At 45.3% G+C, this 286,321-nt stretch overlaps 6 protein-coding genes and 3 non-coding genes across 10 annotated transcripts; 5 read left to right on the top strand and 4 right to left on the bottom strand.

Moving 5' to 3' along the window:
* The first annotated feature begins 32,794 nt into the window (after positions 1–32,794).
* TRNAT-GGU (transfer RNA threonine (anticodon GGU)) lies at positions 32,795–32,868 on the top strand. The gene has a single exon. It is a non-coding gene; the product is annotated as a tRNA-Thr (tRNA).
* A 14,585-nt stretch (positions 32,869–47,453) lies between these two features.
* RAI14 (retinoic acid induced 14) lies at positions 47,454–167,289 on the top strand. Of its 2 annotated transcripts, XM_060236088.1 has the most exons (17): positions 47,454–47,567; positions 107,025–107,155; positions 130,044–130,132; positions 130,989–131,053; positions 133,210–133,267; positions 134,808–134,878; positions 136,550–136,656; positions 144,988–145,166; positions 146,454–146,482; positions 149,624–149,713; positions 150,257–150,343; positions 150,868–150,928; positions 153,618–153,736; positions 159,833–161,362; positions 162,694–162,843; positions 164,523–164,588; positions 164,844–167,289. In XM_060236088.1, exons 1-17 carry the CDS (start codon positions 47,532–47,534, stop codon positions 164,943–164,945), a joined length of 2,970 nt encoding a protein of 989 aa, XP_060092071.1. In that variant the 5' UTR covers positions 47,454–47,531; the 3' UTR covers positions 164,946–167,289. The 2 variants fall into 2 exon arrangements, with proteins under 2 accessions (XP_060092071.1, XP_060092072.1); XM_060236089.1 differs by lacking the exon at positions 149,624–149,713 and having other exon boundaries at positions 47,493–47,567.
* A 7,045-nt stretch (positions 167,290–174,334) lies between these two features.
* Positions 174,335–201,919, top strand: TTC23L (tetratricopeptide repeat domain 23 like). The gene is made up of 10 exons (XM_060236594.1): positions 174,335–174,401; positions 179,413–179,586; positions 185,986–186,145; positions 187,191–187,316; positions 189,711–189,888; positions 190,895–191,003; positions 193,749–193,876; positions 195,343–195,492; positions 198,905–198,987; positions 201,801–201,919. The coding sequence occupies exons 1-10, from the start codon at positions 174,335–174,337 to the stop codon at positions 201,847–201,849; spliced, it is 1,224 nt and encodes a 407-aa protein (XP_060092577.1). The 3' UTR covers positions 201,850–201,919.
* A 930-nt stretch (positions 201,920–202,849) lies between these two features.
* Positions 202,850–209,092, bottom strand: RAD1 (RAD1 checkpoint DNA exonuclease). Its single transcript, XM_060236087.1, has 6 exons — positions 208,869–209,092; positions 207,649–207,877; positions 206,884–206,992; positions 206,114–206,372; positions 204,644–204,742; positions 202,850–203,092 (listed from the first exon to the last, which is right to left on the bottom strand). Exons 1-6 carry the CDS (start codon positions 208,952–208,954, stop codon positions 202,882–202,884), a joined length of 993 nt encoding a protein of 330 aa, XP_060092070.1. The 5' UTR covers positions 208,955–209,092; the 3' UTR covers positions 202,850–202,881.
* On the top strand, positions 208,738–219,141 carry BRIX1 (biogenesis of ribosomes BRX1). The gene is made up of 10 exons (XM_060236086.1): positions 208,738–209,449; positions 211,196–211,307; positions 211,878–211,921; positions 212,763–212,833; positions 213,635–213,684; positions 213,806–213,879; positions 213,993–214,043; positions 215,584–215,685; positions 217,063–217,191; positions 218,619–219,141. Exons 1-10 carry the CDS (start codon positions 209,300–209,302, stop codon positions 218,883–218,885), a joined length of 1,050 nt encoding a protein of 349 aa, XP_060092069.1. The 5' UTR covers positions 208,738–209,299; the 3' UTR covers positions 218,886–219,141.
* Positions 219,142–223,236: 4,095 nt separating this feature from the next.
* Positions 223,237–249,680, top strand: DNAJC21 (DnaJ heat shock protein family (Hsp40) member C21). The gene is made up of 12 exons (XM_060236083.1): positions 223,237–223,582; positions 227,221–227,314; positions 229,510–229,633; positions 230,031–230,153; positions 234,371–234,675; positions 235,790–235,944; positions 237,241–237,328; positions 237,770–237,925; positions 244,885–244,924; positions 246,783–246,961; positions 247,465–247,543; positions 249,164–249,680. The coding sequence occupies exons 1-12, from the start codon at positions 223,486–223,488 to the stop codon at positions 249,326–249,328; spliced, it is 1,605 nt and encodes a 534-aa protein (XP_060092066.1). The 5' UTR covers positions 223,237–223,485; the 3' UTR covers positions 249,329–249,680.
* Positions 245,973–246,038, bottom strand: TRNAA-UGC (transfer RNA alanine (anticodon UGC)). Its single transcript has one exon. It is a non-coding gene; the product is annotated as a tRNA-Ala (tRNA).
* TRNAA-AGC (transfer RNA alanine (anticodon AGC)) lies at positions 248,870–248,941 on the bottom strand. Its single transcript has one exon. It is a non-coding gene; the product is annotated as a tRNA-Ala (tRNA).
* An 851-nt stretch (positions 249,681–250,531) lies between the features above and the next one.
* Positions 250,532–277,142, bottom strand: AGXT2 (alanine--glyoxylate aminotransferase 2). The gene is made up of 13 exons (XM_060236085.1): positions 277,027–277,142; positions 275,295–275,479; positions 273,867–273,990; positions 273,577–273,671; positions 270,700–270,793; positions 268,802–268,895; positions 266,708–266,808; positions 258,877–258,969; positions 256,222–256,354; positions 254,964–255,052; positions 253,903–254,052; positions 252,633–252,731; positions 250,532–251,357 (listed from the first exon to the last, which is right to left on the bottom strand). The coding sequence occupies exons 1-13, from the start codon at positions 277,060–277,062 to the stop codon at positions 251,244–251,246; spliced, it is 1,407 nt and encodes a 468-aa protein (XP_060092068.1). The 5' UTR covers positions 277,063–277,142; the 3' UTR covers positions 250,532–251,243.
* Positions 277,143–286,321: the final 9,179 nt, after the last annotated feature.

The following is a 286,321-nucleotide window of genomic DNA, read 5'->3' as shown; positions in this document are numbered from 1 at the left end:
CGTCCCCCAGGTGTTATTTGAAATCACACAGAGGTGAAGTCTTGGACTGCCTCCCACTTTCTAGCCCTTTGATATTTTCCTTTAATGTCCCAGGACATGTGATATACATAATCCTCTCAGCAAGTGAGAAGAAGAAGGTTCTGAGTTCCATTTACACAAAGGCCCTCCTCTTTATACCCCTCTGGTCCGTAACGAAAAGAAGCTGGCTGGCCTTCTACAGAAAGGAAAGTAACTCCGCTCTCTACAAAATATTGATAAGCGTCTTACCTAGAGGGCAACCCCCTTCCTTCTTTGAAATGGAAGTTTTGAGCCTGGGGACGTTGAAACAATTTGAATATCTAGACATCTTTGAACATTGCCTCGAGAAATACTTTCCTCCCTTTTTGGGGAGGATGGAAGCTAATACATTGTTTATTTCAGGGTTGGACTAGATGAGCCTGGGGGTCCCTTACAACTCTATGATTCTATGATTTACCATCAGGTTGCAGCCCAATTATGGTGACCCCAACGGGTTTTCAAGGCAAGAGAAGGCCAGAGGTGGTTTGCCGTTGTTTGCCTCAGCATAGCAACCCTGGACTTCCTCAGTGGATTCCCTCCAAACACTAAACGGGGCTGACCCTGCTTCGCTTCTGAGATCTGATAAGATCAGGGTAGCCTGGCCTATCCAAGTCAGGGCAGATTATTTATATATACACACACCAATTAATCCTCTGGGGATGGTTGTACGGAAAGTAATGCATGAAACACTTCTCCCAGTGAGACCCAGAGCTTTTTATTTGAGCAGGAACGCACAGGAATGCAGTTCCAGCTGGCTTGGTGTCAGGGGATATGGCCTAATATGCAAATGAGTTCCTGCTGGGCTTTAGCTACAAAAAAAAAAATCCTGGTGAGACCCAAAGAAATTTTACCATGGGTGTTTAACAGAGCATGCTTAAGCATGTCTACCAAGAAGCAAGTGTTATTTTATTCAAAGGGGCTTGCTTCCAGGGAAGACTGCAGCCTTTGCAAGAGCCCACATGATATAGTGGTTGAGAGCAATGGAATTTCGAGAGCAGAGATCGATTCGCTGCTCCACGTGTGGGGTAGTCACAGTTCTGTGAGCTCTCCCTGCCCCCCCAAAAAACAAGCCCAGTTTGCCACCTACTGGTGCATAACACTATTAGCGCTAAAGGCTGCCAGGCAATCTTAGGCTCTCCTGGCTATAGTACATACAATGCCACATGATAATTATTTTGCAGCCTTAGCAAGCTAAAATTTCACTACCCATTCACTGGCCCAAACTCAGCAATCTTTTGCATGAGAGAGAATCCAAAATGTGCACATGGCCTCAGTCCATCTCTCACCATATGTTACTCGTCAAAGGTCCAAGATGACAACAGTCAGGGCTTTTTTTGTAGCAGGAACTCCTTTGCATATTAGGCCACACCCTCCTGATGTAGCCAGTCCTCCTTGAGCTTACAGTAGGCCCTGTGCTAAGAGCTCTGTAAGCTCCTGGAGGATTGGCTACATCCGGGGTGTGTGGCCTAATATGTGAAGGAGTTCATGCTACAAAGAAGAGCCCTGAGGACAGTGACTAATGGCCCTCGAAGGGATGCAAATTCTTGTTAGAAAGGACCCTGCTACCAGTGAATTCAGGGGATCTTGGATGAGCAGGAGCTCACTGGGCTGAGCATTGCAGTGGCTAGGCACGGGAAGCCTGCTTTTGTTGCAGAACTTCTGTCCATGTGGGCTTTCCACGAAGGACCTCCCACAGGGTCTGTTAGCACCGTGTCTTTATGCTGCATGAAGAGATGGAAAAGGAGTAGCTGTCATTGGCCTGCACTTAGGAAGTGCCCTAGCTGCTGCAGCTTCTTTCTTGGGTAGCTCCTTTAGCCAGCAATCACTTTTATAAGGTCACATGATATTACGCAACCAATCAGGCTCTGCACTGAAAACACTGCAATGCTGGCCAACAGTCTGACAAGTTCACTGCAAGCAGAACCAGGGCTGCCAACAGGCCGGAGTGGGAAGACATGTCCTGTAGGGTTGCCAGGTCTGGCTTAGGAAATATCTGGGGACTTTGGGAGTGGAGCTGGGAACAAGGTTGGGACCAGAGGCGTCACTAGGGTGGGTTGCATCCTGGGGTGTAACTGATTCAAGTCACCCCCCCCATTGCGCATCACCCCTTTTGGAGGGCTGCATCACCCCCTCCGCACACAACCCTGCCCACTTCACATGGCCCCTCCCTCATCCGTAATCCAAGATACCAATTTTGCAGCATTTAAGTTTCCCCCACTCACCCACACGCTTTTAGCTGAGCCAGCGGTAGCGCGGCCCCGGTTTCAGAATCCCGGCCAGCCCACACACAGCAGCAGCGTTCTAGTCCCAGGGCCAGCCCCTTCCTGTTGGGGGGGACCATGGGTCAGTGCCTGGGGCCAATAAGAATGCTCTGGGGGAGGGCCGATGGCCCCCTTGGCCCCGCCCTAGTGACGCCGCTGGTTGGGACAAGCACGATTGTTGTGTCCTAGGCTCAAATGGGAGAACTGTTACTTTTGGAGGGAACTGTTACTTTTGGAGGGAAGCTGAACAAGCCAAAGCTTGTACTCCACACCAGGGTTCCAGAGAAGGCCTAAAAGCTGAACAAGCCAAAGCTTGTACTCCACACCAGGGTTCCAGAGAAGGCCTAAGCGTGCCCAATCAGGGGAAGGATTGAAACATAAGTAGCCAATTAACATCTAGGCTCATACTGTACCCTGATAGGCCCTTAGGCCCCTGTAAATAGCCAATCCATGTACATAGTTAAGGACCAATCAGAAGGGGGCAAGAATTGTATAAAGGAGCGGGAGGTTTGAATAGAGCTCAGTCTGTGTTCCTGAAGTAAAGCTTGCTGAAATCACTCTCCGACTCTGGTCTCTTACTGTGTCGACCCCAGTACTTTACAACGATTGAACTCCGAAGGGAGTTCTGGCCACATTTAGAGGGACTGCGCTCCTTTTGTCTTCCCTTCATTGGAAATAATGCAGGATAGGGGCACCTTCTTTTGGGACTCATAGAACTGGACCCCCTGGTCCAATCTTTTTAAAACTTTGGGGGAGGGTGTTTTGAAGAGAGGCACTAGATGCCATGCTGGAAAACTGGTGTCTGCCTCAAAAAAACCCCAAAACCCTCAGAGCCCCAGATACCCACAGATCAATTCTCCATTATACCCTATGGCAGGGGTGTCTAACATGCAGCCCCGGGCCTGAATCAGGCCCCCGGAGGACTCCTATCAGGTTCCCAGCAACTGGCTCTTATCTACTTCCTTCTCCCTCTCTCTTGCTTCCTTCTGCATTTCAGCTTGCTTTACAAGGCTTGCTCAATAGCACAGGAGCTACAGAGCAAAACCTCTATTTTCTCCATTGGCTGAGGCTCCTCCCCCTCCTCGTCCCCTGATGAAGGAAAGAAAGAGTAGGAGTTTTCTTTGCCCAGTTCCCTGGATTCCATGGGAGAAATACAAAGAAAGCACCTTTAAGACCAAGTGCTAATGTTTAAGCATGTTTTAAGTTTTTTAAAAAAACTTTACTCATGTTTGTCTGTGTCCTTTAAAAGTTTATCTCTGCTACCTAATCTTAAATAGGTACACACATGGCCCGGCCCAACATAGCCCGGCCCAGCCCGAGAAGGTCTTAGATCCGTCCCTCATAACAAATAAGTTAAAAGTAGGAGTCAAGTTGCACCTTTGAGACCAATAAAGTTTTTTTCCGAATGTAAGCTTTCGTGTGCTCCAAGCACACTTCATCAGACAAGGAATCAGGTGCAGTGAGCAGAGCCACACATAGCTGGTAGGCAGTGGCCCAGAATGCAAAATGGTACAAACTTAAGATACAATGACAGAATGGTAAAATTAACAAATTGAGCAAACCTTTGATCAGGGCTGCATGTTCGACACCCCTGTCCCCATAGGGTACAATGGAATGCAAAGCAGACATTTGACCCCCTTCCCCTGCTTTCTGATATCCCTGAAATGGGGGGAGGGTCTCCAAACCAAGGGATCCCCTGCTCCCAACTGGGGATTGGCAACCTCCTGTCTCTGTCCCTTTAACAGAACCTGAATGCAAATGCAGCTTGTCATGGCACATTAAGTAAATAACATTGCTTGCTAAATAACATCTTATTATGCCTCTGTTAAAGAGGCTGGGCATTCCCCTCCTCCCAGGCCTCTTGGCAACCTAATAAAAGAACCTAGGATTTTGTCCTAGGATACTGCTGGTTAGCCCCCATTAGATAGGCTAGCAGTTAAATTAAAATTCTTCAGGTGAATGTTGGAGGGGATTTAGGGTTAATACATTTCTGGGAGAGACCATGCTATCCTCTTCCATTTCCCTGTGGACCTATAAGCTTTGAAACTAGTTTAAGAATGAAACATGCTTTGGAATTTGCATTAAGATGAGAGCATCTATGAAAAAAGGGGTATTAGATTACCAAGCCCATCCCACCCTTCCACCCTTTATGAGGGCAAGATGTAGTCCCCAGAGAGAAAATATATCCGATAATAAAGCCATCCTGGATGTCAGCCAAAGGCCAATTTCCCCCCTTTCCTGGTTGAGCCATAAAAAGGGAGATTGTCAATCACAGCAACATAAATATCTCCACTCCTGATTCCGTGATGGAATGCGAGGGAGGGAAAACCGGAGGATATGACTGTTGTGTGCATCCATCTCCTCAGCAATTGGATCCACTTGAGAGTGGGTTCTCATGGTGAAGTGGAAATTAAAAATCAAGTCGTAAAAAAACCCCACCCTTCTAAATTTTAAAAAAAGAACAGAACCAAGTATGTAGAGGTTTGTTTCCTCACCTTTAGTCTTCCTGTGACTTTCCCTATAAAGAAAGGTTAAAAGGCTTGGGGCTCTTTAACTTGGAGAAACATTGGCTGAGGGATGACATGATAGAGGTTTACAAGATTATGCATGGGATAGAGAAGGTAGAGAAAGAAGTACTTTTCTCCCTTTCTCACAATATGAGAACTCATGGACATTCAATGAAATTGCTGAGCAGTTGGGTTAGAACTGATAAAAGGAAGTACTTCTTCACCCAAAGGGTGATTAACATATGGAATCCACTGCCACAGGAGCTGGCAGCAGCTACAAGCATAGACAGCTTCATAAGGGGATTGGATAAACATATGGAGCAGAGGTCCATCAGTGGCTATTAGCCACAGTGTATTGTTGGAACTCTCTGTCTGGGGCAGTGATGCTCTGTATTCTTGGTGCTTGTGGGGGGTCATAGTGGTAGGGCTTCTAGTGTCCTGGCTCCACTGGTGGACCTCCTTATGGCACCTTGGTTTTTAGCCACTGTATGACACAGTGTTGGACTGAATGGGCCATTGGCCTGATCCAACATGGCTTCTCATGTTCTTATGAACCTTTTCTCCAAATGGTTTGGAGAAATACACAAATGCAGTTTTCAGAATGAGTGCTTGTATCTTCTTTGGCAAGCTGGTCATGGAGAAGCCATAAAGATTTCCATACACCCCAATACTAGTTTGTGGTTTCATGGAAAAGAGCCTGCCTGTACAGTCCTAAGCCTCAGCAGTAAGTCCTAGGAAGTTGAACAGGATTTATTACCTGTTCCCTGAGTTAAATGGCCCAGGCTAGCCCGCTCTCATCAGATCTCAGATGTTATTCAGGATCAGTCCCTGTTACTACTTGGATAGTAGGGTCGCCCCAGTTGGGGGCAGGGGATCCCCAGGTATGGAGGCCCTCCCCCTGCTTCAGGATTATCAGAAAGCAGGGGTCAGGAAGGAAATGTCTGCTGGGCACTCCATTATACCCTATGGAGATTTGATTCCCATAGAGTATAATGGAGAATTGATCCGTGGTTATCTAGGGCTCGGGGGGGGCTGTTATTTGAGGCAGAAGCACCAAATTTTCATCATAGCATCTGGCGCCTCTCCTCAAAACACCCTCCAAGTTTCAAAAAGCCTGCATCAGGGGGTCCAATTCTGTGAGCCCCCAAAAGAAGGTGCCCCTATCCTCCATTATTTCCAATGAAGGGAAGACATTTAAAAGGAGCGCAGTCCCTCTAAATGTGGTCAGAACTCCCTTCGGAGTTCAATTGTGCTTGTCCCAACCTTGTTCCTGGCTCCACCCCCAAAGTCCCCAGATATTTCCTGAGCCAGACCTGGCAACCCTGCAGGACGTATCTTCCCACTCCGGCCTGTTGGCAGCCCTGGTTCTGCTTCAGCCCCATAGCCAGGATTTGAAAAATTGGGGGGCCCTGATTTTTTTCAGGGGGGACATAGTGGCCCCAACCTCCATGGCCTTCTCTCCTACCACCGCTGAGGAGGAAAGCTGCCATTCCCAAGCCATTTGGTAACTTACGCTATGGGAATCAGGCATTTAAAAGGTGTGCGACCTTTTTAAATGTGATGGCGAGAACTCCCTTTGGAGTTCAATTATGCTTGTCCCAACCTTGCTTCTGGCTCCACCCCAGTGTCTCCTGGCTCTACCCACAAAGTCTCCTGGTTCTACCCCCAAAGTTCCCAGATGTTTCTTGAATTGGACTTGGTGACCCTAAGAAAGAATGCCAGGTTGTTACCTGACCTGGAGTGATGTTAGGTAACTCTATGGTAGTCCTTAGGGACTTGCCAAGCATCACCTGACACACAGACTTCATAGCCAGGTTTTTGCCCACCTGTAACATCAAACAATGTGTGCTCCAACCTCTACACTAGACATTTCTCCTCAAAAATGGAAGGCTGGACCCAACTGATGGGAGCCCTCCCACCGCCGGTGGGTAAGCGGCCCCCCTATCTGAGTGCCAGAAGGACATGCATCAGTGGGAAGAGGCCACCATACCCTTTGCAAGAGAGTGGAAAGGAAAGAGAAAGAAAACTTAAACCAGCTCAATGGGGACAGGTTGCCAAATAGTCCATTGGCACAAGTTATCCATTGCTGAGCTGCAAGAAAATGCCTTGTATAACCAGTATTAGAAGACATCCATCCTTGTTTAATTATATTAAACTGGCCTTTTTTGCTGTTAAGGCACAGCTCTTCTTTTCCATAGTGTTTCTGAAATAAATAAGGAGCAGCCAACTGAAAGAAAGAACAGGTAGCGATGGATGGCCGAGGCTAGATAAATCTTGGTAACTAAGCAGGGTCAGCCCTGACTAGTACTTGGATGAGAGGCCTCCAAGGAAGTCCAGGGTTGCTATGCAGAGGCAGGCAATGGCAACCACCTTTGAAGGTCTCTTGCCCTGAAAACCCAATAGGGTTACTGTAAGTCAGCTGTGTAGGGTTGCCAAGTCCAATATCTGGGGACGTTGAGGGTGGAGCCAGGAGATTTCAGTGGTGGGGCCAGGAGCAAGGGCTTGACAAGCATGATTGAACTCCGAAGGGAGTTCTGGCCATCACGTGTAAAGGGACTGCACATCTTTTAAATGCCTTCCCTCCATTTGGAAATGATGAAGGATGGGGGGCATCTTCTTTTGGGGCTCATAAAATTGGACCCCCCACTGGTCCAATCTTTTTGAAACTTGGAGGGTGTTTTGAGGAGAGGCACCAGATGCTATGCTGAAAATTTGGTGCCTCCATCTCAAAAAACAGGTCCCCGTCACAAACTCTAGATATCCACAGATCAATTATTCATTATACCCTATGGGAATCAGTCTCCATAGGGTATAATGGAGTGCCCAGAAGACATTTCCCTCCCTGCTTTCTGATGACCCTGAAACAGGGGAAGGCCTCCAAACCAGGGGATCCTCTCCCCCCCAACTGGGGATTGGCAACCTTACAGCTGCAACTTGACACAATTCTCAGCACCAGAAAGCCTATACATTTCAGAACTAAATCTGTTAAATTGTTAAAACATATACTTTACATGTAGCAGAAAGTGTTTTTTTTTTTTTTAAATGTTTACCAAAGATTGGCTAAGTATTTGAGGGCTACATACCTGTTTTCCAACCTCATCTTCCACACAGGGTTACCAACAGGCTTGGGAAGGGGGAATGTCCTGTCCCTTTAACAGAGGGTTAACTAGATGTTATTTACCTCAGAGACAGTAAAAATTTCAGGTTCCCATATCCACACATTAAGCCTTCATTACTGAGAACCGGTTTGGTGTAGTGCAGGGGTGGCCAATGGTAGCTCTCAGACGTTTTTTTTGCCTACCGCTCCCATCAGCCCCAGCCAGCATGGCCAATGACTGGGGCTGATGGGAGTTGTAGGCAAAAAACATCTGGAGAGCTACCGTGGGCCACCCCTGGTGTAGTGGTTAAGAGTGGCAGACTCTTATCTGGAGAAATGGGCTTCATTCCCCATTCCTCCACATGCAGCTGCTGGGTGACTTCGGACCAGTCACAGTTCTTTTGGAGCTATTCTCTTAAGAGCAGTTCTTGAAAGAGCTCTCTCAGCCCTACCTACCTCATGAGATGTCTGTGGTGGGGAGAGGAAGGGGATTGTAAATTCAAACTTCTCCTTCTTTTCCTTCTATTAAAGGGAAAGGAGTATTCCCAGGCCATTTGGTAACTTATCCTTCATTCAAGGAACTCAGGGTGATAGCAGATGGGCATTTTGGGGCAGATGGGGGGCATCAAAAAGAGGTGTCCTGAATCCTCCACACGCTCCCCCACAAGCCATCCCCATCCTGTCCATGGACGACATGGGCATGTTCAGACGGCTGTCACGCACCATTCCCGTCACTCAGCTTGGGTTTTCCCCCATACCTTTTCAGTAGTCATGCACATGCACGTGCATATGTACTAGTGCACACTCTGAACAGTTTTTGTTTTAAAAAGAGCCAGATGCAACTTGGGCCGGCTTGGCGGTTTCACTTGTGCCCCTCCACTTCCAGATGCCAAGGAGGCGACTGGCGTGCGGCTTAGATATTTGCTACTACTTCAGAAGTGGTAGCTTTTTGAGTTGCACTGCGGAGGCTGGAGGACGGGGTGAGGACCGGCGGCAGATGTTTGTGTGTGGAAGGATTTTTTGGGTCAATTTCAGAGCCATCTCTGAGTTGGCCCTAAGTACTGGTCTGTAATCAACCATAGTCTCCCTTGGTGAACATATGAAGCTGCCTTATACTGAATCAGACCTTTGGTCCATCAAAGTCAGTATTGTCTTCTCAGACTGGCAGCGGCTCTCCAGGGTCTCAAGCTAAGCTATTTGCCTGGACCCTTTTTTGGAGATGCCAGGGATTGAACCTGGGACCTTCTGCTTACCAAGCAGATGCTCTACCACTGAGCCACTGTCCCTCCCTTCCTCTGCTTCATCTTCACAACAATCCTGTGAAGGCAATAAAAGGATGAATGTCCCAAGGGCACCAAAGGAACATCATGGCAGAGTGGGACTTGGAACCTGGACCTCCCCAATCCTCGACTTTTGCTCTAACAGACAAACCAGCCAGATGGGAGGTTCAGAAGCTGCCTCATGACTTGGGCCAACTCCGGCATCAGGTTGTTAAAGAGCGTGTCTGTGGCCAGTCTCTCCGGAGCCCACTGATCTCTTCTGAGAGATCCCTGAAGAATTTAAAGCTCCATGAAGTAATTTTCACACAGATGCTGCTCCCTCCCCAGAAGGTAATAATTTGCTGGCAGTTTCTATGGGAGCGACAGTTGCTATGGCGAAGAGAAAGGATTCCCTGTTAACTGGCAGAGATTCATGCCTGCTCTTTCCTGGGAAATTAACATTTATCTGTAGCAGCTTACACAAAAGGAACCCTAGCATGAAATGAGATTGGCTTTGCGAGGTGGACAGGTTTGCGGTGTGTGAAAAGAGATGGACCTTAATAAATATGGGATGGGGGGGGGGGGAGTGCATGATCCTTCCTGGCTCTGCCTCCCCCCCAGGTAGCCACCTTCACCAATTCAATAGATATTCTACCAGGTTTCTCCAAGGGCAAATGAATTCATAGTCTCAGTATTCCTACTGTCAAGATAAAACTAGCAGGTAATGAATCACAGGTGTTCAAAGGAATTTTTTAACTTAATAGCCATTCTTTCTCTCCAGTGGGGACCCCAAGGTGGCTGACATCATTCAACTCTCCTCCATATTCTCCTCACAACAAACCTGTGAGGTAGGTTAGGCTGAGAGAGTGTGACTGGCCCAAGGTCACCCAGCGAGATTCCATGGCAAAATTTGAACCTCAGTCTCTCAGATATTAGTCCAACTTTCTTAACCACTACACCACACTGGCTTGAGTTCAATCAGCACATATTTTCTTTTAGAAGAAGATATTGGATTTCACCCTCCACTCTGAATTTCAGAGTCTCAGAACGGTCACAATCTCCTTTATCTTCCTCCCCCACAACAGACACCCTGTGAGGTGGGTGGGGCTGGGAGGGCTCTCGCAGCAGCTGCCTTTTCAAGGACAACCTCTGCCAGAGCTATGGCTGACCCATTCCAGCAGGTGCAAGTGGAGGAGTGGGGAATCACCCGGTTCTCCCAGATAAAGAGTCCTCACACTTAACCACTACACCAAACTGGCTCTCTAGATATCAGAAACATGCAGGATGCAAAAGAAGTCTGAGCATCTACTTACTTCAATGGCAATCCCATGGGAATCCAGGAGACATTTGAGGTCATCTATTTAGGACGGCAATTGAAAGGGAGAAATATAAGAAATCTCAGACCACAAGCTGCAAAATGTAACCCAGTGGGGCACAGTGATCAGCATGTAAGATTTAAACTTACATGAGCCTGCCCTGGCGGGGAGGGCGGGATACAAATAAAAAGTATTATTATAAACTGTGGGGAAGGGGATCTGTGTTCAAAGCCTTGCTGGGCATGTTTAGGCCATTAGTCTTTCTGATGCCATGCTGGAGAATCACCAGGGTTACTTAGTAGTATGATTTGGGGCATGATTGAGATTTTAAAAACGGCCTCCATCTGGTGCTGCTGCTGCTCCACTTTAGGCTGACCTGATCTTGTCAGATCTCAGAAGCTAAGAAGCATCAGCCCTGGTCCGTATTTGGATGGGAGACCACCCAGGAAGTCCGAGGTTGCTATGCAGAGCCAGGCAATGGCAAACCACCTGTTTGTCACTTGCTTTGAAAACCCTATGAGGCTGCCACCTGTCACTTGATGGCAATAATGATTTCTGCAGTTGTTCCCTGTGTCGGTGTTGCTGGTTCCTCTTTTGGGACAGAAGGCAAGAACCAGGTAAGAACTCCAACAGAAAACTTGTTTGTTTTGGAAGGCAGATCCCGCCCCCCGCCCCCCGCCCCCCTTTTCTCTGCTTCATGTAATAGACCCAAACTGTCAGGCATCAACCAGCCTCTTGAAGTCTCTCTTTCTTGCCGGACTGGTTCAGATGTTATTCTGAGAAATGGCTCCTCTTGCTGAATCTCAGCTATTGTTTGTCTTCAAGGAACACCACAAAGGAGGTTTATTTACAGGCTTGATTATATTTTTTTTCCCCAATCCACCGTTGCAGCACTGGGTACTTATAGTTAATGATTTTGCTGGCATTGTTTTGTTAACATCATTACTCACAACACAAGCATGAGCACTTCCCTCAAGGGCTCTGTAGCAAAGGAGTTGCATAGGCTTCCCACCCCCCAGTTTCATACAGAAGATCTCATTTCTTCATCCGGGTTAAGCCAAAGTGGGTTTATGTTGTATTTCCAGAGTTCTGCAGCCAAAGAGCTGCGAAAATGTGAAATTAGCAATGCAATCCTAAACAGAGTTACACCATTCTCAACCTATGGATTTAGAGCAGTGTAACCCTGCCTAGGACGGCACTGTTTGTCCTCTACCGCCCCGCCCCCGAGTTTCTTTGCCCAAAGAACTGTGAAAATGTGAAACTTACATTGCAATCCTAAACAAAGTTACACTATTCTAAGCATATGGGTTTAGAAGGGTGTAAAGCTGCAGTACTGCAGTCCAAGTTCTCTGCTCATGACCTGGGTTCAGGTAGCCAATTCAAGGTTGACTCAGCCTATTCTAAGCAGATGGGTTTAGAAGGGTGTAAGCTAAGAGCCCAATGGCGCAGAGTGGTAAAGCTGCAGTACTGCAGTCCAAGTTCTCTGCTCATGACCTGAGTTTGATCCTAGTGGAAACTGGGTTCAGGTAGCCAATTCAAGGTTGACTCAGCCTTCTTTCCTTCTGAGGTCGGTAAGATGAGTACTCAGCTTGCTGGAGGGAAAGTGCAGATGACCGGAGAAAGCAATGGCAAACCACCCTGTTAAAAGTCTGCCATGAAAACATGGAGTGATCTTGGGTCACTCAGAGCTGGAAACGACTGGTGCTTGCACAGGGGACTACGTTTACAGTTACCTTTTAAATTCTGCTTAGGACTGTACTGCCCGGACCCTTCTTCCCCCCTTGAGTTGCTTTGGCCCTCCTGGCTTGCTGGCCAGAATGCTAAAGTAACAGAAGAAGCCATCATGGGCACTAACAGTGCACAGCATCTAACCCAAGCACCCCCAACCTTTTTGAGTCTGTGGGTGCCTTTGGAATCCTGACACAGTGTGGTGAGCACAGCCACAAAATGGCTGCCATGGGTGATGGAACTGGCAAGACAATGGCTGCTGCAGCTTACCTTCAGTCACACAGAAAAGATCAGTGTGCTGTGGTGGCAGCTGCCACTGAAGCAATATTTTTAAAAATCTGCTCAGCCAATCAGAAGCCTTGCTGGGTGAAAGCCCCACCTGGCCCCACCCACTTTTTAAAAACACTTGGTGGATAGGTGGCAGAAAAGGTGTCAGGGGGCACCATCTTGGTGACCCCCTGATGATCCCTATCAATGTTGTGTCTCGTTGGCACCCTCTTTGCCCTGCCCATTTCCTTCATGCTGATAATGCACAATCCCTCCTTCTCTAGGGCAGTAGAAGAGGAGGAGATTGGATTTATACCCCACCCTTCCCTACCTGAAGGCATCTCAGAGAGGCTTACAATCTCCTTTCCTTTCCCCTCCCCACAACAGACACCCTGTGAGGTAGGTGGGGCTGAGAGCATTCTGACAGAAACAGCTGAGAACTTGTGACTCACACAAGGTCATGTGGAAGAGTGGAGAATCAAACTCAGTTCTCCCAGGTAAGAATCCACGCACTTAACCACTACACCAAACTGGCTGTCCCCAATGTGATGCGTATGAGCACCATGGAACTCACCAATGTGTTTCCAGGTCCTGTTTGTTTTTTCCCCAGAGGAGAAAGCCAAATCTGGCTTTCCTGCATCTCACTAGAGAAGGTAGTGCTTCTGAAGAACCCACTGTTGTATCAATATGGAGCACCTTATTTGGAAACATCTGCTTCTATCACAGGAAGGGAGCGTGCCTGGTTTGGAACCTCCCAACGTTTTGGTCTTAGCCCCACTTTCCATGTCAGCCATGTTGTGATCCACCACCCATTCTCAAAATTCCCAAAGTGCTTCCACCCATTCTCAAAATTCCCAAGGTTGAGAACTCACTGCTTTACACCCTGTCTGAGATTCTGAGCCCCCCTGTCCCTTCCTGCTTTCTCACTGGCTCTTCCTTTCCCCTACTTCTCCATCAGGCATGGATTCAGGCTTACTTTGTCCTTCTGTGCCTACTTTGACACTGTGCAGCAGCTCCTCGTGATCTTAAGCATGACTGTCTTCAGACTTTCCTTTCCAATTAGCCGCTTCTTTTTCATCGCCTTCCCCCTTGCCCACCAGCCTCCTTCTGCACTTACACCTCCTTCCAAATTCTTTTTTCCTCAGTCTTTTTCTTTCCATTTTCTAATGTGTGCTCTGTCTTCCCTCTAGGCTCTGGAGGAATGCTACGTATCGCACCGAAGCCTTTGGTTGCTTGGAAGAATTCCACTGAGCTCCTCCAGCTCCACGCATTTCACAAGGCATTGCCTATGTGCTGTCTTCTTTGCTAGAAGTGTTGGGCAAAATAAATAAGAGCTGAGAGTCTCAAGATGTCAAATGCTGTACCCAGTTCCAATTGGTGGTGTGCTTTTTCTGTCCTTGTGTGAAACTGCTGCCCACGCAGAAGCCTGCTTATAGCAGTGCCAAAAAAGGTACAGAGAGGAAGGATGCTTTTCAAATAAATGTTTCAGCTCCTGCTAACAGGAGGCAATGAGATAATATGACTGCATCCTATTGGCAGGGAGAGCTTTAGTGCTTAACCAAACATTACAAGTGTGTTTCTGGAGGGTAGCTATGTTAGTTTGCAGTACAACAGCTAGATCTGAATCCATAGCACCTTGGAGACCAACATGATTTGAGGGGGGGGGGGGGGGGGTATAAGTTTTTGAAAGCCAGCGCTCCCCGTATCAAGTTACAGGTGTGGTTATCCCTAGTACGTGGCTCAGAACATGACATAAAAGCCACGGTTTGCTTGAACCATGGTTAGTTTGTGAAACCAGGCTTTGACTCACAGACCATCGTTTATATCTTGGGCTTGTCTCAACAAATGCTGGTTTCATCACATTTACTCTTTGCCCCTTCCTCCTTCACAGAGACCCAGATGGTATTCTAGTCTCCATTTAGAAAAGGGCAGAGCCGGAGAACGGCAAGGATTAGGCCAGAATGTCTTTTAAGAAAGTAAGAAGAGCCCTACTGGATCAGACCAGTGATCTGTCTCATCCAGCATCCCGTCTCACACAGTGGCCAACCAGGCCAACCCTCTGTTGTCCAGAAGGACAACAACAGGTGGAGGAGTGGGGAATCAAACCCGGTTCTCCCAGTTAAGAATCAGTGCACTTAACCACTACACCAAATGGGCTCTCATAGGGTCACCATGAATTGGAAGTGACTTGATGGTGCTTAATACACACACAACAGAGCAGGAGGTCTGTATCCCCACCAAAGTCTTTTCCAGTTCTTTTGAAATACTAAACACACGCTGTACTTCATAAGCCTTTCCAGAACAGGGAGCCACTTGGAGGCTCTTCTACAGCCAGTAAATGAGCGAGCTGTGGCTGGTAGCAGGTCATTCAGTGGCATTTTTGTCCCCCTTCCCCAGGTTTGCTTCTTTCTGTCTCATGGGCAGGCTGGTTCTGCCCTATGAACCATGGAACTACAATATGGCTCTGTGTGAGATGCTGATCTCTCAATACCGATGTAATAAAGTCATAACAGGTATTACTGGAGAAAAACGATCCTGTAAAGCGTGAAAATGAATGATGAAGAAATGTTTTAAAAGATAAAAAGTTAAAACGAAGACGGCAGTAATCCATTTGGCTGATTGCATGCCTGTGGTCTCGGGAGGAAAAAAAAAAAGATTGTACACAGTACCGAGATTGCGTATGTAGATCAGCGCATTTCCCCTGACACCAGAACGTGGTTGTAATTGTGGCTACTCTCACCGTCACATGGGCGTCTGCAGGAAATTCTCACTTCCTCTGATTAGTCTGCTTTATGCGTTTCACAGCAGATATATGATCTGAAAGGGCAGATTGAAGAGATACCAGGGAAAGGCCAGTGGCAAAAAATTTAGAAGCGGGGGTGAGGTAGGGGGAATCCAGGGATTCTGGAACAAAATGCCAAAAACGTAAGACTCTTCAAGGTAGCTGTGGTTGAACCTGGAATAGATATGCAGTGTGTCTACCAGGCAATGAGAGTCTATCTACACCTGCTTTTTACTATGTAAATCTTGATGTTTCCAAGTTCTCTAGCATACAAGTGTAGAATGCCAAATCTGCAGCGGGCCCTTTTAGTCCACAGAGTTGATGGAGGGATTACCTCTGGCCCTTATTTGTTAGTTTCCCATCCACTGTGGCAAGGGGGTGCCTGTGCGTATGCCATTGATTTTCAGAAACCCTGAAATTGTCTGGATATCTTGACAGGTTCCTAAACAACACAGATTTATTAGGATCTATACCACATATATAAGAGCCCCGTGGTGCAGAGTGGTAAGCTACAGTATTGCAGTCGGAGCTCTGCTCATGGCTGGAGTTCAATCCCGGCAGAAGCTGGGTTCAGATAGTCGGCTCAAGGTTGACTCAGACTGATTTCGCACTAGGGCTTGTCCTGGGTGGAGAGCCCTTTTGCCCCCGGCACTTCTGTCCATTTTTGTACAAGCTACCCGGGAGCTGCGAGTTGGTGCAACGCTTTTCCACAGCAAACAAACTGCTTGTAAGAGTATCTCATTTGCTGCAGAAAAGTGGCACATCAGCTCACAGCTTCGGGACAACTTGTGTGAAAATGGAGAGAGGCGCTGGGAGCAAAAGGGCTCTCCACCTGGAACAAGCCTAGTGTGAAATCAGTCTCAGCCTTCCATCCTTCTGAGTTCGGTAAAATGAGTACCCAGCTTGCTGCGGGTAAAGGCAATGGCAAACCACCCTGCAAAAAAAGTCTGCCATGAAAATGTCATGATGTCATGATCACCCCAGAGTCGGAAACTACTGGTATTTGCAGTGGGGACTACCTTTACCTTTATACCACATACACAGAGCTCAATGCCTTAGGCAGGAAGCCTCTGTGATGCATGGACTTGGCCCTTATGGAATCGGGACTAAATTCCGTCACTAGTTCTGCAAGTACAATTGTTATTTAAATGTAAAGCCATAGGGTTGCCCACAGGCTGGGAAAGATATGATCTACCCCTTTAAAAGAGACGGGGGAGAGGCTGTGGCTCACTGGCGCAGCATCTGCTCGGCATGCAGAAGGTCCCAGGTTCAATCCTTTGCACCTCCAGTTAGAATCATAGAGTTGGAAGGGGCCATACAGGCCCATCTAGTCCAACCCCCTGCTCAATGCAGGATCAGCCTAGAGTACCCCTGACCAGTGTTTGTCCAGCCGCTGCTTAAAGACTGCCAATGAGGGGGAGCTCACCACCTCCTTCGGTAGCTGATTCCACTGTCGAACAATTCTTACTGTAAAGTGTTTCCTAATATCCAGCAGGTACCTTCCTGCTCTTAATTTAAATCCATAACTGTGAGTCTGATCCTCTGCTGTCATCAGAACAGCTCCTCTAAATGACATCCCTTCAAATACTTTAAGAGAGCAATCATGTCTCCCCTCAACCTCCTCTTTTCCAGTGAAAAGGATAAGGTAGGAGGTGATGTGAAAGAGCCTGAGACCCTGGAGAGCCGTTGCCGGTCTGAGTGGACAGCACCGACTCTGATGAACAGTTTATTATCTGATTCAGTATAAGGCAGCTTCAGCTGTCCATGGGAGGCTTGAAATGGGCAAGGGAAGCTTTCCGTGGCATGGAAGTAAACACCTTATCTGGTAAATAACATCCCATTATGCCGTTATTGAAGAGACAGTCCTTTTTCTGCCTCCAACTCATTGGCAACCTTGGGCATCATATGTCAAACCATACTCTGTTTCTTCAACAGTCCCATGACAGGAAAACACAGGCCCAGAGCAGAGCTTCTGCTGTAGATCACAAGAAGCACAGAGTACACTTACCCTAAGGGACGCCAAGGTGTATCAAAGGTCAAAATAACACACAAAGGATCAACCCTCCAAGTCTGGCTATCATCAGGGCCTGGATGAGAAACTTTTGGGCAACTTATATATATGCTGCCTTGGATTCCAAGGAAGGAAAGTCAAATATAAATGTAATAAATACATAAACAAACAAGCCAGGCAAATGGTCAGCACCGCTGAGCAAGCTGGAAAGTGGTTTCCCGGGATAACAGCCCAGCTTGGCTTCCTTTGTTCAGTGGGAGCTCACTTCTGCAAAGGTGTGCATGGAACTGGATCCCTATGCATATTTACTCACATGCAAGTCTTTGAATTCAAGGATACTTAGGCCTGGTCTGTACGTAATTTAATAAACAGATAAATACAACAGAGTGATGTGGCAGACAGGAAGGGTTATGCTGCTACAGTTGGGTCTTCACATTTTTAATGCTCCCCCCTCATGTAAAAACGCTCTGCAAATTTCTTTTAAAACGGACATCAGTAAATGCCTTCTCCTAGCTAGCTGATGGGGTAGGGGCTTCAAGAACTGCACAACAATATGTGTGAAAGAGCCACATGTAGCTCCTGAGTTTGGCCACCCCTGTCCTGGACACTGAGAACTCTATGACCATAGGCTGCTCCCCAGGTAGTCCAGTGCCTCAGGGGTCATTTGGTAGGGGAAAAGGTGCAGGAGCTCAGTAGTATATCTTATTTATGGACGGTGGCTCAGTGGCAAAGCATCTGCTTGGGAAGCAGAAGGTCCCAGGTTCAATCCCTGGCATTTCCACTAAAAAAGGGTCCAGGCAAATAGGCGTGATAAACCTCAGCTTCAGACCCTGGAGAGCCGCTGCCAGTCTGAGTAGACAATACTGACTTTGATGGACTGAGGGTCTGATTCAGTATAAGGCAGCTTCATATGTTCATATTTGCATATGCCCCGGGACCTGTGTGCAGCGCAGGGAGAACTCCCACTGCATGCAGACTCTGGCTGGAGGTTCAGGAGCTGCACTCCTGTGAGCTCCTGCTGAATTCAAGCCCTGCAGCGCCTTATGCATCTTTTCTCACAAGTAGGCGACTTGACGACACTTCACACACACACACACACACACGTCCCGCTAATAGACACACCCAAATAAACGACCCCAGGAAAGCGACCTTAACCTCTTCTCGAGTAAAGATCTGGAGTCCACGGCCGAACATTTCCCCAAGGAGCCACGCCACACCACCTCCTCGCCGCCCAGCGGCACTTCCCGACGGCGAGCCGCCGCTGGGGGCGCCAGAGAACAACCACGAGAGCCCAGAGAGCCGAGCGCGGCGATTGGGCCAGAAGAGTGTAGGCTGGGTGGGCAGGATGAAGAAGCGGCGGCGACCCCCCCCCCTCCCCAGCCCCGGCTGGGCGCACCACGTGACAGACCCACAGAATGTCCAGCTCTTGCCCCGCAGCCGCCGGCGCCGCGCGGCTTCCCTCGGTGCGTTCACGTGGGGCCGCCCCTGCGATGATGTCATCCCCGCTCCCCCTCCCTGCAAGGAGCGCCCAGGAGCCGCTTTCGTGAATGGGCTCGCGCCGCGGAGGAGGCGATTGCGAAATTGCAACTTTTTTTTTCTTTTTGCGTCCTGCGCCGGTTCCGCTCTCCGCCCTCGCCGCGCGCCTCTGCACAGTCCCAGTCCCAGCCGGCAGCAGCAGCGGCAAGCTCGATGGGGTAAGTCCTGCAAGAACTTTGCCTCGTCTCTCCCTCCCTCGCCTCGTCCCGCTTTCTCTGTGGCCCCCTCCCCGTCCTCTCCTTCAGTGCGCTGGAACCCATCTTCTGCTGGGTGCCCCGCTCCAGCCGAGCCCGGTCTCAACACACTGGAGAAGGGAAGCGGGGAGGAGGACTGGAGGGCGATGAATGGCAGCATTGTCTCGCCAGCCCCTTCGGAGCAAGATTGCTCCCGGGCTGTAGGCGCGCGTGCGTGTGCAGATGGGATAGGAGAGGAAGCCAAGGGGAAGAAAGCGGCCAAAGGCGCCCGTTGGAACATATGAAGTTGCCTTATACGCAGGGCTTTTTTTTGTAGAAAAAGCCCTGCAGGAACTATTTGCAGCCCAGCAAGAACTCATTTGCACATTAGGCCACACACCCCTGACATCACTGTTGTTTCACACAATAGAACTCATTTGCATGTTAGGCCTCACCTCCTGATGCCAAGCCAGCCGGAACTGTGTTCCTGTGCGTTCCTGCTCAAAGAAAGCCCTTCTACTGAATCAGACCCTCGGTCCATCAAAGCCAGTATTGTCTACTCAGACTGGCAGCCGCTCTCCAGGGTCTCAAGCTGAGGTTTTTCTTGCCTACTTGCCTGGACCCTTTTTAGTTGGAGATGAACCTGGGAGCTTCTGCTTAACCAAGGAGATGCTCTACCCCTGAGCCACCGTCCCTCCCCTACCAGATGTGTGAATTGCACAGACCTACCCCTGTCGCCTTGGAGGGGATGGGGCTGCTGGTGTGGGAAAAGGGAGGGAAGGAAAATGGGGCCTTTCAGCCTCTCCTTGGCCTGGGGGTTGGAAGAAACTGCGAAGGACGCAGTGGCCAAAGAAGGGGATGGCTGGAAGAGGCTTGAAGGGCGCTTGGCCCCATTGTTCCTCCTGAAGCTCTGGATCAGCCTGTTGGGTTTCTGTGGCCCAGGGCCAGCCCTAGACTGTTTGGCACCCTAGGTAAGGCTAACTTCTGACACCCCCTTGCACTGATAATGTCACTGAGTCACGAGGGGGGGTGCCCAATATGGTACACCCCAGAAGGCTGGTGCCCTAGGCAGTCACCTAGTCTGCCTAGTGGTGTTTGCCTAGCCCTGTTGTGGCCCACCTGGGAGGAGGCCCCTCCTGTTTGCCAAAAGGAGAAAAAAAAGGAAAGTTCCTTCGGGAAAGGGATGGTGAGCCTTTGGCTTCCTGGGATAAGGGAGTGGCTGACTCATTCAGTCTCTCCCCTCCTCGCCCCAAACACTTCTCTTCCCTCCCTCCCTCCCTGCCAGGTTATGCTGTGTTTTCTGGTCAGTCTTCAGGGGAGACTTTTCCTTTTAGAAGAGCCATACTTTATAGAGAGCCCTTTGCTGTGGCCTAGACCCGGCGGGGTTTTGGAAAGTTGACAGCTACAGTTCACTCGTGAGAGTCAGAATCCCTTGGCAGACTTTGAGGGCGACGGAAATTGCATTCTTTGGGCATGCCTCCTTTGCCAAGGTAACTCCAAAATGGAGGGGGGATTTGAGGGTTTACAAAGATGCCACAAAGGGCTCTGCTTTGCGTTAAGGGGGGGGGGGGTCTGTTTGTCCGCCTGTCCCCGGCACTTTAGTCTTCTAAGCTGCCCATGCCTGAATGCCCAGCGTTATTGGTGAACATGTTTGACGACTGTAATTGCCTATAAACTACTCGACTAGCTCATAATATTTTACGCTCTTGGCAGTATAAACACCTCTCTCCAGCTTTGCTTACTCTAGTGAAGAATATACCTCTGCGGCATATTCAGGACTTGAACAAAATAGACGGTTCTTCAAAAAGCGGGAAGAACAAAGGGAAACACTTAGACACAAACTGTCGTGGGCAGAGTTATAGGAGCGGGAAGGCAATTTTTGATTACTTTTGTACTTGATTTGATTTATCTGAGGAGAGTTGTGACTTTTGTACCAGATTTGATTTATCTGTCAGCATACTTCTGGACTTAGTGGACTAAATGTATGAAATAATTACAATTAACTGCAACCAGTAATGTAGCAGTTAAGAATGTTGGACTAGTATCTGGGAGACTTGGGTTCAAATCCCTTCTTGTACCATGAAGCTCGCCGGGTGACCTTGGGCCACTCACAGTCTCATCCTAACCTATCTCATAGAGTTGTTATGAGGATAAAATGTAGGAAAGGAGAATGATGTAAGCTGCCTTGGGTCCCCATTGAGGAGAAAGGAGGGGTAGAAATTAATTAAATAAGTTGGTTTGTGTTGCAGTTGTTGTTTTTGTCTTGCTGTTAGCTGTCTTGAATCTCTGGACAATGCAAGGTATAAATATTCTTAATTAAATAAGTTGTGCTGTCTTTTGTCCTAGGTCTGAAGGTATATGGTAGCTCTGCTGAAGTGTAACAGGGCTATTATCAGGAGCTAGATTGGGAACTTTTTAGGAACCTCTGTTTATATCACTAGGAGTTCCTTGGAAGGAAAGTGGTATATAAATGTTGTAATCAGCGATTAGTGGTTTGATTTCTCACATTACACAACAGCACGCACAGATTTCCTATCAGGTTGGCAGGGCATCAATTGGAATGGCCCAGACTAGCTGGATCTTGTCAGATTTCAGAAGCTAAGCCGGGTCCACCCTGGTTAGTACTTGTTTGGCAGTCCAGCATGGAAGCTCAGGGTTGCTACACAGAGGAAAGCAATGGCAAAACATCTCTGCTCATCTCTTGCCTTGCAGACCCGACAGGTTTAAGAACATAAGAGAAGCCATATTATGTTGGATCAGGCCAGTGGTCCATCCAGTCCAGTGCTCTGTGTCACACAGTGGTCAAAACCCAAGAGCCATCATGAGGTCCACCAGTGGGGCCAGAACTCCAGAATCCCTCCCACTGTTGCTCCCCCAAGCACCAAGAATACAGAGCACCACTGCCCCAGACATAACGTTCCATGTATACCTTGTGGCTCATAGACCTTTGCTCCATATGTTTATCAGATCCCCTCTCGAAGCTGTGTCTGCTTGTATCTGCCACAACTTCCTGCAGCAGTGAATTTCATGTGTTAATTACTTTTGGGGTGAAGAAGTACTTCCTTTGTTATTAGTTTGTTGCAACTTGATTGTGCTTTTCATATCCTCCCCCCTCCACTTTCTGATCTGTACGATACACATAACTGCTTCTCAGATTCACAGTGGACCAATGTTCCCTCTAAGCTGCAGAGTCTTGTGAGCAAAAATTCTACTTTGTCAGCTATTGGCATTAAAGTTGTGAGTTACTGGCATTAAAGTTGTGAGCTACTGGCATTAAAGTTGTGAGCTACTGCATAAATTAGTGTGTTCTGGGGTCATCCTTCCTGAGCTAAGACAAAAATGTGTGAGCTGGAGGCTAAAAATCTGTGAGCTAGCTCATGCTAACTCAGCTTTGAGGGAACACTGCACTGGACATTTTTAGTTTGCATCTAAAAATAAAATATATAAGCTAGTTTTATGCAGAATCTAAAGGTTGTCATGTTATCTACAATAAATTCCCATCTTCATATAGTTTGTTGACTATATTAGATCATGGATCATAATTGATTGGATTATTGTAAGTCAGCTGTGCTGTCAGATACATTTCCTTTACAGGTATCGCAGTGCTTTGTCAAGACGTGTGCTCAAAGGTGAAAGCAAAACTGAACATTTTAAGCTGCGCCTTGCCAAAGGCTGAGCACATCTCACAGAGGTCTGGGAGGAGCAGAGCAGAGCAGCTCTGATAGCTGAGACAGCTGGAGAAATTGCTGAGAATTTCTGAGTTTTGAAGGACTACATTCTAAGGTTTGTGGGGCTGCCTAAAATTCTAAGGTGTGATAGCTGGGGAACTGCTCTTTGTTTGGTTGACTGCTCTTTGTTTGGTTGACTGCCTTAAGGGTGAAAGAGATTGAGAGTGATTGCTGCTGATTGAGAGTGATTGCTGAGGAGTGCCCTGCTCCACCTCTTTGCATTTTAAGCTGCGCCTTGCCAAAGGCGCGAGCCTTTGGCGCGAGCCGAAGGGCGAGAGCTAAAGGGCTCTTGGCCTGTGGCTCTTCGCCTAGGGGCTCTCTAAGGAGCAGGAACCCAGATCCCTGGCTTCCTTGTTCTCCAAATAAGGTAAGTTCCCAATAAGGTAAGTTTAGGTAAGTTGACCCGCCAGAAGGGGAGCCACTTAAACAGCATTTAAAGAGGACTGTATATTTTAATATATATATATATACAATGAAGATAGAATGCCAGCAGGGGGTTGGGGGCTTTCCAGTGTTTTGCACTGAGTGTCACATGTATGACTATCTGCCCAAAGGACAGAAGTCTTGGGTGTGTGCTCGATGCAAGGAGCTCCTGGTCCTCAGGGAACGAGTTCGTACCCTTGAGGCCGAGGTGACTGCCCTGGAGAAGCAGAGACGGTCAGTTAGGCACTTGGGGAAGACTCTCGGGGGCGTATTAGATGAGCCCCGCTCTGAACGTAGCAGCCCCGTTGCTGCCAGAGAGCGTGAGGGTCGAGAGGGAACAGGGCACCGTGCTGAGGATAAGGGGAATGCGCCCTCAGAAGGGACCTCTTCTTCGGTCGGTGAGCGGGAATCCTTTCGCGCCAAGGAACCATCCCTGAGCAGGGGGAGAGGGGGGGTATTGGTAGTTGGTGATTCGATCATTAGGCAAGTAGACAGCCGGGTGGCGAAACCACGTACTGACCGTATGGTGACTTGCCTGCCTGGTGCGAAGGTAGCGGACATTACGCGTGTAGTAGATAGACTGATAGACAGTGCTGGGGAGGAGCCTGTGGTCGTGGTGCATGTTGGCACCAACGATGTGGGGAAATGCAGTCGTGAGGTCCTGGAGGAAAAATTTAGGCTGCTAGGCGGGAGACTTAAGGCCAGGACCTCCAAGGTAGCCTTCTCGGAAGTGCTACCTGTTCCACGTGCAGGGCAGGAGAGACAGGCACAAATTAGAAGTCTCAATGTGTGGATGAGACGATGGTGTAAGGAGGAAGGGTTTAAGTTTGTTAGGCACTGGGATGCTTTCTGGAACAAGCGGGAGCTGTACAAAAGAGACGGTCTCCACTTGTCCCCGGATGGAACCAGGCTGCTGGCGCTTAAAATCAAAAAGGTGGCAGAGCAGTTTTTAAACTAAATCTTGGGGGAAAGCCGACAGGAGATGAAATGTCTCTGGTTCGGGAGGACTCGTCTCAAAGAGATGAAGGGTTAGCTGCTATTTTTCTACCGGGTAACGGACCGGAGTTGTCCACTGTGAAGGTGACAAACAATATGGACTGTCTGCCAGTGTCTCGAGGCGGCAGGAGGAAGGTGGCGGGCCTAGCTCGCCTGGGAAATTATAGATGTTTGTATGCAAATGCTAGAAGTGTTCAAAGTAAAATTGGTGAATTGGAATGTTTAGTGCTGGGAGAAAACATAGACATTGTGGGAATTTCAGAAACTTGGTGGAATGAGGAGAATCAGTGGGACACGGTGATTCCTGGATATAAGCTATATCGGAAGGATAGGGAGGGAAGGGTTGGAGGTGGGGTGGCTCTGTATGTCAGAGAGGATATACGGTCCAGTAAGGCTGAGATCAGAGAATTAGATTCCCTTTTAGAAATGCTTTGGGTTGAAATAGAGGGCCCAAAAGGAAATTTAACTATGGGAGTTTGTTATCGCCCACCAAATCAAAAGAGAGAGGACGATTATAATATGATGGAAGGCTTAAAGATAGCGGCTAAACGTAAAAACTGTGTTGTAATAGGTGATTTTAACTACCCGCAGATTGATTGGGTCAATATGTGTTCTGGTCGAGAGAAAGAGATTGAGTTTCTTGATGCTCTCAATGACTGTGCTATGGAGCAGATGGTCTCAGAACCTACCAGGGGTGGGGCGATCCTGGATTTGGTCCTAAGTAATGCCCAAGACTTGGTGAGAGATGTAAAAGTGATTGCGCCGCTTGGGAGCAGTGACCATAATGTTATTGATTTCACCGTTTGTATAAATACGGAGTTGTCCAAAAAGACCACCACAACCACGTTTAACTTTAAAAGGGGTAAATACACTGAGATGAGGAGGCATGTGAGGAAGAAACTGAAAGGAAAGGTACATACGGTCAAAACCCTTGAGAAAGCTTGGACGCTATTTAAAACTATAATCCTAGAAGCTCAGATAAAATACATACCACAAGTTAGGAAAGGCACAAACAGGCATAAGAAAAGGCCTGCGTGGTTAACAAATAAAGTAATGGAAGCTGTAAAAGGTAAGAAGGACTCCTTTAAGCGGTGGAAAACCAGTCCAAGTGAGATTAGTAAAAGGGAACACAGGCTGTGGCAAATCAAATGCAAGACTGTGATCAGGCAGGCAAAAAGGGACTATGAGGAGCATATTGCAAAAAACATAAAGACCAACAATAAAACTTTCTTCAAATATATTAGAAGTAGGAAACCAGCCAGGGAGGCAGTGGGGCCCTTGGATGACCATGGGGTAAAAGGATTACTGAAGGAGGATAGGGAAATGGCTGAAAAGCTAAATGAATTTTTTGCCTCCGTCTTCACTGTAGAAGACGAGAACTTTTTGCCCGCCCCAGAACCACTAATTTTGGAAGGGGTGTTGAAAGACCTGAGTCAGATTGAGGTGACAAATGAGGAGGTCCTACAACTGATAGACAAATTAAAAACTAATAAGTCACCGGGTCCGGATGGCATACATCCGAGAGTTCTGAAGGAACTCAAAGTTGAACTTGTGGATCTTCTAACAAAAATCTGTAATCTTTCATTGAAATCTGCCTCCATTCCTGAGGACTGGAAGGTAGCAAATGTCACCCCCATCTTTAAAAAAGGTTCCAGAGGAGATCCGGGAAACTACAGGCCAGTCAGTCTGACTTCAATACCGGGAAAGTTGGTAGAAACCATTATCAAGGACAGAATGAGTAGGCACATTGATGAACACGGGTTATTGAGGAAGACTCAGCATGGGTTCTGCAAGGGAAGATCTTGCCTCACTAACCTGTTGCATTTCTTTGAGGGGGTGAACAAACATGTGGACAAAGGAGACCCGATAGATGTTGTTTACCTTGACTTCCAGAAAGCTTTTGATAAAGTTCCTCATCAAAGGCTCCTTAGAAAGCTTGAGAATCATGGAGTAAAAGGACAGGTCCTCTTGTGGATCAAAAACTGGCTGAGTAATAGGAAGCAGAGAGTGAGTATAAATGGGCAGTCTTCGCAGTGGAGGACGGTAAGCAGTGGGGTGCCGCAGGGCTCGGTACTGGGTCCCATGCTTTTTAACTTGTTCATAAATGATTTAGAGTTCGGAGTGAGCAGTGAAGTGGCCAAGTTTGCGGATGACACTAAATTGTTCAGGGTGGTGAGAACCAGAGAGGATTGTGAGGAACTCCAAAGGGATCTGTTGAGGCTGGGTGAGTGGGCGTCAACGTGGCAGATGCGGTTCAATGTGGCCAAGTGCAAAGTAATGCACATTGGGGCTAAGAATCCCAGCTACAAATACAAGTTGATGGGGTGTGAACTGGCAGAGACTGATCAAGAGAGAGATCTTGGGGTCATGATAGATAACTCACTGAAAGTGTCAAGACAGTGTGCGTTTGCAATAAAAAAGGCCAATGCCATGCTGGGAATTATTAGGAAGGGAATTGAAAACAAATCAGCCAGTATCATAATGCCCCTGTATAAATCGATGGTGCGGTCTCATTTGGAGTACTGTGTGCAGTTCTGGTCGCCGCACCTCAAAAAGGATATTATAGCTTTAGAGAAGGTGCAGAGAAGGGCAACTAGAATGATTAAAGGGCTGGAGCACTTTCCCTATGAAGAAAGGTTGAAACGCTTGGGACTCTTTAGCTTGGAGAAACGTCGACTGCGGGGTGACATGATAGAGGTTTACAAGATAATGCATGGAATGGAGAAAGTAGAGAAAGAAGTACTTTTCTCCCTTTCTCACAATACAAGAACTCGTGGGCATTCGATGAAATTGCTGAGCAGACAGGTTAAGACGGATAAAAGGAAGTACTTCTTCACCCAAAGGGTGATTAACATGTGGAATTCACTGCCACAGGAGGTGGTGGCGGCCACAAGTATAGCCACCTTCAAGAGGGGTTTAGATAAAAATATGGAGCACAGGTCCATCAGTGGCTATTAGCCACAGTGTATGGAGCACAGGTCCATCAGTGGCTATTAGCCACAGTGTATGGAGCACAGGTCCATCAGTGGCTATTAGCCACAGTGTATGTGTGTATATAACATTTTTTGCCACTGTGTGACACAGAGTGTTGGACTTGATGGGCCGTTGGCCTGATCCAACATGGCTTCTCTTATGTTCTTATGTTCTTATGAACTCTGAGGTCCCTCCTCCCATAACTGTTCAATGTCGGTAAAAGCAGAGATAAGGTTCAAGACAGAAAACAATATACTTGACTTCAGGATCCAAAGGAGCAAAGACTCTTGATTAGATGGCTTTCAACCATCCTATCTCTTTGTGTTTTGATACTGAGCCCAATTTTCCATTTCATAGTTGGCAAGTGTACCAGACACAGAGACAAGAGAGAGTGCAGAATATTGTTAATAGAACAATGGATTAATGAATTTCTAGAGGCAGTTGTGTTGGTCTGGGAACACATACATAGGCCATATTAGCTGGGATGCATCTGATTTGTGTTTTAAAAGTTAGCTTGTTTCCCTCCCTGTTTTTCTTTTCCAGTTGCTGAGGTGAATTGCTTCTTAAACTATTGGGATTGTTTAATATGATAATGCTTATTTGAGTGGGGGCATTGAAAAGAAGGTAAAACTTTTGATAACAGTCAACAAGAACCATGCAGTATTCTGAAGAAATGCAAAAATTTGCTGACTGTGTGGATGCCTTTTGAGATTTATGGTACTTATCAGGTCAATTTAGAACTATCTAAGGCAGGAGTGTCAAACTCATTTGTTATGAGGGCCGGATCTGACATAAATGAGACCTTGTTGAGCTGGGCCATGTGTGTCATAAAATGTAATGGCAGGTTAGCAGAGATATAAACTTTATAAAGGACACAGACAAAAGCAATTGAAGATTTTAAAAAAATTAAAATAAAACATGCTTAAAGTATTCACATTCTTGTGGTATTGTGGTCCTTTGGCGCAGAGTGGTAAAGCTGCAGTACTGCAGTAGGAGCCCTCTGCTCACGACCTGAGTTTGATACCAGCGGAGGATGGTTCAGGTAGCCGGCTCCAGGTCGACTCAGCCTTCCATCCTTCCGAGGTTGGTAAAATGAGTACCCAGCTTGCTGGGGGGAAAGTGTAGAGGACTGGGGAAGGCAATGGCAAACCACTCCATAAAAAGTCTGCCATGAAAACATTGTGAACGCAACGTCACCCCAGAGTTGAAAACAACTGGTGCTTTACCTTTAATATTGTGGTCAGTATCAAAGCAAGCTCCCCCCCCCCCAATTCCTCCACAAGAGAGGAACCTCAGCCAATGGAGAAAATAGAGGCTTTGCTCTGTAGCTCCTATGCGATTGAGCAAGCCTTTCAAAGCAAGCTGTGCCAGAGAAGGAAGCAAGAGAAAGGGAGAAGGAAGCAGACATTCTTGCAGGCCTGATAGGAGCCCTCTGGGGGCCTGATCCAGTCCATAGGCTGCATATTTGACACCCTTACTCTAAGGGGGATGTTGAGATTTCAATCTGTGCTGCCCTGCAAGAGTTGCTTCTGTCGTTGTGAAAGAGATTTCACTCACTTTAGAAAGAACCTCAGGAATGTTGCCTGCTAAGGAATATAAATATAGCTGGAATTATTTTAGTTGCTTTTTCAGCTCTTTTGATGCATATTTGTTCAAGCATAGGAGCAACTGGATAGTCAAAGCGAGCCCTCTGGTTCACTTAGGATGTTAAATTGGACCTGAGGGGGCAGAGTATGACGTTTGAATAATACAGTTTTGCTTTTTGGCACCCTGAGTGTACCTAAGTCTGGCTCCTTTGAATAACCCCAAAAGGATCTTTGCCAGCCTGTCGAGTGTGGGCAATAGTGTGATTGTTTGCTTTGTCCTTAAATCAGAACTTGCTTATTTTAGGCAATAGTGATACTAAAAATGTCTGGGTAGAACAGTGCCAGTTCATTTTTTCCTCAGACTTTGAGTTATTTTTCTTTCTCACACAGAAACATCTACTTCTTGAGTTCTGATACTGCATTATTTGTCTTTTAAGTGATGATGTGCCCAGATTATGTTCTCAGGTATTTTTTAAGCATCTGTACTTAGATTAATATCTCAAAACTAAATCCTCTGGTGCAAGGGAGACCTGGGTGTTCCAAATGCCAAGTCTATAGCAGGAAAACAAAGGGTCTTGTGATACCTAGAAGATTCAGAAGAAGGTTTTTATACTCCACTTTTCTCTTCCTTATGAAGTCTTCAAGTGGCTTAATCACATGCCTTTCTTCTCCCCACAATAGGGAGGGAGGTGGGACTGAGAGTTCTGAGAGAATTGTGACTGGCCCAAGGTCACCCAGTAGGCTTTATGTGAAAAAAAAAAGAGAAATAAGAGTTGGTTTTCATATCCTGCTTTTCTCTACTCTAAGGAGTCTCAAAGCAATTTACAATAATCACCTTTCACTGGAAAGCCAGCCCTTGAAAGGGCAGCTTCTGTGAGAGCTCTCTCAGCCCAACCTACCTCACAGGGTGTCTGTTGTGGGGAGGAAAGTAAAAAAGACTGTAAACTAAGATTCAGAGTGAGGGGCAGGATATAAATCCAATTCCCTGTTCTTCCTTTTCCTGCAAAGGGCAGGATGTGAGGTAGAGTGAGGCTGAGAGAGTTCTGAGAGAACTGTGGCTGGCCCAACGGGCTTCATGTGGAGGCATGGGGAATCAAATCTGGTTCTCAAGACTAGAGCCTGCTGCTCTTAACCATTACACCATGCTGGCTCTTTTATTCAGTTTTATTATGGCTAAAGCTTTCATGGAGTAGACTCCATTTCCATTTCATGGAAACATTTGCTATATGGAAGTCCATGAACTTACAAACGCTGACTATGAGCATTTTCTTCTGTGGGCTTCTGATAGGCTTGGAACTGTCGGGAATGGTAATTTTAGGTTTACTGTACTGGTCAGTTTAGGATTAGCTAGTTCCTGTTTACAGAGAATTGATACTTAGTTATTAAGGATCTTTCCCTTTAAAGGTCCTTGGGGGTGATCTGACAGTTTTTGACCCACACCTATGGACTTGTTTCCTTTACAATGCAGGAATACTAACTCCTAGCCAAACTGGAGAGACAGTTTGTCCTAATTGATAGGTTTGTCCACAAGCGCACTCACACACATCCCACCTCTAAGTGAACTAGGGAACTGGAGAGTCAGCTGGGCTGAGGGCAAACTAAGAGCTCTAGTAGGTGGCAGGCTGTTCAAGGACAGCTTCCTAACGTTGGGAGGAGAGTGGAGAGGAAAGGACTTTTAAAAAGACATTTGGGGAGTTCTGCCCAAGCCCTGTTGGTCACCCACAGAGGAGCAAAAGTGTAAAGTTTTGCCCAAGTTCAATCACGAGGCTCCTTAAGTTGGTTCAAAAGAAGTGTTTAATGATGAGACTTGAAGCAAACATTAATGGCATGCATTCACAAGACCAGGTCTTGCCAGACTGAAAAGAATCAAAAGTTATCAAGGCAATTATAGGTTACAAAATAATGGCTCCCCTCTTTCCCGCACCTGCCAAAAGTCTCTTGAATTAATATGAAATACATTCTCAAGCCTCAGCATTACCTCATGTCAAGGTCACATTCCAAGCACTCTTCCCCTTTAATTTGGTCTATATCAGCGTTGCCTAGGGAGACCAGATCAGAGCTGTCTCCCTGTGGTCCTTTTCTACCTGCAGGCCTAAAACATCCCACTGCACATAAAATACCAAATGCCCAAAGAAAGGCAACAGGTGTTAGTACTCACAACTAAAATTATAGTATATGGCTAGTAAATTAGGCAGAGACATAGTGAAATAATAGTAATCCATTAATGAGCAAGAATAACAATACCAGCAATACCAATAGCAGTGAGACATCGAAGCCATAACTGTCAGGGGCTTCCTTCTTTCCCCCATCTCTGTGTTGTGCAGAGAGGAGCTGGGCTGCCTCTCCTTCCTTCTCCCCTCTCCCAGTGTTTGAGAGAAAAGCTGGCGTCCACTGGCACTTTAGACCCATGAAGTGTTCTTCAAGGTATGAGCTTTCCTGTGCCTTGCAGTATGTTCTTTTGGGGAGATTTCCCCGGGAGGCCTGGGCGGCAAAGAAGGCTGTGTGTGTTTTTTTTCAGCCGCGAGGGGCAGGGAGTGGGCATTCCAGTAGCTATTTTTTTTACCAAACGACCCCTGGGCAGAGTTGTTGCTGGCTGAGGTCATCTGATGGTGATCTTTCTTTCTTTCTTTCTTTCTTTCTTTCTTTCTTTCTTTCTTTCTTTCTTTCTTTCTTTCTTTCTTTCTTTCTTTCTTTCTTTCTTTCTTTCTTTCTTTCTTTCTTTCTTTCTTTCTTTCTTTCTTTCTTTCTTTCTTTCTTTCCCTGCAAGTGATGCTCTGTCTGTATTCTTGGTGCTGGGAGGGGGGGAAGCAACAGTGGGAGGGCTTCTAGTGCCCTGGACATTCTGGAAGTGATATCACAGGAAAAGGTGGAGTTTTGGTTCAATGTGCCCCAGAAGTGACATCATTTGGCTCTTGACACCACAGGAAATGACATAATTCCTGTCTCCCGGCTCCACCCCCAAAGTCTCCTGGCTCCACCTCCAAATTTTAGTGGGTCATGAAGAAGTGTAAAAATAACCGGGCCATGGGAAAGAAAAGTTTGGGAAACCCTGCTATAGAACATGAACATTGGATAATATTTCTCTACACCTAGTTTGAGCAAGGTGTGAAGGAAGAGATTGAGCTTCTAGGCAGATATCAGAAGGAAAAATGCAGCACTGGATATTATTGGATGAGTTGTGTCATTTTGATTGAGAAGAAGAAGAAATTGGATTTATATCCCGCCCTCCACTCTGAAGAGTCTCAGAGCGGCTCACAATCTCCTTTACCTTCCTCCCCCACAACAGACACCCTGAGAGGTGGGTGGGGCTGAGAGAGCTCTCACAGCAGCTACCCTTTCAAGGACAACTCTGCCAGAGCTATGGCTGACCCAAGGCCATGCTAGCAGGTGCAAGTGGAGGAGTGAGGAATCAAACCCGGTTCTCCCAGATAAGAGTCCGCACACTTAACCACTACACCAGACTGGCTCTCCTATGAGCCTGTGGGTACTTTTGGAATTTTCAGAACTCTGTCGGCACCACCACCAAATAGCTGCCAAGGTGGCTGGGTCCAATCATGTACTCCCTCTAAGCTCTGGAGTCTTGTGAGCAAAAATTATTTTGTGAACTACTGCATAAATGAACTTGCTCTGGGGCCATTTTTTCTGAGCTAAGATAAAACTGTGTGAGCCAGAGGCTAAAAAACTGTGAGCTAGCTCACACTAGCTCAACTTAGAGGGAACATTGGTCCAATCACATATTGGAAGTTCCAAGCCAGTTATCTCCCTGTGATTAAATATAGCTGGTTCTTTATAAGAGCTCCATGGAGACAGATAGGTGGTTGCTCCTGGAATCTACTGCTTCAAAGAAATCAAGAAAAATCCAGGATTAGCACTTCGCTTTGGGGAAAAATGTTTTGGGAAAGAAGGAAGTGGACATCAGGAAACACATTAGCAGGCACCATGTTGGGGTTCAGTGTTTTCAATTCCTTTTTAAAACCTTGTGTTCTTGTATGCATAATATCAGTAGGGTGGGTAGAAACTTTACACAGTTAAGTTCAATTTCTCTCACTATAATTCTTTCTAACATTCTATCCCCTCTTTCTCCTTTTATTTGGGGAGGGATGTGGCTCAATGGTAGAGCATCTGCTTGGTAAGCAGAAGGTCCCAGGTTCAATCCCTGGCATCTCCAAAAAAGGGTCCAGGCAAATAGGTGTGAAGAACCTCAGCTTGAGACCCTGGAGAGCCGCTGCCAGTCTGAGTAGACAATACTGACTTTGATGGACCAAGGGTCTGATTCAGTATAAGGCAGCTTCATATGTTCATTTAAGTATTCCCTTTCGTTTGGCTTGGGGTAGAGCAAGGCAATATTCCTAAGAGTCAAAAATTCTGGCCCAATTATCAGTTAATTTATCCTTACACAAACATATATATGTCTTTTTTTGAGCAGGAGCATAGAGGAACGCAGTTCTGGCTGACTTGGCATCAGGCTGTGTGGCCTAATACGCAAATGAGATCTTGCTGAGCTTTTTCTACAAAGAAAGCCCTGTTTGTATATATGTTTGTGTGTGTGTGTGTGTGTACACATGTGTGTGTATAGTGAGAGAAATTGAACTTACTACAAAGTTTCTACCCAACCTACTGATGTTGTGCATAGAAGAACACAAAGTTTTAAAAAGGAATTGAAAACACTTAACCCCATGTGTGTATATATGTGTGTGTGTGTATGTGTATATATTTATTTGTTTATTTATTGGTGAACTGGAATTTATCTTAAACGCTAAATAATATGAGCCTGCTCCGGCGGGGAGGGCGGGATACAAATAAAATTATCTATCTATCTATCTATCTATCTATCTATCTATCTATCTATCTATCTATCTATCTATCTATCTATCTATCTATCTATCTATCTTCTACAAGGTTGTATATACTACAATGCTTTATGCACAGTAGAAGTTTGTTATGTGTGGAATTAATTCTACTTGATACCACTTCATTCAACAAGGTTCTGTACAACTTGGAATTTTCAGTAAACTTACATGTTTCAAGAAAGAAAAAAGAAAGAAAAGAAACTTAGAATAGATAAAAGTCTTGTTCTGGAGTATGAGAGTGGCCACAAAATAATTGCAGTTGGTTACAGGGAAATCTTGACTGTAAGAGCAAATGAGCAGCGGCTGACCCGTATTGGCGAGGCCTTCAGGTACTCCGGTGGAGCAGCAAGACTTTCATAGTGTGCCTTGGTGCTGCTCTTGTTTGACTGGAGGGTGACAGCCTGATGCATCTGACAAGGGTAGATATTGGGGTTGGCAGCTGTACAGTGACTAGCGGGGAGAGAGCGTGCCGGTGGCTAATTGATGGAGCAGCCTCGGCTGTCAGCAGAACTTACCCTCGAAGATAAAGAAACTGGGTTAGTGGCTTAGTGGCTCAGAAGGAATGCGCTATCGTTTAATGAACTAAAAAGAGAAGTGCTGCTGGAGGGAGGGAGAAGGAGATCCTTCGAGGAATTCCTGCTGTGACCTTTGCAGAGGGATAGCCTGGACGGTTTCTGCTTGTATATGCTGGGTGGAGTGATTTCTTGGGGGAGGCGTCTGTAACTACAGTACATAGAAGGGAAGGTGGTGGTGCGTTTATTAGCACTGGAAACAGATGCACTCTGAGTGCCTTCTATAACAGAGCGGTTTTAATGCTTCTACTTAGGGCTTTTTTTGATAGCAGGAACTCCTTTGCATATTAGGCCACACACTCCTGATGTAGCCAGTCCTCCTGGAGCTTACAGTAGGCCCCGTACTATGAGCTCTGTAAGGTCTCGGAGGATTGGCTACATCAGGGGTGTATGGCCTAATATGCAAATGAGGTCCTGCTACAAAAAAGCCCTGCTTCTGATAGTCTTGGGTATTTTTCCACAGGGGGATAGTCTTCTGTAGTTTCCCCATTGCTGCTGTGGTTGCTAATATGGCACGATAGTGACAGGGCTTCCACACAAGTTTCCTTGGGAGGGTTTTTTTTTAAAAAAATTCATAATTTTGATAGTGTTCTATTGATATACCATTGTGTTAAAATATGCATCAGGTTTCTGAGTTCCTACGTTGAAGGTACTTTCACACACACTTTCAATGCACTTTGGCGATTGTATAGAAGTGGATTTTGCCCTTTCGCACAGTAAAAGCCCATTGCAAAGTGCATTGTAAGTGGATTGAAAGTGCATTATTCAATATTTGTGAGGGTGCCATCCTCAATATTTGTGAGGATAAAAAAAGGGTCTGTAGGCTGTTTTGTTGCAGGTATATGTGGGGGGAAAGCATATCTCTGGAACAAAATGGGCTAGAGACTTTGCCCCCCAAAATGAAATCTGGGAACTCAGAAAACATGATGCAAGTTTTAGTACAACAGCATATCTACGTAACACTACTAAATTGCCAATTAGAAAAAAAAGCCAAAACTCTCTGCAGCAGGGAGAGGAAATGGCTCTGTGTGAGTGGGACCAGGGAAATCTGAACTTTTCTACCCACTGTGCTTTGCTGCCATCTTTGCCAAAAATTTAGACCAAAGCAGGTTAGAGAAGATTGAACAAAGCGGGGGAAGCTCTCTAGAGGTACACAAATGTACCATGTTGCTGTGGAGAATCAGGAAAAACTTGTGAGTACCAGTGCCTAAGAGGCAACATCAAGGGACGGTTTCGACCTCTGTGCCCTGTTGTTGGCCCTCCAGAGTATCTGGCTGGCCACTGTGTGAGACAGGATGCTGGACTAGATGGACCACTGATCTGATCTGGCAGGGCTTTTATTAAGTTCTCAATAACTGAGGAAACAGTGGTGAAGCAGTTTCCAATTAAGATCTTAACTTGTGCTACCAGGTAGCACTCAACTCCAGCTTCCTCTTCAGCAAAATGTGAACAGCAACTGAAGAAATGCCCTACTACATGATATCAATTCCATGCGGCTAGCTGTGTTTTTCTGTAGCAGCAGGAGTCCAGTGGCACCTTAAAGACTGATGAAATGTATTCCAGCAACTCACTTCTTCAGATATGCTGGGAATGTAAATCCTCATGCTCATTTATGTATATAACAGAAAGGTGGAATGAGTGAGAGTGATGATACAAGGAATCTAGTAAAAAACCAGATTCAATCCAAAGGGAAATCCATTCACTTAAAGTAGGTGTAAGACACCCCCACTGTTGTGAGCAGGCAAAATATAAAACCTAGTGAAGGGTGAAATGAAATAAACAGATGAAGTAGGAAGTCACTGATGTCACAAGTTCATTACTTGTGACCTAAATTAACTTCCTTCTATATTTATCTAATTTCATCCTTCACTAGGTTTTACATTTTACCTATCTAACAGCAGTCCGGGGGTATTTTATATTTACCCTGGTGGAAGTGATTACTCTGTTTACACATCTCTTCCTCAGCTTCTGTTGTGTATATTCATTGGCCTGGTGGATATATACCTCATGCATCTGATGAAGTGAATTCTGACTCACGGAAGTTTTATGCTGGAGTAAATTGTGTTAGTAGCACCATTGGACTCCTGTTGTATTTTACTGAGGTAATATATGCAAATTTCTTTGAATACTAAAAAAAGATGTTGTACTAAAATGCCAAGTCATTATGAAGCAGATTCTCTACCACTGAGCCACAGCTTCTTAACGAGCATCTTTTCATGATGTAAGGCTGCCCTTTAGAAGAGACTTTTATACTCCTCGAACTGAACCTTGGTATGCACTAACAGTGTATTTTAAAAAGAAGCCACTTCCCAAACTAATTTAAAAATGATGCAAAGGACCAAATATTTGATCTGATCTGAAGAGGAGCTGAGAGCATTAGTGAACTTTCATACATATTTTATTATTTTTTCCCTTTACCTCTGAAGCAGGAAATTGCATGTACTTTATTAAATTGTCCGACTGACATAATAATCTCTTAATATTGATTTTTTTTAGTATCTCTAAGTCTGCAGAAATACCTACGGATGAATTGCTATAACTATACCTGTGTTTTAACAGTTTAGGATTATTTCTTCAGCAAATTGATATTTGCCCTGGTTTTGCTGAATTTAATATGCTGATCTCTTCTCTGTTAATGCCTACAGAATCGCACTTTTAAAGAACATCTCTCTCTAATACTTACAGAGAGATTCATCCTTCATTGTTCTTACAGGGACTTCTCCCCATTTTTGGTGGCCAGGGCCGGTGCTGGGGCAGACCGCTAAAGGCAGACCTCAGTTCAGCACCCCTCTGGCAATATGATGTCACAAAAAGTGATGTCATCGGGCAGCCCCTGTCCCCCTTAGTCCTCCTGATGCGGGGGGGGGGGGGAGCCTGGGGACGTGAGCCCCGGTCCCCATTCAGCCTTCCTGCAACGCAGGGAGGCTGATGGAAGGCGGAGTAGCCAACGATTGCCTCCCAGGCGCCTTGCAAGGCACTGGAGATGTGAGCCCTGGTCCCCGCTCAGCCCTCCTGCAATGCAAGGAGGCTGATCCGGGATGGGGGAACCGACCATCGCCTCCTGGGCACCTTGCAAAGCGCTCGGGATGCAACTTGGCAGCCTCCGCATAGTGCTCCCCCCTGCCTGCCTTTGCAAAGGTGGGGGGGAGGCGGGATCGGAGGGGCAGCCGCCGATCCTGCTAGGAGGGAGGGAGGCGCCCCTGTGGGAGCCGGCGCCCTAGGCTGTCACCAGGTTTGCCGGCTCCCACGCACCGGCCCTGTTGGTGGCTATAGGAAGGATCGTGGGAATGATAATGAACTCATTCTAATCTTAATGTTCTTGCTGTGTCAGCAGTGTGAAAGTTCATTTTATTTAGTTCCATTTATATGGAAGTAATGGAAAATGTATGTATGCAGGGCTTTTTTTGTAGCAGGAACTCCTTTGCATATTAGGCCACTCCCCCCCCGATGCAGCCAATCCTCCTGGAGCTTACCTTGTGCTAAGAGCCGTGTAAGCTCTTGGAGGATTGGCTGCATCAGGGGTGTGTGGCCTAATATGCAAGGAGTTTCTGCTACAAAAAAAGCCCTCTATATATGTAGCTGAACTGGGAAATCCAGTATTGCTCAGTTAACTAGCAAGATCTGTAGGCAGGGATGTGTTTTGATTGGAGGGCATTGTATCACAAAGGCTCTAGGAAGAGGGCAAAGTGCATGTATTCAGCAAGGCGTCCTGTGATGCTGGTCAGTGAAGACTTTGGCCACTCAGAGTTAGGGCTCCTCTGTACAATGGCAGGTAGCTTTGCCATCCTTGCAGTTTCCAAGTGCAAGAGCTTACACTTTCCCATAGAAATAAATGGAAGTCATCAGGGGTGGAATTCTAGCAGGAGCTCCTTTGCATATTAGGCCACACACCCCTGATGTAGCCAATCCTCCAAGAGCTTACAAAGCTCTTTTTTGTAAGCTCCTGGAGGATTGGCTACATCAGGGGTGTGTGACCTAATATGCAAAGGAGCTCCTGCTAGAATTCCACCACTGGAAGTCATTAATGTATAGTGGGGGGGGGGGGGGAATGCAGGGGTCTGTTCATAGATGCTGCTGGGTTCATAAGTGTTCTTTCCCGTTGCAGGTGACTGCATTAGTAACTGAGCCTCGTTCTATCTGCATAGCTCTGCTTTTAGTTTTGTTTCTTGGTTACACAAGGATGTTGGCATATAGCTTATATACCGGCAGTATATTAACATTGGCAAGTGAAGGAGGGCATTTGCTATGGTTTCATTTTGTGAACATAAGAGATAGCCAGTGGCCTATCCAGCCCAACACTCTGTGTCACACTGGCATAGTGCTTTTGAAGAAAAGAGCTGTAGGTACTGCTGCCATTGAAGGGAAAGGGAGACTTCAGAAACTTGACAGGGACTGCAGTTTGGTGGAAACAGCTACAGTGCTTTGGAGATAGTTTCGGGTGTGTAGCCATGCTCGTCTGCAGTAGAATAGAGCATCATTTGAGTCCAGTAGCACCTTAAGGACCAAGAAATGTCCAGGGAATGTGTCAAAGCTCCCTTCATCAGATATCTTACATCAGACATCTTACTCTTATATTGCTTTAATCTTACTCTTACAGTGCTTTATCTGCTTTTTTTGAAGGGCCACCTGCATCCAGCTGGAACTGCTGATTTATATTTTGTCTATCAGAAGTCAGAAGGAGATGCTGCAGATGTACCAAAAATAAAATTTCTTCTGTTGTCAGTGCTTGGGAGCTCTGCTATGGTGTCTTCAACGGAATTCGCCTTTAAAGGTGGTGTTGAATGACTTTTTGCATGAAGGAATCTTAACATAACCATAGAGGTTTCCTTATGAATGCAGAAGCCATTGTTTGCTTCTGTCTTTCCTTTTGTTAGTTTGTGTAGGGAGACTGGCTTAACCAGGCTTAAGTTGTCTGCTTCAGGTCTGCAGGGCAAATTTTGTGTCAGCTGTGTGAATGATGTTTTGAGCTCCCAACTTCACTCCTCTCCCCCTTGACAGAAGAAGCTGTAACAGGGGTTGGCTTTCCTTGGGTGGAGAAACTGTTGAAGGGTTTCAGCAGCTTTAGTATTGACGCTTTCACATCTTGTGAGCTGTGTTTTGCTGCGATGCTCAATAGCATTGGGAGTCATCCCCCAACTTAATATGACTCTTCTGCTGACCACTTAAGCTGGAGAAAGACTTCAAACTTGACAGAGCAGAGTGACGGAAGAAGAAGATAGGATTTATATCCCGCCCTCCACTCCGAATCTCAGAGTGGCTCGCAATCTCCTTTCCCTTCCTCCCCCACAACAGACACCCTGTGGGGTGGGTGGGGCTGAGAGCTCTCCAGAAGCTGCCCTTTCAAGGACAACTCCTGTAACGTACTCGAAGCGGAGACGAGAGTAGGGCAACATGGTTTATTAGGAGCACGTTGCAAGAGAGGGAACACGCGGGCCGGGTCCCGCTTATGTACAATCCCGGGTACAGCCTACTGGGTTGGTTGGGCCAATCCAGCCCCGTTGAACTTCCCGCCACAGCTGGAGATAGGCGGGGACAGTTGCCCCCCCCGTCGGGTCGCATGACATTTCTTGATACACTACAACTCCTACCAGAGCTATGGCTGATCCAAGGCCATTCCAGCAGCTACAAGTGGAGGAGTGAGGAATCAAACTCGGTTCTCCCAGATAAGAGTCCGCGCACTTAACCCCTACACCAGACTGGCTCTCCCAACAGGGTCTCAGTTAATTACGCTCAGCATTCCACAATTTAAGAAGGATACATCTGCCCATCTATCTCCAAGTCTGATATATTTATCTCCTTGTCCCCCCCTCCCCCCGGGAATGGTGACTGTATAAACTAAGGTTGCTATTCCAGTTTGGTCCCTGCATCTATTAAACACCTTTTATTATGCCGCATATTAATTTGCTGCTCACCCTCTATCTATATGTATGGATTGGTGACTTCCATTTCAAGGTACCTGAGGAAGTATACATGCATACGAAAGCTTATCCCTTGAATCAAACTTCGTTGGTCTTAAAGGTTGTTGGTTTTATTGGATTTGAATGTTGGTTTTTTGCTTCAGGCCAACACGGCTACCCATCTGTTTTCGTAGTCCCAACCAATACTCCCGCTAAACTGTGGAGTCTTGTGAGCAAAAATTATTCTTCGTGAGCTACTGGCCTTAAAGTTGTGAACTACTGCATAAATTAATTTTGCTCTGGAGCCATTTTTTTTCCTGAGCGAACACAAAAATGTGTGAGCCAGAGGGTAAAAAACTGTGAGCTAGGTCACACTCACTCAGCTTAGAGAGAACACTGGTCTCAACCCAGACTGGGAAAAAGGTGGACTCTGTCCACTGGCTCTGAGCTGTGGTCAGACAGAATATGTATTGTGCCTGTGGTTTCTCTCTACAAGTTTTTGGTAGCTGTCAGACGCCAGAGTGTTCCTTTTACTTTTGCTGAAATTCTAGGCAGAGTAGCTTCTTGTCACAATTGCCTAGTGTCACTTTTGAGGGTGGCTCTGGTGAGTCATCATCTTGTCAAGTTTCTCGACAGATGAGTCATGAAAAAACTGATTCTCCACAGTGTGAGGAAAGTCAGGTAGGCCTGTATGTGTGTTTTTCTGTGCATTAAGCTTTATTGGGTCACACTGGGTCACTGTCTTCTGAACAAATGTTCTTATTGCTAGTGGAGGTGTATCATGGGCTGGGTCCCAAGTGATGACTTGTGGGAGGCCACTGTAAATAGAGTGCAGCTGACAGAAATTTCTGTCTCCTCTTGTTTGTGTTTGTTTTTTTCCCCTGTGGAGCCAATTCATATTTAATTGCCAGTAATAAAGTGATGAGAATCAGGGAAGTCAGATGTGTTCAAGCTTGAACTATCCCAGGAATACTCGGAATATAATAATATTTCTAGACTTAGGTAACTTTGTCGTTCTGGTAAGTAAATTAATATCCTAAGCCCACGGACAAAGAACTCCCATTTTCCTTCCTTGCCTTCCCTTTTCAACCTTTCACCAAATTATTTATGGATTTAGTTGCTCCAATGCAGGTAATGTTGTTTGCCCTTTCTCTCTTTAATCCTCTGAACAGCAACCCTGTGAGGAAGGTTAGGCTGAGAGATGATAGAATGGTGGGCCCAGGGGCATCCAGCTGAGCATCTGTGGCAGAGAGAAAATTTGAACCTGTGTGTCATGGGTGCTGGGGATCCTGCAGAGGAAGTTGAGCCTGCAGGAGAAACTGTGCCCCTGCCACCTGCACCAGTGCCCCTGCCTCCTGCTGGAGAAGATCCCAGCCCCCCTGCCTCGCCCTCTCGGGTGGCGCGTGTGCGTGACCGCCTCCGTCAGGACCTCAGGGATCGGAGGAGGGCGGCACGCTCACAAGCAAGATGCTCCCTGAGCCCTGAGTTTTGAGAGGATTCTGGCCCTTCCAAGAGCAAGGATGCTTGAGTTGCAACAGGATCCTGGCTGCCTCTCTGAGCCAGCAATTAGCCCAAATGGGCAACAGCCAGCAGAGGGCTATATAGCTGTAGGCTTTGGGAGGAGGCTTTGTGGAAGCAACTAGTCATCTCCCTGAAGTTCTAGCATCCACTCCGGCTTGACTTTGGTTTCTGGACTTCCTGACTTTGGCTTGTGACTTCTGGACTCCCTGACCTCGGCTTCTGGACCTTGGATCTGTGATACTTGTACAGTGATTCGGATTTGGTGCTTCGGACCCTCCTGCTTACCGGCTACAGACCTCGGACTGCCCCTGGACTTTGCCTGACCCGGCCCCAGCTGTGACACTGTGTCTCCCAGCTCTTGACCTGAATGGTCAAGGCTAGCCTGATCTCATCAGATCTCAGAAGCTAAAGCTGGGTCGGACCTGGTTAGTGTTTGAATGGGAGACTGCCAGGGAAGCCCAGGGGTTGAACGTATGAAGCTGCATTCTACTGAATCAGATCCTCGGTCCATCAAAGACAGTATTATCTACTCAGACTGGCAGCGGCTCTCCAGGGTCTCGAGCTGAGGTTTTTCATGCCTATTTGTCTGGACCCTTTTTAGTTGGAGATGCCAGGGATTGAACCTGGGACCGTCTGCTTACCAAGCAGATGCTCTACCACTGAGCCACCGTCCCTCCTCTAAAATGCTACACAGAGGTAGACAATGGCAAAAACATTGAACCTGGGACCATCTGCTTACTAAGCAGATGCTCTACCACTGAGCCACCTTCCCTCCCCTGGGTTGCTACACAGAGGCAGGCAACGGCAAAACCATCTCTGTTCATCTCTTGCCATGAAAACATTTCAGGGTTGCTACAAGTCAGCTGCAACTTAACAGCACTTTCCGCCACTCTCAGATCTTAGTGTGACACTTTAATGTAATGACTACACCGTGCTGGCTTTGTGTAACTGTAGGTTGCTCTTTCATAAATAAAAGTGTTTTTCTGGATAAGCAGTGCTTGGTTAGTAGCACTTCTGTTACACCTTTTTTTTGTTAGGGTGTTGCTTTTTAATGGAAGAACCAGTGCCCCCTCCACAGTTCAATAGGGCAGACACTGCAGTTGGTTTCGTAATTCTTTCAGTGCAAGTGTCAAGAGTGTTTAAGACCTGAACCCTGTAAGTCCTCAGGGCAGTTGCACAAAAATAGCCAAACTGTTATTATAAAAGGATTTATAAAGGTTATTATGCATTCAGTCGATTAGGAGAGTTTACTAAACAATCAATACGTTGCTCTAAAATCATGCAGCGAGAAAACAAGAAAGGCTAGCTCAGCTGTCTAACAATTCCTAACATGCATTAGACAGCACAGATCTTAAATTTCAAAATCACAGGCCAAAGTTCAGAGATTCTGTATATTGCTAGCAATTGCAAAAGCAGGTCATAATTTAATTTAGACCTTCAGTCCATTAGGATCTCAGCTAGTTTTGTCTTTCCTCTGGGCCTTAGCTAAATTGTAGCTTTTGGCCTGGGAACGTCAGGTGAGGGTGACATCTAATCAGAACACACTCTTTGAAGAAGCTTCTAGAATATTATCTCATCTCTCCTCCCTCCCCCCCATCCTACAGGTGGCTGGTCCTCCTGAGAAGCTAATCACACCAACTCCCACCTCTGGCCTTGAAGATGATAAAAACTGTACAGGCCCAGAAGCCAATTAGTAGCAGCTGCAGGATGAACTGAGGCCATTAACATCCACATTAACCCTTGAGAGGAGGCCAGTGGTGCTTTGCCTCACAGTGGGGCTTTACAGAGACTTTGGAAATCTGTGGTTGGCTCCCACCACTTGTAATCTTGCCTCAAAAAGCAGCCAGTGAGGGCCCTTGGGTGAACTGGGGTAATGGCACTGGGGAAAGAGCATGATGGGTAGCTGTGTTAGTCTTGTCTGTAGCAGTACAAGAGATCAAGAGTCTAGTAGCACCTTAAAGACGAACAAAATTTGTGGCTGGGTAGGAGCTTTCGTGAGTCGCTGCTCACTTCTTCAGGTACAGCTGGAATGTGAGTCCATCTGTCCTCTATATTGGAAGGTGGAGTGATTTCAGATGCTGAATGTTTGCCTGTTAATATCATTTCACCAAGTTCCATTACAGTTCCAGGCTTCCAAGGAATATGTAAAGACTTGTACAACACTCAAAGGTGAGAGCTACATACAGCAGAAAGTATGTACCAGTGAGTCATGAATATTATAGAGGCTGTAAGGCTCACGAGATAAGAAATATTTAAATATTTTTGAAGCTGACATAAGATTTAGAGAGCCTCAGAGTAAAATCTTAAGTTATTCATATGTGCATCCCTTGATAAAGAGACTAATCGAAACGGGAAATATAACGATCGAAATTCTGTTGAGATTTTATACACAGTTGGAGAATATATTTATATCACCTTCGAGTGTTGTACAAGTCTTTACATATATTCCTTGGAAGCCTGGAATTGTAATGGAACTTGGTGGTTTGGTTTATGTTATTCTGGATATTGTATTTATTGGCAACAGTGTGTGTGTGTTACAGCATTTTGAATTTTTCTCATAAGTAAGACTAGTGTTTTGTATATTATTTATGTGCTGGATATATTAGTACATTGTTTTCATTATACAAGGGAGATATCTGGTGTCTTCTGGTTGTTTAGTTTTTCTCCCTGTTCCTGTTTTTTTCATTGTGGCTAATATCATTTGGCATCTGAAATCACTACACTTTCCTGTATATAGGACAGACAGACTCACGTTCTACCTGTGTCTGAAGAAGGGAGCAGTGACTCGCAAAAACCTCTACTTTACCACAAATTTTGTTAGTCTTTAAGATGCTACTGGACTCTCACTCTTTTCTACTGGCACTGGGGAAGGGTGTGTTTGACCTATACTGAGCCTGCCCCCTTCCAGTAAAAGCAACCTTGGGTGCCCCATTCGAACATGGGAATGGTATACGTAGAAGAAATATCCCTTCTCCTTATCCAGCCTTACAGCCATGATCAGCTTCCCTCGGAGGGTTGTCCTGAGGATAAAATGAAAGAGCGATATAACCTACTTTGGGTCCCTGTTGGGTGCAAGGAAGACTACAAGTGATTTAATAAATAACGAATATGCACATAAGGTTTGGAGGTTTAGCTCTCCTCAGTGCCCCACATTTTTAAGCATACACCAGTGAAGGCAGCACAAACATGTATCATAGAGTTGCAGAGAGAAGAAGAAGATGATGATGATATTTGATTTATATCCTGCCCTATAGTCTGAATCTCATCGTCTCAGAGCAGTCACAATCTCCTCTACCTTCCCCCCCTCCACAACAGACACCCTGTGAGATGGGTGGGACTGAGAGAGCTCTCCCAGAAGTTGCCCTTTCAAGGACAGCTCCTATGAAAGCTGTGGCTGACCCAAGGCCATTCCAGCAGGTGCAAGTGGAGGAGTGGGGAATGAAACCCTGTTCTTCCAAATAAGAGACCACGCACTTAGCCACTACACCAAACTGACAAAGATAGGCTTCATTACCACTGTGTATACCTGGTTTGCTGCCATCTAATTTGTGTAATGGCTGTTGCATTTGCTTCACATCTACAACATGTTGAAGCACGATTTACTGTTTCATGCATGTATAGGGATTACAAATTTGCCTTTATGGGTTCTCATACGCATTGCGCAGGTAGCCGTGGGTGTTGCAGATTTGGCAGCTTGTGATGTATATAGGATATTCGTTTGATCCGCATGATCTGGCCTTGAATATGAAGTATGTCCCTTTGTCAGAGAGAGTCTTCGTAACTCATTTCCCTGAGGACAGCAGTACAGTCCTCTAGGTGTCTTGGTTACTCATATACCATAGGTTAGATAGCCATCTGACAGCAATGCTGATTCTGTGAACTGAGGCACATCATGGGAAGGAGGGCAGGGAGGATTGCATCAGTGCTTAGTTCTCGCGGCCCTTTCTTACACACCCAGGGAAATGTTGACTGCCATTTTGGGGCTAGGAAGCCATTTTTCTCCAGGCTGGTTTGGCTAGGGATCCTGGAGGTATTTTTGCCTTCTTCTGGGCATGGAGCAGGGGGTCACTGGGGGTGTATTTGGGGGAGGTATTTGTGAATATTCCTTATTGTTCAGGGGGTTGGACTAGATGACCCTGGAGGTCCCTTCCAACTCTATGATTATTTATGTGGGACTGTATGGGACCCTAAAGAGCAAAATACTGTTTCCCTTTTCCCATCTGATGGTTTGGAGGGGAGCTGGTCATCTGAGTGGCTGCAGGTAATGGTTCAATGACAGAACATCTGCTTGGCATGCAGCAGAGCCCAGATTCAGTCTCTAGCATCTGCAGTTTAAAGGACCAGGTAATAGATGATGTAAGCAGGGCTTTTTTTGTAGCAGGAACTCCTTTGCATATTAGGCCGCACACACCCCTGATGTAGCCAATCCTCCAAGAGCTTACAGGACTGTTATTATAGGCCCTACTGTAAGCTTCAGGAGGATTGGCTACATCAGGGGTGTGTGGCTTAATATGCAAAGGAGTTCCTGCTATAAAGAAAAGCCCTGAAAAGACCTCTGTGAGCCTGGAGAACGGCTGCCAGTCTGAGTAGACAATACTGGCCTTGATGGACCAAGGGTCTGATTCAATATAAGGCAGCTTCATGTGTTTTCATGTGTGATCGCATAGCAGGTGATATGAAAGATCTAGACCTGAGACCCTGGAGAGCCTTTGCTAGTATTAGTGGACAGTAGTGACTTTAATGGACCAACAGTGATTCAGTATAATTCATATGAATTCATGCTCTCTTTCCTCAGTGTAGACCCTGCTTATTCTCACAGTTGCTGCCATGTCATGCAGTGATGAAGGCACTGACACTGAGTGGAAATCTACTCCCCGAACCCCATAAGACGTCCCAACCCTCTTTTCAAGAGGACAGGCAGAAACATAACCTCTGTGGGTGAAGCTGTCGGGTTTTTGTGGAATTTGGTTTGGGACAGGCACAAAATTTTTATACTTATTTAAAATATTTATTTGCCTACCTTTTCTCCTGAGCATCTTGAGATCCAAGGTGAGTTTCTGGGAGCGTACAAAGTACCCCTGAAAGGACATCTGTTTCAGACAATCCACGTTCTTCTGGCCTGGAGTTATGTTTTCTAGAGGGCATGCTGGAGATTCCCCTCCCAAGATTCCTTTCAACAGTGATACAGTAATAGTGTGTCATCAGATGGGAAGGCCTGTCTGTTCTCCATTGATGAGGATTCTACGGGAGAGGGGAGTCACCTGTGTATCCGACAATGCTGTTGCCACTGGGGTTAAGTAATGGGGGGAGGGTTGCGATGGAGGAAACCACTCTATCGACCAGCGACTGACTGGATTCTGCTGAGGGAAGTCCCTTCAGGCAGCCCATCCTCTCTGATATGGCGGGAAAAATTAATGAGTGTCCTGTTGGTTGCATAATAAATGCTTTAACCCAGGTAAGGACAAATGAATTGCCAAGGCAGGGTTTCACAACTCTTATACAGAGTATAATTATGTATACTTTCTTTGTTGGAAAGAGATGTCAAGAGCATTCTCAGTGAAACTCAATTCAGTTACTTTTCTCTCCTCTTCTGTCCCTCTATGCGTTTCCCCCGCCCCCGCAGCCCCCATCTACAAATGCGTTAATGGGTTTATGCAAGCACTAGACTCAGCCAGTGCTGCTTTAAAAATGCACACTTGGAGGAGGGTAAATCTGCTTTCTGTGCAGCTGTACAGAAACACGATCAAATGGGCTTAGTCAGTATAAAGTTTCAGGAAGTTGGTGCTGCCGAACAGGTGAGTTTTCATAATGTTTACGGAGGAGGTGATTCTTTCTCTAATGTGGCCATGTGTTCTGGCATTTAAAATCTTTTGAAGCATGGAGTGCCATTGGAAACTTACGGCTTTTCTCCCTCATCTTTACCCCCCCCCCTCCTCTTTTTTGCCTAGGTGTTGAAGACGTGTCAAGTTTGGAAATCTGAATGGAATAAACATGAAGAGCCTGAAAGCAAAGTTCAGGAAGAGTGATGTAAGTGCCAAGCAGCTCGTGCAGTTGACTCGTATTCGTTATTGACTATGGAAACATTCTTTTGTTCCTACCTTGATAAAGCTGTGAGTTAATGAACAACAAGGGTGGAAGTGGCTTTGCTTGTGGCATGCTGCAGGGGCGAATGGCAGGTCTCTAAGCTGTTTGTGCTCTGGAGCTGAATTCAGAGTTACCTTGTTGATTGCATCCCCACCCTAAGGACCACCGTTGCTCCAATAGTATTTTGCTACCTGGGCAATTGGGATACTCAGGACTTTTTTTGTAGGAAAAGCCCAGCGGAAACTTATTTGCATATTAGGCCACATCCCCTGACATCACTGTTATTTCACACTGGTGTTTTTTGTAGGAAAAGCCCAGCAGGAACTCATTTGCATATTAGGCCACACCATCTGATGCCAAGCTAGCCGGAACTGCGTTCCTACTCAAAAAAAGCCCTGGGGATACTTACCCAATTACTACATTCATGAAGGGAGCTCTGTGTGAGTGACTTAAAAGGTTTCCTTGAAAAGCAGGATCTAACAACTATCCAGAAATGTAAAAATTTCCAGAAATCTATTATAATCAGGGATGGAATTCTAGCAGGAGCTCCTTTGCATATTAGGCAACATCCCCCTGATGTAGCCAATCCTTCTGGAGCTTACAAGGCTGTGTGGCCTAATATGCAAAGGAGCTCCTGCTAGAATTCCACCTCTGATTATAATATGAATGTAGTTCAAGAGTCACTGGAAAATACAATAATGCTAGGAAAAGGTGAAGGCAATAGGAAAAGACCAGACATGAGACAGATGGACTCAGTGAAAGAAGCTATGACCCTCAGTTTGCAAGACATGAGTGAGGTTGATAACAGTGGGACATTTTGGAGGACATTATTTCATACAGTTCCCATTAGTTAGAAACAGCTTGATGACACTTAACACAAGAGGAGATGGTTCTTTCAGTGGTATCCTCTACTTTTCATATATCAGAAAGCACACCCAAGAATCAGCCTTTCCCAGCTTAGGAAACAGACTATCAGTTGTGTTCTCATTTGGAAATATCAACTTACTGTTATCTTTTGAAGCTTTAGCCGAGGGGTGGCCAAACTTGCTTTACGTAAGAGCCACATAGAATAAATGTCAGATGTATGAGAGCCGCAAGACATGAACATCAGATGTTTGAGAGCTAGAGGACAAGGAAGGAAGGAAAATAGATGGAGGGAGGGACAGGTGGAAAGAAAGCAACTTTAACTTTAAATGCATTCTCCTAGCCACTATCTGGTTCGGCTTGGAGAAGTGATTTAAAGAGAGAAATGCCTTCTCCAAGCTGGCCAACAGGGCAGTGGGGGCTTCCAGAGCAACACAATGTGTGTGAAAGAACCAATGTGGCTCCTGAGCTGCAGTTCGACCACCCTTGCTTTAGCCTCTTGTCTGTATCAAACACTCGGTGTAAATGACTGGGCCGTTGTACTAAAAATGTTAAGCAAAGGCCTGGGCCGGGCGATCAGCAAGCAGCGGCTTGCAGGCTTTCATGAGTCAGTACGAGTAGGGCTGAGGTCATCTGTTGAATAACACTTGGAAATTATACCTGGGAACTCTGCATCCAAGTCAAGTTTGGTCATAGGACTCATTTGGCTGGCTGACCTGGTGTGTTTCAACAGAGTGTTAGTTCTCCAGTATGCAAGGGATGATGTTTGCTGCTGAGATTGTTGCAGAAGTTGTGAAGGAATCTATGTTCTTGTGTCATATGTATACCAGTATGTATACGGTCTTCAGCTTTGTTTTCGTTGAGGTGGACTGCTGCTTGGCGATGTTACATAACCTTCCCTGCAGCTGTGAAGCCAAATTCTACTTTAAGTGCTTGCTTGCATGTACACTCTCCCAAAGAAAAGTGACTTCACTACCCAAAGGAATCTCAGAGCAGCTTACAATTGCCTTTCCCTCCCCCTCCCCACAGCAGACACCTTGTGAGGTCGGTGGGGCTGAGCGAGCTCTCCCAGAACTCCTCTTGACCAGAATAGATTTGAGAGAACTTGTGGCAGGCTGACCCAAGGTCACATCAGCAGGTGCATGTGGAGGAGTGGGGAATCAAACCTGGTTCTCCCAGATAAGAGTCCATGCACTTAACCACTACACCAAACTGGCTCTCTTTGTAGATGCTTTGGTTGCCTCTTTCTGATTTCTTTAATGGGCTGCCAGTCACTGTATTAACGCTACCAATTTTACATTTGAAAAGAGGTAGGGGGAAAGCACTCAGTGTTGTTCCCAGAAACCTTCCGCAGATTGCCCTCTACAGCTGACAGCATTCTTGGTGGTTGAGGGTAGAAGGTCACGAGCAGGGCTTTTTTTGTAGCCAGAACTCTTTTGCATATTAGGCCACCCCCCCCCCATGTAGCCAATCCTCCTGGAGCTTACAGTAGGTCCTGTACTAAGAGCCCTGTAAGCTCTTGGAGGACTGGCTACATCAGGGGTGCGTGGCCTAATATGCAAATGAGTTCCTGCTACAAAAAAGCCCTGGTTGCGAGCTATTGGCAGGTTGGTCCCTTGGCTTACAGACTGGGACACGGTGCCCTTCATGCTCACTCTGGTCACAGCTAACACCAAAGGAGGTGTTCTTTTCATTCGCAGTGCCTCATTGTAGTACCAGAGCGTGGTTGGTGGGGTGTAGCTGCCTGGCTGAGGGTATGCAAGTGTGATTGTGGTTCATACACGAATGAGAGCCCAAGTAGGTGCTGCAAACGGCATGAGTTTGCCATGGGAGACTTGCAGCTGTGCTGCAGCTCATAGTTCCTGGTGGCAACTCTTGAGTAAACACCCATCAGGTTGGGACTGCTGTGCAGGAGAAGGAGGGATTTCTGCCTTTTCCTTGTGCCGTTTTCACCAGCTGAAACACCCTGGGGATTGCAGAAGAGGGAGTGTAATTTGCTCTGTTGGGAGCCAGCGCGTGTACTGTGAAAGCAAGTCTAAACACTCCTCTCTTTATACTTGGGGCAGTTCTCATGTTACTGCTTTTTGCAATGCGCTTCAGAGCTTGGCTAATGATGTGTAATTAGCTACATTTAATATTTTTTTTTAAAAAGAAGTGTTAAAATTACTCTAGGAATGACGCCTTGTAGTGATTGTGTTTTAGCTTCCATCAAGCTGTCTTCCAACGGTGGCAGCCCTGTTGCTTCAGAGCAGTTATTGAATGATTCCCATGATGAGTCAGGACTCAGGAGCTGTGATGCATTTTATAAGGCTTTCATCATAAACTGGCTAATTCAGACCCTCCTAAGCAGGGCTCTTTTTTTGTAGCAGGAACTCCTTTGCATATTAGGCCACACCTGCTGATGTAGCCAACTCTCCTGGAGCTTACAGTAGGCCCGGTACTAAGAGCCCTGTAAGCTTTTGGAGGATTGGCTACATCAGGGGTGTGTAGCCTAATATGCAAAGGAGTTCCTGCTACAAAAAAAAGCTCTGCTCCTAAGCAAATTCTAGAAAGCTGCAGCAGCCTCATGAGTTGCATCTCTGATGTTACAAGGGTTCACGTTATCTCCCAGGGCTGTAGTTCAGTAGCATTGCATCTGCCTTGAATGCAGAAGGTCCTGGGTTCAATCTCTGGTTAAAAAAGGATCACATAGGAAGTGTTGTGAACGACCTCAGAGTTGAGCGGCGTTCCATCTTAGCTGACTTAGTGTAAACTAGCTCACAGTTTTTTAGCCTCTGGTTTTACATATTTTTGTCTTATCTCAGGAAGGATAACCCCAGAGCTAATTAATTTATGCTGTAGCCAAATTGCTTGCTCACAATTTCAATGCCAGTAGCTCACACAGTAGAATTTTTGCTTACAAGACTCCACAGCTTAGAGGGAGCATTGGTGTTGAGGCCCTGAAGTGCTGCTACTGGTCAGAGTAGACAATAATATCCTTCATAGACCAAGGGTCTGACTCAATAGAAGACTGAATCCTTTTTCTTCAATCTTCTTTGGACTCAGGTGACTGAGCACAAGGACTGAGTAATCCCCGCTTCCTTCATAGCTGACGAGGCTTTGGAAAAGGAAAATGTCTCAAAACCTCAAGCTGAAATGAGACCAAGTAAGACTCTGCATCAAACCATGGCAAAGGAAGCTTAGCTGTGATTTGGCACAGTGTCTGAAATGACAAGCCCTAATTATTGTTTATCTCCAAAGTTTGTCGCACCCTGGAGATACAAGCAAATTCCCTGACTTCCCATGTCTAAGTGTTGACAGCACTGAGAATGAGAACTGACAGGCAGCTCTAAAAATCTTCCTGTTGTGTAACTGGAGGCTGAAACCGTGGCAAGTTAACGGTTAGCAGAAACAATAGTTTGGTATGTTATCCACTCAGAGTTGAAGACAACGTACTTGCCTCGGTGTTTCTTACCCTTTTTGTATGTTTACTGTTTCGCCTTTGAAACTCCTGTAACAACAGTGAGTGCTAGAATTTCTTCTGTGAATGGGTGTCCACCTGGCAAAATGTAAGTAGGAACCCACAGCCTAGTAAAAGTGCCTCAAGAGTTCTTGTGGCCAGTCTTTACTTGAATTATTGTTACCAGGCAATGAATGAGGAACATGTAGGCTTTCTCTAAAACTAGAATGGAGCCAGGATGGTGCCTGTCTAGTCAGTCCAGAGGGGCAATGCTCTTTGCTAATTTCATCCTTGCCTCAGATTGCTGTTGTGGGCATGACAGAGCAGCACTCCCCCAAATTGAATGCCCAGGGGTGGGTGAGCATGGCACCTGCCAACCCATTTCCTGCTCCCCTCATGTATTTTTAGAAAGTGGGTGTGGCCAGGTGAGCTCCTCCCCAGTAGGCCTTCTGATTGCCCATCAGAGATCTGATTGGCTGTGCAGACAGCCACCACTACAGTATTGGTTTTATTCTGTCTCTTCTTCCCTTGAGTATTTTCAGGGCTTTTTTTGTTGCAGGAACTCTTTTGCATATTAGGCCCCACCCCCCTGATGTAGCTAATCCTCCCAAGAGCTTACAGCAGTTCCTGTACTAAGAGCCCGTTAAACTCTTGGAGGATTGGCTACATCAGGGGTGTGTGACCTAATATGCAAAGGAGTTCCTGCTACAAAAAAAAGCCCTGAGTATTTTTAATATTTACTCCTCTTGTTCCCTGCTCTTGGGCTTCTTGTGTGACTCTGCTTCCCACAATGGCCATTTTGCGGCTGAATTCCAAAGGTGCTCACAGGCTCGAGATAAGTTGGGGACCCCTGTGATAATGTCAGGATGGCCATGTTGAGCTTGGGATGGGGGGAAGCAGCGGTGGAATTCTAGCAGGAGCTCCTTTGCATATTAGATCACACACCCCTGATGTAGCCAATCCTCTAGGAGCTTACAAGGCTCTTTTTTGTAAGCTCTTGGAGGATTGGTTACATCAGGGGTGTGTGGCCTAATATGCAAAGGAGCTCCAGCTAGAATTCCATGCCTGGGGGGGGGGGGAAGGTATGTGACTAGTCTAGGGTTATCATCGATGATGGGGGAGGATTATCAATGAGTTTTTAAAAGGTTCAGTATTTATGTATCACTTCCAGTAAAGCACTGAAGGTAATTTTTTAAAAATGTAACACTGTCTGACAAATGGGAACTCCATTTCTTGGATGTAAATTTTATACATCTGGGATTACTTGGTGTATAGAAAGGTGAGGGGAAATGGACTTTGCTGTATAAGTTAGAAATGTTCCCCCTCCCTCTAGGCATAGCTTGTAAGCAGGAATGTGAAGGACAGCTTGGTCTGATCTTATCAGCACCTCTTATAAAAGACTTCCTTTTAATCCAGCCAGAATAAATTCCTTTGTTTTTGTTTACAGAAAATTGGACTTGATTTATGAAAATAGTTCCTGGCTCTAAGGATTGTTAGCCCAGTAGAAAGACCAAGAATAAGGTTGTAGCCCAGAGCCATCACTTCATAGACTGGAGCGGCCCATCGCAAGGCAAAGCTGTGGGCCAGAAGAACTGAGCGTTTGCTTTGAGTTGAGACAAGGGTATTTAAATCTTGCTCAAAGAGTCTGGTTGACATGTGTCTCGGACTCTCTTCAGGTTGTCCAGGATGAAAATAGACCCATTCTAGAACAGCTGTTCCTAGCCTTTTTGGTATGATGACTCACAAGTTCAGATTTACTTCCTATTTCTGACCAGTGTTCCTTCTAAGCTGAGCAAGTGTGAGCTAGCTCACAGATTTTTGGCCTCCAGCTCACACATTTTTGTCTTAGTTCAGGAAAAATAGTGCCAGAGCAAACTTATTTATGCAGTAGCTCACAACTTTAATGCCAATAACTCACAAAGTAGAATTTTTGCTCACAAGACTCCATGGCTTAGAGGGAACATTGATGGTGACCAGTTGAGGTCTAGCCCGAGAGTTCCGAAAACTCTGACATTGGTACCCATCTAGCTCAACATTCTATTTTCTGTAGTGGCTACCTGGGTGTTTTTGAGAAACCAACAAACATCACATGAAGATTGCAGCTGCCCCAACAATGAACCTCAAGCAAATGGCTTTCCAGCCTTTATATAGACGTTACATTCCAGCTTTGACCACCCTCTCCTTCTTCATTACTTCCTCTAGTCCCTCTAACAAAGTCACTGTTGTAATCACTGTCAAGTCAAGTTTAATACGATCAGAGACCACAGCTGTAATCATCTGGACACGTTTTATTTGATAAACATGTGTATGCAGTGAAGAAAAAATATCAAGTAATATATGACTAGAAGGCAGGGCTTTTTTTGAGCAGAATGCCCAGGAACACAGTTACGATTGGCTTGGCATCAGAGGGTGTGGCCTAATATGCAAATGAGTTCCTGCTGGGCTTTTTCTACCTTCAAAAAGCCTTGCTTGAAAGGCACTGCTTCTAGGGTCATATCTTGGTTTCCAAAATGCAAAACAGAGCAATGGAAAGGGCAAGGGTGCCCATGAAGGAGGACTGTCCCATGACCCACTTTCCGAGACTTTGTGACCCACTTTTGATTCCTGACCCAGAGGCTGGGAAACACTGTTCTAAAATAATTCAACTAAGTCCAGATTTTTTTTTTCTTCCACTGTAGAATATAGTTCTGTTTTTTTGTAAGCATCTCCCTGCTGTGTTGGGTTGTAGCAGGAGCTGTGTTTAAAGCTAGCATGTATTTTTCTGCAGCCCCTTGAAAAGGGAGATGGTGATTATTTCTTCTCACACATGTGTGTCTTTCCCATCTCTAAATGCTGGGGGGTAAACATCAGCAGATGGCCATCTCAGTCAGTCTTGTCCTACTTGGAAGGTTCCCAGGGGCATCTGCTTGGCAATTGTTAGAAGCAGAAAGCTGGATTTAGAAGGACTTTTAGAATTTTAGGATTTAGAAGCCCGCAGAGGCAGTTAGATACCACAATCCACACAGAATCAGGCACCGTTAAGCCCACTGAAGTACACCTAGCTAGATTGGGAAGATTTACGTCCCTAGGCTGCTTTTATCCTCAGTGTCTCTCACTCATCCGCATTTTATCACCATTTTTCCTTTTCTTTCTCCTCAGTGTCATTTAGGTTGTAAATTCTTCTCTTGGTTGTATTGGTTGTAAATTCTTGATGTGGGAACCCTGCCTCTTACTTTACTCATTAAATCGCCTCATTTCATACATCAGAGGCTTTATAAACAATTTCCTTTCTAGTGGGCATTTTGTGATAGACTGAAAGTCCTGTGGATGTGTATTTATATCTCATAATTGTCAGATGATGATGGGAGTTTTTCTGTATTATCCAATAGAAAGCCACTCTTGCCAGTGTATCTAAGAAAGCTGGGATTTCCAATGATGATGATGATGATATTGGATTTATATCCCTCCCTCCACTCCGAAGAGTCTCAGAGCGGCTCACAATCTCCTTTACCTTCCTCCCCCACAACAGACACCCTGTGAGGTGGGTGGGGCTGGAGAGGGCTCTCACAGCAGCTGCCCTTTCAAGGACATCCTCTGCCAGAGCTATGGCTGACCCAAGGCCATTCCAGCAGGTGCAAGTGGAGGAGTGGGGAATCAAACCCGGTTCTCCCAGATAAGAGTCCGCACACTTAAGCGCTACACCAAACTGGCAAAATAAGAAGGCCCTAAATCCCTGATATGAGCCCCGTGGTGCAGAGTGGTAAGCTGCAGTACTGCAGTCCAAAGCTCTGCTCACAACCTGAGTTTGATCCCGGCGGAAGCTGGATTCAGGTAGCCGGCTCAGGGTTGATTCAGCCTTCCATCCTTCTGCAGTCGGTAAAATGAGTACCCAGCTTGCTGGGGGGAAAGTGTAGATAACTGGGGAAGGCAATGGCAAACCACCTCATAAAAAGTCTGCCATGAAAACATTGTGATGCGATGTCACCCCAGAGTCGGAAACGACTGGTGCTTGCACAGGGGACTACCTTTACCTTTTAAAAAAATCCCTGATAATCCTGGAAGCACACATTTCTTGTTGCTCTGTGGTATTCTCTGTTTTGTAGATCTCTTGAGCAGAAAGGTCTGGTTTTCATTGAGGCACGTTTAGTCTTTCCTACATTTTGAGGCAATTTGGTATGTTAACAATGTACCGAATCTACTACAGCCCGCAGCCTTTGATTTGATGAAAAGAACGGGGTTGCTGTCGAGGTTTGGAGCTCTTAAAGTAAAACGAGTAGGCACTGGTTTCTGTGGGTCTTTTTTGTTTTGTTTTTTTGAAAAAGCAATTTAATATTTAGCATTATTGCAACACAGTGTGAGGTTTTGTGAAGGAAAGAAATTATAAACTGTTGCTTAAAACATTATGACTGAATGCATATAAATGGCTGGTTTCTTCCCCCTCCCCCCCCGCCCAAGGCGCTAATTTGGAAACATCTAATGAGGTGTTAGGAATTTCAGAGTTCAAACCTGGAACCCAGTGGGTCAAGGTTAAAGCACAGCCTAGCGAGTTACTGTAATTAGTATGGGGGCTTGGACCTTCTATTGAAGCACAAAAAGGAACAAGGGATTGAAAGGCAGCTTTCTCAGATGGCAAGCCAGGAATGCCCTTGCTTGGTCACATAACGGATAACTTTAGCCCTGGGACTTTGGGTTAAAGAACATGCTCTCTGGTTTTGAGTTTGCATATGGTGGTGATGTGATTTGGCACTCCCCGTGTCCCCTGAGTCCCACATCAGTTGGGGTCAGGATCTTTTTGAATTGGCCTTCGGGATATCTTCCTCTTACCTGTTTATCTGCAATGATCAATGCAGAATTCCTATAGAAGTTGTGGCAGATCTTTCTGCCTATCCTGGAGCGCAGTAGAGGAAGGAAGACAGAAGTGATGAAGGCTCTTCTTATACCATTAAGCATGCATGTGTGGGGTAAAACAGTAGTGAGTGGTCACATTTTGCAGAGAACTCAAATTGCTAAGGACTGGTGGAGTGCATGGTCCTTTGCAGAGCTTTTTTTTTTTTTTAGAAAAATCCCAGCAGGAACTATTTGTAGTCCAACAGGAACTCATCTGCATATTAGGCCACACCCCCTGACAACGCCATTGTTACACACAGGGCCTCTTTGTTAGAAAAAGCCCAGCAGGAACTCATTTGCATATTAGGTCACACCCCCTGATGTCACCATTGTTTCACACAGGGCATTTTGTAGAAGCAGCCCAGCAGGAATTCATTTGCACATTAGACCACAACCCCTGACACCAAGCCAGCCGGAACTGCATTCTTGTGTGTTCCTGCTCAAAAAAAGCCCTGGTTACACACAGGGCTTTTTGTAGAAAAAGCCCAGCATGAACTCATTTGCATGTTAGGCCACACCCCCTGATGCCAAGCCAGCAGGGACTGTGTTCCTGCTAAAAAAAAAAAGCCATGGTCCTTTGCTGGTTGGGTGGCAGCAATAAGGCTTCGGGAGTCCATATTTGTCTGCCAAGACTCCCATCTTGGCTTCTGTAGACCTGCATTGCAGTCTATGCAACACATCCTTTGGATGATCCTGTCTGTTCCAGGTAAGTATAGCCCATCTAACTTAACGTTGCCTATCCAGTGAAATGTGCTTGCTCATGGAAGCTCACAACTTGAATAAAACTTTGTTGGTCTTAGTGCCACTAGATGCTAACTTTACCCATACCCTGTGACATGGATGGAAAACTAGCTGGTAAAACAGGCTCTGGATAACCTTTCCTTAGTATGAATGGAGATGGCGGCAATCACCAGTTTGTGCCTGCCATATACAGTTATCTAACAAGATGACTGTGTTATGACAGAAGGATGCCTTTCAAGCTGAGTTCTGGGGAACCCTAGGCATTTATTGGGAGTTCTTCAGTCATGCTACAGCTGTGCCAAAAATGGTCATCAAGAGACATTTTGTCTTCTGCTAAAGATCTTACCCTTCATCGGATGGAATTCTAGCAGAAGCTACTTTGCATATTAGGCCACACACCCCTGATGTAGCCAATCCTCCAAGAGCTTACAAAAAGATCCTTGTAAGCTCTTGGAGGATTGGCCGCATCAGGGGTGTGCAAAGAAGTTCCTGCTAGAATTCCACCCCTGCCCTTCATTTTTAGCTGCAGAGAGGTAGCTTGGTATAAAAAACTTCTCAATTCTCATGGCACAGTGGTGAAACCCAACGAGCTCCGCCAGAGTCCTCCATAAACTGTGTGTGTCCTAGAACACGTTCCAAAACTTTCTTCAACATGAGTGGGTTTCTTGGCAGATGCATCACTGTGTGAAGAGGCCGTGGAAAGTGAATGTGGAAGGTTTGGGGTGAAGAAGGTGGAAGGTTTGGAGACCGCTGGTGTTGAACTTTGAAAGACCTCCATGTCAAACTCACTGGTTGTCTGAGACTTCTGTAGAATGGAACTGGAGTTAATTGCAAAGATAGGTGTTCTTTCTTTGGCATATGTGTTTGAGCTCTTCAGCCAGTGTTGCATGGATTTAATATACACTAGCGTATTTTATATTAAAATATTAATATACACTAGTGTAACTGGGATGCTAGAGTGTAAACATGTAGAAAGAGGCTGAGTTGGTTTTCAGTGGCCGATACAACTGCCCAGATGAAGGTAAGTATGTGTGTTTCTGGATGGGAGGGAGATGTCTTGAAAGCTCTGTGTGTTCTGCTGAGCTTTGTGATGGGAAAAAAACAGGGTACAAATGCAGTAAACAAGTGACTCCCACGGAATTCTGTAGGGATGAAATACATGGGCTGTGATCACTGGCATGTTGATAATGATCCTTTGCTAAAGAAACCGGGGTCACTTGGAGAAAAGGACAAGTTTAGCCTGCCATTCCAACCAGTGTTCCCTCTAAGCTGTGGAGTCTTGTGAGCAAAAATTATACCTCATGAGCTACTGGCATTAAAGGTGTGAGCTACTGCATAAATTACTTTGCTTTGGGGCCATCCTTCCTAAGCTAAGACAAAAATGTGCGAGCTGGAGGTCAAAAAACTGTGAGCTAGCTCATGCTGTCTCAGGATAGAGGGAACACTGATTCCAATAATATTCCTGAATGGATTGGTGTATTTTCTCCCATGGAATTGAATAGGGAGTGTTGGCAACTCCTTACTGGAAAGCATAAAAGTTCTTGAGGGCCATGGGGCACCACATTCTCCTCGAATGCTGCTTAGTCTTTGTTGAGATGGCAAAATTGTTGAAATGGCAAAATACACCATTGCCTGCACAGGGGTGCATTTCAGCCTGCAGGGAATTCTGCAGTGGGCCAAGTTTCTATCCCAATCTCCTCAGCTGTCACTATGATTGGCGTTTTGCATGCAGCAATTTAACATTCACTCAGTTGTGGCAAGCTCTAGAATGAAGAGTTCAAAAGGGCATCTACTGCCATCTCTCTCTGCTCTTCCCTGCCCTCCTCCCTAGTGTACCACTTCAGGCTACTGTCATTTTGCCAGCCAGTTGATGTTCCTGTTCTACTTCTAGTTGGTAGTGCAAACAGCTTAGCTTTTCGGTCAGCGTTTCTACTGGGTTTGTCTCTTAGCTTTCCCTGTTAGCATGCTGCAGCGGCAGCACTGGATTTTGGAACAGGATTTGACACAGAAATTTCTCCATTACCTTCACTCTGAACTTGGCATGTTCGCATTAGTTGCAGTTAATGCATATAGTACTTTGCAGCAAAATTAAAAACAAGAACACTGGTATATCAAATTAGATGCCCAGCTACTGAGAAATAGTTACGTGCAGACTAGATTATAGGAGCAGTGCTTGTGCAGGTTTTTTTTGTTTTAAGTTTAATTTTATCTCAAGTGGTTCTTATTTTGTCATAGTGTATAATTAACACGCTATGTTTGTCAAGAGGTCATTATGTCTTTGTTTCTGGTGCTGTTTAGCTTGGCTCACTGTTGCAGTTGTAGCTTTTCTGGCAATTTATAGTTGCTCAGCATTGACAAACATGTGGTTCTGTTTTTGTTCTTAATGAGAGCACATTCAGAAAGCAGCCAGCCGATGGTTTAGTGCAGCGTTAGTATCTAATGTCTGTTGTTGCCATGGTTTTCATTGCAGGATTTGTAAATAGATGTAGCCTGTGAAGTGTAAGGGGTTATTTTTGTTGTTGTTGTTACAATAGTGCTATTATGGCCAACTTACTTAACTTTTTTTCTTTGGTATCAAGGCTGACAGTTAAGGCAGGCAGGCAACTACACTCCCACGCATCTTATTAGGCCACGTATGATTATTTCTCTGGAGCACCTATTCTCCTTCCAGCTTGCATTGAATGTAGTGCTGTAAATTAAATGGTTTTATGTGTTAGGTTTAGGAGCCCTGTGGCAGAGTGGTAAAGCTGCAGTCCAAACTCTCTGCTCACAACCCGAATTCGATCCTGGCGGAAGCTGGGTTCAGGTAGCTGGCTCCAGGTTGACTCAACCGTCCATCCTTCCGAGGTCGGTAAAATGAGTACCCAGCTTGCTGGGGGTAAAGTATAGATGACTGGGGAAGGCAATGGCAAACCACCCTGTTTTTTTTTTTTTAAAAGATCACAAGGTCAAAGCCCTGTGCGTCATTAAGACAGTTGTATACAAGTAACCAGACTGCAGTTTATTTTAAAAAGCTTTCTAAAATTTATTGTAGGTTCAGTCAATTAAATAAATTATTGTAGGTTCAGCCAATTTAGGAAGTTTATTAAATAGCCAATAAAAAGGTAGTCCCCTGTGCAAGCACCAGTTGTTTCTGACTCTGGGGTGATGTCGCATCATTACGTTTTCATGGCAGACTTTTTACGGGGTGGTTTGCCATTGCCTTCCTCAGTCATGTATACTTCCCCCCCCCCCCCCCCCCCAGCAAGCTGGGTACTCATTTTACTGACCTCAAAAGGATGGAAGGCTGAGTCAACTTTAAGCCGGCTACCTGAACTCAGCTTCTGCTGGGATCGAACTCAGGTTGTGAGCAGAGTTGACTGCAGTACTGCAGCTTTACCACTCTGTATCATGGGGCTCTCTAAATAACCAATATGTTTCTCTAGAACAAGACTAGCTCAACTATCTAATACTTTCAGAGCAGGCGTTAAGTGGCACAAACCTTAAGTTCCAAATCCATGGCCAAAGCTCAGAAATTATCCATTCTGTTTCCAACTGCAATTCATAAGAGATATAGAATCATCCTGAAAACTGGTGTATATAAAATGCTTTTACTATTATTTATCCACAGGTTAACCCAATATTTTCCTTTCTTGAACACTATACCATTAGTGAAGTTTTGTATATAATTAATTGCATTAGTACGTAACACTTTCAAAAATGTCCCCTTCCATTTACTTGCAACTCAAAGATTTACCGGCTCCCAATTGCAATTCAAGCAGAACACAGTTTAGGCCTTCATTCCATCAGGGTTTCAGCTAGCCTGTCCTTTGGGCCTTAGCTGAAGTATAGTTTTTGACCCAGCAACATCAGGTAAGGGTGACATCCAATCAGGAGAAGCTCTATGAAGAATCACCTTCAGCTTTCCTTCCCCCCATGGTATGGGCAGCAGGTTCTCATGAGAAGCTAATCATACCACCTCCCACCTCGGCCTTGAAGATGATAAAAACTGTACAGGCCGAGAGACCGATTAGTAACACCTGCGGGATAAACTAGGCCTGTTTTTATTCACATTAACTCTTGAGAGGAGTGATTTTCTGCTTTAACTTAAATACTTCTGAGAATGGTCCTTGGTGGATCTGCCTTCCTCAGCAGTATTACTGTTTGAAATGGTGCCCTGTGTAGTATCAGGCAGGAGCATGGGCTGTTGAATATTACCTCTGTATCTGGACATACAATACCCATAGCTGGCTTGATGAAGTATATCTGTGCTCTTCTGCTCATATTTTTTTGTTAGAAGATGAACACAGTTCATAATGGTCCTCTTCTTGGGTGAATCTGGGCCTCTCCTTCCAGACAGAGCAAGGCCATCTTCCTGGTTCACTGGGGAACTGATGGCAAAGAAACAGAATAACTGCTAGAGCGCTGCTGGACAAGAAGAGGAAGAAGAAATTGGATTTATAACCTGCCCTTCACTCAGAATCTTAGAGCAGTTTATAGTCTCCTTTCCCTTCCTCTTCCCACAACAGATACCCTGTGATGTAGGTGGGGTTGAGAGAGAACTGCTCTTGAGAGAATAACTCTTTCAAGAACTGTGACTAATCCAAGGTCACTCCAGCAGTTCCATGTGGGGGAGTGGGGAATCAAACCCAGTTCTTCCAGATTAGAGTCCACACACTTAACCACTACAACAAAGTGGCTCTACACCAAGTTAGAGAGAGACTGATTGAACATGGCACAGAGTCCACCTTAGAGCCTATTTCATGCCAGTGATGGTGGCAAAGGCAAATGTTTTCCCACTACTGCTGCGTTGCACATAATCGTCCAGCTGAGCTGAGGAAGAAAGGCCTCTAATAAATGTGTGTGTGTGTGTGTGTATATAAATACAGGTACATCACAGTTGAAATGTCTTGCAATTAAGCTAATAGTTCACCCTTTCTGGTTACTTTGAGTAATTTATGGGTATTCTCAAGGCGCTTTCACATGGTGACTGTTTGCAACTGGATTTTGCTATTCTTACACAGTAAAAATCCAGTTGCAAAGCACCATTGTTTAGAGTGTATGAATGCACACTCAGTGGCTGCTTCCAGAGAGAAAGTATTTCAAGGGATTTACGGTATGTCCCAAAGCCCAGTTTTCTATTCCTTATCCTGTGCTGTGCTTTATGACTAATTGTTGTTTACATCTGTGCAGCATGTTCCACAGTATTGACATTAGGGGGTCAGAACTAGTGAATTGTTCTTTTCTTTCTTCTTTTTGCAACAAACATTTGGCCTATATAAATTGCAAATCTTTTCTCAGCCATAAATGAAGTTAGTCCATCTAGATGTGGTCTGCTCTGACAGTGACTTTCCAAGCACATTTCCTAATGCATGCTCTGTGAGATCTTTTAATGGAAGGTGTTGGCAGCTGAGCTGGGGAATCCCCTGCACGCAAAGTGTGAGCTCTGCCACTTTTTCAGCTCCACTGGCTGTCCTGACTTCTGTTTTATTTCTGTCCTGCATTCCCACCTCCCTTCACCTGGCAGCCACTACTTCCTTTTGCCCTGATTACTCACTTGAGTGATCCCACCCGATCAGGGATCACACAGAGAAACAAGATGCTGTTGTTGGATGTCAGTCAATAAAATTCCAGTTATCTGATTTGACTATGCAGTGATGTCAGTTAGGACAAATGAGGACATGCTGAGAGTGAAGGCAATTAAAGCAAATAAGCGAACATATCTTTCTTTTTGGAGGGCTTGTCAAAAAGTGGAGATGGTGTTCAGCACTGCCAAGAACGTTTCTGGAAAATGGTATGCAATTTTGGCTAGTGTTCATGCTCTTCCCACTATTCCTGGTGTGCACCATAGTCCCTCTTGGAAGGAGCTGTGCCTTCTCTCTGGGTTGTTCAGCATACAGTTTGTTAGCCTTATAGGCAAAGAAATGGATAAACTGCAGGTTGGCAGATGAGTATTAACAAGAGGTTGTACTACTAGTATTAGGAGGGGTATTTGGCCTCTCTCGAGAGGCATGCAATGCTCCAGTGGGATATTTGGCTTTTCCTTCAGCAAATTTCCCTTACACAATTCTCACAAAATCTAAACTCAGTTTGGAAAGCAGATTGCAGTTTGAGAAATGCGATTAGGGGGAAAGTAGTCTAATACCCTTTTCTGCTTAGAGAATTAGTTTCAGGGTTCTTTGCCTTCTGGACTCTGCATTGCTCTCTTCTCCACTGGCAGGGTTTGAAAAATGTATTTTTTCAAATGAATTAATGTGCAAGTGTATTTAGAAATATTTGGAGAACGGAACCCACTGTGCAAAATGCCATTTTTCTGGAAGTTCCTTCCCCTTAAAATTGGAAGGCTTATTTATTTATAGTATTAGTATGCTGCTTTTCTCCTTCAAGGGATTCGGAGTGCTTCATTTAAAAGAATCTGTCATTTTAAACAAACGTATCCCAGGCTGGTCTTGATTGATGGGTTTCCCTAACACTAATGCCAAGCTGTGAGCCAAGAACCCCTGGGCTCAGGAGAGGAAGACAAGCAGGGGTGGAATTCTAGCAGCAGCTCCTTTGCATATTAGGCCACACTCCCCTGATGTAGCCAGTCCTCCAAGAGCTTACAAAAAAGAGCCTTGTAAGCTCTTGGAGGATTGGCTACATCAGGGGGTGTGGCCTAATATGCAAATAGGCTCCTGCTAGAATCCCACCCCCGAAGACAAGACTTAACCCGGAGGAAATGTGCCTGCAGCTCCCTCTGTTTCTGTCCAGGCGTTAAGTGCCTGCAACTTAGCTTAGATGAAACTCGACTGCAGCCAGTTTACTGCCAGGGCTAAAAACGTCTAATCAGAACCTTAAAATGAATCTTCTTGTTGCATTTTGCATCTGTAGGCCCTATGTGGGAAGTCTAGGATCTGTGTAATCCCTGAATGGTTAAGGATTCTTCAGCTATTGACTAGAGAATGTAAGAGTTAACAGGCTGTTGAAATTTGATGCATTCCTCTGTTTCCAGAAAGGGGGTGGGGGAATAGAATTGTTAGGCAGTTATGTCTTTTTCCTCTTCATACCGGGGAATTTCCATGCATGGAAATTTAGAATAGTTTTGTATTGTGTGTCTCTGTGTGTTTCACCTTCACAGTGATCCATGCTACTTGACGCTGTAATTCATAGTTATCCTTGAAATGTTGAATTGCTTCTCTTCCTCTCTGACAAGGTTTCCAAGTGATTCTTTAGAAATGAAACTTCAGGAAGAGCTGCCTTAAAATAGAACTGCTGAATATCCATATCTCTAAAGAGTTACTTAATGATACATTCAATTTTTTATTAATGAGCTTCCCGATCTAACTCTTGCTTGGTTGTTTTGTTCCAGACACGTGCTGAAATTGAATTTTAACTGTTCTCTGGTTTTATTTAAGATCTTCCACAGTGGTCTTTTCGAGGCGCAAAAAGACAATAAAATAAAGTATTGCACAGCTACTTTCTGTGGACTTGCGTGGCTACCCACGATCTTTGTCTATGATCACTAGGACAAGCTGGAACGGGTCCAGAGGAGGGCGACAATGATGGTGAGGGGTGAGGAAAGGTTGAAGGAGCTGGGGATGTTTAGCCTGGAGAGGAGGTGACTGAGAGGTGATATGATCACCATCTTCAATTACTTGAAGGACTGTCCTATAGAGGATGGTGTGGAATTGTTTTCTGTGGCCCCAGAAGGTAGGACCAGAACCAATGGGTTGAAATTAAATCAACAGAGTTTCCGGTTCAACATTAGGAAGGACTTCCTGACCGTTAGAGCGATTCTCAGTGGAACAGGCTTCCTCGGGAGGTGGTGGGCTCTCCTTCCTTGGAGGTTTTTAAACAGAGGCTAGATGGCCATCTGACAGCGATGAAGATCCTGTGAATTTGGGGTAGGTATTTGTGGGTTTCCTGCATTGTGTTGGACTAGATGACCCTGGAGGTCCTTTCCAGCTCTATGATTCTATGCTGTACTTCATATGCTGGTAGGTAGTCATGTAGGAGAAGAAGAATATGCCATTGAGTTGCAACCAGTTCATGGTGACAATTGGGCATTCCAGGCAAGAAAAGGAGCAGAAATGGTTTGCCAGTGCCTGCCTCTTTGTAGCAGCCCTGGACTTCCTTGGTGGTCTCCCTTCCAAGTACTGCCCGTGGCCGGCTCTTCTTAGCTTCTGAGATCCGATGAGCTCGGGCTAAGATGGGTTATTCAGTTTGCTGAGATGATTGTGTAACAGCATCAATATCTACATACAATCATACGTTGCATTGGGGAGTATTAGTTAGACAAACAGAGTTTGCCAAGATTGTATATTCCTGTACGGTATGTTTGGTGGAGTAAGAGCACCACACACGATGAAAATCAAGCATGCATACCTGCAGTTCCTGGATGGTCCCACGTTAATTGCTTCACACTTTGTGCCCAATCTCGCTTTGGTTGATACTTACAGTCTGATGGAAACTGCTGCTTCAGACCAACGTAGCTACCCATCTGTTTGCATAGTTCAGTTTGCAATGTTCTGAGTTTTGCCGAGTTGGAAAGGTTTGAGTTAACTGAGACTAGTAAAGGTAAAGGATGAATAGGACTTCAAGACTTCTTTGGCCTTTCTTCAGTTTGCAGATCTTTCTTTATCTCTTTCCTGTAATGCAGGTTCTGCTTAGGCATTTCTGAGTTCTGTTATCATGGGAGTGTAAGCTGAAACTTTGTAGTTGAAAATTCCAGCATGTTTCCATGTCAGCTCCAAATGACATTATTTTGTTCTATTCTGTTCACATATGCTGTGCATGTTGGCTTTAAAAAATAAATAAATCTTGGGCTTCTTTTTAATGCTGTGGCCTTCAAAACCGTTAATGCCACAGATGGTTCTATTCAAGAACATAAGAGAAGCCATGTTGGATCAGGCCAATGGCCTATCCAGTCCAACACTCTGTGTCACACAGTGGCCAAAAAAAATCCAGGTGTCGTTGGGTTAAGAGAGAAATTCTCAATGTGAGAGAGATCCTGAAGCAGTCAGGCTGTCCCTCACTGCCTTGCCAAGCTTCTAAGTTTCCAGCAACTCCTGGCTGGTTGCTTAAAAAAAATTAAATATTGTACTACCTGGTCTGATTCAGCAAACCTGTTCTTAACTTCTTGTTATGTTGCTCTTTCCTTAAATAATCGTTCCTGCTATTTCCCAGTTTTTCTGAGAGTCTTGCCAGTTTATCAGAGGGCACCTTTAGTAATGACATTGGCAAAGCATGTTTAAACAAGTGACCTAATAGCCTACAGATGGGAAGAACTGGCTAATGCCATCTGTCAGCCTGCAAGATTTTGAGCATGTTACATGCATTAGTGTGGTGCAGTGGAGGTAAAATATCAAGACGGCTTGGTGGTACTGATGTTGTTAGACTCTTTCGATACAGTCGACCATTGGTTGCTGACTTGCCGTCTCGCTGACACGAGGATTCAGGGGCTGGCCTTACAATGGCTTTCCTCTTTCCTTGAAGGTCGGGGACAAAGGGTGGCGATTGGGGGTGAACTGTCCCAGAGACACACGCATGATTGCGGGGTGCCTCAGGGGGCGGTGCTCTCCCTGATCTTGTTCAACATCTATATGTGCCCCCTTGCCCAGATTGCTCGAAGGTATGGGTTGGGTTGCCATCATTATGCTGATGACAACCAGCTCTATCTACTTATGGACGGACAGCCTGCCTGTGTCCCAAAAAACTTGGACCTGGTGTTGCAAGTCGTGGCTAAATGGCTCAGACTGAGTGGATTGAAGCTAAACCCAGCCAAGACAGAGGTCCTTTGCCTGGGTCGTCGTGGCCCGGGAAGGGAAATCCCCTTACCAGCCTTTGACGGTGCGCCACTGACAACGGCGCACAAGGTCAGGAGCTTGGGGGTACTATTGGAGCCTTCCTTGACAATGGAGGCTCAAATAGCAGCCACTGCCAAGTCCGCAGTTGGCCCCTTTCCTGGAGCATGACGATCTGGCAACGGTGATCCACGCAACGGTTGCCTCAAGGTTGGACTACTGTAATGCCCTCTACATGGGGTGCCCCTGTGCCGAACCCGGAAGTTGCAGCTAGTGCAGAATGCTGCTGCCCGGCTGCTATTAGAGCTTCCTAGATGGTAGCACATCCAGCCGGGGCTCCGGGGACTGCACTGACTGCCAGTAGTATACCGAGTTCGGTACAAGGTGCTGGTTATTACCTTTAAAGCCCTATATGGCCTAGGACCTGCCTACCTTAGGGACCGACTCTCCCCACATGTTCCCCAGAGAGTGCTGAGATCAAGTTCTCAAAACCTGCTTGCAATCCCTGGGCCAAAGGAGGCCTGATTTAAGTCGACCAGAGAAAGGGCCTTTTCAATCACAGCCCCTTGCTGGTGGAACCAGCTACCGGAAGAGGTGAGGGCCCTGAGGGACCTTTGGCAGATCCGCAGGGCCTGTAAGACAGTCCTCTTCCGGTTGGCATACAACTGATCGGTACTTGAAAATTTTGAATAGAAGGCTGTAGTATGGTACTTTGGTAAATGGCTTTGTTTTACTGTTTTTACTGGTTTATTGTTTAAATGTTGTAAATTGATGTATTTTAAAACTTAATCCTATGTTAGAACTTTTGTGTTGTGAGCCACCCCGAGCCGCTTTGGTGGGAAGGGTGGGAAATAAACTAAACTAAACGAAATGAAATGAAATATTTTTCAAATGTTTCATGAGCAGAAGTGGGACAGTTTTGGAAAACCGGCTTAGTAACGTGTAAGGGATTTCAGATGTGGATAACCCTAAACAGCTGAAATTTATCCTTCATTCTCAAGGGGGGGTGTGTGTTTTGAATAATCTGTAGCGATCAAGCAAAACCGAAAAGGAATGTGGACTGGTGGTATGCTATGATTGCGGTGACCCCATCTTTGAAATGAATTGGGTCTTTTGTCATAAAGATGTGTGTCTGTAGAAGCATGCAGCCTTACTGCAGACAGGAAATGGCCTAGTCTATGACCTTGTCTCTCAGGGAAAATCAAAGCTCCCATTAATTTTTTTTGTTTTTGTTTTTTAAGGAATCTGTTTTTGGTTCACAGAGAGAGAGAGAGAGAAGGCAATTTTGAAATGCATGGCCTCACTCTTTGTAGGCTTATATGCTTGCAACATGAACTGTGAACTAGTTGTCTTTAAAGGGGGGTGGGTAACCATTCAGATTTTAGTGGGTGGGCGTCTGAGCGAGACTGTAGAAAGGACCAGCAAGAAGCTGCAGGATCAAATTCCTGCTGCTTCATTATATTTAAGCTTAAAGCCAAAACTAGATGAGGTTTGTGCTAGGCATTATCAGGACAGGAACTGAAGACAAAACAGCCAGTATTGTAATGCCCTTGTATAAAACATGGCTTGGAATACTGTGGGCCTTTCCAGTCTCTGTATCTCAAAAGATACTACAGAGCTGAAAAAGCTACAGAGGGCAACTAAGATTATAAGGGTGTTGGAGCACCTTTCCTATGGAGAAGGCCTGGAGAGTCTGAGACTTCTCAGTCCAGAAGAAAAACAGCGAAGGGGAGACATGATAGAGGTTTGTAAAATTATGCACCAGATGGGAACGCTTTTTCTCCCTTTTTCATTATGCTAGAACTTGGAGCACCCAATCAAATTACAGTGAAAAAGGTACAGTTGTCTGAAGAAGTGTGCATGCACACACAAAGCTTACATTCTGAATAAAACTTTGTTGGTCTTAAAGGTGTGACTTGACTCCTACTTTGTTTTACTGCTTCAGACCAACACGGCTGCCCGCTTGGATCCATCTACGAGGTTCAGTACAGACTTAATCATTGAGTAATTAAACAGGAGAATTCACTGTCAGTGGAGGTAGCGATGGGCAAGAGCTTTGAAGGTAGATTAGACAGCTTCATGGAGGGGAAATCCATCAGTGGCTATTAGCCATAGGGACAGGAAGGAGCCTCCTTGTACAGAGACAGCGTATACCAGTGCTGGGAGGCAACATCAGGAGAGGGGTTTGGCCTCTGAGCCCTGTTTGTCCTTCCAGGGCAACTGGTTGGCCGTTATGTGAAGAAGTATGCTGGACTAGCTGGACCAGTAGACTGATCCAGCATGTTCTTCTAATGTTCTTACTCCCTGTTTTACTTCCCTAATCTCACCACTCCCATTTCGCTGTTTGCTGTTCTGTGGGAAATGTAAGATTGCCTTATGCTTACTTAAATGCTTCCTCCCCCACAAAGGACAAATAGTAGCTTGGTGTGTGTGTGTGAGAGAGAGATTTCAGGTAATAGCATGGGAGAAAGGGGGTTTAAATTCCTCTATTTCTGTGCCTAGAAATATCCATTCAGTTGTGGCTGCTATTTAACCCATAAAAACTGCTCAAGGGATCCATTTTTATTAATCAAATTGCTTGAGAGGGCTGTTCATAGTTCTCCTAATGTGTTGCCTAGTGCTCTTTGAGCTCAACAATATCTGGTACAGCTGTATTTGTATATACACCACAACAACAGCATTATCAAGATGCATTTGTATATGCACCACAACAACCTATAGCATTTGTTTAGTTTTACAGGACATGCAAAATTGAATTATTTAACCTTTGGAGGGTAACCACGTATCTGGGCTGTTTAACAGTGATGTGGAGATAACCAAGTGTGTTAATATTTTAATGTTAATAGTTTATATTTGTTTTATGTTGGGTTTTTCCTTATTGGTTTTAATGTTGACGTCACCATGAGACCCTTTGCGTGAGTGGTGGCTTAAAAAAAACCCTAATAAATAAATAAGATGCATTTATAGAATCATCGAGTTGGAAGGGACCTCCAGGGTCATCTAGTCCAACCCTCTGCACAATGCAGGAAACTCACAAATACCTCCCCCTAAATTCATTGCTGTCAGATGGCCATCTAGCCTTTGTTTAAAAACCTCCAAGGAAGGAAAGCTCACCACCTCCTGAGGAAGCCTGTTCAACTGAGGAACCTCTCTAACGGTCAGAAAGTTCTTCCTAATGTTGAACTGGAAACTCTTTTGATTTAATTTCAACCCATTGGTTCTGGTCCTACCTTCTGGGGCCACAGAAAACAATTCCACACCATCCTCTATAGGACAGACCTTCACGTACTTGAAGATGGTGATCATATCACCTCTCAGCTATTTCTTCTCCAGGCTAAACATGCTCCTCCAACCTTTCTTCATAGGACTTGGTCTCCAGACCTCTCACCATCTTTGTCGTCCTCCTCTGGACCCGTTCCAGCTTGTCTATATCCTTCTTAAGTTGCGGTGCTGAAAACTGAACTTACGTTTGTATATACACCACAGCAATCTATAGCAGCATTATAAATACAAAACAATCACTTCATTTTCATTTTTGAAGAGTTGTGGCCTGTGTCCTACCACCCTGTTCTGCAGAATTCAGAAGCTTCCTCCAGTGTAAGTGGCTCTTTGCTGGAGTTGAAGGAAGGCGCCTTTGCTTTAGAATAGGATAAGTGCCCGTGCTTTGGGTACATTTTTTTTCTTGCTGCCAAATCACAGCCGACTTACGGCAGCCCCATAGGATTTTTAAGGGGAGAGATGTTCAGAGTGGTTTTGCCATTGTCTGCTTCTGTGTAGCAACTCTGGAATTCATTGATGGTCTCCTGTTCAAGTACTAACCAGGGCTGACCTTGCTTGGCTTCAGAGATCTGATGAGCCTGGGTCAACCTGGGGCAGGACTTTTGGTACATAGACCCATTTAATTTTTTTGCATATGTATTCATTGTGTGTCGAGCCAGCAATAATCCTACCAATATGCATCAGCAATAATCTTGTATGATGCTCATATCAGGGCTTTTTTTGTAGCAGGAGCTCTTTTGCATATTAGGCCACACACCCCTGATGTAGCTAATACTCCAAGAGATTACAGGGCTCTTATTACAGGGCCTACTGTAAACTCCAGGAGGATTGGCTACATCAGGGGTGTGTGGCCTAATATGCAAAGGAACTCCTGCTACAAAAAAGGCCCTGCAATACTGCTTTTTGCTGTCCCTCCATGCCCCTCTTCCTCAGCTAAATAAAAAATGCAGTGTAAACTAGCTGGCACATAAAGGAAGCATAGTGTAGTGGTTAATTATTGAACTAGCATCTGGGAAATCCAGGCTCAAATCCCCACTCATGCTATGGAAGCTTGCTAGGTGACTGTTCGGCCTAACCTACCTCACAGGGTTGTTGTGATGATATAATGGAGGAGAAGATGATGTAAGCTGCTTTGGGTCCCCATTAGAGTGAAAGGTGGGATATTAATAAAGTATCTCCTTCTGAAACCCTAGTCAGGATAAACAGGCAGAAACAGCATGCTTCCCACTGCAGTCTCTGGTCCCGTCTTTTTCTACTCTCATCATTCCTCGTCTTTGTATAAAGTGTCCTTTTTTAATGCCTGGGTTTTTTTAATGCTGTGTTTAATATACTTTACTGGAGGAACAGATGCAAAAATTCCCTTGGCAGTACAGAGTTTTGCTAACTGCAATTAAAGGAAGTGCTTTGATTTCTAAGTAATTTTGTAGGGAGGTCAATGCTGTGAAGTAGGAAGTACTATTTGTGTTTGCCCCTACCCTCACTTATGAGAAGAGCACAGCATATTTAATCAGGATTTAGGGTTAATCCGAAACTTTATTAAAAAGAGCATCGTAGTTCCCCAAAGCGAAGTTTTTAAAAGGCAGAGGGTGATTCCGTGCTTTTAACGTTCACTTTGTATCTCATTTTCTGGCTTTTTTCTTTTCTTAGTGGGTTCTCTGAATAATTTGCCTGTGTACACAGATTCTTTCAACACAAAGGGATATACTAAACCCTGAGAATTTGAAAAGCTGCTTATGAACTTCCATTCCAAATCTGAGAGGCTACAAATTACAAGAGTTGTTTAGCTGGATTTGATTTAGTGGGCATATTTTATAGTTGAAATATTTTGGTGTTGAAGTGTTGGGATTCATTAATATTTGCTCTGTGGTTAGAGATCATGAGCTTTCAAATAATACAAGGAGAAGCATTTCCCTCCAGGGATGAGATATTTTCAAGTAGAGATGTAAAAATTCCAGTGATTTTGAAGCCTGTTTTTCCGGGGGGAGGGGGGACGTTATTTTGCTTCGTTCACAATATTAAAATGCAGTATTTATGACTTATTTAACAGATAAAACTGTATTAATTGGTGTTTGTGGAATTTTAAATATGTAAATGCATAAGTTTTCTACAAGCAAAATTGCAATAACAACAATAGTAATAATAATTGACAGGCAGAGATGCTGACTCAGCACCGTTATCCTTGTTTTTGCCATCTGAGAGGTAAGGGGAAAGTTGAAATTAGATAACCAAGTTTGTAATAAAGGAAGTATACTATTTGAACAGAAACAGTCTTTCACAGTGCTGTCCTGAACAGAATTGCAGTGTTCTAAGCCCACTGATTTCAGTAGATAGCAGGGTGTAACTATTTAAGATCCTCGTGGTGCAGAGTGGTAAAGCTGCAGTACTGCAGTTAGAGCCCTCTGTCCATGACCTGAATTCGATCCCAGCAGAAGCTGGGTAGCCGGCTCCAGGTTGACCCAGCCTTTCATCCTTCCAAGGTCGGTAAAATGAGTACCCAGCTTGCTGGGGGGAAAGTGTAGATGACTGGGGAAGGCAATGGCAAACCACCCCGTAAAAAGTCTGCCATGAAAACATTGTGAAAGCAGTGTTTACCTCAGAGTCAAAAACGACTGGTGCTTGCACGGGGGACTTACCTGTACCTTTTTTTAACGGTTTAAGGATGGCACAAAAAGTCACAACTAGTTTGGTTTCCAGCATATTTAGATAGCAAGTTCCGCTTCATAGCATTGAAAACATTGAACTCTGTAATAATCTGTTATCAAACACACATTATAATTGTTGCCCAAATTGTTAACATTTACAGTAAACAGATCCTTAAAACCATGTTGTTTGTTGTATAGCTGGGAAGTATCTAATACAGGGATCCTCAGTCTTTTTGAGCCTGCAGGCTTCTTTGGAATTCTGACATAGTGTGAGAGGTACAGCCACAAAATGGCAGCCATAGGAGGCAGATCCAGCCACATAATAGCTGCTACATGGCTTTCCTCCATTCACACCATCAAGATGCTTGTGGCAACTGCTGCCAAGATGGGATTTTAAACTTCTCTAAGTAGCCGTCATAAGAGCCTTCAAATTGGCTTGGGAAGAGTTACCTCTTTCCTCCCATCCTGTTTTCCTGGCATGATAAGGGAAAATGCATGTATCTATATGCTATCCTTACTGAGGTAAATAGCAGCTTTTTTTTTAAGGTAGAAAACAGCCATTCTATGCACAGAACACAGTTTCCCCATGTTTCTCTTACTTTGTTCACATTTGGTAGACCAGTTCTTTATCCCACACCCCCAACACACCTGAAGCTGCCATTTATAGAAATTTAAGGAAATGAGAGTCTCTAAGGCCCTGCTTGGTTTGGATTTTACCAGCACCACTGGAGAGGGAAAAGGCACTTAGTTTTTTTCTTGGCTCTTACAGTGGTTGGCCTGGGAACAGGCTGAAGATAGTGTGGAATTGTTTTCTGTTGCCCCAGAAGGTGGGACCAGAACCAGTGGGTTGAAATTGAATCAAAAGAATTTTCAGCTCAACATTAGGCAGAGCTTCCTGACAGAGCGGTTTCTCAGTGGAACAGGCTTCCTCAGGAGGTGGTGGTGGGCTCTTCTCCTTTGGAGGTTTTTAAACAGAGGCTAGATGGCCATCTGACAGCAATGCTGATTCAGTGAACTTAGGGGGAGGTATTTGTAAATTTCCTGCATTGTGCAGGGGGTGTGACCCTGGAGGGTCCCTTCCAACTCTGTGATTCTGTGAGAAGTGTCAGCCACAGAGGTAGCCCTGGCACCTAATCTCCAAGTTGTGTCAGTTTTCCTATGTTCCTCTTTAAGAACATAAGAACATAAGAGAAGCCATGTTGGATCAGGCCAATGGCCCATCCAGTCCAACACTCTGTATCACACATTGGCCAAAAATTTATATATATATATATACACATACATACATACTATGGCTAATAGCCACTGATGGACCTCTGCTCCATATTTTTATCTAACCCCCTCTTGAAGCTGGCTATGCTTGTAGCCGCCACCACCTCCTGTGGCAGTGAATTCCACATGTTAATCACCCTTTGGGTGAAGAAGTACCTCCTTTTATCCGTTCTAACCCGACTGCTCAGCAATTTCATCGAATGCCCACGAGTTCTTGTATTGTGAGAAAGGGAGAAAAGTACTTCTTTCTCTACCTTCCCCATCCCATGCATAATCTTGTAAACCTCGATCATGTCACCCCACAGTCGACGTTTCTCCAAGCTAAAGAGCCCCAAGCGTTTTAACCTTTCTTCATAGGGAAAGTGTTCCAAACCTGTAATCATTCTAGTTGCCCTTTTCTGCACTTTTTCCAGTGCTATAATATCTTTTTTGAGGTGCGGTGACCAGAATTGCACACAGTATTCCAAATGAGACCGCACCATCGATTTATACAGGGGCATTATGATACTGGCTGATTTGTTTTCAATTCCCTTCCTAATAATTCCCAGCATGGCATTGGCCTTTTTTATTGCAATCGCACACTGTCTTGACATTTTCAGTGAGTTATCTACCACGACCCCAAGATCTCTCTCTTGGTCAGTCTCTGCCAGTTCACACCCCTTTGTTCACACTTTTTGTTTCTGTAGCCCCTTCCGACTCACAAAATATTATTCCCAAGGTCACAGAATCTGATGGGAGGAATAGCTGGAGGGCTGTTGTGAAGAAGGGCAAGGGAATGAAAGTGTTCTTCATTTCCCTTCCACAAAAGAGCCAATTTTGTCTTGTTCCCTCCCTACTGGGTCTGTTCTCCACATGGATCCTGCAACCCTAGGAACGGCTCTCCCACAAGTTGGAAGGCGCTGCTAGAATGTTGAGGGATGCAGGGAAACTGCGCCCTTTTTTGATGGCTGGATAAGGGATTACACTTGTACATCTTAAAAATGACAGAAAACACACTTTCCAAACATTACAAGTACCGTATTTCTGAGAAGGAACTCTGAAGTGCTCTCTCTGGTGCAGGAAAAATTGTAGGAACTGAATTGGTTAATACTTTTGTTGTGGGAATAACCTGGAAGCAATTTGCACTTAGTAAATGAAGGAAGAAAGAAAACACACACATAACATGGTTTTCAGAGTTCACTGGCCATGTCAAGGTAATATTGCTGTGGAGCAACAGTGATTACAAAGTAAGATACATTTGTACAGCCATAACTGGTAAAAGAGAGCAGGGGTCTTGGAGTCCTGCAGCCCAACGCCTGGAACAATAATTAACACTGACTGGTCGACCGCAGGGCATGCAATATCCTTGGGAGTTGGCAATTAGAGTGGAGTGTCTGATTCATGACATCACTCTGAAAAATAGTTTATTATGGCTGACTTGGAAACTGGGAGGGGAGAGAGAAATTAGTTAAACTTTGAGGTAGATCTTGAGGAGGAACTTAATGGAATTGGCATGGTGTGAGTGATCTAAGGACACTCCAATAATTGCTACATTTACTCTCAGATTTGTGGAATTTGGCCAAGATTCAAAGAATTGTGGAACATATTCCATGTGTCTCTAAGGAGTTGAGATGAGTTTTTCCGCCAATCTGCTCTTTTCTCCCTATGTTGCTTAGCAAACTGTTGTTAAAATTGTGTGTGTGCATTGTGGGGGGAGGGGGGAGCTCTCTACAAGGGGAGGGGAATTTCACTGGCTGAGCACAGACCTTCAGACTAGATTTCAGTTATTATCTAGTGGTGCTTTAAGGTTGTCTCTGACACATTTGATGCTCGCTGTTCTCCAGAAGGCACTGGGTTTGTATCTTTTCACCATCTATATGGATTTTGTAAATTTTGTTCAGAAAGATGGGTTCTGAAGTTCTGCCAGGATTGCAGTTCATCTCCAGACTACAGAAATCAGTTCCCCTGGAGGAAATGGTGGCTTCATATGATGGGCTCGTTATGCCACCACACCCTCTGAACTCCCTCCCCTGCACAAACTCCGTCCTCCCTCAGTTTTCCAGGAATTTCCAGGCTGGAAACCCTAACTCTAGCAGAATTGTAAAGACAGAGACAGGCAAATTTGCCGTGTGAACTTGAAGAGCAGGGACAGCAACCACTGTTTTCAGTGGCAAAAAAGCAGGGCCATTTCTTCAAAGGCTTTGAGCAGGCATGATAATGTAGAGTAGCCAGAAATATTTAAGGCAGCAAGCATCTATTGGGTTGACGCCTGTCTCTCCAAGCTCTCTGGTTTGATATGAATGTTCTCTTCTGTAGCTAAAGGGAACTTGGCGAAACCTAGGGGGCCTGGGCTCCATAGTGGAACATGCCATTAAAATACATATTGTGGTTAACTCTGCTCCTGGACTTCTATTAGGCAGGATTTTTGTTTGTGACAGGAAGTGAAGCCAGCAACATGGATTTCATTACATATTTGAGTATGGTTTTAATAAGAAAACCCTAACTATTTACGTGAACCCTACACCTAATGAATTCTGTTTTAGTCTAATGAATCCTTGTGTGACATTCGGCACAAACATTTGGCTGTAGAAACAGATTCTTTTCATTAAGGGCATTAATACCTTGGCTGAAAGCCCAGAAAAACCGTGCCAACTGGGTGCAGTTGTCACCCATGGAAAGCAAAGATCCACAAGTGAAAGTTGTTCCACAGCTAACAAACAAACCATGGCCACTGTATCCTGACCCTTACCTTTACAAGTTGTTTATGCATGTAGAATTAAGTACATGTGTGATCTCTTAGGAGGAGCCAAAAACTAGTGCATGTGAACCAGTGATTTCTGGCTTGCTGATTCTCAGCTAGGGAAGAAGATTTATGAACACTGATTGGTATTTACATTTGTGGTCCCCAAGAGCAGTTTAAATCGCATCGAACAAATGTTTTGGAGTCCAGCAATGCTCCCTAGTGTGCGTGTAAATTTTTGCATCTTTGCTTCTAGAAATATAATGGCTCTGAGGGATGATGAATAAATTTGAGTTTTTCTGTTTTTTCTTGGTGGATAGCAAAGCCAAGTCTGTCTTCTCTCCTACAATGTGTTCTTAGCTATGATGTACAAATGCAAAGTGTGTTTTAAATCATGATCTTGTTCATTTTTCCTTTGGTCCCAGTTCTAAAGACACTGGGAGCCATGGGGTGTGCTCTTCAGAAATTATCATTTTAATTCTGTATTAGAAAGTCAGAAAGGCAGATGGATTCTGACTGCTTTCCTGACTGGGTGTCATGGGCTGCGTGCGGTCGGGTGCAAAATCCTGGTCCGGTCTGGGGTCGAGCCAGGGTGTTCTGACTGAAGCCAAGTCAGGTAGTCAAGTTGAGGGGTGGAGAGCAAGATCGTCTGGAGCCGAGAGTTTGGAAGCCAAGGAAACTGATCAGGAGCATGAGATCTGGGGTGGATGCGAGGTCATCATGGATGTGACTTGTTACTTCCATGAGGAGCCCAACCCCAAGCAGGGGGCTAAACGGGCCCTTGGTGATGTTCCAGTTAGTTTGCAGTGAAGCTCCTGTCAGAACTCAAGACTCAGTGACCGCAGGCGTGCGGGGAATACGGTCGCTAGTGCTAACCCCTGCTTTAAACTCTTGGGGGTGCAATAGGCACATCATCACCAGTTAAGCAAATGTTTTGTGCCAGCACAATACCCCCTTATTCTTTTGCAACTCCTCATCGTATGAGTCTTATTTGCAACTTATTTGTACGTCAGTGGAGATTCCTCTGTGTCATCTGTGACTTGGTCTTTTTAAAGTGGGTTGTATGTTAAGTTTTTGTGGCTTTCTTCCAGTTAAACTCATTGAGGGTTGGGCTGAAAATTGAGGTAAATGGCATATATTCTGTGTGAGCAATTAGTTTCTCTATACAATTGCTCCATTTTGAAGCATTTGTTTTCAAAACAGAGAATGTATGTTGGAATCATTTCCATGATAGTTGGATCCTATGTCTCTTGACCAATGTTCCCTCTAAGCTGCAGTCTTGTGAGGAAAAATTCTGCTTTGTGAGCTACTGGCATTAAAGTTGTGAACTAAAAAAAAAAGGTAAAGGTATACTGCATAAATTATTGTGCTCTGGAGCCATTTTTCCTAAGCTAAGACAAAAATGCATGAGCTGGAGGCTAAAAATCTGTGAGTTAGCTCATGCTAATTCAGCTTAGATGGAACACTGCCCTTGACCCTTAGTTTTCACTTTTCAGCTTACATTATTGTGCTTTTCAGCTTACATTATTGATACGAAGGCTCTGTTTTGGAATGACTGTTTCAAGCAAGGCTTTTTTTGAGCAGGAACACAGTTTCAGCTGGCTTAGTGCTGGGGGGGGTGTGGCCTAATATGCAAATGATTTCTGCTGGGCTTTTTCTACAAAAAAAGCCCTGGGTGAAAAAATGGTGATGTCAGGGGGTGCAGCCTAATATGAAAATAAGTTCCTGCTGGGCTTTTTTCCATAAGCCCTGGTTTTAAGGTTCAGTTGTGGTCAATAGCTAGTAGCCGCTTCGACAGCCGAGTCATCAACCTGTCCATGATCTAGAAGGGCACAGAAGAATGGGATCCTCTGTCCTGGCTGTCCGTCTGTTAACTTGGCAAAAGATGGGTTTTCTGAAATAAAAAAGAACAGTTTCCAAAACCGAACAAGGAGAATGAGGATCAATGAAAGAACATGTTCTGTAACTCCATATTGAGTTAAATGCAACATTTGTAAACCTGTTCCATGCATGTTGATTTGGTTGTTGACCTTGTTTATGTTCTCCATGCTGGTGACTTTCAAGGCAGCCATGTTTTAATCTTAGAAAAATCAAACAATATACAAACTAAAGACAAGGTAGCTGAGTGCAGATAAGGAAATGGCAGTTTAAAAACCCCCCAAAGAAATGTGGTCTTCCCAAGTCCTGTATATTTGTTTCATGCTTTTAACCCTTCGGATGATGAGGAATTATTGCGGGATCTTTGGGAGTAGGAGTTGTGGATACAATTGATTGAGCTCTTACAACCTCATGGTATGATTCTTGTAATTTTAATGCAAGAAAATGACCACCGAATGGCATCTCTTGCCTGCTCTGTTTATACACTTAAAAGAAAATTTGCTGTGATGTAGAAGGGGGGAGATTGTTTCTAAACATAAGTAGAAATTTTTACTGTAAGGTAGAAGAAGGAGCATCTCTGAGTCTGTACTGATTTACAAGGAGAGATTCTTAGGACCATTCTGGAGGCCTCTTACTAGTGTAGCATACTTCCACAGTTGAGTTCTGTATCCTTAGCGATAGCTGATGGTGGCTTCCAGGTGAAATAGTAATGATTTAGTAATGTTGCAATGCTTTCTGTAATGTTGCTTTGTGTAACTTCAAGACTCAGGATGTATGTTGAAGTTTGATAATGCTGCTCAGCAAGATTGGCCATAATCCATGTTCCGCTGATTCTTCCTGTTTTGACACTGATTTTTTTTTCCCGGGGGTGGGGGGGGGAGGGAATCACCTTCAAAGGCACACTTTTAAAAAAAAAAGTCTTTGGATCATAAAAAGAAAACTGTAGAATTTCTAAATGAGCTTTTTGGTCCCCTGCAAATTCCAGTAACTGAAGCTTAGCTTGTGTGCTATTTGCAAACCCTTGTGAGACCATTGATTCTAGTTCCAGGTTCTGTTTCTGAGAATTGCTTTTAGCACAAGCAAGTCTGAAAATGACATGAGCCCTAGAATACAGGCACACTGGTATAGTACATTTCACTACCTGAACTTTATACTGCAAATCAATTGATTTCTATGTATGTGTTCTCAGTTGTCCATATCAAAGGATGCCTGATAGTCACTTAACAGTCAAAATTTATGTCCTACTTTATAAAACTTTTTTGGACGTTGGCAGGCAGGCAGGCAGGCAGACAGGCAAGCAAGTCTGTTGGTATCCCTAATGTCTTTTATCAGCCCACCAATAGATGCATCTACATACCTGTTTGCCAAGGGTAAAAAACTTTCATCCAAAACAACCAGGCAGATTTTAACCCCCACCCCTTAAGCCACAAATGATTTAATATAGAGGTCACTTCGGTTGTTGGTTAGTTATACCTTCTTCAGGTACAGCATCTTAGAGAGTACCATTTTACATGGGAAATGGGTAAGGGGGGTTGTCTGAATATGCTGTAATTATAAATTACTTTTGCTATACTGTAACTATAGATTTCTGTCACTATAAACTACTAAAAGCCCCAGTTTATCCTACAAATCATGGGAGTTGTAGTTTGAGGATGCTGGGAATTCTGTGTTGGAGACCCTTAATTCCTTAAACTGTACTGCTTATTGGGTTCCTTGGAACTGAAGAATAACTGTTCAGGCCAGCTAGGTCTGATCTGTCCTCTGTGAGAGTTGCTAACCTATTTTTTTGCCACTTAAGTGGCTAAGCACATACTCTGTAGCTAGAGGCTGCGTATTATTTTGAAGGCTGGCTCAGTCATCCTGTTGTAACTGAGAGACTGAAACTCCAGAGTTGGCTGCATCTGTGTCACAGTGTTTTAAATCAAGGATCCCTAATGTGGTTTCTGTGGGTGACACAGTGCCTGTCATCATCTTTTGTGGCATCCATCAAATGATTAAGTGTCATTTGGTGTTTTTGCCCAGCAAGGCTTCTGATTGGCTACAGGAGATTTGATTGGCTTTGCAGATTTTTAAAAACATTGCTTTGGCAGCACAATTACTGTGTGACTGAAGTTAAGCTGCGATAGCCATTTGGTGGCTGGCTCCACCTCCTGCAGTAGCCATTTTGTAGCTGCGCTCATTGCGCTGTGTCAGAATTCCAAAAGTGGCTGCAGGCTCAAAAATGTTGGTGTTCCCTGCTTTAGATTTCCTGCAGTGACCACTCTGCCATCCTCAGAACATCCTAAAGGGAGTAAAAAGTATCTTGAAACAGTGGGAGCAAGCCTTAAGATTCTCCAGGAGACTAACAGGATTAATGCCAAAAGTTCCCCAGAACTAGGGTTGCCCGGTCTGTGCTGGAAAATACCTGGAGATTTTGGGGGTGGATCTGGGAGAGGGCAGGGTGTGAGGAGGGGAGGGGCCTCAACATGGTACAATGCCATAGAGTCCACCCTTCAAAGCAGCCATTTTCTCCAGGGGAGCTGATCTCTGCCAGCTGGAGATCAGTTGTAAAAGCGGGAGATTTCCAGGCCCCGCCTGGAGGCTGGCAACCCTTTGGGCCAGAACTCTTCCTCAGAGGGGGAGAAAGCTTTCATTCTTGTAGATGGATTCAGATGGGCAGCTGTGTTGGTCTGAAGCAACAGAACAAAGTTTGAGTCCAGTAGTACCTTTAAGACCAACAAAGTTAAATTCTGGGTACGAGCTTTCATGTACATGCACACTTTTTTAAAATGCACATGCACGAAAGCTTATGCCCAGAATTAAATTCTGAAAAATTCTGAAGTCTGTGCTATGCAGAAATTGGTTCTTGCCTTGAAAATCCAATGGGGTCACCATACGTCAGCTGCAGCTTAATAGAAATCCCTGTGATCTATCAATGGATATAAGATTTTAAAACCAGGAATGTATAATCAAGATCTTTTAGAAAATGAGGTATAATTAACCTGTATAAAGTGGACTAGTACAAATGGCCTGGTAGCCACTACTTGGAAAAAGAGAGTCTTAGAGAAGGCATTGGTTTGCAAAGGTCTGTGGGATCATTTGGGGGTAAGGAAGTTGGATATAAAGAATTTGGAACCTGTTTTAGTCTAGATAAACAAAACCTCAAAATTGGAGGTATGTGTTGTTGGGGTGTGGGAGGTATTAGCTATTACTTTGTACATACAGAGTGAATGCATAAAAGTAGAGAACTGAAATCTCTGAATGCTTGACGTTATTGACCTGTGTTCTATATGTGCTAAATTAAGGACATTAAAAAATCTTTCTAGAGCTGGTTTCTTTTTCACTGTAGTTTGATCATTCAACTTTGCAAGACAATGATGCATGCTTTGGTTTTCATTATTCAAGTGACTTTTGTAGAGGCAGAACTGAGTGAATGCTAGCATAATAGTATTCTCTTTGTTTTTCTAAGTCTCTTTTCACTTTTTTCCCATTCTTACCCCATTTTATTGCAGTTCTTCCTCACATAACTGGTGACAGAAGATGTTGCTAGCTCAAGGTAGTCTGCTCCCTGACTTTGGAGATCTTCCTCCTCTCTTCAGCAGTCTTGCTTGCTTATCCAGAGAGCCAGTTTGGTGTAGTGGTTAAGTGCGTGGAATCTGGGAGAACTGGGTTTGATTTCCCACTCCTCCACATGCACCTGCTGATGTGTCACAAATTCTTGCAGAGCTGTTCCTCTCAAGAGTAGTTTCTGTCAGAGCTCTCTCAGCCCCACCTACCACACAGGGCGTCTGTTGTGGGAAAGGGAAAGGAGATTGTAAGCCATTCTGAAACTCCTTTGGGTAGCGAAGGGCGGGGTATAAACCCATCTCTTCTTCTTCTATCCCTTTTTCTCCTCTGCCTCTCCTCCTATAGCTACACATCTCTAAACTCAGGAAGTACTTTCTATCCACACATACTGAAGAGGGGGAAAAGTCATTTTAATGTATGGCTGTATACATTTGTTGGATTGGACAGCCTGATCTATCAAGCTTTCCCTGTGCTTCAAGACAGCTTCAAGAGTGGAATGGATAAGCATATGGAGCAGAGGTCCATCAGTGGCTATTAGCTACAGCTTATTATTGGAACTCTCTGTCTGGGGCAGTGATGCTCTGTATTCTTGTGCTTGGGGTGGGGGGCACAGTGGAAGGGCTTCTACCCCACTGGTGGACCTCTTGATGGTACTTGGTTTTTTTGGTCACTGTGTAGCACAGAGTGTTGGACTGGATGGACCGTTGGCTTGATCCAACATGGCTTCTCTTATGCTCCTTCTTTCTGCATCTTGGCCTGGACAGCAAAATCTTCTGGATCTGCCCTCCTGCTGACCTCTGTGTTCTTTGCAGTGCTTCAAGCATGCGGTGAGCTGATGTGTCCCTGCAAGACAGACTATAGAGCCTGCCTATGTGGAAACCTGGTTTCAATTCCCATTCAGCTGTGAAACACACTGGGTGGTCATGGGAAATTTTCAGTCTCTGTCTAACCTATCTGAAAGGGTGGCTTCAATTATAAACAAGACACTCCTGGTGCACACCCTGCACTTGTTGTTGGAAGAGTGATATGCACAAATGACACAAGTAGGCCTTAAGAAAGGGACTTGTCTTCGTTAGGGATATCTCCCTTGCCCAAAACTGGTATTTGCCTTCAGCAATGGATCACTTAGTGGAGAGACAGGACAAACCTCTTCAGTAACTCCCAGTGTACCAGCATGGGCCTTGTGTATCCTCTGGCAATACTGCAGTGTACCTAATGATGTTGGCACACCCTTCAAAAGTTTTCTCTGCCAGCAGTGCTTCTTTCTATGGGCCAAGAAGCTCTCTCTGCTTGTGCAACACAATAGATGCAAACTAAATATTACGGATGTGCATTTGGCTAAATCTGAGCAGAAAAAAAATCTGAAACATACCTTATTGGTATTTTCCAGATATTCTTTCAGCTGGATATTGATTTGGCCATTTTTTTTCGCTATCGAAAATGGCTGAGCCCCCAAAATAATGGAGGATGGGAGCATCTTCTTTGGGGAGTCCATAGAATTGGACTCCCTGGTCCAGTCTTTCTGAAATGGGGGGGGGGGAGCTTGAGGAGAGGCACCAATACCTATGCTACAAATTTGGAGTCTCTACCTCAAAAAATAGCTCCTCCAAGCCCCAGTTACCCCCAGATCGATTCTCCATTATACTCTGGGGAACATTGAGTATGAGTATACTCATAGGGTATAATGGACCTCAAAATTTTTTGGGAATCCTGAATATTCACCAAATCTGAATACCATACTGGTATTGGGATTTGGGAATATTGAAAAATTGTGGGAGTTTTTTGGGTTCGATATATCAAAAAATATGTTTTGTTTTTGAACACCCCTATTAAACACGAACAATGGGAACACAGAGAAGCTAGTTGTGATTTTCTTGGGTATTCTAATCTCCAGTTTTGGACTTGCTATTACTAAATGGTTCAAGGGAAGGTTGGAGCTGCATTATTGGAACTAGTTAGCAAGTTGAGCATCATAGGCCCCCCAGACCTGGTGTTATAACACTCTCCTCTTCCTTTCTTTGCCATATTTTTGTCTATGTCACTTCCTTTTCCTTTTCCTTTGGTTCTTATTTTTGGATGCCGTATTAGGTTGGAATGAAAGTCAAATGAAAGACTGCTCGGATAAGAAGGATGGGAAAGTATCTCACATCATGGTTCTCTGTTATCAATCCCCATTTCATGGCTTTTTGTGCCCCCAGTTGAGTGAGGAAGCTGTGTAGATATGATAGAGCCCTTTAATAATAAAAAAATTATTTATTTAAGAGTAATTCAGGACAATAACACCAGCTAGTGGAGACTCATCTCTTTCCTTTCACTGCCATGGCGTAGCATGGCACTTCTGTGTTATGTAGCAGAAGTGCCATGGCAGTGAAATGAAACGGAAGAAGATATTGGTGGTGGATCAGTGCCTGATTCCCCTGGTTCACTATAATTTGTGGCATTTGAGCAGTGAATATCCAGCTCATGGGATCCAGCTATACCGGAGCATACCTTACTATGAAGTTGGACCGGGGATCCCCACCTGTGGACACCATGATGCCTGCCCACACCTTTCCTGGTGCCTCTCAGGTGGTGTTAGAAAGTGGGTAGGGCCAGGTGGGACTTATGCCTAGCAGGGCTTCTAATTGGCCATGCAGATTAAAAGGCATCCTGTTAAACAGAGCTTCTGTGTGAAAAACTACTGTGCAAGTTTGCATAACCCGTTCCTTGAATTTTTGTGACTGCCTTTGCCTCCCTCAGCAGCTACATCTACCACTCTTTATTTCAGAGTTCCAAAGGTGCCTGCAGGCTCAAAAAAGTTGAGGAAATTAGACCACTGGGCCATTGAACTCAATATAATTGACTCCAGTTGATAGTTGTAGTGATTTCTACTGCTTACAACCTGAAATCTTTTTATTGCAGGTAATGACCGGGGGGGGGGAGGGGTTGAAAACTAGTAGAGTAAAACAGATACACTTAACATTGAGCCACTATCCTTTTCTCTCAGTTTCAGAGCTTACTTTGAATGGTATGCGATAAGGGGGGGGGTTCAATTTGAAATGTTTCTTAGGTGTGTTCGTGAGAGGTTCTAGTTGTAATAGCTGTTTGATCCTGCACAATAAGAAATCGGGATGACATGATGCTGTCTGATGAAATTAGGATTACAATGCTGAAACCAAGTTTCTGAGTTCTCGTTCGCAATGTGTGTGTTTTGTGCATTTGCCTTGAACATTTATTCCTGTGGAAGAGGTAGGTTCCTTTGTGCAACTGAGGAGTCTTGCTTCCAGCAACTTGAACACAATCCATGTGTGATCTCTCTTGCTCTGTGATACTTTGGAGGTAGTTGCATTGCTGATTGAGGGGTAGAGTGTTCCAGCAAGAAGTTAACAGAATTGGCAGTTATGATAGAGCCCTTTAAGAGTAATTCTTATAATGAAGGGGGCAACAATTCTGTTTTTTTAAATTTTTTTTTAAAGTAAAGCCATTTTTGTATTGTCTAAGAAGAGGCTTCAAAATGTTTGTTTTGGATTTAGGAGGCTTTTAAGCTGCAGGGTGCCTATTTGTGAAATACCTTCTTAAAAATAACAGGCCAGCTGTCTTCCAGGAATACTTGTCCATGTCACATATATCTGACGCCTTCCTTGTCTCTTTGGGCCACACTATAGTGCATATTTTATGATTACAACATAGCATTTTAATGGACTTTCGCCATATGGTTGAGTCATCTGCTCCTTCTCTAGTTTGGGGAGGATTACACATGGATCTCCCAAAGATTATTCAATTTAAAAGACCAAAAAAGCTGCTAACCCCAAGAGCTCAACCATTTATATCAGTGCAAGAACATGAACTGTCATCTGTTTTTAAGTTAATGAATATTTGCTAAAATGCTTTTTTTTGAGGCAAAGAGTGGAATCTTAAATCAGTGTAGATTTCTTGACACTTCAGACATTGGGGGGGGGAGTTGTTTAAATCTGCAAATTCCTAGTTTTAGGGGCAATGGCTTCCAAAGGCCATATCCATTTTGATTTATGACTTTTTCTGAGAAACATCCCGCCTCTCCTTCTCCCCCTCCCCTCATTTTCAGAGGGAAGTATGGGAATAAATACATTCTGAGTGGGAAGCACTAAATTAGTCACTACCTCCCATCTGTTCCCAATGTGTTATCGTTCCTTATCGTTTGCCAGTTTGCTTGATGCAGAGGCCTGAAAAAAGAAAAGAATTTGGCCTGAAAGATGTAGTGGTGTATGGGCAACATCATATAGATGCTCTCACTGCCGGGCAGCTAGGCTTGTCGCTGATGGCATTTACATGCTGTAAGTGATTGTTTTCAAGGAGAAGTGCCATGCATTACCTCACCAGAAGAGTCACCAGAACACCCACCTGTGTATCCTCAAATAATATTTTGTTACCCTTGCCTTGGTCATTCGCTCCCCCCCTCCAGGTCCTCAAGATTGAGGTCCCCAATGTGGTGCATGGTGCCCACAGACACATTTCCTGATTTCTGCCAAGTGTTTTCTAGAAAGTAGGCAGGTCAGGTTGATGTTTTGCCCAGCAAGGATTCTGAGTGGCCACAGAGATCTGATTGGCTACAGAGTCTTTTTTAAAAAAAATGTTTTGGCAATGGGTGGCCACCACAGCACAAGGATCTTCACTGTGTGAAGGAAAGCTGTGGCAGCCATTTGGTGGCTGCCTTTGCCTCCTGTGGCAGCCATTTGGTGGTTGCTGTGTCAGAATTCCAAAGGTGCCAGAGGCTCAAAATGGTTGGGGACCCCAGTCTAAACAGTAGAATTCTTGGGGCAGGAACCTCTTTGCCTTTTCAAAGGATCTCCAATATTTTTGACCCTATGAATACATTTGGAGTTTTGTGAGGGGGTGGTGAGTGCCATTCCAAAATGGATGCCACAGGACCCTCCCTCTTCACACCTCCTGGGAAGAAGGAAGACCTGAAGGGGAAATGGCACTGCACACTAAGGAAAATCCAAGTGCTTACCAGTCCTCCTTATCCTCCAGTAGAAGACCTTTTCATTTACCTAAATGAGGGCAGCCAATAACAAAGCCTGCCTTACCACTTTTTAAAAAAAGACTCTGTAGCCTACTTTCTGAAAAGTGTGACAAGCACCAAGCAAAGTACTAGTGGGCACCAAATTGGGGGACCCTGGCGTATTCCATGCCAAGGGCCCTTGGAGCCTGTAGTTTGTGGAAGGCCTCTAGTTCCATGGTCGAACTACCTGAGGGATAGCTTTTTCTGTGGTAGCTCCTAATTGGAGGAATGCCTTCCCTCCTGGTATTTCCTTGCCGTGTAATCTTGTTAAGTTTTCAGGATGTATGTTAAATTGTAGTTGTTCATCTAGGCATTAGCACAATGGAGTGTGATGAATGTTTCAGTTGAACCCACTGCTAGAAATTATGTCTGAATTATTAAATCATTAGTTTTATGTCAGTTTCAGTAATTTGCAATTAACTAATCTTTAAATATCAGTTACAATCAAATGTGCTGAGTTTTGATCTGAATAAAGGTAGCATCATTGGATTTTTAACTAGTCAGTAGGAGAAATTGTTTTAGAGTGGTCCAATGGCCAACCCAAGATATTCAGTCCTTAATCCTTCAATTTGGTCTCAGAAATGAGAGTTACGGTAATGAGCCAGATAATTGGAGGGCTGCTGCCTTTGGGAGTAGGCTGTGATGGTCTAGAGGCTTCAGCATTCTGACTTGGTATAAACAGCTTCCTCTGCTTATGTTGTTCTAAAGCATCACGATCACAGATGGTGCTATATAAACATCGAAATGTATTTTATCATCTGTTTTGGGGTTGGGGCTAACTAATGGAGAAAAGGCCTTAGGTGTAAGGGGATTTATTTACAAATTGGTTATCAGATTTCCTGATACATTTTGAACATCTGCGATGCTATTCCTCAGGGGCATCTACTAACCATCTGTGTGGCTGCAACCCAGCACATTGGTGTGTCTCAGTCCGTAATATCAGTCAAACTTGGACAGAACTGCCTCTCCCTCATTCGCTCATTCTCCTTCCCTCCCTCTAATCTTCTGTATTTTGTAGAAGCTTTTCTGAAGACAGAAAGGTATCAGTGTAGTGATACCGACCAAGTAAATGTTGTGGACCAGTGTTCCCCCTAAGCTGAGTTAGCGTGAGCTAGCTCACAGATTTTCATCTTAGCTCAGGAAGGATGACCCCAGAGCACAATAATTTATGCAGTAGTTCACAACTTTAATGCCAGTAGCTCACAAAGCAGAATTTTTGCTTACAAGACTGCCGCTTAGAGGGAACATTGATGGCGACTGTACCTGATGATTTCCAAAACTTGATTGAAAATTTGGTGATCCATTTGTAAACAAATTTTGCTGTATCCTTTTCCTCCGTTCCTTTGTGGTGTGGTACCTTCTGCTTGTGATCAGTGACTTGCCCGAAGAAGAGTGTAGCAAATTGTCATCTCAGAGGGTGGGGAGAGAATCTTGCTTGTTGAAGATGTTGAATGTGAGAACACACCTTCTGAACATGGAAAGGTTGTATGTATAGGATTTTCACAAGTGGGCCTGTTCAACCCCAGATTAAATTGTTCTTGTACATCACTATATCCTACCCATCTCCTTTGCGGTTTAAGGGTTAGTTAATTTTTTTTTGGGGGGGGGGGGGATAAGAGGGGAAGAACGGACAGGAGAAAACTTAACAGGAATCACTCTGTAAGGCCAGCATTATTATACCTGCCTTGCAGATTGGAAGAGAGAGAGGCTTGCTCCAAGCAACCCGAGAAGTTCATGGAAAGATGAGATTTGAATTTATGACTTCCTGATTTTTTAAGCAATAATCTCTTGGCTACCATGTCACACCGGCTCTTCATTTTTATTGAAAGAAGAGATTAAATAAACCAATGCTTAAAGATTTTTGTTTGTTTGCAGTTTGTTTCTGAGCACTGAAGTATTGCTTTTGATGTATGAGGTCTTAAATGGAGAATATTATATATTTTTGAATGTCCCGGGAGCTGCCATGGAGGAGACACCGTTGATCTGCTTCACAGTGATAAGGAACTTAAGTACCTCCTTGTGAGGCAACTGTTTTGGTTTTGTGCTCTTTGTGTCTGTCTTCCTCCCCTTTGCCCTCTCCTAACACTTTTTTGTTTGCCTAAAAAAGCCAATGAATGTGGGCACTTTGTTATGTTTGGCAGAATCTGTAGGCAGAAGCTGTTGCCTGACGCCAGTCTATAGGGTTCATCTTCATTCTATTAAATTCATGCACCGACACACCTTTTAATCAGCTCTTGAACCAGTTGTCTCTTGTCTGCATCTCAGAGGCACGTATTATCTGGGCTCTTTTGTTATTTACAAATAAACGTCTCATGTTAACTTGTATTCCCATTTAAAGTTGTGCTAGAAGCCTGCACAGTAACTAATTGGTGAATAGGTGCAGCTACAATAGTTCTTACTCATTTCTGGGAATGGCTTTTTCTTGCTGTTGCATGACGAGGTGGAATAAAGACATCCAGATTCCGGAGAATTGCTCATACTTGGCTTAGCTGCACACAGACACCCATTGTTTTCAGTTTTTTAAAAAAGGTTTATTATAATGTTAAGAACCTGATTTTTGCAATTACAGAAATTCTCTCCAGACTTATTTGCCACTTTAAAGATGCATGTTACTGGAGGCAAAACAATCAGCAGGAAAGAATATCTCTGGGGTGTCCTGCCTAGGAATGGAGTATAATGTGAATGGTGCTAGATTATGGGTGACACTGCCATGATGGTCACTTAGGGGAATCTGCATGTTCAGAAGCAGTTCACCCTCTGAATACCAGTGCCAAGAGGCAATATCAGGGGAAGACTTCAGTCTCTATGCCCTGTTGTTGGACCTCTGGAGGAACTGGTTGGCCATTGTACGCTGGACTAGATGTACCATTGATCCTATGCAGCAGGCTGTTTTTACGTTCTTACTGGTAGTAATATTTAAGGGGTGAAAGCACTTTTAAAAATATGTCCCACACACCCTGTTGCAGTTATATCTCATAAGCTTTGCAAATGCCTAAACGAACCTAACATAAACTTGGAGAAATATTTGGAGCCAGTCCAATATTTTGAATTGAGCAAGGTCTTGAAAGGCCAGTGACCCAGTTTTTGTCTCCTGACTCATTCCGCAAGTTGTAAGTGAAGGTCCCTTTAACCACTGTCCTTTAGGGAGCACAACAGTTGTTCCCGTCTGCATTCCTTCCCCTTCTCTTAGCTGCTGATTCCTGCACTTGGGAGCCAAGATGTAAGAACATAGGAGCATAAGAAGAGACCTTCTGGATCAGACCAGTGGTCCATCAAGTGAAGCATTTTGTCTCAGGTGGCTGCCAACCAGTTCCTCTGGAGGCCAGCAACAGGACACAGAGGCCAAGACCTTCCCCTGAGAGCCAGCTTGGTGTAGAGGTTAAGAGTGGCAGAACTGAGCTTGATTCCGCACTCCTCCACATGAAGCCAGTTGGGTGATTTTGGGTCAGTCACAGTTCTCTCAGAACTCTCTCAGCCCCACCTACTTCACAGGGTGTCTGTTGTGGGAAGAGGAAGGAAAACCACTCTGAGATTACTTCGGGTAGTGAAGGGTGGGGTATAAAACCCTCTTCTTCTTCTGATGTTGTATCTTGGAATTGGGATCTGGAGGTTGACTGCTTTTTAAAGTGGAGGTTCCTTTTAGTCAGGGTTTAAAAAAAAAAAAGCAGGACTGCACAGAAACGCAGTGCCGACTGGCTAGGCATCAGGGGGTGTGGCCTAATATGCAAAGGAGTTCCTGCTGGGAATTTTCTACCAAAAAAGCCCAGTGGGAAACAATAGTGATGTCAGGTGGTGTGGACTAATCTATAGTAATAATACTCTTGTGGACATTCCATGCACTCCAGAAACCATTTGCCCATCACAGCTCAGTCAGAGTCTCTGGCCTCCCATTGGCTGACTCTCCTGCTCCCGCCTACTCAGGCTCTGGAATGCTGAACAAACTGCCAGAAGCAGTCCTGCCTCAGAGACAGTCGCCTCTCTTAGCCCTTCTCTGTCAACTGGCTTTCTCCAGGTGAGGGCTGGAGATCTCTTAGAATGATAACTGCTCTCCAGATACATGGCAGAGATCAGCTCTCCTTGAAGTGGGGAGGGGAGTGAATGCCTTCACTTGGGTAGGTGGGAAGACAGCCAAGGGGTGGGGGGCACTCGCCCAGAGGCCTTTAGTGGTACCTTTCCAGGTTGGTGGGAAATTCCTTAGGGATCACTACAGGCACCACAGGCCTCTGAGGGAAAGGCCTTTCCTCCTGGGGAACCACTGTTGCCAATCTCCAGGTGAGGGCTGGAGATTCCGTGGTGGAATTTGAGGAGGACATACAAATTAGGGCTTCAGAGTGGAATGTGCCAGACCCAGGTTCTTCCTGTGGAAGCTGACTGGGTGGTTTTGGACCAGGCATAGACTTCCAGCTTAACCTGCCTCTCAGGGTTGTTGTTCAGATCACATGAGGGGAGAGGAGAAGGATGCAAACTGCTTTGGCCCCTCCGCTGTAGAAGCTGCAGGGAGGGGGAAGGCAATGGAAAGCTGAAGTCAGAGGGGCCGATAAAGGATAGGAAATAGGGTTGCCAACTCCAGGTTAGGAGTGGGGCCTAGAGAGGGTGGGGTTTGAGAAGGGATAGGACCTCTGACAAGTACAATGCCATTTCCTTCTGGGGAGGTACTGGAGATCACTCAGATTTACAACTATTCTCTAGATGGCAGATATTAGCTCCCCTTGAGGGGGAAGGGGTGAATGTCTTCACTTGGGTGAGTGGGAAGACAGCAAGAGTGGCAGGCACTTGCCCAGAGCCTCCTTCTAGAGCTCGTTGTATTTTTCTTCACAACGGGCCTTATTCCTAGTATGTAAATAAGTTCCTGCTGGGCTTTTCCTACAAACCCCCCTTTTAGTCACCATGGCTACTAGCCACTGATAGACCTATCCTCCATGACTCTATTTAATCCCTTTTAAAGACGTCTATGCCAGTGGCTGTCACAGCATCCTCTGGCAGCAAATCTCACATTTTAACCCTCTCTCTGAAGAGCAGTATGTGTTGGGTCTGGCTTAGGATGGCTGGACTGGTCAGGCAGCCATCCTTACCTTCAGTTAGCAGAATTCTCCTTCTGAGCTTCAGCACAGAAGTGTGGCCTAGTCTAATGGTTACGTTATCTCACAAATTGCACAGAGAGCCTTTGCTTTAAGTTAAGAGACCAATACTGGTGGATTTATTTAAAGAAACATACCATATAAGTGCAGTGGAGAGAAAGAGTGACTATCTATTCTAGCTAACTATGGATGGCATTGGATTGATAGTAGGCCATCTGCTGAGTTCAGATCAGGAGGAGAGACACCATGCTGTTCCTCCAGGTGCATTCAGGGAAGAAGAAGAGGAAGAGAGCAAGGACGGAGGGAAGTTCCCTGAGATTATATTCTACTGGTTAAAGAAGGTGAGAGCCAACAGGAAGGAGACTGATATTGTCCTAGCTTTCTAGCTTGCTCTATGGTGTCTGTAGTATTGAAGGAGGATGGTGGAAGATAGGAGGGCCTGGTGTGACTTTGCCCATGGGGTCGCAAAGAGTCGGACTCGACTGTGCGACTGAACAACAACGAAGTCTTAAAGGACTGATCAAGAAACATCACCAGTCTGTTCTTCTAACTATATGGACAAGGCCATTTGGACTGAGCATCGAGTATATGAAGGAAGGCATCTTTCATTGCCTCTGTTGCTGTCAAATTGGAAAGCAGGTAGTTGATCATCATCACTCAGAAGGAATACTAAGCTGCCTGTGATTGGGAATGTGTTAGGACCAGATGGGAAAGTTCCAGTTGCCTCCCTCTTGGTTGTCTTTTGTGAAGATGACAATATTCGATTTATATCCCACCCTATACTCTGAATCGCAGAGAGCGGTCACAATCTCCTTTACCTCCCCCCCCACAACAGACACCCTGAGAGGTAGGTGGGGGTGAGAGAGCTCTTACAGCAGCTGCCCTTTCAAGAACAACTTCTACAAAAGCTATGGTTGACCCAAGGCCATTCCAGCAGGTGCAAGTGGAGGAGTGGAAAATCAAAAACTGTTCTCCCAGATAAGAGTCTGCACACTTAACCACTACACCAAACTGGCTCTCTTATGCAGACATGATGCAAGGCTTCTCTCTGTCTCCTGAGCAGTGGTGCAAAATATATTACATTGTATATTGAGTACTGTTCACATATCATGCACACTATGAAGGATACTTGTACAGTTCAGATCACAGTTGGATTTCACAGTTTTTCCCTCACACAGTGGAATGCGTGGCTCCTAGCTAATAACAAGTTAGCATGGACTCTTATGTGTAAGTAGTAAGAGGGAAATGGTGTGAGGGTTTTCCTTCAGACATATGTAGCATTTCACACAATGGTATTAAAAACAAAACAAGGATGCAAAATGTTGAGTCAGTCCTGCACCCTGAAGTTTTATGGCAGCTTAGATATTGCAGCAGTGCATCCATAACGGAAAAACAGCAAAAAGAAGATTTTATCCAGGCAAATTCTTGGTCTAATTTGAATGTGATCTTTGGCTTCTTTTCTGAAGACTAGCTGTGCGGTCTGTAAACCACTTAAGCCAAGTATTCCCTTTCTGGAGCCTGGAAAGCGCTGTGGAAGCCAGCGTGCTAAAGAGCAAATATTTGTGGTTTTGAAGATCTTGTCCCATGGAGTTGGATCATTTAAACCTCAGCACTGAGCAAATGCTTTAGTTCAACAAGGGTCTGAGACTGTTTGTTTTGAATGCTTCTTTTGAAAGAGAGTGCCTTTTCCAAGTCCCCTTCAGGGAGAGACTTGGGTCACCGAGCCAAAACCCCTCACTCTTTGAGAAGCTGGATGGATGGATTTTTGTCTCCTGCATGGGGCATAACTGATCTGCCATTTGGGGACAGAGGTAAAAGTGAATGCCAGCCTAAACAACTGGGGAATGTCTTTTTCAGAAATTAAACACAGTGTCTATCAGTCTGACGGTATTTCCTGCACGGCCACACAAGTTGTACGCATGCCAGCTTTAAGCAGCTTGTACTGTATTAATCAGATTGTGGTATCTTCTGTGTTTTCCATATTAAAAAGCTTGGGGTAGAGAGCGAAGCGCCCTATTTTGGGGAGGGGGAGCTTTCACAGCAGCGAGAGATTTGTCAACAAATATAATGATAGGTCTCAGGGAATCTTTTAAGTACATATGTAAATGTTAAGATAAAGTGTTTCCTTTCATGCAAACATGCTTCAGGTTGGGTTTTCTTTCTTTTTTGGGGGGCTTAATTATCTTCTGTCTTACTGAGATAGATGAGTTGCAAGTGGTAATGGTAATTACTCCCCTCCTCTCTGGAGAGCTACCAAAGATAAATTGCTGGTCATTTTAATGCTGACTTGCAGAATTACTGAACAGTGGAAGACCTCCTGGGGTGTAACCACCACATCAGCTGAGCTCTGCCAAAGTTTTGGATTTAAGTTTCCGGCCTTAGACTGGGAGAACAAGGCCGCTTCACATTGGCTTTGTTCTTTTGGCTGTCGTTAATCAAGGAAGGGTTGTGGTTTTATTTTGTTTTTTTAAAAGTATAGATCACAAATTCCTGGGGAGACATCTTCTCTTTCTGAATATGGCAGTGAATGGTTCCATCCCTCATAAATGCTCTGAATTAAAAAAAGAAAAGCAAGCAGGAAAAAACCGTCCAATTCAGTAGTTACATGTATGTAATTTTTAATGGGGTAATGGTAAAGAGCCAGTTTGGTGTAGCGGTAAAGAGCAGCAGACTCCAATCTGGAGAACTGGATTCGATTCCTCACTTCTCTGCTTGAAGCTAGCTGGATGACCTTAGGATCCCTGACTAAACTTGCCTGGAGAAAAATTGCTGACTGACCCCAAAGTAGCAATCACCATTTCCCAGGACGTGTAAGAAAAGGGCCACGAGAACTGAGCACGGATGCAACTCTTTCTGCCCTTCTTCTCATGATCTGCCTAAGTTCACAGAATCAGCATTGCTGTCAGATGGCCATCTAGCCTCTTGTTTAAAACCTCCAAAGAAGGAGAGCCCACCACCTCCCAAAGAAGCGTGTTCCACTGAGGAACTACTGTAACTGTCAGGAAAGCCTTCCTAATGTTTAGCTGAAAACTCTTTTGATTTAATTTCAACCTGTTGTTCCGGTCCAAGCCTCCACGGCAAAAGTAAACAACTCCACACTGTCCTTTGTATGACGGCCCTTCAAGTGCTCGAAGATGGCGATCATATCACCTCTCAGTCATATCCTCTCCAGGCTATACATATCTAGCTCCTTCAGCCTTTCATCATAGGACTTGGTCTCCAGACCCCTCACCATCTTCATTGCCTTCCACTAACCCCTGAAAAGAAACCTTCTTCAAGGCTCTAGTGCAGGGGTCCCCAACCCCCGGGCCTTGAACTGGTACCAGTCCGTGGCCTGTTAGCAACCAGGCCTTGAGTTGTATAATTATTTCATTATATATTACCATGTAACAACAACAGCAACAACGCATTGGATTTATATCCTGCCCTCCACTTCGAATTTCAGAGTCTCAGAGTGACTTACAATCTCCTTTTCCTTCCTCTCCCACAACAGACACCCTGTCAGGTAGGTGGGACTGAGAGAGCTCTCCCAGGAGCTGCCCTTTCAAGGACAACTCTGCAAGAGCTATGGCTGACCCAAGGCCATTTCAGCAGCTGCAAGTGGAGGAGTGGGGAATCAAACCCGGTTCTCCCAGATAAGAGTCTACACACTTAACCACCACACCAAACTAATAGAAATAAAGTGCACCATGGTATCAACCTGAAACCATCACTTCCCCCCCCTCCACTCCCGTCTGTGAAAAATTGTCTTTCACAAAACCGGTCCCTGGTGTCAAAAAGATTGGGGACCACTGCTCTAGTGAAATATTTGTTTGTGGAACGCTCTCTATATAGCTCTGCTATCATTACCTGCAAACAAAGATTCCATATTTGTGACTATTTAATAACTGTTCTTTCCTGCTCTCCTACTAAAGACTCCACAGATAGCCTAGCAAGCCACTGCAGTGTAATGGTTCGTATTCACCTAGGCCCCGTGAATTCCTAGCACTACTTAGTCATGAAGGTCTCTTGGTGATGATGACGACCCTTGGTCCCATCGTTGTCTCCCACCCTAACTTACATATCACAAATAGGTGCTGTGCTCGTGAAGATTCTGTTTCCACAAAACAAGTGTTTGGTTTTGTTTCTGCTATGTGCTTAATGTAAGAGCCACATAGAATAGACATCAGATGTTTGAGAGCCACAAGACATAAACATCAGATGTTTGAGAGCCAGAAGGAAGGAAGGGGTAGAAAGAAAGCAACTTTAATTGTATTCTCCAAGTCACAGGCTGGCTTGGTGAAGTGATTTGAAAAGACAAATGCCTTCTCCAAGCTGGCCGATAGAGTGGTGGGGTCTTCGAGAGCCACATAACGTGAAAGAACCGCATGTGGTTCCTGAGCCATAGTTTGACCACCCCTGGTTTAAAAGTTGGCCCGAGTTTCCCAGACTATCCCAGTCTCATCAGATTTGGGAAGCTAAGCAAGATCGACCCTGGCTAGTATTTGGATGGGAGACCTCCAAGGAATACAGGGCTGCTATGCAGAGGTAGGCAATGAACACATGAAGCTGCCTTATACTGAATCAAACCCTTGATCCCTCAAAGTCAGTATTGTCTACTCAAACTGGCAGCGGCTCTCCAGGGTCTCAAGCTGTGGTTTTTCACACCTATTTGCCTGGACCCTTTTTAGTTGGAGATGCCAGGGATAGAACCTGGGACCTTCTGCTTACCAAGCAGATGCTCTATCACTTAGCCACTGTCCCTCCCCAATGGAAAACCACCTCTGATTGTCTCTTGTTTCGAGAACAACAGGGAAATTGCAAGTCAGCCTTGACTTGGCAGCAAAACCAGCAACAACGAATTAGTTTTGAATAAGAATCCTATCTTTATTGTATGCAGGAGCATTTATATTCTGTTGGTGTTCCCTCATGGAACTCCAGCCCTGTGGGCCTTTTGGCCACTAAATAGCCAAGGTGTTGCATGATAACCACCAACTCTGTCATTTTGTTCTCTTTTAAAAGGTTAAATACTTGAGGTAATAACTGAGATTTTAAGATGGGGAAGTAGGATTTCAAGAGCAGTCGCTAAGTGCTGAGAGATGAGTAATGATCTAGGTTTTTGCAACACTAGATATAATTGGCTTTTCTACAACTGGAATAGATTAGTTTCCCCCTCCCTCCTGTCTCCCCACACTCCGTTTTGTTGACAGCAGTTAATTATTTATAGAAGGTCCTGACCCTTTCCCATGCAGCAAAGTTAATGTCTGTGGCACCTTTTAAACACACAGTTTAAGTTTTTAAAACGTGTTTAGCTCAAAAAAGATAGTACTGGGCGTGCTTGTTGCTTCTCAGCAGAAGTGTTTGTTTTGGGACACGACTGTTTTCTGACATTTATCTTCAGAGGATGTTTCGCTTTGTAAACACATTCCTTCTGATCTCTCCTTTTTTATGACAAGAGTACAGCATTTACAGTGTGTGTGACTCAGGGGTGGGCCGACATGAGTCTTGTCCACTGTTTAAAAACCAAAATCCCCACAATCCATCAATACATGGTTGAATTCACAGTGCATGAATACCTGCTCAGGTACCATTTGGTTAAGGTGAAACTCACCTGTGATCCCTAACTACATGTGCTTGCTTGCAAGCATTACAAATGTCTTGCTGGATAAGGCAAATCCCCCTGGGCTAGCACTTTTAATAATAATTTCTGCAAACCAGATGTTTTTTGGGGGAGTTCCAGTGGTCTGCCAGTAGACCTGTGAGCTACTGTGGTATGACTGGAGTGGTCACCCCTCTTAAAGATAGGCACTATAACTACATTAGTCCATGCTGGAGGCATATGCCCAGTGCTATTAACAATAGTGGAAAAGGTGGCCAATGGTGGAGCCCACCATTCAGAGTCTGCTTTCAGGATTTCAGAGGGTATTACATCAGGGCCGGGTGCTTTACCTAGTTTTAATCGCCCAGTAAGTGTTGGTACTTCTTCGAGAGTATGTGTGCTTGCTTGCAAGCATTACAGATGTCTTGCTGGATCAGTACAAATCCACCTGGTCTAGCACATTTAATAATAATTTCTGCAAACCAGTGGGTTTTTTTTTTTGGGGGGGGGGTTTCCAGTGGTCTGCAAGTGGACCTGTAAGCCACTGTGGTATGTCTTGAGTGTTTGAAACTAGGCAGATTTGGGTCTTTCACACTGCTGTGAAGAAGCTAGATGGGTGTGGATCAGAGTTAGAGCATCTGCTTGACCTGGACAAAGTGCCAGATTCAGTCCCTGGCATCTCCAGTTAAAAGGACCATATAGGAGATGATGTGAAAGACCTCTGCCTGAGACCCTGGAGAGCAGCTGCCAGTCTGAGTAGACAATACTGATTTTAATGGAGCAACTCAGTATAAGGCAGCTTCGTGTGTTGTCAGGATACTAGATGGGTGGCTTTGAGCTACTTGCTCTTTTTTTTTCTCAGCCTAATCCACTAAATAGGGTTGCTGTGAAGATAAGATGGAGCCAAGATGAACCACCTGTGCTATCCTGAGCTCCTTGGATAATGAGTAAGGTAAAAGTGTGCCTGCTAGCTGGTTGGAGAAACTCTTTGTTTGTTTAAGACTTCACCAGTGCGGTCATGCATGTTTTAATGTGGGAAATACACACACCTGTTGTTCTCCAGCAGGAAAGCTGCTGGGTTTTGTGACATTTGTAAACAGTTCATTGTTCAAGCTGCTTAGTAGCTTGGATCTCAATATATGTACAACTTTATTCCAACAAACTGCTGGGACCAATAAGTGGGGGTTGAAAGCTGGCTCCCAGATCTTTTCTGAGCCAAGCAAAAATCTAGTTCATGAAGCTACTGCCAGGGCCTTTGAATTTCCCTGGCCTAGTTGACTTTACTGGTGAATATGTGAAGCTCCTTTAGTTTGAGTCACACTGTTGGCCTGTCATTGTCTTCTCTGATTGGCAGCAGTTCTCTGGGGTCTAAAGAAGAAATCACTGCCTCTACTGCCTGAACTTTTTAACTGGAAATGCTGGGAATTGAAACTGGGGAGCTTCTGCATGCAAAATAGCTGCTCTGCCACTGCACAGAAGAATACTATGGGAAAGTCATTTTTTGAGCTGTCATTTGTATGTTCTGATAATTGAATTCAACAGATAGTTTTTTGTAAGAGGGAAAAAGAATTGACAATTGTCTGATTAAAATTAGTTCTTTGAAAAAAAAGTTGTTTATTCAAATCAATCCTTCCTGTTCTGTTTAAAGTAAAACAGTAATGATGGCAAAATCCCACCGATTAACATTTATATAACATCTGAGATTTGCAGATAGAGCTGCATGAATAATTGGTCATAGTGTTAATTACACGACAAGGTTGACGGTCAGTAATAAAATGGTGGGCCTGAATTCTCCAACAAATGCCTAAGTTCACCAATTCTAAACATGGGGAAAGACTTCTAAGTTAAATCACATTGGACCAGGCCAAAATTTACCACTTCATTCCTAGTGAAATTATTGGGGTAGATCCAGTGCACTTGCATTAGAGCAATCACACAAGCATAAATGCAAGGGAGGAAAAAGTGTGTGGTAGCCACTTTGGCCAAGAGATGACTCCAAGGGTCTGGAATACCTTCGCCTTGGAGATCAGTCTTACTCCTTCTCTCCCAGGCTTTAGTCATCTACTTAAAAATGGACCAGTTTAAAAAAACTTTGGATTCCAATTATTAGTTAGTTATCTGTGCTGATGCACTCCTCTTTCTTCAGCCCCATAGTTTTTAGTAAATTTGCTGATTTTTTGTGATCACTACTGTTGGCTTTTATTTTTATTCTTTAAAACTAGCTTGGACTTTAGTTCTGTCTAAGCTATCTTTACCACCCTAGTAGTGAAAGATAAAAATTTGACACAAATTCGGACATTCTAAAGCAGAGGTTTAAAAATTTAGCAGGCATATTGCATTCAGTTATACACCTTTTAAGTCAAGTTTTCAGTAGAACATCTGTGCACAGTAGGCACATTATTTAAACATTCAGTTTTAATATTGAAGTAGGTACCACTGAAGATGCTGGGTTTTATGTTTTGGGGGGAAATGCAGTACACATTTTAAAATGGAATAAAAATTGCAGGGATTTCTAGATTATGTTCTGCGTTTTGTTGCTGCATCATTTTTGCTCCCCAAGTTCATTAATACCTAAGAGAGCAAAGGCTGTTGGCCATTTGCTTTGAACTGATAGAACAGCTGGTGATGCTAAGTTTTAAAATATGCTTTCCTGTAATGGGGGCTTGGAAGAGCCCTGTGGTGCAGAGTGGTAAAGCTGCAATACTGCAGTCTGAGCTCTCTGCTCACGACTTGAGTTTGATCTTGGCAGAAGCTGGGTTCAGGTAGGCGGCTCAAGGTTGACTCAGCCTTCCATCCTTCTGAGGTAGATAAAATGAGTACCCAGCTTGCTGGGGGGAAAGTGTAGATGACTGGGGAAAGCAATGGCAAACCACCCCATAAAAAGTCTGCCATGAAAACATTGTGAAAGCAGTGTTTACCCCAGAGTTGGAAATGACTGGTGCTTGCACAGACTACCTTTACCTTAATGGGGGCTTGGAGTTGTTCACTGCTTGAAACTACTTGGTACAGCCTCTGGTGTGATTGATGTACAGAATTCATAGTTGTCTGCTTCTTAGGCTTGTGTTTTCAAACAAGGGAGCACTATGCCTAGGATGCTGGTCAGTTGACTAGTCCAAATGATCACCTTCTGTTTTGACAACCGAGGATCTCACTCTTGTTCTCCCTTGCCTGCAGCTTCCCACAGCAGCTTTCTGTGTGTTCCAAAAACCCTTTGTAGGGAATCAATCCCTTGTGGACAGGATCCATGTAGTGCAGGGGGCTGCAAAGAGAAGAGTGAATTGGGTGAGCATAGCAAGCCTCAGGGCAGAAGAAGAGGTTGCTCACAGGAGTGGCAGAGAGAAAACCCTCTTGCGTGACCAGTCCTCCGTTATGCATCCGTAAGATTCAACCCATATATTTTTTAAAAAAGAATGTTTTATTTTTAGTGAATTTTTCAAAATATAATGGAGATCCAACCCATATTTGTGAAGGAGCCCTGTGGCGCAAAGTGGTAAAGCTGCAGTACTGCAGTCCAAGCTCTGCTCACGACCTGAGTTTGATCCTGGTGGCAACTGGGTTCAAGGTGGACTCAGCCTTCCATCCTTCAGAGGTCAGTAACATGAGTACCCAGCTTGCTGCGGAGGGAAGTGTGGATGACTGGGGAAGGCAATGGCAAACCACCCTGTAAAAAAAGTTTGCTGTGAAAACGTTGTGATGTGACATCACCCCAGAATTGGAAATGACTGGTGCTTGCGCAGGAGACTAGACTACCTTTACCTTTTTAAGCCCTGTTCTGCAAGCAGAAGTCTATGACAGATCTTAGTAGAATCCATTTCATGCCATTCTAAGGATACAAGGAGCTTATCAGCCTTTGACTTATTAGACAAATTGGTGTTTTACTGTTCAGGCATCTTCCCCTTGGTAGCATTTGAAGCATAGCTATTCTACTGGATGGTGGTTGGTGGCAGGGCTGGGCAAAGGGAAACCAACTCCTCAGATCATGACAAAGTTTAAAATCCCCATTCCTTTGCTCCCAAAAGCAAATGAATTCAAGGGGAGAAAAGAGTGAAATGCCAAGAATTTTTCAGTAGGATGCTTGGTATGTTCAAAGTCTTAGGGGTTGATCTTATAAATAACATCCAGCTAATGACGTGTGCAGGAATATACTGCTCCCAAGAGGAGAATGAAGTATATGGGAGCTTATGCAAAACCACATATCAGTTTTCATAAGGAGGTTGCACTCTGAAACCATGAATCCTGCTCACATTGATCTGTGGTGTTGCCCAGTTTCCGTCCTGGGTCTTTTTGTTCCTCATGTGACTTGGCTGTTAGCCTGAGGGACGTTCCTTTGGTTACAGGTAATTAACTTCTCTCAGCTCATGCATATGGTCATTTTCACACAGTAGAATCCAGTTGGAAAGTGCATTCGAAGTGGACTGAAAGTGCATTATTTAGTGTGTGTGATCGCAGCTTATGATTTGGGACTTCATGCAGTACTGCAGATTGGTGTCTTGATCGAACCATGTATAGAGTCACAGATGCATGCAAGGCAATCTGGAGGTATCTAGAAAGAAAAAGGGGGTAAGAAGTGAAGGCACTCAGAACCAAACAGTTTTTCATTGGGTCCTGTTTTAAAAATACATAAAAGTGAATGAAAGTTCTGACAGTTTTTGTAAATTGTTTATTGGGGGTGGGTTTGTGAAGGCTGGAAGGTTGGTCACCAAGCGCTTGGGGTGGGGAGATGATAATCCTCAGTGCTCACATCCAGTGGCCCATTTACAAAAACTTTTTGGAGAGTCCGTCTGCTGTAGCGATTATACGGTAGAGCCGTCTGAGCAAGTGACCATCAATGCAGGCCTTGGCAGCAATTGCCACAAGTAACTTTTGCACTGGATTAAGAATTACTTTCTTTTCTCCCTTCTGAATCTATTATCGTTTTGTTGGGTGCGCCCAGTTCTAGCCCTTTGCAAGAGGGAGAGAAAGTTCTTTGTCCATTTCCCCCAGGCTGTGCATAGTTTTATAAACCCCTATCTTTGAGAATCCTGAATAGCTCAGACTAGCCTGTGCTAGTCAGAGCTTGGAGAGCTAAGCAGGGTCAGTCCTGGTTTAGTTCTTGGATGGGAGACCACCCTGGAGGCTCAGGGTTGCTATGCAGAGGAAGGCAATGGCAAACCACCTCTGTTCTCCTCTTACCTTGAAAGCTACATGAGGGGTCCCCCCATGAGTTGCTTGCAACTGGATGGCATTTAATTCTTGCATTATGTTGTCCTTCCATTGTCACCATTTCCTCAAAACTGAAAAGCCTTCTAGACTTTCTAGTCTCTCCTTGCAGAGAAAATGTTTTTAAGCCTTGATCATTTTGGTTACCTTTTATCCTGCGCCTTTTCCAGCTCTGTTGTATCCTTTTGGAAATGGGCTGACCGGAATTGTCCACAGTATTCCCAGGACATCTGCACAGTTTATCTGTACAAGGATATGACAATGCTGACTATTTTAGTTTCAGTCCTTTCCCCTTTTACATCACTGCCACACTCAGAGTTAACATTTTCATTGACGTTTTCACTATGTCCTCAAGATTGCTGGCATCTCTGGTTGGTCTGGGGTGTTAGGAAGGTTCTTTGTCCAAGACTTCAGAGATGGCTTCCAGCTGGAATGGTTAATATTGGATTAAATGAGCCAGAAGTCAGTATAAGGCTGTTTCATACTTGTTTGGACAAATCTAGATGATGCCCCTCCCAAACCCAGCTTGGCAGCTAATATTTTCTGAACAAGGATTGAAAAGTCAGCTGCATTGGTTCTTGGGCTTGCTAATTTCCTCCTATTCAATGTGAGCCCCAGCAGAGGACTGTCTGCTATGGAGGGCTAGTGATTAGGGGAAGAAGTCAGGCTGTGCTTGAACCACTGGGTTAGGGTACCTTGCTGTGTGGTTATTTTCCATCCAAACGTCAGGATTTAATTCTTAATCTAAGATGTTAGCTTGGCTATTCATTGATGCACAAGGTAACTCCCTATTGGGCTAAACTATGTCTACACTTTGCTCATTTGTTGCAAATGTTAGTATAGATATTTGTGATTTGTGAGCATGAAAGGCATTGGCTGTACCTGTTGTTTACAGCAAACCAAACTGGAATGAAGAATTTGCTACAGCTTTCTCCTTTCAGTGCAGTGACGTTTGAACTGTGTTCATCCCTTTATTTTCTCATGCAGCTCCATCTTATCTGTGTGCTTGTGTACATGCAGTTTGGTGTTGCACTGGTGTTGTGTGATAACCCCAATGATTACATCGGTGCTGGTAGCCACATTGCTCTGTTGATGTAGCAAAACAAACCCCCTTAACAGCTTACAAATATTTTGTGGCATGAAGTGATTTCCTAAGTAGAAAGTTGCATGTCCATGTGTGTATAGAGGAGGGAAAAGCAACTTACTAAGGGGGTCCAAAGACCAAATGATGTAACTGTGGTAATGGTGGTCAGCTTCATGGTAAAGCATTTATTTTGCACACAACTCAAAATTCAGTTCCTGATATCTCCATTGAAAAGAACAATGTAGTAGGTGGTGTGTTAGCCCCCTTATGGAGAAGAAGAATTGGATTTATACCCCACCTTTCACTTGGAGTCTCAGAGCAGTTTACAATCTCCTTTCCCTTCCCCTCTCCACAGCAGACACCCTGGGAGGTAGGTGGGGCTGAGAGAGCTCTGCCAGAAAATGCTCTTAAGTGGAACAGCTCTGCGAGAACTTGTCACTGATTCAAGGTCACGTAGCAGGTGCATGTGGAGGAGTGGGGAATCAAACCCGGTTCTCCCAGATAAGAGTCCATGCACTTGACTACTGCACCAAAATGGCTCTTCAAACTGGAGATCGTAGAGAGGGGAATAGACTGTACCGACCTTGATAGACCAATGGCCTATAACTATGCAGAGTGCAAACGAATACAAGACATAATTAGGGTGGGTATGGCCCGGTTGCAACTAGTAGTCCTTGGTGCTAAATTAGCATAGCCAGATAGAATACCTGCAGTGGGATAACTTCCAGAGGGATTGCCATATTAGTATTTTATTTTATTTTTAGCAGTAACTGGCTTGTGGCACCTTAGTAATAGTGGAAAGTGCCGTCAAGTCTCAGCCTTGCAGGATTTTCAAGGCAAGAGATATTCAGAGGTGGTTTGCCATTGCCTGCCTCTGCGTAACAACCTTGGTATTCTCCGGTGGTCTTCCATCCAAATACTAACCAGGACTGACCCGACTTAGTTTATGAGATCTTTGTTCTTTCTTTCTTTTTTTAAACAATAAATAACTTTTTGGAAGTTATTGGTCCCCCCCTCCTAGCTTTCATTCAAGACTGAATTATTCAGTAGAGCTTTCTGCACAGGAGATGTTCCCAATGCTTCGTTCATTGGTGAAAGCTGCAGCTGAGGTTCACAGTCCTCTGTGGCATTTGCATTTGGCTGGAGCCTCAGATATGACTAAGCCATCATAAAGACTGCTAAGAACCCTCCCCTGGGAGGGCACTCCATTCAACAAAGTGGGACTTCTGAGGGAGACCGGCTGAGAATTGCACCCAGAGGCACAAGTTTTTAATGGATGTTTAAGATGTTTTTAATTATTTTTAAGATTTTACTGTAAAAATTTACTTTTATGTGTTCTGTGTGTTTTAACTGTTGTTAGCTGCCCTGAGCCCAATAGGGGAGGGCGGGATATAAATATAATAAAATAAATAATAAAATAAATAAACTTTTATTAAAATTTCATATATAATTCAGATTATAAACATATAAAAGTATCATCATACAATATCAAGAACAAGAGAAGTAATAATATTTATTCAGAGTTAAACAAATTTCAAATGTGATCTTAAAGAGATATTAACCTACAATTGAAAGAAATTATTTCAGTGAGGGAAATCCCATTGTAAAGAGGTTATTTCTATATCCAAGCAAAGTAAATTATTACTTTAAAAACTGTGTGAATAAATTTAATAAAACTCCCAAAATAGTTTTAAAAGTTAATAATAATAATAATAATACAACTAATAAATCTTGCCCTTGGAGGCGAGAAATAAGGAATTTATGAGATCTGATGTAATTGGGCTTGCCTGAGCTTTCCAGATAATTGTGGGATACTTTAACACTATTTATTCTAGCACATGTAGAATCTGTTAAGCCTTGGTTCATACATTGTCTATTGACCCCTTATTGGGCTCCTGTCAAATTTTTTCTAAAGTCAAGAATGGCATGATGCCAAAGAACCTTTTATCACGTTGTTTCCTTTGTTAGCAGCAAGAGCAGCTACCTTTAAAAGCTGCCACTTGCTTAATTACCACTAAATAATAGTTCATGACCATCGTTAATGTCAATTTAATTCTTTCACAGCAGGAGTAAATTGATTTGTATTTGTAATTAGCACATTCACCAAAGACTTCAAATATACGTGGTTGCCTTAATAAAATTTATACTTTGAAAAAAATACTTGCGATAAGAGTTGATGGGGGCCAGTTGGTCAAAACTTTTTTTCCCTGGTTGGTCAAATATTCAATACTTACACGCTTTCTGTAAAGCAGTGGTTCCAGGTGTTATGTCCTCTAATGCACAAGGCAATAGTCAATGAAATGTAGCAAAAAAATAAAATCCATTGTAAATTATTCATCAACATCCTGGTAGTCTTCAGGAGTGGAAAGGGAATAGTGCAGCAGAGGAAGCCACTGGTGCTCTCTTTGATATTCTGTTTGTTTTTCTTCTGCAGGCCAATGAATGGAATAAGAATGATGACCGCCTCTTGCAAGCAGTGGAAAATGGCGATGCGGAGAAAGTGGCATCGTTGCTGGGTAAAAAGGGAGCCAGCGCCACCAAACTCGACAGTGAGGGCAAGACGGCGTAAGTTTCTGATCTGAAAGAGCTAATGAAGTCTCGTAATTTGCTTTTGGGACTGCTGCCAGAAGTGACTACAACATTGATTGGCTTCTTCGCACATGCTTGTATTTCTGCCATCCACTTTCATCACTGTGAGACTGTGTGACTTGTTCTTTGTCAAAAGCCACTTTACAATAAGCTCAGGGTTTAGTGCTTTAAATTGTTGGGTAACTCAAACTCAGGTTACAGGTAGGGCACGCTGTGCCTCAATCCATTTGCAAGCATACTTTTTACATTATTTGAAAGTGTGCCTTGGATCCATCTCCTGTCTTGCATCAGGTAGAGATGCATTCAGGTTTTCCATACAAGTCAAGAACTTCCTTCAAACAGCCATGTAGAGCCTGCTTCAAGATGTGTTTTGAAAAGGCTTGTTTTTCTTCTGTGGCAAGTGAACACCAAGGGCTTGCTGCTTCAGGGTACCCTTGTGGCTTGGAGAAGGTGTTTAGAGGGACCATATTTCTTTTAAATGCCTCTCCCCTCCATTGGAAACAGTGGAGGATGGGGGCACCTTCTTCTGGGTCTCGTAGAATTGGACCTCCTGGTTCAATCTTTTTGAAACTTGGGATTTTTTAAAGGAGATGCATCAGCAATTATGCTGCAGATTTTGTGCCTCTATCTCAAAAACAGCCCATTCCCTTGAACCCCAGATACCCCTGGCTCAATTTATAGCCTATGGGGATCATATATGAACATATGAAGCCGCCCTGAGCCTGCCTTGGTGGGGGAGGGCGGGATACAAAAATAAATTTATTATTATTATTATAAGCTGCCTTATACTGAATCAGACCCTTGGTCCATCAAAGTCAGTATTGTCTACTCAGACTGGCAGCGGCTCTCCAGGGTCTCAAGCTGAGGTTTTTCACGCCTATTTGCCGGGACCTTTTTTTTAGTGGAGATGCCAGTGATTGAACCTGGGACCTTCTGCTTACCGAGCAGATGCTCTACCACTGAGCCACCATCCCTCCCCTAATTGACTATAATGGCCCTCATTATAGTTCACCTGGAAGTTATTCAAAGGGAAATCGGTCCTTTTAAATGCCAACTATCTGGCAGCAGAGTGATAAAGCTGCAGTACTGCAGTCTGATCTCTCTGCTCATGACCTGAGTTCAATCCTGGTGGAAGCTGGGTTCAAGTAGCCGGCTCAAGTAGCCGACTCAGCCTTCCATCCTTCCAAGGTCAGTAAAATGAGTACCCAGCTTGCTGCGGGTGAAGTGTAGATGACTGGGGAAGGCAGTGGCAAACCACCCTGTAAAAAGTTTGCCAAGAAAGTGTTGTGATCCGACATCACCCCAGAGGCAGAAATGACTAGTGCTTGCACAGGGGACTACAAAGGCAGAAATGACTAGTGCTTGCACAGGGGACTACCTTTACCTTTATCTGGCAGCCATTTTTGGATAGCCATATCAGCAGCCCACTTGGTAACCATCTGAGAAAATACCCAATAAAAACCAATAAGGTATTTATCAAGTCTTTTTTTCAGCTTGGTTTATACCAAGTGCACATTCTCAGCCATAATCTTTAGGCTGTTCTTTATAGCTTCATGCTTTCTGCTGTCTCATTCTGTTTTGTTGTCCCTATTCTTTCAGTTCAGAGGAGGATTTTTTTTTTTAAAAAAATGCTAGTGTTGACTCACAGTGACCCAAAATGTCATGCCAGATATTCAGATTGCTACTTGAGCTTCCCACACCTTGACAGAGCATTAAATAACTTTTATTTCAAGGGGAGAACTGGAGTGGGCATCTAGGATTACAGAAACATATTTAACATTTTAAGTTCCCATGTCTGCAATTGCTTTTTAGTGATGAAGAAAAACTCACAGAAAAGAATCATAAGCATAGGCTGGGATTTCTGAGTTTAGAAAAGAGATGACTTAGAGCGGACACAATAAAGAGAGCTGTCCAAGAGATGTTTTTCTCCCTCTCCCAAAATTCTAGAACTCGAGGGCCTCCGGTGAAGCTAATGGGCAGTAGATTCAAGACTGACAAAACAAAATAACACACCAAATGATTAAAATGTGGAATTTGCTGCCAGAAGATGTAGTGATTGCCACAACAATAAACAGTTTTAAAAGAGGATTAGATTGATTCATGGAGAATAGGTCGGTGGCTACTGGCCACAGGGGAACCTCCATATTCAGTCAGTCTCTGAATCCAGAACCAGAAAGCAACATCAGGGGAAGGTCTTGGCCTCTATGGGCTGTTGTTGGCTGTCCAGAGGAACTGGTTAGCCATTGTGTGAAACAGGATGCTGGGCTAGATAGACATTGGACTGATCCAACAGGGATCATACACACACCCTCAATTTTGAGGTTGCTAAAGGAACATATACCAAGCTGGTACCACTTGTGCCAAAATGATGTCAGATTCAGTAATGGTCTATATTTGCAACTTCAGAATGTGGCTGTAAGGTACCATTTTTAGTGATCCCCTGATATCCTTTTAAAGAGGCCTTCCTTGCAGGCAAAAAGCATCAGGGGAAAAGGTGACTTTGCCATGTCCCTGTTCTGGCTATCTGCTTGTGATAAGCTTTTTTCTGCATAGCAGAACATTTAGTGGTACTCCGTATTCTGGAGTAGCTATGATTGTTGTTCTACTTCACCAGCTACGTCCTCTGTATGTGACTTTAGCCTTAGTCACTGATATCGCTGGCTTTCTTCTTTTGGGAAAATTGTGACTTCCTTGAAAGAAGGTCCTTATGAATAGCCCTATTAACTGGGGTACTGGGCTTAGTTTCTCTCGGGCTCACAGTCCCTATATCTAGGGTATTAGGATGCCCCAGTGTGAGCCCAAGAGTGAATCATCCTGAGCCGCCCTGAGCCTGCTTCGGTGGGGAGGGTGGGATATAAGTACAAAGAATAAATAAATAAATCCTGCACAGCGGCATTAGTTATCTCACTGTTTATCTGCAGACTTCCTTAGAGCCTGTGCAGTCTTATTTTATGATGCAGCAACGGAGGAGTGATTTATTGATCCCATAACTGACTCCCTTCCTGGTTGCTCCTGTTTACAGAAATAGACTGGAGGTGACACACTAACCAAAAGAGAGCCACAGATTACATTATGTAACTTTATTGACTTGCAGGGTCAAATATTCTGGGTATGAAAATACAAGATAGCCGCTTTTCCTAAGAGCTTTTCCTGATGGTAAAAGAAATGGGTTGTATGATTTGCAGTGCAGCCATTCTAAGCTAGCCTTTTGCTCTCCCCAGTAAATACACTGTACTGGGAAGTAGCATCCTACTTGCTTCCTGTAGAATGTATTCAGCCAGGCAGGAGTCATGCCCAATGTGTGTAATATTTATCAGGCTGAGATGAAGATATTGAAGATATTGGCTATCACATACAAAGCCCTTCATGGTCTTGGACACTCATTTCTGTGAGACTGTCTCTCTGCCTAGGCACTGCCACAATGGTTTCGTCCATCAGAGCCAGTTTGGTGTAGTGGTTAAGTGTGCAGACTCTTATCTGGGAGAACTGGGTTTGATTCCCCACTCCTCCACTTACAGCTGCTGGAATGGCCTTGGGTCAGCCATAGCTCTCGCAGAGCTTGTCGTTGAAAGGGCAGCTGCTGTTAGAGCTCCCTCAGCCCCACCTACCTCACAGGGTGTCTGTTTGGGGGGAGAGAAGGCAAAGAAGATTGTAAGCCACTCTGAGATTCAAAGTGAAGGGCGGAGTATAAATCCAGTATCATCTTCATCTTTGGCAAGTGACCACCTGCAAACGCACAAAATCAGCAACCTCCCATGTGCATGCCTTCTCTGTTGTGGCCCTTACCTTGTGGAATGGGCTGCCTGAGGAGGTCAGGAAGGATCCCACTCTTCTGGCTTTCTGCCGACTATGCAAAACTGAATCATTCCAGAGGGCTTTTCTACACAGGCAATAGAGTTGCACTGTACTAAATGATTCACAAAATTCCTTGGATAAATTGTGAGGGACTATGGCCCCCACTGTGTCCAGCTTGCTAAAACTAGGATCCTGTTATGTAATTTTTGCATCATTCACTATGCTTCAGTTCTGATCTTTAGTTTTCTGGTTGGTGCCACAATCCTAATCCTATTGTATTGTTTATTGCATGTCCTATCTTGTAGATTTATATCAACTCACTCTGTGCAATCCACCTTGAGTCTCAGTGAGAAAGATGGGTTATAAATGATGTAAATAAATAAAACACGTGAATTGTCTCCATTTGTTACTATTTGGCTTGAAGCTACCATGTTCAGAAAAATCAGGCTAGGAACTGTATTAAAAATAGCCATGGCAGTAGTCCTTGGCCCAGTTAATGTGACTAGGGTGGTAGGATCCCATCCTGTACTGCAGGGGTGGGGGGTGGGCAACGGTAGCTTTCCAGGTGCTTTTTTTGCCTACAACTCCCATCAGCCCCAGCCATTGGCCATGCTGGCTGGGGCTGATGGGAGTTGTAGGCAAAAAAAACATCTGGAGAGCTACCGTTGGCCACCCCTGCTGTACTGTAACATCTGAGTGATGGAACTACATGGGGCATGACTTTCCCACTTGTGGTTTTGTTAACTGGAGGCACAACCACTAGAAAGTGGCAGCAGTACTTTCCTGGCAGGATACAACCAGGCCCCTGAATCCAAGTTCAGGGAGCTGTTGTGTCTGCTGAGAGTGACTCAGAATAAAGCTTTCCCCTTCTCAGCAACCCACAGTGAGGTAATTTTAATTGTCAGTTGCACATGGGACTGAATCATTTCTGAATACTTTGGCCTGTCCCTAGTAGTTATGGTTTTCCAAGCAAATTATGATAGTTGCCTGAAGAGTTTTGGCTTCATATGAATTAGAATCCCACTTTTTAATGTCAGCGAAAGGGTGGCTTCAGGTGAGGTTAGAAGATGTGGTAATTATGGTTAAACGCAGGAAAGGTGCGGGAGTTGCTCCCTTCCCTATGTGACATGATTGATGTGTTTTAAGACAATGGGTGCGGAAGAGATAATTTTGTTTTCCCATCCTTTGTGTTTTGTGGGTGTGGCTGGGCATGAGATCCAAGGGGGAATAAGAGAAATGGGAACCTCCTCAGAAGCTGAGAGGTTACTTTGACTGGGTAATAGGGTGAGCTTGAAAGCTTGGGCACGTGGGTAAGGGCATATGTACGTTTGCGGGTGGGGGGCTTGAAACTGAATTTGAAACCAGTTGAGCCTTCATACTTCTGGTACTTCAGCATCCCAGACTAGTGTTTCATTTACTCTTCATTTTTCACAAAAACAAAAAGTAGTCTAGCTAACTTTCCCCCTACAGCCTCACTTCAGGTAGCTACCAGCTGTTCCCTGCATATTTATACTGTAGTCCAGGGGTGACCAAACCATGCCTTGGGAGCCACATGTGACTCTTTCACACATATTGTGTGGCTCTCAAAGTCCCCACCACCCTGTTGGGGGGCTTGGAGAAGGCATTTCTCTCTTTAAATCACTTCTCCAAGCCACCAGCAGCTTGGAGAATGCATTTAAAGTTAAAGTTGCTTTCTTTTGGCCTCCACTTCCTTCCTTCCTTCCTTCCTTCCTTCCTTCCTTCCTTCCTTCCTTCCTTCCTTCCTTCCTTCCTTCCTTCCTTCCTTCCTTCCTTCCTTCCTTCCTTCCTTCCTTCCTTCCTTCCTTCCTTCCTTCCTTCCTTCCTTCCTTCCTTCCTTCCTTCCTTGTCTTGCAGATCTCAAACATCTGACATTTATTCTATGTGGCTCTTACATTAAGCAAGTTTGGCCACTCCTGCTGTAGCCACTAAAGAAACAGATTAATAGTTCAGATGGGATAAGCGTTATGTTTAGACCCATCCTGAGTCTTCTGCAGTGGGGGACTCCTCCCAGTGACTTGTTTCAGGACCAACCAAGTTCAGTTTATAAAGCCAGTGACTTACATTCCAATCTTATTCTAACTACTTGTTTCTCGTGTGTATGTAAATAGCTGTTCAGTAGTTCTCTCTACCGTGGACTGCCAAAAAAGACAAATCGGTGGGTTCTAGATCAACTCAAGCCTGACCTCTCCCTAGAATCTGACTAAACTGAAGCTTTGTTCACATTATAAGAAGAGAAGAGTCACTGGAAAAGGCAATCTAAGATAAGTGGAAGGCAGCAGGAAAAGAGGAAGACTCAACGTGAGATGAATCCAAGCGGGCAGCCGTGTTGGTCTGAAGCAGTTGAACAAAGCAGGAGTCAAGTTGCACCTTTAAGACCAACCAATTTTTATTTAGAACGTAAGCTTTCGTGTGCTCTTAAGCACACTTCATCAGACGAGGAATCCAGCACAGTGAGCAAAGCCATACATAGCTGGTAGGCAGTGGCCCATAATGCAACATGGTACAGATTTAAGAACCAATTACAGTGAAGTAAAATTATCTGGTAGGCAGTGGTTTAGAATGTAAAATGGTACAATGACAGAATAGTAAAATTAACAAATTGAGCAAACCTTTGATCTGAGTGGTATGATCAAAGGTTTGCTTAGTTTGTTAATTTTACTATTCTGCCATTGTACCATTTTACATTCTAAACCACTGCCTACCAGATAATTTTACTTCACTGTCATTGGTTCTTAAATCTGTACCATGTTGCATTATGGGCCACTGCCTACCAGCTATGTATGGCTTTGCTCACCTATGCATGGCTTTGCTCACTGTGCTGGATTCCTCGTCTGATGAAGTGTGCTTAAGAGCACACGAAAGCTTACATTCGAAATAAAAATTGGTTGGTCTTAAAGGTGCACTTGACTCCTGCTTTGTTCAATCAATGTGAGATGGATTGGCTCAATCAAGGAAATCAGGGCACTCAGTTTGCAAGACCTGAGCAAGGCTGTCAGTGATAGGATGTTTTGGAGGTCATTCATTCATAGGGCCACCATACGTCAGAAGCGACTTGATGGCTCTTCTCACATGCATAAGCAATTAAAGGCAAAATTTGATTGGGACATCCACAAAAAATGGCAATGTTGGTTTTGTTGTGTTGTGAGCCTGTTTGGTGCAGTGGTTAAGTGCACGGACTCTTATCTGGGATAACCAGGTTTGATTTCCCACTCCTCCACATGCAGCTGCTGTAATGACCTTGGGTTAGCCATAGCTCTCACAGAGCTGTCCTTAAAAGGGCAGCTTCTGGGAGAGCTCTCTCAGCCCTCCCCACCTCACAGGGTGTCTGTTGTGGGGGAAGATGGTAAAGGAGATTGTAAACTGCCCTGAGATTCAGAGTGAAGAGTGGGGTATAAATCCAATATCATCTTCTTCCTCCTCTCTCTTCTGAGTACAGCTGACTAGTTTGGCATTGCAAGGCTAGTGAGAATGATATTCTCTACGAAGAACATTTTCTACTGCCAAGCAATTTCCATGCAATAGTAAATAGGGCTGGGGTGGGGGGGTGGGATAAACAAGATTCAACAGATGTCTTGTGCCCTACAAAATGGTTTATGTTTCCTGCACTTGAAAATGCAAAAGAAAGAAAAAGAAACTAAAATTGAAACAGGCCGCTACTTCTAACAAAAAAAGACCATGTGTTCTCTAATGCCAGCTTTTGATATTTGTGGGAAAATGGAGGTACTTACCAGAGCAGAGCTAAAAATTGAATCCAGTTTCTTACAAGAGTTCAGCTCCCCGACATACTTATTCATGTAACATTTTGTTGCCAGCTGCAAGGAAGACAAGCAGCTAAACTTCTGTTCTTTTTCTTTTCCTTCAAGGACACTGATGATAAAAATAGATGTGTGTGGGTGAGCTAGTAGTGCTTGCAAAATTCTCCTTACCTTCTTTTGGGAATCAGAGAATAGACCAGGGATCCCCAGTGTGTTGCCGATGGGTACCATGGAGTCCACTAACCCCTTTCCTGGCACCCGCTGGGGAATAGGTGGGGCCAGGGGTTGAATTCTAGCAGGAGCTCCTTTGTATTTTAGGCCACACTCCCCTGATGTAGCCAGTCCTCCAAGAGCTTACAAGGCTCTTTTTTGTAAGCTCTTGGAGGATTGGCTACATCAATGGGGTATGACCTAATATGCAAAGGAGCTCCTGCTAGAATTCCACCCTTGGGTGGGGCTTTCCCCCTTAGGACTTCAGATTGGCTGTGCAGATTAAAAGGCATCCTGTGCAACACAGCTTCTGCCTGAAATGTTGTCAAATTAGAGTTATACATAACCTCAATCCCTAACATTTTAAGGTTGTCTTCCCCTCCTGTGGCAGCTGTTTTGGGATTGTGCCCACTGCCCTTTGTCAGAATTCCAAAGGTGCCCACGGGCTCAAAAAGGTTGGGGACTCCTGGGATAGACATCTGCATGTTTTTGGACAGGCTGTTGTGGTAGCAGTTGGCTCACATCTTCTAGATTTCTGGAGTGCACAGATGACCTGGGGAAAGGAGTCTCCCAAGGAGCTTTGTAGCACTTGGAAGCAACTTGAATCTATGCTGCAGCTTCTGAATGTCTCTCCAAAGACTGGTACAGAACTGCCACCTCTTAGGAACATAAGAAGACAAGCTGGAACAGACCATGGTCCATCTAGTCCAGCATTCTGTCTCACACCGTGGCTAGCCATGAAGATAGTTTCAGAGGGTAGCCATGTTGGTGTGCAGAAAACAGCTAGATTTTAGTACCTTAGATAGCCCAATCTCATCACATCTCAGAAGTTAAGCAAGGTCAAACCTGGTCAGTATTTTGATGAAAGATCCTCAAGCAACACCAGGGTTGCAATTCAGAGGCAGGAAATGGCAAACCACCTCAGTTGATCTCTTGCCTTGAAAACCCTGCAGGCTTGCCATAAATTGGCTGTAACTTAAAAACACCTCATACAAGCACACACACACACAATCTCTCAAGAATTTATGTCCCCAAAATCGTGTTGGCCTCTAAGGTGTTATTGAACTTTAATCTAGTGGCTAGCAAGTTACTCTGAAGGGCCAATGTTAAGGAAAGGCCTTCCCCTGATGTTGCTTCCTGACGCTAGTATTCAGAGGTTTACTGCCTCTCAACATGGATGTTCCCTTTAGTCACTATGACTAGTAGCCACTGATATCCCTGTCCTCCATGAAGCTGTCTCCATAAATCTCTCTGTAAGACCACCAAGTAACTATGCAGTTTGCTAAAATCACCTCTGTAGGCCAGGCATTTGAGTGGGTGGTAACTCCAAGCTGTTCTGGATAAACTTGCTGACTTCACGACCTGTTTCGGTCCTGCTTTGGCCATAGACAGTGATCTTCAATTGCGCTTTCACTGGAAACATGAAAAGGAGAGAGTGTCTCTTGTTCAGCTGGCCCTTTTCTGCATACCATCAGCCATTGTGTACTTCTGGATTATTTGGCTGGGATGTTTATTCGGGTATCACATTCAGTGGTTCCTTTAATACCTGACTAAATCAAAAGAGTTTCCGGCTCAACATTAGGAAGAACTTCCTGACCGTTAGAGCAATTCCTCGGTGGAACAGGCTTCCTCGGGAGGTGGTGGGCTCTCCTTCCTTGGAGGTTTTTAAACAGAGGCTAGATGGCCATCTGACAGCAATGAAGATCCTGTGAATTTGGGGTTTGTGGGTTTCTTGCATTGTGCAGGGGGTTGAACTAGATGACCCTGGAGGTCCCTTCCAACTCTATGATTCTATGACTAATTGTTTCCATAAGTCAGGGCCAGAAGAATTTTGTGCTGCATCATGGTAGTTAAATTCTGAATTGTTGTCTGAACACAGCTGTGGTATGGATGAGGGGCAATAAACAGAGGCTCAATCCAGATTACTGAGACACTGATCATTTTAGTGCTGATTGTAGCCAGCCTACTTTGGATGGTGATGTACTTCTCTCCTGAAGGAGCAGGTTGGGAATTTACAAAGCTCTTAAATCTAGATCTAGTGTTTTATTAATTTAGACCATTTATACCCACCTTTCTTCCTGAGACTCAGAGTAGATTATAGCTAAGAGCAGTGCAGTAAGAACAATTTAATGTATAAAGTAAAGGTTTCCCTCCCAAATTGCTAGAGCATCCAGGAAAACCATAGAGTTTTCCCGGAAGCTCCTAGAGCGGCCAGCACACTAAGTCACCAGTGCGATGACATTACTTGCGAGTGATGTCGGGAGGGGATCCCCTCACTGGCCCAATGTGGGCCGGTAGGTTGAGGACTTCCTGAGCTGGAGAACCTCCACCTGGCCCAAGAGCTTGGCAGCCCTGGTTGAAGGACATCTCAGTTCCTTCATGTTCTTGCCTTCAAAAAAAAGCTGGTGAGTGACAGGCCTTGGCTTTGGAATGTCCTCCATAGGCATCTGACACCATCTTTGAACATATTTTGGAACTAGATAAAGGTTGAATTTTTTTTAAATTTCAGCTGGCTTTTATGTAGTTCGGATACATGCTTTTCCTGTTGAATAGTAATTTTTTGGTCCTCTCTGTTTTTAAAATGCTGCTATGGTTGGTTATTTTTAGTTGATTCTAGTTTATGGGATTGTTTCATTTGTGTTTTTGTTGTTGTTGGTTTGTGAATCACCTTGTGTACTGTGCAGCATATAAATATCTGAACTAAATATGAACCTAGCAATCACATTTGTGAACCCGTGCCAAAGATGTCTGAGTCTTTATATCACTTTTCTGGTGACATTTGCAATGGTTTAATCTCACTGAATCCAAGACCTAAACCATGAAAGGTTGTTGCTTGCATGATCTTCTCCACCCTCCATCCTTTTTATTTCAAGCTCAGTCTATTTGATGGGCAACCTCAGGATATGAGGGCCATAAATACATAATGTTGGTTAAATAGTACCTGGTATCAGGCAATACCTGGTAGCTGCGTTGTTTTAAGCTGCACATAGAGAAGAGAGTTGGCTTTGTCTATATTGACAAGTTTATGTTAGAACAGGGGTGTTGAATACATTTTAAATGAGAGTCAGATCTGACATAAATGAGACCTTGTTGGGCCAGGCCATGCATGTCAGAAAATGTAATGCCAGGTAGCAGATATATAATCTTTACAAAGGACACAAGCACAAAGATTTAAAAAAAAACAACAACTTAAAACATGCTTAAAAGATTAGCATTCTTGCAATATTTTTTTTCTTTAACAATCTCTGATAATTGACAGCTCTTGCTCTGAATGGAAAAAACAGAGGCTTTGCTCTGTATGCTCCTGTGCAATTGATCAAGTCTGGCAAATCAAGCTGTGATACAAAAGGCAGCAGGCAACAGCCGGTTGCTTGGGGGCCTGATAGCAGCCTTCCAGGGACCTGATTCGGCCCCTGGGCCACATGTTTGACACCCCTGAATTCATGCTTTCTTATCTTGATTTCAGAATACTTATAATCCTGCCTTTCTGTTGAACAAAGTCAGTCTTGGAGGCAACTAAAACTGAATAAATGGAAAAACAAAATCCATTGATGAAATCAGAAAAAAACATAGGAACCCAGCAACATACAAACAAAACAGCAGTGACCAAAATTTAAATGACTGTAAAATAATCCAGGTGACTTAACTGTCCTCACTCAAAGGGCACACAACACCTCAAATCAAAGGAGTATGTGTGTGTGTGTGTGTTTTAATAGACTGCCTCTGTAATGCAGTTTTGGGATTTGTACTCTCTCCTGTACAAAAGAGCCCCGTGGCACAGAGTGGTAAAGCTGCAGTACTGCAGTCTGAGCCCTCTGCGCACAACCTGAGTTTGATCCCAGTGGAAGCTGGTTCAGGTAGCTGGCTCCAGGCTGATTCAGCCTTCCATCCTTCTGAGGTCAGTAAAATGAGTACCCAGCTTGCTGAGGCGAAAGAGTAGATGACTGGGGAAGGCAATGGCAAACCACCCTGTAAAGTCTGCCGTGAAAATGTTGTGAAAGCAACGTCACCCCAGAGTTGAAAACGACTGTTGCTTGCACAGAGGTCTACCTTTACTCTCTCCTGTACAGTGAAATCCATGTAAGAATTGGCAAGCCGGTTACATGCTCTTTGTAAGAGTGGAAAATTAAACAAACTCCTCACTCATTGTACTTGTTTTCTTTTTGGAAGAAACAGTGAATAGTAAGAGTGTGTGTGTGGGAAATAATAAGATGCAATCTGTGTTTTGTTCATACTTTTAATATATTATATTCATAGCCCATCCAGAAATGATCAGAATGAAGCTGCTTTGTCCCTAAGATGTGTTCATGAGACCACACTTCAGAACATCGGAGCAGTCTTGCCAAATCAGGCCAATGTCCAGCTCCCCACAGTGACCTAAGAGAGGTCCCTGCAAAACCCACAACCAGAGAATGGAGGCCATAGTTCTCTCCTGCCTTCCTCCTGTGCCAGCCACTCATATTCAGTAGCACATTGCTTCTGAATAAGGAGATTTCATTGGGACTCCATGGTTAATAGCCATCGACATCTTGAAACTTCATGAGTTTGTCTAATCTTGTTCCTTAACTCACTAGATCAGGGGGCATCACTTCATCCTGTAGCTGTGAGTTCCACAAATTAAGTACTGTATAAAGAAGTGCTTCTGTTTCCACCGCACACACACACAAGCGGCCCGAATTTAGAGCTGATCAATTTCACTGGGAGCTGATTAGTTTCATTGGGTGGCCACAGATTCTGCTTTGATGTATAATCTTATAAATAGCTCTTCTTTACCCTCGCCATTCTTTTCTAATGATGATGATGACGACGACGATATTGGATTTATATCCTGCCCTCGGCTCCGAATCTCAAAGCAGCTCACAATCTCCTTTATCTCCCCCCCCCCGCCCCCAAACAGACACCTTGTGAGGTGAGTGGGGCTGGAGAGGGCTCTCACAGCAGCTGCCCTTTCAAGGACAACCTCTGCCAGAGCTATGGCTGACCCAAGGCCATGCCAGCAAGTGCAAGTGGAAGAGAGGGGAATCAAACCCGGTTCTCCCAGATAAGAGTCCACACACTTAACCACTACACCAAACTGGCTCTCATAAGTAGAGCTCTCCAATTTCTTGGCTGTTTTGTTCACAATAAGCAAATGACTGGCTACACTGTCTTGCTTCATGCACTGATTGGAGCAGCCGACGTGCATAATGCATACTTTGCCAGAGTGTGTGCTGTGGAGTGCACTGGGGAGGAGTTTTCTTGTGGTGCCCTTTGCCCATGCCTGCTGTGGGGGCAAACTGGAGAACAAAACTATTCATTTCCGGCCCTCCTACCTTTTCTGAATGACCTTTTCCAACCAGGGTTTTAAAGATGCTGTCCTGACTCCTAACCTAACTAAAAGGTCTAGTCACGCAATAGCACCATCTACTGGATATTCTGACAAATGCCACTTCAGATCTGCCTTGGAAACCAATAGCCCAGAATGCCAAGAAACCTGACCTGGATAACTCAAGTGAGCCTGATTTTGTCAAATCGCAAAAGCTAAACAGGGTCAGTCCTGCTTAGTATTTGGAGGGGAGAACACCAAGGAAGTCCAGGGTTGCTACTCAGAGGCAGGCAACTGTGAGCAACCTCTGAACGTCTCTTGCCTTGAAAACCCCAGTGGGTCACCATAAATTGACTGTAATTTGATGGCATTTTTCACCACCACCAAAGTCCCTGAACAAGCAGTAGAATGGGGAGAAAGAAACTGCTGCTTTAAAAAAAATGAGATTGGTAATTAAATTCATATGCTGCAAGTTACTGAACAGGACGTAGCAAACAGGCAGTGATACTAGTCTGCAAATCTTGTCTCCCAGGCACCTAAGCAAAGGAGGTGTTAGCTCTCAGGAGCTGAGAAAATATGGTGGTTTAGAGTGTCGGACTAAAATGTGTGTGTGTTAGGACTGCCATCCTCCAGGTGGTCACAACAAAAAGAAAAAGAAATGCAATTTTAACTTGTTGTGAATAATAAGTATCAAAATACAAAACGAATATTATCAGTACATATCACCAAGTTAAAACCTCAGAAGTTACTCAGTGGTCCTACTGCCCTTATGTGGCTGAAAGCCACTAAATTACGTTCAGTCCAGTAATAAAAGTAGGTGGTCCAACAGAGAACCAGCCCACTTTTCCAGCCGTTTCGGATCTCAAATCCTTCTTACAGGCACCATTCTTATGAGTGTTTTGTACAGTTTTCCAGGTCCAGTAGTGCCAAAAGAATTCCTAGCTTTCTCTGATTAGCACGCATAATAGCGGGAACTCCATAGTAAGTACTATCCTTATCAGCAATGCTGGCTGTATATGGAGGAGTGGGGAAAGAAACCCGGTTCTTCAGATTGCTGCTGCTCTTAACCACTACACCAAACTGGCTTTCCCTCCCCAAACCCCACCCTTCTCAGGCTCCACCCTCAGAATTTCCAGGTATTTCCCAACCCAGAGTCTGTCCAGGTTCAAATCCATGAAGCATTCTGAGGGGCCTTTGACTTAACCTAAACAGGCTGGTTATGGGGATAAAATAGAGAAGAGAGAATTATATCTGCAGTCCTGAGCAGTTTGAAAGAAGGGTAGTGTGAAAATGTGATATACTACAATTTAAAATCTCTCTTCATCCTGATATATTATTTTATTTATATCCCACCTTTTACCCCAATGGGAACCCAAAGTCACTTCTATCATTTCATCCTCACAACAACCCTGTGAGGCAGGTGAGGCTGAGACAGGGTCTGGCCCAAAATCATCCAGTGAACTTTCATGGTACAAGTGGGGATTCGAACCTGGGTCTTCCAGTTACTAATCTGACACTTCAACCACTATACCTCGTTGGCCCACATACATGACTATTGTCTTAAAGCTGTCAGTTCTTAGCTATTAAGTGTCTTTTGCTTGCACAGAAATATTTTTTAAAGAAAAATTATCAGACATTTAATCTATTTGCACTGAAAATCCCTGACCTAATCAAGAGTATGTTTAAATGGAACCTAGAAAAACACGCCCTGGCTTTTCACTCTTTGACTTGCGTTACTGCATCTGAAGCCTTTTAAGATATTAGAGGTGGTTGTTGAACCTCCCCCCACCCCTTTCTTTATTAGTAATGTCTGCTTCTATTTCTCAGTGTCTGCCAACCAGCTCTCATGAGTGCCTCTGCATGAAATATGAATTTTCCAAGCTCGGTCTAAGTGGTTTCTCACACTTCTGTTGGATCCACGGAGGGACAAAACCGCTGTGTGTTTATACTGATGTGCTTATTCCAGCGACTTGAGGCAGACTTTGTATTCAATATTTTACTGGTGCCGCTGGGCGAAGCTAACTAGGAATACACAAACCTAGTTAGTACTTGGGCTCTTTGGCGCGTGTGCTTCTGCCATCAGTTTTGCAGCTCAGTTCAAGAGGCAAAATGTAAGATGAGAAGAGTAATGAGAGCTTCCTAAATTGTTTGAAAACACTGTCATTCAGCACATATATAATGTGTGTGTGTATGTTACTCCTCTGATATATGGAAAGACTTAGGATGATTGGTAACAAATCAGTGGAATTATGGCATCTATTCTATAATAATATTTACAATATCCCTCTCCTTGTAGTACTTTACTTCAGTTATAATAAGCAGGGTTAATCTGCAAACTAGTAATAAAGCTCTGCTCAGAATGAACCTGTTGTATCTCTTAGTTTTATTAGGATGGAGCTGGCAATTTTTGCTTTTGCCCCACCCTTCCAAACTCTTTTATAGCTTTCAGTTTTTTACTTTGATCTGTCCGAATGTGCAGGCAGTATCTTGCTATCTTCCTACACCTTTCCCCCCTTCTACCCTAACCTACCTGCAATTAAAATACCAAGGGTGAATTTTATTTATTTATTTACCCTGCCTTTCTCCCCAGTACAGACCCGGAAGGAGCGTAACATCCTTCTACTCTCTTCTTTTTTATTCTCACATCAACCTCTGTGCAGTAGGCTAAACTGATATTGTTAACTACCAGCCCGAAGTCACCTAGCAATCCTCAAACCTGGATCTCCCAGATTTTAGTCTGACATGTAACTGCCACTTGCTAGAAATTGATATTTGTGAATGCGAATTCATACAACCATTTACATTGTTCAGGGCTTTTTTGTAGCAGGAATTCTTTTGCATATGAGGCCACACCCCCTGATGTAGCCAATCCTCCAAGAGCTTGCAGGTCTCTTATTACAGGGCCTACTGTAAGCTCCAGGAGGATTGGCTATATCAGGGGTGTGTGGCTTAATATGCAAAGGAGTTCCCGCTACACAAAAGCCCTGATTTATTGTTTGACTCTCAAGCAAATGTGCTAATAGTCTCCAGTTATGTGAAGTATTGTTTTTGAATCACATTTCTTTCTCTGTGGTTGCTCATTCACATTTGGGGTATTGTATCTGCTAAAATGACTGGCAGCATTACTTAGTTGTGAACTGTACCGCAATTAGATTGTGGTTATGGCTTTGTTCAAGCAGAAACCACTGGATGCTAGGAGCTCTCTGGAAGAAGGGTGGGGAAGAGCAACTCTCCCCCCCAACCCCCCCCCTCTACTTAAACCCCATGGAGACATAAAAGAAACTCTGCTCCAAGGGTACCTAGCATGGTGCCCACCATCACTTTTCCTGGCATCCACCAAGTGTTTTTAGAAAGTAGGTGGGGCTTTTGCCCAGCAGGTCTTCTGATTGCTTGCTGGAGATTAGAGTGGTTGTGCAGATTTTTAAGAACATTTTGTCAGCAACTGCTACTATAGTGTGAGGATCTTCACTGTATCACAGAAGGTAAAATGTGGCAGCCATGGTGGCTGGCTGGCTATGCCTCCTGCAGCAGCTGTTTGGTGGCAACCATTTTTGGTTGCACCCACCACATTGTCAGATGCTCATCTGCTCAAAAAGGCTACCCCATTGGAGCAGAAGCTGTTACCCCTGTAGTCGAAGGTGTCATAACTTTGTAATCGAACAGTCAAAAATGTAATTTAGAAAAAAACATAAAGGCCTCAGAGTGACTAGATGAACTACTCATCCTTTGCCATGTTTTGTTGCCTCTACTGCTGTATCTTGGTAGATTATTGGAGGCAGGGCTTTTTTTTATAGTAGGAACTTTGCATATTAGGCTACACCCCCGAGGTAGCCAATTCTCCCAAGAGTTTACAGGACTCTTCTTACAGGGCCTACTGTAACCTCTTGAAAGTATCGGGGGGGGGGGGGGTGTAGCCTAATATGCAAAGGAGTTCCTGCTACATAAAAAGCCCTGATTGGAGGGTTCTCTAATAACTTGACTATAGGAGAGGCCACTGCAGAGCAGTATCCTGATTTCCACAATCTCTCTTTTTTGTGTAAAAGGTATTTGTCTCTTGAGAAGGCGTAAATTTGTCTCCCTGAGCCGCCTTGATGGGGAGGGTGGGTTATAAATCGAATAAAATGAAATGAAAAAATGAAATAAATCACTGAGCCATTGGCAAGCCGTCCTGCTTCTCTTAAAGTCAGGGATTGCACATAAACTCCAGGAAAAGGAGGGGGGGGACAGAAATAGTTTGCGCTCTCTCAATATAAGCCTCTAGATAAGGGCGCAAGAGTTCAGAGTGTACTCTAAACAATGCCATTGAAAAGAAGAAAAACTAGTTCTGCAGCCAGAATGAAATGGACACAGTGATTGCGGCTTTTAATGCGATCAGAAGCGAATGTTGTACTTGGATGTTCCTGTTAAGGGCTTTTCAGGCATTCAGTCCAATCCTACGCATGTTAACTCCAGAAGTAAGTCCCTTTTTATTCAGTGGGCTTTAACTCCCGCTTAAGCATATCATAATGTAATACAGTTGTCATTTGCTGTAATTCAGAGTACCAATTGCTAGTGGTCCACATTAGGTGAGGAGCAGAATTTCGAATGATTACTGGTGGTTTAGAGAGGTGCAACTGGATCAGTCCAGGCAAGAGAGCTACAACTGCACCCCAGCAGAGCCCTCTATGCCATGCTAAGACCAAATGACATGTTGGGCATCCCTTGGTGATGGTGGTAATTGCCAACAAGGCACAGCTGACTTATGGTGACCCTGTAAGTTTTTCAAGGCAAGGGATGTTCAGGGGTGATTTGCCTTGCCTGCCTTTGCATAGCAACCCTAGTCTTCCTGTTTGGTGTAATGGTTAAGTGAGGGACTCTTATCTGGGAGAACTGGGTTTGATTCCCCACTCCTCCACTTGCAGCCGCTGGATAGCCTTGGCTCAGCCATAGGCCTCTATAGCAGCGCCAACCTCACGGCCTCACTGGATCTCTTTAACTCAGTCTCTTCGGGGTATTTTATTTTTGTATTATCTGATGGAAATAGAATTTACTTCATAGGGGACCACAGCAGCTTTGTTTGTTCTTCCCAAAAATATAGGCTCTCGAGAACTTTAACTCAAACCACAGATTTATTATAACACAAAGTCTTTAACTTGGGGATAAGGGAGATATTTACACAGGCTAACACGTTGCTCAGTTTTTCAGGCTTTACAATAACTTCTTCCTTCTTGAGTCTCTCAGTTTCAGTTCACAGTTCCTATAATACACACTCTCCACCTCTAGCAAAGGTCTGGCCTCTTGGGAATGATGTGCCAAGTCTCACCCCTCGACTAGAGCCTCTGCTCCTAGCTCTTCTGGTGTCTCAGACCCACATCCGCTCCCTCAACCACCTCACTAGATCTCCAGAGGTGTATACAGGTGTCTGTGACCGTTCAGGTCTTGACTGACTCACACACACAGCCCTCTTGGCTGGTTTTGTCGAGCTTGCAGCCTCTGGAAGTCTTTCCCGCTACTGTCTCAAGCTCCTTCACAGAATCAGCTGCCCTCTCAGCCTCGGTCAGGCACGAACTGACCCACTCAGTCTCTGTCAGGCCCCAACTCTGACAGACTTCTCTGACAGGCACCAACTCTGTCAGACACCAACTGACTGAATGACTGTCTCAGCAGATTCTGTCACTCAACCACTTTCCTCCCTGAGAGCTCCGAGCACTTTGCCCCCACCCTCAGGTCACCTGACGCAGGCCCTGTGCGTCTTCAGTTTCTGGTTAACCCCTAGCTTTCCGTCACAGCCTCTCACAAAACTGTCCTTGAAAGGGCAGCTTCTGGGAGAGTTCTCTCAGCCCCACCTACCTCACAGGGTAGGTCTGTTGTGGGGGAGGAAGATAAAGGAGATTGTAAGCCACTCTGAGACACTGAGATTCAGAGTGGAGGGTGGGGTATAAATCCAATATCTTCTCCTTCATGGTGGTCTTCCATCCAAGTACTAACCAGGGTTGACCCTGCCTAGCTTCTGAGATCTGACAAGATTGGTGCTACCCTGGGCCATTTGGATCAGGACTGTGTATTCTTTGTGTGTGTGTGAGAGAGAAAAAGAGAGAGAGACAGAAGTGCTGTCAAATCACTGATTTGTGTCAACCCTATGAATTAACGTCCTCCAAAATATCCTGTCTAACATTCTTGCTCAGGTCTTGCAGTCTGAGGGCTGTGGCTTCCTTGACTGAGTCAGTCCATCTCATGTTGGGTCTTCTTTTATCCTTCTGCCTTCAGCTTTTCCTAGCCAAGTGTCTTTTCCAGCAGCTCCTTGTCTTCTTATAATGTGGCCAATACCATAAGAACATAAGAGAAGCCATGTTGGATCAGGACAATGACCCATCCAGTCCAACATTCTCTGTCACACAGTGGCCAAAACCCCCCCAGGTGCCATCAAGAGGTCCATCAGTGGGGCCAGGACACCAGAAGCCCTCACCCCGTTGCCCTTCCCAAGCACCAAGAATACAGAGCATCACTTGCCCCAGACAGAGAGTTCCAACAATACACTGTGGCTAATAGCCACTGATGGACCTCTGCTCCATATGCTTATCCAATCCCCTCTTGAAGCTGTCTATGCTTGTAGCTGCCACCACCTCTTGTGGTAGTGAATTCCGTATGTTAATCACCCTTTGGGTGAAGACGTACTTCCTTTGGGTGAAGAAGTACTTCCTTTTACCTTCAGTTTAGTACTTCCTTGGGAACATCTATATATATATATATATTTTTTTTTTATTCGGGATTTATATCCCGCCCTTCCCACGAATGGCTCAGGGCGGCTTCCAACATTTAATCAAACATAAAATTTAACCAGTTCGAGTATAAAACAATTAAATATTTAAACAATTAAAACCTTAAAAACAGAGTAATTCAGTTTCTTGTAAACAGATGGCTGGCCAGTTACAACATGTTGTTATCCTTGCTAAAGGATAGGCTAGGTATAGGCTAGCCGGAAGAGGGTCGTCTTACAGGCCTTGCGGAATTGCGTCAAGTCCCGCAAGGCCCTCACCTCTTCCGGCAGCTGATTCCACCATACGGGAGCCATAACGGAGAAAGCCCTTTCCCTGGTGGCTTTCAGACGAGCTTCTTTTGGCCCAGGGATTGTGAGGAGATTTTGTGTTCCTGACCTCAGTGCTCTCTGGGGAACATGTGGGGAGAGACGGTCCTTCAGGTAGGCAGGTCCCAGGCCATATAGGGCTTTAAAGGTAATATCACTTGTTAAGTACTGGTTAGGTACTGTTTCTGTACTGAAGTGCTAAAACAATTATATGGGTGTATTAACTATGCTAGAAATAAATCCCTTTGGTTAAGAATACTGTAAAAAATTATCTCCCTCTGCAGGGAAGAAACAGCAAGCAAATGATTAATGTATAGACTGCTCAATAGCATCATCATGTTCCCCTGTATTGATAACACTGTTAAAAATTGGTTTTCAACATTAGATAACAAATGCTTTTAAAATACTTTTATAAAAAAAATTGTTACAGTTTTTATTATATTGAAGAACCAGGGGCGTTTGGATTTTGCTTGTAATTCTGTCTCTGACCCCAGCAGAAAGAGTAGTTGTATAACTCAGTGCTGCTGATGTCACAGGTATTGTTCAGTAGGTGTTCAGGATGCTGGGGCAGCTACATTCTGAATGGCAATCCCCAGGGCTTTCTTTTGAGCAGGAACGCACAGGAACACAGTTCCGGCCGGTTTGGTGTCAGGGGGTCTGGCTTAATATGCAAATGAGTTCCTGCTGGGCTTCTATCAAAAAGCCCTGTGCAAGACAATGGTGATGTTGGGGTGTGGCCTAATATGCAAACAAATTCCTGCTGGGCTTTTTCTACCTAAAAAAAGCCCTGGCAATCCCTAGAACAATAGAGGTGATGCTAATTCCTGTACATCCAAAGAGTAATTTGTTGCACTGCAAACTGTTCAAAGATGAGTGTGTTCTGTCCTCTGCTATGTCCCCCTTCTCCAGGGACACTGGCATTGTTGACAGATGCCACAATTCCCCTAGATAGCAACCTTATCAGTATTGAAGGCCATTCTGTGTAATTTGTGTGCTTTCTGCTTTTTCTGTCTGTCACTAAATGAAAATTAAACCATTACACTGAAGTGTGTTACATTTGGCGCAGGTTTTTTTATGCAAACAAAGAGATTAGCCATAAAGTTTAATGCTGTTGTCTGAGCCAAGTTGTTGCTCTGGAAGTGTTTTAATTATTGCAAATACAGTTGAAGTACAAACTTCCCAGAAGTGTGGTCCATATGTTTGTACCTCTGAAGTATCGTGTTCTTTGTTTTTGTAAACATCTTTTGAGTTAATGGATTTCATTTTGTTTTAATGTTTACATTGCACTATCTCCTAAGTTAGGAACCGGATTCCGTACAGTGTGGTCTGTTCTTTGCCAAACCACGTTGAAGGGTTTAGGAAATATTTCTTGGAAACAAAATATTTATAAATTTGGCTCACTGGAGCCTTGATCAACAAGCTTTAGTTCTTAGTTACATATAAATATATTTGTCATCCAAAGGTCCATTATTTCAATGGCTTCTAATGTATTTTGTTAGGTCACTTGCCTTTTTTAACACTTACAGCTATTTAAAGCATGTCGTGTTTATTTTATATGGTGACTATCTCATGTCCTCACTGCGTTTCCCTGTCAGTAATGGGGGTGAAGAAATATAAAACATGTTGGCATCTGAATGCAGGAAGGATTCTGCGTGTTATGGGGAAAGGAAGGCATTTGATGCAGGCACACCATTTTCGTAAGCATCCCTGTGTATCATAGCTTCTTGCTCAGCTTGTATCCCTAATGTACCTGTCTGTTTTCAAGTCAGAAAGTGCTACAGAGAATTGTTTTTATTCTTTTTGAACTGTACATGTCTCCTTTGGAGTACTTGCTTTCTGTACTTTGGAGTACTTGCTTTCTGTGAATTTAGGGGGAGGTGTTTGTGAGTTTCCTGCATTGTGCAGGGGGTTGGACTAGATGACCCTAGAGGTACCTTCCAACTCTATTATTCTATGATTCCTCCTCAGGGTAGAACCAGTTTTTCTGTCTATGTACTTGCTGTGTTTCAGTAAAAGGTTGTTCTCATGTGCAGGTGCACCTAATTCTGCAGAGGAGTTTATGAAAATTGCCCTTTAGTATGAACATAAAAGGGGCAGCCTAAAAAATCCATTAAAAGGCCCTCAGGTTAGAAGCAACCATAAAACCCCATTGTTTAAAAGTTTGAGTAAAAAGAGATGTTTTGATCTTTTTCCTACATAAGACAAAACTAAGGTGGCTACCAGGTGAGCCTCAAGAGGAAAGGTGTTCCAAAGGTAAAGTTTTACCACTGAAAACACAGAGACTGTTTTCCCACTAGCCTTATACCGCTCTCACGCTCCTCTTCTCAGCAGGGCTTCTGTTGGATTTCACACTATCTGCCCCGAAGCTGCAACTTGCTTCGCCTTTTTCGCGCGGCAAACAGAAACCAGTTTTTAGAGGATCTTGTTTGTTGCGCGAAAGAGGCGAAGCTAGTTGCAGCCCTGGGGCAGATAGTGTGAAATCCGATGGAAGCCCTGCAGAGAAGAGGAGAGTGAGAGTGGCATAAGGCTAGTGGGAAATCGATCCGAGTCTTTAGTCTTTACTTTTGCTGGCAGGGGGCACAGAGAGTGTGGCATGGGAAGCAGATTGTGACTGGCAGGCTGGACAATACAGGAGGAGGCGTAAGGCAGCAATTCCTGCTCAGTTGGAAATCTACACCTGCCAATAAACCTGATGAGTCAATTTCTCTCTTTCAGTTTCCACCTGGCTGCCACAAAAGGTCACGGAGAATGTCTTCGGGTTATGATAACTCACGGTGTGGATTTAACAGCACAGGATGGAGCAGGTACTCAGATTGTCTTTTTCTTTTCTTACGTTCCTGTTTGGCCTTTTTCATGTTCTACATTATTCTGGTTTCTGTGTGTGTGTGTATATATCTCCTCGCTTCTTTGCTATCTTGTGAAGCCCACCTTATTTCAAGTTAGATAATTAATCTGTTTTCCCTGGTGCTGGTTCTGATTAGCAGTGGCTGTCTAGTATCTCAGGCTGTGGAGGTGGTAGAAGCTGAACCCACACACAGCCTGTTTTCTACCGTAATGCTGTGTATAGTGTTTATTGGTAGCCAAAATGCACCTGGTGATCTCAGTGACTGAATGCTGGCATATAAAACTGTCTTGCTGTGTCAGCCCCAAACAGCTAAAGCTTGAGTTAATCCTGAACTTCAACAAAGTTCAAAATAAATCTCCCACGCTGTCCAGTTTCTTGGTAATGATTGTGGTGAAAAGTGCTGTCGTCACAGCTAATTGATGACAGCCTCATAGGGTTTTCAAGGCAAGAGACTATCAGAGGTGGTTTGCTACTGCCCGCCTCTGCATCGTCACCCTGGTATTCCTTGGAGGTCTCCCATCCAAATACTAGCCAGGGTTGATCCTGCTTAGCTTCTGAGATCAGGGTAGCCTGGGCTATCCAGGTCAAGCCAATTTGTTGGAGCTGTGCTTCATTTTTTTTTTAAGAAAGTGGAAAGTAGTTGCCTACACCTTATTGATAAGTATGCTTATCAAAGGACAAAGCAAATCTCTTCAACTTTAGAGGTGCCGATTTTCTCTGAGAGCACTGTACAATGCTTCTGTGAAGCATAATTCTGCTTACATAGTGCATTTTGTAATTAAAAAAATATCTGAAATGGTTTCGTATTTATTTAGGGCACAGCGCTTTACATCTTGCTGCCAAGAACAGCCACTCTGACTGCGTTAAGAGACTCCTCCAGGTGAAGTATACCTTTTGTTTCCCTTTTTTTATCACTTCCGTTCCTCCAGTGTTTGCTAGCATTCTTTGTAAGCTCTCCTTCTAAAGGACTACTTGATCCTTCTCAACTCTTCAGTGGAATCCTTAAATTAATATTTAGTGATTTCCTTTGTGGCCAGGAAAATGAGAATATCTTTTAAACCGTAGCCCTTTTCAAACTGCCTTTGTATTCCATTTTAGTAACTGGTTGTTAATGGATTTTTCTGTCATTTCAGACAGACCCATTTTAGTAACCAGCTGCTAGTGGAATTTATTTAACTTTTTATACAAAGTTGAGCCACTTTTAAAGAACATTGTTCTCTTCTGTTTTCTTCCCCTTTATTGTGCTTCAGAATTGCTGTGATGTCCTGTTTAAAATGTCCATAGCATTTCCTACAATACTGCTCCCCCCGCTTTGCATCACATGATCTTTCTTGATTTTTTTTTTAACATTTTAAGTTAAGCACTATAGTGCTAAACCAATGTAAGACTTCAGTGTTATAGCAGCACAATTGAGATGCATTGACACCATTGACTCAGTGGTGCTGTTTTAGCACTGAAGTACTATAGTGGTTTAACACTATAGCGCTCAACTTAGAATGTTTAAAAAAAAAAAGACCAAGGAAAATCGCATGGCAAAAAGGTGGGAGGAGGCGGCACTGTTTGAAATGACCATATCACTTCTCTTGAAATCAAACCAACAACGAATAACATCAGGTTTAGAACGGTAATGTGAAAAGGGCCCATGTTGTCCTTCATGATCTTTGTTGAACTTTTAACCAAAAGAAAGAAGAAGACTGCAGATTTATACCCTGCCCTTCTCTCTGAATCAGAGACTCAGAGCGGCTTACAATCTCCTATATCTTCTCCCCCCGCAACAGACACCCTGTGAGGTAGGTGAGACTGAGAGGGCTCTCCCTGGGCCTAAGGAGGCCAAACTTAAAACAACCAGGGAGCTGGCCTTCTCTATAAAAGCGCCCCAGTGGTGGAATCAGCTGGCGGAGGAGGTGCGGGCCCTACGGGACTTCAACCAGTTTCGTAGGGCCTGCAAAACTGCCCTCTTCCAAGAAGCCTTTAAGACGTAACCAGAATGAATATGATGCTGCCTGGATAAATAGAGACTGTAGCACCACTGTATTGTTTTAGCTTATTTTTAAAACTAATTTATATTTTGTATTTATATTGTTGATTGATTTTATCTGTTACTGTCATGCCATGATATTGTATCATGCTCTGTAAGCCGCCCTGAGCCTGCCTCGGCGGGGAGGGCGGGGTATAAATAAAAATTTACTTACTTACTTACTCTCACAGCAGCTGTCCTTTCAAGGACAACTCCTGGGAGAGCTATGGCTGACCCAAGGCCATTCCAGTGGAATTCCAGTAAGTGGAGGAATGGGGAATCAAACCCAGTTCTCCCAGATAAGAGTCTACACACTTAACCAGTGCACCAAAGCAGACAGAACAGTCCATATCAAGGTCATTGTCATTAAAATCCAGCGCATGGTTGTCAAATGTGCTGGTGTACATTGTGTACTCATAATGTACATACTCAGTCCATAGGGTCTTAAGGTTGGATTGACTTGGTGTGAAGCTGACCTATAACAGGAGCATCAGTCGCCAAACTAAAATCCCGTGGAAAGCATTTAAAAATACGCTAGCTAAAAGTAAGCTGTAATGACATTTGGCAGCACGTTTTAAATGAAGAATCTTCCTGTGCATATGTACATATACTTGAATTTATCTCATTAATTTCCCCACGGACTGTTTTTTGGGTTGCTGTTTGTTTTGGTAACCGCTTTATGGATTAATGCATAAATGATCTAATTTTTTTCATTTCAAAATATGGTTCCATTAGTCTTTTCATACTTAGTTGCTCATGGCCCTATTTTATGATATGTACTTGAATTTTGACAGGGTATGAGCAAACTGTCCCGCCTTGAACACGATGTGTCTTAGTTGAAGAACCTCCATTTTAGTTTTGTCCCAGACTTCTTAAAAAAACTCTGGGTGTCCGGCCTGTGGTGTAGAGGATTGAAATGTTTGCTTATACCCCACAAAAGAAATTCCTTCTTAATGGCAACCAACTTTGAATGGCTTTTTTTTTTTTAACTCAGTGGTCTTCTAAAATCTATCCCACAGGCTAAATGTCTACCGGAGAGCACAGATAGTTCTGGGAAAACAGCTTTACACTATGCAGGTAACTTCTTTCTCTCCCCCCAGTCACCACTGTTAATGTGCTATCATTTCATATCATGTCAGCTCTATCATGCATAACGCAAGCCTGAAACTAGCAGTGTACATGGGGTGCATGCAGCCTTTTGCTTAGTCCAGGCACACCCCATGCACTTATATGTTCACACTTCCAGATGTGGGGAACAAGCAGAAGATAGCTTCCTTTATCTTGCACTGACTTGTGAGATCCCAGCATCTGGCTAATCACTGGAGACTGAATGAAAGGATCAAGTGGGTCTTTGGTCTAGGTGCCCCCCATGTGACTCATTGAAGGAGGTCTCCCATCCAGATACTTGCCAGCGTTGGCCCTGCTCAGCTTCTGCAATCTGACAAGATCAAACTTGACTGGGCTATCCAGGTCAGAGAGCAATTTCAAATTTTGTGCTTTTCATTTTCCCCACAATCCATCTGTTTTTGAAAATACGTTATCAGTGCGGGGTGGAGGCGCCAGAAGTTAGCCTTGCCTAGGGTGCCAGATAGTCTACAGCTGACCCTGTTTGCCACATCTGATTTTTATATCAGAAGTTGCCCTTCGAGCTTTCTGTCAGAAAAGTAGACAACCTAAGTCAAACCTAGGCTTGAGGTAATTTTGATAGAGACAGCTTCACTGAGAAATTCCCCAATAAGTCACACATGCTAGGAGAAGCATCATCTTTTATTTTTTTCAAGTCTCAACTGACTTATGGCGACCCTGTAGGGTTTTCAAGGCAAAGATGTCCAGAGGTGATTTGTCATTGCCTGCCTTCATATCCCAGTATTGATATTCCTTGGAGGGTCTTTCACCCAAATAATAACCAGGCCCGACCCTGCTTAGCTACCAAAATCTGATGAGACTAGATTAGGTTGGAGTACCCAGGTCAGGGCTGAGAATCCTTATAGTCACCGTTTATTTATTTATAAAATCTGAATCCTGTGTTTCTGCCCTTAGACTCATACTGGTCTGGTGAAGAGGATATAACCTTTATAAATACAAGAGGTGTCCATGCTACTGGACATTTGGGACTGGTTACAGTTATTAATCTTTGCTTCAGCCATTGTGCCGAATATGGAATTGTTGGGTGTTTATTTATAAAATTGCTATTAATGATATACTTCGATCCAGGTGGGCAGCCGTGTTGGTCTGAAGCAGCAGAACAAAGCAAGAGTCAAGTTGCGCCTTTAGTAATTTTGTCACAATACCTTTTGGTCGTATTACCCATATTCATTGTGACTTCTCTCAATACATGTACCCACCTGGAAGTTGGCAACCCTTTGTGTGTGTGGGGGGGGGGCGTGTTTTGGGGTTTTTTATGATTTTGAATTTAGAGAAGTTCCAGTTGCTGGCAACTTTATTGCTGAGTTTGTTTTGGAATTCTAAATACCGCAGAACAGTAGGTGTCCCTGTGAAAACAGTAAAGTGTCTTATACAAAGAAATCACATGGATCCTAATTTTACTTGTCATAGACTGACCATATTACAGAAATGTATTTTAATTGTCAACCCTTTTATTTTTCTTCCCTTAAAGCTGCATGTGGCTGCCTTCAAATTGCTCAACTCCTGTGTGAACACAAGTGTCCAATTAATGTCAAAGATGTGGTATGTAATCATTTTTTTTTATGAAGATGGGCAGCCGTGTTAGTCTGTAGCTCAAACAAAGGGAACTCAGCATGAGATAAAGCACCTCAACAATCACCATCACTAAATTCACATATAGCAGTTTCTATTTCATTTCATACTTTATACCAAGAAAAATATTAAAGTTGGTGGCAAGACAACCAAACTCAGTTCATATAGACAACTATGGTTTATGGACAAAATTCACAGAGGGCAACTGGGAAAGCATTTACTTTTGTACTCAAGTTTCTGTAGTGTATTTTATGAGCATATATAGACTGAGTTTGATTTGCAATTGTGATTGGTTGTCTCACCACCAACTTTAATACTTTTCTTGGTATAAAGTATGAAATGAAATAGAAACTGCTATATGTGAATTTAGTGATGGTGCTTACTTAGCGGAGTTCTTTTGCGTGTGAGTGTGTAGCAGCAGGAGAGTCCAGTAGCACCTTAAAGACTAACAAAATTTGTGGTAGGATATGATCTTGCATGAGTCACTGCTCACTTCTTCTGATGTAGCTAGCAGTGAGCAGTGACTCATGAAAGCTCATGCCTTACCGCAAGTTGTGTTAGTCTTACTCTTACTTTTTTCTACATTTTTCTGATGGATAACTTCTTACTCCCACTTTGCAAGCTATTGCAATATTAATCACTGAGCTTCATTTAAAACAAAATAAGCATTTCCTATGCTGTACAGTTTCTTCCTTCTCTTTTGCTTGTCTCCCTGTTAATGCATCCAACATTTGGAAGGGAAATCTTTCTAAACCTGTTTGATTTGAGTGAGACTCTATGCAGTCTGTATAAACTAAGTTGAATGCACCGTGGTCTGTAGGATTTTGGTCCCTGATTATCCTTTCATTCAAATGATTAAGAGTTATGTGTGGTGGGGCTTTTAAAATTGTATATTGTAATCCAAAATAAATTAATAGTATCAGAAGTATTGTAGGGATGTGGCTTAGATCCAGGGATCAATGGTGCCTCGTGTACTGTGGAATAATGTGTTGACTTTATATGCATTACAGAGTGGCCAGATGTGGTCTGATATTCTACTGGACTTTAGACTTGAATGCAGGGGTGGCCAAACTGTGGCTTGGGAGCCACGTATGGTTCTTTCACACATATTATGTGACTTTCAAAACCCTCACGACCCTGTTGGCCAACTTGGGAAAGGCATTTCTATCTTTAAATCACTTCTCTGTCAAGCCAGCTGGTGACTTGGAGAATGCATTTAAAGTTAAAGTTGCTTTCTTTCCACCTTTTCTCCCTCCTCCTATCTGTTTGCTTTCTTTCCACCTTCCTTACCTTCCTTCCTGTCTTGTGTCTCTCAAGCATCTGGCATTTATTTTATGTGGCTATTCCATTAAGCAAGTTTGGTCACCCCTGCTTTAATGTATCCACTGTAGGAGGCAGCATGTAGGAAAAGGGCTGTGAACTGGGGGTAGAGCATATGCTTTTCATGAAAAGGGGCAAGGCTCACTCTGGTTCTGTGGAACACATGAAGCTGCCTAAAATTTTAAAATTGGGTATTGCCTACTGCTGCACAAGGGGTTATTACATTCCATGCGCTGCAATGAGCATCTCCCCAAACTAATCTTTAGAGGCTGCTGAACATCTATGAGTTCAATTGAATCTTTCATTTTCCCCCTGCCCTAGGACGAGAATATACCTTTGCTACTTGCAGTACAAAACGGTCACGTTGAAGTATGCAAATACCTTCTGGAACATGGAGCAGATATGAATTCCAGAGACAAAAATAGAAGGTACAAGTACCCTAACTTCTTTCAGTCTTCTGAAAGTATTTTGGTATTCCCCAGAACCGTGAGTCTATTTCACTAGAAAAATTTAAATTCTCAGGGTAGGGTTTTGAAAGATCAGAGAGCTCTGAGGAGAAATTGTGCAACTCTCGCTTGTCTGAACGTAATTAATTTTTCAAAGAAAGAGTTCTGTTTGCATTCTGTTGAATATGTCCAGGGGTTGTTCCTTCTTTTGTTACATAGGTTACTAGGATTGCCAAGTACCATGGTGGCATACATTTAATTAAAACTAATTTTCTTGCTTATATTTATTAGCTCAACCATACACAAACAGCTATGCATAAAATAACACATGCTGTTTTCCTGATGGTTTTCAGAGAAACAGGCTTTATCGTGCTTGTAACATCAAAGACAGAATTCAGTACGCTTGTCCAAATCATGCATTTTTGATATGTTCATAATTCCTTGAAAGCATTCTCTACATTCTCTTCCTGCCAGAGGCAGAGAGCAGTGAAGTATGTAATGTTTAACTTTATAGGTACAGTCTCCTGAAAAGTTGCAGCATTAAAAAAAAAAAAACTCTTCTGGCTTCTGTGTGGGAAGAGAATGGATATGGTCATACAAAGATCTTGCTCGTTCTGCCTACCTTGGAGGCCTTCTGTGGTCTGTATGTGCATATAGAGTTTGCAAAGAGCCTCTCATGTATTGTCTTGAATTGTGCTTTTGTTAAATTGTGTACATTCTGGGATGTAACCATACAGTTTGGCCCTGTAACCATACATTGTGCCCTTTACATGGTTGTGGACATCTGGTAGGCCTGGACATGGGATGTGCACCTTATGGGCATGTTGCATTCTTCAATTAAATCAAAAGAGTTTCTGACTCAAAATTAGGAAGAACTTCCTGATCATTAGAGCGGTTCCTCAGTGGAACAGGCTTCCTCAGGAGGTGGTGGGCTCTCCGTCCTTGGAGGTTTTTAAACAGATGGCCATCTGACAGCAGTGAAGATCCTGTGAATTTAGGGGATGGTATTTGTGAGTTTCCTGCATTGTGCAGGGGGTTGGACTAGATGACCCTGGAGGTCCCTTCCAACACTATGATTCTGTGATTCCACCACAGATAGCCCCATAATAAACTCACCTGCTCTGGCCAACTGAGAGGTGGAAGGATAGAAACACATCAAATGATAAAGGAATGCTGTGTATGCTAGTGAGGATTTCCGCATGGCCCATGAAGCATGTCTGTTTTGATGACCAGTGGTACACAAGAGAGCTGTGATCACACTGAGATCTCTGAATCTCATGACTCTGGCACCTGCTGCATGCACTGTCTCTGAGCTTCCGTTCTTCCCAGGCTACAGTTTTGTGGCAGGTATTTATTTAGTGCATTTTCCCTGCCCTTTTGCCAAGGAACTCAGGGTGGTGTACATCATCCTTCCCCTCCATTTTATCCCCATGATAACCCTGCTGGGTGGGTTAGGCTGAGAGAGACTGGCCCAAGGTCAATCAGAAGCCTTGTGGCAGACTGGGGATTTGAACCTGGGCCAGGAGTTTTGAACTTATTTGATCTTCTTCGTGGTCTCTGTGCTTCACACTCATGGGATATAGCGCCTGCACCGATCCCCCGAATCGGTACCTAAAAAGCCCGGGATTTTTTTGCGCTCGGCACCAGTGAGCATGCGCGGGCGTCCCAGCACACAGGCTCACCAGCGCCAGCTCTCGGATCCTGCCAGTTCCTTTTTGACTGCTGCACTGAGAGGATCTCCTTTCGTTTCCCCGGTCAGTATAGTAATCTTTGGATTATTTCTCTTCGTTGTATATAGCCAGTTTGCTGTTTTCTTAGTGTAGTTAGATAGTTGTTAAGTTGTTTATAAAAAAACTGTTGGACTTTGCCCCTCGGGGCTTCGTTTCCCCCCCTTTTCCCCTCAGAAATCTTCTGTGTGGTTTTTCTGCCGTCTATGGAAAGGCGTTGGGGTTTTTTAAAGAGGTGCCGCTCGTGTGGTAAAAAGATTGCACCTCTGGACGGTCACTCCCTTTGCTTATTGTGTTTGGGCAAGGGACCCCAAGTTGATTCGTGCCTGCACTGCTTAGCCTTCTCTAAGCAGACACGCAAAAAACGTGCGGCGAGGCTATCTGCGGCTCTTGTGGAATCGGCTCTCTCTCCACCAAAAATGGTATCGGGCCTGTCAGTACCTATGGAAGAGGATGCATCGGCCCCGATGGTTACATCGGCCGAACCCTCTCTGGTGCAGACTGATAAGCCGACCGAGCGAGGCCAACCCACTAAACGACCCTCTGAAGGGTCAGTGGTGACTCCAGCCAAGAAGCGTAGGGATGATTCGGGGACCTGATCATCCATCCCAAAGAAGTCGAAGGAGAAGAGAAAGATCAGACTCTCCTGCACTCCTTCTCCTTCTCGGGACGCTTCGGTGTCGACACAAGCTGCTGCACTTCAAAAGATCCTGGCGTCTCCGCGGCCGTGGAGTCCGTCGGTATCGAGAGGCAGAGAGTCGCAGCAGCTCCAACTATCGGGATCAGAACACGAGATAGACCTGACCCAGCGTACCCACTCATCGAGATTGGGATCGCGCCATCAGAGCGTTAGTGATTCGATTTCCGAGATTGAGGCTTCGGTACTGAACGAGCCACTGGCACCTGTACTGACTACGGGAAGGAAAGAGCTAGAGCCTACGACGATGGTTCAACGTTTCCCTCCGCTTCCTCCATGGGATCAGCGTCAGTGGCCTCCCTATGGGTACCCATATCCACCTTACTAGTGGTACCCTCCTCACGACTTTCCTGAGTGGGATCAGCAGTCAGAGATCTCTCATCTGTCGAGAGTTTCTCATCACTCTAGGCAGCGAGTATCGACATCGGTGTCGATCCCTCCAGAGAGACGTAGAGAGAGGGTGGAAGAAGTCCAAGCTCGATTGTGGGTGTCTCTGCAGTCACCCAAGCAAGCTTCGACTCCGGTACTACTCTGAGCATTCACTAAGAAAGGACTTCTCATCATCGGACTCAGAGGTCGGTACTGATGACCCGGACAGAGCTGTGGAACCTTCGCCAGAGTCGCATATCGCTGAGGACCTTCCAATATCGCCATCGGAAGATCTGAAGTCTTATGGGGACCTGGTGAAGCCGATGGCACACTCTCTTTCCCTCACAGTGATGCAACCGCAGCCAGTCGTCGATGACACGGTCTTCAATACTATGCAGCGGGACACATCGACGGCTGTGGCCTTGCCTGTAACAAAAGTCATCTTGCAGGCAATGAAGGAGCCTTGGGCAAAGCCAGCGTCCACTCCTATTTCGTCCAAAAGATTGGATCATATGTATCGGGTCCAGGAGGCTGGAGTTGAATTCCTGTTTAACCACCCCAAGCCCAACTCGGTGGTAGTCTCCTCGTCATCCAAGGCCCGCAAGACCCATTCTTCCCCACCTGACAAGAAGGGCAAGAAATTGGACAATGCTGGACGTAAATTTTATTTGGCTGGAGCTCTGGGAGTTAAGGTATCTAACTACGCTGCTTGCATGGCTAGATACCAATACTCAGTTTGGGAGCAGCTCACACCCCTTTTGTCCTCCCTGAGCGAGGAAAAGAAATCTGCGTTCAGGAAGTTACAAAAGGAGGGCTTTGCTGTGGCCAAGCAGCAACTGACTGCAGCAAAGCACATGGTTGACGTATCAGCCAAAACCATCATGTCTGCTGTCTCCCTACGCTGGCACTCTTGGCTGAGATCTACGGCTTTACAACCAGACACCAGAGCCTTTGTGGAGGATTTGCCCCTCGAGGGTGAAGGTCTTTTCAGCTCAACCACAGACAGCGTCCTCCAAGAGACGGACAAGAGCATAAAGACCTTGAGGAACCTGGGTGTCCCGACTTCATCTAGGGACCGCCAAGACTAAGCAGTGGCACAAATCTTGGCCTAAGCGGCCCTACCAAAAATTCTCCTCTGATCAGCAGTAGAGACCTCGATCTTCCCAGCCAGAAAGTAGGTCTCCTTACAGGGGAAACAACCGAAACAGATTTGCCTCAGCACCAACCACGGGCAAATCTAAGGGTGCTCACCCACAAAAGCAGGGCCTTTGACTTTCTAGTAGCACGTATTGCCGCCCCTACTTCATCAACCATTTGCCTTCGCCCATACCTTCCGGCTTGGGAGTCCATCTCTACAGACAGGTGGGCAGGTGGGCTCTTTCCATCATACAAGAAGGCTACAAAATAGACTTCGTTCAGGTTCCGACTCAGTCAGTGATTGTCACCACGCCCCCTTCCCCACCTCTTCTGGTGGAGGTGAGCAACCTCTTACAGAAACAAGCCATAGAAAGGGTCCCAGTAGAGACCAGAATGGGAGGCTTCTACTCTCGTTATTTCCTGGTTCCCAAACGGGATGGGGGATTGAGACCAATCATGGACCTTCGGAATCTGAACAAGTTTATCGTGTTCCAGAAATTCCGAATGTCCACCCTGCAAACAATTCTTCCCCTCATCAACCAAGGGGACTGGATGGCAATGCTGGATCTCAAGGATGCCTACTTCTATGTCAGTATCCATCCTGCGTACAGGCATTTCCTTCATTTTGCAGTAGGCTCCAACCATTTCCAATTCAAGGCTCTTCCATTCGGCCTGTGTACTGCACCAAGGGTGTTCACCAAGATGATGAGTGTTGTAGCAGTGCATCTCCGTTTCCAGGGTATAGTTGTCTTTCCATACATAGACGACTGGCTCTTTGTGGCGGAGTCGGAAGAACGTCTCTCCGACCACATTGCAACTACTCTTCGTCTTCTCCACACCTTAGGTCTGCAGGTCAACATGGCAAAGTCTCATCTGACACCATCACGGACAGTTCAGTTTATAGGGGCCTTGCTGGACACAAGCCTTCACCGTGCTTTTCTGCCTTAGCAGAGAGCGATGGACATTATCAATTTGGTACGTCTGCTCCAGAGTCGGAAATGGGGCACAGCGCAACAGCTGCAGTGGATGCTGGGGCTGATGGCGGCGACTACAAGCGTGCTGTTGTTTGCGAAATTGAGGATGAGAGGCCTTCAACTGTGGTTTCTCAGACAGTTTCGACCTTTACGGGATTCACCTCGGAAGAGGTTTACAATGCCACCCTTGATTCTCAGGACCCTGCAGTGGTGGAAATCCAGATTCAACATTTGTCAGGGAGCTCCCTTCCACCTACCTGTGACAACAGTGACAATCACCACGGATGTGTCTTTGTGGGGATGGGGTGCTCACATTGATTCTCTGTCTGTGGGGGGCCCTTGACCGCCTCAATTGACTCATTGCCATATAAACTACCTGGAACTGCTGGCAATTCATTTCGCCCTTTGGTCTTTCTACCCAATGGTGACGGGGAAGGTAGTTGCCCTGTTAACAGACAATACTACTGCCCTGTGTTATATCAACAGGCAGGGCGGGACAGTCTCTCGATGGCTTTGTGCGCTAGCACTAGAACTGTGGACGGAGTGCCTGGAGCACGACATTTATGTAAAGGCTGTGCACCTCCCAGGGGTGCTCAATCTGCAGGCAGACTCATTGAGCAGGGGGGCAGCATCTCCACACGAATGGGAGATAGTGGCATTTCCTTCAACCTGTGTTTCAGCTCTGGGGGTATCCTCAGGTGGATGTGTTTGCCACAGCCAGGAACTGGAAGTGTCCTCTGTTCTGTTCCAGGGGGGACACGGATCCAGAGTCATTGGGAGACGGTCTGTTGTTCCCGTAGAACGGTCAGTTCCTATACCTGTTTCCACCTCTGCCATTGCTGACAAGAGTTGTCAACAAAATTGCAAGAGAGAGGCCATGCTGCATCCTAGTGACACCGTGGTGACCTCAGCAGAACTGGTTCCCAATCTTGCTTCAACTAGCGAGGGAGGTTTTCTACCAGTTTCCGACGGAACCGGACCTTCTTTCGGCTCAGAACGGACATGTATTCCATCACAACATGCCTCACCTGAAGCTGACAGCGTGGCTCATCGACCCTGTGAGTTCTCCAGCAGAGTCCAACACGTCTTCTTAAATAGCAGGGAGTTGTCTACCCGTGCTTCCTATGACAGGAAGTGGCGGAAGTTTCTTCAGTTTTTAGCTGATCCTACAGTCTCACCCCAACGGGTGGAACTATCGATGATTTTTGAATTTTTGTTATCTCTGGTGCATGCTGGTCTTGTTTTTTCGTCTGTTAAAGTTTATTTGGCAGCAATATCAGTATTCCATGAGTCAGTTGAGGGGCATTCAGTTTTTGCACACCCTCATTCTAAGAGGTTTTTGAAAGGTCTGCTCAGATTGCATCCTCCATCGAGGTCACCCTCACAGCTATGGGACTTGACTTTAGTAGTCTTGGACAGGTTGACTCGGCGTCCCTTCGAGCCAATGGCCTCATGTTCTCTACAGCTTCTGTCTTGGAAGACTGCTTTTTTGGTAGCAATCACATTGGCACGCCGTGCAGGGGAACTCATGGCTATTCATTGTGACTACCCATATCTAGTTTTTCAGGAGTCTGGAGTGTCGTTGGCTCCTGATGTTTCTTTTCTTCCCAAGGTGGTTTCCCAGTTTCACCTTAAGTTGGAAGTTTGGTTGCCCATGTTTTATCCTGCACCTTCGTCGGATGAGGAACGTAGGTGGCATGCTTTGGACGTTAAGTGTGTCTTATTTTATTTGAGTCGCTCCAAGAGTTTCTATAAGGACCAGCATCTTTTTGTTTCTTATGCTGCTCCTAAATTGGGTTCCAGAATTTTGTCTCAGCGGCTTTCAAAGTGGCTCACTGAGACTATTAAACTGTGCTACTTGTTGGCAAAGAAGCCGTTACCTGGGCCCATTCGTGGACACTCTACAAGAGCAATGGCGACGTTGGTGGCGTTCCTGAAAGGCGTTTCCCTGACAGATGTATGCAAGGCTGCCACCTGGTCCTCTCCGCATGCTTTCATGAAGCACTACGCTTTGGATGTGCATGCTCAGCAGAGGACTCGTCTGGGAGCTGCAGTGCTTCAAACTGTCTCTTCTGGTTGACCGTCTTCCCGCCTCCAGGTATGTCTTGCTCGCTAATCTCCCATGAGTGTGAAGCACAGAGACCACGAAGAAGATAGACAGGTTGCTTACCTGTAACTGTAGATCTTTGAGTGGTCATCTGTGCATTCACACTACCTACCCTCCTTCCCCACTGCTGATGGTCTCCCTATATTAGGGGCTTCCAGCGGTCAAGAAGGAAATGGTGGGATCTGCGTGCTGGCGCCGGTGAGCATGCATGCTGGGATGCCCGCGCATGCTTGCTGGTGCTGAGCACAAAAAAATCCCAGGCTTTTTAGGTACCAATTCGGGGGATCAGCGGATGCGCTATATCCCATGAGTGTGAATACACAGATGACCACTCGAAGAGCTGCAGTTACAGGTAAGCAACCTGTCTTTATGAGGGCCGGATCTAACATAAATGAGACCTTGTCAAGCCAGGCCATGTGTGTCATAAAATGTGATGCCAGGTAGTAGAGATATACTTTATAAAGGGCACAGGCAAACACAATTAAAGATTTTTTTAAAAAACTTAAAAGATGCTTAAAAGATTAGCACTCTTGTTTCTGAGAACTGACATCTCTCGCTCTGAATTATTGCATCAAAATCTGGAGACAATGTCTGTGCTATAGCAACCTTGAATATGTTGTTCAGGTGTGTGTCTGTAAGCTGCAAACCTACTTTTGATTTATTGACATTCGTTACAGAAATCTCATGGTTAGTGCTTTGAGCTTAAGTCAGGGGAAAAAATGAAATGGCTTGACATTGCAATCTTTTGTACATAAGTTGCTTCATGTGATAGTCAGCCAATGGAGAAAATAGAGATTTTGCTCTGTAGCTCCTGTGTGACTGAGCAAGCCTGGCAAAGCAAGCTCTGATGTGAAAGGAAGCAAGAAAGAGGGAAGGAAGCAGATGACAGTGAGTTGCTTGCAGGCCTGATAGGGGCAGGATTTGGCCCTCGGGCTGCACATTTAATTAATTAATTTGATTTGATTTATATCCTGCCCTCCCCACCGGAGCAGACTCAGGGCGGCTCACAACATAAAAAATCCACAATAGTAAAATATACCAACTATAAAATAATACATTCAATAAAATTATACATTCAGAATTAAAATCAGCATTACATGTCATTTGGTGCTAAGATCTAAGTGTTATAGTCTTTAACAGCCTTGTCCTAGGCCTAGTGAGGCCTACAGGCTTCAGGGACATGCGACTGTAGTTTAGTCTACTGTTGATTGAATTTCGAGGCACTAGTCCTGCATGAACACAAATAAACCCTGTTAGCGCATTTTTTTTCATGATCATGATGTCTCTCTCCCTCCTTTCTAGAACCAGTCTGATGCTGGCATGCGAAGGTGGAAATCTCAGCATTGTGGAAGCCTTGGTCAGAAAAGGGGCAGACATAAACTTGGTGGATGCGCTTGGACACAATGCTCTACATTACTCCAAAGTCTCTGAAAATACAGGCATCCAGAACCTACTTCAGTCAAAAATTGTTCAAGAGGCTGGTATGTCTAAGGCGATCTTTCTTAAATGGTGCTATGAATCCCCAACAACTGTCAAAAGAAGCATCCTGAGACTTCTTGCAGATCTCATCCCACTTCCTTCTTTGAATCTATTTCCTTCCACCCAGAGTGGAACTGTGATGTTGAGCTGAGAACATAATATAGTCTTTGTGGAGCTCTCTCTTTCTCTCTCTCTCTCTCGGCTTGGCTTCGCGAACGAAGATTTAAGAAGGGTGCAATAGTCCACGTTTGCTGCAGGTTCGCTGGTGGCTGACAAGACCAATGCGGGACAGGCAGGTCCGGCCACAGTGGCTGCAGGGAAAAGTCTGATTTGGGGTTGGTGCTGTAGCAGTGCGATTCTTCCTCAATCTCCTTTTGTCCTCAAGACCAGCTATGCGTGCGTTCTCAAAGGAAGAGACAGCCTGGTGGATGGTGTGCCTCCATGCTTTGCGATCTGAGGCTAGGTCAGACCACTGGTGATGGTTGATGCGACAGTGATGTGGATGCTACAGTGGTGTTAATTCCCATCAAGTTGCAGCAAACTTATGGTGCCCTCAAAGGTGGTTTGCCGTTGCCTACGTCTGCATAACAACCCTGGATTCCTTGGTGGTCTCCCATCCAAATACTAACCATGACCAACCCTGCTTAGTCTCTGAGATCTGATGAGATTGGGCTAGCCAGGTCAGTGTTCTGTCAGGTAAGGAGGAGCTATAGCACCTGAGGTATCCATCCAAGTGATAGCATATTTTGAGAACTCCTTCCTGTTGAAATCTGGTGGTGCATGTGAAATTAGTGTATCATCAAGAAGCACAAGTAGTAACTTGTGATTGGGTTGGTAGATCCAGGTGGGTAGCCGTGTTGGTTTGAAGACAAATTTTGAGTCCAGTGGTTGGGTGATGAACCTGGTGTTTTCTATGGCTACAAGTGTGCCTTTTCCCCTGACCTGGATAGCCCTGGCTAGCCTGATCTTATCAGATCTCAGAAGTTAAGCAGGGTCAACGCTCATTAGTATTTGGATGGGAGACTACCAAGGAAGTCCAGGGTTGCTACGCAGATGCAGGCAATGGTAAGCCATCTCTGTTCATCTTGCACCTTGAAAACCCTATGGGGTGGCCATAAATTGGTTGCAGTCTGATGGCGCTTTCTACCACCACCAAATGTGCTTTGCTTGGATCAAAAATCTGTTGAATTTCAAATAATCATTAGGATCTCAAGGGCATGAGCCTCAGGCACAAAGATGATGGCTTCTGTCATTCATATAAAATGCAGTGTTTTCTTTCTCTTCTGCAGATATCAAGTCGCCAACAAAGCCAAAGCAGGTAAAAAGAAACACCACCAAATATGTTTCATGGTTTAATTATAAGTTGTTTTTATGTGTTGGGAGAAACATTTCTAAGCACTTATCATTATAAACATTTGCCTTCGTTTGTGTCAGGGTCTTGAGAAGCATTTTCAGCTTTATTAAACTCTTCCACTGTTTCCTATATGTTTTTAACTGTGTCTTGAGTGAGTGTGTTATGGAGGACAGAGTTCTTCCCCCATCTCAAACCCAGGGGTTGGAATGAGCATACTAGTTGTGGAGTCTCAGATAATTAGAGTTAATTAAATTGGTAGTAATTGCTTGCAGTTGCTGTATTGAAGAATGCAACCTTCCAGATGAGATGGATCCACAACTGGCTTTTTAGTGTGCATTCCACATTATTGGACATCCACCCTCTTAAGGAGCCAAGTTGTTTCAATTAAGTATGATCTGTTATTCTCATGATTGAAGATTATTTGACAGTCTAAGGGATTTTTTCCTCATAGGTATAGATTTAGGCAGGGCTTTTTTGGTAGAAAAAGCCCAGCAGCAATTCATTAGCATATTAAGCCACATAACTTGACACCAAGCCAGCCGGAACTGCGTTCCTGTGCGTTCCTGCTCAGAAAAAGCCCTGGATTTAGGTGTATATAGGGGAAGGACAGTGGTAAGCAGACGGTCCCAGGTTCAATCCCTGGCATCTTCAGCTAAAAAGGGCCCAGGCAAATAGGTGTGAGAAACCTCGAGACCCTGGAGAGCCGCTGCCAGTCTTGAGTAGACAATACTGACTTTGATGGACCAAGGGTCTGATTCAGGATAAGGCAGCTTCATATGTTCATATTTGCAAATGCAAAAGTAGTTATCTTGCTTGCCTGCCTGCAGTAGTTTGCAGCTTCTCCTTTGAGTCCTAAAAACTGTTCTGTCCTCTCCTGTAGATGTTGGTGAACCAAGTAACCATGCAGTATATTTGAATTTCATGATGTGCACTCCTAGGAAAGGAAAGGTCCCCTGTGCAAGCACCAGTCGTTTCCGACTCTGGTATGACGTTTTCACAACGTTTTCATGGCAGACTTTTTACGGGATGGTTTGCCATTGCCTTCCCCAGTCATCTACAGTTCCCCCCAGCAAGCTGGGTACTCATTTTACTGACCTCGGAAGGATGGAAGGCTGAGTCAACCTCGAGTCGGCTACCTGAAAACCCAGTTTCCGCTGGGGATGGAACTCAGGTCGTGAGCAGAGCTTAGGACTGCAGTACTGCAGCTTTAACTGCAGCTTTAACACTCTGCGCCATGGGGCTCTTAGATACAGGAGTAAACCGCCATATTTAACTAGACCAGTCATCCAGATTGCACAGCACCATGGCATTCAGAATCCTTTCACATCACATAGTTGTTTGCATGTTGTTTATATTTCTTTTATGTTTGTAAAGAGGAAATGGCTATAATTTTTGCACTATTCTAATGTGTGAAAAGATGGATGTTTGTTTTTTAACAACAAAAAAATTCAATAAAAAATTTAAATGGAAAAAAAACAAAAACGTCTAGCTTAAATACATTACTGTTCATTGTCATTGTCTTTGGACTGAATCCACTTGAAGCTGCCTTATACTGAGTTAGACTGTCAAGGTCAACATATACTCTGATTGACAGTGTCTTTCCATGGTCTCTGGTAGAGGTCTTACATACTACCTGCATACTACCTGTTCCTTTTAACTGGACATTGAGCTTGGGAGCATCAGGGCCTTCACCCTGTTGTGCAAAAATGGGTGCATTTCGGCAAGGCCATATGCTGTTGCACCAAAGCCAATGGCAAGTGAGTGGGTGCAGTGCTTGGCTAGTTCATTCCCTCACAAAAATAATTGACATGATGTTTACACACAGCCAAATTGGAAACCTTCATCTCTTCCAGTAGAGGAAGGCTTCAAACTTGGCTTAGTGGAGTGGTCAGACACAGGCTGCTGTGACATCTGAAATACTTGGTCAGCTTTCATTAGTCTTAGGGACTTTGTTGGCAAAAGCAAGAGCTCATGGAACATGGAGCGGTTTTCTTAGAGGTCCAAACTTTTTATTTTTTTTTAAAAAGCAGCAACAGTTCACAAGATGTGTGCGAGAGATTATCATATTGAGAAACTTGACGAGATTATCATATTGATAAACAGCCAGTTGGACATAAAAATTGTGAATCATCTCTTTAAAACTTGTGAATCATCCCTCCGTTTTGCCAAGTGTTGCTCAGTTTTGGGGATTTTCAACAGTGATAGAAATCTGTTGAAGATAGGACAGCGAGCGGCAGAGAAGGAAAGGTGGGTGACGCAGGGGTTCAGCAATCATAGGCTGTCTTTTAGTGCCACATTTTGCAAAACCTAAAGGGGGGTGGTGGAAGACCCTTTCTGGTTGTTTGAAAAAGTTTTTGGCACTGCACAGGAAGATTAACAAACCGCTTGGTGCTGCAAATAGCCGTGCATTTTGAGAACTCTTCTAAGTAGGAAAACTGTGCGCTTCTATTCACTAAATCTAATTGTGCTGCAGCATGTATTGCGAATGCCGGCAGGATGAGCTCATGGTTTTTAACATGTGTTAATATCTCTGCACAGATCAAGGCGGGTAGCCATGTTAGTCCGTCTGTAGTGGTAGAAAAGAGCAAGAGTCCAGTAGCATATTAAAGACAACAAAATTTGTGGCAGGGAATGAGCTTTTATGAGTCACTGCTCACTCCTTCACTCTTGGTTCTTGGGGAGGGTGGGAGCAGTGGGAGGGCTTCTAGTGTCCTGGCTCCACGGATGGACCTCCTGATGGCACCTGGATTTTTTTGGCCACTTTGAGACACAGAGGGTTGGACTGGATGGGCCATTTGCCTGATCCAACATGGCTTCTCTTATGTTCTTATATCCGAAGAAGTGAGCAGTGACTCACAAAAGCTCATTCTCTGCCACAAATTTCGTTAGTCTTCAAGGTTCTACTGGACTCTTTCTGTTTTCTACCTCTGCACCCAAACTCCTTGGTTGAGACAAGGCACGAATGGTTTTGAAGGCTGGGGTGGGGGCAGAGACTTGTACCTTTTTTGTTTGTTTGTTTTCCCCTTAAGAATAACACTTGATAACGCAGAGCTTACTAACCAAACTAACAAGACCTCCCTTTTTCTGGCCCTGTGAACCTTCCAGCATGACCAAGCCTCTAGATTAAGTTCAGAAAGAAGTGGAACTCCAAAAAAACGCAAAGCCCCTCCACCACCTCCTGTCAGCCCTATCCAGGTAAAGCTCGAGTCCCTCTTGAACAAATGGCTATGTATAGGATGGGGAGGGGCGAAGGAATGTCCCACTGAAAATGGATCCAGTTAAATTTTGCTGTATGAAAACCTTCCTTCTATATTTGTGCATATGTCTCATGTATACTGACGGTTATTCTTGTAAGGATCAAAATAGAGCGTCTTGTTGGAATCCCTGCATTAATTATACTTTGCTCAAAGGCTGTCAGAAGTGTGACGACATCCTAAGTTTATAGCCAATGAGCTAATAAAGACAAAGAGTTTTCATCAGATGCCGGCGGCCTTGTCTGTCAACGAGTGGCTTTAAATTCCCGTCCACAAATGCATAATGTTGTCTGTGGGGAGAAGCAGCCATTTAAATAGAAGGCTAAACTGAGGCATTAGTTGGACGACTGTTTCTTTAGACTGCCCAGCCACTGCCGGCAAAAGACAGCAGCTGGCTGGGCTTCCTTTTCTGTAGTTACAGGGCATGATGGCTCATGCTACCAAGAGAGAGTCGGCATCACTAAAAACCATCCATCTTTTCCAGCTCAGTGGTCTGTCCTCTCCACATTCCACGACCTCCACCCCAGTACCTGGAAAAGGCCAGCCGTTTTTTGCTGAACAGGGATCCAAGGTACCTTTTATAGTCTCGATTTTGATTATGCATATGGTAGATTCCGAGATAAGCCATGTTGATCTGCAGTAGGACAGGTAGGTTCTAGAGCAGTGGCACCTTTAGAGACCAAATAACACCTCTTTGAGTGGTTGAGAGAAGATGCCCTGAGTTAGTGATTGATTTATGTAGTTACCAAGGATTTATGTGGTGCTTGCATGGTTTTAGAAATGAGAATGGGCAAGGATCCAGGCCTTCATCAGTCCCAGGAGCTTTGTCAGCATCCACCATGGGAACTGGGTCAAAGTGGTCCATATCTTCCAGTATCTCACAAAGGCATCTGAATAGAAAGTCAAATGGCATGCATTTATTTAAATTGAATCTGCCCTTTAACGAATTACTAAACTTCAATAATCTGTAATTGCAGTGGCAACTGAATTATATCAGTCCCTCCTCCCAAGGAGGCTTCCTGTTTTGCAAATGTTTCCTTCAGTAGAAATTGGCCTCCTTAGTCAACTTCAGTGTTTTGTGCGTTGGTGTTTCAGCAAGAAGAGAACAGTGCGGTTCATGGTGACAGCAAGGACAGGATGAATGTGACCGCTACAGGTAAGGGGTAGGAAAGGTGCGCCATTTGGATTTTTCTGTGGCTAACCTGCTCCCTTCCTTCCCATCAGTTGGTTACTAGAAGCTGAACCTCCTCTACCTTTTGGCATTGTGAGCATTTGTGAGGAACAGCCTACTTGATCGGGTGCAAAAAAAATTCAAGGGGAAAGGTAGTGATGGGTGGAACAGTGGAGAGCAGTTCATGGGATTCCTTGGTTTTCACCATGTACAGCCAGGGGTGATCTTAGAGATTCCAGAGCTCTGGGCAAAATTCAAGGAATCACTGGGGCTAAATCTGGTTATATATCTTGGTTATAATGCTGTGGTGATTCACGAATCTCTGTGATTCAAGGAAAACCACATTCCCATTAATTGTCAGTCAGAAGAGCCACATGGCTTCTGTGTGCCACCCCACTAAATTCTCTCTTACAATAATATAAGATGGAGCCATTAATATTAAATATTTAGCTATAACCGTTTTAATTACCAGACTCCCTCTATGTATGTCTCACATCCGTCTGTGGAGTCTTGTGAGCAAAAATTCTACTTTGTGAGCTACTGACATTAAAGTTGTGCATGAGTGATTTGGCTACTGCATAAATTAGTTTGCTCTGGGCCCCAGGGCCATCCTTCCTGAGCTAAGACAAAAATGTGTGAGCCAGAGATTAAAAAACTGAACTAGCTCACACTAACTCAGCTTAGAGGGAACACTACTCACATTCCCCCCCACACACACACACTGTTGGACCCTAGCCAGCCCTTGTATCTGGAGTGATGAGAAGGGCTTTTGTTGTTGCTGTTGTTTCCTAGTTTAGATACTGATATTTTATACTGATTTTACTGCCTTATTTATATTGGCTTTAAATTATATCTATTACATAGAATTTAACTTGTTTAAATTATAGATTCAGATGGGTAGCAATGTTCCCTCTAAGCTGCAGAGTCTTGTGAGCAAAAATTCTACTTTGTGAGCTACTGCATAAATTATTGTGCTCTGGGGCCATTTTTCCTGAGCTAATACTGTGAGTTGGAGGCTAAAAATCTGTGAGATAGCTCACGCTCTCAGCTTAGAGGGAACACTGGTGGGTAGCTGTGTTCTTCTGAAGCAACGGAACAAAGTTGGAATCCAGTGGTCACCTTTAAGACCAACAAAGTTTAATTCCGGGTATCAGCTTTTGTTCTGTTGTTTAAACCATGTTGTTCTATATAGTTCCTAGCTGTCTCAAGCTGCATTCACTGTGGGAGAGACTGGATATAAATCTGAAAAATAAATAGGAATGTCTTCAGGCTTTCTCCTCAGCAAGAGGCACAATAGCTCAGGTGACAGAGTGAGATTGCTGAGGCATCTGGAAGAGAGCAAGCTGGCTATGGAGAAAAGGGATTAAAAATGCCATCACCCCACTGTGCCCAGCTTGCTCCTTTCCTGAGAGGCTGTTTTGTCAGCAGCTGGCTTTCTCATTGCCCAAGAGCTGCATGGGTACTGTGAGGAGAGCATGGAGGCTCCAGGGAAGAGTCAGGGGTTCTTGGGTGCTTTAGTTCCATCCCTGGCATGAGGTCCATCACTTAAGGAGGCTCGCTTCTTCCTGTCCTCCAGTCCCTCTGGCAGCAGCTGTTTCAAGACAGTAATCACCTGCCAACCCCAATCCCTACTGGGCAATAGATAGCCTTGCTGACCATTGCAAGGTGGTGTGGATTCCACTCTGAGGAACAGTAATTTATTTCTTTATTATTTATTACCTTAGATTTTTATGCCGCCCACTCTGCAAGTGGACTCTGGGCAGCTAACAATCATAGTAAGAACAATTTCAATTACAAATTTAAAACAATAAAAACATAACAGATAAACGATTTTTAAAAACTAGATATTTGGTGCTATACAAGGAATTTTGACATAGGCAGATCAGATTATTTTGATGTCCCAGTTCTTCTGTTAATCTGTTGGTGGTCCTTCTGATGGCATTATTCAGCTATATAGCAGTGGCGGACTAATCCCATATTTGTTGTTATAGGCCTGTCAAAAAAGTTCAGTTTTACAGGCCCTATGGAATTGGCATCTGCAGGACCCACAGTGTTAGTAGTATCCTCACCTTAAAGTCATCTGCTCATTCGCTGCCAAAAGAGCCTAGCTCAGTATTTGTGTTTCTGTCTTGCTTTGGAATGTGCTTAGTGTCACTAGGTTTCAAGGGAGTGGATTGGGGCTTGGAACAAGCTTGAGGTCCTTTAGTTGCTTGTTGTGCTGCAAGGTCTGCTCAGATTGGGGCTGCAGTGACATGACAACAGGGATGGACTTGCCCTTCTTTCGTTGTAGGTGTGGCCCAGGTGCAAGCAAAGAGGACTGTGCCTCTTGGTACAGCTTGCCCCTGGCCACCGGCGGCCCATCGAGAGTTTTCCCTGTAAAATAAAGATCCAATTCCCACTGAGTAGGTTGCAGTGAGAACAAGAGCAGATTCTAGGCTTCAAACCAGTTTCATTGATAACATTTTTATCTTGCTCCTCTTCTAAGGATCTCAGTGCAGCGTTACATGGTTCTCTCCTCCCCATTTTATCCTTGCACCAACCATGAGATAAGTTGACTAAAAGCAAGAGGCTGAGTGAGGATTTGTACCAGAGTGTCCCCAGTCTAACTGTTACCTTTCGCTCACTCAGAAATGATCCTGTTCCTTTTCCTTTCTTTTCTCACTTATTTGTACAGGCCCTGATAGTTTACTGGATGCAAGTGCAGAGGCAGACCAGCAAGAACTGTTCTTACTGTTACAAGCAAAAATTGCTACCCTGACCTTGCATAATAAGGAGTTGCAAGAAAAATTGCAGGTATGTATGTATTAGAACTGGCCTCAACACAAGACAAAAATGGTACTTTATTTAAAAAAACAAACAACCAGATGGCAAGGTTACAAAAATACTGATCTAAAATGTGACCTTTTTGTATATCCACATTTGAAACTTTTGTCTTCAGTTATTGAGCTGGTACAATAAAAGCTCTGTTTTCTGATGCTCATGGGGAATGGAGGTTGCTTGTTAATCAAATTCACCCAAACGGTGATTAACACATGGAATTCACTGCTACAGGAGGTGGTGACAGCTGCCAGCATAGATAGCTTCAAGAGGGGATTGGATAAACCTATGGAGCAAAGGTTCATCAGTGGCTATTGGCCACAGCATATTGATGGTCTGGGGCAGTGATGCTCGGTATTCTTGGTGCTTGGGAGGCAATAGTGGGAGGGCTTCTGGTATCCTTGCCCCAGCGGTGGACCTCCTGATGGCGCCTGTTTTTTTGGCCACTGTGTGACACAGAGTGTTGGACTGGATGGGCCATTGGCCTGATCCAACATGACTTCTGTTATGTTCTTATGTTATGTTAAATGCATTGGATGTGTGTGTGAAGCGCTGTCAGGTCACTTCCAACCTATGATGGCAGCCTTATGAATTAATAACTTCTCAAACAACCCATAGTTAACAGCCTTGCTCAGGTCTTGCAAACTTGAAGGGCCATGGCTTCCTTGACTAAGTCAATCCATCTCAGGTTTCTTGCCTGATTTCCTGCTGCCTTCAACTTTTCCTAGCGTTATTGTCTTATCCAGTGACTGTTGCCAAAGTATGATAGCCTCAGTAATTTTAGCTTCTAGAGAGAGTTCATGTTTGATTTGATCTAGAACCCATTTATTTGTCTTTTTGGTGGGTGGTGGTATCCTTAAAACTCTTCTTCAACACTACATTTTAAATGAATTCACTTTCTTTCTGTTAGTTTTATTCATTATCGAAGTTTTGCACTTGTGCATAGTAAAGCAGCATGAAATATCTTGATCTTGGCCATCAGTGACACATCCTTACGCTTATGGATCTTCTGCTTCTTGCCCTTCTCAGTCTTTTGGTTGCAGTCCCTTTTGGAGGATGATTGAGCCAAGAGCTGCGATCACACACACCAAACAATGCACTTTCAATCCACTTTTAATCCACTTTCCAACTGGATTTTACTGTGTGAACTGTCAAAATCCAGTTGGAAAATGCATTGAAAGTGGATTGAAAGTGCATTATTCAGTTTGTGTGATCACAGCCAAGGAATAGAAAACCTTAAACCATTTCGATTTTTTCGTCATCAGCCTTGCAGTTGTGTAATTCCCCCACAGTCATTATTTTGTCTTCTTGATATTCAGCAGTAATCCCGCTTTGACATTTCCTGCCTTTAACCTTCATGAGGAGTCATTTCAAGTCTTCACTGTTTTCTGCCAGTAATGTGGTGTTATCTGCATCTTTCAAATTGCTAATGTTCCTTCCACCAGTTTTCACTGCGCCTTCATTTGAATCTAATCCAGCTTTCCTTATTATTTGTTGTGCATATAGATTGAAGAGATAGGGAGATAAAATGCACATGGAGAAACAGAAACACCTTTGCCAACTGGAAACCATTCTGTTTCTCCATATTCTGTCCTAACAGTAGCTTCTTGTCCAGAGTATAGGTTGTGCATCAAAACAAGCAGATGTTGTAGCACACCCATTTAAAAAAAAAACAGCCATAGGTTTTCATGATCTACTCGGAGGTGTCAAACTCATTTGTTATGAGGGCCGGATCTGACATAAATGAGACCTTGCCAGGCCATGTCAGTCCGGGCCATGTGTGTACCTTTTGAAGATTAGGTAGCAGATATATAAACTTTATAAAGCACACAGACAAGCACAATATATATTTTAAAGTAAAATAAAACATGCTTAAAACAGCACTCATTGGTCTTAAAGATGCTTTCTTTGTATGTCTACTGTGGACTCCAAGGAACTGAGCAAAGGAAGCTCTGGTTCTTTCCCTCCCTCCCCAGGGGACCAAGAGAGAGGGAGCCTCAGCGAATAGAAGGAAGAGAGGCTTGGCTCAGTAGCTCTGCTGTGCGATAGAGAGAGCCTCGCAAAGCTGGCTCTGCCTCCTCCCCCCCTTTTCTCAGTGGAGAAAATAGAGACTTTGGTCCTGTATGTTTGAGCAAACCTTGCAAAGCAAGCTGTTATGCAGAAGGAAGTAAGAGAGAGGGAGAAGAAAGCAGATAACAGCCAGTTGCTTGTGGGCCTGATAGGAGCCCTCCAGGGGCCTGATTCAGCCCCCAGGCCGCATGTTTGACACCCCTGATCTACATAGTCAAAAACTTTGTTGCGGTCTATGAAACACAAGCTGATTTTCTTCTGAAATTCTCTTGTATGTTCCAGTAACCAACATAAATGTGCAATGTGATCTCTGGTGCCTCTTGCTTTTCTGAATCCCGCTTGAACATCTGCCATTACTTGTTCCATAGATGTTAACTGTCTTTGTTGTAAAATTTTGAGCATCATTTTACTTGCATGAGGAAATTAATGTGATAGTTCGATAGTTGCTGCAGTCTTTGACTCTCCTTTTTAAAGAATTGTAATATTAATTGAATGTTTCCAGTCTTTGGGACATTGTTTTGTTTCCGATATCTGTTGGTGCATTCTTGTTAAGATTTTGATGGACTCCTTGTGGCTTCTATTAATATCCCATCTGCTCCTGGTGATTTGTTTCTTCTTGGAAGGAATCTGTCATCATTTCATCTTGTCTGTATAATTCTTCAGTATATTGTTCCCATCTTTATTTTGTCCTGTTCAGTTAACGTATTTCCATGTTGATCTTTCAGTATGCCTAACTGTACTTTACATTTCCCTTTGATTTCTCGGATCTTGTGGAGCATATTTCTTGTTCTTTCTTTATTGTTGTTCTGTTCTGTTTCTTTACATTGGTTATTATGGTTCTCTGTGTCTATGTGTGAGTTGCAGGAATGCTGCATTTAGACTTCTGATTCTATCTCTGTCACCTTTTACTTTTGCTTCTCATCTGTCTTTAGCAATTTTAAGAGTTTCATGAGTTGTCCATTGAGGCTTTTCATTTCTTTTGGTTACAGGAGCAGAGGTCCATTAGTGGCTATTAACCACAGTGTATTGTTGGAACTCTCTGTCTGGGGCAGTGATGCTCTGTATTCTTGTGCTTGGGGGGCACAGTGGAAGGGCTTCTAGCCCCACTGGTGGACCTCTTGATGGCACTTGAGTTTTTTGGCCACTGTGTGACAGAGTGTTGGACTGGGTGGGCCATTGGCCTGATCCAACATGTCTTCTCTTATGTTCTGTATTCTTGGTGCTTGGGGAGCAACAATGGGAAGGCTTCTGGGGTTCTGACCCCGCTGGCAGATATCCTGATGGCACTTGTTTTTTGGCCGCTGTGTGACATAGAATGTTGACCTGGATGGGCTATTGGCCTGATCCAATATGGCGTCTCTTATGTTCTTAGGAATATTCTTTGTGTGTTCCTCCTTTATAATATATCTGTTTTCAAACCTGGTTCTTCTGGTTCACATTCTCTTGAACTTAGTTATGCAAATCTGTTCTTTATGTGGTCTTTAAGCTCTTGTTGAAGGTGGGACTTCACACATCCAAACCCTTAGTTGTCAGCGTTACAGAGATGCTGCGTAGTAGCCTAAAATAAGACCTGTTTTAATATCTGCATTTGAAACTTTTGCCTCATTACTTATTAAGCTGGTGCAGTAAGCACTTCGTTATCCAGCACTCATGGTGAACGGGGAAAGGCATGGGGGGATGGCGGCTGAGGGGGACAACCTTGTCCTTTGGGAGATGCTAGTTAACTGAGTGTTCTGTGTAATCAGATGCTGGATAACAGACCTTTTACTATATTTGACATTCTCAGTTTTGAGGATGGGGTGTAATTCTTTACAAAAATAGCAACCCTCTTTTATTTTCAACAGGTTAGTTCGAAAATTGTCGCTAACTCCCATTTTGGCTTTTAAGTGCATTTAGAAATATTTTTGGTCTATTTAGATATATATAACTCATGCTTCTGAATAACATTTTTGTGGGCATGTCTCAGGGATACAGAGAAAAGCATGTCTCAGGGATACCCCTGTGCACTACTGAGAGTGGTTTTTTAAAAAAAAAAACCCTCAGAAGCAGTTCTTTATGTGGGATATATGGAAAGCTTAAAAAAAGAGGCTAGAGTAGCATCGCATTCCAGTGCCAACTTTTAATTTAATTTAATTTTTTTATTTATATCCCACCCTATCCTGCAAGCTGCCTTTGGATTATGAGACCTTCATTCAGGCGTAGGGAGTCACTCTGCCCTCTCATCTTTATGGCTCAAGCCCTGTGGGCCTACCATTGATCACAATCCAGAATAACTGCATTCAGTTTTTGTTTGTTTGTGATATTGGATTTGTGAATTGTCCGGTCCCTGCTACTGGAATAATACTGGAACCATACTTTTGCTGGGTTAATGACCCCTTAGGAATATCACCAAAGTGCATTCTTCTGTGTAGTACAAATTTCAGGGAACTGTGTCCTGTATGGTGTGTAGGCAGACAAGATATTTTATTCCATGGTAATTCCTACAGATATGTATACCATACATGTTTACTTTTATTCATGTGGACGCTGTCTAGTCATCAGGCCAACTGTGTGAAGTATGAAAGTGTTGGAAAAATAAAAGGAAGAATTCCCTTCATACACACAAATTAAACGCTTGATTAACTTGTGCAACTCATTGCTGCATGATGTAGAGATGACCAGTGTAGCATGATGTAGAGATGACCCCACTCCTCCACTTGCAGCTGCTGGAATGGCCTTGAGTCAGCCATAGCTCTTGCAGAGGTTGTCCTTGAAAGAGCAGCTTCTGTCAGAGCTCTTTCAGCTCCACCTCCCTAACAAGGTGTCTGTTGTGGGGAAGGAAGGTAAAGGAGAATGTAAGCCACTCGAAGACTCTGAGATTCAAAGTACAGGACAGAATATCAATCCAATATCATCATCTTTTTCTATATCAGGGGTGGCCAACGGTAGCTCTCTAGATGTTTTTTGCCTACAACTCCCATCAGCCCCAGCCAGCATGGCCAATGGCTGAGGCTGATAGGAGTTGTAGGCAAAAGAACATCTGGAGAGCTACCGTTGGCCACCCCTGTTCTATATTGTTCCTTTCCTATGAGGAGCTGAAAGCTTTATATGTGGTCTCTTTGTAGCCTTTGTGAGATAAGTTAGAATGAAAGATAGCAGACAATCTTTGTGCTTGAACGAGGTGTTAATTTTGGTTTCTCTTACTCTCTAAACACTACTGTACACATACACTTTCCATACAATGCTAGCAACCAATGTTCCCTCTAAGCTGTGGAGTCCTGTGAGCAAAAATTCTACTTTGTGAGCTACTGGCATTAAAGTTGTGAGCTACTGCATAAATTATTGTGCTCTGGGGCCATTTTTCCTGAGCTGAGACAAAAATGTGTGAGCTGGATGCTAAAAAACTGTGAGCTAGCTCACACTAACAGCTTAGAGGGAACACTGCTGTCAACCTCCTTTAAGGTCAGGGGTTGTTAACTGTGATAATGAAATTAAAACCTCTGTGCTGTATGTGGTAGAAGGCAAATAACAGTTGACTCTCCAGGGATATCTGACTGGCTGTTGGAAGCCAGTTGCTGGACTTGGAGGGATCTTCCAGAAGGGCAATCCTTATATTCCTAAGTTTTTTAAATGGCTTAACAACCAGACCTTTGAGAAACAAAAAGCTTCTAGTCCTCACCAATATTCTCTCTAAGTGCAAAAATTCCACTTTGTGAACTGCTGGCATTAAAATTGTGAGCTACTGGCACTAAAGTTGTGAGCATCCTTCCTGAGCTAAGACAAAAATGTGTGAACCGGAGGCTAAGAATCTGCGAGCTAGCTCACGCTAACTCAGCTTAGAGGGAACACTGGTCCTCACTGCTTTTCTCGAGTATTTGGAACGTCTTTATCCTGTTTTGAGTGGAGCAGATTAATGCTCTAGGCTGATCTTGCATTGAGCGGAAGGTTAGACTAGATCGGCTTTATGGCCCTGTCCAACTGTGATTCTCTGATTCTAATAATGTTGTTTGCTGTTCCATACAGGTGAAAACGGTCAAATTGGGAGACATGGATACCACACTGGATTCTTTCCATTCCACCCAAACAGAGTTTGATCATTCAACAGACAGGCTAAGCGAGAGTTCGTCAGTAGCTCAAGAGATAAGTTGCTCCTCTCCGAGCAGAAGGCAGGAGCAAGCCAGTGACCATGAAGGAAAAATTAAACAGCTAGAAGATGATTTAAAAGAAGTGCGGAAGAGACTGGACAGCTCAGAATCAAAAAGGCGCCACTTGGAGACACAGCTTCATTCTGGAGCCCTGGAAGTGAGCCACTTATTAAACAGCACAGAGATCTCCGAAAACGGCTCAGACCTCAATCAGAAACTGAAAGAGACCCAAAGCAAGTATGAGGAAGCTATGAAGGAGGTCCTGAATGTCCAGAGGCAAATGAAGCTGGGTCTGGTTGCTTCAGAAAGCAAGGAAGCTGATCTGCAGGAGCTGAGAGCGACATGTGAGGAGGTTGAACTCCTGAAGGAAGAGGTGAGGAAAGCACTAGAAGATGGTGAGAGACTCAAGGCAAGAGTGAAAGAGCTAGAGGCAAAGCTGGAAGAGAGCGAGAACAAGATGGCCGGCACTATGTCCATAGAACAGTGCGAGGAGATGAAAAACTCCTACTGCGTGGTTATTGAGAACATCAACCAAGAGAAGGCATTGCTCATCGAAAGGTACAAGGAAGGCCAGGAGGAAATCAGAAGGCTCCAGGACAAGCTGAAGAGTCAGATGGAATTGGGGAGCAGCGAGGAAGGGGAGGAGATGAGAGAGGCAAAGAACAGCATGATCAATGAACTCAAGAGACAAGTGGATGAGCTTTCTCAGCTGTATGAAGAAGCCCAGGCAGAACTCGAAGATTTCAGAAAAAGGAGCGTTCCAGAAGAGGCCATCTCAAGATCCATACCTCTGGGGGAACATGAAAAAATGATGGAGGCCACGGTCTTGCAGAGGGAGCAAGCAGAGAATGCATTAGTGGAAATGAAGGCTCAGTATACCAAGGCGCTAAGCGAAGCGACTCAGCTCCAGAACCTGGTAGATGCTCAGAAGAAGAACTCTGTCTCCATCACAGAACATCTCCAGGTGGTCACTGCTCTCAGGACCTCAGTAAAGGAATTGGGAGAAGAAATAAGCAGGCTCAGAGAGCTGCTGCTTCTCAAGGAGAGCGAGGTGCAGCGTCTGCAGAGGGAACTGTTAGAAGAAGAGGCAGCAGTGTGTGAAGCTATGGTACCCAGAGTTCTGTATGAAGAGTTACGATCTTCGACAGAAGGCGAAGTCAACAACTTGTCATCTAAATTGAAGGACTTGATGAATGAGAGAGAGAGCTTGTCTGCAGATCTCTCACAGTTGAGGAAAGAATTTGTGCAAGTGAAAGGGGAGAAAGAGAGCCTCCGTGCTCTTCTTGAAGCTAAGGAACAAGAAATCAAAGGGCTGCTTCAACAGTACCAGCAAGCCCAGGAAGACCTGCTTGAAATGAAAAGGGCTTCGGAGAGTTCCTCCAAAATAGAAGAGGACAAAGATAGAAAGGTAGGTGGATGTGATTCCTTAAAAAGCAAGGTTGGCTATCTTGGTGGACCAATTCAGGTGGGCAGCCATATTTGTCTGAAGCAATAGAACAAAGTTGGAGTTCACCGGCACCTTTAAGACTAATAAAGTTTAATTCTGGATGTACACGAAAGTATATAACCAGAATTAAACTTTGTTGGTCTTAAAGGTGCCACTGGATTCAACGTTTGTTCCATTGGTGGATCAAGTATCAGATCTATCTCCACAATCCCTGCAACACTGAGTAATTTCATCTGACTGCTGTAGACCCTGGGAGGGGGGGGGGGGAAACAAGGTACAAGAGAGAGTAGTTTGTTTGACCTTTTAGATCCCAGCATGTTTGCAATGAGCTTTGTCAAGAGATCTCAATCCAAAAGTTCTCTAACTTCCACCATGGAGGAATGCTATAGACCAGGGTGTCAAACTCATTTGTTGTGAGGGCCAGATGTGACATACATGAGACCTTGTTGGGCCGAGTCATGTCAGGCTGGGCCATGTGTGTATCTATTTAAGATTAGGTGGCAGAGATGTAAACTTTATAAAGGACACAAGCACAATTAAATATATATTTTTTAAAAACTTAAAACAAGCTTAAAATGTTAGCACTCATTTTAAGGTGCTTTTCTTTGTATTTCTCCCATGGGATCCAGGGAACTGGGCAAACAAAGCTGTGGCTCTTTCCTTCCTTCCCCTGGGGACTGGGGGGGGGGGAGCCTCAGCCAATAGAAGCCCACCTCGGTGGGGTAGGGCGGGATATAAATCGAATAAAGTAAAGTAAAGTAAAAGAAGGAAGAGAAGCTTGGCTCAGTAGCTCTGCTGTGCAATTTAGCAAGCCTTGCAAAGCACAAACAGAAGCAAGATATAGGGAGAAGGCAGCAGATGACAGCCAGTTGCTCGGGAGCCTGATAGAGGAGCCCTCCGAGGGCCTGATTCGGCCCCCGGAATGCATGTTTGACACCCCTGCTATAGACCCTACCAGATTTGATTGAAGAATGTGTCAAAATTTGCCCAGTTCCATTTCAAACAGTCCGAAGCAGACCACTGACCCATCTAGCTGTATCTGTAGTCACTGGCAGAGGCTTTCTGAGGTTCAAAGCAGAGAAAGATTTTTTCTGACCTGCTACCTGAGATCATTGCAACTGGAGATGCCGGGGATTGAGGCACCTTCTGCATGCAAAGCAGGTATTCTGCTGTTGAGTTGTGGCTTCTCCCCTGCTTGAAGATGGCATGATGAAGCACTTACTGTAGATGGGACAGTGGGCGGTTCTTCCTCCTCCTTTTTAAACGAGTCCATCTTTTTCTTCTCTTGCCAGATAAATGACATGTCTAAGGAAGTTTCTAAATTAAAGGAAGCATTGAACAGCCTCTCCCAGCTTTCTTACTCAACTGGTACACCCAAAAGGCAAAGCCAGCAGCTGGAACTGCTGCAGCAGCAAGTCAAACAACTGCAAAACCAGCTCACTGTAAGTTAATCAGTTTCTTGACTCTGCATGTATTTTTCCACTTGGTTGTATGTATGTATTTGCTGCTGTGTGTGTATTTTCCACTTAGAGGAGGAGGAGTTGTGGCATCTGTCTGTCTTTCAAGAGTAAAGATCTGCACCATGGCTGGCACCTGCAGAAACCCCCTGCTGCCAAAGAAGAACCAGGAAATAAGTTGTGCTTCTTTTAGTGCCTCCTTGGCAGGAACCTGCCCCTCCTTTGGAGACTAGTTTTGCCTGGTTCTCAAGTTGCAATGAAGAATATATTTTTAAATCAGTTTGGAGGCTCACATGCAGAATCCATTTAACTCTAAACTTACAGATTGCTTAAGACAGTCATGATACCTTTAACCGTAGGTAGGTCATTCAGTCAACCAATGTAATAACTGTCCTCCAAAATGTCCTGTTGTTAACAGCCTTGCTCAGGCCTTGCAAACTGAGGGCCTTGTGGCTTCTTTGATTGAGTCAATCCATCTCCCATTGGGCCTTCCTCTTTTCCTGTTGCTTTCCGCTTTTCCTAGCATATTGTCTTTTCCAGTGACTCTTGCCTTCTCAAAATGCGACCAAAATACGATAGTTTGGTCATTTTAGCCATGTTGAATGAACTGTTGCTGTGTTCTGGAGTCGAGCTGATGGGTCTCCCTTAACTACACTCCAGGCTTTAGATTCAGGGGGAAATCTGTGCTGCCCAGTTTCTTTCCATGAGGCTGTGTATCCACTGGGGAGGGAAGTCCTTCTCAGGTTTGGACACCGTAAGGTCTATGAGAGCCAGTTTGGTGTAGTGGTTAGGTGTGCTGACTCCTCCATTTGCACCTGCTGGAATGGCCTTGGGCCAGCCATAGCTCTGGTAGGAATTGTCCTTGAAAGAGCAGCTGCTGTGAGAGCACTCTCAGCCCCACACCTCACAGGGTGGCTGTTGTAGGGGGGAAAGGTAAAGGAGATTGTCTGCTCTGAGACTCTGAGATTCAGAATATAGGGCGGGATATAAATCCAATATCATGTTCTTTTTTATTAGAAGTTTGGAATGTGGGGAGAAGAGAGGTCTAAAAATGGGGACGATCTTCCTCTTCAATCTGGTTTTGCATGCCCTGACAGATGCTGCAGTATTTATTGGAAATTTTTGTTGTATAGTAAAATAAAATTTCAGCTTAATAACTGACTTAAAGTAGGCTGCCTTGGCTGGCTACAGTGAATAACTCAGTACACAAGGGAGGGTGTGAAGTTGGAAAAGTGAGCAAGAAGCATCACACTAGCACATTGTGACGGGGAGCTGAACTGTGTGAAAATCAGAGTTATAGGCAGGGCTTTTTTAAAGCAGGAATGCACAGAAACATAGTTCCAGCTGGCTTGGCATCAGGGGTGTGGCCTAATATGCAAATTAGTTCCTGCTGGGTTTTTTCCTACCCAAAAAGCCCTGGTTATAGGTATGTGAGAAAAGAAATAAAACTCAATTTGTGTGTGAAACAGTGGTGATGTCTGGGGTGTGGTCTGATATGCAAATGAGTTCCTGCTGGGCTTTTTCTACCAAAAAAGCCCTGGTTATAGGTACGTCCAGTAAATGTGAGAAAAGAAATAAAACTGAATTTGTGTCCCTCTGAAATACCAGTGTATGGTTATTTATATGCATGTGTGTGCCTTGACGCAGTAATCTTTATTTTTTAGGAAACCAAGAAACAACACCAGGAGATTGTATCTGTTTACCGGACACATCTGCTCTATGCTGTGCAGGTAAGAGAACATTCTTTGTTCATTTCCCATGGATTGGTTGGTGGATGAATGCCAGCCCTTTCGTTTCCTTTGTATGTAAAAGACGGTAGTATTTTTGAATGAGAGTTTATAACAGCTCAGTCTCACTCAAAGCTCTGTCTTAAACTGAAATTCACAAAGAAAATTTTGCAATAATGGCCATTGCTCAGGTGTTGCTTTTTCCAGGTTGCTGATATCTGTGTTGTTGTTTTTCTCTTCCTCTTCAATCTTTTCTAGGGCCAGATGGATGAGGATGTCCAGAAAGTGCTTAAGCAGATATTAACAATGTGCAAAAGTCAGTCACAGAAGAAGAGTGAAACCATCTTTGTTGATCCCTGATGCGCCACTGCCTTGTTTGGAGACTCATCTTAAAATGAGATTTTCATTGGCAAAAAACCCTTGCAGGGAATTGGTGTCGGTCTTTACTGCTCTTCTTTATTTTTATGCCCTTTGAGCTAAAATGCCATCGCGTCTTTTCCTCCCTTGCTTCCGTAAAGTTTCCAGAATTCCACTTTTTGGGGGGTGGGGGGAGGAGGTGGTATTTCTACAAAAATTGCCCTGACTTTTTAAATCAGGGGTGATCAGAGTCTGCAGTATTAGGAAGTGTCTGGGTGCTGCTTTCTGCACTTCCACTTCTAATGTATTGGTGTAAGCTACAAAAGTCCCAGTATGCCAATGTGCACCTGTGGATGAGTCGAAGAAGTTACACCATGGGGGGGGGGGGGGAATGGAGGCAGAGACTCCCTTCTGTGTATATTTACGACCCTGAGATGTTGGTTGTTAACAGTAGATGTAACTTCTGCTTCTAATTTACCAGTGAAACCTTTTTGGGCCTTGCTAAATGAAAGGAGGAAAAAGCCAAGTTTCTTAGGTGACCACAGTGTGTCTTTATCTTTACATGGATCATTGATAACAAACCAAGTTAGGTAACATAAAGTGTAGTCGTATATTAAAAGCCAGGTAAATTAACTGCTTAACTCAGCTAAAGCCTCACTTTCTGTGTATCCAGGAGTAGGTCAAGCTATCTATGCAAATCCTTGCAGTGTTGACAGGCGTGGAGATCAGGAGGAGAAAAACGAAAAGTTCTGAATAACCACCAAGGGATCCAAACAAAACTCATGATGTTTACAGTGAGCGCTGTTGTCTCACGGCTCCTAACCTCATTTTTGTAAAAGATCTTCTCGTTGATATATTTTTACTGGCCCTCAGATTTAGAAGTGTTTTTTGTAACTGAAGCCATTTGCTGTGTTGCTCCCCTGCCCCCCCACTTTGCGGTAGATTTTTATTATCAAATGCTTCCGACTTGTTGCCTTTCTGCCGTCTTTCTCACTCACCCCAGTGTTTGGCGGTTGTGCAAGCCATTGTTTCCCTACCCCATCTAGAAAAGACTTCTTAAAATACCTATACTAGGGAAGGATGAGGAACGGTTCACTATTCTCTCTCTCGCTCTCTTTTTAAAATGCCAGATGTTGTAACGACTGGAAGCACAGGCTATCCTTGTATTGCCTGTGCTTTATTTCACAGGGCTGTTCGCTACATTATTTATATAATACAGGAATGCTCCTGAAAATGATTTCTGTGTCTCAACCTCACCAGTAGGGAAAAGCAAACATTCATTACTATCTATGGGATATATACACACATATGCCCAGGAAAAGCCCAGCCTTATGAGCATATTTTAGTATAAATAGTAATGTTTTAATCCTGTCTCACCTGCTGTTTTTTTTATCGCAGATGTATACTGTATACCAATTTTGACACCTGTTGTTTAACCACTGTAGCCCTTCCCAAAGCATTGTGGGAATCGTAAATTTCAGAGAACTCCATGAATTCTTAGTCAGAAAATCCTCTCATAAAACTGAAGTTCCCGGGGGCCAGTGGAAGTTTCTGGGTGCAGACACACTTGCAGGAGTACTTCTATACTATAAAAATTCAGTGAAGAGAATCTAAAGAGCCTAATTTAAAAGCCTTTAAAGAGAACTAAAAGTTCAGCAGAGAGTGCCAGACACAAGTTCTCTGTGTATCAGAGCATCATGGGAGAGAACGCCTCAACCTTCCACACACACACATGCACTAAAGGGAATGACTATTGTAATTGGCATATCTCTTCACATAGAGCACTGGACCTTGTGTTGGTTTTATGCCTGTTGGCAGAGCTATGGCAGCTGCAGAAGTTTCCAGTGTTCTGTAAGTGAAGTATCCAGACATGGAACTGTCCAGTGCCTCAGGATCACTGACTCATTGTGCACCAACCGCCTTTTTCCCCCACAGTGGCCGTGCCTAAATGGATTTTGTACTTGGGCCTTGATTTTTCTTCTCCTTGGTTTTAACTAATTCGTATTAATTTTTGGACAGTATTTTGTAGTTAGACACCCTTTTTTCCTGGAAGAAAAATGCTCCAAAGAAATGTGCAGCAGCACTTAACAGAGACAAATTTTTAAAAAACAAACCTGAAGTATGCCAATAAAACGCTGCCAGGTATAAAACTTGGGGAACCATTTTGTAGGTTGCCTGACAAAAAACCCCTTAGCTTTTTACCTTGTTTTGTTTATATGTATTTATTACAATTATCATTGTGAAACATTGGAAATTGTACACTATAGCTTAGTAACTGTCCTTTATATGTAATTTTACAAAAGTTTCCTTATTCAACAAATAAATGGTGGGTTTTTTTAAAAAAAAATGTGTTTATACTTTGATTCATCTATCTTCTGTTTCTGAGAGGATCTGTGAGGGGGAGAACTCGCCTGACAAGGCTGTTCGATTGTGACAAGAACAATGTTCAAATTCAGTCTCCCTCACCTCCTCACATGCAGATCAGATATTGAAGATTTTCTGCTTTTATTCAACAGCACTTGTGATACCTGAGTGTGGATAAAATTATCATTTTCTTCCTTCTGTCAAGTCACAGATGGTGGGTGACCTGTTAGGGTTTTCAAGGCAAGAGACATTCAGAGGTGGCTTGCCATTGCCTGCCTCTGCGTAGTGCCCCTGGTATTCCTTGGTGGTTCCAAATAGTAGCCAAGGCTGACCCTGCTTAGCTTCCAAGGCCGGATGAGATTGGGCTAGCCTGGGCTATTCAGGTCAGGTGGGAGATAAGATAGAGTCCTGTTATTTTAGTACATTTCCGTCTGCCCCTTCCTTCAGTTCTGTGCTCTTTTATTCTCACAGCAACCTCCAGGGTCATCTAGTCCAACCCCCTGCACAATGCATGAAACTCATAGATACCTCCTCCCACACACACCCAGTGACACCTGCTACCTCCAATTCAATGGACAGTCCAAGTTCACCCAGTGAGCATCCGTGGCAGAATAGGGATTTGAACCTGGGTTTCCAGATCCTAGCCTGACACTCTAACCACTCTCCGAACTGGATCTACGCATAAACCAGGGACCTATGCAACAACTGAGTTATACATCAGAACTAACCATTAGAAAGTAAAAGAACTAACCCCAAACTCTTGCATTTCCCCAGTCATGACAACCTACGGCCTGGGCCTACACATACGTCTATCTGAATGAGGTGGTAGAACAGTGAGGAGACAGAACAGGCTGTACCACTGTAGACCGCAGCTGAGAGGAGTTGCATTTTTAATGCTAACTCATGGGCGAGATATAGTTTATCCAGGCAAAAGCTTAGCACTTCAAAAAGAATCTATCCTAGCCCTTGTCATGCTGTCCTGTTTTTCCCTTTGGAGGAGAGAATTATTAAGGTGGGGGATCTCTGACAAATGTGATTCCACCCCTGCAGTCTGAAGTGGTGCAGTCCATTCTACCATTTTGTTGCATATCAAGCCTGGGACATATGCAGCTGGAATAATCTTAGAGGGCTTCCTGGATTATATCTAAACTTATGGTGTTTCTACTCTGGGGCCTGGAGAGGTGTGGTGGCAAGGCTACAATGGTATACATCTATTTTTTCATGGTTTTTTTTTTTTTTAGTTCAAGTTGAAGGCAGAATTTCTCACTTATTTTTTTTTTAAAAAAGTAATTCACACACCAAGATTATTTTGTCCTTTGGCTATTGCATGTGTCTGTCACAGAACTGTCTCTAGCAAAAGAAGCATGGTAAATATTGTCAGTACAACACAGCGAGGAAACAAGGGCTTGGACCCAACGGGATCTTAGCTTGCTTCTCCAGTCAGCCACAAAGCCTACAGCACAATCGTGGGCCAGGTCAGTCTTTCTCAGTTTTAATTTACCTCACGGGATTGTTGTGAAGATAAAACAAGGGGTGAGACCAAGTACATTACCCTTAAATTGAGAGAAAAAGTAAGTACAGCACAGTCCTGCATTTTCTTAAAAAAAAAAAAATTGCCTAGCCTCAGGTAGCAACACTGACTTTCCCCCAAAAGCAGAATTCAAGGCGGGCCTGACTGCTTGAGCCATCTTTAAAAAGTGAACCCCGCCCTATCTAGTTGTTTCTACTGCGGGAGTCGCAATCCTTTTACTTGTATCACGCTAACAGAAAAATGAGAAAAAAATAGTTCAATGTGCTTGGCTGAGTTGGTACAACAGCGTTTTTTGCAGCTGCATTAACTTTCTTCTCCAGTAATAAAGGTGGATCCAATATAGGCTCTTAAAGAGTGAGTCCCCCCCCCCAATCATTGGATCTCTGAGGAGCAGGGGTCGTTTTTGTAGGAAAATAGGTGGTGGAGCTCATCTAGGGATTGTTATGCAGCTGCACCTACTATTCAGTGGACAAGGTGGGAAGGAGGAGGTGGAACTCTCAGAAAGGTTCAGGAGCTGTGCTCCTGTGAGCTGCTGAATCCGAGGCCTGCTGAGAAGCATCCGTTTCCTCTTGAGTGTTAACCTTTCCCCCTTCTGTCTTCAAGCTTCAGGGCCACTTTTCATTTAAGTGCATCCTTGTCACCAAGGCAACACTTGTATAGTCTCCAAGGCTACCGCTTGGGGTGGTGCCTGGATTAAAGGAAACCACAAAGCAATGTAATCCAGGAAAGGAGCAGAGGCCTCTGTAGAGTGGAGCAAACCAGGAGGGCGGCTGCCTGTGCTCGCATTTATATGCACAGCTTGTGCACCGGGTCAGTGTGAACTTCTGTGACTTAAAATCAAGTGGAGAGAAAGAGGCTTTTTATAGCAGCTGGAAGTCTGCGGGAGTTGCTAGTGGCAGAGGTAGGAGACAACTTCTAGCTGATTTCTTTGCTACCCTGCAAATAATTATGGATTCATACCTCCCCCTTCCCCCCAGTCTCTCTGCTCTGGGATGTGGTGGTGGTGGAGGAGGAAAGTATCATTAAGTCACAGAGCTGATTTGGGGCCACCCCCATACAGTTTTCAAGGCAAGAGACATTCAGAGGTGGTTTGCCATTGCCTGCTTGTGTGTCATGGGCTTGGTAGTTCTTAGAAGTCGCCCTTCCAAATGAATTCTAGCCAGGGCTGACCTTGCTTAGCTGCCAAGACCTGATGAGATCAGGCTAACCTGGGCTATCTGAGATAGTAATTCCCAAAACTAGTGAAGTATTTAGTTAGTTATACCAGGGCAAAAGGTGGGGACCCAAGAAAAGGGAGGAGGAGGGGGAGGAGATTAGATTTATACCCCACCCTTCACTCAAAGGAGTTTCAGAGCAGCTTACAATCTTCTTTTTCTTTCCTTTCCTCACAACAGATACCCTGTGATGTAGGTGAGGCTGAGAGAGCTCTCCAAAACTGCTCTTGTGCAGAACAGCTTTGAGAGATTTATGACTGAGCCAGATTCAGTCCAGGAGGTGCATGCGGAGAAGTGGGGAATCAAACCCGGTTCTCCCAGATAAAAGTCCATGCAGTTAACCACTATATCAAACTGGCTCTCCTAAGACTGCAGAGCAAAAATACAGGAGAGGAGAGAGAGCAGCTCAAGAACAGCTTTCGCAAGAACATAAGAGAAGTCAAGCCCCGCCCCTGCCCCAGAAGGAAATTTATCCAAAGATCACACAGTGGCTTGACTGACAAATGGCAAAGGATCTGGTGGTGCTTCAGATGTGATCCCATAGAGGTGGCAAGCCATTAGGGCGAATGGGTCAACAATCTCCTTCCAATCCTATCTGCAAAGAAGGAAGGAAGGGAAAAGTCTGTTCTTCCCCTTTTAAACCCACATAGGTACTCCTGGAGTTGTTGGAGCAGATTTGGGAGCGGCTGTGCTGCTGAGCTGCCATGGCAAAGGCTGTGATTGCACACATGAAATAATGCACTTTCCAACTGGATTTTGCCAGTCCATGAAGCCTAAGTTGGCAGCAAAGGTAGGACGCTGAGCCCCACACCACACTCCGTTTACCTGGTGGAGGAGCAGAGTGAACAAAAAATGCAAACTTTTTCAAGGGCATAATTTCAGTTGTCTCCCAGGGAACCCTGGGAACTGTAGTGCACTTAACCACTACACCAAATTCCCCACTTCTCCACTTGCTGCTGCTGGAATGGCCTTGGGTCAGCCATAGCTCTCACAGAGCTGTCTTTGAAAAGGCAGGTTCTGGGAGAGCTCTCTCAGCCCCACCTACCTCACAGGGTGTCTATTGTGGGGGGTGGGGGAAAGATAAAGGAGATTGTGACAGCTCTGAGAGTCAGAGTATGGGGCGGGATATAAATCCAATATCATCTTCATCATCTGGTCTGACTTGGGAGAGAAGTTTTTTTAACCCGAATGTGGCAATAAAGCAGATCCCTGAACGTAAGCAAAGCAAACCCATTCTCGTGGGCCAGCCAGAGAGGAATGCGACCGAGAACAACAATGAGGTGGAAACAGTAAATGTCTGGCAATGTTTATTTACATTTGGCAGTTGATGGCTGTCGGTTTCCTGTCTCCAGCTGAAGAGTTTGGGAATTGTGCTTCCTACCTTCCTCTGTTCTGCTCGCACATTTCTTTCCTAGGCTCACATTTCAATATTGCTGAAGGAAGGAAATCTTAAAAGTTACTAAGATGTCCTTGCTGCTGACTACGGCTGGCATCGGCAGCTAGTTTTGCTCAATGGCTGGAGAAGTGAGGAAGCAGCCTTTTCTCATAGCTGTTCTCCACTTAGGGCATGGACAGCACCAGGTCAATGCTGTTGGCAGTTCCAGAGTCTTGAAAAAAGGTTCTCTCATCACAAAATGCAGGGCTTTTTTTTGTAGAAGAAGCCTGGTAGGAAATTTGCATATTAGGCCACACCCCCTGGCATCAGCATTGTTTCACACAGGGCTTTTTTGTAGAAAAAGCCCGCTAGGAACCTATTTGCTTATTAGGCAATGCCCCTTGACACCAAGCCAGCCAGGACTGTGTTCCTGCACATTCCTGTTCAAAAAAAGCCCTGACAAAATGGTTGCCACAGATGCAGTGCCAAACGTTTGGAAGTTTCAAACTAAACATCTTCACAGGTTGAGGGGGCCACACACCTATTTCCAAATGGGTGCTCCCTGCAGATCTAAAGGTGATTTCTGCTGGATCTTCTGAAGATGGAGCAGTCAAGACTGGGAATTAGGCATTTTGGGGAAGGATAGCCTCTGTCCATACTGCTCAGCAGGCTCTCTGAGAAGTCCAGAGGAGCCCAGGACACTTCCAGTTTTTGAGATCCCTAGCCAGAAATTCTTTTTTTTTAAAAAAAGGACAACATATGAGGCACATTAAAAGTGAAGAAGAAGAAGAAGAAGAAGAAGAAGAAGAAGAAGAAAACCATAGTTTTATACCTGACCTTCTCTCTGAATCAGAGTCTTATTGCAGTTTACAATCTCCTATATCTTCTCCCCACACAACAGACACCATGTGAGGTAGGTGGGGCTGAGAGAGCTCTCCCAGAAGCTGCCGTTTCAAGGACAAACTCTGCGAGAGCTATGGCTGACCCAAGGCATTGGAGAAAGTCCAGAAAAGGGCAACTAGAATGATTAAAGGGCTGGAACACTTTCCCTATGAAGAAAGGTTGAAACGCTTGGGACTCTTTAGCTTGGAGAAACGTCAACTGCGGGGTAACATGATAGAGGTTTACAAGATAATGCATGGGATGGAGAAAGTAGAGAAAGAAGTACTTTTCTCCCTTTCTCACAATACAAGAACTCGTGGGCATTTGATGAAATTGCTGAGCAGACAGGTTAAAACGGATAAAAGGAAGCACTTCTTCACCCAAAGGGTGATTAACGTGAAATTTGCCGCAGAGCACCCGGAAGAGCCGGAAAGTCCCGTGGCTTTTGCGGCGCAAATGGAAACTGGTTTTTGGCGGTTTCCGTTTGCGCCACAAAAGCCGCGGGACTTTCCGGCTCTTCTTAGTGCGAAATCCGCGCAGATCCTGCGCGGTGAAGAGGGGCGTCGCCGCCGATTAAGGTCAGTGCGAAAACGCCCAGAGTGTTGGACTGGATGGGCCATTGGCCTGATCCAACATGGCTTCTCTAATTTTCTTATGTTCTAAGGCCATTCCAGCAGCTGCAAGTGGAGGCATGGAGAATCAAACCTGGTTCTCCCAGATAAGAGTCCGCACACTTAACCACTACATCAAACTGGTGAATCATCAAATGCAGAGGACTCATGAGGATGAGACCCAAGCCAAATGGCCTTCCTGGGCCCCCTTCTGGTTGGCCATGCTGCCCAGCTGTGACCTCTGTGCCACCATCCATCTCCAGAGGTCCAGTGGTGTAGCAAACAGTGAGAGGCTTTTTCAGTAGTGGCACCTTACCTGTGGAAAGACCTTCCCCTTGAGGCTTGCTTGTCTTCTACTCACCTTTAGGTACTGGGCCCAAACGTTTCTGTTTACCAAGCTTTTAATTAAAGGGGTAATTTCTTAACCCCATTTAACAGCCTAAAAGCTGTTAAATCCATTAGAAATCACTCACTGGTTTTATGTTCTGGCTGGGTTTTTAATGCTAGGTACTAATCAACTTTAAATGTTCTCTGTTTTGATTATGTTTTATTTTGAAAACGCCCCAGGCAGATTCTCTGGAGAAGCAGCATAACAATTTTCTAAATAAATAATTCAAAAGCAAAGGGAGGAACAACAACCATCCCTGGGCACCATTGGTGGGGTTGTCAACCTCCAGGTGGCACCTGGAGATCTGCTATTCCAGTTGATTCCCAGACCACTAAGATCAGTATCCCTCGAGAAGATTACTGCTTTGGAGCATGAATTCTATGGCATTATACCCTGTTGAGGCTCCACCCCTCCTCAAATCCTGCCCTCACTACGCTCCATCTCCAAATCTCCAGGTGTTTCTCAAGAGCTGGCAACTTTATGCTCTGGTGATCACTACTTGGGCGGTAGGGTTGCTGGGTCCAATTCAAGAAATATCTGGGGACTTTGGGGGTGGAGCCAGGAGACATTAGGGGTGGAGTCAAGATCAAGGCTGTGACAAGCATAATTGAACTCCAAAGGGAGTTCTGGCCATCACATTTAAAGGGACAACACACCTTTTAAATGCCTTCCTTCCACTGGAAATAATGAAGGATAGCGGCACCTTCTTTGGGGGCTCATAGAATTGGACCCCCTTGCTTTTTGAAACTTGGAGAGTGTTTTGAGAAAAGGCACCGGATGCTGCGCTAATTCCCATTAAACGCTATGGGAATCAGTCTCCATAGGGAATCATGGAGTGCCCAGAAGACATTTCCCCCCTGTGCTTTTTGATGACCCTGAAGTGGGAGGAGGGCCTCCAAACCAGGGAATCCCTTGCCCCCACCTGGGGATTGGCAACCCTGTTGTGAGGGTGACTAGATCAGGCTAAGAGGCAGCCAGTGACTAACACCCTGCTTTACAATGATTAGGGCTGAAACGACAAAGCGTTATGGCTGAAACGAACAGTGACTGTGGAGAGAAGGAGATGAGAACAGACATATTTGAAACGCCAAGGAGTGAGTTAGCACAAGCACTAAAAAGGGCAGAAAGATACACGGAAGAAAAAGAGGTACTAATTTTCTCCTGTTATTTCCATGTCTCTGTTCTTATCTGCCCTCTGCTGGCCAAGAGCAGATACTAGCTGCTCAACACGTTCTTCAAACGAAAACTTTTTGTTTTGATACGTTCTCAGAATACTATTAGAGATACTGTGCTTAATTAGAAAGAACCCCACCCCACAATGTTTTTCAGGGGTTTGTATTTGGATATTAGTGTATTTAAATAACTGTAAAGATCTATTTATGTTAATGTTATAAAGAAAATTACCCTGGATGTCAATGACATTCAGTTATGTTAATATCTAGACTTCTTTCACAGGGAATTTGGTTTAACATCAAGCACCTTTGGAATAAATTTCCCAGGATGCTTTGGGGTGCAGCTTCTGGGATGCCTCAGAGAAAGTGTTCCTGGTATTGAGGGAGCTGAGAAAACTGACAGATTTCATAGGTTTGCCAACTCTGGGTTTGGAAATATGGCAGATTTGAGGGTGGAACCTTGGAGAGTAAGGTTTAGGGAAGGGAGAAATCTTGAAGGGAGACTTCCAGAAAGCTTTTGATAAAGTTCCTCATCAAAGGCTCCTTAGAAAGCTTGAGAGTCATGGAGTAAAAGGACAGGTCCTCTTGTGGATCAAAAACTGGCTGAGTAATACGAAGCAGAGAGTGAGTATAAATGGGCAGTCTTCGCAGTGGAGGACGGTAAGCAGTGGGGTGCCGCAGGGCTCGGTACTGGGTCCCATGCTCTTTAACGTGTTCATAAATGATTTAAGAACATAAGAACATAAGAGAAGCCATGTTAGATCAGGCCAATGGCCCATCCAGTCCAACATTCTGTGTCACACAGCGGCCAAATATATATATATATATATATATATATATATATATATATATATATATATATATATATATATATATATATATATATATATATACACACACACACACACACACACACACTGTGGCTAATAGCCACTGATGGACCTCTGCTCCATATTTTTATCTAACCCCTTCTTGAAGGTGGCTATGCTTGTGGACGCCACCACCTCCTGTGGCAGTGAATTCCACATGTTAATCACCCTTTGGGTGAAGAAGTACTTCCTTTTATCCGTTTTAACCTGTCTGCTCAGCAATTTCATCGAATGCCCACGAGTTCTTGTATTGTGAGAAAGGGAGAAAAGTACTTCTTTATCTACTTTCTCCATCCCATGCATTATCTTGTAAACTTCTATCATGTCACCCCTCAGTCGACGTTTCTCCAAGCTAAAGAGCCCTAAGCGTTTCAACCTTTCTTCATAGGGAAGGTGTTCCAGCCCTTTAATCATTTTAGTTGCCCTTTTCTGAACTTTCTCCAATGCTATAATATCCTTTTTGAGGTGCGGCGACCAGAACTGCACACAGTACTCCAAATGAGACCGCACCATCGATTTATACAGAGGCATTATGATACTGGCTGATTTGTTTTCAATTCCCTTCCTAATAATTCCCAGCATGGCGTTGGCCTTTTTTATTGCAAACGCACACTGTCTTGACATTTTCAGTGAATTATCTACCATGACCCCAAGATCTCTCTCTTGGTCTGTCTCTGCCAGTTCACACCCCATCAACTTGTATTTGTAGCTGGGATTCTTGGCCCCAATGTGCATTACTTTGCACTTGGCCACATTGAACCGCATCTGCCACGTTGACGCCCACTCACCCAGCCTCAACAGATCCCTTTGGAGTTCCTCACAATCCTCTCTGGTTCTCACCACCCTGAACAATTTAGTGTCATCCGCAAATTTGGCCACTTCACTGCTCACTCCCAACTCTAAATCATTTATGAACAAGTTAAAGAGGATGGGACCCAGTACCGAGCCCTGCGGCACCCCACTGCTTACCGTCCTCCACTGCGAAGACTGCCCATTTATACTCACTCTCTGCTTCCTATTACTCAGCCAGTTTTTGATCCACAAGAGGACCTGTCCTTTTACTCCATGACTCTCAAGCTTTCTAAGGAGCCTTTGATGAGGAACTTTATCAAAAGCTTTCTGGAAGTCAAGGTAAACAACATCTATCGGGTCTCCTTTGTCCACATGTTTGTTCACCCCCTCAAAGAAATGTAACAGGTTAGTGAGGCAAGATCTTCCCTTGCAGAACCCATGCTGAGTCTTCCTCAATAACCCGTGTTCATCCATGTGCCTACTCATTCTGTCCTTGATAATGGTTTCTACCAACTTTCCCGGTATTGAAGTCAGACTGACTGGCCTGTAATTTCCCGGATCTCCTCTGGAACCCTTTTTAAAGATGGGGGTGACATTTGCTACCTTCCAGTCCTCAGGAACGGAGGCAGATTTCAATGAAAGATTACAGATTTTTGTTAGAAGATCCACAAGTTCAACTTTGAGTTCTTTCAGAACTCTCGGATGTATGCCATCCGGACCCGGTGACTTATTAGTTTTAGAGTTGGGAGTGAGCAGTGAAGTGGCCAAGTTTGCGGATGACACTAAATTGTTCAGGGTGGTGAGAACCAGAGAGGATTGTGAGGAACTCCAAAGGGATCTGTTGAGGCTGGGTGAGTGGGCGTCAACGTGGCAGATGCAGTTCAGTGTGGCCAAGTGCAAAGTAATGCACATTGGGGCCTAGAATCCCAGCTACAAATACAACTTGATGGGGTGTGAACTGGCAGAGACTGACCAAGAGAGAGATCTTGGGGTCGTGGTAGATAACTCACTGAAAATGTCAAGACAGTGTGCGTTTGCAATAAAAAAGGCCAACGCCATGCTGGGAATTATTAGGAAGGGAATTGAAAACAAATCAGCCAGTATCATAATGCCCCTGTATAAATCGATGGTGCGGTCTCATTTGGAGTACTGTGTGCAGTTCTGGTCGCCGCACCTCAAAAAGGATATTATAGCACTGGAGAAAGTCCAGAAAAGGGCAACTAGAATGATTAAAGGGGTGGAACACTTTCCCTATGAAGAAAGGTTGAAACGCTTGGGACTCTTTAGCTTGGAGAAACATCGACTGTGGGGTGACATGATAGATGTTTACAAGATAATGCATGGGATGGAGAAAGTAGAGAAAGAAGTACTTTTCTCCCTTTCTCACAAGAACTCGTGGGCATTCGATGAAATTGCTGAGCAGACAGGTTAAAACGGATAAAAGGAAGTACTTCTTCACCCAAAGGGTGATTAACATGTGGAATTCACTGCCACAGGAGGTGGTGGCGGCCACAAGCATAGCCACCTTCAAGAGGGGTTTAGATAAAAATATGGAGCAGAGGTCCATCAGTGGCTATCAGCCACAGTGTGTGTGTGTGTGTGTGTGTGTGTGTGTATATATATATATAATTTTTTTTGGCCACTTTGTGACACAGAGTGTTGGACAGGATGGGCCATTGGCCTGATCTAACATGGCTTCTCTTATGTTCTTATGGTAGAATATAATGGTATGCATACCCACTTTCCAGAGTAACCACTTCCGCCAGAAGTAGAATAATTATTTTTTTAATGAAGAAGAAGAGGAGGAGGAGGAGGTGATTGTATTCCCTTCACTCGGAATCTCAGAGCAGTTTACAATCTACTTTCCCTTCCCCTCCCCTCCCCACAGCAGACACCCTGGGAGATAGGTGGGGCTGAGAGAGCTCTGAGAGAATTGCCCTTGAGAAGAACAGTTTTGTGAGAATTTGTGACTGACTCAAGGTCATACCAGCAGGTGGAGGGGTGGAGAATCAAACCTGGTTCTCCCAGATTAGAGTTTGCGCACTTAACCACTGTAATTTATGTATTCTGGAGATCAATTGTAATTCCAAGTTATCCCCCCCAAGCACACACCACTGTGCTTTCTTAAAACTGGAAATAAGAGAATTCTTTGCACATTTTGCTTTTGGGTGATGACATAAGCTTGAAGAATTGTCACAAGTTAAAGTGTAAATATACAAAGGTAAGAAGTCAGTAGGTACGGTAATTGGGCAGGGTGAAATAAAATCATTCAGTTGGGTTCTGTATAGTGAGGAAGCTTTCCCAAAGACCGAAGGGGTTGATTTCACCCTGGCCAGTTATCAGTAAAGTCTGAGTTGTTTCAGCCCAGTTTAAAACTAGCTGCCACACACAGTAAAGTCAGTTTGGTGTAGTGGTTAAGTGTGCGGACTCTTATCTGGGAGAACCAGGTTTGATTCCCCACTCCTCCACTTGCAGCTGCTGGAATGGCCTTGGGTCAGCCAAAGCTCTTAGCCCCACCTATCTCACAAGGTGTCTGTTGTGAGGGAAGAAGGTAAAGGAGATTGTGAGCCACTCTAAAACTCTGAGATTCAGAATGGAGGGCAGAATAAAAATTTAATATCATTATCATTATTATAACACGGCATTGAATGCTGGGTGTAACATTCACTGCCTAGCTGTAGAAATAGAGACCCTGTCTTCCTTTGGGGGGAAAAAACAGGTTTCTAGACCTCATGCAAGAACATTTTTAAACTTTACACACACACACATACTCCTTTCCCACTACAAATCCCTGCCTTGCGTTTTCTGGGCACCAAAGCTGCTCCAGATCTTTCTCTCATACTGAATTGCTTTTGTCCGTATTTCAGTGAGGTGCATCAGCATGCAAGTAGCACAGAGCTGACGGGAGACAGAACACAAATTGCAGGTCAGCTGTAGGACCAACTGCACAAAATTAAAATAACCCACAGATTTGCACTGGTGCAGACTTAAGACTTGGGTCTTGGTACCCAGAAGCACAGAAATGACATTGTCTCAAAGCCTGGAAAATAACTCAGGCAGACCATGCCTGCTGCCCTGAAGCGTCCAGGGAGAGCAGAAGAGCAGGACCGGATCTACATGTTTTTTTGAGGGGGGGCAAAATTAAAAAATGACTCCCCCTTATGGGCCATTCTGTCTTATGGTCCCATAGAATACAATGGCTCTATACCCAATTTGGTGCCCCCCACCCTCCGTTGGTGCCCGGGGCAAACACTCCCTCTGCCCTCCCCTAGATCCGGCCCTGCAGAAGAATGGGACGCATCTCCTGGGTCTTGTTTTCCAGATGCATCAAGCCCGCAGGGAATGGATTTGCTGTGTAGCTCTCACGAGGATAATATATGGGAATGGGCACTGGAGGCTGGCACAAGCACTGGCAAATCTTGCTCACAGCTACCTGGTGCTTCCAGGTAAGGTCTTCTCCCCTCTTCCTGTTTCCTTGGCTATGATGGAACCACAGTTTGTCACTATTTGAGAATGCTGCTGGGGAAAAAATCCAGTCCCACAAAGCTAATTTTGCTCCTTCACATTGTCATGGCGGCCCATAGTGCTATTAATGCCTTTGTGCTGATGAACGCTACTATTTTAAAAAGCAGGTTATTGATGCCTTTTAATGGCAGCCAGTTATTCACCAGGTGAAGCTTCCAGCAACCTGGCAGTGTAGCAAAGGCCATTTCACCTGTTGGGTTTTTGTTGTACCTTGTAATTAAAGATGCAGGAGCCCACTCAGATTTAAAGGGAGTGATCCAAATTGAAGGAGTTTTGTGCCAGGGTAGATTTACAATTGATTGACAAATCCAGGTCTTCTTTCTGTACAATTGCCGCACAAATGTAATGGTTTGCAAGCTATGCAAGGGCTGCCATCTAGTGACCACTGAATGAATCTTACCAACTACAGAAGGGTCCCTGTAATGTACTGGGAGACGAGACGTGGTGAAGACTTCAGGCTTTATTCGCTAGTACATTACGGAACTGGGGAACACGCGGCCGGGTCCGCCAATATATACAACACCCCGGAACAACCCCCCCGCTGGCCAGCCCAATCCTGGCCAGTTAAACTTCCCGCGCTTGACATTGATTGGCCGTGACTTTCCCCGCGCTGTGCCTGGTCGCCCGAGGACGCGCGGCGCGTGTGTAGAGTCCGATACTCTACACTCCTCCCCCCCTAGTTCAGACCACATAGTCCCGGAGGTATGCTGGTGCTCTCCGTTCCCGTGTCGATCTCCTCGGGGTCGCTCGTGGAGCTGGGTCTGGTTCTGGTGTGGGCGATGCCGCTCTTGGTTGTGGGACGCTGGGGTCTGCTTCTGGCTCCGGCTCTGATTCGGTGTCTCTGGGGGCATCATAAGTAGGTAGTTCCTGTATTGGCGGGGCCCCCCCCGGCGCTTCTGTTGCTAGCTGTTCCCTATTCCCTGCCTCCTCCATTTCTTCGGGTAGGGTGCGGCGGCGCAGCTGATCTATGTGCCGTCTTAGTACCTGGCCCCCCTCGGTGGTCACCTCGTATGACCTGGAACCTGTCACCCTGAGGACTCTCCCCGCGACCCAATCGGGGCCGCTTGCGAAGTTCTTCGCGTATACAGGGTCACCCGGAAAGAACCCCCGCACTGCCTCCCGGACCTCTGGGGACCCGCGGACCTCGGGGGCCCGGTCTGGGTGCAGCCTGTCTAGACGGGTTGTCAGTTTCCTCCCCATGAGCAGTTCCGCGGGGCTGGATCCCGTTATAGGGTTTGGGGTGATCCTGTTGTGGAACAGGAAGGCTGAGAGGCGGTGGTCCCAATCCCCCTGTACTATTCTCCCCAGTGCTTCCTTGGTGGTCCGCACCATCCGCTCCGCCTGGCCGTTGGTTGCCGGATGGAATGGTGCGGACCTTATGTGTCGTATGAGGTACCTCTCCGTGAACTCCCGGAATTCCCGGGAGGTGAAGGCCGTTCCGTTATCCGTCACCAGGGTGTCTGGGATCCCATGCGTGCATAGGACCTTCCTGAGTGCTCGGACGGCTGCCGCCGTGGAGGTTGAGGCTACCGGAATCACCTCTAACCATTTTGTGTAGGCATCCACAAGTATAAAAAAGATCTGGCCCTGATACGGGCCGGCAAAATCTAAGTGGAGGCGGGACCATGGCCGCCTGTTAGACTCCCATCTGTGGACCGGGGCTGACGGGGGATCGGGCCGGGATTCTTGGCAGGGTTGGCACCTCCTCACCCACCCCTCAATTTCCTCATCCATGCCCGGCCACCACACATAACTACGGCCAGGGCTTTCATCCTCACGATGCCCGGGTGGGTCTCGTGGAGGTCTTCCAGTACCTGTTTGCGCAAGGGGGGGGGAACCACCACCCGGCTGCCCCAAAGCACGCACCCCTTGTGTGTCGAAAGCTCGTCCTTCCTGGACGCGAACGGTCTGAACACTTCTTCCACTTTGCCTGCCGGCCACCCCCTCCCCACCCAGTCCCTGACCCGTGCCAGGATGCGGTCCCTCCCTGTCGCCCGGGCCACCTCTGCCGCGTGCAGTGGGCGCTCCGGGAGAGATTCAATGAGCATTACCCCGTGTGCGGGGGCGGGATCGGGTTCTGTTATGGGGAGCGGCAGGCGGCTGAGGGCATCGGCGTGTCCCATGGCTTTGCCCGGGCGGTGTACCAGTTCATACGTGTAGGAGTTCAGGAACTGGTTCCACCTCAGGACCCTCTGGGATAGGATTTGGGGGGTCTGACGGTCTGGAGCTAGGAGGCCCAGGAGCGGCTTGTGGTCAGTGGCGATGGTGAAACGCCTACCGTAGAGGTAGTCGTTGAACTTGTGCACCCCCGCCACGATCGCCAGGGCCTCCTTATCGATTTGAGCGTAGTTCCGCTCCGCTGGGGATAGGGTCCGTGAATAGCATGCTACTGGCACTTCCCTCCCGTCCGGGAGTTGGTGCCCCAAGACCGCTCCCACCCCGTAGGGGGAGGCGTCGCAAGCCAAGATCAGTGGCAGGGTTTCATCATAGTGGTGCAAAACCGCATTCGAGACCAATAGGTCCTTGACTGCCTGGAACGCCGCGGCTTGGCGCTTCCCCCAGACCCACGGGGCTTGTTTATCAAGCAAACGGTGTAACGGTTCCGCCACGGCGGCCTTGTGGGGCAGGAACGAGTGATAAAAATTCAGCAAACCCAAAAAACTTTGTAGCTCCGCTTTGCTTTTGGGAGCGGGGGCCTGCACAATGGCCCTAGTCTTGTCCTTAGTCGGGTGAATTCCAGCCGCGTCCACGGCGAATCCCAGGAACTCCACCCGCGGAACCCCCAACAGACATTTTTCCTTCTTCACTTTCAACCCCGCCGCTTGGAACCTCCGGAGGACCTCTCGCAGGCGGCCTTTGAACTCTTCTTCGTTCGGGGCGGCGATTAAAACATCATCGAAGAAGGGTTGCACTCCGGGAATTCCTTTAAGGAGAGAGTCCATTATGCTTTGGAAAATTCCCGGAGCCACGCTCACCCCGAACTGCAATCGTTTAACTCTAAACGCCCCCCTGTGGGTCACGATCGTCTGCGCCTCTGCTGTCTTAGCGTCGACTGGCAGTTGCTGGTATGCCTGTGCTAAGTCCAGCTTGCCAAAAACCCGTGCCCCTGCGAGTGTCGATAGTACATGGCTGACTACGGGGACTGGATACGGGTTATCCTGGAGCGCTTTGTTGATCGTGCACTTGTAGTCAGCGCAGATCCTTACGTCCCCGTTCGGTTTCACTGGCGTTACAATGGGGGTCTCCCAAGCCGCATAAGTTACAGGCTCCAAGACGCCCTGGGCCGTGAGGCGATCCAGTTCTGCCTCAATTTTCGGCTTTAGGGCAAACGGGACGCGCCTCGCTTTGAGCCGTATGGGCCGGACCATGGGGTCAATCGGTAGGGTGATGGGCGGCCCCTTGTAGCTCCCCAGGGACCCATCGAAAACCTCGGGGAACTCCTGGCAGACCCCTTCGAAGTTGCTGGCCTGCACGTGCTCCACCCCTACCAGCTTGATCCCCAGTGGTTGGAACCAAGCTAACCCCAGAAGGGTGGTCAGTTGGCGCTTGACCACCAGTATGTCTAGGGGCCCCTTAAAGCTTCCCCTCTCCACATGCACCTGGGCCCACCCCACGACGTGAACCGGGTTTTTCTGGAAGTCCCTCAGTACGAAATCCGCTGGCCTCGTTTGGAGGCGGCGGCGGGGGCATAGTCTCGTAAGGGTCTCCTCTGAAATTATGGAGATCGAGGAACCCGAGTCTACTTCCATGACGCAGGGGGCGCCCTCGATCCGGACAGACATTTTGACCTTGTCCGGGGCTGCGAGGGGCAAGTTCAGTACCTGCAAGCTGGTGGATGCCGTCGTGTGGGTGTCCATGGAATCGTGATGCGCTGACGGTGGTCGACGGCTGCTCTTGGCCCGGCAAGCCCGGGCGATGTGGCCCATCTTCCCACAGCTTCTGCAGTCCAGGTTTCGGTACGGGCAGTCCCTCCTTTCGTGGGGGTCGCCGCAGCTGGCGCACTTGGAGCTGGGGTTGGTGGGGGCCCTCTCCGTCGCTCGTTGTCTCGCGGGGACCCGAGTTTCTGTCCTCTGTGGCCGTCGGAGCTGGAACGCTTCTTCCTCTGCTCGGTCCTCTGGTCCCATTTCTTCTTGGTGTACTGCCTCTCCCCGCGGCTGGCCATACGCCTTGGTGGCCCTCTCGAACGCCGTCGCCTCGTTGAAGGCTTGTTGTAGGGTGAGCTCCTCCTTTGCGAAGAGCTTCTGCTGCAGTCGCTCGTCTCGGAGGCCCCAGACGAAACGGTCCCTCAGGGCTTCGTCCCTCTTGTCGAAACTGCAGTTCCCGGCGATCTGCCGAAGGGCCGCCAGGTAGACCGCCGCTGTCTCCCCCGACTTCTGGTCCCTCTTGTGGAAGAGGAATCGGCGGGCGACGATGGACGGTTGGGGCGAAAAGTGGCCCGTGAGGAGTCTCACGACCTCCCCGTAGGTCCTCTCAGTCAGCTTCGCCGGAGCGGAGAGACCCCGTGCGATCTCGAAGGTTTCTTCTCCACAGACGCTCAGCAGGACGTCTCTCTTCCTGTCGTCATCTTCGATCAGGTTCGCACGCAGGTAGCATTCGACCCTTTCTGTGTAGGTCTCCCATCTCTCGGGGTGCTCCGGGTTGAATTCCGCAAGATGGCCCGTCGTTACACTTGGGTTCGCCATGGCGGCGGCGGGCTGTGCGATCCTGCGGTCTCCGCCTTCCTCGTCTCCGGCCAGGTCTGGTTCCCCTCGGGCGGCCGGACCTAGCTCAATCCCATCCTCGTCGCCAGTGTAATGTACTGGGAGACGAGACGTGGTGAAGACTTCAGGCTTTATTCGCTAGTACATTACGGAACTGGGGAACACGCGGCCGGGTCCGCCAATATATACAACACCCCGGAACAACCCCCCCGCTGGCCAGCCCAATCCTGGCCAGTTAAACTTCCCGCGCTTGACATTGATTGGCCGTGACTTTCCCCGCGCTGTGCCTGGTCGCCCGAGGACGCGCGGCGCGTGTGTAGAGTCCGATACTCTACAGTCCCTGTCTGTTACCATGAAAGCTAAAGAGCCAGTTTGGTGTAGTGGTTAAGTGTGGATTCTTATCTGGGAGAACTGGGTTTGATTCCCCACTCCTCCACTTGCAGCTAGAATGACCTTGGGTCAGCCATAGCTATTGCAGGAGTTGTCCTTGAAAGGACAGCTCCCATGAGAGCCCTCTCAGCCCCACCCACCTCACAGGGTGTCTGTTGTGGGAGGAGAAGATATAGGAGATTTTAAGCCGCTCTGAGTCTCTGATTCAGAGAGAACAGTGGGGTATAAATCTGCAGTCGTCGTCGTTGTCGTTGTCTTCTTCTTCTAATGCCAAAGAAACTTATTTTACTTATGTTCCACCTTTCTCTCTAATGGGAACCCAAAGTAACTTACATCGTCCATGATTTAAACCTGGGTTTCCCAGACCGTAGTCCAACACTTTAACCACAACACCATGCTGGCTCTCTAATTTTACCGATTATACTCATTCACGATGTGCAATCCATCTTGAGTCCCTGCAAGAAATAATGTAAATAAAATTTAAAAAACCACAAATATCTGCATAAGTGTTAGGGTTGCCAGCTCCAAGTAGGGAAATACCAGGAGACTGGGGGTGGGGGGGAGGTGGGGTTTGGGGAAGAGAGGGAGCTCAACAGGTTACAATGCCATACTTTCCAAAGCACCTTCCAAAGTGGCCATTTTCTCCAAGTGAACTGATCTCTGTCACCTGGAGATCGGCTGGAGGCTGGCAACCCTAGATTTGAGGTTTTATTCCCTTTCTGGAATTGTTTTAAGGAACATGGCACACTTCATTCCGTGGTTTAAACATATTCTTACCAGGCCTCAGATTCAGCAGGAGCTCATAGGAGTGCAGCTCCTGAACCTTTCTGACGGCGGTTCCCCCTCTTCCTACCTTGCCTATTGAATAGTAGGTGAATTAGGAGAGCAGGCAGGCAGCCAGCCACCAGGGGCTTTGCCATGCCCCCAGCAGCTCTCATTAACCCCTGGAGAAGCCCATGCCACCCTTTCTTCACATGTTATTTTGGGCACTTCTTCTGTTATTTGCTGGCCTTTTGACTGGGGGGGGGGCAGCCCAGGAGAGCCTCAGGTGAGCAAGGCCTGCTTGGATCTCCAGCCAGCCCAAGCAGACCTCGCTTGCCCAGGGCTCTCCTTTCTTGCATCGGGTTGCTTTTGGCTGGGGGATGGTGGCATATGCTAATGAGTTATTCAGATTTGCTCCACAACCTATTTGTCTACAAAGCGACCCCTGATTCTTACTGATTTCCATAGGTTTTTCTGCTCAGGCTCTGCAGCATGCAAACTCAGCCAAAGGGACCTTGTTAATGGACGGAAGCAGCCCTCCGGCATCTGCAAAGGAAAAGAGGGAGATTCTGAGCACTCTTCTGACCATCTACTATGCCTTGGGCGTAGCACATTGGGTGCAGAAAAAATATCTTTGCTGTGTGGGGTGGCCAGGGCAGTAGAGTTGGCATTGAGGTTGCCAAGTTAAAATCTGCATTCAGCTTTGTAGTTCACAAGCAGGAAGTCAGTGTGTCTCATGAGGACCCTTCTGAGATGGTGTCTTGTGAGACTAGATGGCTGTTCTGAAGGCAGGCATACAAATGTGGCCTAGATTTTTTTACAGGAATCAATCTGTCACAAGACAAAAAAGAGCAGTTTTAAGAAAACAAGAAACTCTACTTTCACATGATTGTGAAAGCCATATACTAAGAAGCTCTTAGGAACAATAATAGAGTAATAATAATTATAATTATTGTATGGCAGTGTGTATAATATAGCCAAGAGATCCTAAGATTGTCTGGCAATCAGAAGGTCTAGCTCTTTTAGTATTATGCACCACTAGGGGGCAAGCTAGACTTGGTTTTTCAGAGCTGGTTTACCATTGCCTGCCTCTGCATCACACCTCTGGTATTCTTGGAAGTCTCCCATCCAAATACTAGCCAGGACCAACCCTGCTTAACTTCTGAAATCTGGTGAAATTGGGCGAGCTTGGGCTATCCAGGTCAGGGATCAGCAACAGTTACAGCCAGGCAGATAAGTTCTTCCAGCTGGGGAAAATAACTGATTCCCAAAGGTGAGTTGCAAGCAGTGTTTCCTCTAAGCTGAGTTAAAAACATAAGAGAAATCATGCTGGATCAGGCCAATGGCCCATCCAGTCCAACACTCTGTGTCACACAGTGGCCAAAAAACCCAAGTGCCATGAAGCAGGAAGTGATGCCTCATGGTAAGTTAGTATGAGCTAGCTGCTCACAATTTTTTAGCCTCCAGCTCACACATTTTTGTCTCAGCTCAGGAAAAAGGCCCCTAGAACAAACAAATTTATGCAGTAGCTCACACCTTTAATGCCAGTAGCTCACAAAGTAGCATTTTTGCTCACAAGACTCCACACCTGAGAGGGCACATTGGTTGCACAAGCCTCTGTGTTATTGTTAATGAGATTTCAAAATTGATCTGTTGACCTTAATGGTTTCTACCAGCAAAGAATCTTTTTGCAATTTGCAAAAGGCAGAACGGGTCATGGAAGAACTGAAGGGGAGCGAGTGGGAAGGGGCCACTGAATGGAAAATCTCTGAGAAAGACCTGGCTACTGCATTGGGCAGGTAAATGAACGAGTAATCATTCTGTCCTAAGCTGACAAATAAGGACCCAGCTTCATGGAGCTGTCGAAAGAGTTCAAATGAGAACATGCACTGAATGAATATAGCTTCTGCAAGGCTGCAGCCATTCCCCCGTTTCTTCATTTGCAGTTCCTGGTTCCTGAATTGTGAATCTGACCACAAATAATGATGATTCCTAAAAAGCTCTACATCTCTGCATAAATTTTGGACTACCCCAAACCACACATATGTAAACTGAGGGGACACTACCTTCCTAGGAGACCTCTGCTCTTCCCTGGTCAAAGCCTGGTTTTAGTGCTAACTGCACCAAAAAGGGAGGGGGGTGCCTCAGGTGAAATGAAGATTGAAGCTGCCTTATATTAAATCAAAACATGGGATCCACCAAGTTCAATACTGTCTACTCAAACCTGCAGTGGTTCTTTAAGGTCTCACATCACTTCCTGCCTCATCCTTTTACCTGGGAAATGCTGGCAATAGAACCAGGAGACTTCTGCATGCAAAGCAGGGGCTAGGGTTGCCAGCCTCCAGGTGGGGCCTAGAGATCTCCCACTTTTATAACTGATCTCCAGCTGGCAGAGATCAGCTCCCCTGGAGAAAATGGCTGCTTTGAAGGGTGGACTCTGTGGCATTAGGCCATGCTGAGGCCTCTCCCCTCTCCAAACCATGCCCTCTCCTGTCTCCACCTCCAAAGTCTCCAGGTATTTTCCAACTCAGAACTGGCACCCCTAGCAGAGGCTCTGCTACTGAGCCATGGCCCCTCCCTAAAGATTAAGGAACTAGATTAAGGAACTAGGTGGAGCTACATCACAAAATAAGCTTTAGGCCACCCTGAAATATGCATAGAGCAGGAGTCACTGGGGGTTGCAGGGTGGGTAGCTGTGAATTCCCTTCAAAGTGCAGGGGGATGGATTAGATGGGCCTTGGGATCCCATCCAACTCCATGCACCCCCAGGACAGTCCCCTGGCAGACAGCCTGCTTCTGGAATCAAGAGCTTCAAAGTCCAGCTCTCCCAGAAATCCCATTGCATTGCATTGATAAGAAGTGCTGGATAAGGGAAGAAGAAGAGGAAGACTGCAGATTTATACCCCACCCTTCTCTCTGAACCAGTCTCACAGTAGTTTACAATCTCCTTTATCCCCTTCCCCCACAACAACCTGTGAGGTGGGTGGGGCTGAGAAAGCTCTCCCAGAAGCTGCCCTTTCAAGGACAACTCCTACAAGAGCTATGGCTAACCCGAGGCCATTCCAGCAAGTGCATTTGGAGTAGTGGGGAATCAAACCTGGTTCTCCCAGATAAGAGCCCGCACACTTAACCACTACACCAAACTGGCTTAAGCACTGGCTTAACCACCAAACCACTGGTTTAACCACCAAAACCACTTAGCCAAACTGTAGTTTAACCACTACACCAAACAGCTGTTTCCTTTCTCTATCCCAAAACTCTGTGCCCTGCGTGGCTCTGAATCAATAGTTTCCTGATCCTTTGGGCTAGAAATCTCGGGGACTGAACTTCTGCATTCAAAGCAGATGCCCTACCATTGACCTACAGCCCCTCCCCAAGCAGGAGTGTGTACTCATTTGAGACATAACTGAGCTGAGTTCAGTGATCCTAAACATACAGTCTTTAAAAACACAAGCAGAGACTTTCTGGCTGAATCAGACCAAGGATTCTTTGCAGGAACCTCAGCAACTTGGAGGCCTTGGGTGGTCAGCCAGTCTACCATATGAGCAACCCTGGCCAATAGCACCACAATCCCCACACCTACCCTGCTGCTTCCATGGAGGGCTATCTTGGTCTGCCAGGCATGAGTGGGTTTTTCAGTGGTTTAACATAATGTTACAGTATTGTGATCTATGATTCTATAAAATCAGGGAGAGCCAGTTTGGTGTAGTCGTTAAGTGTGCGGACTCTTATCTGGGAGCACCAGGTTTGATTCCCCACTCCTCCACTTGCACCTGCTAGCATGGCCTTGGGTCAACCATAGCTCTGGCAGAGGTTGTCCTTGAAAGGGCAGCTGCTGTGAGAGCCCTCGCAGCCCCACCCACCTCACAGGGTGTCTGTTGTGGGGGAGGAAGGTAAAGGAGATTGTGAGCCGCTCTGAGACTCTTCGGAGTGGAGGGCGGGATATAAATCCAATATCATCATCTTCTTCTTCTTTGGTTGCAAACCTTTACAGATTTTTGCCTTGCAAGTCACTGGAAACTTGTTCAATGTTTTCAGAATTCATATCTGAGACACGTTTTTTAAAATGACAGAAGCAGAAGGCTGTAGTAGCAATTTTGAAATGTTTCCCAATTGCTTCTTTAAAGGACTGCATTTTTTTCTTCTCTTATTTTTTGGTCTTGAAATTCTGATTGCTCTGCTCTTTCTTCCAGGGCGTGTTTGCAGCAGAACAAGCCAGTTTTGGCGATGAGGCATTTTAAGAAGGCCATCACTGCTGTAATTGCAACTAGAGGAGAGACGGCTCCAGAGCTGATTGATCTTTATCAAGAGATAGCCCACACTGAACAAGCGAATAACAATCACAAACAATCCATAGGATATCTATTGCTGGTAAGGAACTTCATGCAAGGAAGGAAGGCAGCATGATGCAGACCAATTTCATGAGATCTCAGAAGCTAAGCAGGGTCAGTTGTCTGTGATTTCTTAGAGAGGTCTGCCCTCTTTTTTGCTCTTTTTTCATTTTGGGTTGGATGGGAGACCACCAAGGAGGACTCTGCAGAGGCAGGCAATGGCAAACCACCTCTGCTGCTCTGCTCGCTTGCCTTGAAAACCCCTAGCTGAGGTGGCCAAAAGACTGCAACATTGACCGCACTTTACACCCACAAACACAAGGAACCTATTGGAGGGAAGCGGCATGGTATTGCATGGTATAGCGGTGCGTGGAAAAGGTGTAGAAAAGGTCAACTGAAATGATTAAGGGGATGGAATGCCTTCCCTATGAAGAAAGGTTAAATAGGGCCTTCTGCATGCAAAGCAGATGTGCTACAGCTCCTTCCCTGGGTGAAGCTTAGTGAAAAGTAAATTCAGTTCTGGATATTACAGTCCAGGGCTTTTTTTTTGTAGCAGGAACTCCTTTGCATATTAGGCCACACCCCCTGGTGTAGCCAATCCTCCTGGAGCTTACAGTAGGCCCTGGAATAAGAGCCCTGTAAGCTCTTGGAGGACTGGCTACAGTAGGGTTGTGTGGCCTAATAGGCAAAGGAGTTCCTGCTACAAAAAAATCCCCCTGCATTACACTTCATGCATAATTACTGTATTAAGGTCCTTCCTGGTAACCCTGATTTGGATGGGCCAGGCTAGTCTGATCCCAGAACCTAAGTAGGGTCAACTCTGGTTAGTACTGGGATGGGAGTCCACCAAGGAATACCAGGGTCACCGCACAAAGGAAGGCAATTGCAAACCACTTCTCTTACCTTAAAAACCCTATGGGATTGCCACGAGTTGCCCATGACTTGATGGTGCTTTCTACCACCAAGATCCTTGGAGAAATAAGGAGGAAATGGCAAAGGCGGGAGGCTGTCGCATTTTCATGTTTGCCCATTTTTTTCCCTAATAGGCCCACTGCATTGCATTAACTGTGCACACGAAATTCAGTGCTGAAGCAGCATCCACAGCATTACTATTAGGCAAGGCTTATGCCGCAACTGGAGAACAAGAGCATGCAGGTAAAGAAGTGGAAATGCCCAGGGAGGACTCAGTGTTGCCAGCCTCCAGGTGGGGCCTGCAGTTCTCCTCATTGAAATACAACTGATCTCCAGATGGCAAAGAGCAGTTGTCCTGGAGGAAGAAGAAGACTGCAGATTTATACCCCACCCTTCTCTCTGAATCAGAGACTTAGAGCGGCTTGCAATCTCCTATATCTTCTTCCCCCACAACGGATACCCTGTGAGGTGGGTGGGACTGAGAGGGCTCTCACAGCAGCTGCCCTTTAAAGGACAACTCCTGTGATAGCTATGGCTAACCCAAGGCCATTCCAGCAGATGCAAGTGGAGGAATGGGGAGCTGATCTCTGGCAGTTGGAATTCAGTTGTAAAAGTGGGAGATCTCCAGGCCCCACCTGGAAGCTGGCAACCTTACTACAAAATGTTCTTGTCTTGCATCTAGGGAGTCAGCTCTGGGTTGTGAAATTCTTGAAGATTTGGGGGTGGAGCCTAGGGAGGGCAGGATTTGGGGAGAGGAAGGAGCTCAGCAAGGTATAGTACCAGAGAGTCCACCCAGCTGTCCAAAGTAGCCATTTGTTGACAAATCTAAGTTGCATCACCTCTGAGTTTGTGCAGAAGGCCTTTTATTCACCATTTTTAAAATGTTTGCTTGGTCTGATAAATAGCCTATGTCTTCAAAGCTACATGCTTTGTGATACTATATATGTTTACAGTAGGGTTGCCAAGTCCAATTCAAGAAATATCTGGGGACTTTGGGGGTGGAGCCAGGAGACTTTGGGGGGTGGAGCCAGGAGACATTAGGGGTGGACCCAGAATCAAGGCTGTGACAAGCATAATTGAACTCTGGCCATCACATTTAAAGGGAGTTCTGGCCATCACATTTAAAGGGACAGCACACCTTTTCAATGCCTTCCTTCCATAGGAAATAATGAAGGATAAGGGCACCTTCTCTTGGGGCTCATAGAATTGAACCCCCTGGTCCAATCTTTTTGAAACTTGGGGGGTATTTTGGGGAGAGGCACTAGATGCTATACTGAAAACTTGGTGCCTCTACCTCAAAAAACAGCCCCCCCCAGAGCCCCAGATACCCACGGATCAATTCTCTATTATTTTCTATGGGAATAAATCTCCCTAGGGAATAAGAGTTCCCAGCAGGCATTTCCCTCCTCTCCCCCCCGCTTTCTGACGATCCTGAAGCGGGGGAAGGACCTCCAAACCAGGGGATCCCCTGCCCCCACCTGGGGATTGGCAACCCTAGTTTACAGATACCTTGTGGTATCATACCTAGTGATGTCTGGCAGTACTACCATTAAGGCTGCCCTTCTATATGACTTCACTAGGACCAACCACATGATATAATCAGGCCCCACCCAGTGAGTCTCAGGGTTTGGATTGATGGGGACCAGGCAGCCTCCCCCCGCCCTTAGGTGGTATGGTCCTAAGAGCTGACAGACATATACGGTACTTCATGTGAGGCAACAAAATACCTTGAGCTGGCTCAGAACAGTCTACTGCAGGAGTGACCTTGGGTCAGGCATAACTCTGTCAGAGGCTGTTCTGGAAAGAGCAGTTTCTGTCAGAGCTCTCAGCCTCACCTACCTAGGGCTACCAAGCCTCTGGTCCGGGCGGGGGCTCCCTGCCGGCCTACATTGGTCACCTGGAAATAACATCATCGCACCGGCGATGTTGCGCGGTGGCGACTCTAGGTGCTTCTGGGAAAACTCTGTGGTTTTCCTGGATGCTCTAGCCATTTGGGAGGGAAAACTCTGCAGGTACCGTAGAGTTTTCCCTCCCAAATGGCTAGAGCATCTGGGAAAACCATAGGCTTCCCAATCCCCAGGTCCCAGAGGGGGATCCCCCGGCCAGCTGGCCGGCGGGGGAAGCCCCGCCCCCAGAGCCATCATGCACCTCCATGAACGATTCCCATAGGGAATGATGGGGAATTGATCCACGGGTATCAGGGGCTCTGGGGAGGCTGTGATTTGAGATAGAGGCACCAAATTTTCAGTATAGTATCTAGTGTCTCTCCCCAAAATACCTACCAAGTTTCAAAAAGATTGGACCAGGGGGTCCAATTCTATGAGCCCCAAAAGAAGGTGCCCCTATCCTTCATTGTTTCCTATGGAAGGAAGGCATTTAAAAATTTGTGCAGTCCCTTTAAATGTGATGGCCAGAACTCCCTTGGAGTTCAATTATGCTTGTCACACCCTTGCTCTTGGCTCTGCCCCCAATGTCTCCTGGCTCCACCCCCAAAGTCCCCAGATATTTCTTAAATTGGACTTGGCAACCCTAGAAAACCATAGTTTTTTTCCAGAAACGCCTAGAACAGCCGCCACGTGACATCACTTCTGGGTGATTTCATCGTGCCGGTGATGTTGGGGGACGCCTAGAACAGCTGCCGGACTTGGCAACCATACACCAACCTCACAGGATGTCTGTTGTGGGGAGGGAAGGAAAGGAAAGTATAAGACGCACTGAGACTCCTTTGGGTAGTGAAGGGTGGGGTATAAACCCAATCTCCTTCTCGTCCTCCTTCGCCATCCTAGATCTCCATCAGAAACCTTCCACACTTCAGTTCCTGATTTCTTTAATGCGGGATGGTCAGGAATTTAGAGACATAATCCAATGTAGCTCAATGCTTTTTTAAAAAAATCATGGAACTGGAATTCAAATGGTCCATTCTTTAGGAAAAGAGATGATGTAAATAACATGCTTAAACACAAGGTGTCCTGCTCTTGTTTTCTATAGAGACGGCTGAAATGTATTTCAATGAGAGTCTCGCGGCTTACAAAGCAGCACTGGGGGCAGACCATCCTCAGACGATTAATACCTTGGAGGAATTCAGTAAATGGCTTGTGCGTGTAGAGAAGAGAGAGGTAACAGGAGATCTGGGTAGTAGCCTGCATATTGGGCCACACCCCCTTGTGTCACCATTGTTGCATAGGGCTTTTCATAGAAAAAGTCCAGCAGGAGCTCATTTGCATATTAGGCCACACACCCTGACACCAAGCCAGCTGGATCTGCATTCTTGTGTGTTCCTGCTCCAAAAAAAGCCCTGTTTATTAATGAATAATAGAACAGAACCATGTGAAATGGGGCTGCAAGTATCTTTTGTTGGAGCATAACCACATCTGACTTCTAAAGGTGTACATGCAGATTTTTAGAATCATAGTTGGAAGGGACCTCCAGGGTCGTCTAGTCCAACCCCCTGCACAATGCAGGAAATTTACAAATACCACCTCCTAAATTCACAGGATCAGCATTGTTGTCAGATGGCCATCTAGCCTCTGTTTAAAAACCTCCATCTAGCCTCTTCCTGTGTAATGAATTAAGGAGGTGACTTGTCCATACTGCTTGTCTCCTGCCCATTACATCTTCACTCCCAAGCAGGGCCAGACAACTTTTTTGGTGGTCCTTATCGAATTAAAAATTTGTGCACGCACACAAAAGCAGTTTGTAATGTAGCCAATTGGGTGAAGAGAATTAGTATTCATGGATGTGGAGACAAACTATTCCTCTTCTTCTTAGACTAAAGATTACTCTAGCATCCTGGGCACTAGTTTAGATTAGAATCCCCATTTCATCAACATTTTAAAAATAGACAGGTGGGTCAGTTACTGGTTAAGTATTGAACATGTACTGTGTAAAGATTTGAGTATTTTTCTCATACTAGGTTGGCTGGGATATCAAGATGTTGGAAACACTCCAGATCTTGGGAGTTTTTATTTATGATTCCAACAACAACAACAATAATAGTAATAATAATTTTTAATTTATATCCCGCCCTCCCCACCGAAGGCAGATTCTTTTATTAAACAAATGGCATTCACAACTCTTTAATGTGAACTAAGTCACTGACACTTTTAGACCTTCTCATTATAGAACCTTTTGGTTATGTCCTGTTATCTTGTAAAGATATTTACCAAAACCCATTTTATATGATGATGATGAAAAAAAACTTCAACACAGTTTATGTTCATCTATGGGAGTGTTGGATGTGAATGGTTTAATATTTTCATACTGATTTGGTTTCTAGTATGAAACAAAGTCTAATGACAAATAATTCAAGATGTTATAAGAGCCTCTATTTGTCTATGGATATAATATTAACGTATGATATGACCTTCACGAAGTTACTGAACTTCTGCCTCTGGTCTCCAACAGCATCTGAATCACAAGTGTGGATTTTTCCATAGTTTACATTGCTTCTGTCAAGGAGGGAACAAAAAATAATCTTCTTTTAAAACATCCACTAAAGTAAAAGGGAATCTTCCAGGGCCGAATATAACTGATACATTATTATTGTATAGAAAACTATTTTTTTTTTAATCTTCTTTTCTAGCAAGCCTATGCTCTACTTCGAGAGTCATTTGTGTCCCAGACAGATCTCTGTAGTGACTTCAATGAAAAAGCAGCTGAAAGATTTTATATTATGGGTGGGCTCTGCCTAGCAGAGAAGAAGGTGAAGGAAGGTTACCAGTGGCTCAGTAAGGTAATTGTCAAATAGCTGTGCTGCCATCTCGTGCAGATTTTGAATATGTAAATTCTAGGAGGCAGGCAATATATATAGTCAAATAAAACAAAAGTCCACAAGACGTGCATGCATTTGAGCTCATCAGAACACTTCATCAAGCCAGATGTTACCAAAAATTAAAAAATGAAGAGGAGTGGGGGAGCAGGTTGTCCAGATCTTAAGACCCCGGCATGCTGACTTTTTGTGTCACAGACTCTAGTTTAATTGCTATGAATCATTTGCACTTGCATTCCTTTGGTCGTTTTCGCACTCACCTCCAGCCGGCGCGACCCCCCTCTTCACCGCGCAGGATCTGCGCGGATTTCGCACTAAATGCCGCGGAGCAGCCTTTTGTGCCGGAAACTCCCGTCGCAAAAGCCGCTCAAACGTAAATCGCCAAAAAGCAGTTTGGCGTTTGCGCGGCTTTTGTGACGGGAGTTTCCGGCGCGAAAGGCTGCTCCGCGGCATTTAGTGTGAAATCCGCGCAGATCCTGCACGGTGAAGAGGGGGGTCGCGCCGGCTGGAGGTGAGTGCGAAAACGACCTTTGAGACTAATGTTTATTTCAGTATGAGTTTTCAGGAGTCAGAGCTTATTTCCCCCCACATATGTAAAACATATCTGAAACATTTAGGGAATACTTAGAGAGAAAATTACAGAAAGAGAGAGGAAGGAAGAATGGTAGCAGAGAGATTTAGTGTATGTTCCATGATGACTCTTTCAAGTGTAATTCTTGGTGTAAGGAAATGAAATAGAATTAGTTGTTACGCTTGTTTCTACTTTTATGATTCCTGAATTCAGCCAATAAGGAAAAAGAACATGACATCCAGAGGATAATGTGATTAGCAAGAGACTGTGACTCAGAAAATGCAACATATGGTAACAAATTGGACTCTGTTAAGCTTATTCTTCATGTAGCATCTTAATTTCATAATTCATTCAATTCCTTACACAGGGAATTATGTAATTATTTGAAAGATTTTTTTGATGAGATTCACACATTGTTCTCAGCTTCACCTTTGCTAATTTTCTCTGTACATCTTCCCAAAATGATTTCATTGCCACGTATCTGAAGAAGTGAATTTGAAATAAAAGTTGTTTTAAGATACTGCTGGACTTTGTTTTAGCCTACAAGAAAACCAGACCGTGACAGAATAGCAATTCTCTTAAAGCAATACATTTATAAAGTAAAACAGAAGTACACACTATGTACATGCTCATAAGAATTATTCATAATACAGCAACATGTTCATCACCGCAAGGAGCCGACTAGAAGGATGCGCATTGTGGTATTTGAAAACAGTGGAGGCTTTATCTTGTTCTGTTTTTGCAAAATTGTAAACATTTTCAAGGAAACTGTATAGCAGGGTGTTTAGCTCTTGACAAAGAGACAAAATAATTGCTGAGCTCATTTTTTGGGGAGAAGAGTCTCCAAGTCCAGAGAAGTCAGCAAGCACCTAAAATAGAGAGACATTGGACTGAATTATTAGTTTGGAGTACATGGGAGTTAGTTTTTTGAGACTATTTCTCTTTACCTGTTGGGTGATGAACATGTTGCTACCTTATGAATTATTCTTATGAGTATGTACATAGTGTGTACTTCTGTTCTGCTTTATAAATGTATTGCATTAAGAGGACTGCTATTCTGTTATTGTCTGGTCTTCTTGTTGGTTTTGTTCTGTACAGACTGTGTTCCCTGTTTGTTGTGTCTAGCTTGGACTTTGTTTTAAGGCAGGCAAATAGATGGGAGAGAATGGAGAGGTGGAAAGAAAGCAACTTGTAATGAATTTTCCAAGCCACCAGTTGGCTTGACTTGGATAAATGATTTAAAGAGATAAACGCCTTCTCCAAACTGGCCAATGGGGGCTTTGAGATATACATAAGATACATAATATGTGTGAAAGAGCCACAGTTTGGCCACCCCCGAGTTGGTATCTTTTTAGTCAGGTACTAGCTTTCACGCAAAGAGACTGCTCATTGCCGCCACTTAATTTCTCTTAGGACAGGGGCTCCTTGGAATCAACATCTGTAAGTTCAGTATTCTTATCCTACTGTCAGTAGGTGCACAGCTAAAAGAAGGAGCTTTACTTGGACAGTTGCCTGTACATGCCAATTATTTCCTACAGTTTCTTTCTAATATATGGGAGGTAGATTATAGTGTAATCTTGATGAACATGAACATATGAAGCTGCCTTATACTGAATCAGACCTTTGGTCCATCAAAGTCAGTATTGTCTTCTCAGACTGACAGCGGCTCTCCAGGGTCTCAAGCTGAGGTTTTTCACATCTTTTTGCCTGGACCCTTTTTTGGAGATGCCAGGGATTGAACCTGGGACCTTCTGCTTCCCAAGCAGATGCTCTACCACTGAGCCACCGTCCCTCCCCAAGTCATCCTACCTATAAGCCAGCAAAGGAAGTCCCTTGTGGACCAGGACACTCAAAATTGACACACATACACACAAACAAGAAAACCATCTTTTTGTCTGCAGTGCTGTAGCAATTTGAGACTGGGCTTCCTGCTCTAGGAAGTTTCTGGCATTTCTGGGGGCGGAGCCTGGGGAGGGACCTCAGTGTAGGTTTGCCAATCCCCAGGTGGGGGCAGGGGATCCCCCGGTTTGGAGACCCTCCTCCCGCTTCACGGTCATCAGAAAGCGGGGGGAGGGGGAGGAAATGTCTGCTGGGAACTCTATTATTCCCTATGGAGATTTATTCCCATAGAAAATCATGGAGAATTGATCCACGGGTATCTGGGGGGGCTGTTTTTTGGGGTAGAGGCACCAAATTTTCAGTATAGCATCTAGTGCCTCTCCCCAAAATACCCCCCAAGTTTCAAAAAGATTGGACCAGGGGGTCCAATTCTATGAGCCCCAAAAGAAGGTGCCCCTATCCTTCATTATTTCCTATGGAAGGAAGGAATTGAAAAGGTGTGCCGTCCCTTTAAATGTGATGGCCAGAACTCCCTTTGGAGTTCAATTATGCTTGTCACAGCCTTGATCTTGGGTCCACCCCTAATATCTCCTGGCTCCACCCCCAAAGTCCCCAGATATTTCTTGAATTGGACTTGGCAACCCTACCTCAGTGGGATATAATATCATAGAGTCCACCCTCCAAAACATCCATTTTCTCCAGGGGAACTGACCTCTGAAGCCTGGAGAGCAGTTGTGATCAGGCAAGTTGTGATCTCACCATCTGGAGGTTGGCAATCCTAATTAGAGTACAGAATTAAGTCTGGGGAGGCCTAGGGTCAAATTCCTTCTTAGCCATGAAAACTTGTGGCTGTATGGATAGAAAGGAAGGAGGGGGCGACAGGAAACTGTATGCATCACCCTGGAGGTGGAATACAAATCCAGATTATGACCCTTGATGATACTCTGTCATTTTACCATCCTGCAGTGTGCGGAGATCCAGGTTGCTGTTTATGGGCCCCGGCATAGGAGATCTAAGGAGATACAAAAGCTCTTGAAGTTGCTGGAGACGTAAGTTTTCTCATTTTTAAAAAACAATGCTGGAATCAAATGTAGTATTGGAAGAGGCAAAGCCAAAGATAAGAGAATGACCTGACCTTGAAAGGTTTGCCGGGAACAGTCAAAGCTGGGATTTCGATCGAGGTCATTCCGTTCAAGATCTTCTAAACTGGTTGACTGAAGCTTCTGTCTTTGCTTGGGAGGTATACACAGCCTCGCGTTGACTTTGAGGACAGTGATGCAAATTCCTAACTGCATTGTGCTGTTATTTTGCACTCTACTGAACTCATCCCGAGTTGTCTTTTGATGTGAATGGGGATGCAAAACTGGGGCCATCAACTGGCAACCGGTGTACAGCAGTGTTTCCCTTAAACTGAGTTAGCGTGAGCTAGCTCAGTTTTTTAGCCTCCAGCTCACACATTTTTGTCTCAGCTCAGGAAAAATGGCCCCAGAGCAAACTAATTTATGCAGTAGCTCACAGCTTTAATGCCAGTAGCTCACAACGCAGAGTTTTTGCTCACAAGACTCCGCAGCTTAGAGGAAGTGTTGGTGTACAGTTATCTGTGACTATAACAAGATCTTGTCCCTGTGGCGTTTGGTAGCAAAATCCTATTGCTGTTCATAAGGCTTTGTACAAAAAAACTGCTAGGGAACCATGGGATGAAGGACAAGGGAATGGGTTCTGCCACTTCACCACCTCTGAAGGGAGTCCTCAGCATGGTGTAGTGGTTAAGAACAACAGGCTCTAATCTGGAGAACCAGGTTCGATTCTGTCCTCCTCCACTTGCAACCAAGCTGGGCGACCTTGGGTCAGTCACTGCTCTCCCAAACCCTGCCCCCCCCCCCCCCAGTAAGCCTAGCTCACTGCATAATGCTAAAAAGACTAGAGCTTCAGGCTGCCAGATAATCCTAAAATCTCCTCCAGGCTGTCCCACATGCTATGCCATACAATAATGAATACATTAACCCAGGGCTTTTTTTGTAGCAGGAGTGCCTTTGCCTATTAGGCCACACCCCCCTGATGTAGCCAATCCTTACAAGAGGGCTCTTCTTACAGGGCCTACTGTAAGCTCCAGGGGGATTGGCTACATCAGGGGTGTGTGGCCTAATAGGCAAAGGCGCTCCTGCTACAAAAAAGGCCTTGCATTAACCGCATTTGAAGCCTCCCTCCTGACGATGGAGACTTTGTCTGAGGGAAGAGGGTCTTCCGCTAGACAAAAGCCCCTGAGGCTGGAGGAGGGTTTGAAATGTGGCTGAGTGATTAGAGGAGTTACTCTTGCCAGGAACCATTTGAAATGAAGAGCAAAAGTTCAGGGACTGATGGTTGGTAATCCATAGAATGAAGACAAATTCCAATTCTGAACAAGTTGGAGGTATCTGAAACATTACCCCAATCCAGAGTATTTGTACACAAGATGGGCTTGTCCAATTCCCATTCTGTATCTGTGCCTGCATATGAAAGCTTGTACCCAGAATTAAACTTGGTTGGTCTTAAAGATGCCACTGGACTCATACTTTGTTCTGCTGCTTCAGACAAACCCAGCCATCCCACCTGAATCTAATTCCCATTGTTGTCATTCTTAAATATATCCCATTACATACTTAAAAATTCCTGATTAAAAACTAACATTAATTTTAACATAAATCTAAGGGATGGGATTACAAAGTAATATAGTAAATTTTAGCCCATGACATGAATTATAAGTCTTATAATACAATGCTAGACCTGTTTCTATATTACATTATACATGCATATAGCGTGCGAGTGAATCTTGCTCTGTGAAATTGGACTTCTGATTGCATTTCCTATCTAGAAGACTGAAGATTTATATCCCACACTTCTCTCTGAATCAGTGTCTCAGAGCAGCTTACAATCACCTTTATCTTCCTCCCCCACAACAGACACCTTGTGAGGTGGGTGGGGCTGAGAGAGCTCTCACAGAAGCTGCCCTTTCAAGGAGAGCTCTGCAATAGCTATGGCTGACCCAAGGGCATTCCAGCAGCTGCAAGTGGAGGAGTGGGGAATCAAACCTTGTTCTCCCAGATAAGGGTCTGTGCACCTAACCACTACATCAAACTAGCTCTCTGTACTTAATACTCTCTGTACTAGTACCATGCACACAACCTAATCCAAAGAGAGCTCAACAGTGTGTGTGAAGATACAACATTATGGGTGCTTGAAGAAACAACTTATTGCTCACATGAAGCTGTCCATTACTGAATCAGACCCTGAGCCAGTCAAGGTCTACGGAAATTGGCAGTAACTCTCCAAGGTTTCAGGCTGAGGTCTTTCACATGACCTGCTACCTGATTCTTTTAACTGGAGATGCCGGGGATTGAACCTGGGACTTGCTGCCTGCCAAGAAGATGCTCTACCACAGAGCTGTGATCTCTCATTGTTTGAAAGAAACTAAATGCATAACCAGGGGTGGAATTCTAGCAGGAGCTCCTTTGCATATTAGGCCACACACCCCTGCTGTAGCCAATCCTCCAAGAGCTTACAAGGCTCTTTTTTGTAAGCTCTTGCAGGACTGGCTACATCAGGGGTGTGTGGCCTAATATGCAAAGGAGCTCCTGCTAGAATTCCACCCCTGTGCATAACCCAGATGCAAAGTCTGAGATAGCAAAACTGCTTATGCTGTCTATCTATGAGCGAGCCAATGGAACAGCACAAAGATCACAGGCAGTCAGCTGGCAGTGGTTAAGCTTCATCCCCACCCCCACTCTTCTAATCTTAGGCGTGTAAAGGATGCTGTTAGCCCATGCATTAAAAAACTGCTTAGAGAGGTAGGTGGAAAATCCTTTCTTGATTCCTTTTGCTGCAGGTCTTCTGTTGTATGTGAAGGATCCAGACCAGTAACCTGGCAGCAATAGGAGGCATCAAGTCAACCGCCTTATCAATAATGCTGGTGGTCTCAGCCCTCACTGAACCAGGCATCGGAGATGAGACAACAGCAGGTCCATGTTTCTCCTGCCATAAGGAAAAGATCACTGACCTCGAGCACCTAACCTCCAAGGATCACCTCTGTTCAGAGACTAGCCCTCGCAGGCATTGATCTTTCCTCCTCTGCTTGGCCCAGTAGTGATCCTGCCACTTCCCAGCAATCTCACAGCAAGCCCTTACTTGTAGCAACTGAATGTAGGGATGAACAGCCCCGGCCTATCTGCCCCATCTATAACCTGCCTTCCCTCCCTGAAATCTATAACCTCCCTGAAATCTATAACCTGCCTTCCCTCCCTGAAATCACTAGAACAAATTGATTTCCACACTGCTGCAGTGGACCTGTAAGCTCATGCCCTGAAGTAGTGGCTGCAGGGCCAACAATAATACTGCACCACTATGAGACAGAGAACTGTTTGCTCTGTTGCATGGCAGAAGAGGCCTTCCGGGGTTCTATACATGAAGCTGCCTTAGACTGGCAATGGCTCTCCAGGGACTCAGGCAGAGGTCTTTCACATCACCCACTGCCTGGTCCTTTCAACTGGAGATGCCAGGGACTGAACCTGGGACTTTCTGTGTGCTAAGCAGATGCTCTACCACTCAACCACGGCTCCCTCCCCTTCTGGTATCACCTAACTGAATCCAATGGCCCTACTCTGCAAAATGTCCCACTCTCCACTGAGTTCTCAGCTGCTGCATGTCATAGTTCTGTGGTGGAAAGTGCCATCAAGTCACAGCTGACATATGGTGACCCCACAGGGTTTTCAAGACAAGAGATGTTCAGCGGTGGTTTGCCATTGCCTGCCTCCGCATCATGAACCTGGTATTCCTCCGAGGTCTCCCATCCAAATACCAGCCAGGACTGACCCTGCTTAGCTTCAAGATCAGGTATCTCTGCACCAATGACAAACAAACGCCAAACAGATTCGGGGCTTCTTTTCAAAAAACTTTCATTCGCAAAGCATTCATCCGGATGGCTCATTGAAAATATCAAGGGAAGGGGCGTCCGTTATGTCCTCATCGGGGCAACAGTAATACTCCACGAAGCAGATCTGCCCGTCTTCGTTCCGGATCATGTACTGCAGCGACAGAAAGCCTCTGTTATCTGTCCGAATAGATACTTTGCACGACAGAGCGAGTGCTTTGATAGATGGCTTCAGCAATGAGATCTTGTATCTAGAAACAAGGTTGGTTAACATTTGGTTAATGTGGCCTAACACCATATCCTCAGTCACTGGACTCAAAGTCATGGAAAACATTCAGAAACCATAAATATTTTTTTTGGGGGGAGGGGGGTTGTGTTCCACACTGCATCACCAATCCAATGGCCCTGATCCAGACAACCGTGAACACAGCAAAAGGTTGACTTGTTTTTTTAAAAAAAACACAGCACTGATGGCTCAGCATAGCCAAAGGATAAGGCTGGTCATTTATTAGTAGGGCTTTTTTGTAGAAAAAGCCCAGCAGGAACTCATTTGTATATTAGGTCACACTCCCTGATGGCAAGCCAGCTGGAACTGCGTTCCTGTGCATTCGTGCTCAAAAACGCCCTGCTTATTAGGAAAGCAGAACGGGGACACCTACGTTGACTCCAGACATCCCAACCAATATAAACTGCACAGGATTCTGCAGGAAGGGGAAGAAGGGGTTTAACCTTCAATCCCTGCTCAGCTGTGCAAAACTTCAACTGGGCAGCTGTGTTAATATTTTAAAGGAAAACGTATTGGAGACATTTTTTTTCTACAAATAACATAGGTAGCTCAGTTTTGATTAGTGAAACTGTGGGGGAAGGTTTTGAAGCGGGGGAAGTCTCTCTTCCCAGTGTGGCTCCATGCCAAACTGTGGGCACATATAATTTCACTTTTACAAAGAAACAGAAATCCGTGACCTTTGTTGTGCCTGCTTGTATCCTCCAATGACTTTTCTAGCAGTCAGGGCTTTTTTTGTAGCAGGAACTCCTTTGCATATTAGGCCACACACCCCTGATGTAGCCAATCCTCCTGAAACTTACAGTAGGCCCTGTGAGCTCTTGGGGGATTGGCTACAGCAGGGGGTGTGGCCTAATATGCAAAGGAGTTCCTGCTACAAAAAACAGTCCTGCTAGCAATAGCTGCAAGCATGTAGTCATGCTGGTCTCCAGTAGAACAGCTACATTTTGAGTCCAGCAGCACTTTGTGTGTGTTAAGTGCCAGTAAGTCACATCCAACATGGTGACTCTATGAATGAATGACCTACAAGACGTTCTCTCATGAACAGCCTTGCTCAGGTCTTGCAGACTGTGGGCTGCGGCTTCCTTGACTGAACCAACCCATCTCATATTAGGGCTTCCTCTTTCCCTGCTGCCTTCTACTTTTCCCAGTGACTCTTGTCTTTTAATGTGACCAAGGCCTCAATGACAGTGGCCAAGGCCTCATTTTAGCTTCTAGGGAGACTTCAGGCTTGATTTTATCTAGAACTAGAGCCTTAGAAACCAACAAGATTTTCAGTCTATAAGCTGCTGAGAGTCAAAGTTCTCTTAAGGATGGGAGCTTTGGCTCTCAAAAGCTTGTATCCCCAAAATCTTGTTGGTCTCTAAGTGCTACTGCATTCAAATCTAGCTTTTCTAGCCAGGCAGGTGTGGCTTAGTCAATATGAATAAATCACAAACAATGACTTTTAGTAGTCAGTAAGACTGGAACCAACTTGCTATTGTGCTACTACAGTGGCATCCTGAGTGTTGAGGCTCACCTGTTTGTCTGGGTCTGGCTGCAGTTAAACGCTTCAATTAGATCAGAGTCTTTGGGGTAGTCAAGATGTGCATTTCCTACATTCCCAAAAGTGGATAATCTGCAAAAAGAAGAATGCACTAGCTATTCCAAGTTCTTTGTATCCATCTGGAAAAACAAACAAACTGTGGACTAGCAAATGCTATGAAAATGTTATTAGCCTCCATGAGTTACTATTTCATGTACACAAACAGCTCTGAAGTTTTTGGAAGATTATCACTGCATGCTTAATCCAGTGGGTTTTATTTCTGAATAAATGTACTTAGCATGGTGTTGAGCAATATGCTGACTGATGCTCAAGTTCCAATAATTCATATACAATAGATGTGAAGACAGCATATTCTAATAATACACCAAAGGTTTATAGTCTTCTATTACCTGTCTCTATAGCAATTAAACACCAAGAGAAACATGGAGCAAACATTTCTTAAAGCTGGTTAGTGATTTAGTGGTTAGTGCATGAATCTTCTCTGTGTTCCTGCTGATGACCCACCATGTTCTGTGGATTTTATTTCCCTAACAAGATGAGTTGAAGTAAAATCTGTCACCATTGCCCATCCCGCAGTACTGCAAAAGGTACCAAATAAAGGGTGCAGGGCCACGTGCATTTACATGGAAGTTAACCCTGTTGAACTCTGGGACATATAACACAAGCCCATGAAACAATCCTAAAACATGGTTAATCCAATGGGTTTTATTTCTGAATAAATTTGCTTAGCATGGTGTTGAGCAATTTATTTGCACTCAAGGGATGTGCACAACTGCTTGTATACGTAAGGAAAGCATGCACACAGTAGTTCGCTTCAAAATGCTGGGACTGAGGATGCACAGGTATAGGTACTGTATCTTTAGCAGAATGCATGCCATGTACTTGTGCTGATGTTTAAGTCTGCTACCAGCTAGAACAACAGTTTGGTGGGTGGGCGTGTTCATCTGCTAGCTCCTTCTCACTGACAAAAGGATCGAACAGGGAGCAACCCACCACATCATCAGAATCAGGAGGCAGTTAACAAATCTGAAACACACTTCCTTCAATAGCAGCATAGACAACTGTGCAACTAATGCGCACACAAAGCCACAAGATAATTGTATTTATACATTTGTCACTGTAATGCCCACAATCACATTAGTACTTACTCTGAAACAGTCCTAACAACTTAGTTGGAACCACCCCAAAGAAAAATCACAGAAGTCAAACTGGGAATCTAGTGAAGTTACATACATGGAGATGTGTGACCTGAATACAGACCTCCAATGCTCAAGCTGAGTTCTTCATCCACTGATGCAGAAAAAGACAGCTGAAGCCACATTTTTGGCCAGGACTGTTTACTCCTCTACGCTAAAAACGTGCACCAATTATTCTACACACTGGTTACAATATTCCTTCCACAACAATACTCCATTCCAGAATGGAGAAATAAAAATCCAATACCTGAAATAAGGCTTGTCTGGAGACATTATAATCTGTAGCACCTCGCTGGTCAAATCGAGTTCAGAGAACGCCTCCCGCAGCCCTTCTGATTTCAGGATAATTTTATTCACAACATTGGTGCTGCAGAAATCAAAGTCGAGTATTTCTTCGGGCTCCTGAGTGTTGATTTTACACACGGTCACCACACCACCTTCCTCCAGAAAGAGTGTCAAGGGATAACCGTACCCCCGGTAGCACATCTGAAGGGCTGTTTGTGTTCCTGAAATGAGGAGAGATGCTTAAAACACATCAACTTCAATGCAAAGGATCTAAGACTCTCAAGAACTGTTCCTCAACCAACCCGTACAATGCCAGGCAGCCTGCAGCAAACATTTTTGAATGAAAGAGGTGTTTTAAATCCATCATTCTTTGACCATTAACTATATATCTGATCTCCTTTTTATTAAAATGTAGAGCTGCCAGATGATGCAGTGATGGCCACAGGAATAAACCGCTTTAAAAGGAGATTAGATAAGATCATGGAGGATAAACCTATCAACAGCTACTAGCCATGGTGACTAAGGGGAACCTCCATGTGGGAACATTGTGGGAAGGCCTCGACTTCTATGCCTTGTTGTTGGTCCTCCAGAGGAACTGGTTGGGCACTGTGTGAGACAGGATGCTGGGCAAGATGGGCCACTGGTCTCATCCAGCAGGGCTCTTCTTATGTTCTAAAGCGGACAGGTTTCAGCACACAGCGGCATCTTGGTTCTGTTCCCATAAAGCAATACCTGGCAAGGAACTTGTACCAAAGATAGTCAGGCAATCTAAGAGAACAGACAGATTGATTCGGAACATCACAGATTCCTCCTGCACCACAAATTTTTGAAAAATTCCAGCCTGTATGTTTGAAAGACAGAAAACAGAAGGTGAAAACCTATGAGACAACAGCACTGTTGGAGAACTGCAGTTCCCAAGATTCATTGCAAGGGAAGCCACAACTGTTAAACTGCATGGTGTAATGGTTAAGACTGGCCTTTCCCCCCAGTGAGAATTCAAAGCAGCTTACATTGCTTTCCTTTCCTCCATTTTTATCCTCACAACAACCCTGTGAAGTAGGTTAGGTTGAGAGTGTGTGACTGGTCTAAGGTCACCCAGTGAGCTTCCATGGGGATTCAAACCCAGGAGTCCCAGATACTAATCCACCACTGTTAACCACTACATCAGATTGACTTGTTTCAGAATATCACTACTTTGTTGGAGACAGGCAGACACACACAAACATTTTCAGGATGTTAAATGCCAAACCTGCCCAAATACTCAATTTCATACCAATCTGCAGTCTACCAGCTTGGGAACCAAAGGCCAGATCTCTGCAATGCTGACCTTAACCATTATCTGCACTGTCATTAAAACACATCACAGAAAGTTTAGTTTAGCCTGTCAGAATACTGTTATCTCCTGTGGAAATTTCATAGAAAAAAGAAAGTGTTAATTTATTTCAGCTGAGATCAGTTTCTCAGTTCATTGGGAAGAATGAAAAATTATCCTCTAACCTGAATAAAAGCATTTGCTTGAAGACACTTGGAATTTTCAACAGTCACCTTGAGTCCATTTGTAGTCGCAAAACAGGTAGCATGGTCTTTAAAATGAATGGCTTTCAGGATATTAGAGAGATTTCGGACATTGTCAAGACTGGCGACCAAAATGTATTGCTCTTCAGCTATTTGCTCTTGAGTGGAGAGAGGCATGGCTTGGCAGACTTCCGTCTCTCTCCACACACCCCTACAAAGACAGACAGAAAGGGCCCTGCCATTATTAAGATATTTGCAGACGTCCAACACACTGACTTAGAAGTGAGCTGTCATGAATTAACGCAAAGCAAATACAAAGTAGTAGCGATTACAGAAATAAGGGTTTGTCTGTTTTTCCCAACAAAAACACATCTAAAGAAGTCATAAACAAGGTTTGGTGTTTGTCCTCACCTAAGATGTAGGTTTAGGTAAGGAAGGGAAACCATACAACCCACATACAGCATAACCTGTCATGGATGTACGCAGGGGTGCAATTCTAGCAGGAGCTCCTTTGCATATTAGGCCACACACCCCTGATGTAGCCAATCCTCCAAGAGCTTACAAGGCTCTTTCATCTTGGTGGGGGAAGCGTCTTCATAGCTGAGTGGAGATTTGAAGCCTAGTCCTAGCTTAACCCTTGATAGATGGCAGAAGTGGAGAATAAAAAGGATAAATATATATTAAAACAAGAGAGTTTTGTTTTAGAAAAGGTAAAATAAAAAGCATAATAAATACTTATTGTGGCACATATAGGGGTTTAACAACAAAACTGGTACCTTGTTCTATGTTTTCAGGCGCAGCTCCATCCCTTTTGAACAACCTGCCAAAAGGGATATGAAGACTATTTCCTTACCCCTGCAGTTTAGCAGAGTTGAAAAGCTAAACTTTCCAACACAGCCTATGGTTGAACACTGCGTTTACACTGGCTCTTGTTGACGTTCTGCTTATTTAACACCAACCAAATTTAATGCTTGGATGGGTAGAAGCTTTCGTGGACATGTATCTGAAAAAGTGGGCGTGCACACTAAAGCTGACACCCAGGATTAAACGTGTTGATCTTAAAGGCGCCACGGGACTCAAACTTTGTTCTAAGAAGGACAACTTCTTCAGCCCATCCGAAACATCTAAAAGAACTTACTCCTGCCCCTCATCCGCCGCGACTCTTCCCCTCTCTTGAGTTACCTACAATCCAAAGAACCTACAGACAGAAACCGCTAGAGCGGCACACAACAGGAACCGAATCCCAGGCGTCTCTATGGTATTTGATCAACAGTGCATTTCCGGTCATCTCTACGGAGCATCCTTCTTGGTGGGGGAAGCGTCTCTAAGGTTTTCTTCTGAGATTTGAAGATGCCCTATCGACAGAAGCGCCTCGCTAGAGCGGTAGTTACCTCGCTTCCTCTTCGCTCTCATGCGGACTTCCGGTTCAAAACCGATCGGATTTTCCCGCTATGGCGTCCCTTGGCGAGTGATTCGTCATAGATATGACAAGGGCTAGAGCGGCTCCACTGTGCGCCCGAAGGGTCGCTTTCATTTTCTTTGCCGGAAGTCCTTCTCTATGATTTACTGACTTTGCTAGAGCGTCTTCCGGGCTGTGAAGGGGGGGGAGTGTTGCTTGTGGCGTGCGAGCAAGATGGCGGCAGCCAAGAGGAAGCGTGGAGCCGGGCCGGGTCCGAAGAAGAAGCGGGCCAAGAAGGCCCCGAAAGAGGCGGAGGAGAAAGAGCCGGCCTCGGTGGCCAATGCAGGGTCCGAGGAGCACCAAGTCCCTCCGCCTGTTTCGCAGGTGAGGCCCAACGGCCGCGTTTGGCTGGGGAGTGAAGGAGGAGTTCCTCTGAGCATAGGATTTCGTACGGGGGTAGACGCGGTTGATCTTTCTCGGTACTTTCTTGAAAGATTTCTTTTTGGTATCTGCATGCAAAGGAGGAGTTCCTCTGAGCATGTGCAGGGGGTGCTTCTTAGAAGATAGGATTTCGTACGGAGGTAGACGCGGTTGAGAGCCAGTTTGGTGTAGTGGTTAAGTATGCGGACTTTTATCTGAGTTTGATTCCCCACTCCTCCACTTGCACCTGCTAGCATGGCCTTGGGTCAGCCATAGGTCTTGTAGGAGTTGTCCTTGAAAGGGCAGCTGCCGTGAGAGCCCTCTCAGCCCCACCCACATCACGGAGGGGGGGGGGGAAGGTAAAGGAGATTGTAGGCCGCTCTGAAACTCAGAGATTCAGAGTTTAGGGCGGGATTTAAATTCAGTGTTTTCTTCGGTACTTTCTTGAAAGGTTTCTTTTTGGTATCTGAAGAAGCGTGCATGCACATGAAAGCTTATACCATGAATAAACCTTTGTTGGTCTTAAAGGTTCCACTGAATTCAGACTTTGTTCTGCTTCTTCAGACCAACACGGTTATGCACCTGGATCATTTTTTAAAAGTGTTTGTTTAGTGAGAGTCTGAGAAATAGACCATCGATAGCCGTGTTGATGCGTTAGGACAGTCTCCTTCCTCAGCACAAGGACAATAGTAAATTCTTCTGGATCAGACCAGTGGGCCGCCTAGCCCAGCATCCCGTCTATCTCTGGGTATAAAAGCTGAGGCCGTCCCCAGTGCTACCTCCTAGCAGTGGTATATAGCAGCTCCCTTCAGTCACCATTGAAGGACCTCTCTTCCATGGATCTGTCTAACCGTCTTATAAAACCTATCTGTTTTCATGTTCATCACTGTAATTAAAAATGTAGTATAAGAAACCACTAAAACAATGAGCAAGCTTGGGAGTTCTACTGCACTCTTTGTCAAGGCTGATTTCCTCCCCTGTCAAGTTTCCACAGACTTATGGTGACCCCTTAAGATTTTCTAGGCGAGATTTGTATAGAAGTGGTTTGCCATTGCCTGCCTCTGTAGCAATCCTGGGCTTCCTTGGTGGTCTCCCATCAGATTACTGAATGGGCTGAATATATTGTTACTCAAAAATGGTTTTGTTGGTTGCTGTGGTGTTCCTTGTCTGTATAACTAAAGAGTCATAAATAATTTTGAAAAGAACAACAGGTGCTTGTGCCTTGTAGAAACTACAAATTCTAGCTAGGAAGGGCTACTTGTTCATCACAGGGTTGGGAGCAGAGGTGGGGGGTTCAGCTGAGCTGTGATTATTTGGGCACTGAAAAAACTCTCTGTATATTCTGAGGAACTGTTTTTGTTCTCCGGCTGAACCTTGGTAGTTGAACTACAGATTAAGTCTTTCAGAATTCTTTCACTTTTTAACAGTTACAGGGGGTGTCTTTGGGCGAACAAATTGAAGACTCATGTCCCCCCAAAAATTATTTGTATAGTATCATATGCTTGGTTGGAACATCTGGTTTTTGAAACATTTCTGTTAGTGCTCCTATTTTATTAAAACTTGCCATTAAGTATTGTCCAAGGTTGTCTAGTGATTTTATCCATTAAAGTCAGTGGGCTTAGAAAGTTGTAACACATTTTAGGATGGTACTGTCATTTACTGATGTGGTCTGATGTTCATCTTGTTTACATTTGCCTTTATATATTTCAGGGCAAATGGACAAACAAAGAAAGAGTACTTATTTTTTCTTCCAGAGGAATAGATTTTAGGACCAGACATCTTATGAAAGACTTGAGAACATTGATGCCACATTCTAAAGCAGGTAGATCTTTTAAAAAACCCTCTGTATCTTGATTTTTAACTTTCTCTTGTTTTCCTTGCTAAGGCCTGTAAGTTTTCATTTTCTTAACAATTGGGTAAGCATATTGCTGACTTCTATGCGAACTGGTGTATATTTTTTCCTTTGTTTCAAAGTAAACATGGAAACAATAGAGATATAGGCCCTGATGCTCGTGCAGTTCCTGTCTTCAGCTGCTGCACTACGTCCTCTTCAAAAAGCAGTTTTGAAGAAGTAGGATTTAGAAGCTGTACTTCCTCTGTGGAACTCAAGATGGCATGTGAAGTCCTTCTCTCTCCAGTCTTTCAGTCTCCACACCATGTTAGCTTATAAATCTGTGCATGTACCCTAGCAGCTGGTTTGGGGAAAATGATGCCGTGTTTTTTAGCATTCCCAGTCTTTTACCCAGTTGGGGGACATACATTGAAACTAGTTTAGGGTGACAAATTTCTACAGAACCTTTAATAAGTGATGAAACAATGTGTTGTTGATTGATGCAGTCACTAAACAAAGCAATACATATTCTAGTTCACTTTTTCCTCTTGTGCTTTTCAGACACCAAAATGGACAGGAAGGACAAACTTTTTGTAATCAATGAGGTAATATATGTCAATTCTATATTTGTTTGAATTGGAAAGAGTGTATCTGAGAGAGGCAAAGGGAAGCTTGGCTTAAAAGATAATAAAGGGTTCAAAGCAGTTGGTTATCAACATGTATCCAGCTGTTGTGTCATCATTGGTATTTTTAGCTCTCTTTTCCACAATCGTTGATATAACTTGCATGTGTGGTCCTGGAAGGTCTTCAGAATGAGGCAACTTAAAAATAACTCACAATTTACCATTCTTCAGCACAAGTATACTTTTTCAGTCTTGCACTTGCAGTTTTACAGATAACTATACTAGAACTTAAATTACAAAATCTGAATATTAAAATTTTGTGCAAGGATTCCATTGTGTGAAATATGGCATGTGAGTAAAACAAAACATTTATTACCGTCAATCATACTGAATTCAGTTAGGAACAGTAACGCTCATGAAATCTGATGCCTAAATTATATTTGCTCTATGGAATTTTTGGACTTTCCTGTTGCAGCCAGCTGTGCTCTCTGACATTCATCTCCTGGGGATTGGTGGTCAGTAGTACAGTAGGAAGAATTCTGGGGATTCAAGCCAATGTACTTACACGTTAGGAAAGCACCCAGGGAAAAAAATATGTTGCATGGCAGATATTTATTTTTAAATGAAAGTGTATTGGATTTCATTTTGGGGGAATTTCAAAGCAATCTTGAGCTGATGGATGTCCTACTGGGGTGTTGCAAAACCAGATTGGGCATTGCAGCATTCGGCAGTGGACGCAAAGGAAAGTAGGGCTTGTAGTTCTGTGAGCTATGTCGGAGCATTTCCATTTCAGCAGCATTGGTTTTCTTCTTCCTTCATGTAGGTCTGCGAAATAAAAAATTGCAACAAATGCATATTTTTTGAAGCAAAGAAGAAACAGGATCTTTACATGTGGTGAGGAACATACTAATGTTTTCCTCTGTGCCTGATTTTTGACATCCCCATGGATATGTGTAAAGTGTGTGTGTGGGGGGGGATTCTGTTCATACTTGCACTTTGCTGGGTACTTGTATCATTCCTGAGTGGTCATAATTAATGACAACTTTATAAAGCAATCAAGAAATAGTATCGTATCATGATTTCCTGTGGCAGGGAGGGCTTGAAAATGCCATATTACTATTTTCTCTGGACCTTTCTGCCTGATTCTCTGTGCTGGGCTGGACACTGAAGGTACCATATCTCACCTAGCACATGACTCAGAGCAGGAAGGAGATGCAAACTCAATGCAGAAGGTCAGCCGCCCCCCCCCCCCCCCCTGGCACCCTTTTGCATGGGTGGGTTTATGAGTGCTGCCACCTGCAACAGCAGTTCAAATGAAATTCCAAATACCCCCTCTTCACCCAGCTTCCAGATTTGGGCTGGCATCTGAAGGAAGCAGGCATGGCAGTTCTTCCCTTCTGGGCAAATGCAAAAACTGAGACACACAGGAACGTAGCCTACACCATGTGGCACTCTGGGGTCAAAAAGTGGAAGTTTGCATGAGGGTTAGTCTTTCTGTGCATCAGTTCAGTGCCTATTTGTCATCCTGCCTTACAGGTCCCCTTGGTTATCGGGAGTCTCGTGTGTGTGTGTGTGTTAAGCCCCAATCTCTTTGTGAAGGTGTACAGCATATCATATGGCTGCAGAATTGTACCAAAGGCCAGTTGATGACTTGAAGAAAATATAACTGACTTCTCTGTCTCTCATGTGTTTCAGGCTTTCAAATGCACATCAAGGTCCATCAGCCAAGTTTTTAGTACAAAACAGTAAGTTCAAGAATCTGACAATGTCTCTTGTTGCTACCACATTTTTGAAAACCCTTTTAGTTCTCCTTTCCTGAACATCTTTCAAAGCCAGACGTCACAATTGTACTTAATGCTGTTGCAGTTCATACACTGGCAGAGCTGAAGATGACGGGCAACTGCTTGAGAGGCTCCCGCCCCCTTCTGTCTTTTGATTCAGTGAGTATCGATTTTGGCAAGTCGCCCAGCCACCTTCTGTGAACTTGTTGCTTGTTAATGCCTCCCTCTCCCTTTCTTCTTTTCTGCTCTAAAATGCTACTTCTTCTTTTCAGGCTTTTGATCGGCACCCACATTATGCATTGCTGAAAGAGCTATTTATTCAGGTCTGGTTTTTAAAATATTTTGATCCTCCTGTTGTAAGCCAAGTTTTGTTTGTTTGTTTGCTGAGGGAGAGAGGGAGGGAGGCAGCATGGTCCTTGTTTAGACAGAGTGCTGATAATGATATTCAAACACACTAGAGAATATCTGCAACTGGATTTCTTGAATCAACATGAATTTCTGTGATAACACTGGGATCAAAGAGGTGGAGGGAATGACATCTGTTTTGTTCCCCAAAAGCACTTTAAAGGGTAGAGATGTTCATTTATCGATGGACTGTACAAAATGTCACTGACTTCTGCAACCAGTAGAACTGCTCTCTGTTTTTATTTTTAAGTGCCAGCTGCTCTGATGCCTTTTCCCCCTTCACGTTCTCTGTGCTACCCAAATCCCTGGGCTAGCCAGTTTACAGCATTGAGCTGTTGCTGTTCACGGTGTCATAGAAGTTATTGTGTATTGGTTTTATAGCTTCCAGCTTTACAAAGCTCCTCTTATGTTCATGCTGAACTATGTAACAGTCACCAGTTTCCCTCTTTGCTTGTGCTGAACTAATTATAGTGATAGGATTCTGGGGGGTTGGTTGGCAGCAGAGAAGTGTCTTGAGCCCAGTTCACCTTGACTCAGTGCCATTTCTACCAGCATGAACTGAGTAGGTGCTGGATTTGACCTCCATTTCCTCACCCATCCAGCACTTCTACACTGTGACTGTAAGAATGTTGGTACACTGGAGTCCATCACTAGAGCCAGACCATTTTCGACAGTAGCCCCCGTTCTGTGGAATGCCCTTTCCAAAAACATCAGGGTCCTGCGGGACTGAACTTACAGAGAGCCAGTTTGGTGTAGTGGTTAAGTGTGGGGACTCTTATCTGAGAGAACCGGGTTTGATTCCCCACTCCTCCACTTGCACCTGCTGAAATGGCCTTCGGTGAGCCATAGCTCTTGCAGAGCTGTCCTTGAAAGGACAGCTGCTGTGAGAATCCTCTCAAGCCCACCCACCTCACAGGGTGTCTGTTGTGGGGAAGGAAGATAAAGGAAATTGTGAGCCACTTGGAGATTTGGAGTGGAGGGCGGGATATAAATCCAATATCCAACTATTTAAACTTGCCCTCAATGATTAAGGGGAGGTAGCTAATGCCCCACAGCACAGACAGTCTCATTGGACAAATACAGATAATCAGACGTGCAGCTTGGATTTTTATGGTTGGAAAATGTATGGAATTGTTTTTAATGTATATTTTGTTTTTTAATATTCGATGTGGTTTTTAACTGTTGTTAGCCGCCCTGAGCCTGTCAGGGAAGGGTGGGATATAAATTTGATAAAATAAAATAATAAATAAATACAAGCATCATGTTGTGACTGTTCAGAATCCTGGAACCAAGACTGCCTGGGCTATGGGTTACATTGGGGTCCACAAAGAGTCCAGCTTTGGCTAGCCATGAATAGACCAGAGAAAGATATTGTGCAGGCTGTATTCTGCTCATCCAGACACCTTATTAAAGCTCAGTTGTATAAACAAGATTGCCATTCTTTTTTCCCCCCACCAGATTTTCAGTACTCCGCAGTATCACCCCAAGAGCCAGCCTTTTGTAGATCACGTCTTCACGTTCTCCATAGTAGACCACAGGATCTGGTTTCGAAATTATCAGGTTAGCGGCTTTGTCTGTGGGATGGAGATGGCAAATGAGTTTTGTTTGCACACCATGGGATCCCGTTGTAACACTCAGATCTGAAAAAATGCCGTGTGGACAGATTTGAATAACTGTTGGGTAGAACAGACTAGCCTTTGGGCTTCTATTTTTTTTAAAGAAATTATTGGGTATAGGTAATAGAGGTAGCTAGAATTTTGCATTTCCCTAATGGCTTGTGTGACCTTGGAGATACCACCTAGGATGGTATTTCATGACAGGTTGACCACAACTTAACAAAAGACACAGAAGCAGTGAAATCAGCAAAGTATGAAGACAGAAACAAGCACATTGCCCAGAGAAGTGCCTAATACAAAATGAATCATTAAGTGCTCCAATTCTGGCTGATACTTTACAACTGAGCATGATAATAAAGCTGCGTAAGAAATCATAACTTTACAATAGTCACCTGTTTCTCAGCTAAGTGACTAGTCCTTATTGATGTGGAATGAAAAGGAAAAAAAAGTGATGCGAAAAGCACAAGTAATACTTGGTTAGAACTTTCAGACTTCTGGTTTTCCAGGGGCTGGAAGTTGAGAAGTTCGTCACACAGTATCTATTTGTAGTAGTAGTAGTAGTAGTAGTTCTTTATTCACGGTCATCTGACCAGCTTAAAAATACAAACAAAACATAAAAAAACAGAAACAAACCCATCACCTCTTACACAAAATTCCTAACTCCTACTATTACATATAATGTTAAAACCCATAACCAAGATTTACACTCTCAATTTCCCTCCTTTCCAACTGAGCAGTGTATCTATTTGACCCATTGATTCATCTCTTATTCTCTGAAAGCCACTTACTTTGATTGAATCTATGCTTAAAATAGTAACAAAGCTTGAGAGGGGGCAATATGCTGTTTTGAAAGCAGACATGGTACTGATGTAAATACCCTGATGCCAATACCTCTAACCAGTGTAGATCTCAGTTTTTGCATATACTTTACACCGCTTTCAGCCTTGTTAGTTGGCATAAAAGTACACTAAATCATAACTTCAGCTTCTGAAGTATTTATATCGGTGGCAAGAGAGGGCTCTGCCTTCCCACAAAGGAAACTCCCCTTCTAGCCCCTTCATAGCTGAATGGTTGTGCTCCTTGAAGCCACTGATGCCTAAAAGGCTGTTAGACTGTCACATAACATTGCTAGAGATCTTGTGCTAATGTCAGATTCTTCAGGTACCGTATGTGAGTATTGCATGTATCTCTTGCTTCTTCACTATGCATGAACATTGTATTGTTCTGGATTATTTGGATAAAACATCTGTTCCCCCTCCAAGTGCTTATGTGTCTTGTAGTGAAATGTTTAAACAAAGGATGCTCACCCCCTCTGTTGCAGATCGTAGAAGAAGACGCCACCCTGGTTGAGATCGGACCGCGCTTTGTCTTGAACCTGATCAAGATCTTCCGGGGCAGCTTTGGGGGACAAACCCTGTATGAAAATCCCCACTACCAGTCTCCGAACATGGTAATAATGCCTCTTGAGGTGGACTGAGTGTAGCTTGTGCTGTAGATGGGCTAGTGCTTGCCGCAACTGGTTGTTTGTCTAGTAAAACATTAAAAACAAAATGAAAAAGCTTCTGGATGTCTACAGAGGGCCATTGCTGCATCAATGCTTGATATTGGAAAAGCTTGATATTGGAAAATAATTCTTGACAGTAAGATTAGTTCAGCAGTGGGATCAGCTACCTAGGGAAGTGGTGAGTTCCCCCTCACTGGCAGTTTTCAGGCAGCAGCTGGATGAACACTGGTCAGGGATGCTCTAGGCTGGTCGTGCATTGAGCAGGGGGTTGGATTAGATGGCCTGTGTGGCCCCTCCAACTCTATGATTCTATCATTTCTGGCCCCCCTAGTAAGCGCTGCACGGTCTGGTCACACCTTGGCCCCCAGGATTGCTTCCAGGTCTCGCCAAGATGCCAATACAAAAGTGCTCTGTGTGTGTGTAGGATTGCAGAGTATTGACATAGGTATATGCACTCAAAAAGGCGCAAGGCAGTTTTCAAAAGTGCAGCGTCTTGCGATACACGCAGCACCACAACATGTGACGCTACTCCATGATCGAGGTCTACTCTTTCCCTTTTATAGCAGACAACAAAATCATGCTGTTAGATTAATAAATTAAAGGAAAAAGGAAAGGTCCCCTGTGCGAGCACCAGTCGTTTCCAACTCTGGGGTGACGTTGCTTTCACAACGTAATAAGTTAAAGGAAGCTAATGTTAAGCCTGCATGGTGCAGTGGCTAAGATTGTCTGACTAGGGTCTGGGAGACCCAGGTTTGAATCCTCACACTGCCATGGAAGCTTGTTGGGTGATCTTGGGCATGTCACACGCTCTCAGTGTGACCTACCTCTCAGGGTTGTGAGGAGAAAAGAAGAGTGATGTAAGCTTTTTAGGGTCCTCATTTTTTTTCAGGGGGTAGGATATAAAGTAGAATAATTAAAACTCAGGTGGTTGCTGCAAATCCATTAATATATCCAATCCAAATACCTTTATTGGCATAGAAATAAAAAGAACAGCATTAATATATCCAGTGATTTTAAGGCTAATGTGAAACATCAATGTGTTTCGTTCCCAAATGCAACGTGAACATAGCGATTTCATTGCACGATTAACTTGTATGATTGTTTATTTATTTTTGTTTTTTTATTTTGTGTGTGTGCATTTGTGTGCCTGCCGGGAACTCATGGTTGACTTCTAGTGACCCCTACTCGGGCTTGGGCATTCAGAGAGGTGGCTTGCTATTGCCTGCCTCTGGTCCTGGCCCTGGTATTCCTTGGAGGTCTCCCATCCAAGTACTTGCCAGGGTTGGCCCTGCTTTGTTTCTGAGATTTGATGAGATTGGGCTTGTCTGGGCTATCCAGGTGAGGGCAATTAACATTGTTTTCTTGTTTTCCAGCATCGGCGGGCGATAAGATTGGCCACAGCGGCTAAATTAAAAGAGAAACAACAAATGAAAGAGCTGCAGAAGGTAAAGAAAAAGGAAGAGAAGGCCCTTCTTCCCGAAGATCCCACTGAAGCCGTTTTTGAAATGCCAGCAGAAGAAAAGCCCGTAGAAATCCAGCTGGTGAAACCAGATCCAAAACCTGGCTTGAAGAAAAAGAAGAACAAACTGTACCAACGACAGAGGAAGCTAAAGAGGAAGCTTGGTAGAACCGGAGCATAGAATGCCCCAAGGAAGAATAAACCAGGACTTGATGAAGCGAAGATGTTTGCTACAGTTTTGTGACTTAATTTGTGTACAGTAACCTTTTTAAAAAAACAATGCTCGTCATCAGTTTTGAATTTTTAGAAGAGATTTTTTTCAAACGTTGCTTTATTTTTACTGGTTTTTTGACCATAAAAAAGCAATCCATTCATAATAAACTTTGTAACAATTGTGCCACTACCAAATTAAAAGTCCATAACTAATTAAAATCAAACGTTGGCCGATGTCTAGAAATACTCTATGGTGTTAAGAATATTCCCAGTCTTTGTCAGCTACACCTACAGTTTTAATGATCAAAAACATGTAAAAATTGAATGTCCTGCCTCTAAGTGTTCCTAACATTTGGGAAACACTTGCCTTTTTTGGCAGAAAAGGCCCAGGAGGAACTCATATTAGGCCACACCCCCTGACATCACCATTGTGGGCCACCTTTGCATGTTCGGCCACACTCTGATACTAAGCCAGTCGGAACTGTGTTCCTGTGCCTTCCTGCTCAAAAAAAGCCCTGGGGAAACATGACACAAGCGGATCAGCTGCAAGTTGTTCTTATACTTTCTCTTCTGCAGAGGAGTTGTGATTGCCAATGCCTTGCTAGTTTTCCTTCATGCATCCTTACCCTGCAGAGGTGGCCAATGTGGGCCTCTCTGTGTGCCAGCTCCCTCCATGGTGTGTGTTCTGCAGTGGCTTGTAGTGTAGGCAGGGTGTTTGCTGCAAATGAATCAGCAAACTGCAAATGTGCTTTCACCCACATTGGATCCTAATGGAATTCCTCTTTAGGGGCTAATTAACCGACCTAGGTTCATGCCAATATGTGAATGCAGGGAATGCTGGATGTAAGGTGTCGGTTCAATCTGTAGCGTGGCATATAGGAGTTGCCCTGACCAGGATCATCCCAGGTTAGCCCGATCTCTTCAGATCTTGGAAAATAAGCAGGGTTGGTCCTGATTACTTACTTGGATGGGCGGGACAAGTGACAATGGGCATCCTTCTCCTCCAGGCAGGAAACAGAGTGGGGAAGGTGTTGGGCTAGACCAGCTCCAGAGATTATCTCCAGGAATAAGCTGGAGATTTCCCAGAACACAGAGGGGTTTCCCAGAATGCTTCCCAGAAAAGGCTTCCTGGGGACAACAGACCAGGTAACAAGGGGTGAAGAGTGATGTAAAGTGGATGGAGTCGGAATTAATAAAAGTGCTTGCTCAGAAGACCACTGGGTTTTTCTTCTCTCTTGGAGCTGGGATTGGAAGATAACAGACTGCTACTCTCCAGCCAGTAGCCTTTTTTGACCGTGTAGCTGGGCCTGGCTAGATGCGGGAAGCCTGAAGCAATGAGGTATTAGAAGATTTTGTAACTTTAAGCTTAGATGTGCCTGCTCTTCGTAAACATTTGGTAGGGCAAGTTTTTAAACCAGGGACAGAAGGATGCATTTCAAGCCCAACTTTTATTTGATCTGGTTGCTGATTGTGTGCTGTGCTAAGATTATCTTTGTAACTTTTCACTTTTTAAAAAATAAACCATTTACTATTTTGAAGGCTGGCAGTAAAGCTCTGTACCACAAAGTTCCCCAACCACCTTAGACCACGCTGCTGTTAAGAGGGGAGTCCCAGGAAGGGGGAAGGCATGCAGTTGGCAAGGGTGCCAATCCTCCAGGGGTCTCTCAAAGAAGGACTTTAATCTCTGTAATAACCAGGTGCTGGGTTGGCAGGGGACCTCGAGGCCAGGCCTCAAAACTGGAAAGGGGGATTGGGAGTCCTGTTCCTCTCAGGAACTCCTAACTTGAGCGGGTGGTGGCAGTGCACCCTGGTGGCAGGAGGAAGAATAGCTCCCTTCAGGAGTTGGCAACCCAAGAGGGAGCTGACAGGACTGGGTCTGAAGGTCAAGCCTAATTTCTATTATTCCCTATGGGCAAGCATGATCTCCATTATTTCCTATGGGGAATCATGCATTCTCTGTTGGCAATTATGTATAGTGTATGGGCAGCCACTGTCATAAGAACATAAGAGAAGCCATGTTGGATCAGGCCAATGGCCCATCCAGTCCAACACTCTGGGTCACACAGTGGCCAAAAAAATTATATCTATCATCTATCTATCTACACACTGTGGCTAATAGCCACTGATGGACCTCTGTTCTATATTTTTATCCAATCCCCTCTTGAAGGTGGCTATGCTTGTAGCTGCCACCACCTCCTGTGGCAGTGAATTCTACATGTTAATCACCCTTTGGGTGAAGAAGTACTTCCTTTTATCCATTCTAACCCAACTGCTCAGCAATTTCATCGAATGCCCATGAGTTCTTGTATTGTGAGAAAGGGAGAAAACTACTTTCTCTACTTTCTCCATCCCATGCATAATCTTGTAAACCTCTATCATGTCACCCCGCAGGCGACGTTTCTCCAAGCTAAAGAGCCCCAAGCATTTCAATATTTCTTCATAGGGAAAGTGTTCCAACCCTTTAATCATTCTAGTTGCCCTTTTCTGGATTTTCTCCAATGCTATAATATCCTTTTTGAGGTGCGGCAATGAGAACTGCACACAGTACTCCAAATGAGACCGCACCATCAATTTATACAGGGGCATTATGATACTGACTGATTTGTTATCAGTTCCCTTCCTAATAATTCCCAGCATGGCGTTGGCCTTTTTTATTGCAATCAAACACTGTCTTGACATTTTCAGTGAGTTATCTACCACGACCCCAAGATCTCTCTCTTGGTCAGACTCTGCCAGTTCACACCCCATCAACTTGTATTTGTAGCTTGGATTCTTGGCCCCAATGTGCATTACTTTGCACTTGGCCACATTGAACCTCATCTGCCACGTTGACGCCCACTCACCCAGCCTCAACAGATCCCTTTGGAGTGCCTCACAATCCTTTCTGGTTCTCAGCACCCTGAACAATTTAGTGTCATCCACAAACTTGGCCACTTCATTGCTCACTCCCATCTCCAAATCATTTATGAACAAGTTAAAGAGCATGGGACCCAGTACCGAGCCCTGCGGCACCCCACTGCTTACCGTCCTCCACTGCGAAGACTGCCCATTTATACTCACTCTCTGCTTCCTATTAATTAGCCAGTTTTTGATCCACAAGAGGACCTGTTCTTTTACTCTACGACTCTCGAGCTTTCTAAGGAGCCTTTGATGAGGAACTTTATCAAAAGCTTTTTGGAAGTCAAGGTAAACAACATCTATCAGGTCTCCTTTGTCCACATGTTTGTTCACCCCCTCAAAGAAATGTAACAGGTTAGTGAGGCAAGATCTTCCCTTACAGAACACATGCTGAGTCTTCCTCAATAACCCGTGTTCATCAATGTGCCTACTCATTCTGTCCTTGATAATGGTTTCTACCAACTTTCCCAGTATTGAAGTCAGACTGACTGGCCTGTAATTTCCCGGATCTCCTATGGAACCCTTTTTAAAGGTGGGGGTGACATTTGCTACCTTCCAGCCCTCAGGAACGGAGGCAGATTTCAATGAAAGATTACAGATTTTTGTCAGAAGATCCACAAGTTCAACTTTGAGTTCTTTCAGAACTCTTGGATGTATACCATCCGAACCTGGTGACTTATTAGTTTTTAATTCGTCTATCAGTAGTAGGACCTCCTCTTTTGTCACCTCAATCTGACTCAGGTCTTTCAACACCCCTTCCAAAATTAGTGGTTCTGGAGCGGGCAAACACTTCTCATCTTCCACAGTGAAGACGGAGGCAAAAAATGCATTCAGCTTCTCAGCCATTTCCCTATCCTCCTTCAGTAATCCTTTGACCCCTTAGTCATCCAAGGGCCCCACTGCCTCCCTGGCTGGTGTCCTTAGGTCAAGTCTACTTTCCATTCTCTATGGACAATATAGCATTCTCCATTGGCAAGCATGTTTAGTCTATGGGCAATTGCTGTCCTTAGGTGAAGCCTAATGTCCATTATTCCCTATGGGCAAGTGTGCATTCTTTATTGGCCATTTATAATCTATGGGCTCTCGATGTCCTTAAGTCCAGTCTAATTTTCATTATTCCTTATGCACAAGCGTGAATTCTTTATTGGCAATCATGTACAATGGGCAATCGCTGGCAGGTCAAACCTAATTTCCATTATTCCCTATGGGCAAGCGTGGTTTCCACTAATCTCTATGGGCAAGTGTGCATTCTCTAGCCCTATTGGCAATCATGTATAGCCTATTGGCATCCGCTGTTCCTAGAGCAGTCTTGCCGCGAGCGCATCGGCGCTTTCCGCAGATCCTTACCCCCCTCCCGCCCGGAATGTTCGCGTCCCTGGCGTTCCATCCCATCAAAAGGCGAGGCGGGGCTTCGGAACGTTGGCGGCCCCGGCCTTCTATGACGTCCGAGGGATTCCCCGCGGCCCGCTGTTCGGCGCCTCCTCCGGCTCCGCCCCCCAACCCGGCGGTGGTGGGAAGTGGCTTCGACGCCTACATGGTTCCTTCCGGCTTGGCTTGTTCCCTCCCCTTGCCGGCTGCGGCTGTCTTCTGGACCGCCACGCGGGTGCCGGGCGAGGAGGGCAGAGGCTGCGGGGCTCCGACCGCCTTTCCGGGCGAGGGGGCCTCCTAGGATGAAGTGCCATTACGAAGTGCTGGGCGTGAAGCGCGACGCGGGCGAGGAAGAGCTGAAGCGAACCTACCGGAGGTTGGCACTGCGTTGGCACCCAGGTAAGAGCCGGGCCTGGATGGAGGAACTTCCTTCTGACTGGACCGGGCTCTGCGGGGCGAGGAGGCGCTTTCCTTTTTCCCGACTCTTTTTTCTTTCCATTAATACTTCTTAGTGACTCTCTTCTCATTGGGGGCAAGAGAGTGGGAGATTGTTGGTAGTGGATTAGATTACCCCCACCCCCCGGCCGCCAAATTTCCCAAAATATGAGGAAGGGGTCATCGGGATTAATTGCTTTGATCCTCAGAAAAGGTCCGTGATTTGCTTAATTCACTCATTTTGAAACCCTAAATATAGCAGCCTATCTGGCTTGAGAACCTGATTGAGAATGCATAAAGATCAGGGCATCCTATATATATATAAAGTCGCACAAGTCCTTCAAAACTTTTGATTTCTGTTTAGAGCAGGGGTGTCGAACTCATTTGTTATGGGGGCCGAATCTGACATAAATGAGACCTTGCTGGGCCATGTGTGTACATATTTAAGATTAGGTAGCTGAGATATAAACTTGACAAAGGACACAAACACAAAGTTGTTTTTTTTTAAAATGTGGGAGAGGGGTATTCCTCTCCCCACACCCGAAATTTGGACTACAGGTTTAGTAGCCAGGGCAGTTTATTATGGCAGATGCTTCCTAAATAAATAATAATAATTTGGACTAAAGGTTAGTAGCCAGGGCTTCCAAAAAGAGTTGTCAACATTTTGAATGGAGCCTGTGCTGCTACTTATTGAACGCTCTTGGCTTCATCCAGAATCGGGAAGGCTGCCTTCCGATTGAGGTCATAACAGCTGCTGCTGGCAAGCAAAGTATGTGTTGGGATGACGTTGAGTCCGTGGGACGTGGTTTTAATGAGTGCTTTGACATCCTCCTAAAGCAATTCATAGTATTGCTCACTGTCTTCTCTGAAATTCTTGTGCTTCTTCTTTTTGCCTGTCGAGATGCTTTTATCCTGCTTTTACACCAGGATACTGTGGGCAGCCAACACAGGGCTGGATCTGGCCATGTTTCCTGCTTATTAAAAGAAGGAAGAAGGGGTCCTCTTTGACCACCAAAGAGTCTGCTCTGGGGATCATGGGACCTGTATGGGTAGAAACTGTGTGGTTTGGGAATAATTATAAGGGAGGTGGGGTTAGACAAGATGGAATGCAAAACCTGGCTAGATCTAGTTCTCCCTTCTACATCTTCCCTTCAAAATAACCCTTAGGTTGGGCTGAGAGAGTGGCTGAGACAAAGGCTGGGGAGTTGGGTGGCTGAATGAAGATTTGAACCAGGGTCTCCTAAGCCCTGTCTCGACACTCAGACTGCTGGCATTGTTGCTCTTTGTCATCATTACATTCATATTAACATTTTATCATTACTGTTTATTTTTAATACTGTGCATTGAAAGCCAGCTTGGTATTGTGGTTAAATGCACAGACTCTTATCTGGGAGAACCGAGTTTGATTCCCCACTCCACAACACAACTGCTGGAGTGACCTGAGGTTGGTCGTAACTCTCAGAGCTGTTCTGTTCAAGAGCAGTCTTCTGAGAGCTCTCTCAGCCCCACCTTCCTCACAGGGTATCTGTTGTGAGGATAAGGAGATTGTAAGCCGCTCTGAGACTTCTTCAGGTAGTGAAGGACAGGATATAAATCCAACTGGGTGTAATCTGCTTCTTTCTCCCTCTCTCTTGCTTCCTTCGGCATCACAGCTTTCTTTGTCAGGCTTGCTCAATCGCACAGGAGCTATACAGCAAAGCCTCTATTTTCTCCATTGACTGAGGCTCTTCCCTTGAGGAGGGGGATAGTATCTTTCAGTTGCACAGGCTGAGCCTTATCAGGATAGAGTCTGCCCATGTAATGGAAGGCACCTTGAAACGGTCGTTCATGACTTACTTTATTGTGATTTTTATGGGGAAGTGCGGGACTGCGTAATCAAATTTATACTGTCTAATTTTTATGGATTATTAGCTTTTTTTCTACTATCTGACCAATGTTCCCATATCACAAGCCTGGTTGCAAAGTACCTTTTGGCTGCCATAACAATCAGGGGGTAAAAGACTAGCTCCCCTTCTTGATGTTTGACTGGTTTTTATAACTGAAACTTCATGTAAATTTGCTATGCTGTATTTTTTATTTCTATGCCAATAAAGGGATTTGGATTTACTGACTCAAGCCTCTTTCCTATCTATTGGCTGAGGCTCCTCCCCCTCCTGGTCCTCTGGAGAAGGAAGGAAAGAGCCAGAGCTTCCTTTGCCCAGTTTCCAGGAGAGATACAAAGAAAGCACCTTTAAGACCAACAAATGTTAAGCTTATATCTCTGCTACCTGGCATTAAATTTTATGACACACATGGCCCGGCCCAGCCAGGTCATTTATGTCAGATCTGGCCCTCATAACAAATGAGTTTGACACCCCTGAGCTAGCCTAAGCCATCCAGTTGAGGGCAATAAAATGCAGCAGGGTTAGGGAGGAAGAAGCGCTGGGAACCGCCATCAGTGGAAATGTAAAGCAAATTTATAACACTTAGCGATATCAACAAGCCTTGGATTCCACAGACGATTTCAGCAGATGAGAGAAGGGGTGATTCCCCCCCATTGTGGATCCTTGACTCCAAGCCAATAACTGTGCAGGGTATTTTGTATAATATTTTGGGGATGTTTGAGTGCTGTCTTGTATTGCTGATTGTGGTGGAATTGGGATTCTTTGTTTTGAAATTCATTGTGAAAAGGAAAAAAGTATTTAGGTTATATTAAAATCACCATGCATCTAAAGCTGAGGATCCCACAAAATCAAGTTTCAGGGACAACGTTGCAATTAAACATCACCAGTTATTGATCTTCTGCATAACTTGGTTTCTGCCCTAAGTGGTAACCTCTTTCTGCAACATCTTTGGTCATGTGCTAAGCCCTTTGTGTGTGCTCATTTCAGTCTCTAAAGGTTTTTCAGTATGAGGAATGAATTCTCTTCCCACCTCTTTTATTTGCGTTGAAATAGTGCTTGTGTTTGCAACGCCTTTTTTTATTCTCCCCAAAGCAATTGAATAATCTTAACGATGTATTATTGGCAGTCTTCAAGCAGTTTTGGAGAGCCAGTTTGGTGTAGTGGTTAAGTGTGCGGACTCTTATCTGGGAGAACCGGGTTTGATTCCCCATTCCTCCACTTGCAGCTGCTAGAATGGCCTTGGGTCAGCCATAGCTCTGGCAGAGGTTGTCCTTGAAAGGGCAGCTGCTGTGAGAACCCTCTCCAGCCCCACCCACCTCACAGGGTGTCTGTTGTGGGGGAGGAAGGTAAAGGAGATTGTGAGCCCCTCTGAAATTCAGAGTGGAGGGTGGGATATAAATCCAATATCATCATCATCAGTGGCTGGACAGACAGTTGTCAGGGGTGCTTTAGGCTGATCCTGCACTGAGCAGAGGGTTGGACTAGATGGCCTGTATAGCCCCTTCCAACTCTATGATTCACTACCCTGCTCACTTTATGGTGCCACACAGTTCTAGAATAACTATTAATCCATTCCATAAAATATGCCCTTTCTGTATGTCTTTGCCCTCGCCCATGCAATTGTACTTCAGTGCCCAGGCACTTGGTGTCCCACTGAAGCCTGTGTGTGTGTTTGTGGCTTGTCTCTATCACTTAAATTCTGCTGCTGTGTCTTTGCAGACAAGAACTTAGAAAATGCTGAGGAGGCGGCGGAACAGTTCAAGTTGATCCAAGCAGCGTATGATGTACTGAGTGATCCTCAAGAAAGAGCTTGGTAAGTCAGGGAGGCCTTTAGCTGCCCACAGTTTAACAGATTTCCTTGCCCTGCAATTTATTTCCAGGAGAACCTGGAAATCTAACAGACATGTTCTGAACCTTGTTGGTCTTCTATGAACGTATTGTAACGATTGGGTACCAGTGATAAATAAGCCTCCAAACTGAAGAAAGACGGTTGAAACGTCTTGATATCGAGAACAGACATCTTTGGAAGGGCTTCCTTTAGTTCTTTGAACTAAATACTGGAATATTGCTACTCCTTTGTGATTGGAAATACTGTTTTTGAACTGTCTTCTGTGAATGTCTTTTTGCTACATGCTCTTGTTTATTTGAAGTTCTGTGTGCAAGCTTGGTCAGAACACCAATGACCTCTACATTCTACTGTCTTGTTTAAAATTTATGGTGTCTCTTAGAGGTTTTTTATTTACACAGCTGTACGGTACGATTCTCCCTCTCAGATCCAAGATCACTGCAGATGGTGACTGTACCCATGAAATTAAAAGATGTTTGCTCCTTGGGAGGACAGCTATGGTGAACTTGAGCAGTATAATAAAAAGCAGAGACATCAGCCTGCCAACAAAAGTCTGTATAGTCAAGGCGATGGTATTCCCAGTAGTAATGTATGACTGTGAGAGCTGGACCATAAGGAAGGCTGAGCGCAGAAGAATAGATGCTTTTGAGATGTGGTGCTGGAGAAGACTCTTGAGAGTCCCTTGGACTGCAAGAAGATCAAATCAGTCAGTCTTAAGGGAAATCAACCAGTTTGTTCCCTGGAAGGTCAGATGCTGAAGCTGAAGCTCAAATACTTTGGCCATCAAATGAGAAGGGAGCACTCACCAGAGAAGATCCTGATGCTGGGAAAGACAGAAGGCAAAAGATGAGATGGCTGGACAGCGTTACTGATGTAACAAACACGAATTTGAGCAGACTTCGGAGGATGGTGGAAGACAGGAGGGCTTGGTGTGACTTTGTCCATGGGGTTGCAAAGAGTCGGACTCGACTGTGCGACTGAACAACAGAAAACGCTAAGATCCTATAGTTTTGCAGCAGTTTATTATGGCAGATGCTTCCTAAATAAATAATAATAATTTAAAACCTTGTGTAGCTTGTAGGCATAGCCACAGGCTTAAATCTTGCTTCTCCGCAAATGGAAGGCATTCCCACTTGTGGAGAAAGAGAGGGTAGGTTTTGACTATTCTCCCCGCCCCCAATGCAGTTTCTGGGGAAGTGGGTATACTGTCCACCAGGAGACGTATTCTGGGAACATTGCAGGCTGCAATATTTGGAAAGGGAAAGTATTGAAATTTCCTTCTACAAATGTTGCGTATCATGCAATCCAAGCCCAAGTGTTTGATATAAATCATCTTAGCAGTCCTTACAACAGTCATGCAAGGCAGGAGTCTTAAGAACATAAAAAGATTTCCTGCTGGATCAGACCAGTGGTCCATCTAGTCCAGCATCCTGTCTCACAGAATGGCCAACCAGTTTTTCTGTAGGGCCAGCAACGGGGTATAGAGGCTGAGGCCTTCCCCTGATGTTGCCTCCTGGCTCTGAGATTCAGAGGTTTAGTGCCTCTGAATGTAGAGATTCCTCTCAGTCCCCATGGCTAGTAGCCAATGATAGACTTATCCCCTTTGAATCTATCTAATCCCCTTTTAGAGCTGTCTGTGCCTGTGGCCATCACTACATCCTCTAGCAGCGAATTCCACATTTTACTCACTGTGTAAAGAAGTATTTCCTTTCCTATGTCCTGAACCTACTGCCCATCAGCTTCATTGGGCTCCCCCCACTTGTTCTCAGTTTGGAGAAGGAGGGCTGAGCTGAAGTGATTTTTACCGAGATTACACCCCAGGCCTTCTAGCCTTGAGTTTTCTCTTCCAGCCATCATCTTAATATTTGTTTACCATTTGTGCTCAACTAGTCCCATTGACTTGAATAGGGATTTCAGCATGACAGTAGCTTGTGGCTCAGTGGCTATAACTCGGAAGCCAATTAATGGAACCTACAATGTAATTCTAAACAGAACTACACCATTTTAAGTACCATTCATTTCTGTGGATATAGAAGGGTCCAATTCTGCTTAGGAACGCATTGCTGGTACTTGAGGATTCGGAGACCTCTGCCTTTCTCTGTGTATTGAAAAGCTTCCATGATCACAGACTGTGCTGTCTTATTTTTCCTGCCCCTTCTTAGGTATGACAATCACAGAGAAGCTCTGTTGAAAGGTGGGGTTGATGGAGAATATCAAGATGACAGCTTGGATATCTTGCACTTCTTCACTGTGACCTGTTACTCTGGCTATGGAGATGATGAAAAGGTAAACCGGAGTCCCCCTTCAAGAGCCAGAAAAAGGAGAAGTTATACAGGGATAGAGAGGTCTTCAGTGGTCACGTCGCAAAAATGACCCCATTTATTCATCTATGCCTTGTTTTTTCTTCCCAATGTGAACTCAAAGCGGTCTACATCAATCTCCTCTCCCCCACTTTATTCTCTTCACAGCAACCCTGTCAGGTAGATTAGGCTGAGAGTGTGCCAGAGGCCCAAGATCACCCAGCAAGGTTCATAGCTGGATTTGAACCTGAATCTTCCAGATCTTTGTCTAACTGCTACAACCACTAAACAACACTCTCTCTAACCACTAAACAACATACTCTCTCTGTGCATATTAGGAACCCATGTTTTCTCTGTAGGTGAACATAACATTTTATTTTTAGGGTTTCTATGCAGTGTATCGTCACATCTTTGAAATGATTGCCAAAGAAGAGATGGAATCCATGCCCGAGGAAGACGCTGAAGAATTCCCAAGTTTTGGAGACTCTTGGAGTGACTATGGCACAGTAAGTCACAAATTGAGTTTCTGCTCAGTTTTCAAGGATTAGGTCATCGTTCAGTTTCTCACTGAAGCCTGCTCCCCCCCCCCCCCAAGGCTTATTAGAACATACTCATTGATGTATGTTTTAATTTGTCTGTTCCCTTGGAGGCATTTATGAAGGCAGAAAAGTGGGATTTCAATTTTGGAAAATAAAAACAAAATAAAAATATACGTCCAGAATTCACCCCTGAAACGAAACCTGTCCCATATTTAATGAAAAGGATCAGACTGGATGGATTAGGGTGAGATGCAGCCAGCTCCTCTGCATGTTTGCCCGGAACTAAGCCCAATAGGATTGTAAATGGGAGGAATGTGTAGGGTTGGGGCACCTGACCCTCAAGCTGCTGAGGGGGGTCAGTCTTCAAGCGAATGGTCCCTCAAAGAGAGGCAAGGAGTTTGTGGAGACAGAGAGTTCATTAGAGTATCAGCTCAGCAATAGTCCCCAATAACCAGGCCTCTCTGTTGTTTGTTGTTTAGGGAGGGATGGTGGCTCAGTGGTAGAGCATCTGCTTGGTAAGCAGAAGATCCCAGGTTCAATCCCTGGCATCTCCAACTAAAAAGGGTCCAGGCAAGTAGGTGTGAAAAACCTCAGCTTGAGACCCTGGAGAGCGAGTCTGAGTAGACAATACTGACTGATTCAGTATAAGGCAGCTTCATATGTTCAGATAAGGTAGTTTATTCGATAGACAGTAGCAGTAGAATGACTCAGATCTGATAACTGAGAGGTTAGCCGGGTCTTTATACCCTTTCCCCAAATTGTTACTTCCTGCCAAAGCAAGTTTGTGCGCAGGTTTGAATTGCCTTCTCCCATAGTTACATGTCACAATCCAAGCACTAGATCAGGGGTGTCAAACACAGGGCCCAGGGGCCAAATCAGACCCCCAGAGGGCTCCTATCTGGCTGTCATCTTCATCCTTCTCCCTCCCTCTTCCTTCCTTCTGCATCACAGCTTGCTTTGCCAGGCTCTCTCAATTGCACAGGAGCTACAGAGCAAAGTCTCTATTTTCTCTATTGGCTGAGGCTCCTCCCTTGGGGGAGAGGGATAGCTTCAGGCTCTCTCAATTGCACAGCAGAGCTACTGTGCCAAGCTTCTTCTATTGACTGAGGCTCCTCCTCCTCCTGGTCCCCTGGGGAAGGAAGGAATGGTTTGCCCAGTTCCCTGGATTGCACAGGAGAGATACAAAGAAAGCTCCTTTAAGACCAATGAGTGCTAATGTTTTAAGCATGTTTTACTTTAAGTGTTTTTAAAAAATCTTTAATTATGTATGTCGGTGTGCTTTATAACATTTATATCGCTGTTACCTGGCATTACATTTCAACAAGGTCTCATTTATGTCAGATCTGGCCCTCATAATAAATGAGTTTGACATCCCTGCGCTAGATAGTCTCTACAGAGGTGCCCAACAGACCTTGGTTTCCCAGACCCCCGCTGTAGGGCTGAGAGATTACATATGCATTACAGACAGTACCATGCAAACCAAAGCAAGAGCTTCCCTCCTCCCAGTTACACAGGTCAGCTTAACAGAAACATAAGCCAGAGAAAAATGCAAAAGAGAGTTTGTAACAAGAATGCAAAAAGAGAATACATGGCAAGGACTCTTGACACAGAGTTGAGCTAAGGGGTCTGAAGTCCAGTGGTCCCTTGAGCGAGTTGATATCTAAGGAGGCTTCTGTTGCAAACTATCTGCATTTATACCTGGGCTACAAACAGTACGTGTCAAAGCTTGTTCTTTTTCTAAGCCTGTGTCTCCAGGTTGTGGCTCTTTCTGCTTAAGAAATGTCACCGTGCTTTCTCTTAGGAGCAGAGTTGGTGTAAAAGGAGATGCGCTTTGCCTAGAATGGCTGTGCAAATTGTGGCGAGTTGCAGACGCCGCATGTTCTTCTTGCCTGGCAGCAATGGAGTCTCTGGCAATACGCAGATTTTTTTCCTCTGGCAGCTGCTTGTATTGAGCTGCCCCTTAGGGCCCTGCCCCACTTAACGTCATCTGTACATAATGAATGATCCAGATGCTTCAGGGCTTTACTCTCACGTAAGTGTGCGTGGGATTGCATCCTAAATAAGACAAGGATTGTTAACACCTCGGTATAGGGGATAAGCTATTACAGAAATACTTTGTCCTGTAGCAGACAGTTAGAGTTAACATCTGTGAGCCAATGTGGTGCATTTGGTGCACTTGGACTCAAGAGGCTTTGGCTTGAATCCTTGTTGAGTCTTGTCACATCAAGAGTGATCTGGGATTAACCATTGCCAGGGGCATTCCACAGTAAATCTCTGTTGAGACAAGAGATTTCAGGCAGAGTCATGGGACTGCCTTACCTGTTCATTTCCGTGGCAACTGAAAAAGATCTTCAAAATGCTTTTTCTGGGGGACATGCAAACAAAGTGTGATGGAGAAGTCAGAGGCCTGCAGCTGGGGAGGGTGTATGCTGGGCTTTTTTTGAGCAGGAACACAGTTCCGGCTAGCTTGGTGTCAGAGCGGTTGGTCTATATGCAAATAAGTTCCTGCTCGGCTTCTTCTACAAAACAGTGGGTAAAACGATGGTGATGTCATGGGGTGTGGTCTAATATGCAGATATTGGATTTAGAAGATACTGGATTTATATCCCACCCTATACTCTGAATCTCAGAGTTTCAGAGTGGTCACAATCTCCTTTACCTTCCCCCCACACACACTCAACAGACACCCTGTGAGGTAGGTGGGGCTGAGAGAGCTCTTACAGCAGCTGTCCTTTCAAGGACAACTCCTAGGAGAGCTATGGCTGACCCAAGGCCATTCCAGCAGCTGCAAGTGGAGGAGTGGGGAATCAAACCCAGTTCTTCCAGATAAGAGTCTGCGCACTTAACCACTACACCAAACTGAGTTCCTGCTGAGCTTTCTCTTCAAAAAGCTCTGTGTAAACAATGGCGATGTCAGGGAGTGTGGCCTAACATGCAGATGAGTTCCTGCTGGTGAAACAGTGCTGATGCCAGGGGGTGTGGCTTAAAATGAAAATGAGTTCCTGCTGGCTATTTTCCTACCAAAAAAGCCCTGGGTGTATGCATTGGTGTAAATCAACCTTCTACCCTGCTAAGCAGTAATTTCTTACCACTCACGATCTTTTCAGTTGAGCCCACCTAACAGTTGGTTTGAGGATCAAATGGGAAAGTCCAGCGTAAGGTGCCCAGGGGAGGAACAGCAAAATATCAATGTGGTGAATGAAAAATAAGGTTGTATTCAAAGTTCACGTTCTGAAGTATTTCCGTGACTAAGGGAAATTTATCATTTGTCAGGACAGTCATGTCTGTCTTTGAAGGAAATGTGTATTTTATTACACTTTAGTTTGCTCTTCCTCCAAAAAGGCCAGGATGGTGTACATGTCTACAGGGTATTCTTTCAACATTTGTTATGACCAAGAGTCCAGTAGTGCCTTAAAAACTAACAAATTTTTTGACAGGGAATGAGCTTTCGTGAGCCGCTGCTCACTTTAGGTACTGCTAGAAGTGAAGGGAGAAGATCTTACCCCGTCGCAAATTTTGTTAATCTTGAAGGTACTCCTGAATTCTTGCCCTTTTCTGTTGTTACGGGCAAACTAGGACTGCTGCCCATCTTGAAAGCTGTTATGAGTGAAAGCATTAGGCTTACAGGTAATGATCATCTAGGTCATCTTCTGGGAGTACTTGGATTCAAATGCTAACCATTACCCCATACCGAGGTTGTTTTTAGTACAGGATAATATGCAGGTAAACTCAGCACAGATCTAATTGACCGCTGAGCCCTGTGAAATGTGTCCTTGTGTTGCATACCTTAGCTTTCTATTTATCACAACCACCACCCGTTGAGGTAGACTAGGCAGAGTGCATGACCCAGCAAACTTCCCTAGCAGAGTGGGGGTTCCAACCTGGATCTCCCAAGATCCTAGACTGACACTGCAACCAGTGTTCCCTCTAAGCTGAGTTAGTGTGAGCTAGCTCACACTTTTTTAACCTCCAGCTCACACATTTTTGTCTCGGCTCAGGAAAAATGGCCCTAGAGTAAACTAAGTTATGCAGTAGCTCATAACTTTAATACCAGTAGCTCACAAAGTAGAATTTTTGCTCACAAGACTCCACGGCTTAGAGGGAGTACTGACTGTAACAACTGCACCAGTCCACCTCTTTCGTGTCGGCTTGTTTCTTTTCATGCTCTTGTTCTTCCTGCTTAGGTAGTCCACTGCTTTTACGCTTACTGGCAGAGTTTTTGCACGCGGAAGAATTTTGCCTGGAAGGAAGAGTACGACACGCGGCAGGCGTCGAACCGCTGGGAGAAGCGAGCGATGGAGAAGGAGAACAAGAAGACCCGCGACAAAGCCAGGAAGGAAAGGAATGAGCTGGTTCGTGAGCTTGTGGCCTTCATCCGGAAGCGGGACAAGCGGGTCCAAGCCCACCGGAAGCTTCTGGAAGAGCAAAATGCTGAGAAGGCCAAGAAAGTGGAGGAGCTCCGCAGGCAGCAGAAACTGAAGCAAGCCAAGTATGAACAAATGGGTGGTCGATTCTTTTTCAGAGGCAAGATACACAGAAGCCCTGTTCACACATTATTTTGAGAACACATACATCTGTTGGAGAGAGAAAGCCAACACGTGTTCACTTCAAAAATAACTAGAAAAAAGTGCCCAGATAAATATGAGGCTTAGCTCTCACCAGGGCTTTTTTTGTAGCAGGAGCTCCTTTGCATATTAGTCTACACCCCCCCAGATGTAGCCAATCCTCCAAGCTCTGGTTTGGTGGGGCTGCCAGCCATCTGAACGTGTTATCTGTGATTCTGTGGCAGTCCAGCTCCTTTATGGTGTAAATATCTACTTCTTCCAGTACTGCAATATGCAAAGTTGGGAGGATGCTGTGGCAGACATGGAATTCCCAGAGGCAACTTGGTTGACCCTTTTGTGGGCAGAATGCTGGAGTTAGATAGGCCTTTGGTCTGATCCAGCAGTGCTCTTCTTGTGTTTCCATGTTCTTAAAGCCCCTCGTGTGAAATCTCTTTGCCTGCTTTGATGTACATGAAACCAAATGTGTTCTTGTCTAGTTCACGCAAATGAAGTGGGGAAAACATGACCAGTTGCCCACTAGCCTTGTCCCAGTCTCACGCTCCTCTTCTCTGTGCGGCTTCTGTCCGATTTCACACAAGCTGCTGCGAGGCTGTGACTCTCTTCGCCTCTTTCCCGCGGCAAGCAAGATCCTCTGAAAACCGGTTTCTGCTTGCCACAGGAAAGAGGCAGAGCGAGTCACAGCCCCACAGCAGCTTGTGCGGAATTGGACGGAAGCCCCGCAGAGAAGAGCAGCGTGAGACCAGGACATGTCTCAATCTGGGCCATTCCCCCATGGAGAGGAAAAACAATACTCTCTATATGTGAAACTATCAAGGCAAAAGCTCCGCAGGCAGCAGAAACTTGTCTTCTGTATCCAAGGAGTTTTTCTTTGAAAACCTGTGGAAGAGGCTTCAGTCATGCAGTTCTCTTGCCTCCATGCTTGAACAGTTTTACCACTTCATCAGCTCTGCACAAGGACTCTCTTTACTAAATAAAGAGTTTTATGAGGTAAATAAAGCCTGTTCTAAAGACTCTGCCTTTCTGCTCTGCTCTTCAAAGGTTGGCTGAGCAATATAAAGAGCAGAACTGGATCACCATGTCAGATCTTGAGCGAGAACTGCAGCAAATGGAAGCCCAGTATGAAAAGGAGTTTGGTGATGGGTCAGACAGTGAGGAGGAAGGAGAATCTCAGGAGCTGAAAGAAGGAGAAGAAGGTACGGGCAGTCTGTTACAGGAGTGAAAGGTCTGGAAGAATTTGTGGAGGAGCAGGGTGGGTTTTTTCTTGTGTTTTTTCCCCAAAGGATTTATTTTCTGGTTTTTTCCACAGAAAAATTAGCCTTGAGAGTACTGGGGTGGAAAAAACCCTACAACACTTTCTCTTTTGGAACATATGAAATGCCTTTTAAAATAAGGTTTTACTCTATATGAGTTGTGAAGATTTTTTTGTAAGACGATTCATGGCTTTAGAGACTGATCTATTCCTTGGTCATAGTGAAGATTTAGGTATTATTTTCAGGGCTAGATTGTTTAGATTTGGACTAATGTTACCCACACTTTTTATGGGTTGGATAGAAGCAGCTTTTTCACTGGGGGGAAGTGGAGGTTTCTCAGGACCACCAAAAAAGGCCATATTGGGGATCATGGAACCTGCATGGATAGAAGCCCTGTGGGACACAGTGGCCAAAACAGCCCAGGAAAGGCCCTTTACTGACAGAAACTAAGGCTTGAAGGTTAACAATACTGTTTTGGCTGCCTAGTAGGAGTCACTGAGGGCATTCGTTTCTTAAAGCTACGGACACTACTATTATTTGGAGAGGTTACCTTCCCTAGTGTATTTTCAATTATATTTCAATTTTTTTCTACAAACCTAGGGCTTCTGTCAGAAGTAGAGAGCTCTGTTTTGTCTGTCTAGTCCCTGGATTTAAAGTTTCCACAGATGGGGTCATGTTGAAAATTAGATATATCGATGATACTTTAGATTTCTGGCACAGTGATATATTTATATAAGCAGTACAGTATAGGAGTGATGAGAAAGCATTGCATCTCTTCCCTTTTTTTACACTGTTGCTTACAGTCCTTGGTGCCAATGGAAATTCTTTCTGGGAGCAGCTAGCCATAGATTCTTGTGAATTCTTATGAATTCAGTGCAGTTTGCAAACGGTATCTGCATAGGTGTGCAAACTAAGTTTGTAGTTGTCTGTGAGTAAGCCCTCTCTAGCTATAATATTTTTATCCTTCTCTTCTTCCAAGCAGCTCAGAATGGCTTCCATTTTACATTCACAGCAACTGAGGGAGAGCTGAGAGAGAGAGTAACTGACCCAAGGTGACCCAGGGAGCTTTATAACAGAAGCGGGACTTGAACTTTGTTTCATTGTTTTAATCTGACTATCTAACCTGTGCCCCACACTAGCTTTCATCCATGGTGGGACTTTCTTTTGAGTTAACATGAATTGTATTGGGCTCTGAGAATCCTTCCTGTGTTATGTGAGATGTCTCCTTTTTGTTTGCAGACAAACAAACTGACGAGGCAGATGATGCTGAATATTATGATGATTTGTACTGTGCTGCTTGTGACAAATCCTTTAAGACCGAAAAAGCGTGAGTTCCATTTCCCTAAAAAAACTGGCCTTTTGATCTGATTGCTTTGCATGCATTTCTGAACATGCTTGCTTGGTTCTAAGTACTGCTGATTTCAGTGGGGCTTTCTCCAGGGTAGGTGTAAGCAAGATTGCAGCCAGTTAGGTGTAGTGGTTAAGTGTGCGGACTCTTATCTGGGAGAACCGGGTTTGATTCCCCACTCCTCCACTTGCACCTGCTAGCATGGCCTTGGGTCAGCCATAGCTCTGGCAGAGGTTGTCCTTGAAAGGGCAGCTACTGTGAGAGCCCTCTCTAGCCCCACCCACCTCACAGGGTGTCTGTTGTGGGGGAGGAAGGTAAAGGAGATTGTGAGCCGCTCTGAGCCTCTTCGGAGTGGAGGGTGGGATAGAAATCCAATATCTTCTTCTTCATCAAAGACCTTGTCCTGACAACTCTTTGCAGCATGAAGAATCATGAAAAATCCAAAAAGCATCGAGAGATGGTTGCTTTGTTACGGCAGCACCTGGAGGAAGAGGAGGAAGAATTTTCTCTTGCTGCAGCTGATGAGAACGGATTAGAAGCTAAAGAAGAAGAGGAGGAAGAAATACCCATGCAGAAGTATGTATTATTATAGACAAAAGTTAGTTACAAAATGACCCGGAATTCCTATGCAATTCATTATAGAAGGGAAGTTGAACTGCTGTGCTAGATCTGTGTGCAGTAATTAATTATCATATGTCAGTGTGTGTAGAATAGGCAGGAGATCCTAAGATTGTCTGGCATCCATCAGTTCTAGCTCTTTTAGCATTATGCACCACTAGGTGGAGAGCTAGACTTGTTTTTAAGGCAAGAGACGTTTCAGTGGCGGTTGCTTGCCTCTGCGTCACACCCTTGGTATTCCTTAGAGGTCTCCCATCCAAATACTAGCCAAGGCCAACCCTGATTAGCTTCCAAGATCTGACAAGATTGAGCTAACCTGGACTATCCAGATCAGGGCTATGCACAAATAACTCCAGTCCAAGATACAAAGATTTGACAAAGGGAGTTTTATATACCCTAAAAATCTTGTTGGTCCTCTAAGGTGCTACTGGACTTGAATCAAGCTGTTCCAGTCTAAACAGTTGGTGGAAGAGACCCAAGTTGGTAGAAGGCCCCTTAGGCTGGAGGGAGGTGTCAAACTTGGCTTAGCAGAGGTAGTTGGATTCAGGGTATTGATTTTCTTGGGCTCAGACTGGAGAATCTCTGCATAGGATTGCCGTTTTGGTCTGCTGCATCACAAATAAGACAACCTTAACTATTGAGAAGCGTTTATTCCAGCATAAGATTTTGCGGGCTAGAGCTTGCTGGATCAGATGATGCTCTGGCAAAGTGGACTGTAGTCGATGAGAGCTTACGGTTTGTGGGGTAAAAACGCGCTAATTACTGCTTCCCAGCAAACTGGGACAGTTTTAAAAATAGCCGGTCTAAGTCTGCTTCAGATTGTCTTTTTTTAGGGCACTTCATTGGGTATGGCCCGAAGGCATACGATACAACCTTGAGAAGCTAAGGAGGTCTGTTCCTGGATGGGAGATCTCCTGGGAGAACTACTGTGTGTTGTTTTTTTGCTATTAAATATAAGTTTTAAAAAAAACATTTGAGGCTACAAAAAGAAAAAAAAGGAAAAGGGGAGAATAATGATTTAGAATTTTTTTAAGAAACAACTTTTTACAAGTAAGGATTGTTGAAGATATCAGGGTCATTGAAGAGCCAGTTTGGTGTAGTGGTTAAGTGTGTGGACTCTTATCCAGGAGAATGGAGTTTGATTCCCCACTCCTCCACTTTCAGCTGCTGGAATGGTCTTGGGTTAGCTATAGCTCTCACAGAGCTGTCCTTGAAAGGGCGGCTTCTGGGAGAGCTCCTTCAGCCCCACCTACCTCATAGGGTGTCTGTTGTGGGGGAAGAAGGTAAAGGAGATTGTAAGCTGCTCTGAGACTCTGATTTAGAGAGAAGAGTGGGGTATAAATCTGCAGTCTTCGGTTTAATATTTAAGATACATATCTTCTTGAGTACCACGACTGATAAAAGAGGCAAGATAGATTTGTAATGAATTATATGAGAGAGCAGCGAGGTAAGTGGATGGGTGGTGTTTTAAGCATATGATGGTGTTGTCTCTTAACACTGGTGTTCAAAGTTTGACTGCCTCTGGATATGGTGGCATTTCTATGCACAAGTAATTCCAGTCCGGGGAGGTGGAGGGGGGTGTGCTCCCTCTGGGAATCCTACCCCCCCAGGGAAAGTGCATGCGCAATACATAGCCTCTCCTCTCCCGGTGTAGTGAACGCCGCGTGGTCACTGTCTGGCTATGCCTGGCAGATGGTCACTGCAATGGCCTCTCCTGCATTACTGCATCCGTAGCAACACCTTCTCGCTGGTCCCCCCCGTTTTCACAGAGTTTGCTACGTCATGGTGCGACCGAAGTGTCCGGCGGTATAACTGGATGGGCAGGCTGGGCCCACCAACCTCGTCAGCCTAAGAGAAGGAAAACTCTAACATCAAACCCGGGCAGATAGAGCTCGTTAATGTAACACCTACCACCTGGAGGACTCACTGCCGGCGTCCCGGCTTACTGGGCCATGGCAGATGACCCCCAGGTGAAAGGGTGGAGCCAGTACCGCGCACACTGCGCTTCACCTAAAAAATTCCTCTGCGCAGGCCTGAAGGGCATATCCACACACACAACCCACAACGCATCAAGTCCTGCAGCGATAGGCAAGGGGCGAAACGGCAGGTGGAAGGTGCCACTGGAAGCCGCAGTCCCGATCCTGCATGTAGGCGGTTCAGGATATTGGTCGCCTGATGCTAACCCGGAGACGAAAGCATCTTTCGGCAGCACCCTGAACGACCAAGCAGCCTTATCTAGGGACAGCACTGCTTGCTCCACACGGAGAGGGGCCTAGAAAAGGTGGCCTAAACAAAGCTCGTCTCCCCCACCCCAGTTGGCTAGCCGCGGTCAACGGGCATCCTTACTTGCGGTCGAAAAATAACAACAAAGAAAAGGCATGCACCTGCCTCACAAAGTGTGCAAAGACTAAAGCTTGCGTGTTGGAACATCAGAACCATGCTTGACACAGTAGGCAGTGGTCGCCCTGAACGACGCTCTGCACTAGTTGCCCACGAACTTCTCAGGTTGAATATCGACATAGCAGCTCTCAGTGAGGTCCGTTTCCCTGAGGAAGGTAGTCTTCAAGAACACGGTGCTGGCTATACCCTCTACTGGTCGGGTAAGTCAAAGGCTGAGAGCCGCCTTTCTGGCGTTGGCTTCATGGTCAGGAACTCCATTGCCTCCAAACTCGAAAACCTTCCAACAGGTCACTCAGATCGCATCATGTCCATGCGCCTCCCACTTCAAAACAAGCAGCATGCAACACTCTTCAGTGTGTATGCCCCAACCCTTCAAGCAGATCCTGCAGAAAAGAACAAGTTCTATGCTGATCTACGCAACCTCGTACGGAAGACCCCTACAGAGGACAAGGTGATCATCCTTGGCGACTTCAATGCCAGAGTAGGTAAAGACTCGGAAGCCTGGAAAGGAGTACTTGGCAAACACGGCATTGGCAACTGCAATGACAACGGGCGCCTCCTGCTAGAATTCTGCATGGAGCACCAGCTCACCATCACCAACACTATCTTCCAGCAGAAGAACAGTCTGAAGACAACCTGGATGCACCCACGGTCCAAGCATTGGCACCTTATCGACTACATTCTGGTGCGCCAGAGAGACCTTCGAGATGTCTTACACACCCGAGTAATGCCCAGCGCAGAATGTCATACGGATCATCGTCTTGTACGCTGCAATCTCCGTCTTCACTTTAAACCCACACCCAGGAGAGGAGGTATCCCTCGGAGGAAGTTTCAGGTTGGCAGCCTCCAGTCAGCCGAAGTTAAAGCTGCCTTCCAGGCAAAACTCCAGTCAAGAATTGAGGACCTCAGTTGCCCCACAGACCCTTCTCCAGAAGCACTCTGGGAACACCTAAAAACTACCGTCCTGCAGATCTCTGAAGAAGTCCTCGGGTTCTCCACAAGGAAGAACAAGGACTGGTTTGATGAGAACAATCAAGAGATCCAAGAATTACTGGCAAAAAAGAGATCTGCCTACCAAGCACATCTTGCTCAGCCCTCCTGTCCTGGGAAAAAAGCAACCTTTCGCGCTGCATGTAGCAACCTCCAGCGCAAGCTTCGAGACATTCAGAACGAGTGGTGGACCAAGCTTGCAGAGAGAACCCAGCTGTGTGCAGACACTGGTGATTTAAGAGGGTTCTACGAAGCCCTGAAGGCAGTATATGGTCCATCATATCAGGCTCAGAGTCCCTTGCATAGTGCAGACGGCCAAGTGCTCCTCACAGACAAGGCATCCATATTGAACCGGTGGTCGGAGTATTTTCAGGTTCTCTTCAGTGCCAACCGCGTAGTTCAAGATTCAGCAATCCACCTCACCCCACTTCAACCGGTGAAAACAGAGTTGGATGAGATCCCCACCCTAGAAGAGACTGTTAAAGCCATCAAGCAACTGAAAAGTGGCAAGGCAGCAGGAGTTGATGGAATTCCACCAGAGATCTGGAAGCATGGGGGCACAGTACTACATAGCTCACTTCACAAAGTACTTGTCACCTGCTGGGAACAAGGCAAATTACCACAGGACTTTCGCGATGCAATCATCATCACCCTATACAAGAACAAAGGGGAAAAGTCAGACTGCTCCAACTACCGGGGGATAACCCTGCTCTCCATCGCAGGCAAAATCCTTGCCAGAATACTCCTGAACAGACTGGTGCCCACCATTGCAGAAGAACTCCTCCCAGAGAGCCAGTGCGGCTTCAGAGCTAACAGGAGCACCACCGACATGGTATTTGTTCTCAGGCAGCTCCAAGAGAAATGCAGGGAACAGAACAAGGCTCTGTATGTGACTTTTGTCGACCTTACCAAAGCTTTCGATACCGTTAGCAGGAAAGGCCTGTGGCAAATCTTGGAACGTTTAGGATGTCCCCCAAGGTTCCTCAGCATGATCATCCAGCTACACGAAGACCAGCGAGGCCAAGTCAGACACTGCAACGACCTCTCGGAGCCCTTCCCAATAGGCACAGGTGTAAAGCAAGGCTGCGTTCTCGCGCCAACTCTCTTTACGATCTTCTTTAGCATGATGCTTCAAAGAGCCGCAGTAGATCTAGATGAGGACGATGGTGTCTACATCCGCTATCGCACCGATGGCAGCCTGTTCAACCTGAGGCGACTAAAGGCACACTCCAAGACAATGGAAAAAGTCATCCGAGAGCTACTGTTTGCTGATGATGCTGCACTCGTCTCCCACTCGGTATCAGCTCTGCAGCATATGACGTCCTGCTTTGCAGAGGCTGCCAAGCTATTCGGCCTAGAAGTTAGTCTGAAGAAGACAGAAGTTCTCCACCAGCCTGCACCCCAGGAAGATTATCACCCTCCCTGCATCACTGTGGGTGAATCAGTTCTGAAGACAGTCCAGCAGTTCAGCTACCTGGGGTGCATCATCTCCTCAGATGCCAAGATCGACAAGGAGATTGACAACAGGCTGGCAAAGGCAAACCGTGCCTTTGGCCGACTGCACAAAAGAGTGTGGAGCAACAAGCATCTGAAAAAAGGCACAAAGATCAATGTTTACAAAGCGGTTGTGATGACAACCCTCATCTATGGCTCCGAATCGTGGGTTTTATACCGTCATCACCTGCGACTCCTTGAGCGCTTTCATCAGCGCTGCCTTCGCACCATCCTCAACATCCACTGGAGTGACTTTGTGACCAACACTGAAGTCCTCAAGCGGGCAGAGGTTACCAGCATCGAGGCACTGCTGTTGAAGACGCAGCTGCGCTGGGCAGGGCATATTTCTAGGATGGAAAACCACCGCCTTCCCAAGATTGCCCTGTATGGCGAACTCTCCACCGGCCATCGAAATAGAGGGGCACCAAAGAAGAGGTACAAGGACTCCTTGAAGAAATCCCTTAGCACCTGTCACATCAACCATCACCAGTGGTCTGACGTAGCCTCAGATCGCAAAGCATGGAGGCACACCATCCACCAGGCTGTCTCTTCCTTTGAGAACGCACGCATAGCTGGTCTTGAGGACAAAAGGAGATTGAGGAAGAATCGCACTGCTACAGGACCAACCCTAAATCAGACTTTTCCCTGCAGCCGCTGTGGCCGGACCTGCCTGTCCCACATTGGTCTTGTCAGCCACCAGCGAGCCTGCAGCAAACGTGGACTATTGCACCCTTCTTAAAGCTTCGTTCACGAAGCCAAGCCGAGAGAGAGAGAGAGAGAATTCCAGTCCAAGATACAAAGATTTGACTGTCATCTTGACGAATGGCCATGGATGGATTTTTCCTCCATGAAACTGTCTAATCTCCTTTTAATGCCATCTGTACTAGCAGCCATCACCGGCAGCGAATTCTGCAGTTGAATTACTCATTTATTTATCTTGAGCCTATTGTGCATCAGCTTCACTGGGTGTGGAGAAGTGATTTTTCCTGCCCTCTTCCTTCTCCTCCTCAAGCTGCATTAGATTATTCCTGCAGTTTTGTTCTGTGAGTGGTTTGAAGAGTGCCATTGTCTTGTTGAAAGCACCTTGGAGGCTGGGTCCCACTTCACTCAACAGGTTGCTCATTCCTTGCCCACCGTGTTTCTCTTGGCAAACACCCATAAACTTTCTTTCTTCTATAAAGGAACATGCCAGGAATCTGTGGCCAATGGTAGCTCCCTGCCAGGTATCCAAAGGTTGTGTATGTGTGTGAATGAGCAGCAAATGCGCAACAGTGCATTGAGTTCGAATCAGCCCCAAGCTAATCTGGAAACCCAGCTATGCTTTGATCACATCCAGATTAGAGTATAGTAAAGTGTTCTAGGTTGGGCTGCCTTAGAAAACGCTTTGGAATTTCAGTTGGATGAAATATGTTGACTAGTCTGTTATCAGGAGATTGTTTCCCTCCCTGTGCTGAAAGGTCTTAACTGGCTACCCATCTGTTTCTGAACAGAATTCCTTACCTTTAAGGCCCTAAATGAATTGGAGCCAGGGCACTTGAAGGACCATCTTCTCCTATCTTGTCTAGCCCACCAGTTAAAATTTGCCTCCCAAGACCTACTCTCTGCACCTCTGCCTTCAGAGCTGAGGCAGATGGCAGCTAGACACAGGACATTTCAGTGGTGGCACCTTGCCTTTGGAATTCCCTCCCCCTTAAGGCTCACCTGGCACCTATCACAATGTCTTCCACCTGCAAAGTCAAAACATGGCATTTTAGTCAGTCTTTTAACTGAGAGGCATTTTTTTTAGCAGTTTAGGGGGCTGCTTCTCATCTGAGATTTGTTTTCTAAGTATCTTTATGCTTCTTTTATGTCCCTGACTGATTTTTTGTGGTTTGTTTTCTTTTTTGTATTAATGTATAATATTATGGTGTTTTTACTTGTAATCCACCTCGACTAGGCCTCTGGAGGCATAGGATTTCTTATATCATGTGTCATCTTCTCAAATATTAAAATGAGAAGTATTGACATCTTAATGTCCACTTTCCTTTTTACAGGCTTTCAAAGAAGCAGAGAAGGAAACAAAAACCCATGATGGTAGGTCTTCATGCTGGTTTTCTGTCCTGTATTTGAACTTCCAGAAGCGATGGCAGCATTCACACAATGCTTATGTGCAGGGCTCTTTTCCTAGCAGGAGCTCCTCTGAATATTAGGCCACACCCCCTGATGCAGCCAATCCTCCTGGAGCTTACAGTAGGCCCTGTACTAAGAGCCCTGTAAGCTCTTGGATGATTGGCTACATCGGCTGTGGCCTAATATGCAAAAGATGTCTTTGTTCAGAAAAAGTAGTTAAAATGGTCTCACATATCCTTCTCCACTGTGAACTTTATCAAGAGGATAGGTAGCGTTTTATTACCCCACTTTTATTTAAATTCAAACCCTTGAAGTTTTATATAAGTTTTAGAACTGAGGTACTTCAGAAATTTTTATTGGAAGATATACAGAGCTCAATAACTGAGGCAGTGGCAAAATTTTGTTACATTGCAATTTATAAGAGGAAATATTTAGAACAACTTTGATTTCATTGACTGTACTCTTATGAGTTGTCTTGTTGTCTTCCTTTATTGCTGTTCTGGTCTTTGACTTGAAATAAATATTGAGTAGGCCTTGTAAGAAGAGCCCTCTAAGCTCTTGGAGGATTGGCTACATCAGGGGTGTGTGGCCTAATATGAAGAGGAGCTCCTGCTAGGAAAAGAGCCCTGCTTACAGTACATTATGCCACATCCTGGATTAGTCTTGGATCCCTTGGCCCACACAACAAGCCTTTTGCCTTGCTCCTCTGTCTGCACTTAGGTGAAATACTTGAAACTAAGCAGACCTTGGCCCAGATCTTATCATCTGCCTTAAAAGAGATTTCCCCCATCTTCCTCCCCTGTGCCAGTAGACCTTGTCATGAATCTCATCGGCTTCCGCTGTGAGTCTTGGCTGGATCTAGACACGATCTGCTGTCACTTAAGCCACACATGTAAGCAGCCTTATACTGAATCAGAGCACTCGTCCATCAAAGCTGGGATTGTCTACTCAAACTGGTAGCCCTTGTCCAGGGTCTCAGGCAGAAGTCTTTCACATCACCAGACCCTTGAACTAGAGATGCCAGGGATTGAACCTGGGACCTTCTGCATGCAAAGCAGATGCTCTACCACTGAGCCGCGGTCCCTCCGCACACTAGAGGCTTCTGGACTCAGATAACCAGGCCTCGGATTCAGCAGGAGCTCAGCTGAACCTTTCTGAGGATTCTCCCTCCTCCCCCCCCCCCACCTTGTCCATTGAATAGTAGGTGCAGGTGCATAACAATCCCTGGATGAGCTGCACCACCTATTTTTGTACAAAATGACCCCTGCAGATAACACAAGCAACGCATCAATATATGTCATAACTTAAAAGACTTTGGCATGTGATATGGTCACCACTCATAGACTAATGGGTGAAAGCTCGAGTCAGGCTTCTGGCCACTGTTCTTTGGTTCTCAGAGCAATTGAGCTGCACTTGAACCTGGATGTATCAGAACCTAGTTGGTCTTGCTAGGTGTCCATAAAAGCCTTCAGAATCTGTGACTTGTGCCTGTAAGAGAGCTTTTACCCATAAGTCAGAAGCAGTGTTCCCTCTATGCTGAGTTAGCATGAGCTAGCTCACAGATTTTTAGCCTCCAGCTCACACATTTTTGTCTTAGCTCAGGAAAAATGGTCCCAGAGCACAATAATTTATGCAGTCGCTCACAACTTTAATGCTAGTAGCTCACAAGGCAGATTTTTTGCTCACGAGACTCTGCAGCTTAGAGGGAACATTGGTCAGAAGGCTTTTGGTCTTGCTCACTGTGGTTTTGTAGACCTCCATGTAACAGAGTGTATTTGTCCTCTTAGCCCTCTTTCATGTACATTTGCATTTCTTCAACCAGGCACAGGAAGTTCCCTTTGATGACCAAAGCACAGGCGATCGAGCTGATGAGGCCAGTGGTGCCAACCAGGATAATATGGCTGAAGAATCAGAGAGTGCCAGCAAAAGCCCCAGCCCAGAAGAAGCAAGTACTGGGGGAAATGGAGCTCCCGCCAATGAACCAAAAACAGACATGAAAGCGTAAGTATAGAACTGCAGTCATAAATAAAACCGTATTCAGCTGCCTCCTAAAGATCGAAAGAGAGGGGGCCAGGCATACATCCCAGGGCTTGTGAGTCAGATGTTCCCAGTTTCTGCCTTTTGTCTTGTCCTCAGCAAATATGTCAGTTCTAATCCTTAGAGTATCCATTTCTTCTTCTTCTGGCAGTTATCCATTGTTTAGCTTTTGTGTTTCCAAGTAGAACTGCACATGCTTAATAGTGTACCGGAGTGCATAGGACTGGGGCCAGTGGCAGGGACGGGCGAGTTACCACCTCCACTGATCAAACATGTAAAATGTTTTTGCAGTTGCAGCCTGTGAAATTCTAAAGATTGTTTTGAAGCCAAATAATGAATGAGCAACATTAACTACTTTGAAGTCCTATCGATTTCACTTGTTTAAGTCCCTCCCTTCAAAACAGCGCTTCCTTGTATGTGCCGTGCAGGAAAGGCAGAGGAATAAGAGGCTTTTTTCCCCCTTTCAGCAATGCAAAAGCAAAAGGGAAGAAAGCAAAAGATACGAAGAAAGCATCCGCTAGAAGTTCTTCAGAGCATCAGATCGTGGTACGTAGAAAAGTTTTAGGCAACTCTGCGATCATTCTGAATAGGCAGGTACCATTCACTGTAGTAGTGTTTCCTCCCCACCAACCCCCTCCCAAAAAAACCCCCCGTGTTGCTGATTGCTCAGAAGCTTACCAGAGATCTCTCCCTTATAAAAACAGCTTGTCTGCCATAACCAATTTGGGTAGATCCAGGTGGGCAGCTGTGTTGGTCTGAAGCAATAGAACAAAGTAGGAGTCCAGTAGCACCTTTAAGACCAACAAAGTTTCATTTAGAATGTAAGCTTTCATATGCATGCATACAAATATGCATACAAGTATGCATGCATACAAAAGCTTACATTCTGAATAAAACTTTGTTGGTCTTAAAGGTGCTACTGGACTCCTACTTTGTTCTATACAGGGGTGTCGAACTCATTTGTTATGTGGGCCAGATCTGGCATAAATGAGACCTTGTTGGGCCACGCCGTGTGCGTACCTATTTATGATTAGGTACTAGAGATATAAACTTTATAAAGGACACAAACAAATACAATTAATTTTTTTTTTTAAAAAAATGCCTTAAAATAAAACATTCTTTAAAAATTAGCACTTTTTGGTCTGAAAAGTGCTTTCTTTGTATTTCTCCCATGGGATCCAGGGAGCTGGGCAAAGGAAGCGCTGGCTCTTTCCTTCCTTCCCCAGGGGACCAGAATGGAGAGGAGCCTCAGCCAATGGAAGGAAGAGAGGCTTGTCTCAGTAGCTCTGCTGTTCAATTGAAAGAGCCTGGCAAAAGCAAGCTCTCCCTTCCACCTTCCTCCTTTGCTCTGTAGCTCCTGTCTGATTGAGCAAGCCTTGCAGCAAGCAGTTATGCAGAAGGAAGCAGGAGAGAGGGAGAAGGAAGCAGATGACAACCAATTGCTCAGGGGCCTGATAGAAGCCCTCTGAGGGCCTGATTCGGCCCCCAGGCCAGATGTTTGACACCCCTGTTCTATAACCAATCTGGAGTTTGCAATGTGCCTATCAGCAGAGTGGGAACTCCTGGGAATATTATGAGTTTATGCAAGCTATGACCTGTCCTGCGTGCCAGCTTGTATGAACAGAGAGCTCTCCTGAGAACAGTTAGCATTGTCCTCCGCAGTATTTGGATAAAGTTCTCTGCAGGTAAGAAGCTTGAAAACAAATCCTTCTTGAACATTCAAACCCAGATCCAGTGAATGCATGAAGCTGCCTTTATACTAAATCAGAACATTGGTCTATCATGGTCAGTATTGTCTACTCAGACTGGCAGCAGCTCTCCAGGGTCTCAGGCTGAGGTCTTTCACATCACCTCCTGCCTGATCATTTTAGCTGGAGATGCCAGGGATTGAACCTGGGACCTTCTGCATGCTAAGCAGAGGCTCTACCACCAAGCCATAACCCCTTCCCCTAATTAACTACAGAAGTTCATGGCATAAGCTTTTCCTAGCTTAGCAGATTTTGAATGGTAGCAGCTCAGTTTAAACAGTAGTTGAGAGTCTCTTTGGATCGGTACCGTAAATCAATGCTTGTGGGCTTAGTTACATTTTCTTACTGTCTGCCCTTAGGAGGTGGTGTGCCAATACTAGCAAAATGGTTTTGTTTTGTTTTGCTTTTCTGCTACCAGAATGAAGCTTCTCTCCAGTGCGTCACCTGCCATTGTGAATTTCAGTCGCGGAATAAGCTCTTTGACCACTTGAAAGCAACAGGCCACGCCAAAGCCATGCAGGTGCCAAGCACAATTGGAGCTGTGAGCAGCCGAAGCAAAAAAGAAAAGCGTAAAAACAGATAGGACTCCGTGAAGGAGATGGCGGGAAAGCTGATGGCCAGCTCAATATAACCCTCAGAGGGTACCTTAGTAGCACAGAGGGAGACAAGATTTGTCCCAACGGGGGATGAAAGAACTCTCTGGTTTTCCTCAGCAACAGGCACGGTGACAAAGGCTTTATGCATGGATTGTGCCTCTTATTCATTTGGGGTTTTGACCACTGGCTGTGTTGTACCTGGCCCCTTCACTAGTTCTAAAACCCTTTCATGATCTGTCCCCAAAACCCAGGTACTCATCAAGAGGGTCTTCCTCATACCTATACAGACTTGTAAAGACAAACATGTACAGGAATGAAGAAATAAATTATTTTAGTGTACACGGGTGTTTTATTATAAAATAGTTACTTGTAAGTATTTGCGTTTTATTTCTTTGTTCAAACCATTTCTCCGCTCCCTTGTAACTGTTGGATTAAGGTCCTTTCTGCTTTCTTTCCACTGATTCATTCATCTCCCCTTCTGATCTGTTTATGGTCCAAGCACAGGGAAACCTTTACATCATGGCTTGGGATTGGCTACTCATTCCGAGAAAACCAGTAGTCTTTCATCACTGACTCTACAGTCCCCTCTTGCTTAGACAGATCTCTGGGGACAGGGGAGAGAACTAAGAAATGTGCAACAGGGATACTCCATTAAGCACAACTAAAATACGTCAACCATGTTTTTGCTTATTGAGGCACTGCCTAAGGGGTTGATATGATATTGAAAAAGTTTTTAGCTTTTATATAGAAAGCATCTGCTTGGGACAAATATACATCATATTAAGCCTCATTCATGTGAGGTTGGTATTGTGGAATGGTTGCATTGGAGTATAAGGTTCATAAGTCTGTGATTTCTCTGCCTAACCAATCTAAGAAGTTTCCAACAGTAGGCATAATGCTTTAGGGTGTAGTTTTTTAACTTTTCATATTTCCTTCCTCTAGGGCATGGGAGCCATAGTTCTTTACCAAAGAGAGACTGTGTTAACAATGTGCAGCCGGATCCACGGCCTTATTATTTGGAAGTTATACTCAGGTTCTGCCCTTAGGTATTTAAAATAGCTCAAAGCAAGGCAGCAGGCAAATGCAAGGATATGGCTAAAAATAAGGCTAGATGCCAGCACCAGAAGCCAGTTCTGCTTTTTGTTGTATTTAAAAATGGTTGATCTAGGAACTTTGCTCAACAGCAGTGCTGAGAAGAAAAAAACAGTTTTTAATGCTGGGCATGATCACCCTGTATTCTACCTATTTTTTCTCCCCGTAGAAGATGCTACAAGAAGGAGACAACTTCAGATTTATACCCTGCCCTTCTCTCTGAATCAGAGATTCACAGCAGCTTACAATTACCTCTATCTTTTCCCCCCACAACAGACACCCTGTGAGGTGAGTGGGGCTGAGAGAGCTCTCTCAGAAGCTGCCCTTTCAAAGACAGCTCTGCGAGAACTATGGCTGACCCAAGGCCATTCCAGCAGCTGCAAGTGGAGGAGTGGGGAATCATTAGGTTCTCCCACTACACGGTTAACCACTACAGCAGACTGGCTCTCCAACTGTCCATCTTTTACTCAGGCTCAAAGACATAGGCTAATGGAACAGTTGTAGCATTTTGAGAATCTGAAATTCCACTGATAAGTTGTTTGAAGGTGTACAGACAGGTCCATTCCCCATTTTCAACCGAATCGATCATTATTGGAATTTGAGAGTCCTTTGCTGCTAGCTGAATGGACAATTCCTGCTAGTTGTGGAATCTGGCTTCTGGATGTCTACAGATATGTGCCACCTGAACATCCTTTCTCCCACGTCGTTCTGTTTCACACGTTCCCTGGCAACTGGATAATTTCTTACTACAGAACCTATGAAAAAGTAGCAGTTGAATGGCAACTAATGAAGTTAATGATAGAGGGAATGCTATTTTGCAGCCGCCGTTCTCTTCTTATGTCTGGTTAAAGCTGTGTGAAAAACGTCGACTGCGAAGTCTGCGTCTTCCTTGGTGATGCACAGGGGTGGCTTAATTCTAAAGGTCTTTGAACAGAGAGAAAAGCAAAGTTAGAAGGTGGGTGGGAGAAACATAGCTAGGATATGTTGGTGCTCCATAAGAGCTAGAGACTTCTGCGCTCAGAACCAAAACGCATGTTCTTTCTGTGTTCCTGTAGACAAAGCCATAGTTTGGCTGTAGCCCCCCACCCCACCCCTGATATGCTAAAATGATGCTAAAATATACATAAGCACAAGAAAAAGAAGGTGGGTAGGCTGTTACCTGTGCAACTGGGGGGAAACACTTCCTGGAGCAATGTTGTGCATCTTACCAAATATTGTTATCAAAGAAAAGAGAGGGCGCTTGCTTCGTTAAGCATGTTGCAGAAGGAAAACCAGCATGGCTTCTGCAAAGGGAAGTCCTGCCTCACCAACCTCTTGGAATTCTTCAAGCAGGTTAACAAACATATATAGGTTTCATCAGGGCTTTTTGTTGTTGTTGCAGCCAGCCCTCTGAGGGAAGCCTGAAGCCATCAGGGAGGCATTTAAAGATGTCTCCCTGGTGCCTTCCCCAGCATGTTAGCTGGAGCCCTGGCCAGCCCAGGCGAAGCTCCACTCCTGGCCAAAAAAATCCCTGGGTTTCACAGATAGTGATTTTAAAGTGTACACTATATATCAGTCCCCTACTCTGCATATCAACTAAAAACATCAGGCTGCTATTTCCATGTTTCATGCAGTTCAGCATCCCTTTACCTTTCACCTGGCATCTGTTTTGTTATTTGTCTTGTCAAGGGCTTCCCCACTTGAAGAAGATGATGATATTGGATTTATATTCTGCCCTCCACTCCGAAGAGTCTCACAGCAGCTCACAATCTCCTTTACCTTCCTCCCCCACAACAGACACCCTGTGAGGTGGGTGGGGCTGGAGAGGGCTCTTACTGCAGCTGCCCTTTCAAGGACAACCTCTGCCAGAGCTATGGCTGACCCAAGGCCATGCTAGCAGGTGCAAGTGGGCGAGTGGGGAATCAAACCCGGTTCTCCCAGATAAGAGTCCGCACACTTAACCACTACACCAAACTGCCCTGGTCCACTGTGGTCTCAAGCCCTAAACTTGGTCTGCTCTTAAGGCTGTTTTTTCGTATTGCCCTCTGCCTTACGCACATCTGATAAGAGAAGTGATACCTAAATATCTTAAGGTACAAGAATTGTGCCTTTTTACATTTCCTTCCTTTTGAGCATTCGCAGCAGCGGAGCCATGTTCCTTTGCTCAGCACTCACAAGAGAGTCTGCAACTGAATGCGCCTCCCCGAAACGTAATAGTACCTGGAAATGAGTTCCTCCCTTCCCAAAGAGCAAACCCATGTCTTTGCAGTCTTCGAAGATCTCACTTATCTCCTCAGCTGGGAGGGGCTGGCGACTCTCCTGTGAACAAAGATCAGGCTTCTCTTGGCTTCTTTCCTTCATGATTCCTCCTTTTAAGTTAAATCCAGGAAAGCAGCTCATAACAAAAGAGACACAAGCAAAGCCCTCTAGTCCTCAGAACCCTAATCTTAGGCTGGCAAACTCTGCACACAAAAAAAATCTGTGAAATGGCTTCTTTGTACCCAGCCCTACAACTTCGTGGAGCTTAAGTACCCAGACTTTTGCATGGAGGAAATGAGTAAAGGGCTCATCAGATGTTCTCGAACCAGCAACCATGCTGATACCCGCAATGGCACAGCAGCAGCTCCCCACTTTGATACAAAAGTGCCTGGCTAGACATCTACGTCACTGCCAAGATAAGCTTTTTCAGGGATGGGATTCTAGCAGGAGCTCCTTTGCATATTAGGCCACACACCCCCTGATGTAACCAATCCTCCTGGAGCTTACAAGGCTCTTTTTTGTAAGCTCTTGGAGAATTGGCTACATTGGGGTGTGTGGCCTAATATGCAAAGGAGCTCCTGCTAGAATTCCGCCCCTGAGCTTATCTATTGACAGATTCCTGGGAAGGCATTGTTTAGTGGTGTCTGCTGCACTAATGTTGGTTGCCACATGAAGCTCCAATTCAAATTGGCATGTCCCCCAATCTGGAAGCTTCCAAAATTACTTCTCGTGAGTTATCGAATGGACTGGGCATAGAAGAAGGGTCTCTGCCAGCACTAACAACCCCAGAAGCTTACAGTCCTGCCAATGAGACTCTATGTGATTCACGTAGGATTGCTGGGCTGTGCTTGGAACCAGTGGAAGTTTTGGAGACAGGCAGCTATGATGGCACATGCGCCATTAGGGCACTTCTTGTGCAAAACTGAAACTAACATAGGGTAGTTCTAGGAATCCCAGGAAACTATGGTAGTTCCTGGTGATTCCTGGAGGTACCTTCTAGGACATCCAGGTTTTCACCACAAGCAATGTAATGGTGCGCATGATGCTGCCTTTTCTACCCCCCTACAGCTTGGCTAAGTAGTGAGCAAGAGGATCTAGGTACAGGGAATCTCCTGCCACGACTTGGGGATGGGCAAACCTTTACATTCAGAACTACAAATGCTAAAGCGGGCATATAGGAAAAAAGTGCACCATACACACACACTTGAGTTCCACGCGGCATATTCCTGACCTTGTTCTTGACCATCTGGATCCCAATCATCAGCCCTTTGCCACGAACATCTCCGACGATTTCAAACTCATCCCGGAGCTTGGCAAACTCTCGCAGCAGGTGAGTCCCAACTGCCTCACAGTTTTTCTGCAAGCCATCTTCCTCTATTGCCTGGCCGCACAGAAATTGGCAGGAAAGAAAGCATCAAACATGGTGAAGCGGCGTTGACTGGCTGCATGGAACACACTTGCAAAATATGTGGACACAACCCGAGTGCTTATGATCACAATATGTTGTGCTTGCAGTATGCAGTACAAAATAGAAGAGACATGAGGCCCATGCCCAGAAAACTGAAACTGACAATCCAGAATTGGAGGGAAAAGGACTAGGGCACTAATGAGGGGGGGTGGTGTTATGTATTTGCTGCGTTTTATTGGATTCTTGTTGCCTGAGCTTGAGACAGGCACTCCTTGCAAACCAGGATCCTGAAGCCTGGAAGAACTGGCCAATCAGGATGCTAGGCAAGGTAACACCTTGTAACATAGAGATGCAAATGAAGGATTCTGGAGTGAGCCAATAGGAATAACTGTTGCCGACTAAGGGGTGTGTGTTTTAACTCAGCCACAGTGTATATCATGAGGGAAGTGCCTGTGCTGTTTGTAATTGTTTCTTCTTGCAATAAAGCGTTTTTGGTTGATTCAGAGCTGTCTGAGCTCACTTTACAACAGTGGGCACAACAAAGCCAATGACGACTAGCGATGCAGGTGGAATGGGTGGGTTAGAAAAGGTTCTGTCAAGGCAGTAGGCCTGAACCAACTCCTAGGACCGATTCATGAAGTCCTCATGCCTATCCCAGTCCAGCTAACCAGGAAGTTGAAGGCGTGAAGCTGCCTAATACTAATTGGCAGAGAGACTGCATGTGCATCCCTCAAAGTCCCACAGTTCCAGCAGATCTCTGGACTAGACCAAAAAAAATGTTAACAATAATGTCTTTCGCAGCCAGGAGAAGGTAGGGAATAATATTTATAGAGGGGCACCACAGGCAAGCTAATATAATAAATGGGACCCAGGACTTTTCTTACATCCAGAACTGCAGATCCAACAATGCAGGCCATGGGGTTTCCTCCAAAAGTGTTAAAGGGCAAGCCTTGAGCCAAAGAACCTGCAATCTCTTAAAGGAAAGAAAGTATTTTAGTATTTTTTTCCCAAATGTACTCCTCCAAAGAATTAAAAGCTGGTGCTGCTCCACAGTTGGGTCCAGGATGAAGCCCCTAAAGAGATGCTATCATCCCATCTCAGCTTGAGAACCCTTATGCCAGACTCAAGGATCTGCTCACTGGCCCATCGTGGTGACCCAAAGGATGAAATATAGAGAGTGACGAGACTGCACCCACCATTCTAGACATATGTTACTCTGAAGACACGCTCATAACATTCAGGAGGGCTCATTCCAAAGTGAATTTGCTTTCTATGCTATTGGGGTTGTGGGAGTGTTTTTGCACAATAAGGTCACACTCCAGTGCAGCCCACTGATGTCAACAGGCTAAAGTTTACATTTGGACAGCAAATTTGTTTGCACAAAAAGCAGAAATGAAAGCAATAAACAATGGTATAGAAAGATTTGTGTCTTAAGCATTATTTGCTTTACACTGAGTGTGCTTTTTTGCTTGCTAAGAGAACTCGACAGATTAACTGAGGACTGGTTATCCAGGGCCAGCAGCACAAGTGTGAAATGCACACTAGCCTTGCAAACATCACGATAGCCAGCCATGCTTTCATTGAAAAGGGCATGAGCTGTTCACAGTGGACAAACTGGCCAAATTCATTTTTTTTTTCGTTTTAAAGTTTTATTAAGTTTCCATAGAGGGGGGATATAAGTTGCCATATAGGGGGGATTGGGGAATAGGGAGTAGATAGAAATGAAAAATACATAAAAGAATATTACAGTCTGCATTTGGATAAACCATCAAGGTTAGAAAGGCAATAAAGTAATTCAGCAACTTCAAACTGCAGTTAAAATAGCAAATATTATATAAATACTGTACACTCATGCTTATACGTATCTAAATTGGGTCTTACTCTCAATATATACCATAGCAGCCAATAGCAATTATCGTCTGTTAACACCATTCGACAAATCAACCACAAATGTCAAGCCAGGTAAATAATGGCTCCCAAAACTGGCCAAAGTCATAACGAGACCCAGCATCTCCCAGGATGCTAAGGTTAATGAGGGCTTGATGTACCAAGCAGAGACTAAACTCAAATCCTAAATCACAATTCATCTTACGGTGCCAGATCTCAAACAATGTTTTCAGTAAGAAATCCCCTTCCCCGTACCTGCTTTAGTGATGACTGCTGCCATGGGGAAGCCGTTGCCGATTCCTTTGGCCATGGTTACAATGTCTGGCACCACACCGTGTCCTTCGAATCCCCAGAAATGGCTGCCTGTGCGACCAAACCCTGTCTGAACCTTCAAAGACCAAATTCAGACACAGTCGCTTTCAAGTTCACAAAAGATTGATTTCCCTTCTCAGCAGGAAACTGAGTATACCCAGAGAGAATATTGTTACCTAGGAAGTTCACTCATATCTTTGTTTTTATCACACGCAATTGCTGCTCACTGGTGCATCCTGTCAAAGATCATAGGAAGCGGCCTTCTCAGGACGGAGACCATCAAGGCCAGCAGTATCTACTCAAACCAAACAGTGGATCTGCACAGTTTCACATTGAGGTCTTTTGTATCACCAGGGCTTTTTTTGTTGCAGGAACTCCTTTGCATATTAGGCTACACCCCCCTGATCAATGTTCCCTCTAAGCTGCAGAGTCTTGTGAGCAGAAATTCTACTTTGTGAGCTACTGGCATTAAAGTTGTGAGCTACTGGCATTAAAGTTGTGAACTACTGCATCAATTAGTTTGCTCCGGGGCCATCTTTCCTGAGCTAAGACAAAAATGTGTGAGCTGGAGGTTAAAAATCTGTGAGCTGGCTCACCCTAACTCAGCTTAGAGGGAACACTGCCCCTGATGTAGCCTACTGGAGTTTACAGTAGGCCCTGTACTAAGAGCCCTGTAGGCTCTTGGAGGATTGGCTACATCAGCGGGGTGTAGCCTAATATGCAAAGGAGTTCCTGCTACAAAAAAAGCCCTGTGTATCACCAATGACCTGATCCTTAATTGGAGATGTCAAGGTTGTACCTGGAACCTTCTGCATGCCAAGCAGGTGCTCTACCACCCTCCCCAAAGGCACCACGTACATTAGCTTCACACGAGCATGCAACTTGCAAGATACATGCGGATTCTATTCCACAAAGCAGTGGAGTTAAAATTGATTGAGGGATGGCACCTCCTGTTTGTATCATGTCTGACATCCCATGCATTGCTTAAAACTTTGGTATTTAATTGTTACTGCAAAGAGCTAAGGCTTAATTTCTGAAGTGAGATGTCCTGAGGTCCAAACCCTGGGAAATGACACACAATCTGAACCTGGAAGTGTACTGGTGAGTACTGCCACGAAACAAGAACAACAACAAAAAATTCTAACCACAATTTCCCATGCGTGCAGGACTCCAGAAGAACCTCTACACTTCAAGACAAACAGAAAGAAAAATATATTTTAGAAGGGCTTTAAGAGGGCTGTTGATAAGACAGTTTGGGATGCGATAAAGCAGCATTCGTTTAGCCCCAGAGTGTTTTGCTTGGCATGCAAAACACTCTGGGGTGTGCCACAATTTGATGTCTATGCAAAGGGTTGCCTACTGCTACTGATATGTGGAGTCTCTTTTCTTCACCACTTGGTAGCTGGAGTAAACCCTTTCCCACTCATCACCAACTCATGACATCTAGGATTAAAGCACTTCCAGGTTCAGATTGTGTGTCATGGACCAGTACCAGGCCGTGGCCTGTTAGCAACCAGGCCGCGAATTGTATAATTATTCCATTATATATTGCAATGTAATAATAGAAATAAAGTGCACAATCGTATCATCCTGAAACCATCCCCTTCCTCCCAGTCTGTGGACAAACTGTCTTCCACAAAACCGGTCCCTGGTGCCAAAAAGGTTGGGGACCACTACTCTAGGCTGATCCTGCACTGAGCAGGGGGTTGGACTAGATGGGATTCTAAGGATCGGCTCCCACTGAGGCAGTTTCTTCACTAAACTATCCTTTCCTCAGGCAGAGCAGAGAAATATAATTGTGTGATGCAGGGGTGGAATTCTAGCAGGGCTCCTTTGCATATTAGGCCACACCTCCCTGATGTAGCCAATCCTCCAAGAGCTTACAAAAAAAAAGCCTTGTAAGCTCTTGGAGGACTGGTTACATCAAGGGTGTGTGGCCTAATATGCAAAGGAGCTCTGGCTAGAATTCCACCTCTGGTATGATGTATAGCAGGTGCACTGGACAATCTGCATGCACATGTTCCAGGAAGATGCTTTTCTGTGTGACCTTTTCCTGCACATGCTTGGGAAACATTTGTGAGAAAGAAAGCAGAAAATCAAAGGTGTATGGGCTTGCAATGACAGAGCAGTCAGGACAACCACCATGAGACAAACTCGTGGGGCCTTCTCCACAATCCACCTACCTACAGAAGTGCCAATCTTCTTCATTTTCTGGGTGTTCCCTACAAGTATTTTCAAAATACAAGCAGAGATCAAGTCAAAAGATAAAGACTGGCGGGTTGATGCTGTGATTCCTGACAGGTGAAAAGGCTACATGGCACCCAATGATTTCCCCTGCCCATAAAACTTTCTTTATTCATTCAACCCTAGAGGAAACTTATGTGCCAAAAGACTAGGAAACATCAGTGCATAGGAGCCATGTAGAAGAAAAGAAAGAGCCCAGTAGCTCCTTAAAGCCTAGCAAAATTTGTGACAGGGGATGAGTTTTGTGATTTTGTGTGAGTCACTGCTCACTTCTTCAGATACCTGCTGAAACCAGATGTGCATTATGCAGTATGCAGATTCTTCTAGATAGGGAAATTATGCTCCAATACTTACTTCATCTGCAATACATACTCCTCCCCTTTCATGCACTAGTTCAAAAGCCTCCTTTAGGAATCCTACGGGATACTGAACTGTGCCATTGACACCCTGTTAAAAGCAGATAAAGGAACTCTATTGGCAAAAGGACAGATTTATAATATATTGTTATATTAGAAGAACCCTGTTGGATCAGACCAGTGGCCCATCTAGTCCAGCATCCTTTTTCTCATAATGGCCAACCATTTGCTCCTGAGGGCCGGGGGACAGGGCAGAGAGGCCAAGGGCTCCTCTAGATGCTGCCTCCTAGCACTGATATTGAGAGGTTGACTGCCTCTGAATGTGGAGGTTTCCTTTAGTCACTATGGTAAGTAGCCAGTTTGGTGTAGTGGTTAAGTGTGCAGACTCTAATCTGGGAGAACCGGATTTGATTCCCCACTCCTCCACTTGCAGCTGCTGGAATGACCTTGGGTCAGCCATAGCTCTACCAAAGGAGTTGTCCTTGAAAGGGCAGCTGCTGTGAGAACTCTCTCAGCCCCACCCACCTCACAGGGTGTCTGTTGTGAGGGAGGAAGATATAGGAGATTGTAAACCGCTCTGAGTCTCTGTTCTAGTCACTGACGGATCTATTCTTCATGAATCTAATTTCCTCTGAAAACCCTTTATGTTCATGGCCACCATTACATCATCTGGCAGGACATTCCACAACTTAATTACTTGTTGAGCAAAGAAGAATGTCCTTTTGTTTGTCATAACTCTATTGGCCATCCATTCTTTGGATATCCCTGAATTCTAGTATTGTGGGAGAGGGGGAGTTTTCTAGGGTGGCCAGATCGTCCCGGGCTCCCGGGATTGTCCCTCCCCCGCGGCCAAAATCCCGCCTCCCGGCTTAGCTATCCCGGGACCATTAAAAGTCCCGGTTTAGCTAAAATGGATACAATGGTGAGGGCTCCAAGTTAGCTGCCAGCCTGCCCAGCCACTGGGAAGCAGTCTTGAAGTGGTCTGGGGGCGTGGCAGGCAGCTAGGGGCCCTCACCATTGGTCCGTGGGACGTGGCTGCCCACCCCCGCTGCGCTGGCCGCTCCGCCCCCTCCCGCCCCCGGCCCACTCACCTGCTCGGCGGCTGGGCCTGCAGGCCCAGTTCGCCGAGCGATCCCCGGCCGCGCGTAGCTGCGCTGGCCGCTCCGCCCCCCTCCCGCCCCCGGCCCACTCACCTGCTCGGCGGCTGGGCCTGCAGGCCCAGTTCGCCGAGGGATCCCCGGCCGCGCGTAGCTGCGCTGGCCGCTCCGCCCCCTCCCGCCCCCGGCCCACTCACCTGCTCGGCGGCTGGGCCTGCAGGCCCAGTTCGCCGAGCGATCCCCGGCCGCGCGTAGCTGCGCTGGCCGCTCCGCCCCCTCCCGCCCCCGGCCCACTCACCTGCTCGGCGGCTGGGCCTGCAGGCCCAGTTCGCCGAGCGATCCCCGGCCGCGCGTAGCTGCGCTGGCCGCTCCGCCCCCTCCCGCCCCCGGCCCACTCACCTGCTCGGCGGCTGGGCCTGCAGGCCCAGTTCGCCGAGCGATCCCCGGCCGCGCGTAGCTGCGCTGGCCGCTCCGCCCCCTCCCGCCCCCGGCCCACTCACCTGCTCGGCGGCTGGGCCTGCAGGCCCAGTTCGCCGAGCGATCCCCGGCCGCGCGTAGCTGCGCTGGCCGCTCCGCCCCCTCCCGCCCCCGGCCCACTCACCTGCTCGGCGGCTGGGCCTGCAGGCCCAGTTCGCCGAGGGATCCCCGGCCGCGCGTAGCTGCGCTGGCCGCTCCGCCCCCTCCCGCCCCCGGCCCACTCACCTGCTCGGCGGCTGGGCCTGCAGGCCCAGTTCGCCGAGCGATCCCCGGCCGCGCGTAGCTGCGCTGGCCGCTCCGCCCCCTCCCGCCCCCGGCCCACTCACCTGCTCGGCGGCTGGGCCTGCAGGCCCAGTTCGCCGAGCGATCCCCGGCCGCGCGTAGCTGCGCTGGCCGCTCCGCCCCCTCCCGCCCCCGGCCCACTCACCTGCTCGGCGGCTGGGCCTGCAGGCCCAGTTCGCCGAGCGATCCCCGGCCGCGCGTAGCTGCGCTGGCCGCTCCGCCCCCTCCCGCCCCCGGCCCACTCACCTGCTCGGCGGCTGGGCCTGCAGGCCCAGTTCGCCGAGCGATCCCCGGCCGCGCGTAGCTGCGCTGGCCGCTCCGCCCCCTCCCGCCCCCGGCCCACTCACCTGCTCGGCGGCTGGGCCTGCAGGCCCAGTTCGCCGAGCGATCCCTGGCCGCTCCGCCCCCTCCCGCCCCCGGCCCACTCACCTGCTCGGCGGCTGGGCCTGCAGGCCCAGTTCGCCGAGCGATCCCCGGCCGCGCGTAGCTGCGCTGGCCGCTCCGCCCCCTCCCGCCCCCGGCCCACTCACCTGCTCAGCGGCCTGCCGGCCCAGGCCGAACGATCCTCGGCGTCGCCTGGCTGCGCTGGCCGCGCGGCCCGCGCTGCCCCGCTCACCCGGCGGCTGCTGGGACCTTCCATCGAGCAACACATCAAGTAGGTAAGTGTAATTATTTCATTTCCTCTCTCCCATTTCTAGTATCCTGGCTCTAATTTTCTCTCTTCTCATTTCCTCTCTTCTTCTTCCTCCCCTTCTAGTGTTCTGGCCCCATTGATAGATCTCCTGATGGCAGTGGTGCCTAGATTTTTTTTGCTTCTGTGTGGCAGAGTTTTGGACTGGATGGGCCACTGGCCTGATCCAACAGGGCTTCTCTTATGTTCTTATGTGACCAGAGAGTGGTGGACTGGAGAGGCCATTGGCCTGATCCAACAGGGCTTCTCTTATGTTCTTATGTGACCAGAGAGTGGTGGACTGGAGAGGCCATTGGCCTGATCCAACAGGGCTTCTCTTATGTTCTTCTGTGACACAGAGTGTTGGACTGGAGGGGCCCTTGGCCTGATCCAACAGGGCTTCTCTTATGTTCTTATGTGACACAGAGTGCTGGACTGGAGGGGCCATTGGCCTGATCCAACAGGGCTTCTCTTATGTTCTTATGTGACACAGAGTGTTGGACTGGAGGGGCCACTGGCCTGATCCAACAGGGCTTCTCTTATGTTCTTATGTGACCAAAGAGTGGTGGACTGGAGAGGCCATTGGCCTGATCCAACAGGGCTTCTCTTATGTTCTTATGTGACACAGAGTGTTGGACTGGATGGGCCACTGGCCTGATCCAACAGGGCTTCTCTTATGTTCTTAAGTGTGACATAGAGTGTTGGACTGGATGGGCCACTGGCCTGATCCAACAGGGCTTCTCTTATGTTCTTATGTGACGCAGAGTGTTGGACTGGATGGGCCACTGGCCTCATCCAACAGGGCTTCTCTTATGTTCTTATGTGACATAGAGTGTTGGACTGGATGGGCCACTGGCCTGATCCAACAGGGCTTCTCTTATGTTCTTATGTGACGCAGAGAGTTGGACTGGATGGGCCACTGGCCTCATCCAACAGGGCTTCTCTTATGTTCTTATGTGACATAGAGTGTTGGACTGGATGGGCCACTGGCCTGATCCAACAGGGCTTCTCTTATGTTCTTATGTGACGCAGAGTGTTGGACTGGATGGGCCACTGGCCTGATCCAACAGGGCTTCTCTTATGTGACAATACTGACTTTGGTGGACCCAAGCACTGATTCAGTGTAAGGGAGCTTTGTGTTTGTGTCTTCTAGTGCAATTTTGTTCTCAGATCCTGTATTTACTTCATCAGTATATGGGATAAGGCACTTTCTCAACTGTGCTGCATAAATCAGCCTATTTATTTTGTCCTGTTGGCTCTGTTGGCTCTATCTGCGCCACCTTCATCACTTTCGGGGTGTGGATCCCCCAGTGGAGTGGTCTCCCGACTCCCTCCGCCGGCTGTTTCTGATAGCCCTGCGCCCCCTCTTTCATTTGATATGTGTCCCGTGCGGGTGCCACCCTCCCGCCGGGAGATGCCGCAAAATGAGCCCCCTTGAGGCTTATGGCGGCAGGGCTCGGGGGAAGCGAGCTAGACTGCTGTTCTTTTGAGGGGTTATAGAGTGTTTCGAGCCCGTCCCTGTGGCATCGGTCCCATCATTGTGGGGCCCAGGGGGCCGGTGCAGCGGCACGCTGAAGCAGCCTGTCGGTCACTTCCAGGTTCCTGTCCTGCATCTCGACCTGTGTTATTAGTGACAGGCTGCTTCGGTGTGCCGCTGCGCCGGCCCCCTGGGTCCCACAACGATGGGACTGATGCCACAGGGACGGGCTCGAAACACTCTATAACCCCTCAAAAGAACAGCAGTCTAGCTCGCTTCCCCCGAGCCCTGCCGCCATAAGCCTCAAGGGGGCTCATTTTGCGGCATCTCCCGGCGGGAGGGTGGCACCCGCACGGGACACATATCAAATGAAAGAGGGGGCGCAGGGCTATCAGAAACAGTCAGCGGAGGGAGTCGGGAGACCACCCCACTGGGGGATCCACACCCCGAAAGTGATGAAGGTGGCGCAGATAGAGCCAACAGAGCCAACAGGACAAAATAAATAGGCTGCATTATGCAGCACAGTTGAGAAAGTGCCTTATCCCATATACTGATGAAGTATATACAGGATTTGAGAACAAAATTGTTTCCGGCGGTGATATTTGGGGGATTTTTGGGGACGTCACAGGAAGTGCTGTGAAGTCACTTCCTGTTTCCGGCAGGTGACGCGGGGGAAATGATGTCACAGGAAGTGATGCCACTTCCTGTTTCCGGTGGTGGCATGACATCACCGGAAGTGACGTCACCGGAAGTGACGTCACTTCCTGTTTCCGGCGGCGCGCGCGCACCCCCCCCCCCCCACCCCCCCCCCAGTGTCCCTGGCTGGCCTTCAGACATTATGGTCACCCTAGAGTTTTCTCTATCCACTTTGTCCTTCCCATGCATAATTTTATAAACCTCTATCACATCCCTCCCTTAGTAACCTCTATTCTGAACGAGAAAGGCCCAGACTCTGCAACATTTCCTCATGCGAAAAGTGCTCCAACCTCTTCATCATCTTGGTTGCCTCCTTCTGTACTTTTTCCAGTTCTGCAATATGCTTTTTGCAGAACAGCACTCAGTATTCCAAAAGAGACTACACCATAGATCTATGCAGGCTGTCTTATTTGCAGTTCCTTCCCTAATAATCCCCAGCATGGAGCTTGTGTTTTTTCACTGCTGCCCCAAACGGAGCCATCATTTTATTCAAACTTTCTACTACAACCCCAATATCTCTTTCAATGTCAGGGTCTGTCACTTCAGACTCCGTCAGTACATATTGATAGCCAGGCTTTTTGTTCCAGGGTGAATCACCTCACACTTACACTGAACTTCATTTGCCACGTGGTTGCCCCCTCACCCAGTTTAGAGGGACTCTCCTTGAGCTCTTCACAATCAGTCCAGGACCGATTTTGCACTCGCCTAACGGCGCTCTCACGTTCGTCTTCTCAGCACGGCGTCCTTCTGATTTCACACTGTCTGCCCTGGGGCTGCAGCAAGCGTCGTGTTTTCACACAGCAAACAGAAACTAGCTTTTAGCGGTTTCTGTTTGCTTTGCGAAAATGCCGACACTTGCTGCAGCCCCGGGGCAGACAGTGTGAAACCGGAAGACGAATGTGAGAGCGGCGTAAGGTGAGTGCAAAATCACTCTTGGTTTTCACCATCCTGAATATTTTAGTATCACCCACAAATGTAGCTCCTACGCTGCTTGCCCCCAATTCCAGATCATTTGTGAGCAAATGAAACAGCACTGGTCCTAGTACCAATCTTTGTGAGGCCCCACTATTCATTTCCTTCCACTGACAGAACTGTCCATACAGGGCTTTTTTTTGTAGAAAAAGCCCAGCAGGAACTCATCTGCATATCAGGCCACACCCCGACACCAAGCCAGCTGGAACTACATTCCTGTGTGTTCCTGCTCAAAAAAACGCCCTGTGTCCATATATACCTCATATTGGTTAACCAATTTCTAATCCATTAAGAGGACCCACACACTTATCTTATGACTAGAAAGCTTATTCAGTAAGCTCATTGGTTAAGGGCTTTGTCAAAACCCTTTGGGAAGTTTAAATACATAATGCCTACTGGATGACTCTTCTCTACCTGTTTGTTAACCTGCTCAAAGATCTCCAAAAGATTTGTGAGGCAGGATTTCTCATTGCACTAGTTACGTTGACTTTCCCTCAGTGGGTTTGTACCTTTCTATGTTTCTACAAATTTCCCTGGAACAAATTTTAAGCTAATTGGCCTGTAATTATCTGAATCCCGTCTCAATCCCTTTTTAAAAATTGTTGTAACGTTTGCAACTCTCCAGTCCTCTAGCACTGATTTCAGCGACAACTTGTTAATAGATAACTACTGCTGAATAGATCCACAGTTTCACATTTGAGTTCCTTAAGAGCCCTCAGGTATATGACATCTGGACTTGGAGACTTATTATAATCTTCAGCTTACTTTGTAGTCCCGGGGCTGCATCTGTCATCACCTCATTTTGACTCTATCCTTCAGATACCCTTCCTGAATACAGTAGCTTCAGCAAGGGTACATGCCCCACATTTTAGACAGTGAAAACAGATGCAAAGAATTCATTCAGCTCCTCTGCCATCTTTCCATCTTCCTCAAGGCAGGAAAGGTCCCCTGTGCAAGCACCAGTCGTTTCCGACTCTGGGGTGACATTGCTTTCACGTTTTCATGGCAGACTTTTTACAGGGTGGTTTGCCATTGCCTTCCCCAGCAAGCTGGGGTACTCTTTTTACCGACCTTGGAAGGATGGAAGGCTGAGTCAACCTCGAGCTGGCTACCTGAAAATCCGGCTTCTGCCGGGGATCGAACTCAGGTTGTGAGCAGAGCTTAGGACTGCAGTACTGCAGCTTTAACACTCTGCGCCACGGGGCTCTTAATATCTTCCTCAAGCAATCCTTTTAATTCTTTTGTCAGCCTTCTTGATACTGGGTTGGATGCAGTCAGCTTCTCCACTTCATCCTCCCCAGTTCTCTTTAGTACATCCCTGTCCTACATGGCTTTTGTCTGTGCAGGCCCCTTGATCCCCATCACAGCTGTTTTTTGGGTGGCTAATGGGATCCTGTCTGTTCTTCACCAGAAGAAAAGCTGGTTGGATCCAACCCATTAAATATCATCTTCTCAGTAGCTTCCTTTGCTTTGCATTGTGTTTTAAACAGGGTTAAGTTGGGGTGCCTTTGAATTTGCTGATGAACATTCAGCTGAACAATAGCATTGACACTATCAGGAAAATCACTCTCAGTTTAAAACAAAATGCAATATATTGGGTGATTATAGACGGCTGGCTCAGGGTGGCATTAAGCCACCCCAAAGAGAGCCAGCCAGAAAAGTAGTGGACCAGAAGCCTCGAAATGGCACGCAGCCCGCCCTCGGAACAGGGATGGGTTCCATGTGTCTTGGAAGAGCTTCCAGAGTGCTCGTGTGCCTCCCGGCCGCTCCCCCAGCTTCCCAGACGGCCGGGAAGTGCCTCCAAGACACCTCAGAAATTAGGCACCACTTTGTAAGTGGTGCCTTTCTGAGGTGGCTTTGATCTGGCCCTGGGCAGGCTGTGGTTGGGATGGGGACTGGAGGCAGATGTGCACGTATAGACCCGCTTTTTTGGTCTGCCTGCCTCCTGTCCCCGGGGCAGCTTAAACCACCCATCTGTAATTACCCATAGTGTTGCTGGCAAGACTTCTCCTGTCAAGTAAATGGAGTAATGCTGGAAGAGCTTTTCAGACAGCTCACCAAAGCCAAATTTGTTTTGAAGGAAGGTGACTTCGTCAGCCAGTCAACACTGTGAAAGAACATGGATAAATTTTGTTTCCTTGGCGGAAAAGTCACATACTTGAATTGGCTCAGCGATAAAGCCCGCAATCTTCTTTGGCACGCAAGTGTCCAGCGTGTCTTTAAACTGCTCGATGTAACGATCCTTTGCATGACAAGAGCCTGTTTTGGAGAAACAAACAACATCATTTAAACATGATAAAGACTGATACATGCTTCTGAACATAGCTTTTGGAAAAATACCAGCTGGGCATCTTGCTAACATCTGAGACTCTATACTATGGGTTGAATCCAATCAGCTTTTCTGCTGCTGAAAAGGGGAAGCAGGATGGGGGATCTTCTTGATCACCATAAAGGCTGTTCTGGGGATCATGGGGTAGGCAGGGACAAAAGCTGTGTTGTCCAGGTACTGTACTAAGGAGGCGAATTCAACTAGATTGAGCAAAAAAGCCAGTTGAATCCAACCCTGTATCTTGCCCCACACAGAATATAAGGCTGGTGACTGCTTACATTGGAAGAGACTCAGCACCATGAGTGACAGGTGTCATCTGTTTTCCACCCCCCTGCTCAATTTCTCTTTGCATCTCTAAAACACAGCAGGACTGAGAAAAGAAGCTACAGAACTCTAGAATCAACAGCAGTCTTTGCAATAATCAGCTGCCCCCAAGGATATCACAAACACACATTATCTTGCTATCAGAGCTGCCATTTCATGTTCTGTTTATACATTATTTGCTGACAGCAGCCAAGTAATTATTCCAGGCCCCACCTTAAAGGTATTACCGCACTCAGCTGAAAGCAGAACAACAAACCTTTAGATGGCCACAACTTTTGTGACCTAATCCAGCAGAGGAAAGCTATATATATATATGTGTGTGTGTGTGTGTGTGTGTGTGTGTGATTTTGTAGAAAAATAGGTGGTGGAGCTCATCCAGGGATTGTTATGCAGCTGCACCTACTATTCAATGGACAGGGAGGAGGAACTCTCAGGAGGAGGTGGAACTCTCAGAAAGGTTCAGGAGCTGTGCTCCTGTGAGCTCCTACTGAATCCGAGGCATATATATATATATATATTTTCCCCATTGGTATTTCTTGATGGATGAAGAACCACAGGTATAAACCACAGGTGTGTGTATATATAAAAAAAATTCCCATTGGTATTTCTTGATGGATGAAGAACCACAGGTATAAATCAAACTGAGCTTTTTCTTTTTCTGTACAGAGGAAAAATTCCAAAATTTGGTCTTACTGGCAGTCAGAAAAACTGCAGTCTGTTCTACTTCCTCTGGTTTCTGCCACCCCACCATCACCTTGTCAGGGCTTTTTTTTGTAGCAGGAACTCCTTTGCATATTAGGCCACACACCCCTGATGTAGCTGTAATGAAGGTTGCCACTCCAGAAACCCCTCAGATAGGGCTCTTCAACCCAGTTGTAGGCTGTGGGCTATTTGCTGCACAAAGGAGGAGACTTCTTATTCGGTTAACACTCAGTTTTTCTTCCAAGAACCAAATAAGAGGGAGGGAGGAAAGCAAGAAGTCAAAATAATCATACTTAGCGCATGTAGACTTCACAGTTGCCACAGTAACAGTTCCAAGCCTTTCAGCAATTCCTTACTCTGGCTTCTGGGGAGAGCGTTTTCCAACAGGCATAAGATCACACATCACACAGGCAGCTGCGACTAAAAGCGTTGTCTCCTCTTCCCCAAATTCTACTCTGATTCTGAGGACTCGGCACTCCAGCTCATAACCTACCTATTAGGCTACCTCAGGCTTAATTCACTGCAGCTGTCAGCAATACCCTGCAAGGATAGAGATTAACCCACTGCAGATCCAAAGAGGAAGAATCTTCGAAGGCTTGCATCTGCTATCACGACATTCTTTGTCCTTTACAGTAGCCAATCCTCCAAGAGCTTACAGGGCTCTTAGTGCAGGGCCTACTGTAAGCTCTTGGAGGATTGGCTACATCAGGGGGTTGCGGCCTAATATGCAAAGGAGCTCCTGCTACAAAAAAAGCCCTGCAAGTTATTCTCCTCCATGAAGGAATCAAATCAATTTTTTGTGTGTGTGAAGCTTAACCAGGGAGCAATCCTAAGGCAGATCTACTATCTTCTTTTTCTACTCTTGGAAAACCGATGTCTTGCCCGCACCGAACCAACCTGGAGAACAGCTGCATTTCCGAATTGTTTGCACTGGAGAATCTCTGCATTGGCTTCCACCCCAGGGACCATTAAAAACATCCGGTAACATTGTCTGGAAAAACACAAAAAGGGATCTCGAGGTTTACTTTGGAACTTGCAGTGATGTAGTTAACTATGGAAGCCTGTTTGAACTAAACCGAAGACAGAAGGTGGACACTGAAGTCTGAATGCTGGTGGAGACAAAACAGGGGCATCTCCCTGGAAGGAGCCCATCATGACATTCTTAATAGTAAACTGACACATACGCACTGCCAAACTTCATGGAATATTGGACAATATTTTCCCGTGGTCAGAGAACAAGTACCCCATTGACTAGTACACCAACCTTCTCTTTTGAATTAAAAAAAAAAATTGTATTTTTTCAGTGTCTTCATTCTCTAGTATGTCTTTTCAACGTCTTCATTCTCAGTCTCACCACCTTGCAGCATTGACCCCAGTACAAATTTAGAATACTGACCCCAGAACCACCCCAGTACAAATGTAGAGCCCCAAAGAATCATTTTATAACATCGTCAGATGCAGCGCTCAACAAGAACTGAAACCCGCCATTTGGATCCTAGTATTGGAAATTATACTATATCCTAGTATTGGAAATTATACTATATTTTTAAATTGTTCTGAACTGTCAAATTGTTTTAATGATTTTATTGTATCTTGTTCTTAATAATACTACGTTTTGTCAATTGTTGTTAGCCACCCTGAGCCCGCTAGGGGAGGGTGGGATATAAATGCAATTAATAAATAAATACAGCACAACCATCTTATCTTTTGAATTAAAAAAAATAAATTATACATTTTCAGTGTCTCCATTTTCTAACAAAAATATGGACTCAGGTGGGTAGCCATGTTGGTTTGAAGCAGCAGAACAAAGGTTGTATCCAACAAAGGATAGTAATAAAGAAGAATGCACCAAAGAGATGCCACTATCTCAGCAAAAGTGGGTGAGAAAGATGCCACTCAAACCAAATACATTCACGCCAGAATTTCAGATTCAGATCTTTTAGTTTTGATCCAAATTTTGGCACATATGAAACAGTGTGGCCCAGATGCCAAGAAACATTCAAAGACCAACTGTTCATGTCTGTCTGTCTCTCTCTCTCTCTGGTCACTGCTGAAATCTTTGCCTTTTACGCTCCATCATTACATGCCGGCATCCTGCACATGTGCTTTCATCATTGAATGGAATGGAATTTTCATCATTGAATGGAATTGTTCTCTGTGGCCCCAGAAGGTAGGACCAGAACCAATGGGTCGAAATTAAATCAAAAGAGTTTCCAGCTTAACATTAGGCAGAATTTCCTGACCGTTAGAGTGGTTCCTCAGTGGAACAGGCTTCCTCAGGAGGTGGTGGGCTCTCCTTCCTTGGAGGTTTTTAAACAGAGGCTAGATGGCCATCTGACAGCAATGAAGATCCTGTGAATTTAGGTGGCGGTATTTGTGAGTTTTCTGCATTATGCAGGGGGTTGGACTAGATGACCCTGGAGGTCCCTTCCAACTCTGATTCTATGATTCTGAATATTAGTTGGAATTCCATGCTATACAGAAACACTATGAGATCAGGATTTGTGCTATCCTTTGGAACCTCCTAGTTTAATTACCAAGTAACTTGAAGTTAAGTTACTTCAGTAAAAAAATCAAACCAACTTTAATTTTGAATCCTGAAGAGCTAAAACTAACTCATCCTTTGCACGATCCCAGTTAGCGAACATGTATCAAGCTGGGGTATGGATCTATTTTGTATCTCTGGTGCCAGAATATTATTTAGTAAAGTACAGTGCATTGTAAAGATGTCTCCTAAACAAAATCTTCATTGTGCAACAGGTATTCCCCCACAAAGGAAGCAACAAAATCCTCACTGTTTGGCAGCCAGAGCCATGAGGAAGAACCTGCTTGTAATTTCCAATGGATGTCACGCCCATGGTATAAGGGCTGCCCCCATGGTATCCTCCTCTGTAGAAAGGAAGCAGTAAACAGTTTTCAGTCCTTTCAAGTGATCCTAGTAAACATCTTTTTTATAAACCAGAATCTAGGTAGCAAAAGCAAAAATACCGCAGAGAAAGTAATAAGAATCAACAAATGCTCAAACCCTGCAAGCTTCTGAATCCCACAGAAGTCCTCTTCATATTCAAAGCAAAAAACAAACAGATAAAAAAATCAAGACATAACTAATGGATAATACACTGGAAAAGGTATAGTTAACTTGACTCACCTTTACCAGAGTATTAGCAGCCTGCTTGTGCAAATACCCTCAAGCCTGATTTTTTTTTTTTTGCTTTCAATGCCAAAAAGTTAATATCCAGCAGAAGTTGGCCAAACCTGTACCTAAAAAAGAGTTGGAATTCCATTAGCTGGAATTCCATGCTTTACAAAAACGCTATCAGATCAGGACTTGTGCTGTCCTTTGGGAACAAAACAAAATGGTGACATGAAAAAACAAGCAAGTGAAAGGGACCAAGGAATCAATGCCTGGTAGGGAACACGAGCTGGTTCAGGTTGACTCAGCCTTCCATCTTTCCGAGGTTGGTAAAATGAGTACCCAGCTTGCTGGGGGGAAAGTGTGGATGACTGGGGAAGCCAATGGCAAACCACCCCGTAAAAAGTCTGCCATGAAAACATCGTGAAAGCAACATCACCCCAGAGTCGAAAACGACTGGTGCTTGCACAGGGGACTACCTTTACCTTTAGGGAACACGAGGAGTTCCCCAAATGACAGGCTTCCACTATTTACTTTTCTCTTGATGCAACCTTAAAGATCTAATCACATGTTACAAAGTCCTTGTGCACCCCTTGCATCCACCTTGAGTCCTGTTGATAGATATTCACAGTTCTATGTTGCAGTCTTGGTCCCAGGAATGTGGGGGCTTGATTTGGATCAGGATTGGAGCATGCACGGATTTTAGCTTCCCACCACCCCAAACCATTTGCACAACCTGAAACTGATCTGGGGATTCACAATTTGCCCTGTTGGCGAAAAGAACACGTACTGTTAAGTTTTCCCTGATGGGATGAAAAACGGCTCTTGGGATTGCTTGCTTGTTCCCCCCCCCCCCCCGTCATAGTCTACCTTCCTCCATGAGACTCAAGGCAGATTACAACTTTTAGTAATGCAATAGGAACAGTGTAAGATATGACTTAAGGAATGCAAAAGTAGAATACATTCATTAGAAAACAATGCTGTAAAAATGAGAAACGCTCACAGCACATTGTGCCATATACGGCTCTTATCTCTTTATTAAATCATCCCCTTAAAACTGGGATGGTCAAACTTGCTTAATATAAGAATCACACAGAATAAATGTCAGATGTTTGAGAGCCACAAGAAATGAACATGGCTGGACTTGCTCTGACCCATCAGCTCCTGAGATGCTGACCACGCCAGCCAGCCAGCACAGCAATGGGGTGGGACTTGGAGAACACGTTTAACTTTAGAGGGAGAGAGGTGTGGAAAGCAAGCAACTTCAATTTAAAAACGCATTCTCCAAGCCATCGACTGGCTTGGGTTGGAGAAGGGATTTCAAGAGAGAAATGCCTTCTCCAAGCCAGCCCACGGGGTGGTGGGGGCTTTGAGAGCCACACAATATGTGTGAAAGAGCCACATGTGGCTCCTGAGCCACAGTTTGGCCACCCCTGTCTTAAAACAATTCCAATTTTCCTACAGCCCTATTCTCTTTATCAAAACACCTTCCTAAAAATGTCCAGTTTTACATATTCTGTGGAATGAGAGAAGTGTGGGAAATGGTACAGGGCAAAACTTAAGGCCCCTGTCTCTCTGTGCTGCGGTCCCAATCCAAATCAGCCCCCCCCCCCAATACACCTGGGAATTGTTTCAAGTCCAAACTCCCATTGTGTATCTGGTCAACAGGGGAGGGGAGGTGTCAGGGACATGCAAACAAGGTACTGTGCAGGCAGACTCTCCATGGCTGCCATTTTATAATCCTACTGCATCTCAGTGAAAGACTTTGTCTGAGACCACAACTGAATATAAGTCACCAACAGTGCAAACCTATGCATGATTTAGGTTTGCAAGGTCCAACTCAAGAAATATCTGGGGGCAGAACCAGGAGCAAGGTTGTGACAAGCAGGACTGAACTCTGAGGGGAGTTCTGGCAATCACACTTAAAGAGACCACGTGCCTTTTAAATGCCTTCCCTCCAATTGGAAATAATGAAGGATAGCGGCACCTTCTTTAAGGGCTCATAGAATTCGACTCCCTGGTCCAATCTTTTTGAAATTTAGGAGCTGTTTTGAGGAGAGGCACCAGATGCTATGCTGAAAATTCGGTGCCACTACCTCTAAAACAGCCCCCCCCCCCCGAGCCCCCAATACCCATGGATCCATTCTCCATTATACCCTATGGGAACCAGTCTCCATAGGGTATAATGGAGTGCCCAGCAGACATTTCCCCCCACCTTTCTGATAACCCTGATAAGCCTGGGGAGAGCCTCCAAACTGGGGGAATCCCCTGCCCCCAACTGGATTGGCAAGCCTAGCATGATTACTCCAATGTCATTTCACTGAAAACTGCCTTATACTGAATCAGACCAGTGTTTCCTCAATGAATAGTATTGTCTAGTCAGACTGGCAGTGGCTCTCTAGGGTCCCAGGCAGAGGTCTTTCACATCACCCATTATTTGATCCTTCTCACTGGGGGTGTCAGGGACTGAACCTGGGACCTTCTTCATGCCAAGCAGTTGCTCTGTCACTGAGCCACTGCCCACACAACACATACCTACCTGAAACCAATTATGTCAAAGTTCCGTGTATAAAGCCTTGCCATAACCATGGCCAGGTCATTGGCTTCTGAACCGCTATTGGTTATGTAAAGCACCTAGAACAAATATTTGAACGTTACATCACATATTTGATTCACAATTACATATTTAACAATGTCCCAGTATTAGTTTACCTTCTGAGATTTTCAGTGTATCCCTCAATTAAAATTTTGCTTTTTTAAAAAAAAATTACACTTCCAGAGTAACCCTCCCTCCCATTTGTAAGTTCCTCAGCATTCAAATCTGCATACCTTTAATGGGTCTGGAAGCAGGGACGTCAGTTTCTCCGTGTATTCCTGAATTGCTGGATGCATGTAGACACTGGCTGTGTGCCACAAGCGACCAAGTTGTTTCTGGGCAGCTGCTGTCACTTTACTATGAGAATTTTGAAAGATAATAGTTTAATTCAGGGTTCTCATCATAGTGCCCAAAACCTTTCCTGGTGCCCAGCAAGTGTTTCTAGACGAGGGCAGGGCTAGGTGAGTCTTTTTCCCAGCAAGCCTTCTGATTGGCCACTAGAGATTTATTTGGCTATGCAGATTTTTTAAAATGTTGCTATGGCAACAGCTGCCACCACAGCAAAATAATCTTCACTGTCTAACTGAAGGTCAGCTGTGAGCGGCAGCCATTTTGTGGCTGGCTCCACCTCTTGTGGCAGCTATTTTGTGGCTACCCCCCCAAAAAAGTTCCTTTCATCCATTGTAATTTCTCACATTGTCAGACAAACGAGCCAAAATGTCTAGCAGTGAAAAAAAGGGTTCCCTTACTAAACAAATATCATATACAAATGCCTTCAGTTTTTGCGTTTTAATTGAAAGGCTCCAAACTGTCTTGTATGAACAAGGTATCCTTTGAAAGTCCACAGTGTGGAGGCAATAAATATACGGTTTATTATTGTTTTATTGTTTTTAAAGTTACACGTTGTCCTTAGATTTCCAATGCTAGCATTTCTCCAAGTTTCTCTTTGCTGACTGGAAAAAGGCTGCCGGTGATATCACAGCAGCTAAGCCAATGGCAGAACAGCTGCATCTTCTCCAACGGTCTGGGACACCGAGAAATCACTGCAGATTCTCCATTCCCTGCCAGATCATGTACTTGGAACTTGGGGATCCCCTGGAATTACAGCTCATCTCCAGACAAAAGAGATGCTGATTCTGTAAACTTAGGCAAATCATGAGAGGGAAGGTAGGAGGGGCTGCATCAGTGCTTAGTTCTTGGGGTCCTTTCTTACACACCCAGGGAAATGCCGATTGCCACTTTGGGGTCAGGTAGCAATTTTTCTCCAGGCCAGGGATCCTGGAGGTTATTTGCCATCTTCTGGGAATGGAACAGGGGCCACTGGGTGTTTATGATGGTCTGGAGGGTGGTGGTGGTGGAAATAGTTATGAATGTCCTGTACTGTGCAGGGGGTTGGACTAGATGACCCAGGAGGTCCCTTCTAACTCTATGATTCTATGAGATCTGCTTCCACGGAGAAAAGGGATGCTTTGGAGAATGGATTCTATGGCCTTGTACCCCACCGAGGTCCCTGTTCTTCCCAGGCTCCATCCCCAAATCTCCAGGAGTTTCCCAACTTGGATATGGCAACCCTACCCCACCAATCCCCCACCAGTGGCTGGGGCGGGGGGGGTGGTCCTGGCAACCCTATTAGTTAGTGGTCTGGCTAATCATGTACTTACGGGTGGCAATGACCGACACCAACAGTGGCAATCCCAGCAAAGAGATCGAGGTACCTACGACCTTCATGGTCAAACAGCCACTGCATGTGCCCCTGGTGTAGCAGCAGTGGTTTCTTGTAATAGGTTGTGAGGGATGGAGAAGTATACTGTCTACGGATCTTCAGCATGCGCTCATAAGGATAAGACTGCGGACAGAAAAAACAGATTGGTATAGACCAGGGGTCCTCAAACTACGGCCCGCGGGCCAGATGCGGCCCGCTGAGGACGTTTATGCAGCCCGCTGAGGATGTTTATGCGGCCCGCCGGGTTATGGCAAAATCAGACCAGAAGTGACGTTTGACCTAAACTCGCGTTAGCAACGACACTTCCGGCACTGGGCTGAGGCGGCGGAGACAGAGTGTGAGGTGATACCGAGGTGAGGTGAGTTCCCAGGCTGGGGTGTGTGGTGTGGGGAAGGGAGAGAGATGCAGAAGACGGAGAACTGACGGCCCGCGGCCTTGTACAGTAACGGCAGTCCGGCCCTCCAACAGTCTGAGGGACAGTGAACCGGCCCCCTATTTAAAAAGTTTGAGGACCCCTGGTATAGACAGTCAGTCAGTGGCCTTTTCCACATTCTCATTTTCCTCACTTGTGTGTTCCTGCTCCTTTGTTCTCTCTAGTGGTTGATTCAATATTACACCAGCTTATGCCGGACAAAAACTTAACAGTTTAAATTTGCAAGGAGATATGCTGGACATAGAGGAGCCCCATGGCTCAGAGTGGTAAAGCTGCAGTACTGCAGTCGGAGCCCTCTGCTCACAACCTGAGTTCGATCTCGGCGGAAGCTGGGTTCAGGTAGCCGGCTCAAGGTTGACTCAGCCTTCTATCCTTCCGAGGTCAGTAAAATGAGTACCCAGCTTGCTGGGAGGAAAATGTAGATGACTGGGGAAGGCAATGGCGAACCACCCCGTATAAAAGTCTGCCGTGAAAATGTCACGATGTGATGTCACCACAGAGTCGGAAATGACTGGTGCTTGAATAGGGGACTACCTTCACCTTTTTATGCTGGACATAAACTAATGTAATATCGAATCAACCACTAGAGGGGGGACAAAATTTGTGGCAGGGCATGAGCTTTCATGAGTCACTGCTCACTTTGTGACTCACGAAAGCTCATCCCCTGCCACAAATTTGTTAGTCTGTAAGTTGCTACAGGACTCTTACTCTTTTCTATTCCAACAGAAGAAGAGGAGATTGGAATTATATCCTGCCCTTTGCTGCCCAAAGAAATCTTGGAGTGGCTTACAATCTGCTTTCCCTTCCCCTTCTCACAATGGACACCCTGTGAGGTAGGTGGGGCTGACAGTTCTCCCAGAACTGCTCTTAAACAAAACAGCCTTGAGAGGACATGTGGCTGACCCAAGGCCACATCAGCAGATGCATGTGGAAGAGTAGGCAATCAAACAGTCTTGAAATTTGATGCTTGCTGACTGACTAGGGGCAAATGGTTTCTGAATGACACACTGCCTTTGTCCAGCATGTGAAGCCACTACGGGAATACGCTGCACTGAGTGCACAGCCTCACGGAGGACTAGAGGCACTATGTCAGAACAATTTGACACAAAGTTATGCCTTTCGAAAGTCCATTAAATTCAATGGACGTAGAAGGGAATAAGTGTGTTTAGAACTGCGCTGTAAAGCCCCAAGAGTACCTTGTCCATAAAAAGCAGGAATAAGTACACCACACACTTACCTCGTATTTTTCAGGCACAAAGTCACAAGGAGGCATTGCTGAATGCAGGCAGGCAGAGTTTTTCAATTCCTGCTGCCTACGTAATTCTAATAAAAATGCAATAGGTTAGAACTTTTAAAATTCATTAGTGCAATCAGTGAAACAAGATTTCGTTTGAAAACAAGTTGCATGTCGCTGCCCAGTGGTCCCCCAGGTGGTGCCTGCCAATGTTTTTAGAGAGTGGGCAAAACCAGGAAGGTTTTTACAAATCACGGCTTCTGATTGGCCACTGGAAATCTGGCTGTGCAGAATTTTTAAAGTTCCTTTGGCAGGCCCCAGCACAAAAGTCTTCACGGCGTGAGTGAAAGTAAGATGTGTGCCTGTATATTAAAAGGTACCCTGTTAAACGGAACTTCTGTCTGAAATGCTGAAAAGCTGTTACTAGGGTTACGCATAACCTCGCTCCCTGACCTTCTGTGGTTGACTCCACCTCCTGTGGCAGTCATTTCTTGGTTGGCCCACAACTCTGGGGCCCTTGTGACAGACCATAGTTTAACTGTATAGATCTCTCTTGGGATCCAGTGATTTACAAAACACAACTTGTGCCATTTGATCAAGTGAGCTAATCTTTATCAACCTGTGTACAACAACTTGATTGTAGGACTGGGGTTAGTGCGATGTGGATAGTACTCGAGTGTCCCATCCACCAGCCCTCCTATGCAGTTGCAATCCCTTGGGATAACAGGAAGTCGGCTTTTCCACACAGAAGGAGCTTTCTGTCTCTGTGTCGGTCTGTCTTTAAAAGCCATCTATACTTTGAGCTTGGTTTCAATTCCTTCACTGGAGCTAGCTCTCTCTGATCCTCTTTAAGCAGTTTTGCTACCTGAGCTTTTTCAACATTTCTTCTCTGCCAGGGACAAAGGAAGTAAGCTTAACTCATGGTATATATTTTTCTTTTTTAAAAAAAAATCGTACAATTATTACAAGAAGCTTAGAGCAGGATATGATAAGGTTCTCAGCATGCTTGGAGAAAATGTCTTGTCTTTTTAATAGAGGCTTAAGATGTGGAAATGAGTAGTTTAAGCTTTCCCATTAAGCCTCTCTTAATGGCCAGGTTTTCTCTCCAGAACTGTTGACAAATCTTGCACCCGCATCCTAGGCATGTTTACTTTAAATCAAATTTCAATGAGTCCATTGTGATTTATTTCCAACTGCATACTGCAGTCAGCAACTCTTCAACAAAACAACTTAAAGGAAATCAGCAGAATTAGGATTCCGCCCCCTCCCCCCCAAAAAAGGTTTCACACTACCCCTCTCCCACTTTAAGATTCTTATTAACTATGGCTATTTTAACATAGCTCATAATACCCTACTCATGATAGGTCTCACCCTCTGGTATATTTTTCCAATTAGTCTCGAATTAGAGCACCTTCTCTATGAGGAATAGCTGAAGAGTTTGGGACTTTTCAGTTTAGAAAAGAGACGACTAAGGGTGTGTGTGTGATGTGATAGAAGTTTCTAAAATTATGCATAGGGTGGAGAGAGTTGACAAAGATAAATTTTTCTCCCTATCCCAAAATACTAGAATTCTAGGACATCCAATGAAGCTGATGGGCTGTAGGTTCAGGATGGATAAAAGGAAATACTACTTTACACAGAGATTGATTAAAATGTGGAATTTGCTGCTAGAGGATGAAATGACGACTATAGAAATAAATATCTTTAAATGGGATTAAGTAGTGTTGAACAGCGGGCCTGATACATGAGGACGCTCGTTGCAGTAGATCACAGCTCTTTATTAGTGATTACTGCATGGCAATAGGCAAACTAAGACTGGAGAATTGGGCCAACGGGACCAACTATATACACGCTAAAGTTTCCGTGTGAGAACGTCATTGAGTCATTTGAACCAGCAGGGGGCCAGCGATTGGTCCGGGGAAGCAGGGGTTTGGATCCTGCTTCCCATTGTTTCCCTCTCCCCAAGCACAGTCCTAAAGGCTCAATGAACACAGAGTCCACATACACAACAGGTAGATTAATGGAGGAATGGCTACTAGCCATGGTGACTGAGGGGAACCTCCACATTCTGAAGCACTAAGCCTCTGAATCCCAGAGCCAGGAGGTAACATCAGGGGAAGGCCTTCGGTCTCTATGCACCTATGCACCGTTGTTGCCCTCCAGAGGAACTGGCCACTGTGTGAGAAAGGATACTGGACTAGATGGACCACTGGTCTGATCCAACAGGGTTCTTCTTATGTTCTTAATTTTACATAATTACATTTCACTCTGCATTGTCCCTTGGCTCTGCTGTCTCTAAATAAAACTAATGCAAAATAAGAATCTACTCAGCGCATCTGCAGTTAATATTGGAATAAAATTCTGTCAGACAAAAGTCTAGTAGCTCCTTACAGACTCAGGCTGCGATCACACACACTAAATAATGCACTTTTACTGGCAAAATCCTGTTGGAAAGTGCATTCTTTAGTGTGTGTGATCACAGTCTAACAATAGGAGTTTTATTTGGCTACAACAAACATGGCAACCTCTTTGGCAGTCTTTAAGTTGCCATAAATCTGTTTAATTAGCTATCCTAAGTTTAATTTTGATTTCACATCACACAAAGTTTGACTTGGATTTCATATTGCACAAAGAACAGTGACCCCTTAACATAAATTGTTCCGGTTCAAAAAAACCTGCTGGTAGTCCCCGGGCCAAAGGAGGCCCGTCTAAAATCCACCAGGGATCGGGCCTTCTCAATAGCGGCACCTTATTGGTGGAACCAGCTGCCGGAGGAGGTGCGGGCCCTGCGGGACCTAGGGCAGTTCCGCAGGGCCTGTAAAACAGCCCTCTTCCGACAGGCCTATAACACCTAACTGATAATGAGAACATCTCTAGATGGAACAAAAATGCTCTTATAGACCGCTGGTTTTATTTTATCTTGTTTTATTAATTATGGTTTTAATTGTACTTGTAAACGTTTTAAATTGAATTATATGAATTATTATGTTGTAAGCTGCCCTGAGACACTTCGGTGAGAAGGGCGGGATATAAGTCCATTAAATAAATAAATAAATAAATAAATAAATAAATAAATAAATAAATAAATAAAATTGTAATGGGCCTGCTCAGAGAACTGATGAAAGACTGGGTAGAAATTTACTGTTAGACTAGTTATCTCCAAGGAGTGGGCATTCTCATCTCTGATATCTATTCTGTGTACTGAATATGTTGTGTATGGTGTAGTGGTTAAAATGTCAGGCTAGGATCTGGGAAACCAAGGTTCAAATCTCCACTTGTGCCATGGAAGCTTGCTGGATGTCCCAAAGCTAGTCCCACGCTCTCAGGCTAACCTACCTCACAGGATTGTTGTAAAGATAAAACAGGGGAGAGGAGAATGATGTAATTTGTTTTGGGTCCCCATTAGGGAGAAAGGTGGGATATAAATAAAGTACGGTAAATGATTTTAAAAAAACATGCAATGCAACCAGGGGCAAGTAATTATTCAGTATATAGAAAGAAGATGTTATGCACATTGTACTGAGCCAGGATAGAAGTGGATAGTCGCTTTTCTGGCTTCCTGATTACCAGAGTGCTTGGGTTGCCAGCCTCCAGGTGAGGCCTGTAGATATCCTGGATGTACAACTGATCTCCAGGCTACAAGGATCAATTTCCTTGGAGAAAATGAAGAAGTTGATGATGACGATGACGACTACAGATTTATACCCCGTTCTTCTCTCTGAATCAGAAACTCAGAGCGGCTTACAATCTCCTATATCTTCTCCCCACCACAACAGACACCCTGTGAGGTGGGTGGGGCTGAGAGGGCTCTCACAGCAGCTGCCCTTTCAAGGACAACTGTTGTGAGTGCTATGGCTGACCCAAGACCATTCCAGCAGCTGCAAGTGGAGGAGTGGGGAATCAAACCCAGCCCTCTCAGATAAGAGCTCATGCACAACCAATATATCAAACTGGCTTCTTCTATGGCACTATACCCCACTGTGGTCTAGCACTGGGTAGCTAACCTCCAGGTGGCACCTGGAGATCTCCTGCTATCACAATTGATCTCCAGAAGACCAAGATCAGTTTACCTGGGGCAAATGACTGCTTTGGAGGGTGAAGTCTATGGCGTTATTGCCTGCTGAGGCCCCTCCCCTAGATCGCCTCCCAACCCAGAGCTGGCAACTCTACTGTCATGAACCCGGTGCCTTACACTGCCACCGCTCTGGATTGATGGTCCCTCGCGAAGGCCCACAGTACCCTCCCAAGCCCAACAAAAATGCCCCTTTTAGCCGAGAAACACAGGTGTGATGACCAGGCAGAGAACATTAGAAAAATAAAGGTTTATTAATACAGGGATGGGTATTTAAACAAGGCAAGGTGCTTGATGTAACAGTGGATAAAGGTAAAAGAAAATAAACCCCAGCGCGGCTACCTGTACTCCCCCCTAGCCTTTTAGTCGTCAGGGCCCACAGCCCTTTCCCCCAGGCCGACTGCCTGTGACTCACTTTACCTTCTGAGCGAAGGATCCTTCTCTCAGCCACAGACTGTCCCCCCAGCCTGACTCTGTGAGAGAAAAGAACACAGTTCCACAGCCCACAAAGTTTATGTAGCAATTCCCTCACACAATCCCTGGACACTGAATGGTTACAGTGGGTGCCAAGCATTGTGGGGATTGTGAGCTGGGTCTGCTTTCTACTCCCACACTGGTCTTTAAACCCAGGCCCCCCCAGGCCTTGTCTCCCAGTCCTGCACAGATCATGACACCTACTGAGGTCCCTCCCCCAATCCCATGCAGGTTCTGCCCCTGAGTCTCCAGGAACGTTCCAAGCCAGAGTTGGAACGTAATGAGAGTATTGATCCAGCTCCTGATATTCCTCCAGAGAGAGGGACCGGGTCTCAAGACAGCCTCTGCTTTGAGACCCTTTCCCCAGAATCCCCATCCTGTTTGTAAGGCGAGTGTTCCAGAAACGCACTCTGCACATTCTCAGAGGCACTTCACGCGCCAGCTTTAGAGAGGCGAAGGATGGAGATGTCCACTCACTACCCCGGGCGGGGGATGCTGGAATCGGGGTCGGGGCAGAGCCGTCCTGGCACAGCTCAAGCGTGGTCCTGAAGGCTCCGCACTGGTGCTGCCACTCGTTGTTCCCTAGGGTTACCAAGTCCAACTCAAGAAATATCTGGGGACTTTGGGGGTGGAGCCAGGAGCAAGGGTGTGGCAAGCACGACTGAACTCCAAAGGAAGTCCCGGCCATCACATTTAAAGGGACCGCACACCTTTTAAATGCCTTCCTTCCATTGTAAATAATGAGGGATAGGGGCACCTTCTTTGGGGGCTCATAGAATTGGACCGGGCTGTCCAATCTTTTTGAAACTTGGGGGTATTTAAAGGAATGTCACCAGATGCAATGCTGAAAATCCGGTGCTCCTACCTCAAAAAAACAGCCCCTCCAGAGCTCCAGATACCCATAGATCAATTTTCCATTATACCCTATGAGAACCAGTCTCCATAGGGAATAATGGAGTGCCCAGCAGACATTCTCCCCCCCCCCACGCTTTCTGATAGCGAGGGGGGGCCCTCCAGACCTGGGAATCCCCTGCCCCCGCCTGGGGATTGGCAACCCTATGCGTTCCCCTTCCGCGCTCTGCTGCTGCTGCCCCTCCTGGCTTACCTCTCGCGGGCCTGGAGCCAGGTCCTGCCAAGAGCCGCCGGGCCAGGCGGGCCTCCCCTGCCTGCCGAGCCCCCACCACGATCATCCTTCTTGGAGCAGACTTTGCCTTCCTTCCTCGGTTTGGACTTGGGGCCGACTCTGCCTTCCTCGCCCGGCCAATGGCAGCCGGCGCGGAGAGGCCGCCGCCCCCTTGAGGCTGCCGCGGCTCCACCTAAGCAGGACCCCCCTTGGCTGGGCGTCATCGGTTCTGAAACGTGCCAACTGGAGAGTGAGTTGGATAGAACAAAAGGCGTTTCGTAACCAGCTGTGAAAAGCCTTCTTTGAAAAGTCTTCGGGGCCCTGCAGACTGCAGTTTTCAGCGAAGGGGGGGGGAGACGGACCCGGAGCTGACTATAAAAAATACCCACTTTTGGTGTCATTTGCGCTCAGGAGGACTCTGGGCGTGTGCAAAGTGCTTACTCGCTCAGCCTGTTTTGTTTTTGAAGAAGGAATGCTAGAGCGCTCAAGGTTGATGGGTAGAGTCTCCAGATGGATGTATAATTTAAAGAAGAGGAAGACGACATTGGATTTACATTCCGCCCTCCAACCTGAATCTCAGAGCGGCTCACAATCTCCTTTATCTTCCTCCCCCTATTTAAGCTGTGGTAACTGCTACTAACTAGGAATATTCCTAATCTTCCAACCCCAAAAGATGTCTTCAGTTTTTTTTTTTTTTTTAAATGAGCCCCAAAAAAGACAGACACACGCAAAAAGGACATGTTCTCTAAAATGAGGACATCTGGTAACCCTACCATTGGAGCACATTGGTTGGCTTCTTCCAAATGCCTGTAACGATATATGGAATTTCCAAGAGGCTACTGGGAAATATTGTTTGGTTACTTGCAAGGGAAATCTACTGCTTTTTCATTGTGCCAGGCCTTGCCTTATGTCCATGGCCAGCAACCTTTCTTCTTTTATGTCCTGGCTGTGTGTTGAAATCCAGATGGACAACTGAGCCACGTAACTGCTCTGCCAGGGTCAGTACTGTCTCCTCTGACCAGCGGCAGATTGCCGGTAGAGCTAATGTTGTGTACGCGGACCAAAGTGAAGCCTGTATAGGGTGTTCCTGCCTGGCTCATTGGAGCTATAAGAACGAACTCGGGAACAATGGGTAGCAGGATCCAAATCCCAGCTGCTCTGCACCAATCACGAGTCCCCTGCTGGTCGGTCGGAATGACCCAATAATGTGCTTGCATGGGAACCTTGAGTTGTATATAGTTGGCCCCATTGGCTCAGTTCCTTTGTCTTGAAGTGCAGCCTACCTAATGCTGCATCTAATAAAGAGCTGATGTTCACTACCACTTCGCCTCTTCAATGCATCAAACCCCCTATTAATGCACACTAATGCGCATTAACATTTAATAGCAGGGCAGCACTGCTGCTTTGGAACTTTTGCACAAATCTGATGTGGTGGGGGCAGCAGTACTGAGAAAACAGGGTACTTATGGATCTTGGGCTGTTTCTACATTGATTTGCCCTGGGTTGGATGCTTTTGGGAAGCAGGCTTTTTTCCCCACGGTCCCACAGCATCATGGTACTTCTATGCACCATGTGGGTTCTCCCCCACTTTTCTTCAGTCTTTCTCAGCCCTGTGTTGCAGTGTTTCCGGTAAATTTGCAGCCAGGGAATGGTGATGGCCTGGGGTTTTTTTTTTGTAGCAGGAACTCCTTTGCATATTAGGCCACACACCCTAAAGTAGCCTCCAAGAGCTTACAGGGGTCTTCTTACAGGGCCTAGTGTAAGCTCTTGGAGGACTGGCTACATCAGGAGGTGTGGCCTAATATGCAAAGGAGCTCCTGCTACAAATAAGCCCTGGTGATGGCACTTGACTTTAATGACTCCAGCTTTGGCACTCCCTCTTCTGTAAGTACCATCTTCAAGAAGCTATGAAAAGCGGGAGCATATATGCGAACAGATGGTGTCCCTTGGCAACCTTACAAACTTCCATTTTATGAAAGAACCAAATCTCATTTCCACAGTTTGCTCAAGAAAGTTTATTACATTGGATGACATGCCCCTCCTCAACAAAAAAAAAACAAACCCAAAAAGTGACAACGGATGGACGTCATAGAAAGATACATAATGGCAACATTATTGATCCTGAACGCGAAACCAGCGGTAGACATTATTTTTAAAAACAATAACTTAATCGGAAATAACTTTTTCCTGCCTACTTTCATCTAAACAATCTACCCCCTAAACACACTGAACAAACAATAAAGGATTCCTGAGCTTTATTATATACCAGTGTTCTCCAAACAATACATTGAATGCAGATTATTTTTTCACCTCTGTCCTATGTTTTGTAGACCATAAAATAATCAGTTCCATGTCGTCCACCATAAAGGGAAAAAAGCATCCAGACATCTGGAATATTTATTTGGATTCATTTGGCAGCATGTTGTTCAAACTTGACAAGGCATATTTGTGAAATGAAAAGCAGATACTCAAATCAATGTTTTAAAAAAGCTTCACTTTAACTCCCCATTGTAGAACTGAGTAACTAGTGCTGACGTATCAATCAGATTGCCAGAATCCTGTTTTATATTCCATCTCTTTCTTCAAGTGAAATGCATCATTAAAGTGTGCTTGATTTTTTAGAACATATAAATGCATTCATAAATGTGCCTACTAAAAGATGCTTTATTAAGATGATGATGAAGATGATATTGGATTTATATCCCACCCTCCACTCCAAATCTCAAGAGTCTCAGAGCGGCTCACAATCGCCTTTATCTTCCTCCCCCACAACAGACACCCTGTGAGGTGGGTGGGGCTGGAGAGGGCTCTCACAGCAGCTGCCCTTTCAAAGACAACCTCTGCCAGAGCTATGGCTGACCCAAGGCCATGCTAGCAGGTGCAAGTGGAGGAGTGGGGAATCAAACCCGTTTCTCCCAGATAAGAGTCCGTGCACTTAACCACTATACCAAACTGGGTCTCAGATTAAAAAACAATCCGTATTTAACTAAATCTCAAGAACTGCGAAGAATGTGTAGATTTTTCAATTTTACCCGTAACACTTATCATTAATGTTGTCTGGAAGTAGCATTTCATATAATACAGCTGCTATTTAAATGCAAGAAGAGGGTGTGAAGCGTGCGCTCAGATCCCCAGATGAGCATCACCAGACATTTGTTAGCCATCTAGAACATTCAGTGGGATTCGTAGGCTTCCAGAAACCACAAAAAGTACACATCACAGTCTGCAATGCTCGTGGAAAAATATGTTTTTCAAGCTGAAGAAAGGATAATCATTCACCAAAGAGCAATAAATAAAGGATCTCAGTCCAAGAACAGGTAGCATTAGAAGTCATGGCTTTCATTTCCCTACTAAATTAATATAACTTTGAATCCAAAGCCGTACAGTGAGAAAATACTGAGTGCCAGGCGACAAGCAATTTTCCTGCAACATTGACTAACGAAAGGCATGTGGTTCTCCGGCAACAACTAAGGAACAATTGCACTTCTTTGGGGGTGAAAAGGCCATTTGAATTCCTGGCAAGAAGAACACAGGAATGTGGCTTGAACCCACCAAGCCAAGCTCCTTTGTCATGTCAAGGCAACTTCCCAAGCACTTCAGACTTTGCAATGCTACAGAATGCAGTGTTG

This window comes from Heteronotia binoei, chromosome 4, assembly GCF_032191835.1.
Source record: "Heteronotia binoei isolate CCM8104 ecotype False Entrance Well chromosome 4, APGP_CSIRO_Hbin_v1, whole genome shotgun sequence".
NCBI classification, from domain to species: domain Eukaryota; kingdom Metazoa; phylum Chordata; class Lepidosauria; order Squamata; family Gekkonidae; genus Heteronotia; species Heteronotia binoei.
The sequence above is the reverse complement of the archived record's forward strand: the minus strand, read 5'-3'. Positions and strand labels throughout refer to the sequence as shown.

Excerpts from the sequence above, each read along its gene's own strand:
- RAI14 (XM_060236088.1), top strand. The coding sequence starts at position 47,532 with ATGAAGAGCCTGAAAGCAAAGTTCAGGAAGAGTGAT. Across the intron at positions 150,344-150,867 it reads TTGCTGAACAGGGATCCAAG|CAAGAAGAGAACAGTGCGGT; the intron begins GTACCTTTTATA and ends TTGGTGTTTCAG. Across the intron at positions 150,929-153,617 it reads GATGAATGTGACCGCTACAG|GCCCTGATAGTTTACTGGAT; the intron begins GTAAGGGGTAGG and ends TTATTTGTACAG.
- TTC23L (XM_060236594.1), top strand. The coding sequence starts at position 174,335 with ATGGCTGAAACGAACAGTGACTGTGGAGAGAAGGAGATGAGAACAGAC. Across the intron at positions 187,317-189,710 it reads CTGGCTACTGCATTGGGCAG|GGCGTGTTTGCAGCAGAACA; the intron begins GTAAATGAACGA and ends TCTTTCTTCCAG. Across the intron at positions 191,004-193,748 it reads TGGAGAACAAGAGCATGCAG|AGACGGCTGAAATGTATTTC; the intron begins GTAAAGAAGTGG and ends TGTTTTCTATAG.
- RAD1 (XM_060236087.1), bottom strand. The coding sequence starts at position 208,954 with ATGACCGGAAATGCACTGTTGATCAAATACCATAGAGACGCCTGGGAT. Across the intron at positions 207,878-208,868 it reads CGCTCTAGCGGTTTCTGTCT|GGGTGTGTGGAGAGAGACGG; the intron begins GTAGGTTCTTTG and ends CTGTCTTTGTAG. Across the intron at positions 206,993-207,648 it reads AAGCAAATGCTTTTATTCAG|GCTGGAATTTTTCAAAAATT; the intron begins GTTAGAGGATAA and ends TCAAACATACAG.
- BRIX1 (XM_060236086.1), top strand. The coding sequence starts at position 209,300 with ATGGCGGCAGCCAAGAGGAAGCGTGGAGCCGGGCCGGGTCCGAAGAAG. Across the intron at positions 211,308-211,877 it reads GATGCCACATTCTAAAGCAG|ACACCAAAATGGACAGGAAG; the intron begins GTAGATCTTTTA and ends TGTGCTTTTCAG. Across the intron at positions 213,880-213,992 it reads CCCTTCTGTCTTTTGATTCA|GCTTTTGATCGGCACCCACA; the intron begins GTGAGTATCGAT and ends TCTTCTTTTCAG.
- DNAJC21 (XM_060236083.1), top strand. The coding sequence starts at position 223,486 with ATGAAGTGCCATTACGAAGTGCTGGGCGTGAAGCGCGACGCGGGCGAG. Across the intron at positions 227,315-229,509 it reads GATCCTCAAGAAAGAGCTTG|GTATGACAATCACAGAGAAG; the intron begins GTAAGTCAGGGA and ends GCCCCTTCTTAG. Across the intron at positions 246,962-247,464 it reads CCAAAAACAGACATGAAAGC|CAATGCAAAAGCAAAAGGGA; the intron begins GTAAGTATAGAA and ends TCCCCCTTTCAG.
- AGXT2 (XM_060236085.1), bottom strand. The coding sequence starts at position 277,062 with ATGCCTCCTTGTGACTTTGTGCCTGAAAAATACGAG. Across the intron at positions 266,809-268,801 it reads GAAATGCAGCTGTTCTCCAG|GCTCTTGTCATGCAAAGGAT; the intron begins GTTGGTTCGGTG and ends TCTCCAAAACAG. Across the intron at positions 251,358-252,632 it reads AGGGAGGAACTCATTTCCAG|ACCTTTAGAATTAAGCCACC; the intron begins GTACTATTACGT and ends CTCTGTTCAAAG.